Source organism: Mustela erminea, chromosome 5, assembly GCF_009829155.1.
Source record: "Mustela erminea isolate mMusErm1 chromosome 5, mMusErm1.Pri, whole genome shotgun sequence".
NCBI classification, from domain to species: Eukaryota; Metazoa; Chordata; class Mammalia; order Carnivora; family Mustelidae; genus Mustela; species Mustela erminea.
Genome location: NC_045618.1, coordinates 94611320 through 94899677, shown reverse-complemented (window position 1 = coordinate 94899677; position 288358 = coordinate 94611320). Strand labels below are relative to the sequence as shown.

At 36.4% G+C, this 288358-nt stretch overlaps 4 protein-coding genes, 2 long non-coding RNA genes and 1 other non-coding gene across 18 annotated transcripts; 2 read left to right on the top strand and 5 right to left on the bottom strand.

The window, feature by feature from the left end:
* Window positions 1–57623: 57623 nt before the first annotated feature.
* Window positions 57624–95802, bottom strand: LOC116591340. Its single transcript, XR_004285965.1, has 4 exons — window positions 95761–95802; window positions 95574–95620; window positions 58382–58459; window positions 57624–57708 (listed from the first exon to the last, which is right to left on the bottom strand). It is a non-coding gene; the product is annotated as an uncharacterized LOC116591340 (long non-coding RNA).
* A 15844-nt stretch (window positions 95803–111646) lies between these two features.
* Window positions 111647–159100, top strand: MIS18BP1 (MIS18 binding protein 1). Of its 2 annotated transcripts, XM_032344140.1 has the most exons (16): window positions 111649–112067; window positions 118540–119173; window positions 123274–123752; window positions 129803–129876; window positions 131740–131870; window positions 134146–134233; window positions 135191–135348; window positions 135910–136061; window positions 136530–136626; window positions 139118–139979; window positions 148030–148202; window positions 149195–149355; window positions 152152–152300; window positions 156681–156765; window positions 158461–158515; window positions 158696–159100. In XM_032344140.1, exons 2-16 carry the CDS (start codon window positions 118633–118635, stop codon window positions 158797–158799), a joined length of 3309 nt encoding a protein of 1102 aa, XP_032200031.1. In that variant the 5' UTR covers window positions 111649–112067; window positions 118540–118632; the 3' UTR covers window positions 158800–159100. The 2 variants fall into 2 exon arrangements, with proteins under 2 accessions (XP_032200032.1, XP_032200031.1); XM_032344141.1 differs by lacking the exons at window positions 148030–148202; window positions 149195–149355; window positions 152152–152300; ... (1 more) ...; window positions 158461–158515; window positions 158696–159100 and adding an exon at window positions 143408–144449 and having other exon boundaries at window positions 111647–112067.
* On the bottom strand, window positions 130311–132792 carry LOC116591339. Its single transcript, XR_004285964.1, has 3 exons — window positions 132259–132792; window positions 131326–131378; window positions 130311–130858 (listed from the first exon to the last, which is right to left on the bottom strand). It is a non-coding gene; the product is annotated as an uncharacterized LOC116591339 (long non-coding RNA).
* Window positions 159101–159150: 50 nt separating the features above from the next.
* On the bottom strand, window positions 159151–225918 carry FANCM (FA complementation group M). 2 transcript variants are annotated; one of them, XM_032344125.1, is made up of 24 exons: window positions 225073–225918; window positions 224110–224282; window positions 221181–221258; window positions 219091–219249; window positions 212825–212956; window positions 210478–210610; window positions 209867–209992; window positions 208705–208791; window positions 205769–205953; window positions 196422–196628; window positions 194082–194292; window positions 189006–189163; window positions 187844–187999; window positions 183483–185373; window positions 179462–179553; window positions 179263–179331; window positions 177149–177277; window positions 176238–176394; window positions 173097–173203; window positions 171796–172353; window positions 166416–166791; window positions 164422–164713; window positions 162418–162567; window positions 159151–160989 (listed from the first exon to the last, which is right to left on the bottom strand). In XM_032344125.1, the coding sequence occupies exons 1-23, from the start codon at window positions 225587–225589 to the stop codon at window positions 162450–162452; spliced, it is 6111 nt and encodes a 2036-aa protein (XP_032200016.1). In that variant the 5' UTR covers window positions 225590–225918; the 3' UTR covers window positions 159151–160989; window positions 162418–162449. The 2 variants fall into 2 exon arrangements, with proteins under 2 accessions (XP_032200016.1, XP_032200017.1); XM_032344126.1 differs by lacking the exon at window positions 177149–177277.
* A 1139-nt stretch (window positions 225919–227057) lies between these two features.
* On the top strand, window positions 227058–241982 carry FKBP3 (FKBP prolyl isomerase 3). Of its 3 annotated transcripts, none has more exons than XM_032344137.1 (7): window positions 227058–227222; window positions 229955–230056; window positions 231826–231933; window positions 237941–238076; window positions 238574–238641; window positions 240311–240408; window positions 241633–241982. In XM_032344137.1, the coding sequence occupies exons 1-7, from the start codon at window positions 227115–227117 to the stop codon at window positions 241685–241687; spliced, it is 675 nt and encodes a 224-aa protein (XP_032200028.1). In that variant the 5' UTR covers window positions 227058–227114; the 3' UTR covers window positions 241688–241982. The 3 variants fall into 3 exon arrangements, with proteins under 3 accessions (XP_032200028.1, XP_032200030.1, XP_032200029.1); XM_032344139.1 differs by lacking the exon at window positions 227058–227222 and adding an exon at window positions 227312–227602; XM_032344138.1 differs by lacking the exon at window positions 227058–227222 and adding an exon at window positions 228302–228509.
* Window positions 241983–242550: 568 nt separating this feature from the next.
* Window positions 242551–280565, bottom strand: PRPF39 (pre-mRNA processing factor 39). 8 transcript variants are annotated; one of them, XM_032344127.1, is made up of 14 exons: window positions 280395–280564; window positions 265606–265952; window positions 265045–265170; window positions 264271–264389; window positions 259321–259488; window positions 251517–251682; window positions 250916–251023; window positions 249633–249797; window positions 249192–249318; window positions 248550–248818; window positions 247481–247665; window positions 243885–243959; window positions 243520–243640; window positions 242551–243292 (listed from the first exon to the last, which is right to left on the bottom strand). In XM_032344127.1, exons 2-14 carry the CDS (start codon window positions 265921–265923, stop codon window positions 243236–243238), a joined length of 2004 nt encoding a protein of 667 aa, XP_032200018.1. In that variant the 5' UTR covers window positions 265924–265952; window positions 280395–280564; the 3' UTR covers window positions 242551–243235. The 8 variants fall into 8 exon arrangements, with proteins under 8 accessions (XP_032200018.1, XP_032200020.1, XP_032200026.1 ...); XM_032344129.1 differs by lacking the exon at window positions 280395–280564 and adding an exon at window positions 280086–280339; XM_032344135.1 differs by lacking the exons at window positions 265606–265952; window positions 280395–280564 and adding exons at window positions 264518–264680; window positions 264784–264852 and having other exon boundaries at window positions 265045–265154.
* Window positions 248383–248468, bottom strand: LOC116592267. The gene has a single exon (XR_004286430.1). It is a non-coding gene; the product is annotated as a small nucleolar RNA SNORD127 (small nucleolar RNA).
* Window positions 280566–288358: the final 7793 nt, after the last annotated feature.

The window sequence follows — 288358 nt, the reverse complement described above, 5'->3', positions numbered from 1 at the left end:
CTTTGTGACAAAGTTGTTTTACAAATCCCTACCAGTACAGTACAGTACGCATTATCAGGTTTTATCAGGGAAAAACCTAATAATGCGTATGTTCTTATTTTGGTATTTAAAAAATTTACACTAGCTTTCATCACAACAAATTCTGATCTTGCATTTGAAAACACAATTCTTAGCCTTCTTTTGATTACAAAAGTCTAGAGGTAAAAGCTTCTAAAAGTTAGTGTAACACATAGTTCTCTGACAGGTTACTGACAACATGGTTCTTCCATGAATTGTTTGAAATCTGCAAGGTATTGCATCCAAAACTCCAGAGTATTTTGTATTTTAACCCACATCTTGGATTGCCTCCCATGGCCCAATGATTGAAAAACAACTAGAAAGAGTACCTGAATCCAGTTTTCATCTATGCTTAACCACATTTTGTAAGGACAAAAAAACAGCAGTCACCATTTGGGTTAAATGGTTCCTAATAACCATTAATGCTGATTATTTCATCAAATAACTACTGTCTTTTTTTTTAAAGATTGTATATATTTATCTGAAAGAAAGAGAGAAAGAGAGTGTGCAGGAGGGGGAGGGCAGAGGAAAGGGAAAAGCAGACTCCCTGCTGAGTGTGCCATGGGTGTGGGGCAGAGGTGGGAGGTGGGGAGGTCTCAATCCCAGGACCCCTTGATCCCAGGACCCCAAGACCATGATCTGAGCTGAAGTCAGATGCTTAACTCACTGAGCCACCCAGGCACCCCACTACTATTATTTTTTGAACACAACTTTGCCTCACTGCCACAGGAGACTTTAAATGATAGCATATAGAATTGTTCTGCCTTTTAGGAAACAAACCAAAAACCTTAGTCTTTAATATAAGGGAGAGAGCTCTAAGAAGGATATTAACCACTAGCATAGGTCATAGCTCACTGTTGTTATTATTACCTGGAACAGCCCCATCAAGGATGAGAGTACTCCCCCATAAAACCATTAAAGCTTCTTGTGACGCTTCATCAGCACCTACCCAAGTTCCAAGCAGTTGCAAAGTAGAGAAAAATGGGGCTCAAACTCCTGGAATACCTGCTTCCTCTTCCTCAGCAGACTGGCTCTCTGGTCCTTCAAGATTTGCCTAACACATCTTCTTCTCCCAAACCCTTTATCCGACCCCCAACTCCTCTTCCAACTGGGTTAGTGTGGCTCCACCTTAGCACTAACCACATATTCTTAAATATCTGTGTACTTGTCTTTCTCTCCACTAGAATGTGAGTTCCTTGAAGCTAATGACTGTATATTTCAGTCTCTGTATTCCCAGTGCCAGCCATGCTGCCTAGAAGATAATAAATGCTCCATAAATGTTTTCTGAATGTAACAACCAGGAACATAACTATGGAGCGGTACATTTCCTCCTGCGAAAGACTCACTGGGAATACCCGCTCTACCCATTAACTCCCTGAAGAATTAGATACATCACTACAAAAGGTGGGCTTCCCCTCAAAGTTTCAATCATTTTCAACAACTTCCATAGCTTAGTTGTCTCAATTTCAAGGATGATTATATAGAAATGTGGCAAGTTCCTTTAATTCATTCAACACTTATATATCTCACATGCCAGGTCTATCCAGAAGAATCAAGATGATATAGAATGCTACCTACAGTTTTTCGTATGGAAGAAGCTAGCAACAGGAATAGTTGCCAATTAACCATTTATCTGCAGATTTCTCAAATCTTCTAAATCATTTTCTTATCATCTGGTTTCTAAACTGTGGAAGTCCCAAGAAGCTTGCTTATTTGACATGCAGGCAAAATTGTCATTTCCTCTCCTTACGCATGCATGTTAACTGAAAAAATAATGTTTCAAAAATATTGTTCCCTATTTGCTTTCGTTTAACTACATGTACCCTTACTTTGTTAAACTCTCAAATGAGTTTGCAATTCAACCTCTGAACACAGAGCTATACTCATGAAAATGAGCAATATTTATGCCCCTGAAAATTGCATTCTATTGTTTCTTTAATGAAAAAGGATGCATATATTGCCTTTGACTAGGCTGCCTTTGTGTAGATTTATTTTAAAAATCGGCAACTCCAAAAAGTTGAATCTTGGGGTGCCTGGTTGGCTCAGTGGGTTGGGCCTCTTCCTTCAGCTCAGGTCATGATCTCAGGGTCCTGGGATCAAGCCTCGCATCGGGCTCTCTGCTCAGTGCGGAGCCTGCTTCCCCCACTCTCTCTGCCTACCTCTCTGCCTACTTGTGATCTCTCTCTGTGTGTCAAATGAATAAATAAAATCTTTTTTTAAAAAAAGTTAAATCTTGATGTGTCTGTCTTTCAAACCTGTGCAGTTCTTTGATCTCCACTTTGAAACACTAAGCTAAGCTGCTCATGAGCTGAAACAGCAGGCATCATTTCTCCATCTGCTACACAGCACCCCAGAGATGTCAAGGGCCCAAGGAAAGTAAAAGGTAGGAAGGAAAAGAACATTTCTCTTTTTGTTTTTTAACTGAAATGCCTGTAGCAAGTCAAGAGTCTAGTTGCTAAGGGAAAAGGCAGAATCCATCAGCATTTCCATGGGAAATGGTAGGTCAGTTGCACAGACACAGGAAGATGTTGTGTGTGAGTAAGAGAGAGAGAAGGGAAATAAAATCAAGTACAAAGCAATTCTAAATCAGTATAAAATTAAAATCCTAAATCAGTATGTTAATCACTAAGAAGACTGTTTTTTAAGGGCTCTCTTTCTCCCTTGCTGTGCTATAAAATCATTCTTCCTAAGGGTCTCTACAAGTGGACCAAGAAAATATTCCCAAGAAAACAGTGAGAAAACATTATATTCAATTTCATGTGATGGGAACACACCACTTGACATGTGGTTGCTCGACCAGGTCATTACACCATGCAAAGTATAAAGTGAAATCCTAGGTGTCATGTGTCCAAATTAAAAAGAAATCAGTCTGCTAACTCCCTACCAAGGTTGACAAGCTCCAGACTGAAGGTTATGACTATTAGAACTGCAACTGTCTATTATTATCCCTTCTCTGTGTTATTATTCTATTCTTAGTTGGCAAAGTTACTCTATCAGCGTGAAAGAGTATCAGTCAAACTTCTGACTGACCACAAGAGCATTGATTAATCTGGACACAAGAGGAGTTCTATTAAAACTGCAGGATCTTCCTCCAACTGGCACAGGCAGACAAAGCCAAACTTGCTACTTCAGTAACCAGCAGACACAGCTTGTTATTTTTAATTATATTCCCTCCTTAGTTAGGTCTATCCTTTGGAATAGTGGATTATTATTCATCAACTTCTGAACAAAAGGGGTGTGCACACAGTCCAACAGGGGCCCAAGAGGGTTCTTGATGCCACCCGTGTTAGACTTACTAATCAATTCACTGTGGCTAAAATAAAAGTCAAGGTACACAGTAGGTATGAGGATCTTAATTTTAGGCAAACAGCATTACCTATACAACACATCACAAATTTAAATGCACAGATGCTGAGAACTTATATCTCAAACAATATAATTCAAAGTGAACTCTAAATGTTTTGACATGTTGTTGATCAACATTTGGAGAGCTTATGTGCCTCTGTCTTTTGTTTGTTTTTAAGGTTAGTATTGCATAGGTTTTGGGCAATGGTTTTCAACCAGAGTCATCTCTATCTCCTAGGGGATATCTGATGATTCCTGAAGACAATCTGATTATCATGACTGAAGGAAGGAGGGAAAGATGTTATTGGCATCTGGTGAGTACAGATCAGGGATGCTGTTAAAAATCCTACTATGCACAGGACAGCTCCCACAACAAAGAATTATCTGGCCCAAAGTGTCAATAGTGCCATGGTTGAAAAAACTATGGAAAGAGAAATAAGAGCTTTCTGAAAAATTATTTTTTATATTTTTATTCAATTAACACTTGTCCATAATTTTACAAGTTGAATAGAACTAATAAAACTTCTCAAGAAAATTAGCAGTCTTCTGCAATTTTCCAAAACATTTCATTATTTGATCAGGCTATTCTTTATATCTAAAGAACATACTTATATCAGTAGTTCTTACTTAAGCAAGTTTAGATATCACTGACACACTATTTTACACTCTGAACACCTCAGTCCTTCACTTCCCTCTCTGATGTTAACTTTATTTTTCCTGCTTTCCTTTTTTTTTCTAAAAGGTTTTCCTAACTTTATTCTAACCTTTATATTGAATTTTAATTACAGTGGTTTCACTTTAATTTTTATTCACAAAGGCTTTTTCTTGATCTCTTTTTTTAAAAGCAATCTGTTTTTATTTCATGAATGAAATATCTCCTCACATCCCCTAGTGTTATAAACTATATTATCTTTTAAATTTTCTTTCACTCACTGCTTTGCTTCTGTTTTCTCTGAGATCTATTTTTTGTTCCTTTGTTATAACCCCTCTCTTTAATACAGGTACACTTATTTAAATATCTGGTGATGTTTCTCTGTCCATTTATGTTTAAAAGTGAGAAACTAAGAGGAAGGAGCAAGATGTCAGAGAAGTAGGAGACCGAGATATCATCAGATACCAGGAGTTCAGCTAGATAGTTATCAAGCCATTCTGAAAACATACAAACTCAACAGGAGACAGAAGAGAAGAAGAGCAGCAACTTCAACCACTTCCTGGAAGGTAGGACTTGTGAGGAAGTGAATCTCAAGCGACAGGGACATAGACCACAGGGGGAGAAGCCGGCTCCCGGCAAGTGAGAGAGCAGTGGAGCACAAAATCAAAATCTTTAGAAGTCTGCTCCACTGAGGGATATCACTCCAGAGGCTAAGCAGGGGTGGAGCTCTCATGGGGACAGTGTGGTCTCAGGACCTGCAGGGACACAGAAAGACCAGGGGAGTCTGAGTGCCGCAGAGCTCCCAGATATTGGAGTGGGGAAGCTAGTTGCAGAGACGGAGCCAAGCAGTGGGCTCTCAGCTGAGGATTACCTTAAACATGATCCAAGACACAGTCAGGCTACTGCTCTTCAAGCAGGGAGCCCACAAGTGGCAGATCCGGGAAGATCCCCTCCTTCCTCCTCTAGGAGGAGTAGCACAGGAGTGGGCTGCAGGAATCTGCTGGGTTTGGAGACTCCAAACTGAGCCATGAACTGGAGATAAAATGCTCAGTCATAGGCTGGGTGAGCTCAGAGTGCAGCCGGAGAAGAGTGAGATGGGAGGGACTGACTGTTTTTCTCTGACAGCACATTGAGGAGTGGGGCCCTGAGCTCTCAGCTCCCATGGGGCCAGGAATTGGGAGGCTGCCATTTTCATTCTCCTCCTTCAAAGCTGTATGGAAAGCTTTCAGGGGACAAAAGCTACCTAGCATGAACTCGAGTAGATTACTTAGCCTGGCCCCTGGCAAGGGTGGTGCAATTCCATCTTGGGCAAAGATATTTGAGAATCACTGCAAAGGCCCCTCCCCCAGAAGATCAGCAAGAACATCCAGCCAAGACCAAGTTCACTCATCAAAGATAACTGTGGAACCCCAGAGCTAGGGAAAAGCAACTCGAAGAATTCATGTCTTTTTTCCCATGATCCTTTAGCCTATCAAAGTTCAATTTTCAAAATACTAATTTTTTCTTATTCTATTTTTTAAATTGTTCCTCTTTCCTATTTTAATGTTTCTAACTATTTTTTCTTATCAATAACTTTTGAAAAATCTTTTTTTTAAAAGATTTTATTTATTTATTTGACAGACAGAGAACACAAGTCGGCAGAGAGGCAGGCAGAGAGAGACGAGGAAGCAGGCTCCCCGCTGAGTGGAAAGCCCGATGCAGGACTTGATCCCAGGACCCTGGAATCATGACCTGAGCCGAAGGCAGAGGCTTTAACCCACTGAGCCACCCAGGCACTCTTGAAAAATCTTATTTAATTTTCATTGTTATAGTCATATTTTATCCCTTCATGAAATTTAAACTTATTTCTTGATCCCTACAGGTTTTTTTCTTCTTTAAAATTTTGGGATACAATATCTTCTAATAGATCAAAATATACCCTAAATCTAGCACATACCTTTGTTCTAGTCTCCAGCCTGATCACATTCTTTCCTCTTTTTTTTTTCTTCTTTCAACAAACTTATTTAATCAATTCAATTTTTAGAATCATTTTTAGTTTTCATCTTTTTAGTTATATTCCATACCTTCATCATCTTTACCCTTATTTTCATATATATATATGTATACATATATATGTATATATATGTTTTTCTTTCCTTAAATTTTGAGAGGTAGTTTCTTCTAAGAAATCAAAATACACCAAAAATCAAGTGGGTGGCTCTGTTCTATTCACCACTCTAAAATATACATTTTTTTTCTTTTTCTCCCCTTTCTTTTCTCTCTAGATTCAGGTCTCTTTTGATTTGGTTAGTGTATATTTCTTTCCTTTTAGTACTTTGTTCTCTCATTCATCTATTCTTACCTAGAAAATAATGACAAGGTGGAAAAACTCAACATAAAAAAAAAAAAAAAAGCCAAGAGGCAGTACCAACGGCTAGGGACCTAATCAACATAGACATTAGAAATGTGTCAGAACTAGAGTGTTCAGAATGACAATTATCAAAGTGCTAGCTGGGCTCGAAAAAAGCATGGAAGATATTAGAGAATCCCTTTCTGATGAAAAAAAAATCCTTTCTGGAGAAATAAAAGAACTAAAATCTAACCAAGTTGAAATCAAAACAGCTATTAATGAGGTGCAATAAAAAATGGAGGCTCTTACTACTAGGATAAATGAGGCAGAATACAGAATTAGTGATATAGAAGACCAAATGACAGAGAATAAAGAAACTGAGCAAAGGAGAGACAAACAACTCCTCAACCACGAGGAGAGAATTTGAGAGATAAGTGACATAATAAAAAGCAAAACTATTAGAATAATTGAGATCCCATAGAAGAAGAGAGCAGGGGCATAAGGTATATTGGAGCAAATTATAGCACAGAATTTCCATAATTTGGTGAAGGGAACAAGCATCGAAATCTAGGAAGCACAGAGAAACCCCCTCAAAATCGATAAAAATTCGTCCACACCCTGTCATCTAAAAGTAAACTTACAAATCTCATAGCCAGTAAGGAGATTGAAGAAGTCATCAAAAATCTCCCAACAAACAAAAGCCCAAGGCCAGACAGCATCCTATGGGAATTCTACCAAACATTTAAAGAATAATTAATACCTATTCTCCTGAAACTGTTCTAAAAAGTAGAAATGGAAGAAAACTTCCAAACTCATTTTATGAAGACAGCACTATCCTGATCCCAAAACCAGACAAAGACCCCATCAAAAAGGAGAATTATGGACCAAGATTCCTGATGAACATGGATGCAAAAATTCTCACCAAAATACTAGCCAATAGGATCTAACAGTACATTCAAAGGATTATTCACCATGACCAAGTGGGATTTATTCCAGGGCTGCAAGGTTGGATCAACATCCGCAAATCAATAAATGTAATATAATACATTAATAAAAGAACAAGAACCATGTGACACTCTCAACAGATGCTGAAAAAGCATTTGACAAAGTACAGCATCCTTTCTTGATCAAAACTCTTCACAATGTAGGGATAGTGGGTACATACCTCAATATCATAAAAGCCATCTATGAAAAACGCACAGTGAATATCATTCTCAATAGGGAAAAACTAGAGCTTTTCCACTAAGGTCAAAAACAGCAGGGCTGTGCACTATCACCACTGCTATTCAACATAGTACTAGAAGTCATAGCCTCAGCAATCAAACAACAAAAAGAAATAAAAAGCATCTAAATCAGGGACACCTGGGTGGCTCAGTGGGTTAAGCTGCTGCCTTCAGCTTGGGTCATGATCTCAGGGTCCTGGGATCGAGCCCCGCATCGGGCTCTCTGCTCAGCGGGGAGTCTGCTTCCCTCTCTCTCTCTCTGCCTGCCTCTCTGCCTACTTGTGATCTTTCTCTGTCAAATAAATAAATAAAATCTTTAAAAAAAACCTGTTAGAATTAATACAGGAATTTAGTAATGTCAGGATATAAATCAATGCACAGAAATCAGTTGCATTTCTATACACCAACAACAAGACAAAAGAAAGAGAAATTAAGGAGTCAATCCCATTTATAATTGTACCCCAAATCATAAGATACCTAGGAATAAACCTAACCAAAGAAACCAAGAATCTGTACTTAGAAAACTATAAACTACTCATGAAAGAAATTGAGAAAGACACAAAGAAATGGAAAAATGTTCCATGCTCATGGGTTGGAAGAACAAATACTGTGAAACTGTCTATACTACCTAAAGCAATCTACATGTTTAATGCAATCCCTATCAAAATTTCATCCATTTTTTTCAAAGAAATTGAACAAACAATCCTAAAATTTATATGAAATCAGAAAGGACCCTGAATAGCCAGCAGAATGTTGAAAAAGAAAACCAAAACTGGTGTCATCACAATTCCAGACTTCAAGCTGTATTACAAAGCTGTAATCATCTAGACGGGATGTACTGGCTCAAAAACAGACACATAGATCAATGCAACAGAATAGAGAGCCCAGAAATGGACCCTCAACTTTATGATCAACTAATCTTCAACAAAGCAGGAAAGAATGTCCAATGGAAAAAAAAAGACAATCTCTTCAACAAATGGTGTTGGGAAAATTGGACAGCCACATGCAGAAGAATGAAACTGGACCAATTCCTTACACCACACACAAAAATAGACTCCAAATGGATGGAAGACCTCAATGTGAGACAGCCATCAAAATCCTTGAGAGAACACAGGCAGCAACTCTTCAACCTCAGTCACATCAACTTCTCCCTAGAAACATTGCCAAAGGCAAGGGCAAAAATGAACTATTTGGGACTTCAAGATCAAAAGCTTTTGCACAGCAAAGGAAACAGTTAACAAAACTGAAAGACAAAAGACAACTGACAGAATGGGAGAAGATATTCACAAATGACATATCAGATAAAAGGTTAGAATCCAAAATCTGTAAAGAACTTATCAAACTCAACACCCAAAAAAACAAATAAACCAATCAAGAAATGGGCAGAAGACATGAACAGACATTTCTGCAAAGAAGACATCCAGATGGCCAACAGATACATGAAAAAGTGCTCCACATCACTTGGCATCAGGGAAATAGAAATCAAAACCACAGTGAGATAACCATCTCACACCAGTCAGAATGGCTAAAATTAACAAGTCAGGAAATGACAGATGTTGGTGAGGATGCGGAGAAAGGGGAACCCTCCTACACTGTTGTGAATGCAAGCTGGTGCAGCCACTCTGGAAAACAGCATGGAGATTCCTCAAAAAGTTGAAAACAGAGCTACCCTATCACCCAGCAATAACACTACTGGGTATCTACCCTCAAGATACAAATGTAGTAATCCGAAGGGATACATGCACCTGAATGTTTATAGCAATAATGTTCACAATAGCCAAATTATGGGAAGAACTAGATGTCCATCAACAGATGAATGGATAAAGAAGATGTGGTATACATATACAACAGAATACAATGTAGCCATCAAAAGAAATGAAATCTTGCCATTTGCAATGACATAGATGGAACTAGAGGGTATTACACTGAGTGAAATAAGTCAATTAGAGAAAGACAATGATCATATGATCTCCCTGATATGTGGAATTTGAGAGGCAGAGTAAGGGGTTTGGGGGGTAGGGAAGGAAAAAATGAAACAAGATGGGATCAGGGAGGAAACAAACCATAAGAGACTCTTAATCTCATATAATGAACTGGGGATTGCTGAGGGGAAGGGGGCATAAGGTGAGGGTGGTTGGGTTATGGATATTGGGGAGGGTATGTGCTATGGTGATTGCTATAAAGTGTGTAAGCTTGATGATTTATAGACCTGTACCCACTGGGGCAAATAATACATTGTATGTTAATAAAAATAATTTTTAAAAAAGATGGAGTAGCCATCTATTCTACTTATCTCCTTTTCCTTAGCCAAACACCCCCAGATTTGTGCCTATGATGATTAATTTTATGTGTCCACTCGACTGGGCCCTGGGTTGCCCAGATATTTGGTTTAACATTATTCTGAGTGTATTTTTAAGAGTGTTTCTAGTTGAGTTTCATATTTGAACAGGTAGACTAAGTAAAGCAGATTACCCTCCCAAGAGTAGGTGGGCCTTATTCAAACTGTAGCAGGCCTGTATAGAATAAAGAATGTGGAGTATGGGAAATTTTGCTTTCTCCACCTGACTGTCCTTAAGCTGGGTCATTAGTCTCCCTCCTTCAAAATCAGGCTTTGACTGGATTTCCTACATGTGGCTCCTCCATGCACTTGTATGGGCTTCCTCACAGCCTGGTTCCAACAGCAAACATTTTATGAGAACCGGATAGAAGTATATTATATTTTATGACCTAACTTCCAGGTCATCAAGCCTCACTTCTGCCATACTCCATTCATCAAAGCAATCACAAAGACTGACCTAGCTTCAAAGACAGAAGATACAAAATCCATCTCTTAATAGGGGAGTGACAATTTTCTAGGAAAGCATGTGAGATGGGAAATACCGTTGCCTGAGATGGAGAAATATGGATTTGCCATTACAGTCCTGCCTCCCAATTCATACAAGAACTTCACTAATGGACAGACTTTGTTTTCATGTATGCAGTCTCACTATCTCATGCTGAATGGTCTATCTGAATGCCTAGAATTAGAACTCAATTCAGGGGAAATACAAAGCCAAAACTCACAAGAGTGAGCTGTAGGATGTAATATTCAAAAGGCAGCAATGTTATCCATCATCTTTTCACTCTGGCAATGTCTAGAGGAAGAGGTAAAGGGAGAAACAAATCTTTATGTACTCCAAGTATAGATGATGATCTATTTTACCAAAAGAAGATATACTTTTTCATTTCCCTCAACATCTGAAGGTCACGAGGAGAACAGGATGAAGAATAGAATTTCAAAATAGATCCTTGAGCTAGAGTTTAGTTTCCAAATTCATTCATTAAATTAATCAAAAACATTGGAGTTCTACAACATAGCTAGAAATATAACAGAAACAAGAAAATGGAAATAAGAGGCTTCTATCTTAACAGGCAAGACAATAATTCATTTATCCATTCTGACTGAACTGCTCTCTGTTTTGATTGGTTGGTGCCTGTCACAGCAGGTGACAAATATCTTCAATAACATCCCTGGTGTTATTACAACATAAGAGAGGGGTACTTATCTGGGGTCCAGCTTCTTCTCGGAACTGCAGGGAATAAGCTAGAGCTGTAGCCTGGAGAGCAAAATAGAGAATGGCACTGGAGGAGACTGGAGAAAGAAGTTGTAGTCAGATCGTAAGAGTTCTACATTATTTGAGATAAACGGGCAACTATTTGAAGGCATTTTCATCAAGAGAGCAAGCTAATCAGATTGGTCTTTTGGTGAAAATATTATTCTGCCTGACTGAAAAATTGAGGGGGTGAGATGTCAGGCAGATACTAGGAAACAGTTTCCAGAACCCAGAAAGAGAAAGCGAAGTAAACATGATGAGGATAGAAGAAATTAGACAAATACAAGATATTAAGAAGGTGGAATGTAAAGGATTTTGTCATTATTGGATGTGAGTAAGGCAGAAAGGAAGGTAGGAGAAGGAAGTTTTCAAACATGACCCTCAGATTTCCTGTGTGGCAAGTGGGAACACAGCTGTTGTCAAAGACACAACCCTTGCTCTCCTGTGGCTACTGGCTACTGCAAGGCAGAAACAGCAGTGGCAGCTCAGTTCTCGCTCAGAGAGCCAAGGATGAGAGGACATCATCAGGATGGTGCCCAGGTCTGGCTCAAATGGGGAACAGAAAACAAGAAGTTTAGGTAGGTGGGCCAGATAGGGCCCCACCTCCCCTGATCATCTGCTACATGAAATACAGAGCCCTGAAGGTTACAATTACTGTGAGAGTGTAGTGTTGGACATGCTCATGCTGCACAGTGTTGTATCTACAAAAGACACTGAGTTTTCTTTAGGGGACTTGTGTAAATTGGAGCAAAATGTGGAGAGTTCGAGCCCAGCTGGAAATACCAACGTCACCAGGAAAAACAGAACCTAAGTCCTGGGCATTACTCTTCTTTCCCCAAGGAATATTTTATTAGACTTTCTATGCTAATGAAAGGTACCTGGTGGGGCAAGTTTCAAGAAAGCCAATAGGCTAGCATGTCCTAACTAGGAAATTAAGAATTTTATAGCCCCATTCCTTCCAGCAATTGAAACCTCCTGAAATTAAAACTCCTCAGGTAGGATTGTGGAAGTTTAATCATAATAGGGTCTTCCAGAAAGAGCAAATAGACAAGTATTTCCTTAGATCTTAGAGAAATCTAAATATCGAGGCTCCTGTGCAGTAGTTTCTTGCTAGAGAATTGTTTCCTCTGGGTCATTTCTCAGTTCAGGAGCCATCCAAAATGCACCTATATCCTCATGGAAGAGCATCTGATAGCCTCTCCAATTTTGCAAGTTCCCTTAAAATTATCTGATTTGTAATTCCTATTTCTTAAGTAACTCTTAGTTATGTTATAGTCACAAATATCCTTATTTATACCTAAATAATCTTACAGGGATTTTGTCATTTTTAGAAGAGGTCACTCTGAGGTATTGTTTTAAAGTCTCTCCAAAAAACAGGGGCACCTGGGTGGCTCAGTCTGTTAAGCATTTTCCTTCAGCTCAGGTCGTAATCTCAGGATCCTGGGACAAAGCCCCACATCAGGTGCCCTGCTCAGCTGGAAGTCTGCTTCTCTATCTCCCTCTGCCCCACCCCCTTGTTTGTGTGCATGCACTCTCTCTCTCTCTCTCCTTCTCTATCTCAGATAAATAAAATTATTATTAAAAATGCCTGCTAAAGTCATTCACTGAACAATTTCTTCCAGCTTCTTAAATAACCTACAGAGATTTTGCTTAACTTCTTCCTTTGAATAGCTTTTGAGCAAGTACTATTTTAATTGATTAAAATATCCTCTTCACAGACAACTTGGGAGTTTTGTGTATTCTTGATTTATTAAGATGTGTCTCAACTCTGGAAAATAGTTAAAATTTCAAAAGCAAATCACTTCATGTATGATATTAAAATGTAAATTTATCTAAAAAGGTATCATCCTCACACTCACAGAATTGTAAAACAGATCTCTCTCTACCTGACTCAGCATATATAAGACTAAGCTTACTACTATCTTTATTATTTCTCCCCAATACAATTTCAACCTTGTTTTTCTTTCATAGCTACTCTTGGGATTTGCAATCAGCAGTTAGCCAACCAACAAAGACAAGTTTAGGCATTAGTGTATATTTCCTGCATTCAGTGATCACGAAATCCTATTTATTCTAGTCCCAAAACATATTTTCTTCTCCATTCCCTCAAACTTACTCATGTCACCCTCTATAACTTAGTCGTGCAGAATTACTAGATATTACCACCAAATCCAAGCTATTTTATATCTCCATGGCTTTTCTCAGTTTGTTTTCTTATCTGGACTTCCCATTCCTTCTTTTCCTTATACCCATTTTTCAGGACTCAGATAGTCTCATCTTCTCAGTTAATCTTTTCTTAACAATCCACTGACTCCCCACACCCACCAAAATTCTATCCTCCTATTGAATCTCATATACACCTTTAATAAAGCACCTATAACACACCGCCTACTTATGCCACTGTTTACATAGCCATATTCATACTTTTAAACCAAAGCTCCCTCTGGAAACAGACCATTCCTGAATTTGCTTTGTATCCCTAGGGCCTACTACAATGCCTGGCTAGGTAAATGTCTGTTGAATGAATGAATGGATGGATGAATGAATGAATGAATTGATTCTGAACAACATGCAGTTTCTGTAATATATTGTTTTATGCATCAGAGTAGACATCGAGATTGTGGGCTTAAGAGTCATGCAAATGTAGGACCAAGTTCTCAGTTTAACAATGTCCTGAAGTTGTTTGTCCTTAGCAAGTTAACCTTTCAAAATTTCAGGTTCCTAATTTATAAAATAGTGATAATACCACTACCTCTTCCAGTTCTCATGAGGATTAAATGGGTAGATGTACAAAAAGAAGCCCAGAGTCAAATGGCATCTTGCAAGGACTTAATGCATATTAGTTATTAGTATTATTATCAATCTTTTTGCTTGTATTTTTCCCTGTGTTAGATGACTTCTTTTACTAAGATACACTTCTTTTTTTTTTTTTTTTTTAACCAAGACAGCATTTTTGTCTTCTTTTAAAACTTCTGAAAAACAATCTGAGGGTTTTGAAGGGGCAGGAGTGGGAAGTTGGGTGAGCCTGGTGGTGGGTATTATGGAGGACACGTATTTCATGGAGCACTGGGTGTGGTGCATAAACAATGAATTCTGGCACACTGAAAAGAAATTAAAATTTAAAAAAAAAAAAAAAAAACCTCAAGTAGCCTGTTATCTCCTCTAGGGGCTTTTCCTGACTCCTCCCATCCCCATCCCTCAATGGTTTAGGTGGAATTCTTTTTCACCTTTCTGAAAGTACATTATATTATCTTTCCCACAGTACATACCATATACAGCATGTGGCTTTAGCTTGCTCAACTCTTGCACTAAACCATGAACTTGTTAGGAACAAGAGCTATGCATTTTATCTCCAGAACCTAGCAATATGCATACAGGTATTTTGTACCTAGCAAATGACAGCCAAAAGAAGAAATACTCCCTATTAAAGTACCATGAACTGAGGGTGCCTGGGTGACTTAGTTGGTATGCAAGTGCCTTCGGCTCAGGTCATGATCCTGTAGTCTCGGGATCAAGTCCCACATCGGGCTCCTTGCTCATTGGGGAGTCTGCATCTCTCTCTGACTCCACCCCTCTCATGCTCTCTCTTTCTCTCATTCCCTCTCTCTCTCAAATAAATAAATAAAATCTTTTAAAAAGTAAATAAGTAAAGTACCATAAACTCAATGAACATGGAAGTATTTGTTGATGACTCAATAAGGTCAAATGGGCAATTTACTATGCCCTATGTTATTTGGAATAGATTGAATCAATTCCAGATTGAATTAAAATGATACCACCTAGAACAGAAAGAAATTAAGTGGTCAGCTAGGATATTTCACTTAGATCTATATGGAGAAATTGGGCATAACAGCTGGCATCAAGATCCTTTATGAACAAGTTCTTGTTTATATTTTCAATTCTACCTTACATTTAATTTCAAAAAATAAGCAGAGAAAGCTAACTCAACTTAAAGTAGAATAAAGCTTGATGGTAAACTCTTTTGGTTCCAAAAGCTATTTCTTTTCAGGTGTTTTTTTTTTTGTTTTTTTTTTTTTACCGCTTTATTTTCCATTCTGCTTAACACAGCAAATTAAGACTATGAACTCTTGTCTTAATTTCCACACATCATTACAATGAAACCTTCAGAAAATAGCAAATTTGGTTCATGTAATTTAAGGTTTGATTTGTATTTGATGAAGAAAAATTCATCCCTGAAAACAGCATGGAATCCTAAGATAATGACTTAAAATATTTATTTATAATTGGGAGGGCAGACAGACTCTTAATCATGGCATGACTTAATTATAACAGCATAAGCATAATTACCACTGTTGTAATATATTACTAATTTGTAAGATTAATTATCTTGCTTCAGTTTTCAAAATAGAAAGAATTCAACACATGATTGTATGACTACTTCATTTAAATTATTTTTCATTTGGATCTTGTCTGCTGATAACTAAACATTAACTTTTTATTTCTTTCTCTACCCATTAATTTTAATATCTCTAAGTTCAAAAGAAGAATATTAACCTATTAGTTATTTTAATGAGCATTATTCTTCGGGCATCAACTTTCATTATCTATTTACCGATTCTTAAATTTGTTTCAAATAGTTCTCAACACTTGTTATCCTTCTCATTAATACAAGAGTAAATTTCAACGTTAGAGTTATGTCTAAGGTATGGCGAAGTATAGTGAAAAAGGCAGAAAAATACCTTGGAAATTATACAAGTTAAAGGTTGAAAAGTACTTCATAGTTGATTCTAATTCTTCAGGAGAGTATCATTTGGTGCTGTTATAACAATGCTTTGCTTTTATTTTTCAACTTAATGTTTAAAATTTATTTTTTAAATTACATAATTTTCTTTTAACTATCATTCTTTAGGAAAAAGACCATGAAAGCAGCATATCACTATTTTTAATATCACCTACTTCCAGGAGTCTTTTTTTCCCTTTATTACTTTGCCATTCACTGTAGGATGTATTCTGGCAATAAATCTAGACTTGACATCGATTGCTGGAGAAAATGGCTATTTTAAATTCCCTTTTAAATATGATTTTTTGCCACAAATTCAAGACATTATTTTTTTCCTTAAAAAACAAACAAACAAAAAAACAGAGCTAGGAAAACAAGAATGTGTCATTGTCCCATCAGAGACCAGAAAATTTCTACAAAGCTAAATAAAGAATTTAAGCAAATTTCAGGATTATCTAAATTCTGGTATGTCCAAGCAAAGTGGATTTAAGGAGTCTGAATTTTCCTGAAAGTTTACTCAGTCCTCCAACTCACTCTCAAATTGTAAAGAATGATATATTGGAAGAATTTATATAGTTAAACCTTGAGAAATTCAACATTTAATTCTGGGGTTATGAGGTCATTTTCTGAAAACAGAGAGTGATCCCTCATTCTGGTTGATTCTTCATTCCCAGTCTGTCTCACTTTAGAACCACTCTTTAGATCATCTCTGCAAATCGGCGGGATATATAAACTCATCACAGATGCCTCTCAGATAAGTGTTAATGAGACATTTGCCTTTGCCAGGACTTCAAGAATCTGTCTCTAGCACTGCAATAATTTACTACCATGGAGAGCCCAGGAGAATCAAAGGAGAAAAACTGATTAAGAAATTCTATCTGAAACTAATTACAGAAATTATAACATTTACAGAGATTAACCCAATTAGATATTTTCTTTTATTTTTTTCCCAGAGTAATATACCATGGCCTTGTCTAATTCCTCTGCATATTCTTATGATAGAGTAATACCATTTATGAAAAAAAAATGTAATTGTATCTGGAGGAATAAGTACTCAAATATTTTCACTTGAAGACAAATTGAAATGTGCAATATTATTGGTCCTTCCTTTTATTTAATCTCCTCCTAGACAATCTGATGGCTTCTTCCTGACAATACCACTCTCAGCATCAGTCATTAACAGTGAAAGTCTAACTTACATGTGTGAGAGAGAACATCACTTAAAGCTGACATATTCATATCATTGACCTTGAGCTTCTTCTGAAGAAAATGAAGTGGCTTACTGAGGCAGTCAAGTAGAAAGTAAAACCATCATTTTCTAAAGATTTTCAAGGTAGAAATCCTCAGGGACAATCTTTAGTCAGTGTCTAAGGCTTGATTAACTGTCTTAATTCACTATGATTAATGATTTTTAAAACTCTGAGGCACCAAGTTTCTTATATATTGTATTATATAAACCTTGTAAGTGGGATTTTCTTCAAATGAACATCAGAACTTACACACAAACAACATCAACAACTATAATAGATAATTATGCTTTATGTCACTTAATATAAAAGACATTTCCATTTGAGGGCTCTCACTCATTTAAACAATGATCTCAATTTCTCACCCAAAATAGATGTTTTATCACAGCAATAATTTTTCTTTCATCAACAAATGACATTCCATTCTTCTTGTTTCTACAAGTGACTGTGCCTTAGAAAACCCACTAATGATAATTTTTGTCAAATTGAAATTTAAGTCATATTATTTAAAAATCTCTTTATTTCTTAACTGCAAGTAACTAGAAAATAGGACATAGAAGAAATGAATATGAATGCATATGGATGTCAAAACTCGGCATATTCTTGAAGATAATAAAGTTCAAGTTCCACATCCAATGCAAATTACATAAGATTTGGTGTATTGCTATTATCTAGATAGATAAAAATAGATTTCATCTTTAAACAAAAGAAGGATCAATCACAGTCATTTGCCACAAAACTTAGAAAACTGGTACATAAGTTGTACTGATGTATCTCAGTTTCTGTGAGATGGAGAGAATAAAAACCAAATACTTTCTTCAAATTCCAGTATGATCTTCAAACAGATGTTGATGACTGCACTGTGGTAGACTACTCAGACTTCTCCTTTGGTCTCATTTACCCTCAAAGTCAATTTATTTCAGGTCCATAAGCACTCAGAAAAGCCGGCATGGTTCATGCCCCCATGTTCTCCCTAAGTGTGTCAGCAATATGCAACTCAAATCCTTGGACTTCCTTATTTTCCCTTGCTTTAGGATAGTCATACATCATCACAAAAAAAACAAAACTAATTAGGAACCAAAGCATTACACTACTAACACTACTCCCCCTTAAAGAATTTGTTGCAAAAGCATAGACTAACTTTAGACAGAAAGGAGTATGCCAAACTTAGGACAAAATCGGCATGATGTGTGTATCAGATGATCATATGAAACCATCAGCAGTTATCAAGATTGAAAAACAAAGACAAAGGATAATTTTACAAGGAAATAAAACCCTCATTCCACTAAACTCATCCCCTTAATAAACCTAAATAACCTTAGCTAGTGAAACACTTATAAATGACATATAATTTTGATGAGTCAAGTAATTTAAATACAAATTACCTCTTCTCTAAAGTCCGTGTATTTCATTCGAGATACAGAATTCATCATTTGAATTATTTTTTCTTATTCTGGTGAGAAATAATGAGTGCAATGTTACATGGTTGATATGTGTTTAGGATAGCTTTAAAAAGAATAGCAAAAGAGGTTTTTATTCATGGAAAATAAAATTGTCTTAGAGAATACATTGGATGGCCATTAGATTTTTTTCCTTACATTTCTTTTCCATGTTAAGCTTAATTTATGATGTAGTTCAGGTCTTAGAAATGTAAAATTTTTTATGTCAAAAAAAAGACACAAATTAATTAACTAGGAAAAGAAATGAATACATAGACACACGATCTTTAGGGTATTGATAGGTGGTCATTAATCATTCTAGGAAGATTAAAAGAGTTCAGGCCCCAGTAAAAATCTGCAACATTTTTTTTAGCACCAGGCCTGTGGCAGTTGAAAAATCCATTCTTTCGGCCTTTGTTAATAAAATGCACAACTTATATCTCTGAAAAATTTTATAGCTAAACCTCTAGGGATTTGCTTTCTGTCCTGTACATATAGAGAAAATGTACAGAACAAAATCCATTCTTTCGGCCTTTGTTAATAAAATGCACAACTTATATCTCTGAAAAATTTTATAGCTAAACCTCTAGGGATTTGCTTTCTGTCCTGTACATATAGAGAAAATGTACAGAAGTGGAGACTTTTGAGTAGATGACCTTGCAAATTTTATTCACTAGATTATCTCACTCGTAGAGTACTATCATTTTGAAGAAAGAAAAGGCCCATGCTAAATAAATGTCTCTCCTTTGTGCAAAAACCTATATAATGAAATAGCTAATTTAATAAAACCATTCCCGTATAATCTAATATATAAGGTAAAGTTACTTTATATATTTTACTACCTGGCAAAAGACACAAATGAAGATTATCATGCTTCTATCAGTTAACTATTTCTAGGTAACAAACCACAACATTAACTCAATGGCTTAAAACAACAATCATTTATTATTATAGTTCACATGTCTGTAAGTCAGCTAGAGGTCAGTGCAACTCAACTAGGCTCACCTATGCATCTTCTAATGCAACTAGACGTTGTCTAAGAACTCTGCTCTATGTTGGTTTTGCCTGGGGCAGCTTAACTAGGTCAACTCCACTCTAAGGGTCTCTCATCCTCCTGCAGGAACTGTCAGGCTAAGCTAAACATGTCCTTCTCATGGCAGTGGCAGAATTACTAGAGAACAACTGCAATCACACAAGCACTTTTTCAAACTGTTGGTTATATCATGTTTTCTAGTGTTCCACTGACCAAAGCAAGAAATGTGGTCAAACACAGATTCAAGAGAAAGGAAAATATATTCTGTCTCTTGATGGAAGGAGTAGGACACTCAACTGGCAAAGGGTGTAGCTAACAAAAAGAGGTGAAGAATGAGGGTCATTAATGTAGTCTTTCACATAATTGATAAGAGCCATGGGCAATAAATGAGATTAATATGAAATCTATAAAGCAAACTAGAAAGCATTTAGAAGATGTTGGAAATTAGGGGAAATTTCTTTTTTGCCTTATTCATAACAGTGACACTAAGACTTACTTGTATATATATATATATATATATACACACACACACACACACACAAACATACATACCCCGGGTTGAAAACTGATATACACCGATTTGGCTATTCATAATTATCAGAACTTTCAACCACTTTAGGTAGGGGAAAGTGCTGTGATTTCTCCTCCACAATCTGACTACCAGATAGTATGTTACAATGAAAGTAAGCTTCAAAACAAATTTTACTATATATAAAAACACTTATATGACCCAAAGAGTCATATAAGATAATTTTGTAAGCTTGGTAAAGTTCACATCACCCTGTCCTTTTGGGCATTTTTATAAGTGAAACACATAAAAGTTTAAATTCAAAGTGAACACAATATCCTGAAGGCAACATCAGCCAACTCTCTAGAAATCAAGAAACTGAGTTCTTGGAACTCCAGATCTAGGACACTGTTAGCACTGTTTTATATAAGTGAGTTTTTTTCCAAATTTTTACTCTTTGTTTTGCAAGAGAGGCAATGAATGCACAATTCCAGTCCTCAACATTTCCTGAACACCACTCATTTTAGCAGGGGATAATTATTTCTAACATCCCTTTTTGTTAACTAATGAACATTTTGGTACTGACTTGATGGTGATATTAGAATTGTTGCTATGACAAACTTTTGAGCGTATATTACTCATTAAGTTACTTCAGAGAGTAACCAACAACTCCTAGAATATAAATTCTGATTAGGGCACCTCTGAAGTTCACTAACAGCCCCTCAACTATAAAAGAAAATTAACTTAAACACACCACATACCTCACACTGTTTGTACTGAAATATTTTAAAGTAAATTACAGGCGATATAATGCTCATACGATACAAAATTTAAAACATGACCTTCAAAATAAAGTCTGGCTGCATAATTGTATTTTAGTCAATAAGTCTGTCTTAACATTTCTTTTTTTTTTTTTTTTTTTTTTTTTTTCATCTTCTAGCACTCAGAGTCTCAATTTTTAAGACGGGCTCTGCTGCTTTTTCTATGGTTCTGTTTATTTTGTTCATTTCACAAACTCTTCCCAATGTTGGTTATAAATGCGATCTTGATTTCTTCAGTATCTCTGAGTTCCTGAAAATCTTGCTTCTACAGTCTGAAACTGACATCTAAGATCCATTTTTAATTCTCAAACAGAAATCTCTCTGCAGTATTTGATATTGTTGACCACTATCTCTTTTCTATCTTTTCTAACACTATCTGCTACAGACCTTGAAAAGACCTCTATCTTTTCTAACACTATCTGCTGCAGACCTTGAGCCTCCTCTAATGGTTCTTAAACTAGCTCTTCCAACTTCTCCTTCCCCTCACTTATATGCCTGTATGCCTCAACTTCTATCCCACACCCGTGCAGACCTCAGCACCTTTGCACCTGTTTGAGGGAGAATTTCTCTCCAAATTTACCTTGTGGAGAGTTAGTTCATCTGTCCCCTCATGGCTTGAACCATTACCACAATATTGAAGACTCCAACACTGACTGCAACTAAGCTTCAAACTCATGTCATCAAACCATGTCTTCTTCTCTTAGATTCTCCCCACCAAATTAGCTACCAGCTGGTCCTTTGTCATCCTTTCCAACTGTGCCAATTCTCATTGATCTTTACTGTTTTAATAGTTTATGTTGGGGCATATGGGTGGCTCAGTTAGTTAAGCATCTAACTCTTCATTTTGGCTTGGGTCATGATCTCAGGATCATGAGATCAAGCCTTGCATTGGGCTCCATGCTGAGCATAGAGCCTGCTTCAGATTCTCTCTCTCCCTCTACCTCCCATTCATCCATACACACACTCTCTCTTAAAAGAAAATAGTTTTTCTCCTCTTTAACAGTTTTTCTCACATTCATTTGACAAATATTTTTGTTAAATACTTACTACCTGCCAGGCACTTCTCAAGATGCTAGGGATACAGCAGTCAGTAAGATCAATTAATAAAAAAATAAGATAGGGGCACCAGGGTGGCTCAGTCAGTTAAGCATCTGACTCTTGTTTTCAGCTCTGCTCATGATCTCCAGGTTATGAGGTAAAGCCCTGTATCAGACTCCATGCCTAGCATTCTCTCTCTCCCTCTCCCTCTGTCCCTCTACCCCCACTTTATAAAAATAGAATAAAATAAAATAAATAAGGTAGACACCTAATCAAGTTTGAAGCCCCCTTTCACTGAGATTTTCCAGTTCCTATATTTCTTTCAAAGTGCTTTTCCATGTCCAGAAAGCTATCCTATTCTAGTTCTACACCCCAGTTTTTCTTTTTGCATATTCAATCTCATTTTCTGTTGTATCTAAACTATACCTTATCATTTGTCCTTAAGTTGAATAATTCTATAGCTAATGTACACATATATAATCTATATGTATGCATATTTAATGATATATAACATAAACAATATGTATAAAGGAAAACTTTTCAACTATTTTGTAAGTTCTGAATGGGTAATGTATTTCTGTAGCACACAGTAAGAACATAAATATATTTAAGAAATGAATCAGTAAGAATACCACTGGGAAGGGAATATCTTTTGGAGCATAAACAGAACAGGAAAAAATATCAACTTAATTCTCTATTGCAAAAATAATAGGTAACTCTTATTGAATAATTAAATGTGCCAACCATCACTGTAAGAGCTTTACACATATTTAATTCCCCCAAATAAAGTCCAACAAAAGATACTATTATTATCCCCAGTAAATTATAGGGTCAGAATTCAACTCAAGGAAAATTTGATTCTAAATCCAAATTCCAATCTATTCAGCTATACTGTATTTCATGGCTCTGAGTCTACAGATTTAGACTTCTGGCACTATCAAATGTTTTTATTCTAATAACCTTTATGAGTATCTTCATATTATTGTCATAGTGAAAGCTCCAACTATCAGTAGAAAAGAAAAATCTCTAATAAATTCATGAATTAGACTTCTTTCAACATATCAGCTTTTTATAAGGTGATTTTATAATTTTTCATACAAATCAAAACACTTTTGGGCTTGAGGAGCTACCCTATTTATTAAATTTTGCTGCATAACAAATTATCCCAAAATTTAGCAGCATAAAACAACAAATATTCATTAACTCACATGCTTTCTCAGGGTCATAAGTCCAAGAGAGGCTTAACTGAGTGATTTTATGCTAGTGGAACTTCTGTAACTTCTTAGGAAGTTATAGTCAAGATGTAGGCCCAGACTATAGTCCTCTGAAGGCTTTCCTGGACTGGAAGATATGTTTCGACACCCTAAATAGCTATTGACAGAAAGCTTCAGTTCCTCACATAAGCTTTTCCATGAAGGCTGCTTCTGGCAAGATATCAGCCTCCCCAAGGGGAATGATTAGGAAGAGAGAGAGAGGAGAGGCAGGGGGAGATGAAATCATAGTGCCTTTTACAAACTAATCTCAGAAGTGACATATAATCACTTTTGCTTTATTCTACTGGTGTACCAGTAGACCAACTCTACTGTAGACCAACCTTGGTGTACTGTGGTAGAGTATGAACACTGAGAGGCAGGGATCATTGGGTACCATCTTGGAGGATCTTATTAATAATTAAGCCAGGACAATAGACATAAATGAGGACAGTATGTCACAAATCAAGGTTTGTCACTTTTTCTGTTTGATTTATATTTATCACATCAGGAAGTAATTTCCTATCTATAAGAATTAGTTCTATGACTAAGTGCCTGAAAAATCCATAATACGAATAACTGCTGAGACCTTGTCCTCCTCACTCCTACCAAATCCCTCTCGTGACAGTGATGTGGAAGCCACCAGCAGTCAACAACCAGTGGCTTTTCAAACAGGTCTTTTCTACTGCAAATACTTGATTGTTGTTCCCCTGTGTCCCTCACAATTTCACCTAGGTCCCCAAGGCCCATATATGTCTCTTCACCAATCTGGGAGTTTCGTGAATGAAAAGAATGTCAGGATCTTGTAAAATACTACTAATATTGAAAATGAAGTACTTTATAATTTAAATAGGTCTTGATAAGACTAATCCTGAAACTATAACCATGAACATTTCTGTTTAGGAGGATCAATTTAACTGGGAGAAGAAAGCACTGAAATCTAAACAGGATTTGCTAATAATTATTGATACTTCCTACATGGGGCACTTTCCTTCAAAAGTTAACATGACCACTATGTCATCTTAATAAGTTCCTTGTGAATTGGTGCTAGAGTCAACTCCAATTCACCTTCTTAATCCTTAGATCAAGAACTAAAGTAAAAGCAACACATCTAGATTAAGGAGTTTGGTTGTTAGTTTCATTAACTGTCCTTTGTTCTGGGATGTAATACTAGACATCAAGGACATCTATCTATGTCTTGATATAGGACAAAAAAGTAAAAATAATAGTGAAGGTACTGTTTTATTATTCATTAGAACTGAGTTAAATAAACCAACCAAGTCAGAAAAACAGTATTTTCCTTCCATTAACTATTAAAGGCAACAAAAATAAAGAATTGTGGATGTTAGAAGTATTTGGGAGGAATGCAAACTATTCTTTTTTACCCTGTGCATATTACATAAGACTATCTTAGAAGAGAGTTCATTAAAGTTGGACAATGTGTGGCTCTCTCAAAGATATAATCATAATAATATAGTTGGAGTGGTAATTTGGGAGTCACGCTTAAAACCAGAGAGTCCATTCATGATTCATTGCCACTTAATTGTTGATATGCTGAAGAGAGAGAAAGAGATTGAGATGAAAGAGAAAGAACAAGACTATACCTCCTTCCCCCTCTAATTTGTCCAACCTCATGACCAGGAAAATCAGGAATTACCTACCTGAAGTATGAAAATGACTGTAAACTCCCCATGAAAATCAAGCAAGAAATAATGAGCCAAAAGAAACAGAAATAGAGTATTTCACCAATGTCTATCATGATTCATTTTTACATTCATTCATTTTCAGAACCATCTTGATAAGCCCTGTTAGTAAGGATAAAGGAAAGTAACTGCTTAACCAGAGTACATCATTTGCTTGCTTTCTTCCACCTTTCAGTTGTGGTGGGGAAATAAGTTGGTTGCTATTTTCTAATTTTTCCTCTATTGATAATATATCTCCCCATATCACTTGAGAGCCAAGATCCTTTTTCACTTTTAAAACAAACCTCCTGCCAACTGAAGCTGACTTCACCTTACTAAAGGTTGGGTAATTCCACTAGGCAGTAGAATATGTCATTAGTTACTTAAATGTTGATTTCCTTGGTGGGGTCCTGTCAACTAATTTTTTTTGTTGTTCATCTATTCTACTCTAATTCAGGAACCACTACTGATTTATCCCAAGTTAAGTCAATTTACTCCAAAAATTTTCTAGATGTGACTTGGGAATATTCATTCAGGTGCATGGAACAACCACCATGCATCACATGTTCATGTGTTTTTAATCTTAAACCTTTGAGCATCTGCTAGAGTTATTCTTGCTTCTCTTTTGTTTTTGCAACACACAATACACACGAAACATTTAATGGAGAAGCTAATTTGAATAACTTCTCTCTGTTTAAAAGAAGTCATAGAGTACATATTTTCATGCAAAGAAAATGTTTTGTGTGTTTATAAACTGAATAAAGGAAAAGAGCATTCAATCTTGTTTGAAACTGCATACTAGCTATATTCCTTACATTGTGTTTTCTAATCACACTGAGTCACTTTTCTAGTTTGTTCCAAATTTCCCAGTTTTTCTGACTAGGTTTTCTGGATTTTATAGTAATGTAGCTTGTTCTTAGATGGGATTTCTGATTATGTATACAAACCCAATAAAATTAGCTGTTACCCATCAAACATAGTCCACATTGCTCTTCGCTACTGGTTATCAAAAGCTATAGAGAATTGACACCCAGGTATATCAACACAAATATTGTACCTTGTATTTTTGCAATTCCTTTCCACATTACAGTTATTTTATTCATATAATAAATATATACAGAGTAGCTGGTATATGCTAGATAGTAAAAAGACAAAGAAACGAAGTGCTTTATCTCCAGGGAAATACCATTTCAGAAACACTGAATTTATTTTATTTTTAATCTTAACTCAATGTTTTTCAAATATTTTTAGCCAGACTACCATTTTTTTCAAACCTAATATTACTTAATACGTACAACAGAATAAGCTGAAAAGCTGGGATGGTGAGGCTCAGTGGAGGACAGTCACTGGAAGCCCTGACACTCAGCTTCTAACATGGACAATGAGATACCTCTGAGAATCCTAAAATTTCATAGAGCACTTTTAAATACAGGGACATAGCCAATCTGCTTATTTTTCAGGTAAAAAACAAAACAAAACAAAACAAAAACCTGTAAGTTAGAGGTACTATACAACTTGCCCAGAGTCATCAACCAACCAGAGGCACACCCAGAATTTTCTGTGTTTCCTCACACTCAAGTTCCCAGTTCTTTCCAGGGAGTTATAACCACTTCTGATCTTGATACTTTGTCAGAATATTTGCTTGTAAATATTTATCTTTTAAGGCTTGATAAATTCTTTAGACACATTTGATTACATACCAGAAGCAAAAAGAAAAAAAGAAAAAGCTTCCAGAATTACTCATCTCTGATGTTAGACCTTAAGTTGATTTTTAAATGCCTTATCTCTTCCATAAAGTAGATGGGTGAGAACAGGGTAGTTCATCAGCCCTTCACAAGTCAGAGCACTTACCACTATAGCTCAGCAGAAAGAAAAGATTTATTCACCTTTGAATCACTGAAAGAAATTCCTATTACTAATACTTCTAGCAAATAGCAATCCTGCAAACCTCCAGGAAAATAAATAATGAAATAGTAAGCACATGCCCAAGGCTACTATCGTTCCAAGATGATTTCTCTTCTGTTGCTTTGCCTTTTTGTACTATTGCCGCTAGATGTTTCTCACACCTTCTTTTCATACTTAGAGTGAAGTTGTTGTGTCACAAATTTTGCCCTCATTTCCCCATGCCATGTGCCCTGCTGCTAATAATGTATTCCATTGTAAAGAATCCAGGGGCATCTGGACATAGTGATCAGAACAAGAATAATGCCTCCCACTACATTTTTGTTCATTATTGATCTCTGCTATGCGTATACCTGAACTACTCAAAAATTTGATTTGGACTGGCTTCACCTCTAGCTCTGGATCACAATAAAACATTCTCTCTCACTTCATCAATTAGTATATGTTCATAGCCAAGAATATAGCACTTTTTTTAAAAGTTAATTCTGATCCTTTATTTAAAATAAAAACGTTAAATGTTACCCCATGCTATGTTGGTAAAACATTAAACTCAAGCTCCTGAGGTATATTGCTTTTATACTGCAGATATTGAATTGTGACCCTTACCATTATAGACTAATTAAAAGTGAAATTTTATGGCATCCCAGCATGCAGTCTGCTTTTAAAGATTAAAAAAAAAAGAAAAGAATGAAGAATAATGAATTATAAAGGCAGTTGAAGCTATCAAAAAGTGCTTAATTTAAAAAGCATTTCCCATAGTCGTGGTACAAGATGTTGGTGCTCATAACTAAATTAGTTTACAACTCACCTGAATTAAATTCTTTAATCACTCAATCATTACCGTGTATATTGTTAAAGGAGGCCAAATGACCTTCAGCATAATTGCTTTCTTTGTTGTTGTTGTTGTTGTTGTTGTTGCTGCTGCTGCTGTTGTTTTCAATATACACTTAATTCCTTGAAACAAACCATCAACAGATTTCTTCAATAAATAGCTTAGCTTTATGTTAGATAGCCAATATACTTTGGAAATTTTCCCAGTAATATTCAGAAGTTATATGTGTACCTTAAGGACAGCCTAATTTTTTATCCTCATGTAAGAAATTTCTGATGTAAGGAATAGCATGTTGGTTTTCATATTTGTATAAAATAAGTCATAATACCACTTGATCATATGAGTATCCACTATATTAATGACTTTGTTTTATGACTCCACATTTAATTTTCATGATCTTGCTGCCCCTACCGGTTTAACCTTATATATGTATGATCTCTTTAAATATTTTGGGTATGGAAAAAGAAGATATATAATGTTTGAAATAAAAGAGTATTAAAATAGACCCAACCTATGTTGTGTAAAGTAGCCTTGTAATAAAGGAAAAAGAATATAGAGTCATCCAAATGCTTTGAAAATATCATGGGCCTTTGTTACATCCAAGGATATGTCCTGAGCCCTTTATGAATCCCAAATTTGTGAATATACAAAAGCATATCATCTCCTTCATAAAACTCAATGAGGTACAACTGAAAAATTTAGGTGATTACTTCAGATGTTTAATGATCCCATAAATATGAGACTGGAGTCATTTGTAAAACTATTAAAATAAATTCTGCCTCTAAAATAAACTCACCACTACATTACATCATGTCATTGCTGTAATAATGAAACACAAAATTAACTGAGCCTCTACATTCTTATAGGTTAAACTAGGCCCTGGCCAGGCATGTGTAGCCAAGTGCTTGTGTGGGAGCTAAAGCCCACTTGCCAGGCTGAGTACAGAGCTGCATAAGGCCAGCATCAGTCTAGTGGAAAAGGAGTTTTTTCTATTCTCACAAAGGCTCTATAGATTCTACTGATGACCCTGCTTCTACTAACTCTGGACAAGCTGAAGTTGAGTAATAAATCATGTAGCTAGAGCCCAGATTGTCTTTCTTAGTCTACCTGTTAGCATTACTGCGTAGAAGGAAACATGAAATGCCTGGAAATCTGGCCTAGGGGAAGATGACTGCAGACTGGCTGACACCTGTTTAAGGATTCTGCATCTAGGTAGACACATGCTTGGATTGTTCAGCCTCTCCTTCCATCCCCACCTCCCTCCAGGGAAGATAGGTGAGTGAGTCACTTTCTGTGGTACCAGGTATCAGAGCTCACTAGCCAGCACTGAAGAGGTTGACAGAACTAGAACAATGCCTGGCATATTCTCTTTGGGATGGAGTTTCCCAAAAAGATCATGCCAAATACAGGCCAGTTTATATCTGATCTGTCTGAAAAATCAGTGGAGATATAGGGGTGGGGAGGTGCGGGGAGGGAAAATCTTCTTGGGTTCCCAAGGGAACTTGTGGGGAAGATATTCAAATGATGAAACTGGAAGAGTTTTCCCCAGACCAAGGAAAGAAGAAAGGCCAGACATCCAGGTATCCAAGGCACAAAGTTCTTTTTGCAAGATTTGCCCATGGTGCTGGGCAAAAAGAGAAAGGCTTACAAGACAGAGAAGCAGGAGTCCTTCTACAAGATTTGGACATGGTAAGAGCCAGGATTGCTGAAGAATTCGAACAAATGTAGAAAACCTGAAAGGTAATGATGCTGGGCAGATAATCCCCATATACTCCTGACCCAAACTAATTTCACAAGCAGAAGTGAAAAAGCAACAACTAACTGCTGAAGGAGGCACTGTGCCAAACCTCAAAGAAACCACGAAGGACAAAATGAAAGGAGCCTCCCCTTCTCTTCCTACTCAGGGGAGACAGTGACTGTGAGCAGGGGAGGTACTGAGATGAGACCCCCAGGGCTTCCAAGTACACCTGGCTTGGGCCCAGTGTTGTTAATTCGCTACGCCAAAAAAAAAAAAGGATGTCACTCATATTAGAAAGCAAGTCAGGAACTTGAGGCCAATTACTTGAAGACTGATTCCCAGGTTCTGGGTCCAGTCCTTGATCAAGGAGGAATAACAGGAGAAGAGGGAGGCTAAAGGTGGTAAGGGAAATTTCCTCATCCTTTTCAAATAACTCTGCCCCCAAAGATAAATGGGAGAAATCTCTTGTTTAGTCATCAGAGATACAGAGTCCCCAAAGGTACAGTGAATAAATGCCAACGGTTTAAAATGGTGGAGAGAGCATACCTGAAGCTGAGTTGTTTTGCTGGCCTTTTCTGAAGAGATGGATAAGCCTAAACAAAGTTTCCAAGTTAATGTTTTATCTATGAGTAGCTCTGTATTAAATGCAGGTGCCAAATCTTTCTCTGAGTCTCTGAGATCATAATGAAAACCAATTGGTTTACATGTATCCAGAGGTTTTTGGATTTGCTTCACTAGGAATATATATGTATGTTATATGTTATTGTATAAATGTATATTCCCTTTGATAAGATTAGAAACAAACTTTTGAAATTCTGCTTGGAATAGGTCTATGTGATATAATATGGAGCCTGACCAGACAGATTGATTAGACATTTGGTCTAGGTGTGAGGGACAGTGAAACTCCCTACATTATATCATTTCCTGGACAGTCAACATTCTCTTGTACACTGAGTTGCAATGGTCTTAAGAAAAGTAAAGTAAACCTGGTGTAAATATGTTTGTTTTAAATTACTAACATCTCCATTTCAGAGATAAATAGTTTCGACTGAGGCCTGAATTACATCCAACAGAAAAATGAGATGAGAGGGTACAATTTGATAATAATATGCCTAGAAATAGGGGTATCAAAATGTTCTTCACAGAAGCTAAGACTTTCAAAGTACATGTTTTTATTCTATTATCTCATTCTGGAATGCTGGTGTGAATCTGTGACTTCTGAGTACAACACCCCCATCTGACCACTCTCTATAGCCCTTCTGTAATACGCAGTGATTTGTTAAACAGGATTACAAAAGTTTTCTACTTAGAACTCTTTAGTACTAAAATCTTTTACTATAAACTAAAGATAAAAGATGTCATAGAAATGAAAAGGCAAACTTTTTACTGCTGGGACTTACTTGCCCTGTGCTTTAAGTTTAAAATGGAATAAAAACATTATTATATTTGACCCTTTAATGTAATTTTGTCCTTTGAATATTTTCTGCTTTTCCATTAGATGATCATGCAATTACCACAGAATATAAAATTGAGGATAAGATATTAGTTAAAATTGTACATATATATAGCACACATATTATATACTTTTTAAAGAAAAATTTGAATAATGGAGTACAAATGGGAAAAAAACTGAGAAAAAACATTAAATAAAATTTAAAAGTCAATGCTTGTCTTATTTGCCTTTCATTATTATCTAGATTCAGTGTGTAGGAACTCTCTGAGACTGAGCAGTCAGAGACAATTCTCCGCAGTCTCCTGGATTTCTTGTGAGTAGAGGCACCAACAGCGTTTGCTCTGGATTACCTTTTCAAGGATGCTTATAAGGCCAACATGCTGTCCAGTAAAATAAAGTGATCTCTCTCTCTAGGGCAAACTTTGTGCAGGTTTGCCTGCAGGTCCTTACAAAAGATTGGGGTTTCTAAACTCAGATTACTCAGCTCAAATGCAAACTACTATCTGTGCAGCACCCACCTGGGCCTGTACCATGTAAACCTTGTGGGACTTGGGGAGTACAGGGAACTGAGGGGAACATGAAGCTCATGCTGACTGCTACACTGTGAGTAACAATGTCCTTCATATCTGACTCAGAAATCCTGTCTTATACCAGCATTGGTGAAATTGTGCAGGCTAACTTGTGAATTTGCAAACAGGGTAAAATCTTAGACCCTTCACAGTTTTTGATACCAGACACACTATAGGGGTTCTCTTGTATTCCCCTGGAGATAAACTGGATTTTTTTGCTATTATTTTTTTTTACTTCAAGAAAATTTAGTGTTGAATGATGGTGACAAGATGCTCTTGGAACCATTTCCAGAATGCTAAAGCCAAGATTACAAAATGAAACAAGAAAAGGAAATGGAGACTTCAGAGCTTAAAGAGCAAATAATAATTCAAACTTATGAGTTGGAGAGCAAAGAAGGAATATAGTATACATTACAATTAGCTGACAAAGGAAAAAAGCAGTAGCTCATAAAAGGAAAGGAATAAATAATAAGCTCTTGAACTTACTAAAAGTTGAGATAAATTGGACCCATTAATCTCCAGACGCACTCGTGATCTCTTCTCTTTGATCCTCACTCTGTCTAACCCATGGGTGCTAGTTTCTGTCTTTATGATGTGACATTCCTTTTAGTCTTGCAGTCTCACCTGGAGACTTGAAACAGACTCTGACAACTGCCAGCAAGAGAGTTTAAGATGCCACTGGGTAAATAGACTTCCTTTGCCTGTTTGATTTACATGTATTTCATTTGTTTTGATAAAATGCCTTGACTTCTGAGCTACCAAAGAAAACTATAGAATGCGATAGCTAAAGAGAGAGATAGAGAACAAGACACAGAGAGGTATAAAGAGAATTCAAGTCTATACTTCTCATTGTATAGATAAGGAAAGTAAGAGCTAGAGAAATTAAAAATAATTTGATGTTGCTATATTTTAAATTAATTATGACAAGCCAGGAATCCATATCATAGGAATCTCTAAAACAGAGAAAAGAAAGGCATTGCTTCTCATGTTTTTATTTAACAGCATCACTTAATTATTTTTGACAATTATTTCTTTTTTCAAATATGGTCTTCAGAGAAAAGTTGCTACATTTGAGCTCTAGAAAATCTCAGTTTAAGATCTTTGAGACTTGAAATTCATTTTTTAAAAAGAGGGTTTTTTTTTAAAGATTTATATATTTATTTGAGAGAGAGAGAGCACACACAAGTGGGGAGAGAGCTAGGAGGAGGGGAGAGAGATAAAATCCTCAGGCAGACTCTCTGCTGAGCCTGACTTGAGGCTGGGTCCCAGGACCCTGAGATCATGACCTGAGTTGAAATCAAGAGTCAGCCACCTAACCAACTAGCCACCCAGGCACCCCTTAAAATGAGATTTTACTTATGGCATTATCTATTCTAATCATGAACATTGTAAAATGGCAAATTTCAAGTAGATTTTTAAACTGTGCTCAAACTTGTGAAAAATTTTCAGAAGTCACCATTGGGTCAAGAGATATCAGCCCTTTAAAACGATTCTAGGGAATTGTTTGAATCAACCCCACATTAGTTTCCATGTTCCAATCTCCCCGAATCTTGACAACTTAGTAAGTCTCCTTTGGTCTGCAGTTATCAGTATGTCTCAGAATCTACTAATGTTCTTCAGAGTAAGCTTATTTTTCTATTCACCATCTTTCCTCCAAGATCACAAAATAAACCTGTGATTCATGCAATTATTTGCAGGACTGATACTATGCACTCATGCCTGTTACCACTGCTAGGTCAGATGTCTTTCCTAGATTCTCTTCCTTTTATATTTTTTGTTGTTGTTGTATTTTGCTTGATGCTTCTGACTAAATCTACCAACTATCTAACTTTAGCTCAAAACACAATCCATTTGATTACCTATATTACAGGGGTACCTCCTTTTAAACTTATTGAATCAGTCTTCCTGGCTCCAGGGCAACCAGCATTAGTAAATTAAGACACCAGTACACCAGCAGTAGTTCAGTTCTTTATCCTCTCAGAGGTGATTTTGGAGATTTTATTCACTTGCAGACAGTAGGTGCCTCTTAAAATATCTTCACTTTTTTAGAGTCTCAGATGCCTCCTTCAATTATTTCTTCTATCCTTACCAATTTTAAGATCATTTTTTTCCGCAAAGAAGATAGAAGCAAAATTGGATTGGTTTATTTCTTCTCTTTCACCCAGTGGCTTTTCTGTGAGTCCTGAGCAGAGAATGTCACTTGTTTGACTTTCTTATAGTCTAAAAATTTTTTTAAAACTTTGTTAACTGCATCATACTTTTAAAAGACTCAATTCATCTGAAGATATAGTACTTCTGATTCTATTCTTAAAAATCTATGACAGTCTCACATCCATCCTCTGTCATACCCTCCTCTTTCTATCTTTGCTCGTGTCTTTTAAAATCGGAGCTCATTAGGAATTGTCAGTTTATGCATGTTGACTTATTTGGGTCCTTCTTCTGCTGCTTCATTTGTAATCATGTGGCAAGAATGGCCTCTTTGATAATATTCTAAACCTTTAGCTCATTTCTCTTTTAAGGACTCATGCCATGTAGTTATGCCTATTTTTCTCTTCTCAACTTCATAATGTCTGTCTCCCTAAAATCTAGGCTGTTTATTATGCCCAGTATTCCTCTCACTGGTTAGCATTAAGTACACAGTCATGCAGTTACAGACAAGAAGCTAAGAGTCAGAAAGTCTGGATTGTAATCCCATATTTTATTCATAATTCAACCATGGAGATCAGTTTTTTCACTTCTCTGAGCCCCAATTTCACCATTGGAAAAGTTAAGTTAATATTCTAATACTTAACTCATAAATTACTGAGTGAATAAAATATATAGTCTATAAAAAGTGACTGCCATGTTATCCAATAAATACCCTCCCTTACTCATAATCCAAATATTTCTTTTGTTGGTCAGAATTAAATTCCAAGTAACAGATATCTTAACTATTTAGATGAAATTATCAGTAAAACAAGTCAAGAGCATGTCAAAGTTTTGGTTTATTAGAGATTTAGAATGCTCTAGATAGCTGAAAATGACCATTACTACCATAGCTTGCCTTTATGGAAGTTTTTGCAATCTGATCATACAAATTTACCATCCATTCTCTCTTTTCACAATGTGTCCAGGAGTGAAATTCCACTATAATATTGTTTATCTTCTCTCCTTTTTTTTCCATGGGTTTTCTCATGGGCTTTTGTCCTTGCTCGTAGCAATATTCCTTCAGTCTTGAGTTTCAAACTACCCATGTTCCTAAGTTTACTTTGTTTATTACTCATACTAAGTAATAATACTAAGGAGAAATTCAAGGACATAAGTAGCATTATTGGCCTCTTCCTAACTGTTATATCATTTGTATGAAGGATTTTCTTTACTCTTTTTCCAAGCCACGTTATTTAAGAATAATATATTGCTTATTTGGCAATAAATGATCAAAAGAAACTGGTTAAATTGTTGAAAATTGTTTCTATGAAAGTGGCTAGAAAGTAAGAGGATAGAGAGTGTGCTCCTTTTTGAAACAAACCTTGGTTTACTATTTGAATTTTTAAACCATGTGTTTAAAAATAGAAAAAAAAGCTAATCTTTACAAAGAAAGAAAAGGCAGTTTCTTTCAAGGTTTCCATGATTTAATGGAAGACATCAAATGGTATTTGGTTATGTAGTATTAGAAGCATGTATGAAAGTTTGGGGAGAACATAAGGAGGTACATTCATTCTTCTTTGGGCAAAGAGGTGATAAGAAGCTATACAGATTAGGTCTTCTTTGGTTAGAGCCTTAAATTTTTAAATGGTTTTAAGTTGTTTTTAAATGTTCAGTAGTTTTCCAGTTAAAATATAGGGAAACGATATTCACATCTAGCCAGGGAAAATAGAATTAGCAAAGGCATGAGAACATGAAAGTACTTTCACTTCTCAGTAACTCTGTGTCATTACTATGGCTAGATTGTGCCATAATCTACATAAATGCCAGGTGATAGGGGTAGAGAGTTTATTTAAGTGAAGATGGCATAAAGCCTTGGGGTGCCTAGATAGCTCCGTTGGTAATGTGTCCAATTCTTGGTTTCAGCTCAGGTCAGGATCTCAGGATCCTGAGATTGAGCTCACAGTCTGCTTGAGAGTCTCTCTCTGTCTCCCTCTGCCCCTCTCCCCAACTCATGTGCACAAAGTCTTACATATCAATCTATAGAAAAATGTCTTTTGGGTTAGAAATCCAAGCATATATGCTGGATGACCTCACCATCTATCCAGTGGGTTAGTCAATAACTGAGAAGTCATCCTTGACTTTTCCATATCTCTTAACCCACATTTCTCACCTATCACCAACTGTCACGTCCTATGAGTAGATCCAAGTGAAGCACAGAGCTTTTGTGCAATGCATTTTCCGCACAACTGTATGAGGCAGCCCTGTCCACCTTATTCCAAATTCCTACCATTTCCTAACTAGGGATAACTCCTTCCCTTCCATTCTCTGCTGGTAACCAGAATGATCTCATCAAAATGCAGATGATACTATGTCCATCCTCCTACTTGTAATATTATAGTGACTTTTCATTTCTCTTAGGATAAAAACCAATATCCTCAACATGGTCTTCAAAATTCTGCAGGGTTCAGGTCTAAGTATCATCTCCCCATCTCCATCATGTCCCACCATTACATGGAGCAATTGCTGTCCTCCAGCCACAATGGCCTTTTCCAGTAATTTAACACTTACATATGCGCTCCACCAGTGGCCCATGCACATAATACTCCCGTAACTTTGAACCCTCTTCCAGTACTTTCCATCACTCCCATTACCATTTTCACAGTTGCCTAAATAATTTCTATTCATCCTTTAGATATGCACCCTCAGGATATTAATGTATATATCTTCTGTGGAACCAATCATGACTGCGATATTAAATTCATTTATAAAAATCATTTGACTAAAGATTATCTTCTCTCCTAGACAAGAAGTTCAATATGAACAGGACCTATATCCACATTAATACATTTAATTCATAAATGAATAAATAGCATGCTTATTGAAATCTTCAAGAGTTCTGTAAAGACCTTAGAGAACAACAGATGATTTTTGCTTACACAGCAACAATTCCAGAAAAATTGGCTCCCCAATGCGATGAATACGATTGAAACAGATGAGTTGTCTTGAAATGTCAATATACAAAACACACACAAAAAATTCATAAATAAACACAAGATATAATTGGAAGTGAGCTCTGGAATGGCACACTTAAGATTTTATGTCATCTAAGCAATGTGACAGGTTTTTACCATGTTTTAGGTGGCCCACCCTTAATCCTCTCTGATTCTTATTTTCATCCTTTTTAAAAATGCTAAGAACAGACTATAAGGAGATTGATAAGAACACAAAACCTCTTCAATAAGAGTCTCCTCTTCCATTTCCTTCTAAGTAAAAATAAGTGTCATCCTCAAAGCTTCTAGCCATCAGCAGGCTAGATAACCCATCTGTTTTTTTAATTAAACAGACGGAACATTACTTCATTGGAATTGGACACTCTCCAATCTTTCTAAAGTTTTTCTACCCACAGAACTGTTCATCTATTTTTTTAAAAATCAGGAATGATACCTCATATTCACTCCTTTACTCAAAGTAGATATCCTGATTTGCCAATATATTTACTTCCTTAACCTATTTAAAACCAGTTTCTCTTTCCAGAAGAATAATTATTAATATTTTAATTTAAATAACTGTGTTTAATTATATCTTCTATTTTTAGATGAGTAAGAGCAAAGTTTTGAAGTTACCAGTAAATGGTTAGCAGAAAAATTCCATTTTCTTTTTTTTTTTTTTTAAGATTTTATTTATTTATTTGACAGAGAGAGAGATCACAAGTAGGCAGAGAGACAGGCAGAGAGAGGGAGGGAAGCAGGCTCCCCGCTGAGCAGAGAGCCCAATGCGGGGCTCGATCCCAGGGCCCTGAGATCATGACCTGAGCCGAAGGCAGAGGCTTAACCCACTGAGCCGCCCAGGTGCCCCGGAAAATTCCATTTTCTATTAACAATAACTCAGTAAGTCACCCAACAGCTAACTGCCACAGTCATAAAGAAATTAATTGCCCACCTTTGATCAATCATTTATATAACAAAGTTTTATATTAAATACTTGTCAGACACTCCACTTAACCTGGGAAAAAAGATGAAAGTTATAGTTCCTGCCTTCAAGGAGTTCAGAGTCTAGGAGAGGAGAAAGAAAATTAATACAACTTGATAGGTACTAAGACAGATTTCAGTAATGCCAGTTGAAAGAAAAGAGAATGATCCTAACAAAGCAGAAAGGGAAATTTATGCTGAAAAAAAACTTCATGAGTCTTTGAAAATTAAACGGCTGAAGAAATTCTAAAAGATGAAAGCAAAGGCTAGAAAAGCAAGTAGTATACATTTTTTTTTAATTTTTTTGAATATATCACACTGGAGAGTTTACATTTTATCTTAAAGTTGAAGAGAAAAGATAGTAAGAACACTTGTGACATCAAATTTCTCATTTAGAAAAATTATCTTGACAGTGATATGGAAGATTAACTTGAAAGGAGAAAAACTTTCCAAAAAGCCTAAAAACAATAACTCCTAAAATAGAAGACAGTTTCAAATTATCATAAAAATAAAAAGAAATATTATACCTAAGCTATCTAAAAAGTTTGAAATACTCTTCTTGCAATGCAAATAATTTTTTAAAGATTTTATTTATTTATTTTATTTTATTTATTTTTTTTTTTTAAAGATTTTATTTATTTATTTGACAGAGAGAGATCACAAGTAGGCAGAGAGGCAGGCAGAGAGAGAGAGAGAGGAGGAAGCAGGCTCCCTGCTGAGCAGAGAGCCCGATGCGGGACTCGATCCCAGGACCCTGAGATCATGACCTGAGCCGAAGGCAGCGGCTTAACCCACTGAGCCACCCAGGCGCCCCTAGATTTTATTTATTTATTTTAGAGAGAAGGAGAGACAGCATGACCAGGAGAGGTAGAAGGAGAGGGAAAGAGAGAGAATGTCAAGCAGACTCCATACTGAGCATGAAGCCTCATGTGGGGACACTGATTAGGCTCCTGATTCTCAATATAGGATTTTAACTGTGTCACCTATCTGTTTTCATGTTGTGTAGTACTGTCTTCAATCTTGAATATAACATGCCAGCATTCGATGCCTTTGTTAGAAACCACAACCTTGAGCTGTACCCAGAGAATTTAAGACAAATTGCCCTAGGAGAAAGAGATATACCTTTTCCTTTACATGCATTAAACTATCTTTAAAAGTTTAAGAGGAAGATAACTTTATATTACTATAAAAATATAAAAAGAAGAATCAAGTTGAACCACCAGAAAGTCCTTATATATGGACCATATCACTTTATTCCCTCAAAGGTTCACATTTGAACCGCTACACATTTGGCCGCTACATTTGAAACTCCAGGGGCGGAGCATCTGGGTGGGTCAGTCAATTAAGAGTCTGACTCTTGACTTCCCTTCAGGTCATGATCAGAGGGTCATGAGATCCAGCCCCACATTGGGCTCCAGCCTGCACATGGAACCTGCTTAAGATTCTCTCTCTCCCTCTCTTTCTGCCCCTCCCCACCACACCCCACACCCCTATGTGTGCATGAGTATGTGCATACATCTCTCTCCCTCTCTCTCTATCTCAAAAGAAAGAAAGAAGGAAAGGGAACTCCGGGGGCACTATGTACTTAGAATTCTGTGTGAAAGGCACACTTCTTCCCCCAACTCCCCTTGTATACACTTCATAGTATATCTGAATAGCATCTTGTGGAGTTTTATAAGGCAGTGGTCCTGGAATCACTTCCACTGAGTTGCTCTTTATGTTAAGCCTCTGGCTTTTATAAAAAGCTGGAAATAGACATAAGAAATCGCTCCTACATTTCAGTATACATTTTGTTAATATATTGTCTTCTTCAATAATCAGTGTATTCCATATGAATTCCCACAGAGAAATATACATTTTTAATTTGATGTTTGTGCAGATCTAAAGCTAGTTTCTTCAAAGAAAAGTAGAAAAATGCACAAAACACTATCAAGTCTAGAAAAATAGCGAGTCCCTACTCACTGCATCCCTAAGATGGAAGAAGTTTGCTGTGGACTGGCCAAATTCAAAAATAATCTTTGAGCTATAGTTTCAAATATCTTTTGAGAATGTCTAATTTCAGTGATGCTGGAGATATGAGAAGGGGCCCAATTGTTTCACTTCCTTGGAAAGAAGCAATCTCCCCATTTATATCTCATTACCTTCTTCCCTCTTAAAAAGCCAACTAGGAACCAGAGTAAGCCTGAAGGAAAAGAAGTATACTTTGATCTGCCTAGTCTAAGAAAAATAAGTACTCAGAACTAAACTAACTCACCAGCACTGGGGATTCCACCAGACTTTGACTCAAAGTTGAGGTTAGAAAAGAATGATATTCCTTTTTCTGGTATTGTTCCCTATGGATATATGTCTCCTGAGAGGTGGTAATGGAAAAGAGAGGCTGAATATTTGGGACACTTCTTTATTTCCATGGAAGTTTCCATTCTGACAGATGTAGAATACCTAAAATTGTTCAAAAGAGAAATTTTAGACACTAAAACATACAATAAAACTGTAATTGTTCAAATGTGGTATTTCCAGACTGATAAATTGAACAAAACAGGCTTTTTTAATTTTTTATTTTTTGAGACTTTTTCATTTATTTATTTGACACAGAGAAAGAAACAGAAAGAGAGGGAACACAAGCAGAAGGAGTGGGAGAGGGAAGCTCAGGCTTCCCGCTGAGCAGTGAGCCCAGTTCTGGGCTCGATCCCCAGGATTCTGGGATCTTGACCTGAGCTGAAGGCAGCTGCTTAACGACTGACCCACTGAGGTGCCCCTAAAATAGTTCAAGGATTTATTGGTTTATTTATTGAGGGAGATACAAAGAGAGGGAGTAGTGGGAGGGGCAGAGGGAAAAGGAGAGTGAGAATCCATGAGCAGACTACCTGCTGTGTGTGTGGAGCCCAATGCAGGGCTCTATCCCAGGTCCCTGAGATCATGACCTAAGCTGAAATCATTAGTTGGATGCTTCACCAGCTGAGGCATCCAGGAGCCTCTGAACAAAATTGTTTTAACCAAGGGAGTAACAAAATCAGATTAGCATTTTGAGGGGCAGCTGCGTAGTTTAGTCAGTTGTCTGCTTTCAGCTCAGATCATGATCCCAGGTCCAGGGACAGAGGCCCATGTAGGTCTTTCTGCCCAGCAGGGAGTCTGCTTCTCACTTTTCCTCTGCCCCCTCCTCCTTCCCTTGATCATGCACAGAAGCACTCTCTCTCTCAAAAAAAAAATAAATAAAATCTTTTTTTTTTTTAAAGATTTGCATTTTGCAAGAAAAACTAGAAAGTAGATTAAAAGAAGGCAAGAGTGGACCCTGGAATAACACTTTTTAAGCCTTTGTGGTAATCCAGGTAGGAAGTAACAGGGGACTGAACAATGGAAATGGCAGAGGGAATGGAGATAAATGTAAAAAATCCATGAAATACCTTAAAAATTAAAAACATCGTAACTTGCAAGTTGACAAGATGATGGAGGTAAGAGAAAGGAAAGAACTGAGAATGGTGCCAAGATTCCTAAATTCACCACCTGGTGGATATGGTGTCATTCACAGATATGGGAATCAATAGGAGTAGAAAGATTAGGGTTTTGAGATAGTTTTAGTGTAAGATAACTGTATGATACACAAACAGAGATACGGTGGTTGTTGTTTGAGTTCAGAAGGAATTATGGCCTGAAAATATAGATTTGGGAGTCAGCAACATAGAAGGAATTCTTAAAGCCATGATAGTGTTGAACAACACCCAGGTGAAGGTGTACAGGGGGAAAAGATGTATGACAAAGCTTTAAGGTTTACCTAAAGATAGCAAAGATTGGTCAAAGGAGATGACAAAAAGCAAGACAGAGAAACTGGATGAAAAATGGGAGAGTGATGTATCAGAGACAACTAGGGAAAGAGGGGTTTTTCAAAAAAGGAGTTGAATGTGACATTGGGTCAACAGTGTCAAAGATTAGTGATAGGTCAAGTAAAAATAAAAAGAACTAGACTGAAAAATATCCATTGAACTCAGAACAATGAAGTCAAGACTTTGACAGAGTAGTTCAGTGAAATGAAAAGCATCTATATGGCAGAAGATTGAGAAATGAAAGCAAGGAGCAGAAGCAGGGGAATATAGACAACAGTTTTAAGAGTTTCAAATGTAAAGAAAAGAAAAAACTGGAGAAAAATAAGGTAAGATTAGAAAAAGACATCACAGGGAGATTTTATTGATGTAATTGTTTCTGTGGTTCATTATTTGGTTAGCTGTTTTTGTTGTACACATTTGTTTGTTTTTTAGATAGGCAAAAATTGAATATGCTTAAATATTATGGGTAGCCAGCCTCAGAGACAACCCCAATGATCCCTGCCTCCTGGTGTTCATGTAACATCCCCTGGACATACACTGAATAATACAGATCTGTGCAAGTAATGGAAATGTTTAGAAATAATGGTGTGTGATTCCTAAGCTAAATGATAAAAGACAATATGACTTCTGCCTTGCTTTCTTGAATCACTAGCTCTGGAGGAAGCCAGCTGTCATCTTGTGAAGACACTCAAGCAGCCCTATGGAGTCTTTCATGTGGCAAGGAACACTCATCCTGCTCACAGCTAGCAAGAAACTGAGACCTCCTGCCAATAGCCATGTAAGTGAGCCATTTTGAAACAGATTTTCCACCCCAATCAAGCATTCAGATGACTGTCCCCTGAGGCTGACATCTTGACAGCAACCTCACAAGAGAGTCTGAGCCAAATTTCCCACATTCCTAATCTACAGAAACTGTGATAATAAATGTGTATTGTTTTAAGCTGGTAAATTGTTATGCAGCAATCAATAACTAACACAAAAAGGTTATAGTATTAAAACGGAGAGGTTAAAAATACAAAGAAGAAAGAAATCATCAATATGGAAGGTATGCAAGGGGAGGTAGAAAAAGAAAGCATTCTGTAAGTGAGATGATCAGCTTCAGATCAAAATCAAAGGGTGATTTCAAAATAAGGGTGTCTCTTTTATTTCACAGGAAGGAAATAAAAGGATGGGTATTTGAGGTCAAAGCTGTTGGTCAGTGGCAGGGAGTGAAGAAGTATGCATCTGATATTCTCAGTTTTCTCTGTAAGAAGAAAGGGGTAATATGTTAAGAGTAAAGAAGGAGGTAGGACAGGTCTACAGTTTGAAGAGAATGGGGATTAAGGAGCGCCCTTGCGATAAGCACCAGGTGTTTTATGGAAGTGTTAAATCACTATATTGTACACCTGAAACTAATATTACACTGTATGTTAACTAACTGGAATTTAAACAAGACTTTTAAAAATTTAAAAAATAAAAAATTATTTAGGAAAAAAATAAGAAAGAAAGAAATTTTACATAGCCTCTGTAGAGAACAGGAAAGAGGTGACCAGGGAAACATAGAAGGATTTTTCAGTAGCACTGAGAGCCCAATTAATGTCAGAGATTATGAATTTTTTATGTAACCAATATGTGGATTCTCTCCAAAGTAGAGGTGAGCTATAGGAGTACCTGTTGGCAAAGTCTCAGAAAGGAACTTTGGATCATACTTCAAATTAAGACAAAGATGTGTGTACTGTGGTCTAATCACAGCTTGATAATTAAAATTGGCAAGTGTTATTGAAGAAAAGCACAGTGCCTTACATCATGCAAAATTGGAAATCTGTTTGGCCAAGAAAATTCACACTAATCCTCCAATACTTGTTCTATAGAGATATAAGCTATGTAACTAGCTTTCTAAAAAGGTCAACCAATCTAATAGTATAAAAAATTAATCGAAATATTTTCTGGGTTTTATTAATGATTTGTTATTTTTTGCTTTTCCATCTAATCACCTTTTCATTCTCTTCTAGTCTCTTAGTCCTTTAATAGGCAATTATTAATGGAGTCTAATGGAATTGTCGCAAAAGTTACCTCCCTTCATGCTTATATGTAATAAATTGCATTCTTCAGAATTGGCCCATCACACTTGTTGTAATGAGCACTGGGTGTTATATATATAAGTGATGAATCTAGATTCTACACCAGAAACTGGTGTAGAAAATGGTGTAGAAAAATGGTGTAGAAACTGGTGTAGAAACTGGTGTAGAAAAAATATGACACCGTATGCCAACCAACTAGAATGTAAATAAAAACGTGAGAGAAAATAAAAAAGAATTTGTCCATCATATATGTTTCACCCATTGAACACAACATATACATAAACTTAATCTAACAAATAATTGGGAAATAATTGCTATGTTCTAATCTACAAAGTAAACTTTCCCCTCTAAAATAAATACCCATCATTGGAATTCAAATAGCAGAGCAGTAGTAAACAAAGCAACTTCAAACCAACTTCAGTCTAACTAGTTCTGTTTTGCCTCTTTAAGAATTTTTTTTAAATTCCCGAATAAACCATGCTTAGCAAGATTTATACAATCCCACCATGCATTAGCTGAACAATACACAATACTCTTAATATGAATGCAGCTCCTTGTATTAATCATATTCATTAAGGGATAAAATATTTCATACAAATAAAAGTTCTTAGGCCCCAAGATATGAAATGCAATATTTCTCAGCCATGACTATTTTTAAAGAGGCATATTTCTGAAAATACCTTGGGCTTTACTTCAGCAAACAATAACACACACTAATGCAAACAGATACAATGCCAAGTCATTATTCCCATCCTTATTAAGGCAAATAGTCAGACCAACCTGAAGCACTATAAATAATGAGAGTGTTAAACTGAATACAATGAATAATTCATGAAACCTAATTCTTCCAGCTTCTTTGGCAGTTCTTTCACAGCCAGCTGAAACAATGCAGAATGATTACAAAGATGTATCATCTATACTGTTAGGGTGTATGACTTATCTTTTAAACTAGATCATTTATTTAAAAAATAATAATCATATTATGGATACTTTGCATTCTAGATGTTTGTTTTTTAGGATAATATGATGCAAATGTACCGTTTTGGAGTTTAGAAATGAGATAATGTCCAAGGGGTATCTGCCTCACAATTGAGACCTGAAGTAAGGGTTAAGTGGAGCTCCAAGAGTACACTGGAATAGCCTATGACTCTCAGAGGCATTGTGTTCCTTTTGTGGTCCAACACTTCACCAGCAAAAATATATTATCATCAAAAAGGATCCTGGGCATTAAGTGAGCTGAGACAATAATTCTATTTCTGGATCTGCCATTTACTTGATTTGGCCCCACCCATAACAATGAAACTTATCTAGACTATAATCTCTTACTCTATCACATTTGAGTATGGACCCAAATAACCATGAGGTTCCTTCTATTTTCTATATTCATCAATCTACATCACCAACAAACCCATCTTCCAGCTTCTAACCATATTCTTTTTGATTATAAGAATCAGGAAGGCAGAGATAGGCCTATTTTGTTCACAAACATATCCTCAGCACCTAGCATAATACCTGACCCACTGGAATATTTAAATAAATATTCATCGAATAAACAAATGAACCCATTCCAATTGAGAAATACATATTCAATCCTAAGTCTGTTTCTTCTTTCACACAATATTTAATACAGCAAAAGTTTGGAACAGCCAAAGCCCCAAGTTACTGAAACCAACTAAAAATAAAGGAATTATTACATTCAGCAACAAATATCTTATCATTTGGTTTTCTCACCAAATTATCAGAGCACATATTTTCCAAAGTGTATTGTGGAGCAAGAATAGAATATGTTGGATACCTGGGTGGTTCAGTCAGTTAAGTCCCTTCTTTCTGCTCAGGTCATGATCTCGGGATCCTCAGATTGAGTCCCACATCAGACTCCTTGCTCATCAGGGAGCCTCTTCTCCCTCTGCTTGCCGCTCCCCTTGCTCGTGTGCTCGCTCACTCTCTCTCTTTCTCTTGCTCTGACAAATAAATAAAATCTTTAAAAAAAATGAAATATGTTTTTGTATTTACTCAGTGTAGCTAGGCTTAGGACTAGCATTCTGATTATGAAATGACTATCCTTTTCTATAGTAATCCTATTGTAAGGGAACAAATTCTCTCCCTCTCCCAATACACATATATGAACGAATGCACACTTAAGCCTATATCTCACCTCAAAACACAGATTCAAAGACTATACACAATAAAAATGGGTTTAAAGTAGATACCATGGAATATTCTGGAAGAAAATATTCTGTAGTTGCTGACAACTTCATACTTAAAACAGTCTATTTTGTATTTTAACCCTGTTATTTGATTCAACCTTTGGTCTATGGAATTTGGGCATTATACTCAAGAATCAAGGTTTAGAACTCTGTTCCCTACCTCAGGAATCCTTCCTGACTTAGGATAGCAGTGTGGGGGAGGAATATTTTAACTTGGATTCCAAAACATATGAAATTTATTCAAGCAGGCTATTGTAACCATTCAAAATATGAAAGAAATACAATTTATATCTAATAAAAGCCTCTATAACAGACACCTTGTACTATATTGTGTTTTGTATAATAAATATACAGTATGAAAGATTATAATGTAAGCCATAAAGTATAGCAGAAAATCCCAGAACCACTTAATGAAGTCATTGTGGTGATTCTTATAATAGATACCCAATATTTACTCTCCCATTCTTCCACTGAGTAGCATAACTTCAACTTCAGAAATTTATTTAAGCTCAAATTTGCCAGGGGCTGTTTTGGGAATGAGTATGTGGTACAATTACTATCAATTAGACATGAGAAGAGAAAGACTAGAAACTTTTAGAAATATTATTCTTCTTCCAAGGCAGTGGGAAAAAAAATCTGGTATCTCTCTATAGCTAGAAATTAATATGAAAACATATGGTCCAGACTGCAGTCGAGGAACAGGGAACCAGCCTTGGTTTTAAACCCAACACTACTGATAATATAATGGAAAAACAGAAAGAGCCTAGGTTCCAATGACATTAGTGTATCACTAAAACAGTTAAATCTGTAGCCCACTTTACTTCTGGATTCTCTTTTATTTGAGAAAATAAATGTCCTTATTGTTTAGGTTAGTTAAGTGTGGGCTCTGTTCCTTGAAGCCCAAAGAATCCCATTTGACACAATTAATTTTCTAAATGTGGAGGCCATCTCCTATGTAATTCTAAATAAGCATATAATTAAGGTGATTCAAGATGATTTTTTTGAAGCCAGAATTTTAAAAAGAGTAACAGCAAACCAGTTAAGAGTTCAGCCATACATATCATAAAAAATTACACACAATAGCCCACTCTGAGCACACAGTATACTCATCAAATATTTCCTATTTGATTTAACAGGTTTTTTATTTGATCATTCACAAGTGATTTCTTTAAATGTTAAACACAAAAGGCATCCTAGAAATAAAACTTTATGTGTCAGTCTGTCATTGTGGAAAGAACTTTATGGAAGTTAGAGATGGAAGAAGCCTGTCTGATTTGTCCCTTTGTCAAGGCATGAGTTTCTTACAATGTATTTTCTCATTAAAATTATCCAAAGGGTCTCAATCCTGAGGCTTTAATGAATAAGCTGACTTCTAGCTGGGATTGAAATGAGATTTTTTTTTCCCCCCTGAGGAACAGTACTACAAATGTGATCAAGTGAATTACTGAGGGATTTCACTCTACTCTTAAGACTTCTGGTCTGTTCCAGGGTGATAATCTCTAAATACAGAGAATGAGGAAGGGCAAATGTTGTATATTTGTAATAGTAAAATGGAAACTCAAAAGAGAAATTAAATTCAACAGAAAGAGTTGCTCTCAGCTTCCACCACAACTACAGACAGATATAAATTCCATGTGGAAGTAAACTTTCTAAAAGATCATTCCAATTATAAGGGCCATAAAAACAACCTCAATATTTTTCACTTGGCCTCACCTCCTAACATGCATCAATCACACTAAAGTAGTCGGTCTTTACAGTTTCTTAGGATATATTTATTCTTCCCATGGTTTTGTTTGCAATGGTTCCTTTGTTTAAGATGAACTCCCGCTCCTCCCATCCCTTCCACAACTGCCCTCCAATCCTGCCTCTATTCTGTTCTCTCATCTCTTCCCTATTCTCTCTTCCTCTCTTTCTCCCAGTTCCCACTCACCATTTCAGGTCTAATTCAAATCTTTGAGCATTCCTTTCCTCTGAATTCCTGTAAAGGAAAGTCTGTGCCGCAAAATTCCATGTCCTGATTTAACGAGGCAAAATGGTATGATGAAAAGTATGGTCTTTAAAAGGAAATAAGAATTCAGCTCTGACATTCAAGAGCAGACCCTCAAGGAATACTACTGGTTATTATTATTAATAGCAATAACAATAAGCAGTTATTAAAAGTTGACTTAGCTATGTGGTAATTTTATGATCCTGAGCAAGACATTTAAACTATCAAAACCTCAGTTTTTCTATCTGTAAAAACAATAACATCTGTCCACTAACCTCATAAAATTGTGAAAACTGAAATGAGACGATATGTGTGATAATGTTTGTAATGATTATACAAATATTTACATGATAGATTCTAAGAGAGATATTGAATATACTCATTAAAAGATTATTAATAACATGAGAGAATGATTATGTTGCAATGGCAAATGACCAAAGAAAAATAAACAGTTGTTCAACAATGTGATAAAAACTACATAAAAAGTACATTTTATGAAAGAGTCTAATGAGATGTTAGTAGTAGTTTTCAGGGCAGGAACTAAGCTAAATCAAGTGGGTTGCATAGGCACAAAATTTAAGAAGGCACTCTCTTATTTCCTTCAAAAGCAAGGTCAGCCTCCTTAAATTTTCTGCCCAAGACAATATTCTGGATACATAGAAAAAGCTACAATGCTAAGGCAACAGAGGGCCAATTTAGAGCTGAAAAGCAATGGTTAAATAATTGGCACACCAATTAATTAAAACTTTCAGTAGGAAGACTATATCTTAATTGTTTTTCTTATAATCAAATTGTTTCTAAAGATAAATTCTGAGGTGGCTGGGTGGCTCAGTCATTAAGCATCTGCCTTTGGCTCAGGTCATGATCCCAGGGTCCTGGGATCGAGCCCCACATCGGGCTCTCTGCAAAGTGGGAAGCCTGCTTCTCCCTCTTCTGCTCCCCCTGCTTATGTTCCCTCTCTTTCTGTGTCTCTCTCTGTCAAATAAATAAATAAAATCTTAAAAAAAAAAAAAAAGATAAATTCTGACAAAGGGCAAAGTCCCAATTCCTAGCCAGAAGAAAGCATAAAGCAAAATCAAAAGCCTACCATAGATTTCAATGTAATGAAGCAGCTTGCCTTGAGTTGGAACCAGAGTCTGCCTGGAATTTTTTTCAGTCAGTATATGATTTCATGACCTAGAAATATCAGTTTTCCAAAGAAATATCTCAATAATGATATAGGTAGCATAATGTTGTTGACAGCATGAGAGTGCTGAAATCAAATTAGCCAGTTTCAACTCCCAGTTCCACCACTTGTAGGCCTATTCATTTAAGGCAAATTACCTAATTTCTTTGGGGTTTAATTTCCTCATCCATAAGTTCAATACAACAATAACACCTACCTGATAATGCTATCATGAAAATATTAAATGAGTTAATCTACACACAGTGATAAGAGTAGTACATAAAACATAGTAAATCCTTAATAAATCTTGGCTACTATTACTAGCTCATGATTACAATTCTTCTTTTAGTTAAAAAAAAAAAAACAAACATAAATGCCTCTGGGGATAACACTGTAATTCATGGTTATTTATACTAGACTGTAAATAAAAGGTCTGAAGGCAGATTTGGGAGGAAAACATGAGGAGATTTAGTGGAGATTTAGGAAAACATGTGAGTAGTAGGTTTGTAAAAAAAAAATAGGGGCATATGATAGTTGTCTTTCTCTGCTTGACTTATTTCACTAAGCATGATACACTCTAGTTCCATCCATGTTGTCGCAAATGGCAAGATTTCATTTCTTTTGATGGCTGCATAGAGTGCTGTGAAGTGTGTAAACCTGGTGATTCACAGACCTGTACCCCTGGGGATAAAAATATATGTTTATAAAAAATAAAAAATTAAAAAAAAAAAAATAGGGGCACCTGGGTGGCTCATTGGGTTAAAGCCTCTGCCTTTGGCTCAGGCCATGATCCCAGGGTCCTGGGATTGAACCTCACATTGGGCTCTTGCTCAGCAGGAAGTCTGCCTCTCCCACCCTCTGCCTGCCTCTCTGCCTACTTGTGATCTCTGTCTGTCAAATAAATAAATAAAATAATTTTTTTACAATGTTAAAAATAAATAAATAAATAAATAAATAGAAGAGGAGGCCAGATGGTAGAGGAGTAGCAGACTGAGATGACATCAGGTCACAGGAGTTCAGCTAGATAGTTATCAAACCGTTTGGAACACCTACAAACCCAAGAGGAGATCGAAGAGAAGAAGAGCAGCAATTCTGATTTCAACAGAAATCAATCACTTTCTGAAAGGTAGGACATGGAAAGAAGTGAATCCAAAGTGACAGCAAGATAGACCATGGGAGGAGGGGCCAGGTCCCAGCAAGTTGTGGAGCAGTGGAGCACAATATCAGAACTTTTAGAAGTCTGCTCCACTGAAGGACATCACTCCAGAGGCTAAGTGGGGGTGAAGGCCTCGCAGGGACAGTGTGGTACAGGTCCCACAGGGTCACAGAAAAACCGGGGATATCTAAGTGTGGCAGAGCTCACAGGTATCAGAGTGGAGAAACTGACTACAGAGACAGAGCTGAGGAGTGAGCTCTCGGCTTGGGGTGACCTTAAAGCATGATCCGCAACAGTTGGGCCACTGCTTTTTGAGCATGGACCCCACAAGTGGCAGATCCAGGGAGACTCACCTTCCTTCTCTGAGCAGTGCAGCAGGAATCTGCTGGGTTTGGAGACTCCAAATGAGGCTGTGCATCATAGACAAAAACATTTGGTCACGGGCTGGGTGAGCCCACAGCACAGCCAAAGACTAGGGAGATGGGAGTGACTGACTGGTTTTCTCTGAGGGTGCACTGAGGAGTGGGGCCCCGAGCTCTCAGCTCCTCTGGGTGGAGATTGGGAGGCCGCCATGTTCATTCCCATCCTCCAGAGTTCTACAGAAAGCACTCAGGGAACAAAAGCTCTCCAGAGTGAACCCTAGCAGATTACTTAGTCCAGCCCCTGGCAAGGGGGGTGCAATTCCACCTCGGGCAAAGATATTTGAGAATCACTGCAAAAGGCCCCTCTCCCAGAAGATCAGCAAGAACATCCAGCCAAGACCAAGCACACATAGCAAGGAGAACAGCAGAATGTCAGGGCCAGGGAAAATTAATGCATGGAATTCATGGCTTTCTCCCTATGATCCTTTAGTCTTGCAAAGTTAAATTAATTTTTTTTTATTTTATTCTTTTCTTATTCTATTTTTTTAAATTTTCCTCTTTCCTTTTTTAATGTTTTATAACTAGTTTATCTTAACAATACATTTCTGGGGGAAAAAATCCTTTTAAACCTTCATTATTATAGTCATTTTTTATCCTTCATTGTATTTAACCTTATTTTTTGTATACATACAGGGTTTTTTATTTCTAAAAAATTTTGGGACACAATTTCTTCTAATAGATCAAAATATACCCTAAATCTAGCACAAGGCTTTGTTCTAGTCTCCAGCCTGAGCAAATTCTCTCCACTTTCTTTTTCTTTCTTTTCACAACCAACTTATCTTATCAATTCCTTTTTTAGAATTTTTTTAAATTTTCATCTTTACATTCATATTTCATCCATTCATCATGTTTACCCATATATATATGTTATTATATGTGTGTGTGTGTGTGTGTGTGTGTGTGTATATATATATATATATATATATATATATATATATATATATATATAAAAGTTATTTTTTCTTTAAAATTTTGGGAGGTAGTTTCTTCTAAAAGACCAAAATACCCAAAATCAAGTGCATGGCTCTCTTCTATTTTTTTTTCTTTTTATCCCCTTTCTTCTCCCTCCGATTTGGGGTGTCTTCTGACTTGGTTAGAATATATTTTACTGGGGTCTTTGCAACCCTTTTAGTATTTTTATTCTCTTGTTATATATTATTATATGGAAAAAATGACAAGGCAGAAAAATGCATCACAAAAAAAAGAAGAGGCAGTACCAATTGCTAGGGACCTAATCAATACAGACATTTAAAATATGTCAGAACTAGAGTTCAGAATGGCAATTCTCAAGGTGCTAGGCTCAAAAAAGGCACAGAAGATATTAGAGAAATCCTGTCTGGAGAAATAAAAGCCCTTTCTGGAGAAATAAAAAAACTAAAATCTAACCAATCAGAAATCAAAAAAGCTATTAATGAAGTGCAATCAAAAATAGAAGCTCCTACTGCTAGGATAAATGAGGCAGAAGAGAGAATTAGTGATATAGAAGACCAAATGACAGAGAATAAAGAAGCTGAGCAAAAGAGAGACAAACTACTGGACCACAAGAGGAGAATTCGAGAGACAAGTGATATCATAACACAAAACAATATTAGAATAATTGGGATTCCAGAAGAAGAAAGAGAGAGGGGAGCAGAAGGTATATTGGAGAGAATTATTGTAGAGAATTTCCCTAATATGACAAAGGGAACAAGCATCAAAATCCAGGAGGTGCAGAGAACTCCCCTCAAAATCAATAAGAATATGTCCACACTCCATCATCTAGTAGTAAAACGTACAAGTCTTAGTGACAAAGAGAAAATACTAAAATCAGCTCAGGACAAGAAGTCTGTAACATACAATGGCAAAAATATTAGATTGGCAGCAGACTTATCCACAGAGACCTGGCAGGTCAGAAAGAACTGGCATGATATATTCAGAGCACTAAATGAGAATAGAAATCATAAAGATCAGAACAGAAGTCAATGAACTAGAACACAAAAGAACACTAGAACAAATCAACAAAACTAGGAGCTCATTCTTTGAAAGAATTAATAAGATGGATAAACCCCTGGCCAGACTTATCCAAAAGAAAAGAGAAAGGACCCAAATAAACAACATCATGAATGAAAGAGGAGAGATCATAACCAACACCAAAGAAATACAAACAATTATAAGCACATATTATTAGCAACTATACTCCAGCAAATTTGACAATCTGGAGGAAAGGGATGCATTCCTAGAGAAGTATAAACTACCAAACTGAACCAGGAATAAATACAAAACCTGAACAGACCCATAACCAGTAAGGAGATCGAAGCAGTCATCAAAAATCTCCCAAGAAACAAAAGCCCAGAGCCAGACGGCTTCCCAGTGGAATTCTACCAAATATTTAAAGAAGAATTAATACCTAGTCTCCTGAAACTGTTCCAAAAAATAGAAACCAAAAGAAAACTTCCAAACTCATGTATGAGGACAGCACTATCCTGATTCCAAAATACTAGCCAATAGGATCCAACAGTAGATTAAAAAGATCATTCACGGGGCGCCTGGGTGGCTCAGTGGGTTAAAGCCTCTGCCTTCGGCTCAGGTCATGATCCCAGGGTCCTGGGATCGAGCCCCATGTCGGGCTCTCTGCTCAGTTGGGAGCCTGCTTCCTCCTCTCTCTCTCTCTGCCTGTCTCTTGGCCTACTTGTAATCTCTGCCTGTCAAATAAATAAATAAAATCTTTAAAAAAATAAAAAATAAAAAAAAGATCATTCACCATGACCAAGTGGGATTTATTCCAGGACTACAAGGTTGGATCAATGTCCACAAATCAATAAATGTGATATAATACATTAATAAAAGAAAGAACAAGAACCATGTGATACTCTCAATAGATGCTGAAAAAGCATTTGACAAAGTACAGCATCCCTTCCTGATCAAAACTCTTCAAAGTGTAGGGATAGAGAGTATATACCTCAATTTCATCAATGCCATCTATGAAAAACCCACAGCGAATATCATTCTCAATGGGGAAAAATAGAGAGCTTTTTCTCTAAGGTCAGGAACACGGCAGGGATGTCCATTATCACCACTGCTATTCAACATAGTACTAGGAGTCCTAGCCTCAGGAATCAGACAACAAAAAGAAATAAAAAGCATCCAAATTGGCAAAGAAGAAGTCAAATTATCACTCTTTCCAGATGATATGATACTTTATGTGGAAAACCCAAAAGACTCCACTCCAAATCTTCTAGAACTTGTACAGGAATTCAGTAAAGTGTCAAGATATAAAATCAATGCACAGAAATCAGTTGCATTTCTATATACCAATAACAAGACAGTAGAAAGAGAAATTAAGGAGTCAATTCCATTTACAATTGCACCCAAAACCATAAGATACCTCAGAATACACCTAACCAAAGAGGCAAAGAATCTGTACTCAGAAAACTATAGAGTACTCATGAAAGAAATTGAGGAAGACACAAAGAAATGGAAAAACATTCCATGCTCATAGATTGAAAGAACAAATACTGTGAAAATGTCTATGCTACCTAAAACAATCTACACATTTAATACAATCTCTACCAAAAATACCATCCTTTTTTTTTTTCAAAGAAATGGAACAAATAATCTTAAAATTTATATGGAACCTGAAAAGACCTCAAATAGCCAGAGGAATGTTGAAAAAGAAAACCAAAACTGGTGGCATCACAGTTCCAGACTTCAAGCTCTATTACAGAACTGTCATCATCAAGACAGTATGGTACTGGCACAAAAACAGACACATAGATGAATGGAACAGAATATAGAGCCCAGAAATGGACCCTCAACTCTATGGTCAACTAATCTTCAACAAAGCAGGAAAGAAAGTCCAATAGAAAAAAGGCAGTCTCTTCAAAAAATGGTGCTGGGAAAATTGGACAACCACATGCAGAAGAATGAAACCGGACCATTTCCATACACCACACACAAAAATAGACTCCAAATGGATGAAAGACTTCAATGTGAGACCTGGAATCCATCCTCAGCCACAGCAACTTCCTCCTAGAAACATCGTCAAAGGCAAGGGAAGCAAGAGCAAAAATAAACTATTGGGACTTCATCAAGATCGAAAGCTTTTGCACAGCAAAGAAACAGTTAACAAAACCAAAAGACAACTGACAGAATGGGAGAAGATATTTGCAAATCACATATCAGATAAAGGGCTAGTACCCAAAACCTATAAAGAACTTATCAAACTCAACACCCAAAGAACAAAGAATCCAATCAAGAAATGGGCAGAAGACATGAACAGACATTTCTGCAAAGAGGACATCCAGATGGCCAACAGACACATGAAAAAGTGCTCCACATCACTCAGCATCAGGGAAATACAAATCAAAACCACAATCAGATATCACCTCACACCAGTCAGAATCGCTAAAATTAATAAGTCAAGAAATGACAGATGTTGGAGAGGATGCAGAGAAAGGGGAACCCTCCTACACTGTTGGTGGGAAAGCAAGATGGTGCAGCCACTCTGAAAAACAGCATGGAGATTCCTCAAAAAATTGGAAATAGAGCTACCCTATAACCCAGCAATCGCACTATTGGTATTTACCCTAAAGATACAAATGTAGTGATCTGAAGGGGCATGTGCACCCGAATGTTTATAGCATCAATGCCCACAACAGCCAAGCTATGGAAAGAACCTAGATGTCCATCAGCAGATGAATGGATAAAGAAGGTGTGGTGTATATATGTAATGGAATATTATGCTGCCCTCAAAAGAAATGAAATCCACCATTCAGAACGATGTGGATGGAACTAGAAGGTATTATGCTGAGTGAAAGAAGTCAATCAGAGAAAGACAATTATCATATGATCTCCCTAATATGAGGAATTTGAGAGGCAGAAGGAAAAAATGAAACAAGATGGGATCAGGAGGAAGACAAGCCATAAGAGACCCCTAATCTCACAAAACAAACTGAGGGTTGCTGGGGCAAAGGGGGCGTATGGAGGTGGTTGGGTTATGGGCATTGGGGAGGGTATGTGATGTGGTGAGTGCTGTGAAGTGTGTAAGCTTGATGATTCACAGACCTGTACCCCTGGGGCAAATAATATATTATATGTGAATATAAATAAATAAATAAATACACTGTAAAGTCCACAATATTTTGCTCATGGACATAGAGCAAAGATAGGAGCCTAGTTTAAAAGTTGAAGAGAGGTACCTAGAATTCCTTCTTTTCCTTCTACTAAATTAACTAGTAAGAAATATTTGGGCAGTCTAATAGTTAACTAGACCTATGTAAATAAATAAATAAATAAATGAAAAGTGTTCTCAAGAAATTCTCTGGAAGAAACACAATTCATAATCATGAAATAATTAGAGACTAGCTCACATATAGGAAAAAACTAAATTGTCTGAAATAAACAATATACACCACCAAAGTTTAGCCTCTATTGAGGCTACAGGAACCCATCTCTTGCCCCATACAATACTCCCCAGTAGCAATAACTTCAAGGGTCCTGGCATAACATAACTAAATCAGAGATAATTAGATGGGCAGAATCTGAGATTTTATTGATGACTACAGAGATCAAAGATATGGTCTCATCCTATCATAGAGAGAAGCTTTCATGAAGATTTCCTAAGTCCCCACATTATAATAACTTTATTAGTTTCACAGTGCTCCCCCCATCAAAATAATACCTACTTCCATGTAATGTGGAGAGGGGAGGAGAAGGAGGAGAGGGTGTCATGTCAGGAAAGAAAGCTTGTTGTCCTTTTCCTAAGAGGTTTCTAAAACCTACCTGGCTCAATGGCTTAACTTAGTCTTTTATCTTTCAAATAGGCCATCATGAGGCTCCTTGATCCCTCAAACAAGCTTCACAAATCTTAAAGGTATAAAGGAATAAATGAAGGAAATCAAATCTTCACCATTCTACCTTAGTCTTGTTTTCAGAAGGAGCCATAACTGATTATCAGAAAATTAGCCTCCACATCTCAGCTCACTGGTTTTCAGTTAGTGAAGTGTTTTTAAGCTGTGCTTTGCAACTGTTTAGCACAGCATGAAATCCATTTTTAAAAATTATGTTATATATTTGTATTCAGGTTTACATGATCATGATATAAAATGCTTTCTTAGTATGGGTCACAAGTCAAAATATTTGAAAACACTGGTCTAATCTGTTAAGAGGGAATGAGATGAACAAAGGAAATGCACCATATTGACACCTATCTATACAATACATTAAAATAATTTTCAGCAGATGAGGGGAGAGGACAAGACATCTACCAGATCTAATAACATCAGAACAGTGTCAGTTCTTAATATGATAGCTCTACTTGCCTCCTCTCATAGAAGGATCTGGAGAGGACTCCAAATTTAAATGTTGAGTTCATTCTCTCTCACTATTTACTATGTAATGGTTGTCATTTCCCTAGATCTATAAATAAAGGTATATATGCTTATGGCTGCTTAAGAGTTTATGTGTCTATGTACAAAATATATACGTGTATAATGGTATTTCTTGTTAAGATGGGCAATACTGAACCTGTCCATAATAAATCTTGTTAAGGAGACTTTATCTGATAGAACACATGTAATGTAGGTGATTACCTCAGAGGGTGTGGAGGAGAATGCCCTAAAGAAACAAACTGCAAGTTATGATAAGCTGTCCGTGAATATTGAATAAAGGCCTGCAGTAAAGGTAGCCAATAGGACAGCTGACAAGAAACACAGACCATTATATATGTGTGAAATGGCTTCCTTGTCCATTCCTATCCTGCTGTTTCTTGCCTATGCACCCCTGGAGATGTCAGCCCCACTGATGCCAAAACTGCCCTGAAAATTTATCCACCTATCCAGATAGTTGCTTTCATCACCATTACTGCTCATTATTTTATCATTTCTCTTTATCTTCTTTTTTAGATGATGTGCATTATATGTTATATGCTATCTATGCTGACAAATTCATAAAATTCATTATGTGCTACATTTCCAGACTGTGTATATAAAGTTGTTCAAATAACATTTTCATGAGAAAATCATTTTCTCATCTACACATTTTTCATCTGCAAACTCTAAATCTAAAAGAAATGGAAAGCTAAAGGAAGCATACAGAACTTCCCACAGAGCAGAATAAATCAATTTCACTTTAGTCTCACCTCTTTATCCCCAAATATGGTCATTACACTACCTAGAACTGACATAAATAGGAGAAAGAAATGCATGAGGGAAGAGAGGCTGGGTGGGAGTACTATTAAATACCATTTTCATAGTTCTTAGCAATTTTACAAAAGCACTTACATATACATTATAACATTTAATCCAAACTACATTTGATGCTGTAGAGAATATTATTCATCTTCATTTTTCAAATAAAGAATGGAGGCTCTGAAAGGTAAAAACAAAGCCAAGATTCAGAGTCCAACATCTGATCCTTCCATCTATCACACTGCTTCTCTACTGACTCAAGATGTTTGGGGCTTGTTCAAAAGGGATAAGTTAAAATCTTTTCGAAAAAAAAATTTTTAAGATGTAGGGTGGTATATCATCTCAATCCTAACACAATCTTCTATCTACTCTGGTCGTAAGTCTCTACTACTAATTATCATTTTCTTTTTTTTTTTTTTTTTTTTTTAAAGATTTTATTTATTTGTTAGAGAGAGAGATACAGAGCGCAAGCACAGGCAGATAGAGTGGCAGGCTAGAGGCAGAGGGAGAAGCAGGCTCCCTGCCGAGCAAGGAGCCCGATGTGGGACTCGATCCCAGAACGCTGGGATCATGACCTGAGCCGAAGGCAGCCGCTTAACCAACTGAGCCACCCAGGCGTCCCATTTTCCATATTCATCCAAAGCAGCAGTGATAACTGTCTAGAACAAAGCAAATATACTCGTTCCTATTTTCTCATAGCAAACCTACTTTCTGTATCTGAACCTAACATATAATACTCAAAATTTAGAGTCAAAATCAGGAAATTCTGTCATTTTATTCTATTTATAAAATGTAAATACAGGATACCCAAGAACCCAAGTTCAGGTCATCCCAGGATGTTTCCCACACTTACATGGGTATGTTTGCTAGCAAAGTCAAAGTAGATGTGAAAAGAAACAGCTTCTCCGGCAATTCAATCTTTTCCAGTCTCCTATGTCCAAGAGAGTGACGGAAAAGATGTTAAGCTATTCAGCAGGGAAAGTATGGAAGTGTTGAATCACTATATTGTACATCTGAAACCAATATTATACTATATATTAACTAACTGTATTTTAAATAAAAACTTAAGCAAGAAAAAATATTACATTATTAAAAGGAAGAAATCACTTTGATAGACATAGCATTTTATTTGAAAAGAATCTATTGAACATCTCTAATGTACAAGACTGTACCTGCCTACCTACCACAAAAATAGTAATAGTGGTAGAGCTTCAGAGACCCTTCTTGCAGTCTAGGGCTCAGCCAAATGAACAATCATTGGTATTTTATATATTTTCTTAATGCTCTCCTTTTCTCCCTCTCTTGCTTTCTTCCCTAAAGTAATAGGCTATAAATATGACTCAGAACTAAAAGTTCCTAATTAGGACCACTCATATTCACATAATATTGCAGAAAGAACAACTCTGAATCACCTCTTGCCCTGATTCAATAGCTAATATCAACAAAGGGTTCAGTTATCCTATTTTTTTAAAGATTTTATTTATTTATTTGACAGAGATCACAAGTAAGCAGAGGGACAGTCAGGGAGAGAGAGAGGGGGAAGCAGCCTCCCCGCTGAGCAGAGAGCCCGATGCAGGGCTTGATCCCAGGACCCTGGGATCATGACCTGAGCCAAAGGCAGAGGCTTTAACCCACTGAGCCACCCAGGCATCCCACAGTTACCCTATTTTTGGCAGAAGGTTTTTTCCTGGGGTTTCTTTGTTTGTTTTTGTTGTTGTTTTTTGTTTTTTTACAGCTAGAAAGATGTACTATCTATCTATATATATATATATATATATATATATATACTACATATGTATACACACAATATATATACTATATATATAATAAAGTTAGTAATAGAAAAATTTCCCAAGTATGACAAAATGAGATTACACATACACATACAACCTAACCCAAATCCAAACTCAAAATAACCAGGATCCAAAAGGAAAAATATCAGAGACATCAGAGTAAATTTTTCTTGTCACTGTAATTAACCAAGGCTTCATCATTTCTCCCTTACCATATTGCTTTCTTATAATATTTTTATCATATTTCTGATTATTCATCCTATAATACTATTTAGTCCTTAACAGATGAAAGAACTGCTGTTGTTTGAAAAGTTTTTATTGTGCAGTCAAAACAAATCTTTTATTTTAATCATTTACAATTAATTAAGGACACAGTACTTAAAGTTAACTATGGTGAACCTTTTTGTAAAGTGAGTATTTGTAGCAATGCATAAAGTTGAAATTTCATATTTTGGGTTGCATTTTGGCTTTTTCATAACCGGAATAGGTCATTTTGAAGTTTCATATTCACAACCAAATGTGATACTGCAAATAGAGCAGACTATATGTCCATCAATATTTCATGTTAAAATGGCTGAAAACACCACATAACTGTCTTGATTTATCCCAGTACTGATTACTCTAAGGGATTCAGTAAATGCATTACAGATGCAACAAGGACTTCAACAACTATAGCGTCTGGTTCTTATAGATAATATTCCTCACAAGAAAATAAAAGCTGACAACATAACTCGGTGTGAAAAGGTATAACCTAATGGCCTAAGATATCACTCTTTCTTTCTGACCTCAATCTATCATTCAATAACACAGTTTAACATAAGTGAACTGAGACTGAGACTTACACTGAAAACTGCTTACCATTTCTAGAACAACACATGCTTTAATGATGTGTATACAAGCTTCTCTGATTTAGAAGGCTCAACTTAGAAAGTTGCTCTCATCAGGCTTAGGTAAAGTAAGATTCTAACCTATCCACACCTTATTAACTAAAAGTCTCAAAAAACAAAAACAGAAAACAAACCCAGCTACTCATTTTCTTTCCTGGTTATTTTCAGAGAGAAAATGAGAAACAATAGAAGGAAAAGGGAATTGGTTATCAATCTCTCCCTTAGGGAAGGCCCTCAGTGCTTTAAAGAGAGGCTGATTTTCATGCTTTATATTCTGCTTTCCCAGTGGCTTAGGGGAAAGGTAGAGAAAGAAACTACACATCAGAATGAGAGAAAACATTTCATTAGAAGATGGGAAAATTCAGAATTCCTTATAAGTTTCCCTACTTCTCTAAGGTCAAGGTCATATTAATATAAATTCATCTTAAATTAAGAAGAGAAGAGAGGAAGCCCTAATTCCAAAGAACACTCCTGTAATTGCTTAGCTCTTCTCAAAGCTGTGGTACATGCAAAGCTTACTTGGTCAGCAATGAAGCAATAACCCAGAGCCCTGTCTGCACAGGGAGCCTGAGCCCTAACTTGCACCTGACTGACTCATCACCACAGCCATTTGTCTTCCCACCTGAACTGAGATGAGCTGATGTTTTACTAAGTAGCAGTCCCACTTCTTCCAATAAGGAAAATCTGGCAAGGTGTGGCATTCATTACAATAATTTCATAAGAGCCTTTCAACTTCTCCCTTTCAGTAAGACACAATAATAAATTTAACAAACAGCTCCAATCAAATAGATTAGCCATTCAAAAACTGTGTTGAAATACAGAAACCAACAGGTTTCAGCTCTTTGCCTCTCAGCATATAAGAAATAAGGGAAGTACCAGTAATTCCCTTCCAACGTAACCTTTTCAAGCTTTTCAACTCTGGGATACTTTTACCTTTCAAAAAAACAGAAATGTTGCTTTAAGTATTATTTTCAAAACAACAAATTATCATTTAAGATGAGCAACAGACTTGTAGACTTTTTAGAGGTTATAGGTTACTTTCCCCGAGCATAACAACGTTTGAAATCCAAGTATCTTACAAGACTCTTTTGCCAGAAATAAAATTTGCAAGGATGGTTTTATGACAAAAAATAAAATTGTGTGTGTGTTTCTGCAGATATAAAGGAAGAGGGAATATTTTATCCTTCTTATCTTGCTGAGATTTTCATCAGCAGTTAGACGGCCCTACAGTTTTATTGTTAGTACCAGAATTTCATTAATTAGCATCAAGAGAAAAATAAAGAATAGGCTAAAAAGCTCAAAACTTACAAAGTAAAAAAGGGAAAAGGCCAAATAAGTTTTTAAAATTATTTTTTTATTTTTTTATAAACAATATAATGTATTATTAGCCCCAGGGGTACAGGTCTGTGAATCGCCAGGTTTACACACTTCACAGCACTCACCATCCAAATAAGATTATTAATAAGTGAAAATTGGGGCATGTAATGTTTTGCATCCTCATCTGGCAACTCAATGACATTACATTTAGAAAAATAATAATTATTGCTCTTATAAAGGGAGCTCCATTACATGGGAGAATTATGATAATTTGCATGAATAGCTTAAGCTTCAAAACTCTGACTTGGAAACACAAAATTTGTAGTTAACATATTAATTCTTGTGCTCGCTTCAGCAGCACATATACTAAAAATACTTAACATATTAATTCTAGACATTTCTTTCATTAAAAAGTTGGTAAAAATATATTATGTTCTTATCTGAAATATAAATGAATTTTTAATTCCTTAAAGGGATTCTGCATTATGTAAAAGAAATTTGAGAATTAGTATGCAATTCTGAGGATCAAGGCCCTTTCCAGAAGCATAAAATATTCAATTAACTATCCTGTAGAATTTTTAATTGTGACATTGAAATGCTAAGCAGAGTATTAACATCTATTATTCTTTATGAATTAATATTTTCCAGAACTGCATACACTGTCAGTTCTCTAATAGAACTTTAGGGCACTATTTAAGTTTTTGGTTTCATGTCTCGACCCAAGTTAAAGGGTCGTGTTTAATTCTGACAAAGCTCCTTTTCATAACCAATGAAGCATCATTTCAACCAAGGATATACACTTGTTTAATTTCCAAGGGGGTATTTTTTAAGACACTAAGACAACTTCTTGCATAATTTCAAAATCAATTAAGATGTTCCAAATTCCTAATGCTGTGCTATAAGGAATTATTACCATCATGTGCTTTCTGGCTCATCTCTTTCCTTCACAAAAAGAGCAACAAGTCCTCTACCCCACTTCCAGAGTCAAGCCAGCTCTGCATAAAAGTGTAATCAGCACAGTAGAAGGTATTATACAGTATTCTTGATATACCACTAAAACTTAAATGAAAAAAACTGATAACAAATAATGGTTAAGAGTCTGAATTATGAAGTCAGGAAGTCAGACAGAGCTAATCTAAATATTGAATGACTTTAATCAAGTTACCTAATCCCTTCAAATCTGTCCTCTCATCTGTAAAATGAGAAAAATGATACACTTACTGCCATAGGAATCGTGTCAGAATTATGAAATAATGCAGGTGTAATAGAGAATGATCAGTAGCTATTTTATTTTTACTACATTAAAGCTCTGTGCATCACCTGGACGTTTCTTTTTTTTTTAAGATTTTTATTTATTTATTTGACAGAGAGATCACAAGTAGGCAGAGAGGCAGGCAGAGAGATGGGGGAAACCGGCTCCCCGCTGAGCAGAGAGCCCAATGCAGGGCTCAATCCCAGGACCCTGGAATCATGACCTGAGCTGAAGGCAGAGGCTTTAACCCACTGAGCCACCCAGGCATCCCTGATCTGGACATTTCTAAAACTCAGTATAATTCCAGAATAATAAATGGGTTTTTAGCTTATCTATAGCTGTAATCAGTTAGTAGCAGCTGCCTAGAGCATTGTGCTAAGAATAATCAATGACGCATCATTTCAAACTAAGGAAAGATTATATTTGCTTAGTAAGAGAGGGAGAATTATAAATATATTATAAAAACCTCTTATATAATTTCAAAATCAATGGGATTTTTTAAATCTGAGTCTGGACTTAGCCAAAAAGAGTTATCAATTATTACTCTCTACTATAAGCCCAGAATGGGGATATAGCCATGTTTCTATCCCTAGCATAGCTCTGTATTTCTTGTCATATAAGTAATTATTCCTGCTGATGAATTTTTTGGCTTTTCACTTAGTTTGCCTTCATGCAAATTAGAAAATTCATTCATAGACATTTCTGCAAAGAAGACATCCAGGTGGCCAACAGATAGATGAAAAAGTGCTCCACATCACTCAGCATCAGGGAAATACAAATCAAAACCACAATGGGATATCACCTCACACCAGTCAGAATGGCTAAAATTAACAAGTCAGGAAATGACTTGAGGTGAGGATGCAGAGAAAGGGGAACCCTCCTACACTGTTGGTGGGAATGCAAGCTGGTGCAACCACTCTGGAAAGCAGCACGGAGGTTCCTCAAAAAGTTGAAAATAGAGCTAGCCTATGACCCAGCGATTGCACTACTGGGTATTTACCCTAAAGATACAAATGTAGTGATCCGAAGGGGCACGTGCACCCGAATGTTTATAGCAGCAATGTCCACAATAGCCAAACTATGGAAAGAACCTAGATGTCTATCAACAGATGAATGGAGAAAGAAGAGTGGTATATATATATATATGGGAATACTATGCAGCCATCAAAAGACATGAAATCTTGCCATTTATGACGATGTGGGTGGAACTAGAGGGTATTATGCTTAGTGAAATAAGTCAATCGGAGAAAGACAACTATCATATGATCCCCCTGATATGAGGAAGTGGGGATGCAACGTGGGTTTGGGGGTTAGGAAAAGAATAAATGAAATAAGATGGAACCAGGAGGGAGACAAACCATAAGAGACTCTTAATCTCAAAAAACAAACTGAGGGTGGCTGGGGGAAGGAGGGTAGGGAAAGGGTTATGGACACTGAGGAAGGTATGTGCTATGGTGAGCACTGTGAAGTCTGTAAACCCAGAGACTCACAGACCTGTACCCCTGGGGCTAATAATACATTATATGTTAATTTTTAAAAAGTTTGAATTTAAAAAAAAAAAAGAAAATTCGTTCATATGTGTAAAAGAAAAATCGTGAGCAGATCTGGAGAAAATTACTAAAACAGCCTTGGTCCAAGACATGTCAATTCAAACTGCCAATGCAACACTGCCAAGAATGTTCAGTTGACTGACACGTTATCACAATAAATGGGGTTTTCTTTCTGTTTTGATTTTTAAGTAGGCTCTACACCTACTGTGGAGTCCAACTCTGAGCTTGAACTCATACCTTGAAATCAAGACCTGAGCTGAGATTAAGAGTCAGGTGCTTATGTGTGCCTGGGTAGCTCAGCTGGTTAAGTGTATGCCTTTGGCTCAGGTCATGAGCCCAGGGTCCAGGATTTGAGACCTGGAATTGAGTCCTGCATCGAGTCCCACATTAAGCTCCCTGCTCAGAGAGGAGTGTATTTCTCCCTTTGCCTGCCACACCCCTTGTTCATGTTCTCTCTCTCTTTCATAAAAAAATCTTAAAAAAAAAAAAGTAATTTGCCTAATCAAATGAGCCATCCAGGTGCCCCAATAAATGTTTATTTTTTAAATCAATACATATGTATAAACATTAGGCCAAATAGTTCTACATATTGAAAAATAATGTGTTTGCTTCTTTTTGAAATGTACAAAGAAAGCTAGAGATCACTTACATTAAGGTAGTTTTTGAATAGTGGTGATTTTTTTTTTTCTTGCAGAAACAAATATTCAAAGATAGCCTACTACCCTACTGCCAACTTCCTTAGTTAAAAATATATATGATTTTAATAGTTTCCTATCTCACATTTAGGTCTTTAATCCATTTTGAATTTATTTTTGTGTATAGTATAAAAAAGTTGTCCAGTTTCATTCTTTTGCAGGTTGTTGTCCAGTTTTTCCAACACCATTTGTTAAAGAGATGTTGTTTTTCCATTGGCTATTCTTTCCTAGTTTGTCAAAAATTAATTGACCATATAGTTGTGGGTCCATTTCTGGGTATTCTATTCTGTCCCATTGATCTATGTGTCTGTTTTTGTGCCAGTTCCATACTGTCTTGATTTTAGAAAAGCAAGCAATACAGAAGAGAAAAAAAATTTTAAAACAATTTAAAAACAGAGTTCATCTGCTAAACTCATATTACATAAATTCGTTAGATTTACTAAAGATGTTTTTCAACAGTTCATATATAATCCTATTCAATATTTATCTTTTGCTTAGATAACATATCAAAATTAAGATTTTTGTTACCATTAATGTAGTATAGTTAATAATAGCATCCAGCAAGACATGAAAGATTAAGCCATCTTCCCCAAATAAAAGATTAAGCCATCTTCCCCAAATAAACATTGCCATAGCATCTTAAATTTACCAACTGAAAGTTATTGCTAATTCAACTCACACAATCAGTGAAATAAAGTGGTTTTATTAAAATACAATGCTAAAAAAAGAAAAAATACAATGCTGTCATCCATAGTTTGACTAACATCTATTTTCTTTTTAATTTTTTTATTTTGTAACACCTCTTTTTTAGTAGATAAGCAGAACATTTCTACTATCACCTGAAAATGTATGTTTCTTTCATAACTGATCCTATAAAATACTTAGGATAAACCAACTGGTCTAAGAAAATTTGTATGCAATGCTTTTCACTATGTTATTATTTTGAAGAAATGTAAACCCTTGTGTATTAACACTAAAATAGATTGTATCTAAGAACTACAGACTCTTAAAGTTGGATAACTGCTTAAAGCAGTGATTGCCAATGATTTTACCAGTAAGAGCCCCTTTCAAATGTCATCCAAAATAACTCATGTTTTGAAAAATTCCTATATCCCAAAAAATGCATTTAGAGAAGTAATTATTATCCTACTCTTAATAAACATATGAAGCTATGCCCACTTTCCAATGGGCTTTAGAAATAGCTCATGCACCAATGTGAATACATTGTGCTGATAAAGGGTGTGATATCCAGAACTAGATGCCTAGGTTCTATCCTCGAGTCACCACTTACTAGTTGCATGATCTGTGCTTGATTCCTTAGTATTATAATGAGAATAATGAGAGTAACTACCTCATAGAGTAAATACCCTTAAACCCTTAAAGAAATGCCCGGCAGGTGGTAATTATTTATTAAGTATTATTATGTTAATATTACCATTGTATTCCATGAGGAAGAAACCATCTTTGAAACTTACCCAGTCTAAGTATCTAGCCAAGTATCTTTTTCTATAACAATCCTGACTGATAGCCATCATCTCCTTCTTGAACATATCCAGCGAACAGAGAATGTGTCAGCTATCCATTGCCGTAATAGTAGTGCATAATAAACCACCTAAAAACATAGTAACTTAAAACTATAACTATTCAGCTTATAATAAACAAGTGAGTCAGCAAATTAAACTGAGCTTTCCCTGGCAGTTCTGAACTTAGTTGTATTCAGCTTGGATGTCTAGGGGTCAGCTGATCCTCAGCTGATTTATAAAGGCCTCAACTGAGAAGACTAAGATGACTCATACATGTCTCACTGTCCAGCAGTCTGGTCCAAGCATGTTTCTATGGTGTTGGCAAAGATGCATGAGAAAACAAATCCCAGCATGCAAGCCTACCTCAGTCTCCTGCTTGTGTCACATATGCTAACATCCCAATGGCCAAGCAAGTCACATGGTTCAGGCCAGAGTTAAGGGGCAGGACAGATCAAACTGCCCATTGTGGGAAGTACTGCTAAGTTACATGGCAAAAGATGTGGAGAGAGCGATTGTGAAAAGTTAGATCATCACTGTCATTATTAGATCAAAGTCAGTGCTTCACGATTTTTAGACACATATGCTTGCGACTGAGCCAAAACTTCCATTTCTTTAACTTCTCTAATTTGTCCTTAGTTAAGCTTCTGGAGGTACAATTGTGTAGCTCTAATCATTCTTCCACATGACATTAAGTAGCATTAAAATATTTGATTTGGCTCCTCATAAGTCATATCTTTTGCAAGCAAAAAAAAAATGCAACTTTATTGTATTTCACATCATTTGGGAAATGATCTTGCTTATACTGTCAATATTCCCCTTAAATCATGGTACTTTATATATGTCAGAAACACTCTTGTGTTACTCCATTATTGTCGCTATTCCAGGTACTATTATTACATCTATTACTACATTTAAAAAAATAGCGTAGGCTTTTTGGCTGCCGTAACACACTTAGAACTCACACTGAGCTTGCCAGCAAATAAAATGCCCTGGTGTTTTTCATATATTATTAAGGGAAGCTCCTCTTAGTACAAATTTCCCATAGATGGACCCAAGAACATACTTTCTTGAATATATGCTTTAGTTAACAATAAATCAATATGGCATCATCATGGTTTTCTTGTTGCCAATTTCAATTACCTGAATTATTTGCGACATGTTTGTAAAATCACTGATCGCTCTATCTCAAATGCTGGTCGCTAGTGAATAGCCTATCATCTCCTGCCAAAGTATTTACCATGTTTTGTTACCAATTGTTTGTTTATAGCTCTGTCTCTCTACTAAAATATAAGCTCCAGTGGGCAGGAATTATTCTTTCCTCCATTGTATACTATTTCATTCCCTTGCCCAAACCTTTTGTGATGTAGCTTCAGCTCACTCTTCTGTGGATACACTTCAGTTGGTCAAAGTCATTTTCAAAATATGAAACCCAAAACTAAACAAAATCCACTGTATATGTTTTATCTGTAAGGGAAGGTGTTATTTATCTGTGATAGGACCAAAGATTGAACTACTATATATTTTTTTAATTGTCTTTGGGCAACTACATCACACTCTCAACTTAATTTAACTTTACAGTCAATAATATCCTTAAAATGTTTTCGCATGTACCACATTATACACAAGGTTTCTTTGTTATCTTTTTTTTCCACCTAAGTGAAGCACTTTACATTCAGTTTCAGGAAATTTCATTTTCTTATATTTAACCTCCCATTTCCCATTCTAGCTAATCAGGATCACTTATATTTTAATTCTATTATTTGACATATTAGCTCTGCCTCCCAGCTTCATCATTTGCCAATCTAATGAGTACATCGTGTTAATAAAATAATTTTAAAATATTGACCCCAATATTTCAAAAGACACATTACTAGAGATATATTTTAGGCATTACTCAAGCACAGCCTTCAAGCCAGTTTTGTGTCTTTTTTTTCTTTTTAAAGATTTTGTTTATTTATTTGACAGACAGAGATCATGAGTAGGCAGAGAGGCAGGGAGAGGGTGGGGGGGAAGCAGGCTCCCTGCTGAGCAGAGAGCCCGATGCGGGGCTCGATCCCAGGACCCTGGGATCATGACCTGAGCCGAAGGCAGAGGCTTTAACCCACTGAGCCACCCAGGCGCCCCCAGTTTTTGTGTCTTTAATGTATTACGCTTCCAAAGGATGTTTATATTTTAGTGTGAAAACTTTAAAAGGCCAAAAACCTGCAAGGCCAACAGAAATTAATTTCTAACAATGAAACTTAAGAGTTGTGGAAGAAAGAGTTCTGTCAGGAGAATTCTACTGTAATTGTCTATCTATTCATAAGCCTATACTATCTAATAGCATCCTTGCCTACATTTTTAATTCCTTCTCTTCTCAATGGTAGTTGAGTTATGCTGAAAATTTATTAAAAGTATTGCCTTGAGTGAGACTGATCTGGAGGAGATACAATCTGCTGATTTCTTTTAAACATAAACTCTAATGCATATTATTTCTCATACTAACTAATATCTGTGGTATGCAGCTCCACATAAAGAATCCCTAAGGGTTCCAGATAATCATGAGGGCTGTAACAATACAATTTAAAATTATTTTCTCATGTAAAATCTGAACAAAGTCAGAGCTTCCAGATATTAGACTTGATTTTTGGCATACCTAAGTTACTATGATGATCTTCTAAATTCATTTTGGATTCAGCAATTTTACTTCCGTTTTTATAACTCTCTCATGTCACTGAATCTTCCCTAGAATCTACAGCAGTGACTCAGTGAAAACGAGGTGAATCACAAGCTATCCTTGTTTTATTTTTAGTGTGCAGCACAATCCTGAGGGAGTTACAAATGTTCGGAGACAAAACATACACACACACACACACACACACACACACACACACAGAGAGAGAGAGAAAAGAAAACCCTTGTTAGGCCAAAATAACACTCCTTTGAGCCATAAAGAGAGTGCTTCCTATTGCCTGAACCTTAATACAGGTCAAGAGAGAGAGGGGGCTGCATGACACTTTCAGGAGAAACTATGTGCTCTCTGCCCTTTTCTGATGTCTTTTTCAGTGTCACAAAAGAAACAAATCGCAAAGGAAGAACTAGGTGAGTAGTCTACCACACAATTTCATTTCTATTACTCACAGGCTATGTGTGAGATGCATGGGGAAAAGAAAACCAGGAGTGGCTGCTTTCCAGACAAAACAAACCCTTTTGTCAGGGATGAGAAAACTGTTCTAAAATTATGCTAAAGTAAAGCATGTCAGTAGATAGGTTCCAAACATGACTCTGAAGCTATTTTTAAACAAAGTGGTAGCTACTCCCTTGACTAACAAAATGTTTGCCAGTAATTAACTCTACTTTTTCTACTTTCTATTCGCTTTAGAAAGCTTTATATTTAACCCAGACAGTTGTAAGAATTGAATATAAATTAAATCTGAACTTAAAATATTACTACACAATTCAAGTGGTTTTTTTCTTCTAAACAAGTTTTATGCTGATGAAATCACATAATATCAGGTTTATTTTTACAACACACTGGGTGTCTATCTATAGATACCCTGAGATGACAATAGCTCAGTAAAAATACTGCTTTTCTTCTCCTTGGAAAAGTATGTAACTACATGAGCTTAACTGGTAATGGGGACTAACCTCCCAAAAGAAAGCCCCAGCTTCCAGAGTGACATCGCCTTAAGACATTATGAGACAACTAACATGGCTTACTCAGTAAAATTAACTTTAGTTTAACTCATATAAAGCAAACACAGTATTCAGAAGGCAATGGTCCTTGTTTTATTTAAATGACATACTCTTATAAGTAGCAATTCCTGAACATCTTGATGGATTTATGGACCGCCTGCGAGATGTGGTCAAATAGAAAATTTTAAAATTACCAATATTTATTATAATTATAGGAATTATTACAAATATGGGAATACAATTATGGGTATTTTTACTTGTACCATAGCATCTTGTTACTCAAAGTGCGATCTGTAGATCACTAACACTGGCCTCAGCTATCTTGTTAAAAATGCAGAATCTCTGGCCGCACCCCTACCTCCAAGTCATAATCTGAATTTTAAACAGATTCCCAGGTGACTTCTATGCACACTAAAATTTAAGAAAAATAGACTTTAAAAATTGCTTCTAGGGGTGCCTGGGTGGCTCAGTGGGTTAAAGCCTCTGCCTTTGGCTTGGGTCAGGATCCCAGGGTCCTGGGATCAAGACCCACATTGGGCTCTCTGCTCAGCAGGGAGCCTGCTTCCTCCTCGCTCTCTGCCTGCTTCTCTGCCTACTTGTGATCTCTGTCTGTCAAATAAATAAATAAAATCTTTAAAAAAATAAATAAAAAATTTTAAAAATCACTTCTAACTCAGATCTTCCACGGTCAGGACCCTATGCTCCCATTTAAATTAAAACACATTAATACAGATGTATTGTTGAGTCTTGCATTCTTTTTAAATTAAGTGGAATAAAAATTTGTATGAACTTGTCAAATAATAAATAAATAACTGATAGTGGCAGCCAGAATGAGAGTTACAGGAAAACTGTACTTAACAACGGAAAACAAATCTGATGGATATTATAACACATTCAGTATGCTTACTGCTTTTAAAATTGCAAAGGATGCTACTAATTAAGACCAATTGAAGCAGCTATACTAAAATCAGAGGACCACATCCAAGACAAAGGCAAGAAGCAAATTGTAATGTCAAATATAAGGTTTCATTTGAAATAGGAAATGGAATTTTTTGTGCAGATTGTTGTGGAAAAGACAGATATAGAAAATCATGAGGTAGAGCTTATTAACATCCTCCCCTTTGTCTTTCTGCCCCACCTTGCCCCAGATAAGTATTGTAGAGAGAATCCTGTGTCCCATCTCTGAGCAAAACTGCTCCTAAACAAACTCAAGCAAGTGATCACTTCAGGATTTTAAACAAACATCTTTAATTCCTCCCTATACTATTGCCACAGTGACTTTTTTTAATGTAAACAAACAAAAAAAAATCATTTCCAGATTGAACCCTCCAGTGGTCCAAACCCCTTAGCAAATACACAGATTCTTTCATGAGCTGCTCGTGACTTTCCAGGTTCATGTCCTGCTACTTCCACATGTCCCACCATACAGCAATTCCACTCTGCCAACTCTAGCTGCCAAGTCTTTGCCCTTTGTTCCTCCTTCCTAAAATGGTCCTCTCTATTGATTCTTCCTTATTTCCTGGGTACATATCTTTCAAGTTTCAGGTTTCAGTAGAATTATTCTTTCCTCTGTTCTACCAACATAGTAGCATTTAAGATGCTATATTCAAGTTTATTGACATCTCTTTCTCTTCCACTAAGCTAAGTTTCTTAAGGACAGAAATGCCTTACTCATCATACCCAGTAACTAGTACACTAACAGATACTAGGTACATGTCCCTTCCTGGATTCTCTATTTTTTTAAAAGATTTATTTAGTTATTTTTGAGAGACAGAAACAGAGAGAGAGAGCACAAGAAGAGGGAGGGACAGAGGGAGAAAGAGAATCCCAAGCAGACACTGCAGTGAAGACGGAGCCCCAACGAAAGCCTCAGTCTCATGATCCTGAGTTGAACACTCAATCAACGGTATCACCCAGGCACCCCTGGATTCTCTATTTTTTATTAAAAAATAAATTTATTAAAAAAATAAATTATTTTTTATTAATTGCTTGATTAGCTGGACTCTCATTTGATGAGAGTTTGATGTTGATTTCTTTCTTTCTTTCTTTCTTTTTTAAGATCTCTTCAATGTTTGGGGCACGTGGCTGGTTCAGTTGGTGAAGCCTCAGCCTTCAGCTCATCGTGATCCGAGGGTCCTGGGGTGAAGCCCCACAAGGCTCTCTGCTCAGCGAGGGGTCTGCTTCTCTCTCTCCTTCTGCTTGCCACCCTCTCTCTTTCTCTCTCTCTCTCTTTTTCTGTCAAATAAATAAATAAAATATTTTTAAAAAAACTTCAATGTTAATTCTCTGAATCCTTCATATTTCAATGATAACATTGATGGATATATTATTTTGAATATTTAGACAAATATTCCTTTGTCTAAGGATGTGTTAAGCATACTTATTTCTTGTAGCATTTAATGTTTCTGCAAAAGACTAACATCAACTTGAATTTTCCCCTTTGTAAGTACCTTGCTTTTTTCTGCTTGATGTCTAAAGAATGCTTTCTTTTTTTTAATCCTGAAAGCTCAGTAGTAACCAGGTCTCAGTGTTGATGCTCAATATCAAATTTTCCTGTTAGATGTGTGCACTTCCTTATTAAATTTTCCATTACTATATCTCTGAATACTTTTTTGTCATCTGTTGTATATACTTCAGAGATATCAATTGTCTTTGTCAATCATCCATGTCTGTCTTCCTCTTCTTAACTGCTTTTATCTCCATCTGCTTTGCATTTACTGTGATCTTGTGTCTTTCTTCTATTACATTAATTTGAATTTTCACTATAATTTCTGTTCCTTATTCTTTTAATATACTTATTAGATTTAAAATATTATCTCAGTGAGTTTCTTTGTGCACTTGCCCTTTTATTTCATTCTGTTGTTTTATATTCTTGTTTAAACTTTCATTTTATTGAATTTGTACTCATATAAAAATTCTTCTACAGCAAGAAGCACTCACAGTGAAACAGTTTCTGTTACTGACATTATGATTTTTGCAGACAATTTTCTCATCTGATATATGCATAGATATATTCTGTTTTTCTCTGTAGTAAATTTGCAGAGTTTTAAGTCATTTCTTTTCATCTTGCACATGCTTAAATAGGTAACACTGTCCAGACATTATTTGCTCTAGTATAGTGTTTTGAAATCATTTTTATTTCTTTATGCAGTCTTTCACAAAGGTCATGCTAGAAGATTTAACTTTGCTAATGTCTATAAGAGAGAAGAAAATAATAATACTTTAAAACAGTACTATGTGTCAAATACTGTGCAAAATACTTTAAATTAATTTACTATATTTATGAAAAACACTAAGATGTGTGGTTAGGAGAATACACTCTGGATAAAACTATTGACACTTGAACCTAGAGAGTTTATCTTGAGATAATATATTATTTAATTTCACTAAGCTTCCATTTCCCTCTCTCTAAAGTGAGACTAATAGATCCTGGAACCTTGGATCCCAGGCAGTTTTACAGAACGCTGATGTCTATGACTCTAACATAGACTTTCATTTAAAGAAATTCACAGACCATTAATGGAAAAAAACATAAATCAATTTGTATTGTGGCATTCAAATCCTAGCACTTTGGGAAAGCATTGTTCACAATAACCAATATATGAAAACAATCTGTGTCCACTGATGGATGAATGGATAAAGAAAATGTAGTATACAATGTAATATTATTCAGACATAAAAAAAGAGAAACCCTGCCATTTGTGACAACACATTTTCTATAGAAAATAGAGCTACCCTACGAACCCAGAGGATATTATGTTAAATAAAATAATTCAGAAAGATAAATACTGTAAATCTTACTTATACACTTACTTATATACCAAAAACATGAAACTCAGAAACAGAGATTAGAACAGTGATTACCAGGACTGAGAGGTGGGAAGCTGGAAGATGTTGGTTAAAGGATATAAACTTTAAGTTAGTTATAAGATGAATAAATTCTGGAGATATGACAACAGCATAGTGACTATAGTTAGCAGTACTGGTATTCCATAGTTGAAATTTGCAAAGAAAATAAATCTTTTTTTAAATTTTTTAAAGATTTTATTTATTTATTTGCCAGAGAGAGAGAGAGAGACGGAGCACAAGCGGGGGTAGGGGGCAGTAGGCAGAGGAAGAAACAGGCTACCCACAGAACAAGGAGCCCAATGCAGGATTCAATCCCACAATCCAGGGAACATGACCTGAGCCGAAGGCAGGTGCTTAACCTACTGAGCCATCCAGGTATCCTGAAAACAGATCTAAAATGTTCTCATTACACACACACACACAAATTGTAACTATGAGAGGTGATGGATGTGTTCATTGACTGTGGTAATCATTTCACAATTAAAATGTGTACTAAGCCATCACACTGTAAACCTTAAATATATATGTTTTATTTGTCAATTAGGTCTCAATAAAACTTTTTAAGGAAATTTTAAAGGAAAAAAATTTTAAAACCAAAGCAAATGTCATTCCCAAAGCAGAAAAACTGAGAGCTTTTCCCCTAAGGTCAGAAATATGGCAGGGATGTCCATTATCACCACTGCTGTTCAACATAGTACTAGAAGTCCTAGCCCAGAAATCAGACAACAAAAAGAAAGAAAAGGCATCTGAATTGGCAAGGAAGAAGTCAAATTCTTATTCTTTGCAGATGATATGATACTTTATGTGGAAAACCCAAAGACTCCACCCCAAAATTGCTAGAACTCGCACAGGAATTCAGTAAAGTGTCAGGATATAAAATCAATGCACAGAAATCAGTTGCATTTCTATACACCAATAGCAACACAGAAGAAAGAGAAATTAAGGAGTTGATCTCATTTACAACTGCACTCAAACAATAAGATATCAAGAAATAAATCTAACCAAAGAGGCAAAGGTTCTACACTCAGAAAACTATAGAATATTCATGAAATAAGTTGAGGAAGACACAATGAAATGGGAAAACGTTCCATGCTCATGTATTGCAAAAACAAATATTGTGAAAATGTGTATGCTACCCAGAGCAATCGACGCATTCAGTGCAATCCCTATCAAAGTACTATCAACTTTTTCACAGAAATGAAACAAATCCTAAAATTTGTATGGAACCAAGAAAAGACCTCGAATAGCCAGAGGAATGCTGAAAAAGAAAACCAAAACTGGTGGCATCACAATTCCAGACTTTAAGCTCTATTACAAGGCTATAATCATCTAGACATTATGGTACTAGCACAAAAACAGACACATAGGTCAATGGGACAGAACAGAGAACCCAGAAATGGACCTCAACTGTATGGTCAACTAATATTCAACAAAGAAGGAAAGAATTTCCAATAGAAAAAAGACAATCTCTTCAACAAATGGTGTTGGGAAAATTGGACAGCCACCTGCAGAAAAATGAAACTGGACCATTTCCTTACACCATACACAAAAATGGACTCCAAATGGATGAAAGACCTCAATGTGAGATAGAAAGCCATCAAAATCCTTGAGGAGAACACAGGCAGCAACCTCTTCAACCTCAGCCACAGCAACTTCTTCCTAGAAACATTGCCAAAGACAAGGGAAGCAAGAGCAAAAATGAACTATTGGGATTTCACCAAGATCAAAATCTTTTGCACAGCAAAGGAAACAGTCAACAAAATCAAAAGACAACTAACAGAATGGAGAAGATATTTGCAAATAACATATCAGATAAAGGGCTAGTACCCAAAATCTATAAAGAACTTATCAAACTCAACACCCAAAGAACAAAGAATCCAATCAAGAAATGGGCAGAAGACATGAACAGACATTTCTGCAAAGAAGACATCCAAATGGCCAACAGACACATGAAAAAATGTTCAACATCACTCATTATCAGGGAAAGACAAATCAAAACCACAGTGAGATACCACCTCACACCAGTCAGAATGGATAAAATTAACAAGTCAGAAAACGACAGATATTGTGAGGATATGGAGAAAGAGGAATCCTCCTACACTGTTGGTGGGAAAGCAAGCTGGTGCAGCCACTCTGAAAGACAGTATGGAGATTCCTCAAAAAGTTGAAAATAGAGCTACCCTATGATCCAGCAATCACACTACTGGATATTCACCCCAGAGATACAAATGTAGTGATCCAAAGGGGCACGTGCACCCAAATGTTTGTAGAAACAACATCCACAATAGCCAAACTATGGAAAGAGCCAAATGTCCATCAACAGATGAGTGGATAAAGAAGACAGATATAGATATAGATATATAGATACAGATATAGGTAGATATAGATGTAAAATGGATTATTATGCAGCCATTAAAAATGAAATCCTGCCATTTACAATAACATGGATGGAACTAGAGGGTATTATGCTAAGCCAAATAAGTCAATCAGAAGATGACAATTATCATTTGATCTCACTGATATGTAGAATTTAAGAAACAAGGCAGAGCATCATAGGAGAAGAGAGGGAAAAAGGAAACAAGATGAAACCAGAGAGGGAGACAAACTGTAAGAGATTCTTAATCTCAGGAAACAGACTGAGGGTTGCTATAGGGGAGGGAGGTCTGGGAATGGAGGGACTGGGTAATGGACATTGGGGAAGGCAGGTGTGGGGTGAGCGCTGTGTATTGTGTAAGACTGATGAACCATAGATCTGTACCCCTGAAATAAGTAACACATTTTATGTTCATAATAAATAAATAAATAAAATATAAAACAAATACAAATAAACAGGGTATACAAAACTCCCTAAAAAAAGAAAAGTAGGCTATTAATTTCATAACAAGATATTATCTACTTAATACTATAAATGACATTCAAAAATATTTGGCAGACTTCAAAGTATTTTTTCAGAATTTGTAAATAAGAGCAAACTTAGTTTCCTAATTTATTAAAATCACACATGTACAAAACTATGTTTTTTGAAGCATGGGAAAATGTTTATTTTTTAATGTTGTTTAAAAAGTGATACAAAAGTGCATAAAACCATAATCCTAGCTAATTAATAAACATGCAATAAAAAGACTGAAAGGTAAAGTACAACACATTAATAATGGTTATTGTGGCAGACTACTTTTAATATTGTCTTTTAATTTTTAAAAATAGAAAAAAATTATTTTAAAAAGAGTCTGTACCAACCTCTTTGGGTAATTATTGGCAAAATATACCGAAGCTGAACACATACCACATGTGACCCAAAAGCTAAAAACATTCATTGAATACCTATCAATCAGGCCTTGTCCTGACCACTTCATATATATGTTGAAGTGGTGAGGATAGGCATCCTTGCCTTTCTCCCAATCTTAGGGGGAAAGAATTTCATGTTTCATCATAAGTACAGTATTATAAATTTTTATTATAAATTTTATAAAATACAGTAGTATAAACTTTGTGTAGATACATTTTGTCAGTTTGAATAGGTTCTCTTCTATTCCTAGTTTAATGATAATTTTTATTATGAAGGGGTGTTGAATTTTGTCAAATGCTTCTACTGCATCTATTAAGATGATCATATTGTTATTCTCTTTTCTTAATGTTATATATTACGTTGTTTGAGTTTTCTGACATTAACCAACTTTGCATTCTTGGAATAAATGCCATTTTAGTTAAAAAAATGAGACTAATAAAAACATCTAGTATCATTGTTGGCAGGGGAGTAAGTGAAACAAAGTATGGAAAATACATAAAAGAGGCATTTAGTGTTTGTCAAAGGAGTGAATGAATATATATGCTTCAGATAAAACTTCTGAACATCACAATACATTTCCAGTTTCAGTTCGAATAATTTGATACTAAATTTGACTGTTTGTGAATTGGGCCTTTATTATTTTTTGATACAAGTGCAGCTATCTCACGCAAGCATGTAAGTTTGAAATAGCTGCAATTTTTTAGCTTGATGTCACTGAGAAATTGAAAGAGGAGGCTTGCCACCTAGTGGAAACCTGTTAAATTCTGGTCCTGCTTCTGAGTTCTGGCAAATTCATGGATTCAAGTGAATTGCTTCTTTTATATCTTCTGTGAGAAACTTCCCTCACATAACTTTTCATACACATTTACAGGGAGAAAATGCTCTGTGGTAGAGCAAAATCATTATCATCATCATCCTCAGCAGCATCAGTCCCAGCTTTGAATTATCATCTGATCAAACAGGATCTGCTTTACAAGATAACATATGTCACAGCATTTTCAAATGAGGCTTAGAAGAAAATTCCAGAAAATACTTAACAATACAAAAGACACATATTCTTTTTTTTTTAAGATTTTGTTTATTTATTTGTCAGACAGAGATCACAAGTAGGCAGAGAGGCAGGCAGAGAGAGGAAGGGAAGCAGGTTCCCTGCTGAGCAGAGAGCCCTATGTGGGGCTCCATCCCAGGACCCTGGAATCATGACCTGAGCTGAAGGCAGAGGCTTTAACTCACTGAGCCACCCAGGTGCCCCAAGACTTGTACTTTTTAATGGAAATTTCAGAATTTCTTCTACAGTGTCCATGCAGAAGGGCCAAGAATATAAGTCGGTTCAAGATCCTACTTTTCATCTTATTTTAACTTCCAGTTTCCCTATAAGTACTCCCCTTTCTTTCTCTCTGCACTTATCTTTTTGTGGATGACAGTCTGATCATGAAGTTCCAAACTATTTTGTCTTTCAACAAACTATTTTCTTTTACCAGAAAAAATCACTTAAACACATTTTCTTTTCCTCTAATAGATATCATGTTTAATAAGCACTTCTTGGTTTGAGGTTAATATTACTCCTTTAATTTTTATTTTAACTTATTTTTACTTTAAAAATAAAACCCTGAAGTAGCTAAGTCTTATGAAACTAACTCATATCTCAAGAAACACATTACACTGGTAGGGTCATGAGCTTTGGCATTGATGTACAGTTCTTCAGTCAAAGGGTAAATAATTTACAAGTTGAATAAGTTTCCTTCTCTCTGAAAATGAGGAAACTTGACAAAGCTATGGGTGATAATTCTTAAAAGAGGCAAGTAAAGAGATTCCATAAAATTATTTGAAAGGTTAATGGTTTTAAAATATAATGAGACAGGAACTATGGTTAGGGGGGAAAAAATGTGCAGTAAGATAGGACAAATGCATGTGTGCAAAGGATATTGCAGACAGTAGATTCCAGGATCTTATGTCTTTCAATGCCACCATTAGGTAGGGCTGTTTTTGACTTTCATGTAATATTAAGCTGACCCATCCATAAACCAAGTTTGAGTTTTCTTGTTATCCTTCAGGTATTCATACAGAATCCCTATAGAATCAGAGACATGAGCTGAGGGAAGGGCACTAATATAATGATGTCATGGGGTGGTAGGGTCTGTGATACCTGCTCACGAAGCTATTTTGTGCCACCTGGTCATGCTTATACTCACTCCCAAATGTACTACTTCCATCTTGCAATATACTGTTGCTGGTCCTCTCTGACCTTATTATTTGGGGAATCTGACAGGATTCAGCTCATGATGGGAATTTCTAGATAAATGACCAGGCATCATGCCTCCACCAGGGAACAGGAATACATCAAAAGCTATATAATTCTCTACTGAAACCGGGAAATTAAAGAAGAATTGAAAAAAATCATGGAAACAAATGATAATGAAAATACAACGGTTCAAAATCTGTGGGACACAACAAAGGCAGTCCTGAGAGGAAAATATATAGCGGTACAAGCCTTTCTCAAGAAACAAGAAAGGTCTCAGGTACACAACCTAACCCTACACCTAAAGGAGCTGGAGAAAGAACAAGAAAGAAACCCTAAGCCCAGCAGGAGAAGAGAATCATAAAGATCAGAGCAGAAATAAATGAAATAGAAACCAAAAAAACAATAGAACAAATCAACGAAACTAGGAGCTGGTTCTTTGAAAGAATTAATAAAATTGATAAACCCCTGGCCCGACTTATCAAAAAGAAAAGAGAAAGGACCCAAATAAATAAAATCATGAATGAAAGAGGAGAGATCACAACTAACACCAAAGAAATACAAACTATTATAAGAACATACTATGAGCAACTCTACGCCAATAAATTTGACAATCTGGAAGAAATGGATGCATTCCTAGAAACATATAAACTACCACAACTGAACCAGGAAGAAATAGAAAGCCTGAACAGACCCATAACCAGTAAGGAGATTGAAACAGTCATTAAAAATCTCCAAACAAACAAAAGCCCAGGGACAGACGGCTTCCTGGGGGAATTATACCAAACATTTAAAGAAGAACTAATTCCTATTCTCCTGAAACTGTTCCAAAAAATAGAAATGGAAGGAAAACTTCCAAACTCATTTTATGAGGCCAGCATCACCTTGATCCCCAAACCAGACAAGGATCCCATCAAAAAAGAGAGCTATAGACCAATATCCTTGATGAACACAGATGCAAAAATACTCAACAAAATACTAGCCAATAGGATTCAACAGTACATTAAAAGGATTATTCACCACGACCAAGTGGGATTTATTCCAGGGCTGCAAGGTTGGTTCAACATCCGCAAATCAGTCAATGTGATACAACACATCAATAAAAGAAAGAACAAGAACCATATGATACTCTCAATAGATGCTGAAAAAGCATTTGACAAAGTACAGCATCCCTTCCTGATCAAAACTCTTCAAAGTGTAGGGATAGAGGGCACATACCTCAATATCATCAAAGCCATCTATGGAAAACCCACCACAAATATCATTCTCAATGGAGAAAAACTGAAAGCTTTTCCGCTAAGGTCAGGAACACGGCAGGGATGTCCATTATCACCACTGCTATTCAACATAGTACTAGAGGTCCTAGCCTCAGCAATCAGACAACAAAAGGAAATTAAAGGCATCCAAATCGGCAAAGAAGAAGTCAAATTATCACTCTTCGCAGATGATATGATACTATATGTGGAAAACCCAAAAGACTCCACTCCAAAACTGCTAGAACTTATACAGGAACTCAGTAAAGTGTCAGGATATAAAATCAATGCACAGAAATCAGTTGCATTTCTCTACACCAACAACAAGACAGAAGAAAGAGAAATTAAGGAGTCCATCCCATTTACAATTGCACCAAAACCATAAGATACCTAGGAATAAACCTAACCAAAGAGGCACAGAATCTATACTCAGAAAACTATAAAGTACTCATGAAAGAAATTGAGGAAGACACAAAGAAATGGAAAAATGTTCCATGCTCCTGGATTGGAAGAATAAATATTGTGAAAATGTCTATGCTACCTAAAGCAATCTACACATTTAATGCAATTCCTATCAAAGTACTATCCATCTTTTTCAAAGAAATGGAACAAATAATTCTAAAATTTATATGGAACCAGAAAAGACCTCGAATAGCCAAAGGGATATTGAAAAAGAAAGCCAACATTGGTGGCATCACAATTCCAGACTTCAAGCTCTATTACAAAGCTGTCATCCTCAAGACAGCATGGTACTGGCACAAAAACAGACACATAGATCAATGGAACAGAATAGAGAGCCCAGAAATAGACCCTCAACTCTACAGTCAACTAATCTTCGACAAAGCAGGAAAGAATGTCCAATGGAAAAAAGACAGCCTCTTCAATAAATGGTGCTGGGAAAATTGGACAGCCACATGCAGAAAAATGAAATTGGACCATTTCCTTACACCACACACAAAAATAGACTCAATGGATGAAGGACCTCAATGTGCGAAAGGAATCCATCAAAATCCTTGAGGAGAACACAGGCAGCAACCTCTTCGACCTCAGCCGCAGCAACATCTTCCTAGGAACAACGCCAAAGGCAAGGGAAGCAAGGGCAAAAATGAACTATTGTGATTTCATCAAGATCAAAAGCTTTTGCACAGCAAAGGAAACAGTTAACAAAATCAAAAGACAACTGACAGAATGGGAGAAGATATTTGCAAACGACATATCAGATAAAGGACTAGTGTCCAGAATCTATAAAGAACTTAGCAAACTCAACACCCAAAGAACAAATAATCCAATCAAGAAATGGGCAGAGGACATGAACAGACATTTCTGCAAAGAAGACATCCAGATGGCCAACAGACACATGAAAAAGTGCTCCATAGTCACTCGGCATCAGGGAAATACAAATCAAAACCACAATGAGATATCACCTCACACCAGTCAGAATGGCTAAAATCAACAAGTCAGGAAATGACAGATGCTGGCGAGGATGCAGAGAAAGGGGAACCCTCCTACACTGTTGGTGGGAATGCAAGCTGGTGCAGCCACTCTGGAAAACAGCATGGAGGTTCCTCAAAATGTTGAAAATAGAACTGCCCTATGACCCAGCAATTGCACTATTGGGTATTTACCCTAAAGATACAACGTAGTGATCCAAAGGGGCACGTGCACCCGAATGTTTATAGCAGCAATGTCCACAATAGCCAAACTATGGAAAGAACCTAGATGTCCATCAACAGATGAATGGATCAAGAAGATGTGGTATATATACACAATGGAATACTATGCAGCCATCAAAAGAAATGAAATCTTGCAATTTGTGACAACATGGATGGAACTAGAGCGTATCATGCTTAGCGAAATAAGTCAAGCAGAGAAAGACAACTATCATATGATCTCCCTGATATGAGGAAGTGGTGATGCAACATGGGGGCTTAAGTGGGTAGGAGAAGAATCAATGAAACAAGATGGGATTGGGAAGCAGACAAACCATAAGTGACTCTTAATCTCACAAAACAAACTGAGGGTTGCTGGGGGGAGGGGGTTTGGGAGAAGGGGGTGGGATTATGGACACTGGGGAGGGTATGTGCTTTGGTGAGTGCTGTGAAGTGTGTAAACCTGGTGAGTCATAGACCTGTACCCCTGGGGATAAAAATATATGTTTATAAAAAATAAAAAATTTTTTTAAAAAAGTATTAAGTTGATAAAAGACACAGAAACAAAAATTGTGGTTAATATTTTGAGACGTTTGCTGTTGCAGTAAGTAAGGAAACTTAGATAAATAGAATGAGAGGAGAGGAATTAGAGACATCAAGTATAGTCAGCTCTTTCAGAGTTCTCTTACAAAGAGCAGGAAATGGGATGGTAGCTTGAAGAAGGAATGTAAGATGAAAGAGGATATAGCAAGTTGCATACTCATGGGAATAATCCAGTAGAAATAAAATATTTACTCTTGCAAGAAAAAAATAATAATAATAATAATTCTCTACTGAAAATGTCATGGCCTTGTTCCAGAACTCAAGGAATTTACATTATGATTTGCTCACTGGTGCTTGTGACAATCTCCATGCAGCATCTTTTCTTACCAACATCTTTAACATAATGGATTCTGCCAAACTGTATGGCCCAAGTGACAGGGATGCTTACATCACAGCACACACCTGTCACTGAGTTCTTTTCTACTCTAGATCCCATTTAAAGTTGGAAGCCTTTTACGTATATAAACCAGAAAATTATCCCTAGGACTAGAATTATGCTACATTCAGACCTCTGGGGATCACCAGGTATTGTGCTTTGTACAGTTTTTGTGTTTTTTTTTTGTAGGAGATAGGTGATGTAATAATTTTTATTTTACTTTAAAGGAGATATCCAGGCACACCATTGATCAGTAGACCTCTAAAATACTCATAGATGTGGTAGACACTTGAGTCTTCATAGGATATTTCTCCTGCACTCTAGAGTACACATCTTGCCAATGCCTCCACTGTGTTAGCTATCTCTTGCAAATCCAACAAAATCAACATAACATCATTAAAATAATATAGTACAGAATGTCAAAATGGTCCATATCTACTTAAAATATATTCTGACGGAAGGCAGGAGACTTAAAACTTCCTTGGGATAAGCCTATAAATGAATATTATTATCTGTTCCACATCATTATTATGTTTCTTATTATCTTTCCTTTTTTTCTTTTTTTTAAATTTAATTTCTTTTCAGTGTAACAGAATTCATTGTTTATGCACCACACCCAGTGCTCCATGCAATATGTGCCCTCCATAATACTCACCACCAGGCTGCCCCAACCTCCCACCCCCCGCCCCTTCAAAACCCTCAGACTGTTTTTCAGAGTCCATAGGCTCTCATGGTTCATCTCCCCCTCCAATTTTCCTCTTTTTCTCTTTTCTAACTGAAATAGAAAAGAAAGCATTTTCCAACTCAGTGACCATTTGCCACATACCTAAAGCCAAACTAATTCACTCTAGCAAAGGTTCCTCATCAGGCACAGTGATTAGCTGAGCCTGTGTTAGTCTACAGTCATTCTTTAAGATCCACTGGATTCTGCAGGGGTCACGTAAATTAAATGGAGATGTGTTAGGGACTACCACTCCAGCATCCAACCAGGAACTGGCAAACCTTTCTATAAAAGGCAAGGTTCTAAATATTTTTGTGTATGAGTCTGTGGGTCATACAGTCTCTGTGGAAACTACTTACCTCTGCCATTGTAGCACAAAAGTAGCTGTAGGCAATATATAAATAAATCAACATAGATATATACCAATAAAAGTTTATTTACAAAAAAAACAGGTATCAGGTCAAATATTTAGTAATAGCCATTCAATCTTGTTATCTGTTTATATGTATATACAGATCTTTCCTCCACTAAGTCTCAAATACCTAATATATTCACCCACTAATATATTCCCTTCTGCCAGTTTACCCTCCCAATTCACTACAGGTAAAAGCTTAACAATGAACCACCACTTTTGTCAGAAAGCTATTTGGGGGGGGGGGGATGGGAGAAGGGGGGGTTATGGACATTGGGGAGGGTATGTGCTTTGGTGAGTGCTGTGAAGTGTGTAAACCTGGCAATTCACAGACATGTACCCCTGGGGATAAAAATATATGTTTATAAAAAAATAAAATATTTTAAAAAAAGAAAGCTATTTGGGCTCTTTATTGGCTACCAGACAGTGAGTAATCCAGCTCTAAAACCCCATCTTATCAATGGTTTTTTAATCCTACTCTCAGTACCAACTTCCAGCAGTCTAAGTCCTCTACAAGCAGATGGATCAGAGTTTGAGGTACAAGCTGTTGATTAATGACCAATGCCAATGAAAGGGAATAGGGGAAATAGGACTGAGGAGAGAAAAAAATTATGACAAAGATCCAATAAATCCTAAGCCAGTTTGGCATGAAGCTCTGAAGCAGGTATTGCCCATCAGACTATCTTGAGCTGGGCCAAAATGGCCAGGCATTTAAACCTCTATTTCACTCAGTCACCCAATGTAAGCTGCCCACAGAGGATGTGATTTCAGGTAAAGTTGTTCTCTGCAGCCAAGGCAAACACTGGAAAGAGACTTGACAGATGTGGTAGGCTTGAATAATGGCCCCAAATGTATCCATGTTCTAATGGAACCTGTGAATGTTACCCTATATGGTAAAAGGGACTTTGCATGTGTTTATATGTATATACAGAGCCTTCCTCCACTAAGTCTCAAATACCTAATATATTCACCCACTAATATATTCCCTTCTGCCAGTTTAAGAAAAGAAAGTATCTTGGATTATTGGGAGGGGGAAAAGAAAAGAAAGTATCTTGGATTATTGGGAGGGGGAAGTGGGGAGCAGCTGGAAAAGTTGTGTAATCACAGCGGTTCTTTGAAAAGGGATGCAGGAGAAGTCAGAGTCAAAGGAGAAGGCAATATAATGACGGAAGCAAAGATTATAGTAATACACTTTGAAGATGGAAGGAGGAGCCACAAGCCAAGAAATATAAATGGCCACTAGAAAATGAAAACAGCAGGGCAACAAATTATCCCTTCAGATCTTCCAGAAGGAACTAGCCCTGCCTACAACCTGCCCTTAGTCCAGTGAAACTGATTTTGAACTTCTGGCTTCAGAACTGTTAAAAAAAAGACAAAAAGAAAAAACCAGATTTGTGTGGCTTTAAACCAATAATTTGTTCCAGCAGCTATAGTAAACTAATACTGCCCCAAAATGTGGTTGGTGTGTGTCTCTGCCTGTCATGCTGTGATAAAGTCATGAAATCTCAGTCTCAGGGTCTTATAGGAGATATGTATAAACTTTACTACAACATCTGCACCCTAGAAAGCCTTTACTGTAACAAAGAAAACGGGGCAGACAGAAAATAAGATTTCATGAGATCAAACACATTCTGTAAGTCATGATGGATCAAAATCATAGTCTACCATTCATGGGTAGGGAGCACTAGTGATCATTTAGAGATAGAAGATAATGTTGATCTTGGACAGTAGGCCCCAGACAAGAACCCCAAATGAAGCCACTTTAGACACTAGATTTTAAGATACTAGATTGTAAGACACAAAGATGGATTCACATCCAAAAATATCACGTATCCAATAGCAAATCTCAAAGTCCTCAGGTTTATGCTTCATGAAACACCAAACCAGGAAATAGGTATGAGCGACTTCTATAGTCATGGGAATGGTGTATTCCACAATCCTGAAATAATATAAATACAGGGGCGCCTGGGTGGCTCAGTGGATTAAGCCGCTGCCTTCGGCTCGGGTCATGATCTCAGTGTCCTGGGATCGAGCCCCGCATCGGGCTCTTTGCTCAGCGGGAGCCTGCTTCTCTCTCTCTCTCTGCCTGACTCTCCGCCTACTTGTGATTTCTCTCTCTGTCAAATAAATAAATAAAATCTTTAAAAAAAAATAATATAAATACATTGATGGAGTTCCTCAAGGTTCCTATTCTACTATGCCCTGTATATTAAGGGTATACTGGCCCTAAAGATAAAACCCAACTGAGAATCACAGATACTGGAAGTTGGTAACGATGTTTAATCAGACACTGGTTGGTTGAGATAAACTATCTAATGCATAATGCTCAATTCCAGGTAAAGTTGCTTCTTTCCCTCCCTTCTACACACACCCCTTCAGACCCTGTCTGATTCCTCTTCCTCAGGTAACCTTCCATGTCTCTTCCCCTACCTATACTCTACCAGGCTCTGTTCAGTAAGAGTCGGCAAAAGTAAACCTAGAAGAAAGTCAAAAACTACAGTCCCAAAGTAGCAAATGCATATGTGCTTGGCATTTGTTACTTTAGATGTGGTATATGAAAGACCATGGCTTAATGTGCTAGTTCCCATATTTCCCATCCTTAGGAGAATCAGAAAAGTCTGAAAAAATCTTAATAGAATAGATATAAGGCTCACCACAGCAGCCTCAGACTGTGATAAGAGTGTTTAGGGGTTTTTTGCTCATCACCTAACTTAGGACTAGACCAGTGGCGGGGAACTTGATTTTCAAGACTGTTTCATGAGGGGCAGAGGGATTATCTTTTATTGCATATTTTCTCCTAAGACAGAGGCAGAAATATAAGAGAAAACTTCTATTGGTTCAACTATCAGTTTAATAATACATCAGTATCATTCATCTCTGGATTATGTGGACAAAAATGAAATTATCTTTATATTTATAACACACTTTGGACAAAAACCACTCACTATTTGAACATTGAACATCCATATGGCCTTGGCTTCTATTTTCCAAAGGAATAAAAACATCTGCAGAAGAAAGTCCCCAAAGCCCAGCTGAAATAAAGTCTATATTTCTTCTATTCTCAACTGCTAAGGTTAGATAATCATAAATGAAACCTAAGAAAATACTTCTACGTGATTCTTCTTTAAGAAGACTCAGATCTTTAGAAGTGGTGGGGGGGGAAGAGACACTGTAAAAACAGTAACAGCAAAAGACAATTTTATATTTTTTGAAACTACAAAAGAGCATTGAAATGGCTGAGTGGGACTGTTGAACAACTATTTGGGTATGTATACATATGATGGTTATTCATATTTTAATCTCATCTATTAAACAGACATAAACCATTTCAGAGAGAAGATTCCTCTTATTTTGCAAAGACTTCCAAAGGAAAAAACTTGGACATTTCATGTCATCTGTCAGGAAGCTTCTTTTTTAATTAGGGTGACTACCTCTGTCCCTACAAAAGGGTATTCTCACCTGCCTTCATCAGTTCCCAGATTATAGGTCTCAGCAGGAAACAGAAAACATTCAGCTGAGATTTGAAGATATTTTAATAAAGAGACCATCCACAGATATGAAAAAAACTTGAGAGATTCAACAGGGTTGTTGAGCACTCTAGGACTGTTAACCTCCTAGAGGCCTGAAGGGACAAGCTGGAACTGGAACAGTGGAGGAGTTGGGAAAATGGAAGCCTATAGTTGTAGAGTTTCAACCACAGCCAGAACACAGCTCTAAAGCAAGGACAGAGAGAAGGAAGAAATGCCTTGATCTCTTCTCTCTCCCTCCTCACACCCTAGATGCCTCCTAGATGCCTACGTGCCTCCCATTGTCTAAACCCACTAGAAGCCAGAGAACTCTAAGAAAGTCTACATAATGCAGTTTATGTAGTTAGTAATTCTTGAGGCAATGCAGTCCATTCCTAGAAAATTCTAACTTTGAAAATTTTTATGTGTAGCCAACACCTCTTGAGAGCCTCCATCTATTTTTTCTAGTTCTAACACATTAGGCCATGCATCATTCCTTGGGGCTATACAAATACTTTTTGATAAGGTAGTCAGTAAATATTTAAACAGAACTATAATGCTTCTCTGAATATTCTTTTCAGTAAAGTTCAATAGTAAGTTTTTAATTTTTTTAATTTAAATTTAATTAATTAACATACAATGGATTATTGGTTTTGGAGGTAAAGGTCAGTGATTCATCATTCTTATATGATACCCAGTGCTCATTACATCATATGCTCTCCTTAATGTACATCACCCAGTTTATCATTTATCTTTTTGTTTCAAAATTGTAATACTTTGTTTTACTCCATATGAAAGTAATATATCCTCACCATAAAAAAAATTTAATATCAATGCATATAACATATAAAGTAAAAGCATCCCTCCTAATCCCACCTCCTCAAAATAACTACAGTTAACATCTTAATGTATAAAGTAGACACAACGGGGATGGCAGTCCAGTTCACAACTATACCTCAGTGGCCATGCTGGTAAACTGTAGACTCTCACCCTCACAGTAACACTGATTGGTTAAAAATGTGAGCATTTTTAGGGCTAATCAGAATCCTGTGCTGAGATTTTCACACGGGAAGCTCAAAGACTGGATTTTTTTTCCCCACTCTGGTATTAGAGTTGTACAATGTGTATCTGTAGAAGTAGCTGGCAACTGTGTTCCCCATAACATGGAGAAATCCTGTCTGCAATAAAAGAATTAAGCCAAAATAAGATAGAGACAAAAGATGGGGGGGGGGGAAGGCTGACAGTATTCAGGTCCCATACTCTGGTCCCCGAATTTCCTGAAATTTCCCTCTTCCTCTTCTACCTCTTCTTTTTCTTTTTTCTTTTTTTTTTTTTTAAGATTTTATTCATTTGTTTGACAGAGAGAGGCAGAACCAGAGAGGGAACACAAAGCGGGGGAGTGGGAGAGGGAGAAGTAGGCTTCCTGCTGAATGGGGAACCTAACTCAGGACCTGGGATCATGACCTGAGCCAAAGGCAGCTGCCTAACAACTGAGCCACTCAGGCACCCTAAAATTTCCCTGCTTCTTAAAACAAGTTACTTTTCTTTCTTTTGTTTATGATTTTATTTTCTAAAGATTTTATTTATTATTTATTTGACAGAGAGAGAGAAAGCAAGCACAAGCAGGGGGAGAGGCAGAGGGAGAGGGAGAAGCCAACTCCCCGCTGAGCTTGATCCCAGGGCCTTGGGATCATGATCTGAGCCAAAGGCAGATGCTTAATAGACTAAGCCACTCAGGCACCCCTATGATTTTATTTTTAAGTAATTTATACACCCAACCTAGGGCTCAAATGACAACCCTGAGATCAAGAGTTGCATGATCCACCTGCTGAGCCAGCCAGGCACCCCATTTTTTTAAGATTTTTATCTTTCAGTAATCTCAAAGCAATTTCTTTTAGTATGAGTTTTTCAGTCCTTTCAACAAATCTCCTTTTCCATATAAACTAATTTTAGTTGAATTTGCCACCCTTGGAGTTACTGGCTAATTCAAAGAACATCTTTGCAAAATTTTAAAATCCATCAAAAATATATTCAAATAAGTGGGATTATAGTACGATTACTGTTACTTAACTTGTTTTGCTTCTTAAAAATAATCATGGACTTCTTTCTGTGGCAAAACCACTACATCTCTCATCAGTTTTAATGGCTCTCTCATCAGTTCTAAGCATTCATTTGTGTAAGGCACCATTTTTTATTTAACCAATTATCTATGGAAAACACTTAGAAAATTTTTCATTTCATTAGTATGAATAATACTTCACTTATCCTTATACATATATTACTGCATACTTATGTAATTATGTTTTTGCATAAATTTCTAAAAGCAAGATTTTTGGCTCAATGGACACATACATTTAAAACTTTAATAGTTATTATCAAATTTCACTCTAGAAAAGTTCTAAATATTTCTATTTCTAACAACTGTGTGGGCAAGTGTCCTCACCAGCACTGAGCATAAGCACAGTTTAATCTTTACCAATATGGTTGTCAAATGTACTGTCTCATTGCTGTTTTCGTTCACTTATCTAATTGTGAGAAGGACTGAGCATCTCTACACTTTGAACGGCATTTATAATTATATTTCTTTCTCTTCTCCTTTTTCTCCTCCCCTTCTTCCTCCCCTTCCTTCTTTGTACCAAACATAATACTCCAGGACTGACATATCAGATTCAGAACAGGGAAGGGCCATCAATCACTGCATTTATTCCAAATACGCCTGGTAACACTGTCAATCAAACATTACACACATCTTTTGAGTTATATGTGAGTTAAGACAAGTGACAAAAGCCAATTCAAATTGGCTTAAGGACTAAAGGGATAATTAGTTCATATAACTAAGAAGCCAAGGGGTATTACTGGGTTGATATGTTGGTTAAATGAACATAATAAATAAATAAATAAATAAATAAATAAACTCACATGCAAGTTTCAAGGAAGAAAGGAAGGAAGGACAGAAGAAAGAAAGAAGAAAAGAAGAAAAGAAATGCACCTTCACCCACGCATAGTTTTGCTCTCCCCATTTTTTGGCTCTTCTTGTTCTGTGTTTATTCTTTCCTCAGACAAAACTCTTCACATATGGTGTCAAGATAACCAGAGAAACTGCTCACATCCTCTTTGTTTAAATCCATGAGAAACAAGAAATTCTATTTTCCTGAGACTCCTTTGATCTTCATAATTAGCATGGTAATCTTTAATAGGTGTTCCTGAGTTCATATGATTGATTTACTAACCCCCCCTTATGTGCCGATAAATCTTATAGTCCTTTCTAGAAGGAGAGTAGAAAACCCTCACACATCACAGAACAGAAATTAGACCTCTTGCACAATCCTCAAACACTGAAAGCTGTAAATAGTTACCACTAAATCTACACAGAATCAGGAAATGTTAGGTCACTGCACCCTCTCACGGTTAATAACCCCTGTCCCTTTAAAAACCTTCTTGGCTAGGGTGCCTGGGTGGCTCAGTGGGTTAAGCCGCTGCCTTCGGCTCAGGTCATGATCTCAGGGTCCTGGGATTGAGTCCCGCATCGGGCTCTACAGCAGGGAGCCTGCTTCCATCTCTCTCTCTCTCTCTGCCTGCCTCTCCATCTACTTGTGATCTCTCTCTATCAAATAAATAAATAAAATCTTAAAAAAAAAAAAAAACCTTCTTGGCTAGGCAGAAACCTCAAAGCTGGCTGTTGGATAAGAGTACACCTTCTCCAGGTGGCTGGAACACTGAAAGAATAAAATTAAATTTTTAAAAATATATCATAAATAAAATATTTGGATTTCCCCAAAATTACACTGGGATACATTTCTATATCTATGACCCAAAAAAGCTCTGTGTACAACAGCTTCCAACATGGCACAAAGGACAGCACAGCATCAACTGGAGGCAACTGTGGATGGATGAAATGTATTCTCGTTCACTATGTGCAGTCCTTTTATGCACTAGACCCACATATGCCTCCAGGGAAAGGATACAGAAGTCTAAGATCCTTGGGATAGAAAAGAAGAAGACATGGTGTAGGGATACTTCAAGCACCCTAAAATATCTCAGACCATGCACTTTAGCAGCACACATTAGCACCCTGAGAGCCAGATAGAATGAATCTTATTTTAATAGTCGGCAGTGCAAAGAGCCAAACTAACCAGCTACTCCATATCAGAGACTAGAAGAAATGTAGAGAACATGGCATCTCAATCAGGGATCTTTAAACCTCCCACTTTTAGAAGTGGGAATGAGAGAAAAAAGAGACTGATAATTCACTAGGCAAAGACAAGTAAAAAGTAAGACTTAAGAGAATGAAGATGGTCTGTCCAAGAGACCATGGAGAGAACACAAACTTCCCAACCACCACCTCCCATGCCAAAATCCTTGGATCTCCCAAAGTTACACAGAAAAAATAGAGACTAATTTTAATTGACTTTTAAAAGAAAAGGTAGCCCCAGAAAGCTAGAAAATATTTAGGATGCACATGTTATTTTCTTGCCACTTCTCCTCTATATTACATTTCTGCAGTTGGTTATTGCTTTGAGGAAACCAAATGTAAGACCTTACTGCTACTCTAATAAGACCTTTTTCATTCCCCAGTTAAATTCTATTTGGTTTATTTATCCCATTACTGAAGCCTTTTGAAGATATTTAGGATCCTGATTTCATCATGTTTGCTCTCTACCCTAGAGTTATAGTGGTGGCACATTTGATTTGCCTTTCTTTATCATCCTCATCAAAAGCTTTAATAAAAATGTTGGTAAGCTAATATTTGACAAGAGAACCAAAAGGAGAAAGGAGAAAGGAGAAAAGACAGTTTCTTCAAGAAACTGTCCTAGGACCATTTTATATTCACACATAAAAGAATGAAACTGGACCTCTATCTAATACCACTCACAAAAATTAAGTCTAATGGATTAAAAGCTTTAATGGAAGACCTGAATCCATAAAACTCCTAGAAAAAAAATAGGAATAAAGCCTTGACATGGGTGTTGGTAATTATTGGTAATTATTTTTTTGGATATGAGACCTAAAGCACAAGCAATCAAATCAAAATAAACAAGTGGGACTACATCAAACTAAAAAGCTTCTGTACAATAAGGAAACCATCAGCAAAGTGAACACCCACAGAACAGGAAGAAATATTTGCAACCATACATCAGATAAGGGGTTATTATTCAAAATATATTTTTAAAAACTCACAGGGGGCACCTGGGTGGCTCAGTACCTCAGGTGGCATCTGCCTTCGGCTCAAGTCATGATCTCAGGGTCCTGGGATCAAGCCCTGCTTCAGGATCCCTTTGAGGAGTCTGTTTCTTCTTCTGCCCCTCCCCATGCTTGTATTTTCTCTCTCTTGCTCTCCCTCTCTCTCTCTCTCATGCTTTTTCTCTCAAATAATTAATAAATTTTTTTTAAAAACTCATACAACTTAATTGCAAAAAACACAAATAACCCAGTTAAAAATGGGCAAAGGACCTGAATATATATCTTCCAAAACAGATATCTGAAAGGCCAACAGGTGAAAAGACACTCGACATCACTAGCCATTAGGGAAATGTAAATTTAAACCGTACTGTTATATCACCTCATGCCTATTATAATGACCATTATCAAAAATAACAAGAGATAACAAATGCTGGCATGGATGTGGAGAAAAGGGAACACCTGTGTACAATTCTAGGGACAGTAAACTGGTACAGTCATTATAAAAAACAGTATGAAAGATCCTCAAAAAATTAAAAATAGAACTACCACATGATCCATCAATTCCACTGCTGGGGCTATATCTAAAAGAAACAAAAACACTAACTTGAAAAGATATTTGCACCCTCATGTTCATAGCAGCATTATTTATAATAGCTAAGACACAGGAAACCTTAAGTGTCCATCAATGGATGAACAGATAAAAAAGTTGTGCGATATAAATAAATAAATACATACACATATACATACATAAATATTTCAGCCATTAAAAATGAGGAAATCCTACCACTTGTGACAATATAGATGGACTTTGAAGGCATTACGTTAAGTGGAGTAAGTCAGACAGAGAAAGACAAATACTGTATGATCTTACTTATATGTGGAATTTAAAAGGTTACATAAAAGTTTATGAGTTTACATAAAAAAGTTTTCAGACTTATAGTCACTACAGGTGGAGGGTAGGGAAGGGGGGAATCGGAAGAAGGTAGTCAAAAGGTACAGACTTCAGTTATAAGACAGGTATTACTGATGTAATGAACAATATGGTGATCATAGTTAATTAACACTGCTGTATGACATGTTGAAAAGTTGCTGAGAGTTAATCCTAAGAGTTTTCATCATAAGGAATTTTTTTTCTTTTCTGCTTGCTTTTTTTTTATATCTACATGAGATGATGGATGCTAGCTGAATCTATTATGTAATAATTTTTATAACACATGTAAATCAAATCATCAGATTGTGTGCTTTAAATTTATACAGTGATGTTGTGTCAAGTATTTCTCAATAAAACTGGAGAAAAAATATTTAATGCTAAGTCTTACAGTCTTTGATAACAGAGAGCTATCAAAACAACCACTAGTGGGCATCATTCAGCCAGTTATTTCAGAAATTATGCATATCATCGCATGTTCTCAAATTTAAGAAGTCCATATGAAATGTCCTGTTGAAGCCTACTAATATTACTCTAGTATTTTCCCAATCTTCTGGAGGCATAACCCCAACAAATAAAGTTGTCTGAATTTTGTCTGGGAATTTTCTCTGCTGATAATGATTAATAAAAGGGAATCCTGTCCTAGGATCAGTATGATAGTTCTAAAGTACTTTATAAACTAAGGTCAGACTTCTCTTTTAAAATTATTATTATTATTTTTTTTAATGCTCAGCAGTACTCCCTCTTGCTCATTTCTGAGTTCATCTACATATTTAGACTCACAAGACCAGAGTAGCTTACACTTGGAACCAAAGGATGCAAGGACAAAAAGCATAGCAAGTCAGAAAGGTAGTATCAGACATTTTCCATATATAGGAGTCCTCAAGGCAACCCACCAGCCCAGGAGCTTGTCCTCATTAACCGCCCCCAAATAACAGTTCAAGTAGAAGAGAATGAAATCCACATGGACATGTGCAATGATCATCCTGGGTTAGAAGCTCTATGTCCCAGTAGGAAAAAATATTCATGGGCATAACATCTAGGTAGCCCCCAAAAGACAGTTACTGAGTTATTTAGAAAAGCCCAAAGTTTTGTCTTCACTCCAGGAATTTATAGTCCACAACTTCCCTAGTCTACGTGAATTCACCAATCAGGGTCATTTTTACCAAAACAACATTGCTGGTTATACAGTTGACATTCTACCTTTATCGGGTTTCCAAGGAAACATAATGAGAAATACCTTATGAAGTCTCACACACACACACACAAACACACACAATATCTAATCAACACCAAAAACTAAGACAGATGAACATTTCAATACTGGAGTCTGAAAGAAATTGTACTTACTATGAGACAGATGAACCTTCCATGAGGAAAGCACTTAAATTCTGATCCTGAAAAGGAGAAAGAACATAATGCATACTTTACCATTGTCTGTTTCTGAAGAGATATGGGGTCTCTACCAATCAGAAATTTAGAAAACCATTCTTCTTTTCAAAAATGGCCAATCCATGAAGCGACTATTTCTGCTTACCATTGGAAGACAATTTTCTAGCAATCCCTGGGCTTCCTGCATGTGTTGTAAAGAGGCACTGACAGCTTTTGTTCCAGTATATCTTTTCAAGGATGTTTGTATAGAAAACAGTCTTGAAAAATAGAAACAATGTTTCCCTCTAGAGCAGATGGCAGTTTTGTTTCCTGACCAGAAAGAGTAAAGCTATTGTCTTTAGTGAAATGTTTCAGTGAAAACTAAACTAGTGGACAAGAAATATCAGAGATTTAAGCTGTAGTGGATAAGGAAGCTAGTAAGAAGCCAGCTGGTTTATATTGCAAATCTGAGAAATTTTCAGAAATTGTAATAACACTCCAGGTCTATCTGAAGGCAAAGTGTTGAACTGAGCTGAAAACAGGAGAAATGGTTGAGAATCTACATTTCTAAAAAAAAAGTTTCCCTGACCTTCCCCAGCCTGAGACCTGGAGACACCTGTTAAAGCTGAGGGATTAGTAGCCATTTGAAAACAGATTGATTAAAAGTCTTCATACTGAAAAGTGATATCCCTAGCCCTCTCCCTGTTTCCCTCTCACAGAACAATAGCAGACAAGTTTATACTCTCTGCAGAGTGTTCTCTGTTTAGCTCTCCACCACTTTCTGACCTGTTCTGTGAGTATATCTCTGTAGACTACATCACCCAGGCCTCTTTGCCTTTGGCTTTCACTTGAAATCATCGGAAGAGAGGCTCCCACAGAATAACAAAAGCTGGAAGGAAAGAGGGGTTGGACTATATATTCTACCTTGTCCCCCAACATCACTATACACATTTGACAGTGGCTGTGTTCCTCTACTTTCAAACACAGCAAATGTTAGGTATACTCTCACACCCAGTTACAGATCTTTGAGGTTCCAGTAACACTGTCCTTTCTCCTTGCCTCTTTAAGCCTGGGGGAGATAAAGGCTTACAGCTGTTTTTAATCTCTGGGTATTTCACCATCCCTTGAAGGGTCCTATTTGTAAATATTCCCCTCATTAAATTCTCCTGAAAGCACTCTTCCATTATGCACTGCCATTACCCCTACGAGTGATCCAACTACTTCCTGCAGGCCCAAACAGATACATACCCTATGGAAGTTTTGCAGGAAGCCCCTAGTGAACCTAAATAAGCCTAAGAGAAAGATCTGCATATGTTTGTTCCTATACAAAAGGGAATAACATGAACGGATGCCCAGAGGCATGAAACAGCTCACTGTGTTCTAGGGACAATATTAGGTGTGTAGATGTATGAAGTAGACAAATGCCAACTCACAGGGCACTTTTTAAGCCACCTCAAGGATCTTGGACAGATCCTATAGGCTCTGCAGAGGTACTGAAGGATTTCAAGTTTGAGTTTCAGATCAATCAAGGTGGAGACAATATGAAGGAGAATTTTGATATCCATAAGACTAAGATGACAAACATAATAGAGACAACTGTAGCAGTTTGGGTCAAAAAATATTAAAGGTTGTAACTCTGACAGTAGCAGAAGAATGGAGGAAAGAGACAGAAAATTTGAGATCATTTGGAATTGAGAGGCAAAATAAAGGGATGAAAGACAGAGGAGAAAAAAATCAGAATTGCTCTTAATCCTCCAATTTTCACTAGTGGGTAAACTGTCTTTCTCTGAGATAAAGAGCAGAGGATGAGAGAGTTTAAGGGAGACATTCACGGAAAGAACAGGCTGTGAGGGCAGGGAGGGAACATAGAAGGGTGAGGGTAGGCAGAATGATGCAAATTTCCATTCTGAAAATGTTGAATATGAAATATCTCTGGGAAATCAAGGTGAAAGTTTTCTTGAAGCACAGGGAAAGAGCTTCCTTTCAACTTACTGAACCAACCTAGTCAGTATAAACCAGATCCAGATCCGCAGGAAAAAAAAAAAAAAGACTGAGCAAATTTGCCTTTAACCAACATAAGAGAGCAGAAGGCAACAGGCAAGACCAGTGAAGAGTTTCCCAGTGCAGCCACCCATTTAACCACAAGATGGAGTCAGAGTTAATCTACAGGAGAGCCTTAGTCAGAACCTCCTCAAACACACTGAAGCCATCATTTACAGTGCCTACAGATTTTGTTTATTAGCAAAGAAGAGCTACTCACTGGCAAATATGGCTGAAAACAAACATTAGAAACATTCTAAAACAAATTATATAGGCTCCAGTATGGTCTAGGAGCTAGGAAGATAGTGTGTATGATGAGCAGACAAGGGTCAGGTGTCTGTTTATATTAGACCTTAGGGGCTATGCAACAGCGGCTCTGAGCCTTTAAGACAAACGACAATTTATAAAAGTTGATCAAGTTAGGTCAATTGGCATAATAATCAGAAACAAGAACAAAGACACTAAGCAGTCTATGTATCACCAAGCAGGATTCCAGGCTTCACTCCAGTTGATTGTTGAAGAGTCCCAGGCACCCTCAGGCTAAATATTAGACTGGGTCTCATGCTATCTTGGCCCTTAGTAAATGCATGCACTCCAGGTGCTCACTATGGACTTAGATGAGTTAGCAAAAAAAGAAACCAAATCAACCTTCAAATCTCATTCCTTCATTCCTAATTTATTTCCTAGGCATCATTTCAACACAGATGGAGGCAGCAGGACCATAGTGAGGTTTTAGGCATTTAGCTGCAAATTGGGAAGAGGATGGAATGTTATGGTTTCTTTGAGTAGCAAGTATCTTCGAGTAGCAGAATTGGGCCAAGATGTTTTCAAGATGCCAACTATTTGGAGAAAGAGGTATTTGACAGAACACAATCAGAAACAGGGATTGAGAAAATCAAACCATTTCCTATTTACCACCTAATAATTTTAGATTCTTTAATAAACCATTTCCATTTCAAATCTTTGACTTCAAATTGGCTTCAGTGTAGCTTTATGTAGCTTCTCTTGTTCTTAATAAATTTGTTGGAAACAAAAATTGCCAATCCTGCCAATCAGTGCCACCACAAATCTCGATTTGAACTTTAACCTAATGCTCAATATGCTCCAGCAATCATTCTGTTTCTCTCAAGTCAGCCCTCACATTTTCCATTAATACTGTTCCAAAATCTAATCATTATTCTCACAGAGGAATTATGGTGAAGATTAAATACTTCAGTACCTCTGAGTCCACTTTTAACCCATGATCTCTCTTCCTATAACACAGACAAAAATATAATCCATGAGAGAGGAGTCAAGATGGCAAGGAGTAGCAGACTGAGATGACATCAGGTCACAGGAGTTCAGCTAGATAGTTATCAAACCATTTGGAACACCTACAAACCCAACAGGAGATCAAAGAGAAGAAGAGCAGCAATTCTAGAAACAGAAAATTGGCCACTTTCTCAAAGGTATGACGTGCGGAGAAGTGAATCCGAAGTGAGAGGAAGATAGACTGCAGGGGAGGGACTAGCTCCTGGAAAGTGGTGGAGCAAAAGAACACAATATCCAAACTTTTAAAAGTCTGCTCCACTAAGGAACAACACTCCAGAGGCTAAGCGGGGGTGGAGCACTCTCAGGGACAGTGTGGTCTCAGGTCCTGTGGGGTCACAGAAGGATGGAAGGTGTCTGAGTGTAGCAGCGCTTGCAGGTATCAGAGGGGGGAAGCCAGCTATAGAAATGGAGCCAAGGAGTGAGCGCTCAGCTCGGGGTTACCTTAAACTGTGATCTGTGGCACAATTGGACCACTGCTATTTGAGCAGGGATCCACAAGAGGCAGATCCAGGGAGACTCACCTTCCTTCTCTGGAGGCAGGAATCTGCTAGGTTTGGAAACTCCAAATGGGACTGTGTGCCAGAACAGAAATGCTCAGTCACAGGCTGGGTGCGCTCAGAGCACGGCCAGAGACCAGGGAGACAGGAATGATTAGTGTTTTTCTCTGAGGGCACACTGAGCAGTGGGGCCTCGACCTCTCAGCTCCTCCAGGCCAGCGACTGGGAGGCCGCCATTTTCAAACCGAACCTCCAGAGCTCTATGGCAAATGTTCAGAAAACAAAAGCTACTGAGAGCAAATCCGAGCAGATTACTTAGCCCGGCCACTGACAAGGGCAGTGCAATTCCTCCTCGGGCAAAGACATCTGAGAATCACTACAAGGGCCCCTCCCCAGAAGATCAGCAAGAACATCCAGCAAAGACCAAGCTCATTGATCAAGAACAGTAGAATTCCAGAGGAGGGGAAAGCAAAGCATGAAATTCATGAATTTCTCCCCATGATACTTTAGTTTTACAAAGTTAATTAAATTTTTTTAATTTTATTTTTTTCTTATTCTAATTTTTTTTAACTTTTCTTCTTTCTGCTTTTAACATTTTTTGACTACTTTATCTACAATAACTACAATAACTTTCTTTTAAAAAAATCTTTTTAAACCTTCATTATTATAGTTATATTTTATCCTTCATTGTATCTAACTTTATTTCTTGTATATATACAGGGCTTTTTCTTCTAAAAAAACCTTTGGGATACAACTTCTTCTAATAGATCGAAATATACCCTAAATCTAGCACAAGGCTTTGTTCTAGTCTCCAGCTTGAACAAATTCTCTCCACTTTCTTTTCTCTCTCTTTGCAACCAACTTATCTTATCAATACCGTTTTTTAGAATTTTTTTTTAAATTTTCATCCTTACAGTCATACTCCATCCCTTCCTCACATTTACTCTTATATTTGTATATATGTTTTTCTTTCTTTAAAAAATTTTGGGGGACGCCTGGGTGGCTCAGTTGGTTAAGCAGCGGCCTTCGGCTCAGGTCATGATCCCAGCGTCCTGGGATCGAGTCCCACATCGGGCTCCTTGCTCGGCGGGGAGCCTGCTTCTCCCTCTGCCTCTGCCTGCCATTCTGTCTGCCTGTGCTCGCTCTCTCTCCCTCTCTCTCTCTGATAAATAAATAAAATCTTTAAAAAAAAAAAATTGGGGGGAGGTAGTTTCTTCTAAGAGAACAAAATTCACCCAAAATCAAGTGAGTGGCTCTGTTCTATTCATCACTCTAATACATACACATATTTTAATATTTTTTTATTTTTTCTTAAACTTCCTTTACCCCCTTTCTTCTCCCCCCAATTTGGGGTCTCTCTGATTTGGTTAGCGTACATTTTTCTGGGGTCTTTGCCACCGTTTTAGTATTTTATTCTCTCGTTCATATATTTTTAACTGGATAAAATGACAAGACGGAAAAATTCACCACAAAAAAAAAGAACAAGAGGCAGTACCAATGGCTAAGACCTAATCATAAGGACATTGGTAATATGTCAGAAGTAGAGTTCACAATGGTGATTCTCAAGGTACTAGCTGGGCTCAAAAAAGGCATGGAAGATATTAGAGAAATGATATCTGGAGAAATAAAAGCCCTTTCTGGAGAAATTAAAGAACTAAAATCTAATCAAGCTGAAATTTAAAAGCTATTAATGTGGTGCAATCAAAAATGGAGGCTCTTACTGCTAGGATAAATAGGCAGAAGAGAAAATTAGTGATATAGAAGACCAAATGAAGGAGAATAAGATGAGCAAAAGAGAGACAAACAACTCCTGGACCAGAGGGGAGAATTTGAGAGGTAAGTGATTCCATAAGATGAAACAATATTAGATTAATTGGGATTCCAGAAGAAGAAGAAAGACAGAGAGGGGCAGAAGGTATATTGGAGTGAATTATTGTAGAGAACTTCCCTAATATGGCAAAGGGAACAAGCATCAGAAACCAGGAGGCACAGAGAACCCCATCAAAATCAATAAAAATAAGTCCATACCCTGTAGTCTAATAGTAAAACTTACAAGTCTTAGTGACAAAGAGAAAATCCTGAAAGCAGCTCATGACAAGAAGTCTGTAACATACAGTGGTAAAAAATATTAAATTGGCAGCAGACTTATCCACAGAGACCTGACAGGCCAAGAAGAACTGGCATGATATATTCAGAGCACTAAATGAGAAAAACATGCAACCAAGAATACTATATCCAGCTAGGCTATCATTGAAAATAGAAGGTGAGATAAAAAGCATCCAGGACAAACAAAAACTAAAAGAATTTGTAAACACCAAATCTGCCCTACAGAAAACATTTAAAGGGGTCCTCTAAGCAAAGAGAGAACCTAAAAGTAGTAGACCAGAAAGGAACAGAGACAATATACAGTAATAGTCACCTTACAGGCAACACAATAGCACTAAATGCATAACTTTCAATAGTTACCTGAATGCAAATGGGCTAAATGCCCCAATCAAAAGACACAGGGTATCAGAATGGATTAAAAAAAAAATAAAACCCATTAATGTGATGTCTACAAGAAACTCATTTTAGACCCAAAGACACCTCTAGATTTAAAGTGAGGGGGAGTAAAACAATTTGCCATGCTAATGGATATCAAAAGAAAGCTGGGGTGGCAATCCTTAGATCAGATACATTAGATTTTAAGCCAAAGACTACAATAAGAGATGAGGAAGAAAACTATATCATACTTAAAGGGACTGTCCAACAAGAAGATCTAACAGTTTTAAATATCTATGCCAAAACATGTGAGCAGCCAACTATATAAACCGATTAATTAAAAAATCAAAGAAACACATTGATAATAATACAATAACAGGAGGGGACTTTAACAACCCCCTTGCGGAAATGGACAGATCATCCAAGCAAAAGATCAACCAGGAAATGAGGCCTTAAATGACACACTGGACCAGATGGACATCACGGATATATTCAGAACATTCCATCCCAAAACAATAGAATACACATTCTTCTCTAGTACACATAGAATATTCTCCAAAATAGATCACATCCTGGGTCACAAATCAGGTCTCAACTGGTACAAAAGATTGGCATCATTCCCTGCATATTTTCAGAACACAAGGCTCTGAAGCTAGAACTCAATCACAAGAGGAAAGTTGGAAAAAACTCAAAAACATGGAGGCTAAAGAGCATCCTACTAAAGAATGAATGGGGCAACCAGGAAATTAAAGAAGAATTTTAAAAATTCATAGAAACAAATGATAATTAAAACACAACTGTTCAAAATCTGTGGGACAAGGAAAAGCAGTCCTGAGAGGAACATATATAGAAATACAAGCCTTTCTCAAGAAACAAGAAAGGTCTCAAATACACAACCTAAGCCTACACCTAAAGGAGCTGGAAAAAGAATAGCAAAGAAAGCCTAAACCCAGCAGGAGAAGAGAAATAATAAAGATCAGAGCAGAAATCAATGAAATAGAAACCAAATATCTGTAGAACAAATCAACAAAAATAGGAGTTCGTTCTTTGAAAGAATTAGTAAGATGGATAAACCTCTGGCCAGACTTATCCAAAAGAAAAGAGAAAGGACCCAAATTAGTAAAATCATGGATGAAAGAGGAGAGATCACAAACAACACCAAAGAAATACAATCAATTAAAAGAACATATTATGAGAAACCATACACCAGCAAATTGACAATCTGGAAGAAATGGATGCATTCCATTTCTACCAAACTGAACTAGGAAGAAACAGAACTACCAAACTGAACTACCAAAACTGAACTAGGAAGAAACAGAAAACCTGAAGAGAGCAATAACCAGTAAGGAGATTGAAGAAGTCATCAAAAATCTCCCAAAAAACAAGAGCCCAAGGCTAGAAGGTTTCCCAGGGGAATTCTACCAAACATTTAAAGAAGAATTAATACCTATTCTCCTGAAACTGTTCCAAAAAATAGAAATGGAAAGAAAACTTCCAAATTCATTTATGAGCCAGCATTACCTTGATCCCCAAACCAAAGACCCCATCAAAAAAGAGAATGACAGACCAATATCCTTGATGAACACGGATGTGAAAATTCCCACCAAAATACTAGCTAATAGGACCCAACAATACATTAAAAGGATCATTCACCACGACCAAGTGGGATTTATTCCTGGGCTGCAAGCTTGGATCAATGTCCACAAATCAATAAATGTGATATAATACATTAATAAAAGAAAGAACAAGAACCACATGATACTCTCAGTAGTTGCTGAAAAAGCATTTGTCAAAGTACAGCATTCTTTCTTGATCAAAACGCTTCAAAGTGTAGGGATAGAGATTACATACCTCAATTTCATCAAAGCCATCTATGAAAAACCCACAGCGAGTATCATTCTCAATGCGGAAAAACTAGAGCTTTTTCGCTAAGGTCAGGAACATGGCAGGGATGTCCATTATCACCACTGCTATTGAACATAGTACTAGAAGTCCTAGCCTCAGGAATCAGACAACAAAAAGAAATAAAAAGCATCCAAATTGGCAAAGAAGAAGTCAAATTATCACTCTTTCCAGATGATATGATACTTGATGTGGAAAACCCAAAAGATTCCATTCCAAAACTGCTAGCACTCATACAGGAACTCAGTAAAGCGTCAGTATATAAAAGCAATGTACAGAAATCAGCTGCATTTCTATACTTCAACAACAAGACAGAAGAAAGAGAAATTAAGAAGTCAATCCCATTTACAATTGTACCCAAAAAAATAAAATACCTAGGAACAGACCTAACCAAAGAGGCAAAGAATCTGTACTCAGAAAACTATAGAGTACTCATGAAAGAAATTGAGGAAGACACAAAGAAATGGAAAAATGTCCCATGCTCATGGACTGGAAGAACAAATATTGTGAAAATGTCTGTGCTACCTAAAGCAATCTACACACTTAATGCAATGCCTATCAAAATCCCATCCATTTTTTTCAAAGAAATGGAACAAATAATCCTAAAGTTTATGTGGAACCAGAAAAGACCCCAAATAGCCAGAAGAATATTGAAAAAGAAAGCCAAAGTTGGTGGCATCACAATTCCAGATTTCAAGCTCTATTACAAAGCTGTCATCATCGATGACCATAGAGTTGAGGTCTATTTCTGGGCTCATAGATCAATGGAACAGAATAGAGAGCCCAGAAATAGACCCTCAACTCTATAGTCAACTAATCTTTGACAAAGCAGGAAAGAATATCCAATGGAAAAAAGACAGTCTCTTCAACAAATCGTGTTGGAAAAATTGGACAGCCACATGCAGAAAACAGTCTCTTCAACAAATGGTAATGGGAAAATTGGACAGCCACATGCAGAAGAATGAAACTGGACCATTTCCTTACACCACACACAAAAATAGACTCCAAATGGATGAAAGACCTCAATGTGAGACAGAAAGCCATCAAAATACTTGAGAAGAACCCAGGCAGCAACCTCTTCAACCTCAGCCACAGCAGCTTCTTCCTAGAAACATCACCAAAGGCAAGGGAAGCAAGGGAAAAAATGAACCATTGGGACTCCATCAAGACCAAAAGCTTTTGCACAGCAAAGGAAACAGTCAACAAAACCAAAAGACAGCTGACAAAATGGGTGAATATATTTGCAAACGACATATCAGATAAAGGGCTAGTACCCAAAGTCTATAAAGAACTTATCAAATTCAACACCCAAAGAACAAATAATCCAATCAAGAAATGGGCAGAAGATATAAACAGGCATTTATGCAAAGAAGACATCCAGATGGCCAAGAGACACATGAAAAAGTGTTCTACATCAGGGAAATAAAAATCATGTATATTCCTCAAAATTTGAAAATAGAGTTACCCCACAACCCAGCCATCACACTATTGGATACTTACTCTTTATAAAGAAACAAATGTAGTGATCTGAAGGGACACGTGCACCCATATGTTAATAGCAGCAATGTCCACAATAGTTAAACTATGGAAGGAATCTAGATGTCCATCAACAGATGAATGGATAAAGAAGATGTGTATATATGTGTGTATGTATATATATACATATACACACACAATGGAATACTTCGCAGCCATTAAAAGAAATGAAATCTTGCCATTTGCAACATTGTGGGTGGAACTAGAGAGTATTATGTTGAGCTAAGTCAATCAGAGAAAGACAATTATCATATGATCTCCTGATATAGGAATTTGAGAGGCAACATGGGAGGTTGGGGGTGGGGAAGGAAAAAATGAAACAAGATGGGATCAGGAGGGAGACAAACCATAAGAGACTCTTAATCTCACAAGACAATCTGAGGGTTGCCGGGGCGGGGGGGGCGGGGTAGGGAGAGTGTGGTTCGGTTATGGACATTGAGGAGGGTATTCACTATGGTGAGTGCTGTGAAGTGTGTAAGCCTGACGATTCACAGACCTGTACCCCTGGGGCTAATAATACATTATATGTTAATTTAAAAAAATAAAATAGGGGTCCCTGGGTGGCTCAGTGGGTTAAGCCTCTGCCTTCGGATCAGGTCATGATCTCGGGAATCTGGGATCCAGCCCCATATCAGGCTCTCTGCTTGGTGGGGAGCCTGCTCCCCCCGCCACCTCTGCCTACTTGTGTTCTCTCTCTATGTGTTAAATAAATAAAATCTTTAATTAATAAATAAATAAATAAAATAAAACATCAAAAATGTATATGCCATGAGAAGATTTCAACTTTAAGACTATTCCTTACCTAAAAATCCACAATCACTCCTTTCTTCCTCACAGCTATTTATTCTAAAAGAAAAGTCCTCCATTGCAGCACCTGAGTGGCTCAGTTCGTTAAGTGCCTGACTTCCAGTCTGGTCATGATCCCAGGGTTCTGGGATTGAGCCCTGCATCAGGCTCCCTGCTGAGCAGGGAGCCTGCTTTTCCCTCTCCCTCTGCTGCTCTGCCTACTTGTACTCTCAATCTCTCTGTCAAATAAATAAATACAATCTTAAAAATGTTTTTTTTTAATCTTTAAAATAAAAAGTCCTCCATTGATATCAGGCTAATAATTCATCAATGTTTACTCCAAGAAAAAAAAAATCCCACTTAAGTCAAAGGCTAATCTTTCCAACCAAATTTATTAATTTGGAATTTTAGTTTTTAGGATTGTCCAAAATTCACAGAAAGCAGACTGATGGTTGACAAGGACTGTGGGGTAAGGAGAATAGAGAATAACTGTTTAACAGGTATGGGATTTACTCTTGGGGTGATGAAGATTTTTTAAGGCAGTTCTTGCATAACACTGTGAGTGTACTAAATGCCACTGGAGTGTATACTTTTAAATGGTTGATTTTAAGTTATGTGAATTTCATCACAATTTTTTAAAAAGAAAAAAATGTGTTAACTATGCAGAAACATGAAAGTATTCACACTGTCCTACAGTTATACACAAGCATTAAAAAACAGGAAATAGAAGAGGATTAGTATGATTGTATACAGTAAAGATAAGTAATGTCTGAAAAACTCTTGCTTTAGTTACATGTATTTATGCATTTATTCAGTACAATACAAAATATATATCTTATTGTGGGTTACACAAAAAGACAAAAGCCACTGCAAATAAACTCTACCTTTTATAACCTTTTAATTGTCCTTCTATGGCAGCCATGAAGTGTGAAATTCAAACCTCTATTCATTAAAAAGTGTCACTGGTCTATGAGGAATGCAGTTAGCTAAACAGCCTCCAACTGCATTGCCATCAGGATCTGCTAAATCTTTGACTTCAATAAACTGACAGTTACATGCAAGAGAAAAAAAAAACTGGGCCACCAACCTACTCATAAAATCAATTAAAAAATTAGTTCAAAATTATAAAAATTAATTCAAAATGGATTAAAGACTTGAATGGAAGACTTGAAACTATAAAACCCCTAGAAGGAAACATAAGTGGTAAGCTCATTGACATCAGTCTTGCTGATTATTTTTTCGGATTTGACACCAAAAGCAAAGGCAACAAAAGCAAAAATAAATAAGGGAGACTACATCAAACTAAAAAGTTTCTGTACAGCAACAGAAACCATCAACAAAATCAAAAAGCAACCTACATAATGGGAGAAAATATTTGCAAATCATATATCTCATAAGGGATTAATATCCAAGATATATGAAGAACTCATACAACTCAATAGCAAAGCAAAGTAAAACCAAATGAAACAAAACCCCAAAGTCTGATTTAAAAATGGCAGAGGGACTGAATAGATATTTTCCCAAAGAAGACAATGAAATGGCCAATAGGTACATGAAAAGACACTCAAAATCACTAATCGTCAGGGAAATACAAATCAAGACCATAATAAGCTACCACCTCACACCTGTTACAATGCTTATCATCAAAAAGACAAGAGATAACAAGTGTTGGCAATGATGTGGAGAAAGGGGAATACTTGTATATTATTGTTAGGATTGTAAACTGGCATAGTCACTTAAAACAATAGTATAGAGATTGCTCCAAAAATTAAAAATAGAACTACTGTATGACCCTGGATTTTACTGTTGGGTATATATCTGAAGGAAAGGAAATCACTATCTCAAAAAGATATATGCACCCCCATGTTCACTGCAGCATTATTAACAATAGCCAAGACATGGAAACAATCTAAGCATCATCCACTAAGAATGAATGCTAAGAGAAGTGATATATATATATACAATATAATATTATTCGGCCATTAAAAAAAAAGAAAATATTGCCATTTGAAACAACATGGATGGATCTTGAGGGCATTATGCTTAGAGAAATAAGCCAGATAGAGAAAGCCAAAAACTGTATAATTTTACTTTTATGTGAAATCTAAAAACAAAACAAAATAAAATCCAACTCACTGATACAGAGAACAGACTCAGTTGCCAGAGGCAGGTGGGAATGGGTAAAATGGGTGAAGGTGGTCAAAAGGCACAAATTTCCAGTTACAAAATAAGTAAGTCCTGAGGATGTAATGTATAGCATGGTGACTATAGTTAATAATACTTACTGTATATTTGAAAGTTGCTAACACAGTAGATCTTAAAAGTTATCATGACAAGAAAAAAATCCTAACTGTGTTCTAATGGATATTAACTAGACATATTGTGATCATTCTGCAGTATATACATATATCAAATCATTATGTCATACACCTGACACTACTATAATGTCATACAACAATTATATCTCAATCCCCAAAAAATTTAATTAAAAAATGGGGTTCTTTTTTAAGATTTTATTTTTAAGGGCACCTGGGTGGCTCAGTGAGTGGGTTAAGCCTCTGCCTTCAGCCCAGGTCGTGATCTCAGGGTCCTAGGATCGAGCCCCACATCAGGCTCTCTGCTCAGTAGGGAGCCTGCTTCCTGCTCTCTCTCTGCCTGCCTCTCTGCCTACTTGTGAACTCTCTGTGTCAAATAAAGAAATAAAATCCTTAAAAAATAGATTGTATTTTTGAGTAATCTCTACATCTAATGTGGGCTCTATACTGACAATCCCGAGATCAAGAGTCACAACCTCTACTGACTGAGCCAGCTAGGCTCCCCTAAAAAAATGTTTGTTTGTTTGTTTTTTTTTTTTATTTCCAGCATAACAGTATTCATTATTTTTGCACCACACCCCGTGCTCCATGCAATCCGTGCCCTCTATAATACCCACCACCTGGTACCCCAACCTCCCACCCCCCGTCCCTTCGGGACTAAAAAAATGTTTTTAAGCCTTTAAGTCATGGCCATCTTCTTCCCAGGAAGCTTCTATCATTATGTATTCCGGGACCAACCCATTTCTGCCCACTCCAGGACACCTCTGATGGATTACTCCAAGTCCTGTTGTGTTAGCCAATACTTTGTCAAATCTGCATTACAATTTTATGCTCCCTCTGCCCGATTCTGTATCAAACTATGAATCAAAGTCTAGAGGTTTATCAGGCCCAATCCTTCTTCCTTTCCCTTGACCCTCACAGACTTTACCTCCCAGTAAATCTCTGGTACTCCTAACTCCATTTCTTCTTGCAGAATCTAACCGTAGTCATCTTTAGAGCACTTATTACAACTTGTAATGTGTTTACTTGTTTGTAGTAATGTCTCTATTATACAGAAATCTCTGGCAGTTTTTTCTTCTGATGGGTCCTCCCCTCACACAGCCTGGATAACCTCCCTTTTGACTGCATCCTCATCCCTCCTCTAGGCCCAGACACAGCAGTAGTAATTATATATTACACCTTACATAAGGGAAACACAACTGAGAGAGTGAAAAGAATCTAAAATTCTGTTTCAGGGCTATATCTTACAAATGTAGGATTTCTTAACCCTTGGCATTATTGACATTTTAGATTGGTTAATTCTTTGTATTGGAAGGGCTGTCCTGCACACTGTAGGATGTTTAGCAGCATTCTTGCCCTCTACTCAATAGATGCCAGTGGCATCCCTCTCAGCTGTGACATTTATGGTTTAAATGTCTCCAAACATTGCCAAATGCCCTGCTGGGGGGTAGGGTGGTGGTGCAAATCACCCTTGGTTGAAAACTATCAGCCTTGAAGAAAGAGCACCTTTTTTCCGATTCTCCCCAAAACGTAAAATGCTATATGGTCCATTAGTACTCTGCTGGAACTTACCATTGTCCTGAGAATATTCCTCCAGGCTCAGCAGACCCAGATGCCTTGGCAGCATCTCCCACACAGCGTGAGGCTTCCATTTTCTTCCTCCTTTGTCTGTCCTTTGGACCCTAAGGAGGTCTGCATGTGTTACCATGAGTAACAGACTTATGCCTGGACAGATTATCCAGAGGCTGACTGAAACTTAAAAGAAAGGCCCATCCAGGGCAGTATGTTGATGTTCCAGTGGACAAATGAACATTGTCCCTTTGCCTGTATGCCTTCTCATCACAGTTTGCTATCCATAAACTGTTTCCTCCAGTTTTGTTTGGAAAATCATTAGTTATCCTTCTGTCTGTTGCTGTTCACCCTGGAGCATGCTATATACTAGCTATTTCTAATATGAAGAGTGATATTTAAAAAAAATTAAAGTCTATATTTCTGAGTGTCTACCCTTAATAAGGTTCCTAGTCTGGCTGAATGTGTGAGCCACGGCCATCTCCATAAGAGGCATAGAAACTTCTCATATTTCTATTCCAGATACTTTGGAATATGAACGCCTATCTCCTCAAAGTCTCTCTCACACAATGTGCATTTCATACACTTTCATACATGTCACTTAGCAGATATCTTAAGTCTAGCTTTTCCCACAAATCTTGTGCAAATTCATGTCCAGCCATTTTCTCATTATGCTGCACAGACAGAAACTTCATTTTATCTCTGTAGATTTGTTTTCATTTCCTCACCTCAACTGTTTTCTTTTCCTTACTTGCAGTCGTTTGCATGTTTTAAATTTATATTTCGGACTCTGAATATTCGGTGTGCACAAGATTTAGTGAAAACAGGATTTAGACAAGGGGATTGCAAAAGTCACTTTTAACAATTAATCCATTACAACCAGTGGAGTCCAATGTTAACGGAAAAATGCGATATATGGTCCTAAGATGCTGAGGAATCTTCCTGGATGAAGAATAAAATAAATCCTCCCTTCCCGTACTGTCTTGTTGGGGAGTGGGAGAGAGTTAACGGAGAAAAGTTGCTGGATCAGAGCTGGAAGGGGTTTAGACTGAAAACATTTTGTTACTCCTCTGGCACCTCTTTCTCTGCCCCCAAGACTGAAACAGGGCGCGCTACACAATGCTTCCAGCTAGCGAATGCATCTTGTCAGAGCGCTGAGGTGAAGGATACACCATAATCCACGGTGGTTGGAGCAGAGCATCACTGGGTGCCATCTAAGGCAAGGCTCAGTCTCAGTGCATTGTCACAAACTGCTTTGCAACCCAGAGTCGTCAAGATTAAAGCTTTTGGGACTCGATAAAATCAGGTTCAGAAAACATCACACTTCTTGGGGAAACAGCTCAAATTAAACATGCCATTTCAAGTATAACTTTGCATTCAGACTATTATGCTCTCAAGAACAAAACGTTTCTTTCTCATTCTTAAATATCTGGCTGCCAGGGAAAACTAAAAGCTCTCTCCAAAGCACTCGGGAAGCTGTTTCTTCAGACAGGTCACAGACCACCACCAGCTCTCAAACTAGTAGCGGAGGAGGGTAGCTGAGAAAGGCCAAACTTAATAAAGCGCAGGAGCGCAGGAGAACGCAAGTGACGTCTGACGTAGGCCTTCCTGCCGCAGAGCATAACGGGAGGAGCGGCGGAACGCGCTAGGGGCGCGCGACCTCTGAAAACGGAACGGATTCTGTGGAAGACTAGAGCGGCGCTCTGGGTACTGTTGGCAGCTTGGGATTACCCTCCTCTTGTGGAAACAGCATTGTCCGCGCGGTAGGAGCCACCCCCAGTTTTTTCGAGTCACTCAGTGACGCAGTTCCTGAGCGCGCCAATGAGGGGCTGGCTGGAGGGCGGGCTCTTCAAATTTGAATTCCCAAACTGTTGTGGGTGTCGGCGAACCTCGCGGAGGAAGTGAGGGTCACCTGAGGCTCGGCTGCGGGGCCTGGAGCTGACTTGGGTGGGAGGCGCGAGCCCTGGGATCGCCCAACCCACGCGAAGCCAAGCCCGGACTGCCGCCTTCTAGCCCTGTCAGGCTCTTCACCCAAGGTATGAACTCCTTTCCCCGACCCCCTCGCTTCCTGCCGCCGATCCCCTCTGACGCTAAGAGTCCCAGCCTCTCAGCGTTTTCACCCCTCGTGGGCTTTTGTACATTTTTTTGCTGGGGGTGGGGGGTGGGGGGGTCTCACAACTGCTTCATTCGTTGCGTGCATAGTTGTTGCGTGTCTACTACCGTTCAGGTTCGTTTCGATGGTGAACGCTCTAAGCTTTTGTTCTAAAATCACTTCTAGTTAAAAACAAAAACAAAAAAACCCAAACCAAAGAAAAAAACCCTTTACGTTAAGAGTGGTTTGTGTGCATCACTGCCCTTGGACCCTAAGATCCGCGGTGCTGTAGAAACAGTTGATCCATCGAGCTCAAGATTTCTTCTGGTTTAATTACACATCGGTTACAAACATACCTAGATGTTAATAAAATTATCTAGAAAATGGTGGGCCCCTTCATCCTACTCTTCAAAGTTAAACACTATTCACAATTTGGTACACTTCCAGATTTTTTTCCCTATGCTTATGCTCATGTGTTTTACAGAAATGAGATTGTACGTCCTCTTCTACTCTTTCCTTTTTTTAAATTTAATATATCCTAGCTATTTTCTATGTCAGTACATATACGGAATATATCTTTTTACTGAATAAATAGAATTCAGCTCTATGGATGTAGCAGAATTTCGTCCCGTAGTGGTGGAGATCTAAATTGTTTATAATAATTTGTCCAATACAAATAATTTGTTCAGTAATAATTTGTTAATGAACTGTATAGTGCTTGTGTAGGAACTTGGGTCTTGAATTCAGACTTAGGTCCTGCTCTTAATCATGGTCAGTGTGACCTTGGGCAGGTTATTTAACTACCTGTCTGTGCCTTAGTTTCCCCACCTTCAAAACTCTCCAGAATTGCTGTAAGGTTATGTAGTATCTGATTACATGCAATAAATATTGACTGTTACTACCACTTATATATTTGCATCCTTAATGTAGTTGTTTCTGTAAGAAAAAAATTTAGAAGTGGAATTTCTTGGTCAATAGCATACACACCTATATTTTGAAATTGAACTTTTCCAATCTGATAAGCAAGAAGTCCCACTGTTTAAATTTGTATCTCTTCCTTTATTAGTAAAATGAAGTGTCATTTGACTCACTGAGTGGCTTTTCGTGTGCTTTATTAATTGCCTTTCACGCCTTTTGGCCCTTTTCTGTGTTGATCATTTTCTTAAAATTGATTCATTTGGTCACTTTGAATGTTATTTCTAGTAATTGAGTTGAATCAATTCAACTTCATTATGTTGAGTGCTGGGGCGTTTTGTTTGTTTGTTCCCCTCCTCCAAGTGTATATGCCAGTTAACTTAAAATTCCTCTCATTTTTTTCTCCTCTCCACCTCCCAGTTTTGGTTAGTGTGCTTTGGGATTTTTTTACCCTTTCCATCATCATAATAATAGTTATTATTACTGCTACCCCTATAATAAATTCCTAGAAGAACTTTTCATGTAATTTTGGGAAGAAGAGTAACAGTTACATTGAGAATCATATCCATGAGGAAAACTGTTGTTTAGCCTTACTTATATATCTATTTATATGCACTATAAAGTGCTCATAGCTAGCTTTTTCATATAATGGTTTTCTCATGCCTGAGTCTTTATTTTAAATAAATAGCATTTTTTTTCTTAGTGCATTAGCATTTGTCAGTTTTTAGAATAAATGGCAACAATTAGATTTTCCAAATAGTTTTATTTAGTGAAGCACAAGCATACCAGTTTAGAATTCACCTTCTCTTCTCTAGTCCAAGAAGGAACTAACAATTTCTTGTTAATGACCTCCATCTCTTAGGTCAAGTGTGTTTGGCCGTCAGGATACTCTTTTCCTCAACTTGAGAAATGCCTGTTACTGGATCCCCATCCTCTAACATCTGTCTCTTCTTCCATCAGAGTCTGAGCACCATAATTTGTTTTGTTTTGCTCCTCTGTTAACTAGGAGGAGAATGGGACCTTAAGGGTTTGGCCTCTACCTGGTGATTTCCTGATTTTCTTTTGTATCTATTCTACAAAGCCTCTGTGGTCAGAAAATCCTAAGTAATTTTTTTTCCCTCCATATCCTCTCTTCCACCAACCACACTGAAACCACAGACAACTATTGCCAACTCTTTTGGCATCTGTTGAGTTGCTATTTATCACATAGTGGGAAAGAGAGACTCCTAGGAATCTTATGTCCTTTTGGGGGGGGTGGAATTTGAGGTCTTCCAGAATCCTGACTACTCACATCCATTCTACTACATATTTGAATTAGAAGGGAAGAGATTGGGCAACATGAAAGAGGAGTTATATGCTGTTTCTTCAAACTGTTTAGTGGGACCATAATTATCCACCTTTAGGTAAAAACAGTAACGTGTGTCTACTACAGATTGGGCCTGTTTTCAGTTTGACTAGTTCATTTGCATTTTATACTTCCTGTTGAGCATTTCATGAGGTTGTGAGGAATTGAGATTGTGTGAACCTATACATACTTTGCCAATTTTTAGTGTGCAGTTGTCCCAGTTTATTCATTTTTTATTTTGAGAGTTTAAAGTGAACCACTAATGAGTATTTTAACTCTCAGCACAGGATTCCTATCACTAGCACATTGCCAAACACATAAATCTATGCATTATTGGTATATATTTACTGAATTAACATCCTGTGGAAGAATTTAGTAGTTTTTGTGTCACAGGACTAGATTGCCAAGATAGCCTTCTTTGTCAGCTCTTGTTATTAAGGAAAAATTTTTTTTTGTCTTATAAATTATTGGATAAGCTACTATTTGTGTATGAATTTATTTTTTATTTTTTTCTTTTAAGCATAACATTATTCAATGTTTTTGTACCACACCGAGTGCTCCATGCAATCTGTGCCCTCTCTAATACCCACCACCTGGCTCCCCCACCCCTTCGAAACCCTCAGATTGTTTTTCAGAGTCCATAGTCTCTCATGGTTCACCTCCCCTTCCAATTTCCCCCAACTCCCTTCTCCTCTCCATCTCCCCTTGTCCTCCATACTATTTGTTATGCTCCACAAATAAGTGAAACCATATGATAATTGACTCTCTCTGCTTGACTTATTTCACTCAGCATAATCTCTTCCAGTCCTGTCCATGTTGCTACAAAAGTTGGGTATTCATCCTTTCTGATGGAGGCATAATACTCCATAGTGTATACGGACCACATCTTCCTTATCCATTCGTCCGTTGAAGGGCATCTTGGTTCTTTCCTCAGTTTGGCAACCGTGGCCATTGCTGCTATAAACATTGGGATACAGATGGCCCTTCTTTTCACTACATCTGTATCTTAGGGGGTAAATACCCAGTAGTGCAATTGCAGGGTCATAGGGAAGCTCTATTTTTAATTTCTTGAGGAATTTCCACACTGTTCTCCAAAGTGGCTATACCAGCTTGCATTCCCACCAACTGTAAGAGGGTTCCCCTTTCTCCACATCCTCTCCAACACCTGTTGTTTCCTGTCTTGCTAATTTTGGCCATTCTAACTGGTGTAAGGTAGTATCTCAATGTGGTTTTAATTTGAATCTCCCTGATGGCTAGTGATGATGAACATTTTTTCATGTGTCTGACAGCCATTTATATGTCTTCATTGCAGAAGTGTCTGTTCATATCTTCTGCCCATTTTTTGGATATGATTATCTGTTTTGTGTGTGTTGAGTTTGAGTTCTTTATAGATCCTGGATATCAACCTTTTGTCTGTACTGTCATTTGCAAATATCTTCTCCCATTCCATGGGTTGCCTCTTTGTTTTGTTGACTGTTTCCTTTGCTGGGCAGAAGATTTTGATCATGATGAAGTCCCAAAAGTTCATTTTCGCTTTTGTTTCCTTTGCCTTTGGAGATATATCTTGAAAGAAGTTGCTGTGGCTGATATCGAAGAGATTACTGCCTATGTTCTCCTCTAGGATTCTGATGGATTCCTGTCTCACGTTGAGGTCTTTTATCCATTTCGAGTTTATCTTTGTGTATGGTGTAAGAGAATGGTTGAGTTTCGTTCTTCTACATATAGCTGTCCAGTTTTCCTAGCACCATTTATTGAAGAGACTGCCTTTTTTCCACTGTATATTTTTTCCTGTTTTTTCGAAGATTATTTGACCATAGAGTTGAGGGTCTGTATCTGGGCTCTCTACTCTGTTCCACTGGTCTATGTGTCTGTTTTTTATGCCAGTACCATGCTGTCTTGGTAATCACAGCTTTGTAGTAAAGCTTGAAATCCGGTAACGTGATGCCGCCAGTTTTATTTTTGTTTTTCAACATTTCCTTAACGATTCGGGGTCTCTTCTGATTCCATACAAATTTTTGGATTATTTGCTCCAGCTCTTTGAAAAATACCAGTGGAATTTTGATCGGAATGGCATTAAAAGTATAGATTGCTCTAGGCAGTATAGACATTTTAACAATGTTTATTCTTCCGAGCCAAAAGCATGGTATGGTCTTCCATCTTTTTGTGTCTTCTTTAATTTCTTTCATGAGTGTTCTGTAGTTTCTCAAGTACGAGTGTTCTGTAGTTCCTCAAGTACAGATCCTTTACCTCTTTGGTTAGGTTTTGTCCCAGCTATCTTATGGTTCTTGGTGCTATAGTAAATGGAATATTCTCTAATTTCCCTTTCTGTATTTTCATTGTTAGTGAATAAGAAAGCCACTGATTTCTGCACATTGACATTGTATCCTGCCATGTTACTGAATTGCTGTATGAGTTCTAGTAGTTTGGGGGTGGAGCTTTTGGGTTTTCCATATAAAGAATCATGTCATCTGCGAAGAGAGAGAGTTTGGCTTCTTCCTTGCCAATTTGGATACCTTTTATTTCTCTTTGTTGTCTGATTGCTGTTGCTAGGACTTCTAATACTACGTTGAACAAGAATGGTGAGAGTGGGCATCCTTGTCATGTTCCTGATCTCAACGGGAAGGCTGCAAGCTTTTTCCCATTGAGGATGATATTTGCTGTGGATCTTTCATAGATAGATTTTATGAAGTTCAGGAATGTTCCCTCTATCCTTATACTTTGAAGCGTTTTAATCAAGAATGGATGCTGGATTTTGTTAAATGATTTTCTGCGTCAATTGAGAGGACCATGTGCTGCTTCTCTCCTCTTATTGATTTGTTCTATCACATTGATTGTTTTGCGAATGTTGAACCATCCTTGTAACCCAGGGATGAATCCGACCTGGTCATGGTGGATAATCTCTTTAATGTGCTGTTGGATCCTGTTTGCTAGGATCTTGTTGAGAATCTTAGCATCCATATTCATCCTTGATATTGGTCTGAAATTCTCCTTTTTGGTAGGGTCTTTGCCTGGTTTGGGGATTAGGGTAATGCTGGCTTCATAAAAAGAGTCTGGAAGTTTTCCTTCTGCTTCAATTTTTTGAAAGGGCTTCAGGAGAATAGGTGTTATTTCTTCTTTGAAAGTTTGTTAGAATTCCCCGGGGAATCCATCAGGTCCTGGGCTCTTGTTTTTTGGGAGGTTTTTGATCACTGTCTATGAATTTTTAACTTGCATGCTTCTCACACAAGTTACTTAAAGATACTTGATTTCTTTGATCTGACTGCTTTTGTATTTTCTGTGGTACACTTTTTATGTTTATATGATGTCAAAAACTGATTAGAATGGTTATAAATTTAGCAAAAGAGATGCAGCAAATTGAAACTAGTAATTTCCAAGCATCTTGGTGGAAACGTTTTATTTATTTACCAAGTATTACAAAGTGCAACTATATGGCTCACCACCTAGAATCTTAATTATAGGTGTGATAGTAAAATATATTCATAAAAGCAAGCTAAAACAAGTCTAAGACCATGTATGCTCAAATACATGATTTCCGCTAAAAATTCTAAATAGTGTTAATTTCTTTTAAATCATAATGAGTATAATTTACTTTAATTTGAGGGTTTTTCAACTAAAACCTCATAGTTAAAATGTTCAGCGGCATAACAAAATCAGGACTGGGAATTATTTAACTAAAAATAGAATGAATCTTTCAGCTTTCATTAGGTTGTATCATTATAGCTGCTGCCTTAAAATTTAAGTGCTGAAAAGGAAAAGTGATGTTTGTGAAATTTAATCTTTTAGAGTCTAATATAATGCAATATGTGGATGTGATTTAATGCTTTTTGAAGAAAATACTAGATTGAAACCTCTAGGACTTGAGGTTCAAGTATGTTTAAAAATCAGATACTCAAAATTCAGTTTTTATAGTTACTAAGTAGATGATTTGGTGAATACTGTTTTTTCTAGAGAAGTAAATTTAATGATCACACTGCTCATCTAAATTAATAATAAAATGAGTCTTTAACAAAAACATAAAACCTTAGATTTGTGAGCTATAGATTATCCAGTGTTGTTATGAACCAATTTTACCTTTTAATTAGAATAATATTATTATTGAAAGCAAATAAATTTTTTTGTAAAGCATTATAAAGGTTGATTTCACATTAAACTACAGGTTCCTCTGGGCCCCTGCTGAAGGTCTACTACCCTGAACATTGTGTTTAACTGACCTACTGTTAGAGAAAAATTGTTTCTACTGTTTATCAAGATGATTGCAACACCTTTGAAATACCCAGAAATTCCTTTGTCTTCAGAGACCTCTTCTCCAAGAAAGAATATGCCCATGCAAGCAATCTTTTTTGACAGCATTCCTGCAGGCACACTTACTCCTGTGAAAGATTTGGCAAAATATCAGATCCCTTTTTTAACATTGAATGACTATAAAAAGAAAAATTTCCTAGAAATGACAAATTTTAATAATAAAAATATATTTCATTCCACCATGCTAGCAGAGGCTACCACCTCTAACAGCTCTCTTGATATCAGTGCTATAAAGCCCAACAAGGATAGATTAAAAAATAAAACAAACTATGAATCACCAGGAAAAATATTTCAAAGAATGAAAGAAAAAGTACTGCGTGACAAGCAAGAACAAGCATCAGGAAACAGGAGTTTGTTGGAACCACCGAAAAGTGAAAAGAAAATTTTCACTCCTAAAGGAGCTGAGAAAAGACTATTGCAGTGTACCTACATCTGTGAAGAAAAGGAAAACAACAAATCATCCCAATCAGATAACAGTTCACCAAAAGGTTAGTTTTATTATGTGTTGGTTGAAAGCTATGATGTGTTGTGTTTATTGTGTCTGATACTGTTTTAGGTACTCAGGAAACAGGAGTGAACAAAATGTACAAAAATCTCAACCCTTGTGTAACTAGCTCATATTCAGGTGGTGGGAGAGACAGATTTAAAATAAGTAGTTTTTATAGTACAAAAGAAAAGTGCTATGAAAAGAAAAGGCAGAGTAAGGATGATGGGGAGAGTTGCAGTGTGTTGTAATTTTCCATGTGGTGGTCAGGCTGTGGTTCAATGAGAAGATGGCATTTGAGCCAAAAAACTGAAGGAGGTGATAGATACAGACAGAATATTGGAAGAATTGAGAGGGATGATCCACACAAAGTAACAGCTGACACAAATGTCCTGGAATAGGAGGATTCTTCAAAAATTCAAGAACCAGCTATGAGATTAATAAATCATTGAGTGGACAGAAGTGGAGAAGAGAGGATGGTTACAGTCAGATAACATAGAACCTTTTAGCGAATGTTTGGTGTGTTACATGAGCAAATTAAGGAGTCAGTGGCGGGTTCTGAGCAGAGAAATGACAAGATCTGACTTACATTTTTAAAATATCACTTGCTGTGAATTTGAAATAGTGCATCTATCTAGGTGAGATAAGGTTACTATATTTATCTTTTATATAGGTATAAAAATGTAATACCACTTCTAAGGTGTTTTTTGTTGTTTTTTGGTTCTGGGTTTTTTTGCTTGAGTATCTATAAGGTTGGAGTGATTTAACTGAAATGGGATAGAAAAGGTAGGGAGGAGCTCAGTAATTAAGGTTTTTGTACGTTAAGAATAAACAGGGCGCCTAGGTGGCTCAGTGGGTTAAGCCGCTACCTTCGGCTCAGGTCATGATCTCAGGGTCCTGGGATCGAGTCCCACATCAGGCTCTCTGCTCAGCAGGGAGCCTGCTTCCTCCTCTCTCTCTGCCTGCCTCTGTGCCTACTTGTGATCTCTCTCTGTCAAATAAATAAATAAAATCTTAAAAAAAAAGAATAAACAAACCACAAGAAGTCAAGAAGGAAGAAAAAGCAGAAGTGATACTTTGGAAGCCAAAGAGTCTTTTACTGTATCTAATGCTGCTGATCAGTTAAGTAAGATGAAGGCTGAGATTTAACCATTGGATTTAGCAACATGGAGGTCATTGGTGACTTTGTTGAGGGGATTTAGTGGAGTGATCGGATCAAAAACATGATGCAAAAGGGTTCAAGAGAGATTGTGAAGGAGAGAAATTGACAGTGGTAAGTATAGACAACTCTTTGAAAGGAGCAAAGAAATATGGGAGGTATGGTTTTAAAATATTTGTTTTGGGGTGGCTGGCTGGCTCAATCTGTAGAATGTGCAGCTCTCAATCTCAAGGTTTTGAGTTCTAGCCCCATGTTGGACCCGGAGCCTACTTAAAAAAATATATATATATATTTTTAATATACATATATATGTATTATCTTTAATGTATAATGAAAGATCATTTTTATTTTTTTTTTTTTTTTAAAGATTTTTTTTTATTTATTTATTTGAGAGAGAGACAGTGAGAGAGAACATGAGCGAGGAGAAGGTCAGAGGGAGAAGCAGACTCCCCATGGAGCTGGGAGCCCGATGTGGGACTCGATCCTGGGACTCCAGGATCATGAGCTGAGCCGAAGGCAGTCGTCCAACCAACTGAGCCACCCAGGCGTCCCTGAAAGATCATTTTTGTATGCTATTGGGAATAATCCAGTAGGGAAAGAAAAACTAAAATTGGTAGTATGATAAACTTGAATAGTTAAGAGGGAACAGAATCTATAAGTGGAAGTTTTGGCCTTAGCTGGGAAAATAAACATCATAAATCAAACAAGAAGATAGGCAGTGTTATAGGACTTAAGAAATGAAGTGGGCAATAAAGTCATCAGCTGAAAGTGAGCATGGGACACTGGCATTAAAATTTGAGGAGGTGGAGGTTTAAATAATACAGGAGAGTAGAAGAGTAAATGGTCTAGGCCTAAATTTGATTTCTAGTGCAACATTAATGACCTATTTGAGACTTGTGAGCATGAACTTAAATGAGATCAGTCAATGTGATTATGAGTTTTCCTTTAACCCTATTTAGCTGCATGGGTGCTGCTGGGGTATAGGCAGGGAGTTGGGTTTTATCAGGATTGTAATTTTATCAAATAGGATGAAGAGGACAAAGGAGTTGAGATATGTATATAAAGGGACCATGAAATTTAAGTTAGTTATACAAAGAAAAGGAGACCTAAAGGAGATAAGGAAGTGTGAAGAGTGAAGAAGTGTTAGGTATTATTAGGATAGTCATTGGATTTGAGAGAATGATCTGGAAAGATAGAATGATCAGAATTTGGAACATTTGAAATAGAGACTTTAATTAGTTGCAGTAATTGATAAACATATTTTACATGCACTATCTCATACAATCCTTTCAGCAGACACTATGGGTAGATGCTCATTTAAAAGTCTAGGAAATTGGGCTTACAAAGAGGTTATGTCTGCTCTATGTCTCACAGGGAATAAGTGATGTGCTGAGAATTAATACAGGTACTTATTGGAAAGCCGGTGCTCTTTATTATACAGTAGACTGTGCTTATATTGTTGTATTTCAAAGACAGTGATCTATTTTGATACAAAAAGTACAGTTTGGGAGAAAAGGAGAGAGGCAAATAATGCGCGGTAAAGCATGTTTTATTTGTTAAGTGGAATTAGAGAGGGAGAAAGAAATAACATTGCTTTGAGAGTCTGATGACTCTTTTCCCAGAAAATGCACATACATAGAAACACAAATTTTGTGTGTAATTTCAGAGACCTTTTGGAGAATCTGCATGGACTTTGTACTCTAAAATAAATGACCAGATTCTATAGCATGTTATATCTGATTGAATTATCTACTTGCCTTTACTCCTTTGCCATGCCATTTCTAGTAGAATGAGTTAAAGAAATAGGAACTTGCCCTTCTTTTATGATACACATCAATATAATAAAATCCTTATATTAAAATTTTTAAAGCTGAAGCTGCATATTTACTCAAGCATAATCATTACCAGTTTTTGTCAGAATATTTGAAATTAAACATATAAAATAATTCAGTTTTTCCTCCAATTTTAAGTCTGTTATTTCCCTTTTTTGTGTGAAAGAAACTCATTTCTACCTTCAAGAAGTAAAACTAACCATCTAGGATATAAAGCAGAATAAAATGTAACCAATTCTTTTAGTTCCTACTTGCCTAATAGATAAGCCTACCAGATTTTTGTCTTTGAAGTTCTACTAAAGAGATGTCAAAGGCATATAAATTATGGTTATGTCTGCTTTTGAGTCACAACATGGCAACTCTTAACATACAAGCTACACCTTTTCAACTTTTCTTTCACGTTTTAGAAATTTGTAGCAACCAGAAGCAGAATCAGAATTTTTAAGACTGGATGGCACTTCATATATAATTTTAAGATAGACCTCTCTGATTTTTGACAGCACCAGATTTTATTCCAGATCACTAACTTTTAAGTTCAGTAATAAACTTTCGTGTAGAGCTGGCAAGTTATAACATGTAGAGTTTTTAAAAAATTATTTCTCAGCATACTATAGATACAGAGAATGTGATAAAAGCATGAGAAGATAAAAAGGGAAATGTAACTCATATGTTACAGAAGTATACTATATTGATCTAATCATTTTTGAACATAAGTAAACAACATTTTTTTTCTTCTCAGTGACTAATAAAATTCATTTCCTCTTTCTTTAAAAAAACAAAAACCAAAACTCAACCTCAATGCAAGAAGTTCCTCTAGAATCATCAAATAGTACTTTCCTTCTGAAAAAGTAAAAGATTCAATGTCAGCAGGAAAAGAAAGCATCTCTGCATAATTTAACTTATGGTAAAGTGTGTTTTGTTTTGTTGAATGTTCTAGATAATTATTCTCCCTGTCTAGGCATCCCTTTCAGAGAAAGACTGGGCCAAAGGGTGGAACATTCCTAACCTGAACGCTTCTTTTTAATATAAACAGCTCGATATTATTCTGTGTCTCTCTTTTAATTTCATGTGATTCTTCTTTAAATTTTGTTTTATCTTGTATTTTTTTTACAGAGGTTCCATTTCTGAACCAAGAACATGAAAATGTTTCAACTGCTGGATTCTCAAACAAAGCACTACCTAGAGCTCAGTTGGCTAAACAAATTCTTCACTCAAAGGAGAATACATTTGTAACCACTAAGTCTAAAAAGGACACCTTTGTTTTAGGAGGTGTTGATTCTGTCATTGAAAAATCCCAAAATTCTACTCTTGAGACTCTCAATACTAACTGTGTTCCTGTTAAAAATGATGGCCAGTCAGTGGTTTCTGATAGTAAGATACCAACAGAAAGGACTTCACAACAGGAGTTTAAGGAAGGAAATGAGAACACAATGCCCAGAGAGACTGATGTCCTGGTTTCCATGAATGATACATGTAAAATTGTGCTTGCAACTCCAAGATATATAACAATACCTCGGAAATCAAAAAGAAATGCTTCAAATCATTCTCCAAGTGCACTTCAAACTCTTACAAATGAAGTTAAAAAAAATAAGGTAGGACAACTTAAGACAGATTTACATTTATGTTTTTACCCTCATTCTTCAAAAGCTGAGCTCAAGCTTTCATTAAGAGTAGGTTCATTTTTTTTTTGTTTGTTTATTTTATTATTTAGGTCAAGGCATTGTGCCTAGTGAAAAGAGCAGTGGATTGAAAGCAAGAGACACCAAGTGTTAAGTTTTAACCTTGCTCTGTTACTAGTTGTATAATCTTCAACAATTTATTTACTCTGTTTGGGAATGAACACTGAGTTCCTTGCTGTTCTTAATTTTTTTTTTTTCCTGATTCTTGGAGCACTATTAACTGCAATTAAAATAGAAGGGGGTTATAGCTTCTGAAATCTTGAGAATTTTTCCTATTTTAAAGTAATATAGAGTGATCAATAAAACACTTCAGGCTATCACACTGTGATGCATTAGGATAATTCTCTGAAAGAAGTGGAATGGAAAATAAGTTCAAGGAAAAAGATAACAATGTAAATTTTCCAATTGGTAAAGATTTGTCCATAAATTTTTTAAAGAATGATAGTGGTATTTAAATTCCATCTAAATTTGAGGGGCACCTTGGGGCACCTGGGTGGCTCAGTGGGTTAAATTTGAGGGGTACCTGGCTGGCACAGTAAAGCATGTAACTCGATCTTGAGATTGTAAATTCAAGCCCCCTGTTGGAAGTGTGATGTAATAGTTATAGTTTTGGGTTGTTGTTTTTTTTTTCCTTTGAGATTTAATTTTATTTTAGAGAGCGTGCATGAGGGGTGGGGATGTTTTGCAGACAGAAAAGGAAAGAATCCTCAAGCAGACTCCTTGCTAAGTGTGGAGCCCAATGTGGGGCTCAGTCCCAGGACCCCAAGATCATGACCTAAGCCAAAATCAAGACTCCGATGCTCAAACAACTGAGCTGCCGAGATGCCCCTGTAACACTTATAGTTCTGTATGTCAATGTATTCTTTGGAAATTGCATTATTTGCAAATATTAGACTTGATGAAAATTTTTGGATGTTGCTTTAAAAATGTATGAGGTGGGTTGATCAAAAAGTTTGAAGACAACTGTAATGAGAGATCCCACATACTAATTCTGTCATTGCTATAGTGTTGTTTATCTTATTTACTACAAGAAGACCAAGCCTTCCAAGACTCTTACCTGTATACAGTTCTGTACATGCCCTAGTTCTGACCAATCTGTCTCTCATCTCCAAACACTGCATTGTACCCTCTTGAACTCAAGGTGTATCATCAGCAAAATGTTAAATTCTTAATTTTCTGTGAACATTTCTTAACCTTGTTCTAACCAAAATACAGCTTCTTTTCTTAAATAGTAGCTCTTTTTTCTCCCATATCTCATATTCTTGGGCCTAAAGATGATAGAATGTATCTCTTTTGTTCCTCATTACTATTTCAGGCCATTTTCCTTCCTTTTCTCTAATACAGCCCCTCCCACCTTCTTCGAAGCAAATGCTATAGCTCTTGTAACTTTATCACTCCCTGAAACTCCTTGTAGTCCTATATAATACAACTTGCTAGTCATAACCTTGCATTACCATTAAAGCGTTTAACGCCTGTTACTTTTTCTTCTGCTTCTACTTCTGTCATCAACTCTGGTGACACTGACATCCATAGAGATGATCCATCCAGCCTCCTTGAATTCTTGATCTTAAATGACCTTTCCCTTAACCATTACCGTCTACCCTAGTCATACTCATACCTTGTCTTTGCCAGTACATTCTCCAGATTCTCACTTTCAAGCATCCTGCTCACACATACTCCTGCCTTTCCAGATCATTCTACCCCTAGCACTCTTCCCTCTCCCTCACCATGAATACTCCACCTTACTAAGGTAATCCTTTAGACCATAAGTGCTCTTCTTTCCTCATGTCGCTCTTTACCTTACAGATTCCATGGTCCCATCATTTTAACCATCCCTTTAACTGTTGGATTCTATTGCTTTTCTTTCCATTCTCAACCTTTTTATTTTTTTTTTTTAAGATTTTATTTATTTATTTATTTATTTATTTGAATGAGAGAAAGCACAAGGGGGGAGAGGATCCGAAGGAGAAGCAGACTTCCTGCTGAGGTGGGAGCCTGATGCGGGACTGATCCTGCGACTTCGGGATCATGACCTGAGCCGAAGTCAGTTGCTTAATCAACTGAGCCACCCAGATGCCCCTTCCTCTGTTCTCTTTTGACAAAGTTGGGATCCTAGTTAAATTTCACTCATATACCTAAGAAATACCAAGTGGGGGCACGGGGGTGGCTCAGTTGGCTGAGCATCCATCTTTTGGTTTTGTCTCAGGTGTAATCTCAGAGTTGTGAGATTGAGCCCTGGATGGGGCCCTGAGCTCAGTGGGGAGTCTGTTTAAGACTCCCTCCCTCTGCCTCCCCCTCTCCTCTTTCTCTAAAATAAATAAATCTTTTAAAAAAAATGGCTGAAAGAAATGCACAACCACACTGGTCTCAATTTAAATTTGACGGCAAACCTTAAGGGGGTTCTCAGTATAAACATCAGTCCTGCTACACTTCACTTGTTAATCCACCTCATACTCTATCTTTCCTAGAATAATATTTCCTGCTTTTTCTCTCTTAAAACCTCCAAATCTCCTTTCTTCCCCATTCCCAATTATTGAACCTCCTGTTCCCATTACCAAATCCACCAATCTCTTGGCTGCTCTATCCACGTATTCCGCTTCCCCTTCTCTTGTAATGGATGAACAATTTGTGCTCCCTTTTCAAGGCCAACTCACCTCCTCTTACCACCTATAGAACATTGTCCCTCTAATTATCCCCTCAGTTGTTTTCTGTCTTGTGGAAAATTCCCATTAGCATATAAATGTGCTGAAACATGGCCTGCATTTAAAAAAAGAAAAATGCAAAGAAAAAGTCTGCCTTCCTGTTACTCCCTATCCCATTTCAACTGTCACCCCATCTTTTTGTTTCCATTTACTGTAAAACACCTTGATAGAGGTATATATATTCACAGTTTTTGTTCTTATTCTTTCTGAAATATATTCTACTTTGGGCATTCATAAATCGCTCTGTGAAGATTGCCCTTTTCAGGTTCACCAGTGATCTCAAACCAGTAATTATTATTTCTTATTATTCTGTTGCAGACAAGGGTTTAACACAGCTGAATCAAAACATCCTTCTTAAAACATTGTATTGTTTTTTTCTATTGAATTCCATGATACCTCACTCCTGATTTTCTACTGTCTCACTGGCCATTCTTCTCATTCCAGTTTGCTGCTTCCTCTTGTCACAATCTATAATACTGTAATTCCCCAGAATCAGTCCTTGAAACTGATTCTCTAGTGCCTGCACACACTCTAGAGACTGGATTATCCACTGCTGTAGCTTTACATCCCATTTCTTTACTGATAATTCCTAAATATATATCTCGAGTCCAGAACATTCTCCTAAACCCCACAGTCACATATTCAATTGTCTATAGGACTTCTCCATTGATATTTAATAGGCATCTCAGATTTAATATGTCTAAAATGATTTCTTCCCCCAAAATTTCTCTCAGCTGTGTCCCATACTGGTACATAGTAATACCATTCCCCCAAATTTTAACTTAGGTTAAAATTTCAGATTCATTTGAGACTCTTGTTTTTCTGTCATACTCCACTCCAGACTGTGAGGAAATCCTGTTGGCTCTTCTGTCCTAACTCTGGCCACTTCTCAATACTCAATCACTACCTTAGTCCAGGGTACCATAAAATCTTGGTTACTATAATAGCTTAATGGTCTCCTTGCTCCCCGCTGTTGTTCTCTCTCTTCATTCTGTTTTTCAGGCAGCCAGAATCACCATTTTTTCTTTTTTTTTTTTTTCTTCCTTCCTTTCCTTTTTTTTTTTTCCCCCAAAGATTTTTTTGTTTACCCTAAAGGAAAAGAGAGCATGTGCACAAGCAGGGGAAAAGGGAAAGGGAGAGAGAGAATCTTTAAGCAGACTCCTCGCTAAGCACGTAGCCCCCACAAGGCTCGATCTCATGACCTTGAGATTATGACCTGAGCCAAAATCAAAAGTCTGACATTTAGCTAACTGAGTCTCCCAGGTGCCCTGCCAGAATCTTTATATAGTCCATTTTCTACCCAGTAACTCCATAAAATATTAAGTCATGTCTCCACTCTGCTCAGAATCCTCCAGTAACTTTTTATCTTTGTATCTTAAGAGAAAACCCTAAGCCTTTACCATCTTTTACAGGACTCTACATAATTCAGTCCTTGACATGCCTAATCTCATCTCTCACTCCCCTCTGTTGCTTTCTTGCTTATTCAAGCTGCTGTGCCCTCTATGCTATCTATCTGGGGACTTTGTACCTGTTCCCTTTGCCTGGAAGAATGTATTCCCAGGTAACCCATATGTCCTGTCCCTTACTTTACTCAGTTTTCTGTTCCAAGACCTTCCCTATCATATCTAAGTAAGCATGTCTTGTACTTATTTTTTATAATTATCACTGTCAGACATTATTTGTCCATTTGTTTGGATATAACCATCACCACTCTACTTGCTTCTACACATCCACCCCTCAGCCCCTGTGAGTGCACAGTAGCATACACACACACACACACCAGTGTTTGCTGTAATAGGGCAGCCATTTTGTTTCTTGCTGAATCCTACTGCCTAACAGTGCCTGGCATATAGTACAGGTCAAGAATATTATGCTGAATGAGTATGAATGCACGTTTTGGTATTTTATGTAAGCAGGATGGTACAAGATTTTGGAGCCAGAATTCCCAGATTTGTAACCAATCTGTGCCCCTAACTAGCTATGTGTGACATGGGCAAGTTATTTAACTTGACTTTACAGTTACTTTATCTATAAAATGAGGAAAATATTATCTGCCTCCTAGTGTTATGAGGATAACATGAGTCATTGAATCTAAAATACTTGGAACGTTGCCTAGTATTATTTTTTTAAAATAGTTTTAGAAGATTTTATTTATTTATTTGACAGCAAGACACAATGAGAGAGGGAACACAAGCAGGGGGAGTGGGAGAGGAAGAAGCAGGCTTCCCGTGAATCAGGGACCCCAATGCAGGGCTCCATCCCAAGACCCTCGGATCATGACCAGAGCTGAAGGCAGACATTTAATGACTGAGCCACCCAGATGTCCCTTATTTTTTATTTTTAACATCATCTCCATCTGACTGTCCTTGATCTATCTTAGATAGTTCCAAATATCCAAGTGTTAAAAATGAAAAAGGAATTTCATTGCTTGTTTATAATTGAGGAAAAAATAAAATAAAAATAAACATAACTGAGGAAAAGTGGAATAAATAGAAGGACCTTTCATTTTAGCATCTTTTTCTGGCTCGCTATAAAACTACCACAGAAGAATTTGTCTTTATAAATTTATAATTTTTTGTATGTATACTAAATGGCTACTCAAATTAGTTATGACTTTTTTGATGAATTTCTCATCAGAAATAGTTTAGTGTTGTTACATAGTAGAAGCAATTTCTCAACACAGACATTCACAGAAATTTTCCTCTACAGTAGGATTTTGTCCTAAAATAATTCTCTGAGCTGTTTAGATATTTGCTCTGGATTAGACTGCTGTGAAATATAGATTATTAGTAATCACCTTTGTAGTTTAAAGAAAATTAAAAGCAATTCAAAACCAAATTTGCAGAAAAAAGAAAAATGCTATTTTTTTTTTTTAGGATAAGAATAATGGTGGAGTATATACTACACAGCTGACTCTTATATAAAAGTCAGGTCTTTTGTCTTTAATGGATACCTTAGAATTTTAGGTGATTTTTTTTTTTCTTCAGTGGTTGAGATATTTGATATAAGAATATTTGACGTAGAACTGATTCTGGATTGGACAAAAAATTATTCAGTACAACTTCCAATCTTCCTCTTTTTTTTTTTCCTGTTTTCCTTGTATATGAGAGTCTTTACCTTGTTATTATTTAAAATAGAATGTGGTTCTTACATAGATGAGCACTAAATATGTGAGTTTTTTCTTTTTATATGATGTAAATTGATTTTGTAATGCTTTTGCTACAAGTAACAGGAAATATATACTTCATTTTATGCTGATAGGTGGTCCAGCTACAGGAATGGATGATTAAAATCATAAATAATAATACCGCTATATGTGTAGAAGGAAAATTGACGTAAGTATAACATTTCAGTATTTTAATAAAATTTATAAGTATCTAAGAGCTGGGAGGAGATGCATCTTCCTACAAAACAAAGACTTTGTAACAGGGTTACAAACTGAAGACAGAAAAGTAAAAGGACTGTGCAGAAGCTGGCCATGTTGATTATAACCAGATTTCTTGTTTTCGCCTGTTAACTTCCTTTTAGAATAGTAACAACTCAAATTTGTATACACAATGCTTTTTTTTTTTTTTTTTTTTTAAGATTTTATTTATTTATTTGACAGACAGGGATCACAGGTAGGCAGAGAGGCAGGCAAAGAGAGGAGGAAGTAGGCTCCTCTCTGAGCAGAGAGTCCGGTGTGGTGCTGGATCCCAGGACTCTGAGATCATGACCTGAGCGGAAGGCAGAGGTTTTAACCCACTGAGCCACCCAGGTGCCCCTCATGATGCTTTCTATTTTAAAGAGCTTCTATTAAGTGGACTGGTGTTCTCTGCTTAATTATATATGGGTAGTTAATATTTACTACGTGCATTTCAGTCCAGATTCTCACATCTAAATTGGGACAACCAGATCTAAATTACTGATCCAGAAAAGGAATCAGAATTATTTAACACTTTGCCATACAGCTACATATTAAGTAATCATTGGCACTCTCTGGTTCTCCCTAAAGCAAAAGCTTCATCAGGTGAGTGGACTTTGCCTAATTTTGCTACTCTATTAGCACCATTTTCTCTTTTTCAAAACCAGTTTCTTAGTGGTTAAAATAAAATTGTAATAAAAGTTGTCATAAAATAAGATATCACTGTTCAGGGTACTCACCTAGAAGTTTGTAAGTTACTTATTTAAAATCTGTCTTGCCCATTCTATTTCTGCTTGTCTTGGGCCAATGTCCTTAATGTCAAAGAGGTAGTCTGTGTTGGAATCACGCTCCTGCTGCCTTACCAGCTATATGACATGGGCACTATTATCCTTTATCAGTCTCAGTTTCTTCATCTGCACAAAGATAATAATAATATTACCTATTCTTTGGGTTATTTTGAATATTAAAGTAGTTAATATTTGTGAGACTTGAGAACAGTGCTTTTGGAGTGCTATTTAACTGTTAAGTAAAATGAAACAAAAAAGCACAGGATCACTGTATTAAAATATGTCTGAGTTTAGTCCCATTTGACCAAATGAAAGGAACTTAACTGTCATATTACCCTTAAAATTAGTGTGTTTATTACTAGTTACCTGATGAATTGGGAATGTTCAACATTTATCTAATACATCTTTATATTTTCTTTCTGTTTTATATTCCTAGCTTCATTTAAGGAAATACAAAGAGTAGATTTATGGGTTAGTGATTTGATCTTGCAGTTTTTTTTTTTCCCAGTTGGAACTCTTTTTTTGGTATTTTCAAAAAGGAAGGTAAAAATACTTGGATGGGTAGTGAGGGTAAAAAGACAAAAAGTACTCACAGGATTAGGGGAATCCAAACTATGTAACTGCATGAAAGCTAACAGCTCAGTCCCTGAGGAGAGGGACAGAAAAACATTCTTCAGAAACTTGGCATCAGTTAAGATGAAGTTGCAGGCATTGTCAGCACCATTTAGAGAAGGCCCCTGCTTCTTTGCTAATGATAAATTTTATATTAGTGGTTTGGTTTGGCCACAGTAGTTTCTTATTACATACTCTGAGGATCACATTAGCCAGGCAGTTGAATTCTGCTGCAATGTTTGGCCCTCAGATATTTATAATTAAATGGATAATATTGCTAAATGTTTGTAGAGTGCAAATTTATTACTTTTTATTATTATAAGTTTGTATACTTACATATGTAAATTGTGATTACTGGTAAAATGTGAATATTTTGGCCTTTAATTTTCTCCTAGAGACATCACTAACATATATTGGCACAGTAATGTCATTATAGAACGGATTAAGCACAACAAACTTAGGACTTTATCAGGCAATATTTACATATTAAAAGGGATGATAGATCGGATTTCCATGAAGGAAGCAGGTAATGACTGTCATTATTATAAATTACTTTTAAATGAATCAATTAACCATATTCCTAACAGTGATACCTATTTTTTTTTTTGTTGTTCTTAGGTGTTTTAAAATTATGGATCAATCAAAACAAAAAATTAAAACAGAGTTGTCCACGTTATGTAAAACTATTTATTATATGTGTTGACTATTTTTCTCTGATTTAATCACCCTTAATGACAGTTTAAATAAGTTCAGTGATTTTTAAAAAGTCAAGTGAAATGTTGTGTGAGAAACTGCTTTATAAAGCTATAATTTAGCTTCCTAGTTTGTTGAACCTGCCCAGCACAACCCCAGTCCTGTTATCTAATTTTCTGCCTATGCCTTGCACACAGTAATGTGGCTGAAGAAAAACATACCTGAGTATCTTAAAGTTTGTGATTACGAGCAACAAGTTGTGGTCTCTTGGTATTCTACCACATTTCCCTATTGCATTCACTCTCCCATCCTCCTTGATGACTATTGCATATTTTTATAAATTTTCAATACCTCCTTTTTTCCTCTCACAGTAGAGGTGCTGGGTGAGGGAGGGGGAGCACCTGAGCAATAGAAACAATCAGAAGAGAAGTTTACCATCACATCTGTTGACCTGCTTGCATATGTATCTGCTTTTGTTTATGAATGTGTCAACCTCTCCATTTGTACTGTACTTTCCATTTTCCCTCTTTTACTCAGGGATATCACTCCAGTAATTCTCCCTTATCCTGTCAAAAACAAAAACCCTTTTAACCCCACTTATGTCAGCTACTGCTTACAGCAAAAACAGCTCAGAAGATTCTAATTCCTTGAATTCTTTCCTATTTAAAAAAAAAAAATTCTTTAATCGTGCCTTAAATCACAATTCTCTACCAAACAGACCTTATCGGAGTTACCAATGGCCCCCACATTGCTAAATCAAGTATCTGCTTATCATAGTTATTCATACTTAATCTCCTTGAAATACTTCTTTTTTTGCCTTCTGGAACACCGTATTCAGATTTTCATGCTGCCTTTCTCCCTATTCCTTCTTAGTTTATTTGCTTATTTTGCTCTTTCTTCTTTGCCTCTAAATATGGAGTAGACTTTAGCTCTTTGTATATACATTCTATGATGTGCTTATTTCTTTGAGGCTTTAAATCTCATCTATATGGTGAGCAAATGCTGAATTTATATCTCTTACCAAAAAAACTCCCCAAGCCACTCAACTCATTTTCCATCTGCCCATTTGACATCTCCACTAGGATGTCTGCAGGCATCTCAAACTTGGTATGTCTAAAACCTGGTCTTCTCCCTATAATCTGCTTAATCTGCTTAGGTAATGTTAATAGTCTTCCCCCTCTTTCCTTATTACCAGTGGCTAGCCAGAATGCTTGGAGGCATTTTGAATCTTGTCTCTCTCACACCCACATTTAGTGGGTCAGTACATCCTATTGGCATTATCTCTATAATTTATTGAGAAGCCAGGCCTCTGCTGACCTCTATGGTCCCAACCTCCCTTACCTTTTATCTGAATCATTACAGAATCCTAACTGGTCTCATTGTTTCTTCACTTGTATTTCCAGAGACTTCTCAAAATAGCAGCTAATACAGTCCTCTTTAAGCAAGTTAAATCCTGTGGCTCCCTTGCTGAAGATTTTTCTGTAGCTTTCCATCTTACCCAAAGTAAAAGAGTAGGCCCATAAATGACCCCAAAGCCTTATCATCTTCCGTGTTCCTCTACTGCCTCTATTCCCTTCTGAGTAGTCTCCTAGTACTAACTTCTTTTCACTTCTCTCCAGCCATACTAATTTTTACATCAGGCCAGGCACACTCTTATCTCATAGCCTTTTATTTCGTTCCCTTTGCTTCCAGTGTTTTAACCCCATATTGCCACATGGCTTACTCCCTCATGTCCTTCAAAGTTTTACTCAAATGATGCTATTTCAGTGAGAACCTCATTTAAAAATGCTGCACCCCTCTTCCTCCCCCAGCATATGTATACTAGTATCCTTTTGCTGACTGACTGCTTAATTTTTCTCCATAGCATTGGTGACCATCTAACAAACAAGATGTTTATTTATTGGTTTGCTTACTCTTTCACACTAAAAGTCAAGTTCCATGAAGACAGGAATTTTTGTTTTGTTAGCTGCTGAGTCCTTAATGTCTGTGGCAGTGCCTAGCACAAAGTGAGCAATAAGTGTATGTTTTTTAAGTGATCTAATGAACCAATGATAGGTCTTTAAAATTCTTAGCTTTTAGATAATTTTTGTTTGTTTATTGTTAAATAGGATATCCAAATTATCTCATAAGGAAGTTTATGTTTGGCTTTCCAGAAAAATGGAAAGAGCATATTGATAATTTTCTAGAACAATTAAGGTAAAGTACTTCTTAATTTTTAAAAAATTAACTTTATTAAGATATAATTTATATCTGATAAGATGCACCCATTTTAGGTATAAAATTTGGGGGGCTTTTACAAATATATCTGTTTAACCAATTAAATTGGTTTTAACTTGTTTTTCGGGGGGGCAGGGAATGCTAGTTTTAAAGTTCTCTCTAATCCTGGATTTTTAGAAAGCAGTAATACTTTACTAGAATTTCTGTCACATGGAATAAATCTAAGAGGAAAATAACACCGTTGACATTTCAGGGAGCATCCTCATTCAAACACCATTTAAGAGGGATGTTGCTGTTAAACATGGGTGTTAAGTTCTTGGTCTTTTTTCATTCATTCCATCAGTAGTTATTGTCAGTTGCTTAGCAGACACTGTGTTGGCACAGGAAAAGCAAAGAAAATTTTATTAATTCTTGCCATTAAAGGAACTCACAGGGGATACAGTGATATAAGTTAATTAATCACAGTACCATTGTATAATTTATAGTGCTGGGGTGGAGGGATGGTCCTGTGAAGAGCCAGATAGGAAGTGTTTTTATGGGCATATTGCTATCAACTATTCAACTCTGCCTTTGTAACAGGAGAGCAACCGTAGACAGTACTTTAATGAATGAATGTGGCAGTGTTTCAGTAAAATTTACTTCCAGAAATAGGCAACTGTCAGCAATAGTCCTGTAATTTTCTTACAATATTAGCTTAAGTAGAAAATGAAAGAGCATAGAGTAGTAAACACTTACAAGGTTTTATGATTCTTTTAAGGTGCTGTCTTTCAGTTCTTTGTGGGGGAAGAGGTAGAAGTCATAAAGGTTTAAATAATGTAAGATTAATCTTTGCTGGGGGAGGAGCTTTATCTGAGGGACTTTATTTATATGTTCAGGTTTTTTGTTTTTGTTTTTTGAGAACAAATATTAGAGGAAAAATGCTATACTTGTTTTTAGGGCTTGTGAAAAGAAAGAGAGAAAGGCCAGACAAAAACAGAAAATGAGAAGATTTGTCCCTGATATACAAAAATCATCAAAAAATGATGTGAGAGAAAACCAAACAGATGTCCTCCAAAAAGCCAGCACTACTTATGACATTGATTGTTGTCATTTGGGTATGTTTGCTTTTTTTTTTTTTAATCTACACTGTTTATAGTGTATTTAGTTTTTGACTTGCACTGCTCTAAAATTCTTATTTCTTAATACTTGAAAAACAGTGCAGTTTATTCTCTGCTTACTTCTTTAAATATTATGTTTTAGTTCATCAGAATCAAGAACACTAATAAACATGGCAATGAAAGGTGATTTTCTTTCACTTTCCTAGACTTAAGTATTTAGGTTACCAACCCATCTTGGACCTATATTACAAATGCCTATATTTTTATATCAAATTGCATTTTTGTTAATAGACAAAAGCAGTTTGCTTCCATGGAGGGAATGGCATGTTTTTTTGAGTGACCATTGCTATAAGGTAGCTAACAGAACTGTTGCGTCACCTCTTTGCCAAAACTGCAGTCTGCCTCATATCCCGCCCTCCCTCCTGCTGGAAAAAAAGTATGAACATTAATTTACTACTCTTTCTAGATAACATTTCTTGAAAGTGAATTCTTTAATGTGGAAAGGCAGTTTATCTTCTATTTAATAATTTGTTAATATCTCCATCTTTGTACACATAGAAGTGAAAAATAGTAAGCGCAGTAGGTTGCCAGGAGCCACAGAATTAAACGTGTGCCATGGTAATTGCCAAAATAAACCACCATTAAGGCTCCCAGATGACCATGTAAATAATACTTTTCAAAATGGAGGAGGAAATGACTTATCTAATGAGGTAAGCTTTTACTGTACACTGTGATATGTAGAGTGGTGGTGTGATGCTACTAAAATTGTTCAGGACCAAATCAGAAATCATGAATTCTGTTAAATATCAGCCTTGACAATGCCTTGATACTTATTTTCTCCGTGCCTCGTTGGAAAAGTGAAGTCAATAAAACAAAGTTTAGCTCTTAGAGTAATGCTTAAATAAAGTGTGTGTGTGTTTGTTTGTGTGTTTGTATATGCAGTTGACATATCATGGGTATTAAATCATTATAGGAAATATCTAAGATAGTTGATACCCACATGGTGATTCCAAAACTCAAGCTCTGGCAAATGAGTTTCTGACTTTCTCCATTAATGAAATTTGTAGAACTAAATGTACCTAGATATTTGCATGCTTGATACATACTATGAAAATACTTGAGGTCCTGTTTATAGGTAGTAGTTGTTAAAATAAAAAGCTATTTTTTTTGTTTTGAAGGAATTAAATGGGAAGAAAGAATATGAAAACTTGTCTTCAAAGAAACTTGAAAATTGTGAAAGAGCAGATGAAACGATAATTAAAAGTCAGAAGCAAGGTATTATATCTTTATTGATTTTATAATAAGCAGATAACTCTTATTTGAAATGTTTTTAATATAATAATACTATATAATATTATGTTAAATATATAATAAAGTTATATTAAATATATAGTAAAAGTGATCTCAAAATTTCCAAATCTAAAGTGGTAAATGAAGTATTACAATGGTTATAAGTGTCGGGGGCTTTTTTGGTGTTTTTTCAGAATACCAGTTTTTTCTTTAATTGAGCCATAATTAACATACAGTGTTACTAGTTTTAGATGTACAATAAAGTATGGTTTTTCTATATAACATAATTTGCATAATAAAATAATCTATTACCTTACATACCATATTTACTTGTAGGTTTCCCTTACTTAATCTAGATATTAAATAATTTTTATTTATTTATTTTTTTAACCTCTTTTTTTAAAGTAAATTATTCACCCAACATGGGGCTCAAACTGATAACCCTGAGATCAAGAGTCACATGCTCTACCAGCTGAGCCAGCCAGGCACCCATAATGTTTTTTTTAAATAACAAAGCTATTATTTTAAATATGATTTTGGAATATAATATCATGGTGATATAACTTTACTGGGTTTACATTTAAAAGAAATATTTAAAGACTATGAATCTTTTTATGAAATTAATGCCATCATTTAGCTATGTGTGTCGATTTTCAGTATGATTTCTTTGAAATCCTGCATACCAGAATTTAAAGAGCCTTTTCTCTATACATTAGCAGTTTTCAAATTTCATGTTGAGTTAAAGCCATCAGCTTAGTAGCATCTTTATTTTATTTCATAAGTGAAAGGAAGTGAAAGTGAAGAACATTTATTAAACGTTTAAAGACTATCAGGATCATGTGACTTAGGTTAAAGTATCCAGAATAGGATGAATCTTTATTCAGATTATTTAATAAAATCAATAAAAATATTCAGAATAGAAGTATTTTATTTAAAATTAGAAAGCTTAAAAATTTCAAATTGCCAGTTGAACATTTGAGTCAGATTTTGTGAGGAATTAAAAGAAAACACTTCCATTAGGAAGATAGATGATCCATTGAGAAATCTTTGATTACTTTTTTTTTTTTTTTAAGATTTTATTTATTTATTTGACAGAGAGAGATCACAAGTAGGCAGAGAGGCAGGCAGAGAGAGAGAGGAGGAAGCAGGTTCCCTCCTGAGCAGAGAGCCCGATGCGGGGCTCGATCCCAGGACCCTGGGATCATGACCTGAGCCGAAGGCAGCGGCTTAACCCACTGAGCCACCCAGGCGCCCATGATTACTTTTAATTAGTAATCTTTGATTACTTTTAAAAACTTTGATTACTTTTAATTAGTACCACTTCTTCATGAATTATAATTTAGTGGCTTCTTTTCTCCCCAGCATCCAACATTACTCATCAGTCTTTATTTTATCATTAATCTTGTAAAATGGTACATTATATGTGTAGGTTGTTGCAGTATTTCACTATGATGCTTGGTGTGATGGTTTATGATTTGTATATATTACTTATAATGGCAATTGGATAATTTCTCTTATTTTAATTTGCTTTCCTTAATAGTGACACAGTATAATAAAGATTCCCAAGTTCTGGTTTGATTGTTATTCCATAATGCTTCATGGAGTTTGGACAACTCAGCAAAACTGTATTTCCATTGCCACCATTAGGAATGATAATAGGGCCACAGAAATATAGAGTTCCTTATTCCCCTAACTAGGATAGCTTGCATTTCATGTAAGGAATTATATACCTACTAAAGTTTAATCAACACTAGTGGCTTTCTTATGTCACCTAAATATTTTACCTCAAGAGTTGATTTAATATATATTTATCATTTACTGCATATGTGAAAGGCTCTGTACTAACTCCAACAACAACAACAAAAAATCTAAAAATGTAGATAAAATTCTTACTATTAAGGATTTTTTTCCAGTCTAGTTCAAAGATAAGACAAGTTTGTATATTTATAATGCAGGGTACATTGTCAAACATACTATTTAAAAGTATTCAGGAAATTTGAAGGAGAACTTCTTATTCACTTGAGGGAATCAGACAAGTTTGTGGATGAGGTGGATTAGAGAATGGAATTAAAACAAGTAGTGATTTGGTTTGTGAGTAAAGAAAACTCCAAGTAGAATGATAGTGAAAATTGAAAATCAAGAAAATTGGGAGAAATAGTGGTGCAGTAGACAAAGAATATAGGTCAGATTTGAGTACAGTGAGAGATCAGAACTACATTCAAGGCCAGACAGAGGAGTTTATGTGTACACTAAGTAGACTGTAGGAAGTCACAGACTGGTTGGTATAAAAAATGTGTTTATAATTGAGGGGCAATAATATGAACAGACTGGTGCTTCAGGAAGACTAGTAATGACAGTAATGTGTACATTGGAGTTTATGGGAAAAAATATGTTTTATTTTAGAAAAAAAATTCTGTGCTTTATTTTGTAGCTAATTTGAGATTTTGATGTTTGGTTTTGTCTTATGAAATTAAAGAGAGAACTGAAGAACCGAATGTATCCATTGACATTCTAACCTCAAGACAGCTGTTTTCCTCAGACAAAGAAAGAAAATGTATGGCTCTTAATCAGAAGGAAGCTTATATTTTAGTGACACCACTTAAGTCTAAAAAAGTGATAGAACAAGAATGCATGAAGTATAATCTGTCCTGTGGCACCATTAAAGCAGTAACAGATTTTGCAGAGCCAAATCATCAGAAAGAAAGTAAAACAGACTTAAATGGAACTGTACATTTGATCAATAAGCCCACAAAGATTTTCAAAAATGCATTTGAGTGTAGTGTAGATCAGAAAAATAAAAACAAGGAAGATTGCAATGAATGTGATTTGCTCACTGTCAACCAGAAAATCAAAATATCTCATCCTAAAAAGGAAAAGACGGTCACCTCCAATTTTAAGAAAAATACAAAGTTGTTACCAAAATTGAAGAAAACCAAAAAGGCATCTATGTCATTTTATGAGCATCAGTCTTCATCAGATTTGTCTAGTGAAGAGAGCGAAACAGAAAAGCGAATTAGAAAGAAAGCTGAAATTGCTAAGAAAACCAGAGCAAGGAATACCAAAGTGGTTCACTTAAGGAAAAGCACAAGAACCACCACAAGGAAAATCCCAGTGATTTCTGAATCTGAAACTGAAGAAAGTGAAAGTGAATTTTATATCAAACAAAAGAAAGCTAGATGTTCTGCTAAAGAAAATCTTCAGAAAGCTGGTATTAGGAAGGAGTCTCCAATTATTGAGGCAATGGGCTCTAATGAGACAAATAGGCATTCCTTTGAATGTTTTCCTGGTATAATTCAGGATGAAGAATGGAATGAGAAGGAATTACAGAAACTTCATTGGTAAGTAGTTAGATTTGACTTTTTAAAATATCTAGCGTGGCCACAAAACAGTTGAAGACGTAAAAATTCCAATAAAGAGCTGATGATTAGAGTGACCTCTTATCATTAATATGGAAGATATCCAAAAACACATGGAGAGAAATTTATACAAAGAATGGAGGGAGAATCTAGGTAACTTCTGACTATGTGCTTTGTGGCCATAGTTGGCCACAGCTTCCATATGAACAACAAAAAAAGTTAATCTTCCTTTCTTTCCCATTTAGTGTTTCAAGACAGCTACCCTCCCCCTCAAGAAAAGAGTAACTATGTGACTATGTAACTTGATTGTGGTTGTCATTTCACACTGAACATGCATATAAAGTAATCCCATGTATACTTTATATAATTTTATTAAGGTGGGGAAAATAACAGAGAAATGCTGCTGTCTTATATCATAGTGTTAGAAATATTTTTTAGTTAAATTTATAATTACAGAACTTTGAAGCTGAATTCAGACCTGTAGATTATTTAATATGGTCTTTTCCCCCTGCATTTACAAAGTAGAAATAGCCTGAGAAATTAGGTGATCCATCCACGGTTTCATGGTTAGTGCTGCTAATAAACCAAATATGATAAGAATTGGATTTAGCTACATAGACTTGACAAGCAATTTGAATGGTGCAGTAGCATTGGAAGCTAGAGCATAGTTGAACAATGGAGAGTGAATGAGAGAGTAAAGACAACCTAAGTGGATAACACAAGAAATTGTCAGTGTTAGGGAACAAAAAAATAGGTAAGAGTGTGAATATAAGGGAAGATGTGTGTTTGGTTGCTTATTTGTTTGTAAGAGGACTCAGAGTATGGTGGTGAGCTAATGGGAATGATCTAGTAGAAAGAAAGGAAGATGTGATTGGTAAGAGAGAAGATAGAAACATACCACGATCGGTGATTCATTTGCTTGAGTGCTCCCTAACCTTTGTAATATTTGGAATTCATTTTCAGATCTACCTTCTTGAAACACTGTTCTTGAAATCTCTGTGCTATGTTCCTTCTCTTTCATTTTCCTAAATGTTCCTTCTCTGTCTTATTTTCAGGCAGAGAATTTTCCTTCTTCTCCAAAGTCCTTTGTTTTGGGTGCTTTCTTCCTAAGATAATCTAGTCTTCAGTGATCTTTTCCTTTCATAGTTCTAACTTTACTCTTTGAACAGGGATTCCCAAATTTGTATCCCTAGTCCTGAATTCTTGTATTTAGATTTCTATTTCCCATGGGGCACCTGGTTGGCTCAGTTGGTTACACATCTGCTTTGGGCTCAGTCACGATTCCCAGCCCTGTTTCTCCCTCTCCCTCTGACCCTCTGCCCACTTGTCTCTCTCTCTCACTCTCTTTCTTATAAATAAATAAAATCTTTTTTTTTTTTTAAAGATTTTATTTATTTATTTGACAGACAGAAATCACAAGTAGGCAGAGAGGAAAGCAGAGAGAGAGAGAGGAGGAAGCAGGCTCCCTGCTGAGCAGAGAGCCCGATGTGGGACTCGATCCCAGGACCCTGAGATCATGACCTGAGCCGAAGGCAGCGGCTTAACCCACTGAGCCACCCAGGCGCCCAATAAATAAAATCTTTAAAATATATATATATATTTGTGTTTCCCTTTGCCTGTTGGTCATCTCTTCATAAATCTCACAGACAGAGATTCTAACATAATATGTCAAAAACTAAACTTATTTTCCCCTGCCAGTCTACTTGGCCTGACATTCCTGATTCTGCAAATGTAATTCTTTCCATCAACTGTGTTTAAACTTTATCAATATTGATTCTGTTTTTAAATCAGAGGAGTTCTCAAGGAGCTATAGATTTTTCCACAGGATCATTCCATCTGCACTCTTTCTCTTCACACTACTCTTTTTCAGACTCCTTATGCCTGCCTGAACTATGGAAGTAGCTTTGTATTTTTACTTTGTTGTTTGCATCTGTGTAATCAGCTTTATGTATCTCCAGATTAATTTTAATGTAATGTAATGCTGTGCTTCTAACATCAGAAACCTGCCCTGCATTCTTACTAATCTTCAAATTATATAGAGATCCTTCTGTCTTGCAGTGACAGCATACAGTACTTCTACTTTAATTATCCTTTCCAGCTGTATCCCATCATTTTGTTATCATAACGGTTTTCAACCTTTACTCTATATTCATTGCATCTATGATTATTTTAATGAAATTAAAAATTTCATTAAGAATGAAATTAAGATTCCAGTTCCCAAAAAGATAAGGAAAGCACATTCTAATGTTTTTTTGTGTGCAACTGTGAACAGAATGCATGGAACAGCTTTTTGTTGACTCAAGAAGCTAAATAGTAGCAGACTGGTTTGGAAAGACTAGAATTTTAAGTACCACTGAAGTGAGGACATAATTCTAGTTTTCCCTCTGGTATTCCTTAACCTAGATTAAGGCCACTTAAAATGTAGAAGTGGGCACTGTGGCATGACTAAGAGTTCAAAGAAAAGCCCTCCACTTCTGGCTTGTGGAGAAGGAAAAGGGACTACTAGCACTCAGCAACGGTAGAAGTAGTCCCCCAGTTCTCTTTTTCTTTTCTCCTTTCCCTTACATCACAGTCCCCATGTAATCCTGCAAGGATGAAAATCACAGCAGCATGTGGGGCCCACGCGGACCTAAAGCTCTGAAAGTGGGAAACCTTCCTCCAGTTACATATAGGTCTCAAAAGGGGAGGGCAACTGGGGTTCCTTCGTGTCTCAGTTAAGTGTCTGCCTTCAGCTCAGGTCATGAAAGAAAAAGGTAGAGCTACCTGTGTTGGCATTTTTCTCTTTCTGTCCTTTCGGCTTGGCACTGCAGAAAGATAGTTGTATGAAGTGTACTGCAGAGCTGGGTAACTAAAGCGCTAGGTTTCTGCCAGAGAACCAAAAACAAGAACCCTGGGGAACTAAAAATTGCAAAGGGAGGAGCTAGGGAAAGCAACCCTATATAAAGTTGTTTATGAACTTTTGAGCTCACCCCTAAGTTGCAAATGTGAGGATCTGATACTAAACTGTATACCCAAGACTGACAACTGAACTGAGAGGTAGAGTGCCACCCAGTTTTTAAGCCAGCCAGCCACTTTGTATCCCCCACACAGGATATTTTAATAGCACTGCAAAGCTTTAAAAATAGAACATACTGAAACTACTACCACAAAAGACTGACTGGAATTTATAGCTCAGGTTACAACCAGATTGCCTGCTAAAACAAAAACATTAACATTTTCCATAGATAAACATGACCAAAAGTTTTACAGTATTTCAAAATGCCTAGGAAATAGTCCAGAATTACTCAGTATACAGAGAAACAGGAAATTTTTGATTTATTTAAAAAAAAAAAAAAAAAGCTAATGTTGAGATGACACAGATGTTGTAATTATCTGAAAAGATTCTGAAGCAGGTGTATTAAATTGTCCAGGAGGCTTTCCCAAGAGCTGACAAGATGGTGGATGTGGAACAGCAGAAGCACACCTTCTGCAAGTTCATCTTTGGCATCGCAGACCTTGACCAGCTGCTATACAGTCCTAGGAGGTTGTTGCAGATGATGTATGGTGCCTAGCCGCAGCAGAGATGAAACTGGAGTTTGTGGGAGAAGCCATACTCACTGCTGGAGCACCTGTGCAAGACCAAGAAGGAAGCTCCCCCGCCATGGCATAGTCCCGAGGTGCTCCTGCAGGACATGATCACCATGCCCAAGATGGTGGGCAATGGTGGGGGGGTCTAAAGTGGCAAGACCTTCAACCAGATGGAAATCAAGCGGGAGATGATTGGCCACTACCTGAGCAAGTTCTTCACCACCTACAAGCTTGTGAAGCACTGCAGGCCTGGCTTCAGAGCCATCTACTCCTCCTGCTTCATGCCTCTCATGTAGCCTGTTTGGCCAATAAAGGCACAGAATTCTTTAGTCAAAAATTTTTAAAAAGCTCCAGGAACTAAAAGCAACCATTCTTGAAAAGAACAGAAATTCAGAAAATTTGACAGAAGACAAAAAGGCTCAAATGAAAATTTTATAACTGGGAAATAGAATAATCAAAATAAAAAACTTAGTAGATAGGCTCAGGAACAGAATGGAAATGATGAAGGAGACAGTCAATATCAGAAATGAAGGAATAACAAGAGAAATGGTAACTATCTGGGTAAATACAACATACTGTTTTCTTGAATTCTTTAGAATGTTTACTGGTTGATAGCCAATATTACATTGTATGGTGGAATTTTGAATATATGAAATTTAATATATAAAACAACAATATAGAGAGAGAAAGGATGAAGAGACTTATGGTAAATTTTCTATTCTACTCGAAGCAGTAAAATATTGATTCTAAGTAGATGATTATGTTTGTAGTAATCCATAGAGCAACTACTAAGAGACTATAGAGAGGTATTTTCAAATATACATTATAGATATAATACTAAAAAAAATTTTAATCCAAAAGAAGACAGAAAAGGAGAAATAGAGAAATAGAAAACAGAACAAAGCAGACAGCTAATAAAATTATTTAAATCCAAATATAATTATATTAGTGGTCTGAATGCACCATTTAAGACAGATTGTCAGCATGAATTTAAAAAATCCCTGCTGTAGTGCCATGTAAGAGAACTTCAGAGGTGAATAGGTAACTTGCAAGTGGAAAGATAGAAAAATACCATGGTAACTCTTAGCTGAAGTGGCTATACTAAAACCTGTCAAAGATTTTAGTGCCAAGAAAATTATCAAGTATAAAGAACATTACAAAATTAGAGAAATGTTAATTACTAGGAAAACAACAATCTTAAATATATATGCATCTAACTAAAAAAATCCTCAAAATACATGAATCAAAATCAGAGAACTAAAAGGAAATGACTGAACTGAAAAGAGAGGTAAAACCACATTTACAGTTGGAAACTTCAATGCTTTTCTGTTGCAATTGATTGACTAGTAGGCAGAAAATTAGCAAGGCTACAGAAGAACTGAACAACACCCATCAGCCAACTATCTAATCAACATTTATAGAATAGTCTACCCAAAAATAGGGGGAAAAATACATTTTTTTCCAAGGATAGGTGGATCATTCACTAGATTGAACGTTGACTAGGTCATAAAAACATCTTGACAAATTTAAAATAACTGAAGTCATGCATAGGGTGTTTGTTCTTTGACCATAGTTGATTTAAACCACAAGTCAATAAAGGAAGGCTAACAGGAACATTTCCAAGCAGTTGAAATTTAAATAACACACTTGTGAATAATCCATGGGTCAAAGAGAAAGAGGTCTGGGGGAGAAAAGATACTGAACTGAACAGAAATGAAAAGATATGAAAATTTGTGGTATGAGCACAGAAGTTCACAAACAACTTTATGGGGTGGTTTTGTAGAGCTCCTCTCTTGATTTCTGTTTAACTTTCCACATAAATGAGTCATGGTACACTCTTAGAATGAATGGACTACTGGGTAATAAAAAGTAAGAACTACTGATAATGTAACAACCTGAATGAATTTCAGAGGCATGCTGAATGGGGGGGGGAAAAGGCAGCTCAGAAGGTTACATCCTGTATAATTCCATTCTGGAAAGACAGAACTAAGAAAACATCAATGATTGCCAGTGGTTATAGTGGTGGACACAAAGAGGAAGCGCTAGGAATTTTTTTCAGTGTAATGAAACTATTATGTATCCTAATTGTGATCATGGTTATACAAGTCTTTATATTTGTTAAGATTCATAAACCATATCCAAAAAAACAATTTTACTATGTTAACTTAGGAAAAAAATGTTAAGGTGCCAATACTGTATACTCTTAAAATATTTACAGATGGCATGCTTGGGTTTGAGCTCTGCTTTTCTAGTTTTGTTTTGTTTTTGTTTTGTTTTTCCCCAAAGCTCTAATCCCAGCCATGCCTTTGAAATTTACCATACTACAAATACACTACTTTCTGTTCCCTAACTTGGCGTCCTGTCTCCTCATCTTCATTTCTTTGCCAATACTATTGCCATATTTTCACCTGTTATATTTTATCCATCCTTCAAATTTTATCTCACATGTCAGTCACTCCTTCCTGTCACCTTTCTTTATCATCACTTATTCCTACTACCCCACTTAACTATATATAATGATTCTTTCTTAATTAGGTATAATACTTAATGCTTCTTAGAACATAAAGTAATTCCAATCCTGACTGCATAGCACAACAATCACCTGAGAATCTTTTGAAAAATTCAAAGTGTTGGCACGTAAACCTACTAAATTGAAATCTTTAGGGGTAGAGTCTGTGAATCTATTTGCTTATTTTAATAACATTTGCTTGCTTGTACATTTGATGTAACCTCCTCAAGTGATTCTTAGTTGCATCCCACTATTTTGTACTCCTCATCACGCTTATAACCTAGTTAGGAAGTAATTACTCTTAAGAGGTTTATGAAAGTATATCAGGGTAATCTGACTTAGCTTAAGCAGATACTTGAACTAAGATCTGAAAGACAAAAATTATTTAAGCCAAATTTTCATGATAAGTTCATTTTAAATAAAACAGTAGAATAAAAGTGGAAAGGAAGAAAGCATATTTACAAATACTGAAAGAAGGCCAAAATGATCAGAGTACAGAAAATGAGGGCAGAGCAATACAAAATAAGATAAAAGAGACAACAGTATGAAAGTCATAGTAAATACTTTGGTTTTTATGCTAGTGAGTTATAAACGCAAGTTATATTTTTCTCCCTGTTATCTATAATAGCAAGTTTTAAGTAGGATTGGAGTTACATTATATTTGCTTTTTAACATTATCTGGGATAAAGTAGAGATGTGTTAATTTTAGACTAATTAAATGCATTAATTATTTTTATTATGAAAAATAGTCCTGGCAGTTCTATACTTGCAAATTAATGATGTACACAATAGGGAAGCCTGAGCCTTCCAATCCTTTTAGTTCTTCACTTTAGAACACCTGTGGAATAATTAACTGCAAAAAGTGGAGCATTCATTAGTGTTTAATGCTTGTAAGTATTTGTCTTCCTTTTATGCACGGAGAGAGTAGTATTCTATAGTCAACTTGTCCTTTCACAAGAGCTGATTCGTATAGATTTACAATTAGATTAATTTATTAAGTAATACCCTAAACTCATCATTTCCTAATTATTTTACTGCATTTTATTATTACTGTCTATGCCTTAAGGTTCTTTACATCAATTATATCTATATGGTGGAAATCCTGTATAATTGTGTCTTATCACACATTTCTTACTGCATATTCAGGGACATTATGTTGGTAGCTTAAAATCAGCCACAATAGAGGTATTTACCATATAGAAATTGGCAAAAACCCTACGAATAAAGGACTTTTTAACCCCAGAGGGCTGGTTTTTAAAATTTACCAGCATAATGCTGTATAGGTTAATTGATGAGTTAAGTAGATCTTTTCTGGCTGAACTGTCAGCTTAACCACAATATGTAAAATCTGTTGGGGGGGAGGAAAGCAGAAATATGTGTACCAGTTTCTAAATATTTACAAGTAAACTTTCAGAATATAACTCATTTATTAAATTTGGTGACTACCTTATATTGACAGTTTTTTTTCTCTTTCAATTTTTATTTCCCTCAATTATATATAAAATATTGTATTCTGTAAATTATGATAGATTGAGAGCAAGAATAACACTTTTTAGTAAGAATTTATAACTTGAGAATATATAGCAACTAAGAGCTCATTCTCCAATATACTTAGCACCAGTAAGATTAGTCATGCTTGAGTCCCCCAGAAGATCAGAGCACCGATAGTTAAACTCAGGAAAAAGATGTTGAGAGACCTGAGATGAATTTCAGGTTTCATAGAATACAACAAAATAGAAAATACCTACCAGATATGTAAAATTACATCTTCATATTTTAAACACTCAAGTATGTTACTGAATGGAAGAAATAGTTTCTTCTTCCCAGTTATCTAGAATGGTTTTGGTTAAAATTCCTTTAGCTCAGTAAGTCTCATTGGTTTAGTGGTATCCATTCAGGAAGTTGTTTTTGTTAATTTGAATTTCTTGTTCTTTAACTGGTTTTGGTCTTCTGTAGTGCTTTTGCATCTCTTCCAAAGCACAAGCCTGGTTTCTGGTCAGATATAGCTATGGCTGTAGGTTCTCGATCTGCTGAAGAATGCCAGAGGAAATACATGGAAGATCCGAGAGAAAAAGGATCCCAGAAACCTGTCACTAAGAAAAAAACAGTCAGTCCCAAAGGCCAAAATGGTAACCTTTGTAAATTGTTTTTTTTCCTAGTTCTCAATATTGATTTCTAATCACTCACTAGATACATTTATCTATGTATTGTCATCTTACAGGTATTTTCTCCAAATTTTATACCTAGAAAGAATTCTAAAGATCATCTGTTGAATTTTTTTACATCTTATGCAGATAGTTAATCCCATCAATAGTAGCCTTAGTAGCCTTATGCTTTGAATTTATTCTAGAAAATCTCCACTTAGATCCAGAGATTTCAGTATCTGGTTTATTTTTCTAAGAGTCTAATTTGAGGCCACTTGGTTAGGGTCCCCTAGAAATTCATAATAAAATTCAAATTAATTTTTCATATTCCCCAGGAGTACACATTCCTGCTCAAGGCTTATGACATAGCTTATACTACGCTTTTGAAATATTCTATCCCAGGGACGCCTGGGTGGCTCAGTTGGTTGAGCGGCTGCCTTCGGCTCAGGTCATGATCCCAGCGTCCTGGGATCGAGTCCCACATCGGGCTCCTTGCTGAGCGGGGAGCCTGCTTCTCCCTCTGCCTCTGCCTGCCATTCTGTCTGCCTGTGCTCGCTCTCTCCCCCTCTCTCCCTCTGATAAATAAATAAAATCTTTAAAAAAAAAAAAAAAAAAAAAAAAAAAAAGAAATATTCTATCCCTGTCCTAATTCAATAAGGTTTATATTTTTTACAAAATCAATAAATTAGGCATTCAGCAAAGGGAATGTAGGAGGTAACCTTTCTTTCCCTCTGGGTAAAGACCTTTTCCACCTCACCCTGGCTGATCTTATGTAGTTTCTTCATGAGTATTCTGTGGTCTAATTATATTGCATAGATCCTAATACAGAAAGAATCTTATATTATATAGGAGATGTATTAATAGAGGATGCATTTACTTAATATAAATATACAATTTAGATTTTACAAAGTCTGTTAACTTTAGAGCATTACTATAAATTACCAAATCCTTATCAAAATGTTTTGCTGACTCCTAAGGCAAGATAGTTGATGCTGATAAGAAGCAAATTATTAAGATAACTGCCAAAGTGGGAACTCTTAAAAGGAAGCAGCAAATGAGGGATTTTCTGGAACAGTTGCCAAAAGATGATCATGATGATTTTTTCAGTACGACACCTTTGCAGAATCAAAGAGTACTGGTAAGTGTCTTAAGTTCATGAAATCATTGCTTTCTTTATATTGACTTTTTACATCCTTTTTTTTTTTTTTTAAGATTTTATTTATTTATTTGACAGATAGAGATCACAGACAGGCAGAGAGAGAGGAGGAAGCAGACTCCCTGCCAGGCAGAGAGTCCGATGTAGGGCTCAATCCCAGGACCCTGGGATCATGACCTGAGCCGAAGGCAAAGGCTTTAACCCACTGAGCCACCCAGGCGCCCCTGTCTTTCATTTTCGTATATGGTTAGTGTTTATCCCTAATATTTAGGCCAAGGACTGATAGTTCCACAGACATAACTCGAAGTATAGTATAGGAAGCAGTCTGCCAGTACAGGCTCTTCTCATTAGTGTCCAGACTCTACACTTCAGTGAGTTTCAAAGGTAATGGGTATAGAGCCAAATTGAAAACCCAGAAATGTTAAAATAGGCTAAATGTATATATTTAAAATTTCATATGCAATGAGGCAAACTTATAAAATTATTTCATACTGTATAGTAAATACAGTGGAGGGATTTAATGGCACATAAATTTGTCATTTGTATAAATGAATTTTTATAGTATGAAAAATCATAATTAAAAACTTCAGGAGTTGGGGGCACCTGGGTGGCTCAGTCAGTTCAGCCACTGCCTTTGGTTCAGGTCATGATCCCAGGTCCTGGGATCTAGCCCCATGTCGGGCTCCCTGCTCAGCGAGGAGCCTGCTTTTCCCTCTCCCTCTGCCTGCTGCTCTGCCTACTTGTGCTCTCTATCTCTCTGTCAAGTAAATAAATAAAATCTTTAAAAAAATAAAAATAAAAAAATAAAAACTTCAGCAATTGGGAAAAAATATTTACAAAATATAATGCCAGTGTTTATAATTAATTCAGGTGTTATTAAAATTAATAAAATTTGTCAACCGGTGCCTGGGTCACTTAGTTAAGTTAAATGTCTGACTTTGGCTCGGGTCATGATCTCAAGGTCCCGGGATCCAGCCCTGAGTCAGGCTCCCTGCTCAGTGGGGCATCTGCTTCTCCCTCTCCCTCTGCCCTTCCCCCCACTCATGCTTGCTGTCTCTCTCTCTCAGATAAATAAAATCTTTAAAAAAACATGTCAAATTGGGGAGGGTACGTGCTATGGTGAGTGCTCTGAAGTGTGTAAACCTGATGATTCACAGACCTGTACCCCTGGGGCTGATAATACATTATATGTTTATTAAAAAAAAAAGTTTAAAAATTATAAAACAAAATGTCAAGATTGCAGGGGAAAAGTGGGCATGAAAAAATTTCAAAAGACTGAATACTTGGGGAGGTGGTTATATTAGCTTACAATCAAAAGAAAACTAAGTATATGTATATATTCTAAGTTACACTCTTTTGTAAAAATGAGTTAAGATATCCACTAACAAAAGCAGTGGAGATAATGATGTAGCCATACATTAGTGGATGTAAAGTGAATCATACCCTTTGGAAAGCATCATGGTCTTGTTAAAGAACCATTAGATTAATTGTATTCATTGGAATTTATCCTAAGAAATTCAAAAGAAGCCAAAAATCTATTTTTTTTTTAAGATTTTATTTATTTGAGAGAGGGAGAGCAGAGAGGGAGAGCCAGCCTCCCCACTGAACAGAGAGTGCAACGTGGGGCTCAATCCCAGGACCTTGAGATCATGACCCAAGCTAAAGGCAGATGCTCAACCAACTGAGCCACCCAGGCACCCTGAAGCCAAAAATCTTGACAAGGATATTCATGGCAGGTTGATCTTTACAGTAGCAAACTAGAAGCAAGATAAGCAAATACAATATAAATATTAACTGCAAATTTGAGACTATGTCTTGAATATAAATGTAAATGTTAAAGAGTAGTAAGATTAATGCAAAAATGGATAGATACAGACCACTCATTGAAGTGTAAAAATTCAAATAGTTGTTTTGTTTTAGTGAGCTAAACTTAAGTAGTTTTTAAATTTACTCAATTTTTAAAAAATTTACTCATTTCTTCATATTGTTACATCATCTCCAATACTAAAAAGCTACACAATGCTTTAAGAATTTAGTAACATCATTTTCTGGGGTCTTTTAGCCTACACTAATAAAGGAAGGTATTTTAAGGGAGCCATCTGAGGCTCTTACTTTGTTTCCTACATAACAGCCATGGTCTTTTCGGAGTTATATCCGTTATATAATTCTACCATCATTTCAGGCTTCTCTAAGGTTTTAATGTAACAGAAGGTAAAATCTTAAGGATTGAATTGTTTATTGGAAATATATATACACAAAAGTTTAATATTGCTTGAATTCCTATTAAGTGCCAAGCATAATAATCAATGAATTAGTTCTGTTTTGTTCTGTTTACACAGAGGTAAGCAAACCATGACCCATGGGTCAAATCTGACAGGCCACATTTTTTAGAAACAACAAATTTTATTAGAACACAGACATGTTCATTGTTTACTCAGCTATGTCCCCTTTCATGCTACAACAGCAGAGTTGAGTATTTGGGACAGAGACTGTGAGGTCCACAAAGCCTAAAATATATACTGTCTGACCCTTTACAGGAAATATTTGCTGACTCCTGGTCTTTTCACAACTTTTAGAAATAGGCGTCATTGTCTCTGTTTAACACAATAGAACCAAAATTTTTTAAAGGCTCTGTTCTGTAACCACTAAATATGTTCTCTCAGCTGGAAAATTTAAGGAGGAAAACAACTTACTAGCCCACCCAAAAACATTTAGTGATAATGAGAAATGCCATTTTTAGGGTTGTCTGCTGGCTGGTAATAAATATTTGTTTTCTAGTTGCCAAGTCTCCAGGATAGTGCAGAAGAGGATGATATTCTGCCAAGTATGGACAAAAATCCAACAACTCCATCATCAGTTGTCTTTCCATTGGCAAAAACTCCACAGTGTCAACATGTCAGTCCTGGCATGCTAGCCTCTGTAAATAGGTAAATAGGCATATGATACTGTAATTCTCTGCATCAGCATTTAACATTTCATGAGTTGGATAGTAGATGTCAGTAATAAGAAGAGTTATCATTGAAAAAAATCAAGAAAGAATAGTTCTTAAAAGTCAAGGATGAACAAGTAGGGACAGTATAGGGACACAGCTCACACTTTACATCAGGAAAATTCCAAATGGATCAAAGTTTTGCATAACATATTACACTATAAAATAAACCATAAGAAACCTTGCAGGATTATTTGATAATCATTGATTAGTAAAAGTCTTTTCAAACTATGATGCAAGACTCAGAAGACACTAACAAAAAGAATCATAAAGTCAACCAGGGAAACAGTTTTCCCCTACCAACCACCATAAACAATCAAAAGATAAACAGTGAAGAAAAAAGATAAACAGTGATCTGTCAAAAGAATATATGAAATTCATCAAAGGAAAAGGCTAATTTTCCTAATGCAGCACTCCTAAAAATTAAGAGGAAAGGAAAGCCATTCTCATGCATTACTAGTGAGAAGGTAAATTAGTATAGTGTCTCTAAGAAGCAGTTTTTCAATATTTGTCAAAATTGTGAATGCTCTTTGACCTATCAGTCCTGCTTCTCAAATAGTGAATGCACAGCTTATTAGAGTATTGTTTATAATAGCAAAAGACTAGAAGCAACTCAAATTCTAGTCCGATAAACTCTGGTACATTATGTAGCCATAGAAATTAATGAAGAAATTCTTTAGGTACTATTATGGTAAAATGTTCAAGATATATTAAGTGAAAAAAGTTAGATGCAGTGAATTATTTGGCTGTGTGTGTACTTGCATATGTTATATGTGCATATATATGTGTGTGTGTGTATGTATATATACATATATATATGTAATTGCTTTCCTTTTATTAAATATATCTGGAAGAATATATAAGAAACTGAAAAGATTAATGATCCCTACAAAAAGGAACTAAGATCACTTGGAGATGAAAATAAGAGGGAAACTTTTTGAATTTTAAACTATGTGAATACAGGAACTACTTGAAATATAAATAAAATTAAGAAAAATCAGGGGTGACCAACATTCAATAACACAGAGAAAAGATGGAAAGTAATAAATAAGAGGCCTGAAAATAAGCCATTCCATTTGACAGTCAAGCAGGACAATGCTGATTTTATGAAAAGTAATTTCCATGGTTTTGAGGCAGAAGCCAAATAATAATGACTGTGAAAAAAAAGTATTCAGTCCTCTCTTGAAGCTTAATGAAATTTTAATTTGCATTTATTTGGTAAAAACATAATTTTCCCCCAGCAATCCACAAATTATTTTTGGTTTATTTTTGATTTGGTATTCATTGCAAGTGAAAGTATATGGAGAGTATAATTTTGGACAAAGTTTTTGGTAAGCACTTTGGCCAAATCATCAAAAATTTTAAAATATTTATCCCTTTGGCCCTTGAATTTTGTTAGTCATTTTATGAGGAAATGTATTTGGGGAAATATGTTATGTACATCTGTATGAACAAAGATGTTCATTATGAAACAAGACTGAAAATATGGAAATGACCTAAATGTCCAATAAAGTTAAGAAATTAGAATTTGTCCATATAATAGAATAATATGTAGAATAGAATAATAGAATAATATGTCCATATAATAGAATACATATTATATATAAATACATTTAATATATATTATATATTTATATATAATAGATATTATTACATTATATATAATGTAATTATATATTCATATATTTTATATACATATATATTATATATGTATATATGTAATATATTTGTACATATTTTAAATATATATTATATAGAAAATATTATTATATTCTATGAATCATGCCTTCAAAGAATTTTTTTTTTTAAGATTTTATTTATTTATTTGACAGAGATCAGAAGTAGGCTGAGAGGCAGGTGGTGGGGGTGGGAAGCAGGCTCCCCACTGAGCAGAGAGCCCAATGCAGGGTTTGATCCCAGGACCCTGAGATCATGACCTGAGCTGAAGGCAGAATTTAACCCACTGAGCCACCCAGGCGCCCCAACCTTCAAAGAATTTTTAACAACAAAGAATAATGTTCAGTTGATTATAGATTATAAACAGTATCCCAATTTACATAATATATTCAGAGAGGAAATTTCTTGACTAAAAATATCACTAGCCATTATCCCTCACTGAATGACTTTTGGTTTTTGGGTGGTTTTGGGGTTTTTTTTAATATCACTTTTACAATGATGGCAATACATCTTTTTTTTTCCCCCCAATGGAACACATGGTGGACTCATTAATATCATGAATATATCTCCGAAAACTTTGAAAAAATGAGTTTCCTAGGCCTCCTTTTAATTTTAAATAATGAAACAGTTTTTATCACTTCAGAAGTGACTTTTTTGTACAGGACAGCAGGCTCACGGGGTGCTGATCCTGAACAGCTGGCCAGGCTTATTCACTAGCTATACAGCAGTGTTTGTGGTTCACATTAATACCTTAATACAGTCATATGTTTAGAAATTTCAACATGTCATAGCTTTATGGTTGCTTCCAGATTATCATAAAGGATATTTGATCATAAAGGATCTTGAACTCAAGAGAGAGAATTAGAATTGGTGTTCAGTTGGTATTTACTGTTATAAGCAAGACTACGAACCGTAGGGAGAAACGGGAACAACCAATCTGTTTAGGTTCAGTTTGTGTCTGTAACTGAGCCAGGTATTTGCTAAGAATGAGAAGGGGGAAAATAAACTAAAAAGAAACGCCTCAACATTTAGTTGGAAGCTGTAAATTGAGGATTTTCATCACCAGGTATATCCTTAAAGTGGCTAACTGTTAAGATTCAATCTGGATAGGGAAGGAAATGAACAGTAGAAGGGAGTGAGAGGTCTTAAAGGGAGTCCAGGGACAAGTCGTCTCAGTGAACTTTGGAAAAAAGAGCAAGATAATGATTGGAAAGAACACAAATGGGACAATGAGCAATAAGTAAAACCTTAATTTCCTAGAATATTTTTACACGGTGTTTCCTTTAAAATGTTAGGTTGAAGCGTTTTGTCCATTTCCATTAGTACACTGTTGTCTTAAGAATGGAAAAGACAGGGGCGCCTGGGTGGCTCAGTGGGTTAAAGCCTCTGCTTTCGGCTCGGGTCATGATCTCAAGGTCCTGGGATCGAGCCCCCACATCGGGCTCTCTGCTCAGCGGGAAGCCCGCTTCCTCCTCTCTGCCTGCCTCTCTGCCTACTTGTAATCTCTGTCAAATAAATAAATAAAAATCTTAAAAAAAAAAAAAAAAGAATGGAAAAGACAAATACACTTTTCCTGTTTTTAAGTTTTTATTTAAACTCTAGTTAGCTAACATACAGATTAATATTAGTTTCAGGTGTACAATATAGTGATTCAGTACTTCCATAGGACACCCAGTGCTTATCACAAGTATGCTCCTTAGTCCCCATCACCCATTTAGCCCATCCCTCCCCCATCTACCTCCCTTTTGGTAACCATCAGTTTGTTCTGTGTAGTTAAGAATCTGTTTCCTGGTTTGCCTTTCCCCACCCCACCTCCCAGTTCATCTATTTTGTTTCCTAAATTACAAGTATGAGTGAAATCACATGGTTATTTGTCTTTCTCTTATTTTGCTTAACATGCTTTCTGGCTCCATCCATGTTGTTGCAAATGGAGATTTTAATCTTTTTTATGGCTAGGTTATATTCAATTTTATATTTATGCCACATTTTCTTTATTCATCAATTGATGGATACTTGGGCTGTTTCCATGATTTGGCTATTGTAGGTGATGTTGCTCTTAACATTGCAGTGCAGTATCCCTTTGAGTTAATATTTTGTATTCTTTGGATAAACACCCAGTAGTGCCATAGCTGGATCATAGGGTAGCTCTATTTTTAACTTTTTGTGGAATATCTGTACTATTTTTCACGTGGCTGTACCAGTTTGCATTCCCACCAACAGTGCACGAAGTTCCTCCTTTCTCCACATCCCCACCAATACCTATTGTTTGTGTTGATTTTAGTCCTTCTGACAGGTATGAGGTGATATCTCGTACTTTGATTTGAATTTTCATGATGATCAGTCATGTTGAGCATTTTTTTCATGTGTTTGTTGGCCATCTGGAGTCATTGGGGAACTGTCTATTCATGTCTTCTGCCTGTTTTTTAATTGGATTATTTCTATTTTGGGTGCTGAGTTGCAGAAGTTCTTTATATATTTTGGATACTAACCCTTTATCAACTTCCCAGAAAATACACTTTTCCCCAGAAAATGTACTTTTTAAAGATCAAAACACATTTTAAATTAATTTTGTCAATTGCTATTCAGGCTGTGGAGAGAAGTATGATAGTTAATGTTGACTTATAATTTTGTATTCAAACAGGAATGATTGTGATAAATATGTCTTTCGTATGCAAAAAAACCATAGAAGTAAAGGTGGCATTGTCTGGGGCAATATCAAGAAAAAAGTAAGTTTATTTATTCTTCATTTATTCATCACCTTTATGGAATAACTATAATATATGGCAGACTGTGAGAGTTAAATGTAAAAGTTCTTGCCCTCAAAGTAGTTACTCTTAGAGAATATTATTTATGGAGGTAAAATGAAGAACCCCCTTGTCTCCTGATTGTATATTCCTTCTGACCAGATTATAGCAATTTCTTCCTCCCTCACCCATGTTGAAATATTTATATTGCACACTTGCTCTAGATTATAATTCTTCTCAGAGAGTTTGTAAACTAAACATTGGGATTACATAATCCTGTCCAATCTCTATGGGTTTCCTTTGTCCACAGAAAATGGTAGATACTTAAAATCAGCCTGGAGACTAAATTCTTTAAAAGAAATCTCCAGTATTGAGGGTGCAGACAGACTAAATGATTCTTAGATTTCCTTTTTCCAGTCCCACATTCCTGAGACCAGAGAATGAAATTGTGGTTTGTTGCAAAGGATCTGGAATCATCATAGTGAGAAAGACTTGGCTGGCTTCTAGTCTCTGTTTCACCAGTGAAAAGTTGGATTGTTTTGACAACTGTTTCACAAACTCGAATGTGGCCAAGAGTCACTTAGGGATCTTGTTAAACAGATTCTGAACCAGTAGATTTGAGATTTCTACATTTCTAAGGCTTCAGATGATATAATGCCTATGTTGCTGTCCATAGACCATACTGAGTAGTAGCAAGATCTTAATCCACTTAGTCTGTTCACATGGATAAATCTATAAGGACCCTTCCTATTAAGAATTTTTCTTTGTATTTCTGATAATCATCCTAACCAGTACTGGATTTCTTTTCTTCTTAATGTGTCAAAATGGGAGCAATCTACTGAAATAAAATAATATCCTTGTGATTTAGTCCTATTTTTTTCACAGACTAGTATTTTTTAGGTAGTGTGTGAGGACAGAAAGAGCAGAGGATTTAGTGTTAAAAATTCTGATTTCAAGATTTGACTTCCCGTACCAGCTTTATAATAAGACAAACTGTTTGGGCTTTCTAATCTCATTTTATTCACGTATGGTTATCATTGATGTGGGAATCATGGGTTTAGTGTCCTTGAATGATTTTGAGAGCTAAATAATAGAATAGTGGTTTTAACTCATTTCACAAGAAAAAGTACATTTATGTCACAATCTGATCATGGGTTTGTATCTGAAAAGTTTGAACTATATTTACCTTTAGTATAGTGGATATACCCTGTCATATTTTCTATTCTATTCCTTTTCATTTTTTAAAGATAGGCAGCCATGGCCAAAAGTTTAAAAGTCATTGATGTAATAAGTATGTATTATACATTTAAAATTTGTCATTTAAGTTACCATTTTAGACAAGAATTTAAATTCTGCTAGTGTAATGTAATGGATTGAGTACTTAGATTTTGGCAACTGTCCAGAGGCCCACAGACTATCCCGTCACCTCTGCAGCATTAGTTTGTAATATTTTCTTATAAGTCATGTTTGCCAGCAATGGGAAAAACACTGAATAAGTATTCTTGCCGCAGATAAATTCAACTTAAAATTAGACATTTCACAGATAATTATAATGTGATTAGGTATCATTATAGGCATGTGTTCAAGGTACTTGGGATGAAGCATGCTTATTTTGTCTATGTTTGAGGCAGAATTCACAGAAGGTACTATTTGCTATTAATATAAACTTTCTTGCAGGTTGAAACGGATTTTTTAACTCCAACATCAAAGAAAGAAACCCTGTTTAACAAAGGTAAGTTATTTTTCTTTTGTAGCTTAATCTATTATAAGATAACCTCTTTATTAACATGGTACATGAAATTAACTGCTCTCAAATGGGCCAGACTTAAACTATTCAGTTTCTCAGTTATTTTCAGTTTCTTTGAAATTACTTTTAAAAGTATACTAATCTTTATTAAATTTCTCTTTACAGAATTAGGAGAAAATTCTGGTATTGGAAAGCTTTTCACTAATGCTATGGAGTCTTTAGATGAAGAAGACAAAGATTATTATTTTTCAAATTCTGATTCTGCGTAGTAAAAATGAGAAAATATTTCCAGGATTTTTATCAAGAAGCAGATATCTGTATCTTCTTTTGGAATATATGTATTTTCCTTATAACATACCTTCATATGAAATTGTGGAAGGTTTTAGGAGTTTGTATTCAGAATAAACATCCTCCTGTAAATATTGCTCATTGCTGCAGGTTACTAAAATTTAAGGACAGTTGTTTTGCTTGTATAGATATTTGTAAATTTCTGCAATATTAAAATATTCTAGGGGTACCTGGGTGGCTCAGGGGTTAGAGCCTCTGCCTTCGGCTCGGGTCATGATCACGGGGTCCTGAGGTCAAGCCCATGTCGGGCTCTCTGCTTGGCAGGGGGCCTGCTCCCCCCACCCCCACCTGCCTCTCTATTTGTGATCTCTGTCAAATAAATAAAATCTTAAAAAAAATTCTAGATAAGTCTCGCTTAAGCATCCAAGTCTGCTTACTTTAAGAAAATCATGTTCCAGATTTTTTAAAAGCTTCCAAGAAAATATTGCTCCCTTTAGGAATAGGGTTGGGGAGGGAGAATGAAAAGTAGACTGAATTGCTGGGTACTGGATACTAGGTACATGAAAATGTCTGAGTTAGCATTTGTTATCACTTGGTATACAAGCCAGAATTGATTTAATGTTTAAATTACATGTTGTTGAAACTAACGTGACACTCTTTCTCCAGGTTTTTTTCTTAAAACTTGTGATTAGCATACCTATGAAACCTATATAAATTTAATTTATTGCTTTTTCGGTATTTTATTAGGTAGAATCAGAGAACAAATTTTGTTGCATTACGCCTTATTTACATATGCAGACATTGGTCTCAAAAAGACTGGATTAGGCAAACATTCAAGTAGTTGAACTACATTGTAAGAAGTTAATAAACCATGTTATAGTGAACATTTTCTTTTCAGCTCCTTTAGAAATAAACATTATTTAGCTCATTTTGCCACTCTGTTTTGAAATTTGACATACAATATTTTTCCTGTGGTTATAGTATATATTCACTTACCTTTTCTCTCCAGTTAGATTGTTCAAATAAACTTGGTTTGGTTTTATAACATTTGTATTTTGGTTGTTGTTGTTTGATTACTGGATCATAAAAAGTAAATAAATATGCACTTTGTTATTGGTTCAGCTTGTTGCCTCAAAAATTCTCAGAACTTTTAGTAAAAAATATGTTTTCTTGTTTCTTAAGAATTTAGTCAGTAACAATCAGTTGTATAACTATTAAACTTTTGGAAACATAAGATTTGAAAAGAATATTGCTGAGATATTAGACTGAGTTCATAATTGTTTCTGCCACAAAGACTAAGATGTAGAATGGAACAAATGAAGAGATTATCTTAGTGAAATACAGTTTTATGACTTAAATTGCCAATATTTGGTATAATACCATGCTGTTTAATGTTAATGGATAGTGTTTTTAAGGAGTTAGAGGGTACTTAAATTCCATAATGGGAAACAAAAGGATAATTTTGATATAGCACAGACTTAACACCCTAAAGTGCGGCCTTCCCCCCCTTCCCAATTCCCTTTGTCCTGCTAGAACTCATTCAGTGTCCTTCCTAGTCTACTTTACTGTATCCCACTTGCCAGGTACTTGGTTAGTTCCATTTCTTTCCATCAGGTCATAAGATAAGCTAGTAAGCCTTAAAGTAACCTCCAAAGGAAACTTAAAAGTAGGCTTAAAGATGGATTAATAATCAGTAAGGTTGACAGTTAAGCGCTACCAATGAAAGTATAAAGAAGACTACTGCAGCTTAAATATGGATAGAGCTCTGTACACGGCAAGCATAAATAAATAAAATCTTCTAGGTTGTCACCCTCACACCAGGTTAATTAATAGAATATTTTGTCTGGTGGTTGGACACAAAGAATATGAGCACACTGGTGTCTGCATGGGAGGTGCTGCAAGGTGGTCATCATTCCCAGGTCAGTAGGAAGTTGTTGAGGAACTGCATGCTTCTGGAATGCAGCTAGGGCATGGTACCACCAAATGTCCCCCCCCCCCCCACCTGCACCACTGACAACAGGTAGCAGGAATAAGCAGCAGCAGAATAGCAAACTGGAGCCAGAAAGAAGCCCCTTCCTTCTACTGATAAAGCTTAAATCATGCCCACTGTGGGGAGAAATGTTCAAAAAGTCCAGTCCATTATAGCAAGATTCCAAAGGGTAAATTTGAGCCTGAAAGAAAAATAAATCGATGCTTGCACATGAGCCAGTAACTTCTAGAATTTCTCACTTCGACAGAATTATTGAACAGTAGAACTATGAAATCTGCTGCTCTAAGTAGAATTAAGAATTTATACTACCACAAAGAAGCTAAGCTCACAATTAAGGGTTAACTTTTTAGTGGTGGGGGCAGGACCTGTCTCTAATTCCTGGGTTCTGGTTCTAGATTTCCCAGTAAACTTGAATGAGTCACTTGTTTGTGGGCCTTATTTCTACCTGATAAGAAAAGAGAAAAGAAATCTGAATTAGGGGCGCCTGGGTGGCTCATGGGTTGGGCCGCTGCCTTCGGCTCAGGTCATGATCTCGGGGTGCTGGGATGGAGTCCCGCATCGGGCTCTCTTCTCGGCAGGGAGCTTGCTTCCTCCTCTCTTTCTCTGCCTGCCTCTCTGCCTACTTGTGATCTCTCTCTGTCAAATAAATAAATAAAATCTTTAAAAAAAAAAAAATCTGAATTAGGTGAACTCTGAAGTCCCTGCCTGGTGTAAGGCAAGCAGAACTCAACTGTGAGGTTAGTTCACCTACTCTGCAGGGTAACAAGAAAACAATGAGGCAACCAGAGAATAAAGGACTCTAAATGGGGGGTGGGGGGGAAGGGGATCCATAGTTAAAGACTGACTAAGAGGGCCTCAGATATTGCAGATAAAACTGGAGACATCCTAAAATATTAATAGCATCACAGACACTATTAAGGGCACAGTGAAGTTCACATTCAACAGCTCATCTGATACTAACCAGTTTCCCAAATCTAAGCCAATACTCCACTTCTCTGAATATGATATTTCAACAACAAAAAAAGCAATGTGGGTTGGAGTTCATACTAGCAGGATTTGACTATACTTGATTGGGACACTTTTGATAAGATAATCATACTCAGTTAAATTTTCATCTCTCCTAGTAACTGAAGCACACTTCTAATGATAGAGCTACCATTCACATCTTACCCAATATGTAGATAGACTCAGGACATTTAAAATATTCTGTATGATAATATCATTTTTATATAGGAAAATTATTTATGACCATTAAGTTGGCAGCAGTCAGACACCTCAACCTATTATGCTAACAAATGGCAAGTACAGTGCTATAATCTCTGGAAATTTTCTAAAATACATCTCTATCCCAAGCTTCTACTTTCTTTAAAGCACCTTCAGTAAACCTTCTTTTATTCAATAAATAAGTTTCATAATCTAGTTAATCAAAATGATTACTGAGTATCAGGTTTTCTTTTAAAATAATTATAATCTATATAAATAAAAATATACACAATATAAAATACATATGAAACTATTCTTTTACATATTTTAAACTGATCACCACAAACCACAATAATGATTATTGAAGTGCATTCAGTATTGCGAGAGTTCTTTTTCATAACTGAACCTGAGCAATATGATCATGCATCAGATTGTAGTCTACTTTGGTTGACCATCTGGTAACATCTGCACATCAAATACATAGTGAATATATCTGTATATCTCCTCAGCCTTCTGATGAGTTACTTGTGCACATAAAGAGATTTCTTGAGGTGAGCTGAAAAATAAATGAGTAGAACTTTTGTATAATTTAATCTTATTTGCTTAAAGAGCACCAAACATAAAAGAGTTAATATGTCCTTAGCATGAGTTTAAATAAAAGTTATTCTCTATATTTAAAGTCATATATAAAAATAATTTCATTGTTTTACACATGGGCCTTTGGTTTAATTAACCTATTTTCTGAAATCTTCCTTTTCAAGCAATATAACAGACAAAATCTTGTAAAATTTGTAACTATCACATTTGTCTAGTTCCAAAACTAAACAGCCCAGACTCTGAGAAACTCGGAGTTTTAGAGGGGAGAAGGGTGGGAGGAATGGGTGAGCCTGGTGGCAGGTATTAAGTTGGGAACGTATTGCAAGCAGCACTGGGTATTATACGTAAACAATGAACTGTGGAATACTACATCAAACACCAATTATGTATTGTATGGTGACTAACATAACACAATTAAAAAAAGAGGATAAGGGGCGCCTGGGTGGCTCAGTGGGTTAAGCCGCTGCCTTCGGCTCAGGTCATGATCCCAGGATCCTGGGATTGAGGCCTGCATCGGGCTCTCTGCTCAGCAGGGAGCCTGCTTCCTCCTCTCTCTTTGCCTGCCTCTCTGCCTGCTTGTGATCTCTCTCTCTGTCAAATAAATAAATAAAATCTTTAAAAAAAAAAAAAGAGGATAAAAAAATGCAAGCTCATGGACGGGACTGGAAGAGATTATGCGGAGTGAAATAAGTCAAAAAGAGAGTCAATTATCATATGGTTTCACTTACTTGTGGAGCATAACAAATAACATGGAGGACATGGGGAGATGGAGAGAAGGGAGTTGAGGGAAACTGGAAGGGGAGGTGAGCCATGAGAGACTATGGACTCTGAAAAACAACCTGAGGGTTTTGAAGGGGCGGGGGGTGAGGGGTTGGGGGAGCCAGGTGGTGGGTATTAAGGAGGGCCCAGATTGCATGGAGCATTGGGTGTGGTGCAAAAACAATGAATACTGTTACGTCGAAAAGAAATATAAATAAATAAATATTTTTAAAAAGCAAAAAAAAAAAAAAAGTACATTGGGGAACTTATAATACAAGTAGCCCTTGACAGTGGAGATGTTAGTATGTTGCTGGACAATATTGCTCTACCTTGACAATGAGCTCTCAATCTCTTTTCTAGAGAAGGATATTGATGGGAAGGTGAACTTGTGAGGACATAATAATGTAAAGTTAAGGAACTGCTTAGTTTTCACTTTAAGAAAAAGTAAGTGCATTTTTATGTTCTTGGGATGAATCCAAAGTGAGCCTTACGACCTATGCATTTCATTGCGATACCTGTGTAATTTGTAGCTTAAATTAATGTTGTAATTTATCTTTACTTTGGTTAAAAAATGTGATTTGTGGGCGCCTGGGTGGCTCAGTGGGTTAAGCCGCTGCCTTCGGCTCAGGTCATGATCTCGGGATCCTGGGATCGAGTCCCGCATCGGGCTCTCTGCTCAGCAGGGAGCCTGCTTCCCTCTCTCACTCTCTGCCTGCCTCTCTGCCTACTTGTGATCTCTGTCTGTCAAATAAATAAATAAAATCTTAAAAAAAAAAAAAAAAAAAAAATGTGATTTGTATAATAAATGATCTACCGTGTATGTTCAAAAAAAAAAAAATGTAAGCTCAGATATAAGAGCTGTCTCTCTAGCTCCCAGAAGGCTCTAAGTTCCCCAAAGGCAATGGATCGAGCTCCACCTCAGGCTCCAGTCTTGGCAGGAAGCCTGCTTCTCCCTCTCCCACTACCCTGGCTTGTGTTCCCTCTCTTGGTGTCTCTCTGTGTCAAATAAATAAATAAAATCTTAAAAAAAATAAAAATATTAAAACAGACATACCTGTTAGTCATCTTTTTCACAGAAGAAAACCGGTGACACATATTTAATGCAGCTATGTAACTTATATTGGGAATACTTAGATAAAATTGAAGTGCCTCACATTTACTTCTGCTCACCACCGTTGGAACATGAATACCAACATTCTTTCTTTGTTCTAGTAAAGATAGTTCCTTTAGCAAATCTGCAGTTTCTTCTTGGCAGGAACTGAAAAGAATTCGGATTCCAGCACCAATTAAGGCACTCAGCAAGTTGTCGTAGCTCTTTGTTCTCCTAAACATCCTGGATATGTCTCCTAAATATTTCATATTTAGGAAAATACATTAAATTACATTAATTAATTAATTAATTAAAATTAACTATAATTAGTAAATTATATTAAGTAGAATCATTAATACTACATATAATCAAAATCCCAAGATCCATACCCATTAAGCAAATTAGTGCCATCTTATGCTAATGAGAAAGGCTCAACTGAAGATTTAGTGATTCTCAAGTATCTGGGAGATAAAATAGGAAGAATTATCCTTATGAGGATCTTCAGTTGGAATCAAAAAGATGAGTCAGCAGGAGAGATCTCATATTCCTAGATAATTCATTGCTAAACACCAATAGCATATTATCTCTAAAATTCATAATGCTAGCACATCAGTTAGCTCAAGTACTGGCTTAACTGATATATAATCTTACATATTTATCCCAAGAGTAACTCAAAACCCTGCATACCCATTTTAGCGTCATCCTTAATTCTTGCCTATTAAGTTACTTCCCTACCTTTCCCATTCATTTCTTTTCATATTCTATCCTCCATCCTTTTGGGGGCACTTTTCATTACGGAAAAACAAAAATTTTTCCATAACTTTTTTTTCCTGCAACTTTTGCCATGTTACTTTCCTTTTATTCCAAATCTATTTCCTTTATAAAGGATATTTTGATAAAGAGGAAATTATAGAATTTTAACCCTAAGAGGACCGAAGAGATAGCTTAATTAAGTCACTTGTCAGAAAAAGAAAGAAGGAAAGAAAGAGACAGACAAACGTGGCTACTGAAAGAGTGACTTATCCAAGGCCATATAGTTTACCACTGACAGTATGGGGATAAAAAGATACAATGTTCAATTATCAACCCAATGTTTTATATAAACTACATTATTTCCTTTTACTTTATACTGTGTTGCTGTATAACTCTTGAATTCTTCCATACTGGCCTTTTGCCTGCATGATTTCTCTTAGTCCTCATAATATTACAAAATGAATAGAACAAGTATATTATTAACCCCTCAGAGAGAGTGATTTGTTAATGCAACGTCACATAGCTATTGTGACAATAGAATTCAGTGTGTCTTCTGATTCCATATTCCATGACCTTTTTTATCATTCTCAGGGCTCCCCCTTCAAGTAGGTACCACCCAAAGAAATTCCGTAATTGAAGCTCCTGTGCACCCATTTCAGCTCCCTAATAAGAACACCTGAGTATTCAACTGAACTCTCTTTATACCTCAAATCTGCTCTTCTCTGATAATCATAATTAATAAAAAGCAGCACTACCTAGTGCCCGGTGAAAGAAATCAGTTGATTCAAGGGTAATTCTTGCCTCCTTCCACCAACTACTGCTAATCCTGCCTCCTAAATCCCCTAAATCCTCCTCCTTTTTCCCACTACTGCCTTAAGGTCCTATCCTTTCTGAAGCCCCTGAAAAAAATGCATGACTGGTTTACTTGCCTTCAATTTCTTACCCTTTGACTCTCAAACTGCCTTTAAACACAATGACTAAAAAAATCCAAAAATAAACCTATTTATGAAGCAGCTAATGATAATAGCATAAAATAAATATAATGACTAATGAAAAACATTATGGCTTCATATAAACACATAAAGTGACATTTTTGAGTCAGGTATTTATATTTTAAGAGTTTCCAAATACTGATAGCAGAGTGAATTAAACAATAATCTAGTTCCTTTACAGCTTTATAAACAAAAACATTTAAAAACACAAACCTGTTTTTTCTCTGTCCTTCTCCACTATCACACATATTCTTTCAAACATGCTCTGTAGGTACTGGATCTGGTCAATGAGTTTGTTCTTATTGATACTATTTAACATCTCAGATTGAGACCTCCTTTCCACCACCATGCGGTTGCTCACAATGTAATCACAGCCATTAAGAGGACAAACCTCTACTTGTAAGCCATGAATTGCTCTTAGGGAAGAAATTACTTCTGATCCAGAAGTGATTTCACAACTATCTACAAGAATACAAGTTCTTTGGCCTTCCTGTGGAAGTCTAAGAGAAGCATATGTGCCAGGCAAATGTGGTCTTGAATTGGAACAATTTGCCACGGAAGTTCTCAAATCCTCCAGAGTACGACCAACCTGAAAAGGTGGAAAATATTGGTAACTATCAGGTTAAATATTAGTGCCATAAACTTCTAACACCTGAAACTTATTTTCCTTACTGATATTATTTCTTCTTTTTAACTGTTTTTTTCTTCCTTCAACATGATCAAAGTGACTATGTAACATGAAGGACCAAGCTACCACTTCACACCTAGTAGGATGGCTAAAATGAAAAACAAAGCAGTAAAATAAGTGTTGTCTGAATGTGAAAAAACTGGAACCTACATTGCTGGTGGGAATGTAAAATAGTTTGGCCACTGTGGAAAACAGTTTGGAGGTTCCTTAAAAGTTAAACACAAGGGGCGCCTGGGTGGCTCAGTGGGTTGAGCTCCTGCCTTCAGCTCAGGTCATGATCCCAGGGTCCTGGGATCAAGCCCCACATTGGGCTCTCTGCTCAGCATGGAGCCTGCCTTTCTGCCTACTTGTGATCTTTGTCTGTCAAAAAAAATAAAATCTTTAAAAAAAAAAAAAAAAACCAACACAGAATTACTGTATGACCCAGTAATTCTACTCCTAGGTATATACCAAAAAGAAGTGAAAATAGAGACTCAGATATTTGTTTGCCAATTAATTTTGGAAAATTCTCAGTCATTGCCTGTACAAATAGATCTTCTAACCTATTCTCTCTTCTCCTTAATTCCAATTACGTGTATCTTAGATTGTTGGACACAGTCCCAGAGCTCTTGGATGCTCCATGCTGAGGTTTTTTTATTCACCCTTTGTGTTTCATATTGGGTAATTTCTATTGACCAAGCTTTAAGTTCGTTCTCGTTCCATGATTGTGTTGCATCTACTGATGGGCTCATTAAAGATATTCTTCATCACTCTTAGTATGCTTTCCATTTCTAGCATTTCCACTTTCTTGTTTTTTATATTTTCCATTTCTGGAATGATGGTCTCTTTCTCTTCATGCATGTTTGTTTTACTTTTCCACTAGAACCTTTAATATATTAATCAAGATTATCTTAAAATACTTATCTGGTATTTCCAACATCTGAGTCATACCTGAAAGTTCTTGGGAATGTTTTCTTCTTCTATATATCTTGTAACTTTTGGGCGAAAGCCAGACATCTCGTGTAAGGTAATTCTAGAAACAGCTATGCTTTTTTGGGGGGGGGGGGGCTAGGCCTTTAGTGTGTGGTGTTTAACCAATCTAGTCAAAAGTTTAGTTTAGGGTTTTGTTTTGTCTTTAAAGGTCTTATTTATTTGTCAGAAAGAAAGCACGTACATACAAGCAGGGAGTGGCAGGCAAAGGGAGCAGACTCCCTGCTGTGGAAGGGACCTGATGTGGGACTCAGTCCCAGGATCTTGTGATCATGACTCAAGCTGAAGCAGATGCTTAACTGACTGAACCACCCAGGCATCCCGGTTTTCTTATTGCTATGACTAGCCTAGAGACTTTAAACTCCCATAGTGTTACTTTGTATTTAGGATGGGGACAGGGTTCTGCCGATGATTTTTTGAAATGTTCTCTCAGCTTTACATCTTCTCTGAGAGCCTGCACCTCAGTGATGTTCTCCCTTTATACCCTTGTTCCTGTCAGCAGTTGATTGTTTTTGTTACTTAGTGCTTGCTAGCCTGCTTGGAAAGAATGTTAGACACATGAGGTGGCATGGCGGCAGCAGGGCAAGTGGTGGTGGGGGAGGGAGGGAAATTCTTCTTTCCTTCTTTCCTGCTTCAGCCTGAGCTGGACTTTTGTCCCTCAGTCTCAGAAATAGGATCTGCTCAGTGATCCTGCCCTCCTTCCTCCCAGTGGTTGAAGATCTCTAATTCTCTAGGCCCAAGATGTTTTCACGCTTCTGTCTCAGGTATAGAATGTTTTTCCTTTTTGCCTTCTTCCATCTGCAAAGGGTCTTTCACCTAGGCTCTGAGGTATAGCTATAAGGTCTGCTGCTCATCCCCAGCAGCTTTTTGTTCTATAGGAGAAATAGGGGAGAAAGGAAACAGATGGGGTTTGCTGCCTTTTCTATAGTAACTTCTATTCCCAAAGGCCTGGCATTAGCAAAGGAGGCTTTCTCTGATTCTGTCTTTCCTGTGAACACCTGATTGAATCTATGGAGACTAGCCCATGAGGAGTTATGAATTCCTCTCTGTGTGTAATTCCCAGTGGTTCTAAATTTTCATGCTAGTTTATTGCCTTCTGCAATTTATTAAAGTTTTAGCTTAGTCTTCTTACCAAAATATACAGTACCCAGTAACTTTGGCAGTAACTGTGCCAAATCAACTAGTCTTTCATTGGAAGCACTTGTCTTTCCTTAGAAATGAGGCTCATCTACAACCTCAGCTCCACAATAGTTTCAAGTAAAACCATGATTCTGTGGATTATCTGGCTTTTTGTTGCTGCTGTGACTAGGAAGGGAACAATGTTCTTTCCAGTTTTCCACATCCTAAACTAAAGATGGAAGTCCTAATCACTCAAAAATAATCTTCAAAATAATTCAGTATTCAATTTAAAAAATAACTGCATTAAAGAAACAAAAGAGAATATTTAGAATACTAAGTTATTTTGAAGTAGAAAACTGTTTCCTAAACATAACATTGAAGTTCAGAAACTGTAAAGAAAAAAACTGAGACTGTATAAAAGTTACCTCTTCCCAAGGAAAAATCCACCATCAACAAAAATGTACCTCATGTTCTCACCCCTCCTACTTCAAGTGAGAAGAATCATACTACGTTGAAATGGAGTATAAGTAACAGAAGAAAATTGAAAACACCTTTCTATAAAAAATCTATTCATCCTTTTTCAGTCCTCAAAGTATTACTAGATGTATCCATTTTTTAGAGCATGCCAATGTAGAAATGTAGTTAGTGCTTCTGCTTTCCAAAGGATTGTGCATATACAGATCTTTCTCAAGTATGAGATAGGATTACCTCTCAATAAATACATCATAAATTGAAAAGATTGTTAAGTAGCAAATGCATTTAATGCACCTAACCTACTGAACATCATAGCTTACCTTATACCTTAAATTTGCTCAGCATACATACATTGGCCAATGCTGGGAAAAACCCATCTGATTTAAAGCCTATTTTACAATAAAAGTGTTGAATATCTCTTGTAATTTATTGAATACTGTACTAAATGTGTAAAACAGGATGGCTGTATGGGTAGAGAGAGTTACAAGTGTATTAGTGGTTCACACTCACAAGTGTGTAGCTGACTGGAAGCTGCAGCTGCCAACATGACCTCAGAGTATCAAACTACAGGTTGCTGACCCAGGACAAGATAAAAAATTCAAAATCTTAAGTAGGGTTTCTACATAATGCATATTGTTTTCACACCCATCATAATGTCAAAAAATTAAGTTGAACCATCTTAAACCCAGGGGTTTACTATGTACTTTGACCCTTGGGATTATTATCTTTATACTATAGCTAAAGATACTGAGGCTCAGAGAAATTAATTAGCCTTGAGTTCTATTACAAGACTTAATCTAGTCACCTTTATTCTAATTATGCCTTGAAGAAATAACTTTGTGCAAAAAAGCCTGGGGAAAGTTTAAAATTGGAAACATCCAGATGCCTGGGTGGCTCCGTTGGTCAAGCCTCTTACTCTTCAGGTCAGGTCATGATCTTGGGGTTGTAGGATTGAGCCCTGTGTTGGATTCCACTCGGCATGGAGCCCAAGATTGCCCCTTTCCCTCTTCCTCTCCACCTCTTCTCTCTCTCTAAAATAAATAAATAAACCTCTAAAAACAAAAAGTTGGAAACATCAAATTAAGAGCTACAGTATTGATACTAGAGCATGTTGCTAAGGCCGAATGGCCTAAAACACTCGGAATAAGGTATTTAGAGAAATAGAAGTTTAGGTCTAGGTCTCTCTCCAAGATAACAATCAAGGAAAGAACTCAGTTATGTACAGTTAAGGGATTCCTATTACCAAAACCTTTAACCCCTATTTTAACAAAAATATATAAATTTAAAAACTATAAGTCGCTTTAGGGATTATTTCAGCAATAATAAAAGACAGGGAGAAGTTGGAAACTGGACTATCTGGCCATTCTAAAAAGAGAAAATTTTAAAGGAAGGAAATCAAGTAGTGGTTCCTAAACTTCTCTCCCCAGTAAAGTTACATATCTGAAACAGGGAAAAGAAAGTTAATCTGTGGGGAACTAGTTCTGAGCATGTAACTCCTGCTAATTTTATTCTGCAAGCAGCCCATTTCCTACATCCTTTCTGTAAAACTATCAAGCTTCTTTATAGAGTTTTTTTTTTTTTTAAAGATTTTATTTTTTTATTTATTTGAGAGAGAGACAATGAGAGAGAGCATGAGCGAGGAGAAGGTCCGAGGGAGAAGCAGACTCCCCGTGGAGCTGGGAGCCCGATGTGGGACTCGATCCTGGGACTCCCGGATCATGACCTGAGCCAAAGGCAGTTGTCCAAACAGCTGAGCCACCCAGGCGTCCCTCAAGCTTCTTTATAGAGTTTTATTAAGAAAACGATTATCATACTTAAAAAAATTAAAACATAAACATCCCTATATGAATTATCAATAAATTTAGTGTACTATTTTGTTTGAAGAATTTCACCACTGAGGCACCTGGGTGGCTCAGTGGATTAAGCATCTGTCTTTCGCTCAGGTCATGATCCCAGGGTCCTGGGATCAAGTTCCTCATCAGGCTCCCTACTTAGCAGGGAGTCCGCTTCTCCCTCTCCCTCTGCCTGCCGCTCTGCCTACATATGCTCTCTCTCTCTCAAAAATAAAATCTTAAAAAAAAAAAAAAGAATTCACCACTTGCTAATTTTGACTTACTTAACACAAAACACACAAAAAAGCAAAACAACAGGGGAAACTGGCTAGCACAGTTGGAAGAGCATGGGACTCTAGATGTTGGGTTTGTGAATTCAAGCCCCACGTTGGGTATAAAGATTACTTCAAAAAAAAAAAAAAAAGAATAGACTTAGGAAAAAAAAAGGAAAACAGCAAAAAATCTCTTTTGGTAAACATATGAAGGTTTTTTCCTCTAATTTGATCCATACCTTTAAATGAATTGGAAATTTTCTACAGTCTTTCTGTGAATCAACAGAAGAGAATGACGGTGAGGTAGGTTCAATTTTATTACAGCTCTGAGGTTTGAAGTCAGAAACTGCATCCTTTAAATGAAGTGGTGTCTGTTGTCTCTGCTGTGGTGACTGATTAACAACTGGGGCACAACGGTCCTTGGACTGCAATGAAGACCCAAAACACACTATATTCGAACAATGGTCCTGCTGGTTGCTCTTATTAACAGTGCTTGGGTTAACCACAATACTGGATTCTCTGTTATCATTTACAGTGTTTTCCTCCTCACTTGAATCATCTGGTAAAATAATTCTGGATAATTTCTTTTTTGAACGTGCACAATTCTGTCTCATCTCCATTTGTTTTAGCTTTACTGCACGTCGGGTTTTATATTTTTTACTCCCACTTGCAAAGCAATCTTCAGTTATTATGTTGAAATCAACACACACTTCTTCTTCACTTGATTGGCTTTTGTAAGACTCATCTTCATCAACACAAAAACTATCTTCTAAGTAGGTTTCATCTTGCTCAGGAATCTATAGTAAATATACCAATTAGCACATTATAAATTTCTTTCATAAAATCAGTATGTATTTAACATATTCTTTTAAGTACATGAAATCTTTATGAATATTTCGCTTTATCAATTCAGTCACTTGCACTCAACAAATATATCCTGACTATATTCTTTATGGAAGAAAATGGGAAGACAGATTAAAAAAAAGAATAATTTACCCTCTAGAAATTCATACTAGGTAGATAGCCAGAAAAATAAACAGTAATTTATAAACAATGTGGATAAGTGCTACATAACAAACACAATGGAAGTATAGAGATATGAATGACCATATTACCAGGCTGAATATTGGCAATTTGTAAACAAAGAAGACTAGTGTGAAAATTTGTCCATAAATGAAAAATAATCTATAATTAATCCCTTTGTAAAAAAATAATTTTCAAGAGAAATAAGAGAACATGTAAGACTTAAAAATTGTTAACAGTTATGATGAACTTCTAGTCACTTCTTTTAAACATTCTTCTAATTGGAAAACAATAGTGAATTCTAATGGGCTCAAACTGAAGATAAGAATAATTTGACCAAATTAGGAAAAAAGGCATTCTGAGAATACATTTCTTCCACCTTCCTTCCTGAATCAGGGCAGAAATTATCTCAAATAGCTCTAACAGTCCAGTTTTAGAAACAATGGAGGCTTAATTAACAGGAATATATTTCAACATTTCATCAGGAAACTCTCCGCCATATTTCTATAGTTCATACCTGTGAGAAAATATTTATGTTGTTATGTTTCTTATGGACCATTTTATACTGATTGCTCATCAATGGACTGCGCAAAGATTTCATGTAAATAGCTCTCATTTCAGAATCTGTGTAAAGATAAGAATTTCAAGCAGCAACACTGTTTATTTATTTTTCAAAGATTTTATTTATTTATTTGTCAGAGAAAGAGCACAAGCATGGGGAACAGTCGACAGAGGGAGAAGCAGGCTTCCCCCTAAGCAGGGAGCCCAATGTGGGACTCAATCCCAAGACCCTTGGATCATGACTTGAGCTCAAGCCAGACGTTTAATCAACAGAGCCACCCAGATGTCCCTCAAGTAGCAAAATTAATTAAATGAAAACTAGTGAAGTATTTAGTTTTGACCTATTCTAAATTTAATAATTCAAGCCCTGTGGAATTATTTTACACAAAAAATATTTAATATGTACTGAAACAAGTCTAAAAAAATTATTTAAAAAGTTAGTTTTGCCTTTGAAATCAGGCTATGTGGTTGGATGATTGTGACAATTTATTTAAGCTCTTGCCTTAGCTATCTTTCTCCTCTGAAAATGAGTTTTTAAGATGCCTTTTCATGAAAAAATAAATGTATATGAAGAACTTTAGGACCATATTTGATATATAGAAAATACTGAATGAAACACAAGAAATTCAGGCAAGAAAGAAAGCATATGCTTAAAAACATCAAAAGGCATAACTAATAGTAAGTATGTTTCATAATTGCCAGTCAAGCAAAAACTGGGAAACACATTAAGTTTTTATTGATGTCTGCCTTCTTTTTAAGGTTATAATCAGAAAGCAATTTTACTTTTGTCTCCCATTTTCCCTTACATTTTTTGAAGTGATTAATTAACAGGTTCTTTTCAGAGATAAAATTGCTAATTTAATAGGGCTCAGAACCAGATGTATAATTTTTTCTTTGAATTACATTTCCTTTATCTCCATTCCATACCATAGCTATCAACTACTAGGTACCCTCCTAATTACCTAGTCACTTCTTACTCATGCTTAATTCCTATAAACTTAGTGAGACTCTTACTTCTAGTTTCTTAGAAGAACCCAGAATCAGGAGCTTTCAGAGAATTCTGTTTGTTTGCTTCATAGATTTTTTTTTTTTTGGGTCTAATGTACATACAGTAAAATTTATCTTCCTTTATGGTACAGTTCTGTCTTGACAAATGTATCGTTATAAGAAACAATAAACTATTTGCTGTCCCTATAGTTTTACCTTTTCCCAAATGTCATATAAATGAAAAAACAAAAAAAACTCTAAAACCCTACATTATTTCAAATGCACTATGTCTGAAATGGAGTTTCAGGGGTGCCTGGTTGGCTCTGTCAGAAGAGCACACCACTCTTGATCTTAGGGTCATGAATTTGAGCCCTACACTGGGTGTAAAGATTAGTAAAAAAATAAAAATAAAAAATAAAAACTTTTTTAAAATTGTAAAAATAAAATGGAGTTGCTGATCTCCGTACCCTCCATCCTAAGGGCTCTCCATGCAGCCTACCCAATATCAGACAACAACGACTATGTCCTTCCTGTTGCTCAAACCCACTGACTCTTCTTTTTTTTCCTCAAATCCATCAGAACATCCTGTCAGCTGCACATATCCCAAATCCAATCTTTCACACCCTCACACTGCGACCACTTTGGTTAACACCACTAGCATTCCTTAGATTACTGCAATAACCTTCTAAATGGTCTCTTCTCCCACCTTTGCTCCCCTATAGGCCATTCTCACCAAAGCTAGAGCGATACTACTGCAGCAAGTCAGACCAGGAGATGCCTACTCATTAATTCTCTGATATTACTTCCTACCACTCCGCTTCTCCATTGTTCAATTCCAGTCACAGTGCTGTTCCTGGAATATGCTGGGCACACTCCTGCCGCAGTACGTGTCTACTGGTTGTTGTCTTTGCATCAACATTCCCTACCAGATTATACTGTAAACCTCCAAAAGCCACTCTGGGGGTGCCTGGGTGGTTCAGTGGGTTAAGCCTCTGCCTTTGGCTCACATCATGATCCCAGGGTCCTGGAATCAAGCCCCGCATCGGGCTTTCTGCTCAGCGGGGAGCCTGCTTCTCCCTCTCTCTGCCTGCCTCTCTACCGACTTGTGATCTCTCTCTCTCTGTCAAATAAATAAAGTCTTTAAAAAGAAAAGCCACTCTGTTAATGAACATTAAGAGCATAACACTAGGAACCCTTATTCTGAAGTCACATCAGTATCAAGGACATAGTACTGAGAACTTAGTCTCTAAGACCCTTTTTCTTTAAAGTACCGCTTGGGAAAATTCATTGTCTTAAATCATGACAGAGAGTACAAGAGCAGAATAAATGGCAAGATCTGTGAAAGATTAGAACCCTTAGAACCCCACCAGAATCTTTCCTATTTCTATTATAGCCAATATGAATCATCTGCAATTAATGTATTATATATAAGATCTGCTCAGGCATTGTTTGGAGACATCATTTTCCAAAAGTAGATCTCTCTTACTTGGCAAATTTAACAAATTTAGGTTTGTGTACCACCTGCTGTTAACAATCAGCGTTGTTCAAGTCCTCATCTCCTTCTAGTCTTTGATCAAATGTCACCTTCTCAATAAGACCTGCCCCTAATTACCTTATTTAAAATTACTGCTTGTCTATTAATAATAATACTCCCAACCCCTGTCACTCCAAATCCTCATCTCATTCTTTTATTTTTCTGTAAATTGCTCATCTTATAACATACTAAATAATTTAGTTATTATGTGTATTCTTTGTCTCTTTCCATTCACATGTTAGCTTCATAAGGGCAGAGGTTTTTGTCCCCTTTGTTTACGGATACAGCTTTCTCAAAACCTTACCAGCACACAGCAGTCACTAAATACTTGTTAAACGAAAATCTGACACTGCACCAGCCAGATCATTCTGGAGAAATGATCAAATTAGCAGACTATAAATAACCAAGTCTAAAAAAATAGCAAATAGTATAGAATTTGAATGAAAGTGACCAAATATTTCACACATACCAAATTTACTTCCTTTTAAAGTTCTTTAAAAACGGACTAAAATATTTAAATATAACCACATTAAAATCACTGAAAATTAATAGAAAAAGTATCATTATATCATTTACCATTTATAGCCTGTGAAAGTTGAGTTTCATCATTTAAGAAGTCATGTAATGAGGAGTCTTGTTCATTTTCTGACTCATCATTTTCATCTGATGAAACATACTCTGCCTCTTGTTCGGAGAGCTCTGCTTCGTAATCTAAAAACTTCTTAGCTGCAAGCTGTGACAAATTAGAAAACATGGAGATACCCTCAAGGAAATCATTTATTTTCTTAAATAATTGGAAATAGTTCTATAAAATGGATTTTTTGGCAATGCTTTTAAGACAAAAAAGAAAAAGAAAACTGCAAGAAGAAATGACAAAGTAGCACATCTATTTAAAATTTCTGATAATTCTATTATAAGCAAAATACAGCACAAGTCAGCACATCAGTTTGCTGAATGTTTCTTAATAAGCATAAAGTCTTCCAGGTCTTCTGGTTAATTAATTTTGCCAGGAAAACTACTGCACCACAAAAAGAGATATTCAGAAAAAAAAGGTGGTAAAGAATTATTTCTAAGGATTTGAGTATTGCATAGAGATTTAAAAAAATGAAGTAATGACTGTGAAAGCAAATATTCTAAAACTCAAGATTTCTGTCTCTATTTTTTTAATTTGAGTCTTAAATTTTCAATACACTGAAGTTTCTTCATTTAGTCATTTAAAATAACAGAATACTAAAAGATAGTTTCAAAACAAGAAAGAAACAAAACTGTCAAAGCTTGAGATTTTAATTCCAGTAAAACAGGGTCAAAATAGTTTTAATTTACTACTTTTTTCCTATGAAGAAATTATAGTGAGAAATCTATTCCTACATAAAATCTTCTATCCATAAATTATATATATAAATATATAACATAATAGTAAGTATAAATATATAAACAAACAAACAAACAAACAAATATATGTATATACGAAAGTGAAAAAAGTTTACCTTAAGGTAACTCTGTTTCTTTTGGACTTTGATGCCCCTTTTTGCAGTCCTATTATAACCCCTGAAGTCTTCTAATTGTAGATGTTGTTTGTGAAAATTCTCACTTTCATCACTAGATGATAATTCTAACTATAATAATTCAATAAAATTCTTGCATAAGAAAATATAATCAAATCTCATTTTATGTAGTTCTCATGGGTTATTAGTTTTATTTTCAATTTTTTTTTTTTAAGATTTTGTTTATTTGACAGACAGAGATCACAAGTAGGCAGAGAGGCAAACAGAGAGAGAGGAAGGGAAACAGGCTCCCCACTGAGCAGAGAGCCTGATGCAGGGCTCGATCCCAAGACCCTGGAATCATGACCTGAGCAGAAGGCAGTGGCTTTAACCCACTGAGCCACCCAGGTGCCCCAATTTTTTCTTTTTAAATAGTTGACCTAACATTTGACCTTTTTTTGTTAGAAAAATAAAATATTCCCACAACTCAGAGCCATGTTAATAATATATAATCCTTAGGAATATAAAAGTCACTGATGCCTGGGTGGCTCAGTCAGGTAAGCATCTGCCTTCAGCTCAGGTCATGATTTCAGGATCCTGGGATCAAGCCCAGGTCAGGCTTGCTTCTTCCTCTCCCTCTGCCCAATCCCCCACCCCCACTCATGTGCGCACTCTCTCTTGCCCTCTCACTCTCTCAAATTAATAAATAAAATCTTAAAATTTAAAAGGTAGGTGATACTAAGTACTAAAACACTAAATTAGGTAATATAGTTATACTAGTACAGTATTCATCCAATTTAGTATTACATCAAATTTATTTGATGAAAACTTGTAGTTTCAATTTAACTATCTCCTCCAGAAGATCCTAAAGGTCTTTACAAAAATTATTTAAGCCTATAAATATAACCTATCAAATCAGTCAAAACATATAAGAGTCCTTTCAAACCAAGAAACCAATAAAATCATAATAAATTTTAACAATGAAGCCTACCACTTTATCTCTTACAAATAATATAAAATCAAACAAAAGAATAAAAGAAGTTCACCAAAATAATTTCAAGTACCAGGAATAATTTCACTTTAAAACAGAGTGATCATCAGCATTATCAGTATTCTAATTCATTTACCATGAGTCAATCAGACATTCTAGTTAAGGTAGCAAGTTAAAGCAATTTTTCTAGTGAAGTACTATAGGAGTAAACAAAGGGAATATGAGTTGATTACATGTTTTATTAATTTTGCACTTTATCCTAGAGCACAATAGAGAATTAAAAAAAAAAAAACAGGATTTCCTAATCCCAACGTTTTCTACACTTCTCAGCTTACAGCTGATAACAAATGAACATCATTAGCCTACTCAAACTTCAGATTCAAATAGTCACCAATGCGTGCCAGATATTGTCATTTCATTCACTATTCTACAAAATCCTCAAACTCAAACATATTCAACACTGAATCTATCCCCTTTTTATTGTCTCCGAATTTGTGACACATGTCCAAACAGCCCTAGCCAAGAAACAGAGACTCATCTTGAACTCCTTCCTTTCCTTTTTAAGGAAGCAAATGAAAGAATAAGGGCTTCAGAAACACCCTCATTTTTTCCCAACTTTACTTCCTGGCACTCTTTGTATTTACCATCTAATAATAAAGATGCTGTATCCCCATTTTGTGTCATTCTTTAAGCTGCTTGCTCTGTTGGCAATGCTTTTCCTTGCCTCACCGCCAAATATGCTTTAAGAATTAGCTAAGGTATCACTTAACTTATAAAAATTTATATTGAAATTATCTGTTTACTTATCTCTTTCCTATTAGATTTTAGGTAACTTAAGAGAGTACCAGGATATAATATTTATAGTAGGGTCCCCCAGCATCTTACACAGTAGACATAGAGTAGATAGATATTTAGGGAACTGCTGAAGTGTACTGAATAAAATTGCTTTTAAAGAAGTATAAATTTGAAATAGAAATTCCAATCACATAAGATTTACTATATATTTTTGTGTTAACTATATACCTATTAGATCAACCTTATCTACATTCACCTATACATGTATTTTTCTTTTAATAATTACTCCAAAGGAACTTTAATCACTCTACATTATCTATTACCTACTTACTCTGTTTGGAGGAAACCTGCGCTTTTTTACAGCATGTAGTGGGGAATCAACTTCATTGTTTTTCTGATCCTAGACAAAGTAGATAATTAGATAAAAGGTTAAAAAAGAAAGACTTAAGGTAAGGGAGAAAAAAGCATTTACACGATCACATTATTGTGATTATTACATCACTCACCTCAAGAGATTCTAAATGACTCACCTCAGGGGATTCTAAAACATTTCCTTTTGTTCTTTTACTTTTTCTTCGGAAAATTTCATCATTTTCACTTTCACTGCTTGTTAATTGTTCACCTATAATTTATTAAAAAAATGAATCTGGTCAATAGATTTATCTACTCACTACTATTTTATCAATGGGTACATTATTTAAAAAGAGTTTTTCAGAAGCTTGGCCAAAAAATCAGCATGAGAGAGAAAAATAAAACAGTGCCAGTGAGGAAATTAAGGAGTGAGGGAATTTTGCTAATAACCACATTTTTGACTCAGATTCAATATGACAAATTAATAACCGAAATGAGGCTGCGAGTGCAGTCTGATTTTATTAGTCAAAGGGCCCAGAATTCAACTCTCGCTCTCTGCTTTGTGTCTTATTTTCATTTTAAAGGAGTTAAAGCATGAAAACGTAGGCTACAAAACAATATTTGAAGAGATTCTTATTTATATATTTATGTATATAAATATATATTTATATATTTATGTACATACATGTGTTTGTACACAAGCATGAAATAAAAGTTGGTAAGATATTCACCAAAATGTTGTGACTAGATCACATTCAGGAGAGTGGAAAGAATGCTAAAAACAAACATCTGATGTGTAAAATAAAATATTTCAAATTTTCACGTACTTAAAGCTCGATTTCTGCACTTTCATGAAATTCAGATTCAGACACCGTTCCATGTTTCTAGGAAACCTTCTGTAAGAGCCCTGTGGTTATTTCAAGATATGTTAATTAATTCTTTTATACGCCTGCCTTCAGAAGCTGGATCGTAATCCCTCTCCTATTAAGTAAGGGCCAGACTTAGTCACTTGCTTCTAAGAAAAGAATATAATGGAAATGAAGGGGGAGTTACTTCAGAGTCTAGGTCATTAAAGTTCATGAGGTCTCATCCTTGTTCTCTGCCTTGCATCACTCACTTTGGAGGAAGCCAAATGTTGTATTGTAAAGATATAAGAAGCAACCCTAGAGTGAGTCCTAAAGAAAGGACTATTAAACATGAACAGTTGAGACTTACTAGTTTTGGAAATTCCCAGCTTCTCTAGTTGGCAAACAACACTAAATTAAGAAATCTTCCAAGCAAAGATCTAATCTAGAGGACTGCCAGGAAACTACTGTCCAGGTGAAGCTAAAGTTGAAACTGTAACTGCTTTAAGACCAAAGATCAAAGATGGTGCCTCAAAGTACTATGCAGTCAAATAAAAGGCCCTCTGAATAGTCTAAGGATGTCTTTCACAGATGCTTTTTTTTTTTTTTTTTAAGATTTTTATTTATTTATTTGACAGAGAGAGTGACAGTGAGGGAAGGAACACAAGCAGGGGGAGTGAGAGAGGGAGCCCAATGTGGGTGCCAGGATCATGACCTGAACCAAAGGCAGACACCCAACGACTGGGCGAGCCAGGTGCCCCACAGATCCTTTTAAACAGGACTTCCAAGAAGATTAAGGAACTATTTGCAGACATTTTAGCAGAAGCAAAAAAGTAGTGAAGGAGTTGCCTCCAAAGGATTTGTGAGCATTACTAGTATCTAATGCAATGAACCCCAATAAGATTCACAAGAGATCCACAAAGATACACGAGAATTATATGGGAAGAAACACAGCCAGCTACAACAGAAAGGGGCAAAGACAATATAAAATAAAAAGAGGCCTTTAAAAATCCCCATAAAATAAAAATCCCCAATTTTTACTAAATGGAAATGGCTGAGGAAATTCTTCTACAGGTTATGAAAAAGGGTCAAGCATCCAAAGGATGAAGCCAAGACCCATGGAGAGTTATTTCCAGGTCTTGAGTCCTCATCAAGGAACTTCCCATCTCAGCTCTACTGCATTTTACAATTACTATAGACAGAGATTCCTGTGTGCCTCCTCTTCCCATCACCACCTCACTTTTGAACAAGCCATCCTAGAAGCAGATTTTCCATGCCCAGTCAAATCTTCAGATGACTGTTGCAACCCCAGGTGAAATCTTGCCTATAACCTGATGAGAAATCCTCAACCACAACTATTCAGTTAAGCAACTGTTCAATTCCTAACTACAAATAAATGTTATTTTAAGCCACTAAATTTGGGGGAGTAGCTTTTTACACAGCGATAAATAATTAATACAAATTCACACAATCAACTTCTCCTCATACTTTGTGCCAAAAAAAACAAAAAACAAACATAAAAACTACCCAGACAAATAAATTTAAATAAATCCTTTTTACAGATGGGCACTGTATAATTGACCAGTTTTATTTTTAATTACCTTCTAAGGAAGTTAGAGCTAAATGGAAGGCTCAGATATAGTAACCTACTCATTTCAGGAGGTTTTTCCTTTCAACTGCTTTAGTGGTGCTATAATGAACTGCTATTATAGTATACATATAACATGGTAAATGATCTTAAATCCTCTATTTTAATTAGGGGAAGTAAAAAATACTAACTATGAATAAGTCATTGGAATAAAAACTACAGCTTTGGGAATACAGTCAATGCTATAGTAAACAGAGTTGTATGGTGACAGATGTAACTACACTTGTGAGCATATACAGAGATGTGGTGTCATTATGTTCTATATCTGAAATTAATGTAACAATGTATATCAACTACCCTCAAAAATACTACATATTCCCTAATAAATCATTATGCATTTATTAATTACATTGCCCATAGTTAGTAGTTAAGTATAATGCTAGAAGGTTTAATGCAAATCTGACACAATGATAGAAAAATGATCTCGACCACTAACAGACTTAATATAAGGATGTTCAAGCAAATACTGGAGGCCCACAGGTAACATAAACTTAGTAAAAATATATATGTCAGACTATATCCAAATTTTAGAAATTAAACATATTTCCAGAACTTACTTTCAAGAAGCTTTATCTTAAATAAAATATTCATAAATCATGCCTTTGATCCCAAAGAGAATAGCATCATGAAGATTTACAGAGCAAAATCATTTTATCCTACAACTACTCTTTTTCCTCAACTAACAGGAAAAAAGTTCATAAATGACCTGCTATAATAATCTATACATAAACTAGAGTTGAGTCTATCACAGTACTTGAAGAATACTTTAGTCATTTTAACACCAAACTCTAGCATTATATTTTCTAGTTTTTCTGTAACACAGTTTCTGTAACTGTGTAGAATTAAATCACAGAAATCCAGAGATTCCTTTGGAACTTCTGTGGTCTTGCCTCAATCCTTCATATAGTCTTGTCTCTCAACAGTTTTTTTTTTTTTGCCCCAACTGTTTTTCCATGTAAATCTTCTACTCTATACTATTTCTTCTAAATCTCATACCTCCCCTTTCCCTCTTTGTTTGCATTTTATAACATCCAAATTCTCTATTTTCAACATATTCAAATTGTAAATATTCCTGAAGAGCCAAAATTAAAATCTATGTTAAAAACAAAATCTACATTTCTAATCTAATCCATTTCAAAATTCTGTCATCTTCTGAACCTCCTTAACATCCACTACCTTTTTACTTGGTAGTTATTTTCATATCTTACTGGTATCTTTTCAAATGTACATGTCATACAATTATCTGGGTTTTACAGTCAAGGGCCAAGGCCAAATCTGTATTTCAGTATCTAGCGTAATTATTTTCCCATGGCATGCATGCCATAAATATATGGAGATAAAACTTTTTTTTTTTAAGATTTTATTTATTTATTTGACAGACAGAGATCACAAGTAGGCAGAGAAGCAGGCAGAGAGAGAGAGAGGAGGAGGAAGCAGGCTCCCTGCTGAGTAGAGAGCGGGATGCGGGGCTCGATCCCAGAACCCTGGGATCGTGACCTGAGCCGAAGGCAGAGGCTTTAACCCACTGAGCCACCCAGGCGACCCTGGAGATAAATCTTTTATCAGTAAGCACCAACTTAAGAAATACATAAATTATCTAATTCAATACATCAAAAACCGAGAAATTACATTTTGAAAAATTACAGAAGCTTATCTAGAGTAATTATTCCAGAAAGATATATGTGTTTTATTAAGATCGAATCTTACCTTCAGCAGGATGACAGGATTGACAAAGACTGATTTTTTCCCTGCTTTTAGCCTTTTCTACAGAAAGTCCTGAATCAACAAAAGTTGAATTAAATGTTTCTTTGAAACTCTGTAGATGAGAATCTGGTGTCCAAGGCATTTCTTTCCTCTTAGAAAATAAGTTCAAGGTGTTTGATTCAGAAAGTGGCGTACTCATAACTTTTTCTCCTACTGGCAAAGAAAATTGACAATAACCAGGAGACAGAAATTCTTTATTTTTTGCTGTACTCCGTGAAAAATGTGCAAAACTTGGTTTCCACTTATCTTCACTTGATGGGACAGTAATAGTTCTACCCATAGAACTAGCAACAGGATCTTGTGGTATTATTGCTTGATTTGAAACATAATTTACATCATTGGTCTCCTTAATATCTAAACACCTTCCAGAAAGCTCATCTAAAATTTTATTCTTATTTGTATCTGATGCATGTCCTAATACTTCATCATCAGAATGTGGACTACAAAATCCTAAATCAAAAGTAACAGAAAATAAATCTTTAGAGCAGTCAAAAACATATTCATCATGCTTCAGTTTTTCCTCATGGACACCGTTCAAATCTTCATGAGTTTTCCAACTATTATTATCACAGATAATTTGATCTTGGGGTTCAGAATTATCATCTAACAATAGTTCATCAGAAATTAAGAAGTGAGAGACCAGTGTAACTTCACTTAAAGCAGTATTGTCTGACACACATGAAGATTTATATTTATTGTTTGAGGGAAAAAGACGCACATCATTAGACTCTGTATTAACATCTTTGAATAGGGGTAAACTCTCATCCTGTTTAGTGAGCAATACTGGGAGGCCATTGTTATCTGTATCACAATTTTTTTCTTCAACTGAATACTTCGGAGGGCCTATGTTTATTTGAGTATGATTCCTGGATACTAAATTTTCATTTTTATTATCTTCTTTATGTACTTTATCAACATAGTCATAGAAACTTGGCTCATCAGAAATCTTATCATTGGCTGCAGTATAAAAGCAACTTTTTTCAGAAGAATGATTAATAAATTTCAGTGAATTCAATTCCAAATCCTGTTGAGAATTTGTAGGTAAATATGACATCAAACAAGTAGATTTATCATTTTGTAAATATTCAGTGTAAGGTAGGAAATGATCAAGTTTACAACCCTTAGCAATTTCATATTCCAAATTTGAGAGTCCACTGAGAGGTGGAGGAGAATGAGATAAAAATCTCTCTACATTATCTAGTACCTCTTTTGTTAATGAATGGCAACTATGCAATTGGTCATCTGTTTTAGCTATACAAAGCTCTTTTTCAAATGGAAGAAATATGCTAGATGAAACATATTTCTCATCAGTGAAACTGTTATAACCAGAATCTAAAAAATTTGCAGCGAATGAACTAGATTTATTTGTAAATTGACATTCCATTAATCCATGTGGCTGACTAACATCTTCATTGATAGCACATATGGTAACCGCAACTTCCTCTTTATCTGATGCCCTTTTATCATTTAGCAGGTCTACCTGAAAAATATTTTCAACAGTAGTACTTCCATCAGTATCTAAAGAATCCATAACATCATTATTTTCTTTAATAGGTTGATCTTTTTTAAATTCTTCAGAGGCTTTTTTCTTTAGAGAAGCAATTTTAGCAGGTTTGATATGAATTTGTTTAAAAATTTCAGCACATTCTTCATCAGATTCTGTCACTGAGTATGAACTTCTATGATTTATATTCCTTGAAAATGAAGATTTCTTATTACTAGTAACGGGGCCATTGGCAGGAGGATTATAATCATTCCTGGGAGCACTAAATACTGAGCTAATATCTTCCATATGTAAGTAAGGTTTAATTTCCAATTCATAGCTGCATTCTCCCTAGAAAGAAGGAAAATAAAAAAGTCACAGGAAATGAAGAGATGAGCTTTACTTTATGTTATTTTCTAAACAATATTACTCAAATGATTACTCAAAATCAAATGATTTTCTTTTATAACAAAATTTATTCTTTTTCTAAATATTTTATTTATTTATTTGAGAGAGAGAGAGAGAGCAAGCACAAGCATGTGTGAGAGGGAGAGGAGCAGAGGGAGAGAGAGAATCCCAAGCAGACTCTGTGCTGAGCAGTGAGCCTGTGAGGGGGCCCTATCTCACAACCCTGAGCTCGTGACCTGAGCCAAAACCAGCTACCCTTAACTTAACCATCTGAGCCACCCAGCTACCCTTAACTTAAAAATTATTCTAATTATTCTAATAAATCAAGATTATAAATGGCTCTATTCTGTAATTATTATAAATTATCTTTAATTAGTTAATGTTTTTGTATCCTTAGAACTTAATACATGAAAGACTCATGATAACTATTTGCAGAAAGAACAAATTCAATAAATACATAAAATAATATCATATGAGTGCCTGAGTGGCTCAGTCAGTGGAGCAACCAATTCTTAGTTTCGACCAAGGTCATGATCTCAGGGTCCTGAGATGGAGCCTTGCACTGGGCTCTGAGCTCAGCAGGGAGTCTTTTTCTCCTCTCCCCCTTCCTGTCACTCACACTCACACTCTCTCAAATAAATAAATCTACAAAAATAAGTATTATAAGCACTAAGCTCTTCACTTCTAATATTTAATTGAACAATTATTATAATTTCATAAAAATAGATATAAAGTAATTAATATATATAAATGAAAATTATAACTACAAGTGTTAAATTTACTGTCTTGATAAAGGTAAACTAAGAACAACTTTTAGACATCTGAAATAAGTATACCTGTAAATCCATTAGGTTGGAATACACTATTAACAAATTTCCCAACCAAGAACTCTTAACGTTCTTCTTTTTTTTTTAAGATTTATTTATTTATTTGAGAGAGAAAGACTGGAGGTTGGGGCAGAGGCAGAGGGAGAGTCTTAAGCAAACTGTGCTGACCACGAAGCCTGGCATGGAGTGGAACTCACAATTCTGAGATCGTGACCTGAGTTGAAACCAAAAGTTAGGCACTTAACCAAGTGCACCACCCAGGCACCACAGGATTAACCAAGTGCACCACCCAGGCACCACAGGAACTCTTACAATAAATTTCTTAAGAGTACTTATCACTAATTCTAAAACTACAGTCCCCTCAACTCCTATCCTACCCTCCCCTCTTCCCCTTGAGTGGCTACTTTAGTCGGGATTCCTCTACTATTCAGGGACTTAAGCAGTTAATTCTCTACTTTTTGAATAATAAATACAGTAAGTATTAATTTGAGAAAGTTGTCTCCCTGCTAGTGTATATGCTCCCCACAGACAGAGTATTTCATCTGGCTTCTTCACTGATGTGCCAGAGGGCCTGGAATAGAAGAGGACATATAGAAGGCACTAAATAAATATGTGTTAATTTGATAGCGTAAGTTTTGCTGGGATCCACAACTAGTTACTCCATTTATATGTATTCATGAATAATAGCTAATAATAAAAATAGCAGCTACAGTCTATTGAGTATGCCTGTTACTGTTCTATATGGTCTACACAAACTAAGTCAATTAATCCTCACAACAACCTTATGAAGAAAGTATTATCATTATTCCCATTTTACAGAGAAACTGAGGCCCAAAGAGGTTAAGTAACTTACAGATGCATGATTAGTAAGAGGTAGACCTGGGATTCTAACCCAGGCATTCTGGATTTCATACTCATAGTAGGTTCATTATTCTCATTCCCTCAAGGAAGAATAATCAAGTAGCTTCTCAAGGAATCAATAATTCTCTAAACTACCACCAGGATACAAGAGACATACCAAATCACCTATGTGATGGAGAATATCTCAATAAATCCAATTTAACAAGAGTGCTAAATCAGCTTTACTAAAAGTTTATGCAAGTCATTAGGTATATTAAAATTTTACTCTGATTTATCTATAATGACAGATGATATTCTTTTAATTAAGTGTACTTCTTCACCTAAGGCAAAAAACCGGTTCCCTACTGAGATCACAAGAAACTTCACAAAAAACAAAATATTCTAACTATAATTATTTATATTAAGTACTTGATTCTTAAATAATGATTTCAAATTAAGAAGCATAGGGGCGCCTGGATGGCTCAGTCAGTTAAGCAACCAGCTTTCAATTTCTGCTCAGGTTGTGATCTAATGGTTGTGGGATCAAGCCCCAAACTGGGCTTTGTGTTCCATGGGAAGTCTCCTTAAGATTGTCTTTCTCCCCACTCATTTTTGCTCCTCCCCTCAACTCACCCACATGCTCTTTCTCTCTCAAATAAATAAATAAATCACAAAAAAAAAAAAAAAAATACCAAGTATTCTTTTCACCATCATACCAACAAGAGAAAGTTATAATAAAACCCTACCTCTTCATGTCTCATTCCTTCTATCATTTGCATAATGCTTATAAAATGGTGGCATCGATCTGAGTGGTCAACTTGATACGTAGGAAAAGGACGATCCTGCCACACTCTCCATTCAGAAAGAGAGAGTTGATAAATTCCAATGTTTGGTTCCTGGATCTTGATTAATGATTTTAAAAATAATAAAAATGATAAATACACCTACGCAGATTTTATAAACTGATTAAATAAACAACATACAGATAATAAGCCTAACATAAAAAGTCTGAATTCATTTGGGTATTTTCAGTAAAATCTCAGGAGACTAAAAAAAATAATTTCATAAAGTACAAAAATGCCCTTTTAAATATATTTTGAAAGTAACTATTATTTGAGTTAGTACTTAGTTATATTCCTGTTTATACAGTTCCATGTTAAGAGCAAATATTTAAGAAAATGTGTGGTTTCAAAAGTACTACTGGGCTAGATTTATATTCTATAATCTAATAAAGACACATTCACAACCTCGCAGTGATAATGATCTTAATTTTTTCATGCTGCCATTCTTCACTTTCCCTGGTAGTAAATGAATATAAATTCTGAATAGCCATATTTCAAATCTTATAAATCTGCTAAAAGGACTCTTTCCTAAGGTTGTTTTTCCAGCTCTTTAGGCATATATGTAACCTTTGATCAATTCTCTTGACTTTAAGTTCACCAATAATTTGTTCATAGTAAGAGAAATAAAAATATTCAATTTAAAGTTTTACACAAATTTTTAAAAAAGTTTGTACAAAGATGTTTATCATGGCACAATTTTACGATAGTAACACTGAAAAGAATTTGAAAACATAACAGAAAAATAGTCAAGCAAACCATGGCATATTGCAGAATAACATAGCAATCATGTAAAGTATGCCTATATAGAAATGTTCATATAGTAAAAAGTAATTGGGAAAAGACAAATATTATGTAAATGTATCACACTCAAGTAAAAATACATATACACAATAAAGAATATAAGAAAATTTAGAGTTCTACAAACTCAGACTCTAATATTCTTTTTAAACTGTTTAACATTCTTCATTTTTTAAGCCACTTGACATTCTGATCATGAACACTCTCTCTACTCCCAAAGCTACTGCATAATCACTATAAAGAGTATCTGAAAACATGTTCAACTTACTGATATGTTTTCCTCATTTTCTAAAGACGAAAACCGAACTTGAGGAAATGTTATTTCCTTAATTTCATCACTTTCTCTTAACCTATAACGTCTGTTCCATAATTTAAATTCTTCTGCTGATAAGAACCAATCTTTTTTTGAATTACTCTGCTTCATTCCTGTAAGTTGAAAAAGTAATTAAAAAGAAGTTTTAAAAAATCTGCTAAGGAAACACAAAATATACAACATCAACTCAAACTCTCCAGTTGTTTATATCTATTCATCTTTACTAAACCACTGATTCTATTCCTTAAAACCAGTATTTTTCACATAATCATTTGGTTATCACTTTTCTCACCTCTTTAAAAGTACTAGCACAGCCTCCTGTTCAGGAGCTAACCTTCCATAATGACTTCATTAATGTAACAGAGCCAGATAGGTAGGCTCTCAATCCTGGTTTCTTTAGGACTCTCTCCATGTTGTGTCTAAGACCTGGCATAAAAGAGTTAAAAAACTTACAAACGAAAACTGGCATGATTCTATCATTTTTTTTTATTCTATCATTTTTATCTGATCGCTTCTTGGCCTTTTGGCTAAGATCAAGTGTATCATTTTTATCTGAAAGATTATTTGAAGCTTGGTTGGGGATGGGGGAAGATCGTCAAGACTAAAATGGATTTTTAACTTAAGTCTTAAATGGGGGGTAGTGGTAGAGGTAGACAGAAAAGACCTACTGCTTTAAAAAATGACAATAATATACTTTTTTTTTAAGATTTTATTTATTTATTTGACAGGCAGAGATCACAAGGAGGCAGAAAGGCAGGCAGAGAGAGAGAGGAGAAAGCAGGCTCCCCGCAGAGCAGAGAGCCCAATGCAGGGCTCGATTCCAGGACCCTAGGATCACGACCTGAGCCGAAGGCAGAGGCTTTAACCCACTGAGCCACCCAGGTGCCCCAATAATATACTTTTTAAAAAAATATACTAAATTAACTCTTTTCAACTTTCTTAATCTCTACAGAGGAAAATAATCAGCAAACTGAAAAAGGATAAATGGTATAAAGTAGTAACTTTGGTCCAACAGAAATGAAGGCAGAAAAAGAAACCAGAAAGACTACTGAATTAGGTATCAGGAAACTTTTTTCTTACCTATTTCCAATACTGTATAAGAATCTGCTTTTGTAAAGTAAGGGGTTTGAACAAGTGGTTTTTCAGGCTATTTTCAGATCTAACAATCTTTAAAACAGACTTCTAAAATTGGAAGGCATTCCTCTCTTTTAGTCACTTTAAGTAAATTCAGTTCTCTAAGCCCAGATGAATTAGGCTAATTTACAGAAGATTACATTTATACATGCAATTTTAGCAAGATGAATCCCTAAAGCTTTGAAAAATCAGGTAGAATGGGGGGGGAAAGCACACAAAAAAATAAACTTGAGCCAATATTATCTCAATTTTACTAAAGAAATCCATCTCTAGGCCTGGTTAGTACTTGGATGGGAGAAACAATTATTAAACATATGGTTAATTTTAACATTTATAAAAATACAATGATCACTGAGAATAATTTATGCAAGCTTAATCAATTTAAATAAACAGTTAAATAAATTTAAAAGAATCCAAAATACAGATGACCTTTAAACAATGCCGGGGTTAGGGATAACAACCCCCAGCTGAAAATCAGCAGTTATCTTTTCGCTCCCCAAAAACTTAAGTACTAATAGCCTACTGTTGTTTGGAAGCTGTACTGATAACATAAACAGTCAATTAACACATATGTTTTGTATATTTTATGCATTATTTACTATGTTTTTATAATAAAGGTAGAAAAAATATTAAGAAAGTCATAAGAGAAAGTATGCTTACAGTATATATGTAAGTATGTAAGTATGGTTACACTATATTAATAAATCTGAAAAAAATTGCATAGGATTGGTCCCTCACAGTTCAGATGAGTTTTGTTCAAGAATCAACTGTACATACAATCTTTTCACCTTAACCAAAGATTTGGCAAAGTGTTATAAAATGACAGGCATATTTCCATTAAGTAGATTTGTATGAGATTTAATAAGCATATCCAAAAAGCATCGATTTAGAGCTCCAAGTTAAGGGAAAAAACATTAACAAATGTAAGTGAACCCAAAGCAAATAACTAGAATGGAAAGGATGTTGAAATTTCATGGTATGAAAACCAGTGGAACCAACAGCTTAATTTGAGAGGTATTATATTCAAATATGTAAAGAACTGCCACATAGGTAAACAAAGGATCAAAACTGTTCTTTGTATCTAGAAGATAAAATTAAACCAATGAGAAAAAGGTACAAAGATTTTTCAACATAAGAAAAATAATCTTCTTCTATATAGGGTTTCTGCTTAGGGAATAAACCCTTAAAATGAAATACAATTTCCATTAACAGATATTCAAGTTGAGGCTGAATATGCATTAACAAGAAAGCTGAGTGCAGACCAAAACCACAATGAAACATTACCTCCCACCTGTTAGGATGCCTACTATCAAAAAGTCAAACCATAATGAGTACTGGTGAGGATATGGAAAAATTAAAATCCCTATATACTGTTGGTGTGGTAGTAAAGTGGTGCAGCCGTAATAGAAAACAGCATGGACGGGGCCCCTGGGTGGCTCAGTGGGTTAAAGCCTCTGCCTCCTACACAGGTCATGATCCCAGGGTTCTGGGATTGAGCCCCACATCGGGCTATCTGCTTGGCAGGGAGCCTGCTTCCCCCCACACCCTGCCTGCCTCTCTGCCTACTTGTGATCTCTGTCTGTCAAATAAATAAAATCTTGAAAGAAAGAAAGAAAGAAAGAAAGAGAGAGAGAGAGAGAGAAAGAAAGAAAGAAAGAAAGAAAGAAAGAAAGAAAGAAAGAAAGAAAGAAAACAGCATAGAGATTCCTCCAAAAATTAAAAATAGAAGTACCATAGGATCTAGCAATTGCACTTCTGGGTATATATCCAAAAGAAGCACAACTAGGATCTCAAAGAGATTATGTGCACTCCATGTATACTGCAGCAGTACTCACTATATGTAAGAGATGTAAGTAAGCAATCCAAATGACTGACAGATGAGTGTATTAAAAAAAAAATGTGGGGACGCCTGGGTGGCTCAGTTGGTTAAGCGGCTGCCTTCGGCTCAGGTCATGATCCCAGCGTTCTGGGATCGAGTCCCACATCGGGCTCCTTGCTCGGCAGGGAGCCTGCTTCTCCCTCTGCCTCTAGCCTGCCACTCTGTCTGCCTGTGCTTGCGCTCTGTATCTCTCTCTCTAACAAATAAATAAAATCTTAAAAAAAAAAAAAAGAAAAATGTGGTAGGGCACCTGAGTGGCTCAGTCAATTAAGAGTCTGACTTCAGCTTGAGTCATGATCTCAGGGTCCTGGGATTGAGCCCCACATCCAGCTCCCTCTTCAGTGAGGAGTCTCCTTCTCCCTCTCCTTCTGCCCCTCCCCTGTGCCTGTGCTCTCTCTCTCTCTCTCTATCTCTCAAATAAATAAATCTTTTTTAAAAAGAAAGAAAATGTGCCTGTACATACAATGGAATATTATTCTACCTTAAAAAAAAAAAAAATCCTACCATTTACCTAAAGAAAATTAGCTAGGTGAAATAAGCCAGTCACAGAAGCACACATACTACATGATTCCACTTATAAGAGATATCTAAAATAATCAAACTTGGGGCGCCTGGGTGGCTCAGTGGGTTAAAGTCTCTGCCTTCGGCTCAGATCATGATTCCCAGGGTCCTGGGATCGTGCCCCGCATTGGACTCTCTGCTCAGCAAGGAGCCTGTTTCCCCCTGTCTCTGTCTGCCTCTCTGCCTACTTGTGATCTCTGTCTGTCAAATAAATAAATAAAATCTTTAAAAAAATAAATAAATAAAATAATCAAACTCATACAAGCAGAGAATAGAATAGTGTTGCCAGGGGCTGGGTGGAGAGAAAGACAGAGTTACTGCTTGAAGCATCTAAAATTCCAGTTACATGAGATGAATACATTTTAGAGATCTGTGCCTAACATAGTGCCTATAGTTAACAAGATGACATTGTTCTTCTTAAAATATTATTAAAGAAAATTACTGCAGAAACTATGCCTATCTCAATAGCTAATTTGAACAGATGACCCCCAATGTTCCTTCCAAATCTTAAAATAAAACTATATGATGTTATGATTCTTCAAAAGTCCTGATTAAAAATTAAGTAAAATTTAAAAGAAAAAAATTTTAGTTTCTCATCTTCATAGTATTAAAATTTCAAGAGTATTTTCTTGATATCACCAAAATCTCTGCAGTTCTTAAAGGAGACACCTAATGTTTGTAAATCTTTTCTTTAACTCTTTGATATTATATGCAAATCTCTAAAATCTGAGCAAGGCTCAAATTAGCATTTCAACCACAGATGTTTTTCTTAAGGGTGTAGGAGCTCTCTCTGCAATGTAAACATCAAGGAAGATAGTGTCCCTCTCAGTCACCAGGGAAGTTTAACCCGAGTACCGTTCTCTTCACTATATGCATGCAGAGATAAAAGTTGTCTTATTATTTCTTTGAATAAAGGCAACAAAGCTAACACAAATGGCTACCTCAATTATCAGGTGATCTGGGAATGAACTATGAAATAATATACAGCAAAAGGTGTTATCCTCCCATAGGAGGAAAAGTTACTATTACTCTTGAGAATATGTATGTAAGGAATCATAACTGCCTGAAGGGAGGTATAGGGTAGGATTTCTGTCTTCATATAATCTTAGTGGATTTCAATGATGCACACTATAATCTGATTCAATGAATGATTCAACTGAATGACTCAATTCAATTCAATTATTCAATAATAAAAGTTCTCTTTCTATTCTATATTTTGTAAAGAAGATTCTCTGGGTTGGCAGGCATTTTAATTTTCGCAACCCTGAGTTTCTCACTCTGTTCTGTCATTGTCTCCTTCCCTTTGCCAGAGGAATAAGCTCTTATTTTTCCAACACTCATAACATCCTAGAATGTACATTGAGTTTCTCAAAAAAGAAATATATCAACATATGGCCTGCTAAGTAACAACAGGAAAAAAAAAATGCATGGCTCAAATGCAAAGCTTTTTTATTTACCGTTCTTATAGGAAAAGTTTGAGGACTTCCGCTGCAAGTTCCGAGGCTTCTCTGGTTCATAGACACCACACGTAATGAACATTTTGTGTAATTCTGGATTGATTCCATCAGGAACCATTCGTGGACTTCCTTGGTAAAAATGAAGAATCTGCCTGCTACCTGAAATAGCTTTATAAATACTTCTTTTGTTGGACTGACTTTGATTATAAGTCTGCAAAGAAAAATGTCAAATTACATTATTTCTGTAATAGTCAGTTAGCCATAACAAAAAGTTATTATATTTGTTTGGATTTATTATAAACAGTAAATTAAACTCTGATCCACTTAAACACTGAGAATATCTGTTATCTTGAATTTGAGACCTGTTCATTAACTCTTGAAAATCAGTTCAAAATCTAGTATTATAAAAGCCTACTTTCATAATTATACTGCACAAAGAAAATCTACCTTTCATTTAGGATATTTCTAATTTTGAATAAGGTGAATATTTATATATATAAGTGTAAATTGCTTTTTTAAAAATACTATTCCCATATTCCAGCTTGTTACTTCATCTCTCTACACTTCAGTTTTTGGGTTTTTTTTAAGATTTTATTTATTCATTTGACAGAGAGAGATCACAAGTAGGCAGAGAGGCAGGCAGAGAGGGGGAAGTAGGCTCCCTGCTGAGCAGAGAGCCTGATGCGGGGCTTGATCCCAGGACCCCAGGATCATGACCTGAGCCAAAGGCAGAGGCTTAACCGCCTGAGCCACCCAGGTGCCCTACACTTCAGTTTTCTTAACTACATACAAGAAAACCATTATTCCCCATACAGGATTAAATGAAATAATGCATCTGACACACTTAAAACACTGCCAAGGAGAGTAGGTCCTTATTAAATGTGGGCCATTGTGATTATTTCACAGATAAGAAAACTAACATCTGAATTCAGAGGTTAAGTGGTTTGCCTAAGGTAATACAGTTAGAACCTAATTCTACTCATTGATAATACATAAATTTTTGGGACGCCTGGGTGGCTCAGTTGGTTAAGCGGCTGCCTTCGGCTCAGGTCATGATCCCAGCGTCCTGGGATTGAGTACCACACTGGGCTCCTTGCTCGGCAGGGAGCCTGCTTCTCCCTCTGCCTCTAGCCTGCCACTCTGTCTGCCTGTGCTTGCGCTCTGTATCTCTCTCTCTAACAAATAAATAAAAATCTTAAAAAAAAAAAAAAACATAAATTTTTACAAGCTGCCAGGCATTTACTGTATTGGAATCATTTTACAGATAAAATAAATGTTACATAATATGCTATAATCACATGAAAAGTATCAGGGGAAAAGTTCATTTTTCAGGATGATTTTTAAAGGGCCGATAAAACAATTTAAATCAATTTTTAATAACTGCTATAATCAATTTAAGAATCTTTAATATGAACCTACATATTTGCCCAAGGAAACAGTTCCACTGAGTTACAGAAGTTAGTTAATAATTTTAGTGTAACAAACAAAATAATATTAGGTATAACATCATATTCCAGGAAGGTCTGTCACTCAAGATTGCAGCCAAGTGTGAATATAATTTAAGTTTCTTATCATTTTGTACAGGCATCAACAAACTTCTCCATAAAGGGCCAGAAAGTAAATACTTTAGATTTTCCAGGCCACATAATATCTCTAGCACATATTGCTGTTGGTTGGTTGATTAGTTTAGGCAGAATGTAAAATCCATTCTCAGTTCACTATATTTAAAAACAGAAGAAAAAACTAAACTAAAAACAGAAAACAGCCCTTAGAAGCATAGGGAAATACTAAAACAAAATCGATATTGAGGGGAACCTGGGTGGCTCAGTAGGTTATGCGTCTGCCTTCAGCTCAGGTCCTGATCCTGGCTGGGGTCTTGGGATTGAGCCTCCTCCCAGCCTCCACCTCACTCCTAGGGTTTCCTGCTCAGCGGGGAGCCTGCTCCTCCCTCTCCCTGTCCCCCAACTCGTGCTCTCTCTGGCTCTCTCTTAAATAAATAAAATCTTAAAAAAAAAAAAAAAAAAGGAGCTAAAGATGTCTCAAAGATTTAAAAAAATAATAATACATATTGATTTTTGTATCTAAGTATCCCTAAATTAATACTAACGTAGAAAAATGTGTTCTTTTATATGGATAAAAATTAGAAAACAGAATCTAGTTAAAAATTCTCCTAACTACAAGAGAAGAATACACAATCTTCTAAAAAGTAGGGGGAAAAAAAAAATCAACCATAATTTCCTACACATTTTTGGGTCTTCAAATGTTAACAGACCAATAGTTACCTTAAACTATATTTCTCAAATTTCAATGATCAAATCTCATTTCTACAAGTCTACTTACACGTTCTTCTCGTCCTTCGGCAAGGATAACAACTATTCTGCCTTGACGTTTGCGGCCAGTTCTACCCATTCGTTGTACAAGACGAATTGGGCTCTTCTGGGCATCAAAACATATTATAAGATCAACTTCTCCTATATCCAAACCTTCTTCACCAACACAAGTAGAAACCAATGTGTTATAACCACCACTACGAAATTGTTTCACAACCTAAAATAAAAGTGATTTTAAAATAACCAAAGACAAATGTAAGAGACTTGTAGATCAAAGCATACTTTTTCCACTCACCCAAAAATGGTGAAATCAGAACCCAGGATACTATGGAAATGGAAAAGAAGTACCAAAATGGCAATATAAACCAAAACAGACTGTGGTAAAATGCAAAGGGCAGTCCTAATGCCTTTGCTTTCATAATGGTTGTGATGCCAAAAACGTTTGTTAAGTTCACACATAAATTAGAAACCCAAGATATTATTTAAGTGTCACTAAAAGGCTATGGGCAGATAAAGAGCCCAGAGCAATTACAGCTTGCTAATCATATCCTAGACCTAATTTATTGTTAGGTCTATCTAAAGTGAAAATTTTATTACTCCTAAATTCCTATCTTACCTTCTATACTGCCATTCCAGTGAAGGGCAGCAAAATAATGCCATCCGAAAATATGACTGTGGGAGTTTAGGGCATGCTGCCCCAAAATATGCTGCTTTGATATATTATTTTGAGCTGTAGACACTTGAAAAACAGCAAAAGCAGGGAGAAGATTCCTCTCCCTTTATCTGTCCAAAAACAGAAGGAACTCAATTGTCATAAATCCGCTCCCCGGGATTTTCATTAACCAGAAAAAATCGACTCATCATAGGAGAGGAGACTAAAAGCCATCACTACAGCCAGACAAACTTGGTTACAAACTATCACACCTCCCTTCTGTTCTTCTCAGGCCCCATTCATCTTTCCCAAATATCTCTCCTATGAAGCCTATGTTCCTCCTCTCCTTTCCCTATTAATATGGTATTTAAGTCAATTCTAAACCACCTTAGGAAATTACTCATTTTCCCCTGCATATCTCCCATGTATAACATAAGGTACACATGTTAATAAACTTCAAGACATATATTTGATTGTTTATTCAACATCTCTACTTTTAAAACAATGCTACTCAGGGGCACTGGATGGCTCAGTTGGTAAAGCATCTGCCCTCGGCTCTGATCATAAACCACAGGTCCTGGGATCAAGTCTGGCATCTTGTTCCCTGCTGAGCAGGGAGTCTGCTCCCTCTTCCTTTACCCCTCCCCACTGCTCCTGCTCTCTCTCTCTCTCTCTCTTTCTCTCACATAAACAAAAACCTTTAAAAGATAAAATTTAAAAAATTAAAAAAATAAAACAATGCTGCTCAAACTATAGTTCACAAACTATTATTGGTTTGGTTCACAAACTGTTTATTACTAGCCCACAATAACATAAATATAAACTTAAGAGTAGGTGTTTATTTTGTTAGTTTTTTTTAATTTTATTTATTTATTTGAAAGAGAGAGACAGCAAGAGAGAGAACATAAGCAGGGTAAATGGGAGAGGGAGAAGCAGGTTCCCCACTGTGCCAGACGTGGGGCTTGATCCCAGGATCCCGGGATCATGATCTGAGCTGAAGGCAGACACTTAACGACTAAGCCATCTAGGCACCCCAAGAGTAGGTGTTTAGAAATGACAGAGCAATACTATGTTTGTTGGCTTTAATAATAAAAAATTTGGCCATGAACATTGTTTTCATTGATTTTACTTTTTTAAAATTAATTCATTATTGTAATGTTCAAAAGTATCTGTGACATACTAAGGGGGAAATAAACTAATCCTTCATCAATTTTCATATTCAGAAAAACACTAATCTCATAGACATACCAAAGTTAACTCATCCAGAACCAAACACCTGATATTTCTCTCCAAAGCCTGCTTTTCTTGAAGTCTTATCTATCTTCATTAACAGTAGGTCTTTCCTGTTTTTCAGGACAAATTCCTGGAGTTATCCTTCACACTTCTCAATCTCATACCCTGAGTTAATTTGCCAAAAAAAATCCCCTCAGCTTGACCTTCAAAATATATCCAGAACCCAACGAATTCTCATAACTTTCCCTGCTACCACTCTAGTCTAAGCCACCATGAGACTTAGCTTGATAATAAGACTTCTAATAGGTCTTCTGTTTGCACTCCAGGTCCTGTATATTTTATTAAGACAACAACTGGTGTGATTTTTATTAAAATATAAATAGAGGGGCAGCTGGGTGCCTCAGTTGTTAAGGGTCTGTCTTTGGCTGAGGTCATGATCCCAGGGTCCTGGGATTGAGCCCCACATCAGGTACCCTGCTCAGTGGGAAGCCTGCTTCTGCCTCTCCCACTCCCCTGCTTGTGTTCCCTCTCTCACTGTGTATGTCTCTCTCAAAAAATAAATAAAACCTTTAAAAAAATAAAATATAAACTATTTTAGGGTCATGACCCTACTCTGCTTCACACTCTCCAAGGGCTTCTTTTCCCATCTCACTCATAATACAAGCCAAAGTTATTAAAATGAAAACACCCCACTTACATCACCAGACAGATCATCTAAACATAACATAAAAAAGGAAGTAGCTATGAATGACACACTGGACCAGATGGAATTAACAAATATTTTCAGAACATTCTATCCTTAAACAGCAGAACACACATTCTTTTCAAGTGTATATGGAATATTCTCCAGAACAGATCACATAATAGATCACAAAAGAGGCCTCAAACAGGAGCACCCAGGTGGCTCAGCTGGCTGGACATCTGCCTTTGCCTCAGGTCATGATCCCAGAGTCCTGGGACTGAGACCCACATGGGCTCCCTGCTCGGTAGGGAGTCTGTTTCTCTCTCTCTCTGCCCCTCCCCAACACCATTCATGCTCTCTCTCCCACACTCTTTTTCTCTCTCAAATAAATAAATTCTTAAAAAAAAAAAAAAGAGACCTCAACAAATACAAAATGATTAAAATCATACAATGAAACTTTTCTGACCACAATGTTATAAAACCAGAAGTTAATCACAAGAAAAAATTTGGAAAGACCACAAATATATGGAAGTTAAACAACTTGCTACTAAACAATGAAGAGGAAATCAAAGAAATTAAAAAAAAAATACATGGAAACAAATGAAATTGACACAATGAATGGTCAAAATCTACAGGATGCAGCAAAAGCAGTCATAAGAGGAAAGTACATAGCAATACAAGAAAAAAATCTCATATGAACAACCCAATCTTACACCTAAAGGAGCTAGAAAAAGAACAAAAGAAGCCTACCAGTAGGAGGAATGAAATAATAAAGATTAGAGCACAAATAAATGATATAGAAATTAAAACAACAACAACAACCACACAAACAGATAAAATAATAGAATAGATCGAAGGAACCAGGAGCTGGTTCTCTGGGAAAAAAAAATCAATAAAAGTATGGGCGCCTGGGTGGCTCAGTGGGTTGAGCCGCTGCCTTCGGCTCGGGTCATGATCTCGGGATCCTGGGATCGAGTCCCATATCGGGCTCTCTGCTCGGCGGGGAGCCTGCTTCCCTCTCTCTCTCTCTGCCTGCCTGTCTACTGTGATCTCTCTCTGTCAAATAAATAAATAAAATCTTTAAAAAAAAAAAAAAAAAAATCAATAAAAGTAATAAAGCTCTAGTCACACTTATCAAAAAGAAAAGAGAAAGGACCCAAATAAATCATGAATAGAAGAGGAGCAATAATGACCAACACCACAGAAATACAAATATAGTATAGTAAAGATAGTATTATGCAAAACTATATGCCAACAAATTGGACAACTTGGAAGAAATAGATAAATTCCTAAAAAAATATCAAATACCCAAAACTGGAACAGGAAGAAAGAGAAAACTTGAACAGACTGATAACCAGCAAAGAAACGGAATCAGTATTCAAAAATCTCTGCAGATGGGGCGCCTAGGTTCCTCAGGCGTTAAGCATCTGCCTTTGACTCAGGGTCCTGGGATCAAGCCCCACATCAGGTTCCCTGCTTCGTGAGCCTGCTTCTCCCACTCCTACTCCCCCGCCTGTGTTCCCTCTCTCCCTGTCTCTCTCTCTCTCTCTCTCTGTCAAATAAATAAATCTTGGGGCGCCTGGGTGCCTCAGCCTCTGCCTTAAGCTCAGGTCATGATCCCAGGGTCCTGGGATTGAGCCCCACATCGGGCTCTCTGTTCAGGAGGGAGCCTGCTTCCTCCTCTCTCTCTGACTGTCTCTCTGTCTACTTGTGATCTCTGTATGTCAAATAAATAAATAAAATCTTTAAAAATAAATAAATAAATAAATAAATCTTGGAGAAAAAAAAAAAGTCTCCCAAGATACAAAAGTTCAGGACCAGATGACTTAACAGGCAAATTCTAGCAAACATTTAAAGAAGAGTGAATACCTATTCTTCTGAAACTATTCCAAAATACAGAAAAGGAAGGAAAACTTGCAAATTCATTTTATGAGGCCAGCATTACACTGATACTAAAACTAAAGACCACTAAAAAGAGAACAACAGGTCAATATCCCTGATGAACATGGATGCAAAAATTCTCGATAAAATATTAGCAAACCAGATCCAAATACACATTAAAAATAATCATTAACCAGGGTGCCTGGGTGGCTCAGTGGGTTAAAGCCTCTGCCTTCAGTTCAGGCTCTCTGCCCAGTGGAGAGCCTCCTTCCCCCTCTCTCTCTTGGCCTGCCTCTCTGCCTACTTGTAATCTCTGTTTGTCAAATAAATAAATAAAAACCTTAAAAAAATAATAATAATCATTAACCATGACCAAGTGGGATTTATTCATGGGTTGCAAGGGTGTTTCAATATTTGCAAATCAATCAAATGATACATATTAGTGAAAGAAAGGATAAGAACCATATGATCCTTTCAATAGATGCAGAAAAGGATTTGACAAAAGAGACAAAGTACAGCACCCATTGATGATAAAAACCCTCAACGACATAGGTTTAGAGGAAATATACATCAACATAACAAATGCCATCTATGAAAACCCCACAGCTAATATTATCCTGAATGGGGAAAAATTGAGAGCTTTTCCTCTATGGTCAGGAACAAACAGGGATGTCCACTTTTGCCTCTGTTATTTAACATACTAGCCTCACAAATCAGATGTCTAACAACAACAACAAAAAATAAAAGGCGGGATGCCTGGGTGGCTCAGTTGGTTAAGCAGCTGCCTTCGGCTCAGGTCATGATCCCAGCGTCCTGGGATTGAGTCCCACATCGGGCTCCTTGCAGAGCCCTCTGACTCTGACTCTGCCTTCCACTCTGTCTGCCTGTGCTCGCTCTCGCTTGCTCTCTCTCTGACAAATAAATAAACAAAATCTTTAAAAAATAAATAAATAAAAGGCATCCAAATTGGCAAGGAAGAAGTCAAACTTAAACTACTTGCAAAGAATATTTATTCTATACAGAAATGCCAAAGCCTGCACTAAAAAACTGCTAGAACTGATAAATAATTTCAGCAAAGTTGTAGAATACAAAATCAATATACAGAAATCTGTTGCATTTCCATACACCAGTAATGAAGCAGCAAAAAGAGAAATTAAGGAATCAGTCCCATTTACAATTGCAGCAAAAACCATAAGATACCTAAGGATAGATCTAACAAAAGAGGTGAAAAGACGACCTGTACTCTGAAAACTATAAAATGCTGATGAAATAAACTGAAGCTGACACAAAGAAATAGAAAAAATTCCATGCTCTTGGATTAGAAGAACAAAGATTGTTAAAATGTCAATACTACCCAAAGCAATCTATACATTTAATGCAATCCCTATAAAAATACCAACAGCATTTTTCACAGGGCTAAAACGAACAACCCTACAATCTGTATGGAAGAACAAAAGATCCTGAATAGCCAAAGCAATCTTGAAAAAGAAAAGTAAAGTTGGAGGTATCACAATTCTGTACTTCAAGTTATATTACCAAGTTGTAATGATCAAAACAGTATGGTACTGGCACAGAAACAGAAAAGAGATCAGTGGAACAGAATAGAAAACCCAGAAATAAGCCCACAACTATATGGTCAATTAATATTTGACAAAGCAGTAAAGAATATCCAAAAGGAAAAAGACAATCTTTTCAACAAATTTTGGGAAAACTGGACCACTTTTTATACCACACAGAAAAACAAATTCAAAATGGGTCTGAAATCAAGAGGAGAATATAGGCAGTATCCCTCTTTGACACTGGCTATAGCAACTTCTTCTGAGGCAAGGGAAATAAAAGCAAAAATAAACTATTGGGACTACATCAAAATAAAAAGCTTCTACATAGCAAAGGAAACAATCAACAAAACTAAAAGGCAACCTACAGAATAAGGGAAGGTATTTTCAAATGACAGGTGTGATAAACGGTTAATACCCAAAATACATAAGAAACGGAAAACTCAACATCCAAAAAATGAACAACCCAATTTAAAAATGGGCATGAATAGACATGTCAAAAGAAGACATCAAAATGGCTAACAGATACTTGAAAAGATGCTCAACATCACTGACCATCAGAAAAATACAAATCAGGGGTGCCTGGGTGGGTTAGTTAGTTAAGTGATTGCGTTCGGCTCAGGTCATCATCCCAGTGTCCTGGGATCAAGCCCCACATGGGGCTCCATGCTCAGTGGGGAGCCTGCTTCTCTCTCTCCCTCTGCTGCTCTGTCTGCTTATGTCTCTCGTTCTGTCAAATAAATAAAATATTTAAAAAAAAAAAAAAAGAAAATACAAATCAAAACTACAATGAGACACCACCTTACAACTGTCAGAATGGCTAAAGTCAACAACACAAGAGACAACAGTTACTGACCAGGATGGGGAAAAAAAGGAACACTGGTGCACTGCTGGTGGTAATGCAAATTGGTATAGCCACTGTGGAAAACGGTATGGAGGTTCCTCAAAAAGTTAAAAATAGAACTACCCTATGATCCAGCAATTGTACTGCTAGGTATTTACCCAAAGAATACAATAACACTAATTCAAAGGGATACATGTATCCTTATGTTTATAGCACATTAACTATAATAACCAAATTATGGAAACAGCCCAAGTGTCTATTGACTGACAAATGGATAAATAAGAGGTCATATATACACACAATGGAATATTAGTCATCCATAAAAGAGAATGAAATCTTTCCATTTGTATGGACATGGATGGAGCTAAAGAGTATTATGCTATGTGAAATAAATCAGTCAGAGAAAGACATGTACCACTATGATTTCACTCATATGTGGAATTTAAGAAACAAAAATGAGGAGTGCCTGGGTGGTTTAGTCGATTAATGTCTGACTCTTGATTTGGGCTCAGGTCATGATCTCAGGGTCCTCAGACTGACCCCTACATTGGGATCCATGCTCAGTGAGGATTCTGAGGATTCTGCTTATCCTTCTCCCTCCCCCAGCATGCTCTCACTCTCTCTCAAATAAATAAATTAATTAAATCTTTCAAAAACAAAACAAAAATTACCAAAGGGGGGAAAAAAAAGAGGGAGAGGCAAACCAAGAAACAGACTCTTAACTATAGAGAAGACATGGTTACCAGAGGGGAGGCAGGTAGGGGGATAGCTAAAGTTAGTGATGGGGATTAAGAAAGACACTTGTGTGACAAGCACTGGGTGTTGTATGGAAGTGTTGAATCACTATAATGTGAAACTACTATCACACTCTATGTTAACCGAAATTTAAAGAAGAACTTTTTTTTTTTATAAAAAATGGAAATGACTTATAAAGTTCTAAAGGATCTGGCCCCTACTTCCTCCCTTTTTCTAAATAAGAGAATAATGTAAGTACAACTATTTCCACAAAAGTTTATTTTAGAATAAAACTCCTCTAAGGAAAGCAATTATTGCAGGAATAATAAAAAGGGTTGTTACTCTGGCCTACATAAAAATATTATTGATATAAGTGAGGAAAGGACAAAGTCAATATAAAATCAATAAGGTTTCTTATGGTACCTGACAAACTCAGGAAAAAATGATTTTAGGTAATATCAAAACTGGCCAGAGATTAGGCTGGGGTACTATTAGTATCTCAAAATGCTTAACACCCCAGACAAAAATCCACTTCATTTTTCATTTAAATATAAATGTTAGAAGTAGTAATAATAACCTGCTAGATATCCGAACCTTTTAAAATACATATAATCAGGTTTGAGATGGTTAAAGGTATTCTTTTGCTGACCCAGGAAGACCTCTTAGACTGTCCTCACCAGATACAGTCAGCTTAAACAGACTCTTCTAAGTGCAATGAGGACTGGTATAAAAGACACTTAAATAACAGGAGGATTCTTCTTACTAATGTTTACAAAATCAAGATCTGTCAAAAGTAATTAGATATTAAAGACACACCTAATTGTCAGTGACCATTCAAATGTAGACTACAGCTAATCTTCAAAAACTTGTATACAGTTTAAAAAAATCAAGTCTAAAATTTCCACACACACACACACAAAATACAGCCCTTAGAAAACTTATGACTCTTATTCAGAGCATAAATGAATAATTTTTTTTTCTTTTTTTCTAAGAGAGCGCACGTGGGGTTGAGGGGAGTGGACACAGTGGTAGAGGGAAAGAGACACTCCATGCCCAGCACAAAACCTGATATAGAGCTCAATCTCATGATTCTGAGACCATAATCGGAACCAAAATCAAGAGTCAGAAGCTTAACAACTGGCCATATTTTAACAACTGGCCATATTTTTACATGTTTCTTTCTTTCATTTTTGCTCCACACCCAGCATGGTGCCCAATGCAGAGCTTGAACTCAGGACCCTGAAATTGATACCTGAAGTGAGATCAAGAATCAGACACTTAACCAATGGAGCCACTCAGGCAGCCCACCAATGACATTTTTAAATTCAGATTTTTAAAAAATAGAAAAAAGAAATAAGGTCATTATTTCTTTAGAATATATAAGAAATATGACTTAAAAAAATGTAAACATTTACTGAAGGCTCTATGATTTCATTTAATGCTCACAACAACTACAAGAACTATATTTACAGATAAGGAAAAATGAGGCACAAGAAGTAAAGAAACTTTTAAGTGGTAGGGCCGGATTCCAATCTAAGTAGTATGATTTCAGAGCCATTCTGCTTAACCACTGTAGATTACCTTACTTGAAAAAAGTCTCAAAACCACAAAGCACTCTTTGATCTTTCAAAATATGCCTATGTTTATTTTTATGTCTACTATAAAATTATTTTTAAGAAGTAGCTGATTGAGCAATGAGTTAAAACAAAAGAGGCATACGTACAAAGCTAAAATCAATTTTATTTTAGTCTTCATCATCTCCAAAAGTAATTACCTCCAGTTGCTCCTTCTGGGTAAATCCCTTCACGCTTTTCCCTGAGGCATGGCCAACAAAAGTCATCACTCTAATGACTGGCTGATGCTGTAAAAGCATTTCTGCAATTTCTTGAACACTATCTCGAAACGAAGAGAAGATCATAACCCTGGTCTCATCACATTTCTTTTCAGAGGTGTTTTGAGCTATAAAACCAAAAAATACTTCAATTACAACTTTTTGTTAAAGCATATGCCCAAGAATTATTTCAAGACAACCCTGAAACTTAAACGAATGAATTTGTTTCAAAAAAAGTAATTTCAGATATCTTAAAACTGTGCTGGTTTTCCTCCTAGTAATTTTAATACTCTTAGCTTCCTATGTCTCATTGGCTGTCATAATAAAATCCTAAACAAATCAAATCACAATTACCTGAGTCATTTTTAACCAGTCCAATTCATGCATGATGCCAGTTATTCCCCTTTACCTTCTAAGTCAGAATCCCAGAACTGTAGTGCTCCCACTAATTTCATAAATATTTCCTTTTCTTTTTGTCCACTAAAAGCACTCTCAATCCAGGCCATGGGATTCTGCCCCTGAACCTGTGATATTTTCAAATTCTCCAAGGATAACTATAGAATACCTCCTATAGTCAATCACAAAGCTGATCTCAAGGTCTCTGTGCTTGGGAGGCAACAAAATACACAAGAACATGATCTTTGAAGGTGGGCCACTTAACTCTCTGGGGATGTGTAACCATGACAGTTAATCCTAATAAGCTTTAATTTCTTCGTATCTAAAATGAATGGAATATAAAGTATATGGACTTGCCCATAGCAATTGGTTAATAATTGCACACACCAATTACACATAGCAATTGGTTAATAACTGAAAGTTGTATGGGTTTTTTGTATGTTTTATTTTTAAGCTTTCCTATGATATCTATTAATTAATCTTTATGTGCATGCCAGGGACTGCACTAAGCATTTTACATATTAACTCATTTAGTCTTCATAACCCTACAAATTAAATGACTTAATATATGTAAAGTTGATTCACAATACCTAAGGAAAGAGCAAGAGCTGTTGCAAAAATTATTCTAGATAAACCTCCCTTGAATTATCAAGCCTCTGCATCTGACCAACTCCTGACCAACTGCTACTTTCAATGCAAACCCTATCACCTTCAACTGGCTACAGCCTGCCTTTCTACCTCCATTCTACTGAAGGTCCTCTACCAAAGTCTCAATAACTTCATATTGCCAAATCGATAATCACTTTTTAGTTCATTTTACTGCACATCTCAGCAGAATCTAACCCAGTCCACTCCTTCCTACTGAAATAGTCTCTTTCCGAAGCTTCTCTGCCATTCACTTATCCATCTTTCTTAACCTCTTTGGTGGATTTTTCCTCTTCTTCTTCTTCTTTTTTTTTTTTTTTAGATTTTATTTTTAAGTAACCCCTACACCCAATGTAGGGCTTAAACTCACAACCCCAAGACCAAGAGTTCATGCTCAGCCAATTAAGCCAGCCACGTACCCCTCCTCTAAACTGTAAATGTTGGTATTCTTCAGGACTACATTCTGGGTCCTCTCATCTCTAAACTGTATTCCTGGTAATGTGATCATAACCATTCCTGAAACTTTAAATACTATCTTTATGCTGTGATTTCAAAATTTATTCATATATATGTGAAGAGATTAAAAATAGCCTGGGGACACCTCGGTGGCTCAGCCAATTAAGCGGCTGCATTTCACTCAGGTCATGATACTTAGGTCCTGGGATCAAGTCCCGCATCAGGCTTCTTTCTTAGTGGGGAGCCTGCTTCTCCTTCTGTCTGCCACTCCCCCTGCTTGGTGCTCACTTTCTCACTCTCTCTCTCTCCGATTAAAAAAAAAAAGGCAAAAAAAAGCCAAGACCATTCTTCTGAGATCCAGATTCACTTGTTCAATGCTTACACATCTCCACCCAGATCTATTAAAAGCATCTAAATCTGTTTGCTCTTTCTTCTGTATGCTGTTCTTAATTTTTTCTTGGTTCATGTAATTATTCAAAACACACACACACACTCATAGGTTTCTTTTTTTTCCTTCATATCCTATGTCTAATCTATCAGCAAATACTGTTGGCTCCAAATTCAAAATATCTCTAGAATCTATAATCACTTAGCATCTCCACTACTACTTTCTTGGTACAAGCTACCATCAACTGTTATATTCTTAAACTATGACTATAGGCTCCTAAGTGGCTAATGTTGACACTCGGCAAAATCTACCAGAGTGATCTTTTAAAAATGTAAGTCAGATAACATCACTCTACTGCTCTAAATGTCCCTATAATGATTTCACAAAGCATAAACATATATAGAATAAAAACCAAAGTCTTGACTTGGCCTATAAGCCATATATGATCTGGTCCCTGGCTACCTCTTCAAACTTCGCCTAAACCAATCTTACCCTCATTATACTACTTCAGTGGCATTGTTTGTTTACCGATCCTTAATCATATCAAACACCCCACTGCCTCAGGGACTTTGAATCTTCTATTCTCTCTGCCTGGTATGATCAACCCCTAAAAATCCACAAGTCTTGCTCCCTCACTTCCATCAAGTAACAGCTCAAACATCACCCTATAGACAGGCTTTCCCTAATACCCTATGTAAAATAGCACTCCTCCATGAGTATCTCCTTACCCATTTTACTTTTCCCCACCATTATATTATATATTGCTTTACTGTCTGCTTGCCTTCTATTTTCCCAGACTTCATTTTCTTTTTCATGGACTACTTTAGTCTTAGCTTTTTGACCATTTCCCTTGTCCCACTCTCCCAAAATTTATTAAAGCTTCCTTTTTAGGTTTATTATCCAGAGTAATTAAAAGCCTATCTTCTCCATAAAGTGTGACCACAAAGCTCTTTCAGTAGCTTTGTCTTGACTTGAAGCTACAAACATGACTTACCATTCCATGACTTGAAGTGTTCAACTACAACTTCTTCTAATTTCTTTAACTTTGGATGACTATAAAAAAATTTTTTATCTTTATCTCCTACAACAACAAAAAAATACCAAAAAATTGTTACATATTTCCCATTCAATTACATTAATGTATTTTAACTATCCTTTTCAAAATAGATTTGTTGGGGGCACCTGGGTGGCTCAGTGGGTTAAGCCTCTGCCTTCTGCTAAGGTCATGATCTCAGGGTCCTGGGATCAAGCCCTGCATGGGGCTCTCTGCTTAGCAGGAAGCCTGCTTCCCCTCCCCCGCCCCCGACCTGCCTGCCTCTCTGCCCACTTGGGATCTCTCTCTCTGTCAAATAAATAAACAAAATCTTAAAAAAAAAAAAAAAATGGATTTGTTGGGATGCCTGGGTGGCTCAGTCAGTTAAGCATTTGCCTTTGGCTCAGATCATGATCTCAGGGTCCTGGGAACAAGGACTGGTTGGCTCTCTGCTCAGTGGGGGGTCTGCTTCTCCCCCAAATCATGCTCATGCTCTTTTTCTCTCAAATAAATAAAATCTTCAAAATAGATTTAACATTTTTTCTATTCATTTAAGTAAGTAGCACATAAGCCCTACCATAAAATAAACTTTGAATTTTTCTTTAGAGACTTAACTATTTACTTATTTTGGGGGTAGAAAGAGAGAGAGTAAGGGAGAGAATCTCCAGCAGATTCTCCACTGAGTATGAAGCCCAGCATGGGGTTCAATCCTACAATCCTGAGATCATGACCTAAACGGAAATCAAGAATAAGATGCTCAACTGACTAAGCCACCCAAGCACCCCTGAATTTTTACTGTAATTTCATTCTGAAAGAGAATCCAAATGAAATGAGCAGCAAAGTAGAAGGGAAAAGTATGTATTTAGTTAAGTTATAAATCAGTTTTTGGTAGTTCTGAGAATTTTCATTAATAGTACCAACTACTATTAACATTTAGTATATATTTAAAGTTTACAAATTTGGAATATATCTTTATCGTAACTTAAAGAATAAAATCTTTAAGCATTTAACAGCCCTGTTGCTATAGAAAGAAGTAATGATAGATACATGGCTCGATGGAGCAAAATTTCAAAATCAATCTGATAAAGAGAAATAATATAAAATTTTAAAAGAAAAACCACACCTTTTTGTATAGTAGAAAAGCCATTTGCTGAAGTACCACGTGTATGTGCAAACATGCACTCTAGATGATTATAGAGTTTCATGAAGTCCTCATTTCGGCCAAGTTCATTTTTTGTCCGAGTCATTCCTTCAGAAATTAGGAAAAGATTTTCCAAATTAATAAATATAATGGCAAAATTAATCAAAATTATTTATTAAAAAGAAATTACACTTTAGCAATAAATACAAACTTTTCTAATTCAAACATGAAAGCCATCAACTATTTCCAGCTCCACATTCACATTTGTATTAATGAATTACTTGCTTTTTATCACCAATTCAGCAAAGCCAAAAAGGCATAATCATTTTTTACATAATTATTTATTAGCTTTTTGTTGTTTTTGAAATTGTTCTGTTTGTTTTTGTTTTTTTAAATAATCTCTAGGCCCAAAGGAGGGCTCAAATTCATGATCCCAAGATCAAGAGCAACACAATACTGACTAAGTCAGCCGGGCACCCTTACTTTATTCCTTGTTAAAATAAAGCATCTTTAAGTAACCCAAACTGTTCAACACATGTTTAACCAAAATAATAATATGTCATTACTCCTTTAAATAATTTCATATAATTTACCTTTAGTTCCATCCATAATTCCACAAAGGAAGAAATATAATGACCTCATTCCCATTTGCTGCAATAATTCATAACCATGATATAAACTAATACAAATAGCAAACTCTCCCTCAATTATGCCTTGTTGTATTCCCTAGGAAAAAAAAAGCACATATTGAATTTAACCAGAGGAAGAACTAAAGATACATGTTCTGTGTGAAACTTGTCACTCTATTGAATGTCCACCTACTGAATGTCATAGGACATAGTGCCAGTGTATTTTCCATATATAATTTGTCCCTCTTTAATTTTATTTTTTAATTCAATACAAAATTTACATTTTAAAGAGAATAAGTGATGGAGAGAAATACTTGTCATATATTTTTTCTCTTTCTAGGTAAATTACTAGCAGTATATATAGATTCCTTTTTACTTTCAAAACTATTTAACAAGTACCTACTACAGATCAAGCACAGAGATAGATATTTGGGATACAATGGAAAATAAGTCACATAATGGCCTATGCTCATAAATGTTACTGGCACCAGAACAAAATTTAATTAGACAGTTTAACACTAACATTTAACATCAATAACATTTTGACACTGTCCTAGGACCAGACACTGTTCTAAGCACATTACTTACACAAATTCACTTAATCCTAATACCTGGGAGGTAGATTCTATGGTTTTGCCCATTTTATACACGAGAAAGCTGTAAAGCCAGTATTTGAACCCATGAAATCTGGCTCAGGGTCCTTGTGCTTTTAACCACTATTCTCAACGAAATACAGTTTTTTTTTTTTTTTTAGATTTTATTTATTTATCGAAAAGAGAGAGACAGTGAGAGAGGGAACACAACCAGGGGCAGAGGAAGAGGGAGAAGCAGGTTTCCCGCTAAGCAGGGAGCTGGATGCAGGGCTGGATCTCAGGACCCTGTGATCATGACCTGAGTCGAAGGTAGATACTTAACAACTGAGCCACCCAGGTGCCCCTACGTATTCCTTTTTTTTTTTTTTGATTGATTTATTTATTTTCAGAAAAACAGTATTCATTATTTTTTTCACCACACCCAGTGCTCCATGCAATCCGTGCCCTCTATAATACCCACCACCTGGTACCCCAACCTCCCACCTCCCCCTACGTATTCCTTTTATGAGAACATACAACAAGTATAACTATATGATAGAATAATTTTTATTTTTATTTATTTTTATTTTTTTAATATTTTATTTATTTATTTGACAGACAGAGATCACAAGTAGACAGAGAGGCAGAGAGAGAGGGGGAAGTGGGCTCCCTGCTGTGCAGAGAGCCCGATGTGGGGCTCGATCCAGGGACCCCAGGATCATGACCTGAGCCAAAAGCAGAGGCTTTAACCCACTGAGCCACCCAGGCGCCCTATGATAGGATAATTTTTAAAAGAGACCACTGAGAATAAGTTTTAATTATTTTCCTTTATTAAAGATAAAGACTGTATTATTCTCTACCTCACATCTTTAGTAGCATTTAATTTCAGTAATAGTCATTTTAAATGTCTGCAGGGTAGTGATAAATGCCCTAAAATGGCACCGCAATTACCTAAACCACCTCTCTGCAAAATACAAACTCTCATCAGTAAGATCAAGTTCAGAAGGTTTAGATTTAATATCTAAAATTTCAACGAACATTTAATGACTAGCAGAAATTAAAACACTTTATTAAAGTTTAGTATAATATACTCTAATTTTACAGAAAATGTTCCCTTAGTGGTTCCCTAGATACTACAAGACAAAGTCTACATTTCTCGGTATAAAATCTAGACTTACAACCTAGATTATCTACCATATCTGACTTTCTTAATCTTTTACCTCAGCTACATTGGTTTGTTCACTGACTCCTTCATACCTTCATTCAATTGCCTCTGTTCTTTTGCAGATGCATTATCTCTCAGTTCAAAGAATGACTCAGTGCTTTTTTGCTTATGAACATCTCTTCTGACTTTGGACCTACCTTGATGGGTTTGTTGCTATCCATCTATTGTTTTTTCCTAGGAACATTGGAAATAAGAAGCTTACTATGATGCTTCCTCCAGCCTCTACTATCAAGAGTTAAGACTAGTTATAAAAGTTATATTCTACCCCCCTCATGGCACTAACAGAAATGAACTAAAATACCAAGTCTTTATTAAAAGTTAGAAGATAAAATTATCTTAATTCAAAGCATTAAAGCATATTTTTGCTAGACTTTTTCATGCTTTTTATAAACTATATAAATCATATCTGAATTCTTGATGAGCTAATATATATCCAAAAAATCATTATTTACATTTTATCTTGGGTCTAAACAAAAACTTAACCTCTCTTCAAAATTAATTAAAATATACCTACCACAATATTTGGAGATGGGTTTTTCCTAAATTGATCTCTTGCCAAAATTATCTGGTATTTTGTTAGATTGGGGATATCCCTTCTCATCAAAACATTCTTCTGAATCAAAGAACCGGCAAATGCCTCCAAAACCTGCAAATTTCAGTGAAATTTAGTTTAAGGTCAAAGTCCTTTTTCAAATACATTTTCTCACATATTAAAATGGAAGTTACATATTGAGTAAAGTTTGTATTAAAATAATTTTTTTTAAAGATTTTATTTGACAGAAAGAGACCGCAAGAGAGAGGGAACACAAGCAGCGGGGGTGAGAGAGGGAGAAGCAGGCATTCCACTGAGCAGAGAGCCTGATGCAGGGCTCGATCCCAGGACCCTGGGATTATGACCCAAGCCAAAGGCAGACGCCTAACAACTGAGCCACCCAGGTGCCACTTAAAATAAATTTTCAAGGGTAAACACACAAAATAACAACAAAACTTAAGAGTACTTAACATTTATCCCCAGATTATATCTATATGAAGAGTCAGCACAAGTAACTATTGCCTCCAAATATAATTCAAGAACATACGTGCTTATCTGTGTATTTCTTAATTCCCCTCCCTTCCTAACCTACACATGCTGTAATCTAAGCACAATGAATAAAGGACCTTTGATTTCTCAATGCTGCATCTTCAATATGAAGAACAAAGTCTAGCATATAGGTAAATATTTGTAGTCTTGCTGATTAAATCAAAATGTCTTGAGTACATTCAATTTGATTTGTTGATTCATTCTTTCAAGAAATAATAAGCATCTAGTATATGTCAAGCATTGTTCCAAAGGCTAGAAATTTGCAGCTGAGACAAATGAAGTTGCTACATTCATAAAGTTTATATCCAATGAAGGGAAGCAAGAATAATGAGTGAACAAAGAGAGCTTTTGTTACAATAAATGCATTTAAGAACCCAAAACACAGTAATACTATAGAGTTCTGGAGGAAAATGGAGTCACTATTAAGTAAAGTAAACAAAGATGGTTTCTCTAGAGAGGTAATATTTGAGTTGACGTCTGAATGATGACAAGTTCTGAGGACAGAGACTATCAGGCATTGGAAATGTGGAAATGCCTAATGCAGGATGAGCTTGATGGCACAGTGAATGAAAATAGAGACCTAGCGATGAACTCCTAGTACAGCAATGTGTAATTAACAGTTTAAATTTTTGCCTAATTATATTTCCTAAAATAGGGCTTTTTAGTAGTTTTATTTTTCATCCCTTCCAGTTTTGCTGATCTTATCACCTACAGAACCATCCAAAAGCATCAATAAGGGGCACCTGGGTGGCTCAGTGGGTTAAAGCCTCTGCCTTCAGCTCAGGTCTGCTTCAGCTCTCTGCTCAACAGGAGGCCTGCTTCCTCTTCTCTCTCTCTCTCTCTCTGCCTGCCTCTCTGCCTACTTGTGATCTCTGTCAAATAAATAAATAAATAATCTTTAAAAAACAACAACAACAACAAAAAAAAAACAAAAGCATCAATAAAATGAAATGCCTATATTTGTTTATACAAATTATAATTTTTATATCCTTATAAATGGAATGATTTTAATCATGAAAAAATGTACTAGTATAAAGGAGATGATTTTTATATCAAAATAAAAAGCTTCTGGAGATGCCTGATTGGCTCAGTCCTCAGAAGAGCATGTCACCCTTTTTTTTTTTTTTTTTAATATTTTATTTATTTGACAGGGAGAGACAGCAAGAGAGGGAACACAAGCAGGGGGAATGGAAAATGGAGAAGCAGGCTTCCCACGGAGCAGGGAGCCCAACTCGGGGCTTAATCCCAGGGCCCTGGGAGTATGACCTGAGCCGAAGGCAGACACTTAACGACTGAGTCACCCAGGTGCCCCAGAAGAGCTTGTGGTTCCTGATCTTGGGGTCATGAGTTCAAGCTTCAAGTTGGGCAAAGAGTTTACTTAAAATAATTAATTAAATAAATAAAATAACTTTTTTTAAAAAAAGATTTTATTTATTTGGCAGGCAGAAATCACAAATAGGCAGAGAGGCAGGCAGAGAGAGAAAGAGAGAGAGAGAAGTAGGCTTCCTGCTGAGCATAGAGCCTGATGCAGGGCTCGATCCCAGGACCTTGGGATCATGACCTGAACCGAAGGCAGAGGCTTTAACCCACTGAGCCACCTAGGCACCCCAATAAAATAAATTTTAAAAGAAAGCTCTGCATTACAATGAAAACCATCAATGAAATGAAAAGCCAACCTACTGAATTAGAGAAGATAGATATCTGCAAACAACATATCTGATAAGGGGTTAATATCCAAAATATTTAAGAGCTTATAAAATTCAACACCAAAAAGAGATCTGATTTAAAAAATGAGCAGAGGGGTGCATGGGTGGCTCCATAAGTTAAGCAGCTGCCTTCAGCTCAGGTCATAATCCCAGAATCCTGGAATAGAGCCTCATGTTGGGTTCCCTGCTCAGCAGGGAATTAGCTTCTCCCTCTCCATCTCTCCCTCCCCTAACTTGTGCACATGATCTCTCTCTAATAAATAAATAAATAAAATCTTTAAAAAAAAAAAATAAAACCAAGCAGAGGACTTGAAGAGACATTTTTCCAAAGATGATATTCAGATGGCCAACAGAGAAGAAAAGATGCTCAATACCACTCATCACCAGCATCAGGAAAATGCAAATCAAAACCACAATGAGATATCACCTCACACCTGTCAGAATGGCTAAAATCAAAAAGATGAGAAATAACAAGTGTTGGTGAGAATGTGGAGAAAAAGAACCCTTATACGGTGTTGCTGGGAATGTAAATTGGTAAAGCAACTGTGGAAAACAGCATGGAATTTCCTCAAAAAATTAAAGCAGAACTACTACTACATGACCCAATAATTTCACTACTATGTATTTACCCAAAGAAAATGAAAACACTAGTTTTAAAAGATACATGCACCCTTATGTTTATTGCATTATTTACAAGAGCCAAGATGTGGAAGCAACCCAAGTGTCCATCAGTAGACAAATTGATAAGGAAAACATGGTGTGTATATATAGATAGATATACACAATGGAAGATTACAGTCAAAAAAAGGGACAAAATCATGCCATTTGTGACAACATGGTTAGACCTAGAGGTTATTATAAGTGAAATTAGTGAGACAGAGAAAGACAAATACCATAGGATTTTACTCACATGTGAAATCTAAAAAAAAAAAAAGCCCAATGAATAAGCAAGAAAACAAAAAGCAGAATCAGACCTATAAATACAGAGACAAAATAATGGTTGCCAGAGGGAAGGAGGTTGAGAAAATAGGTGAAGGGAAGTGGGAAATACAGGCTTCCGGTTATGGAATGAGTAAATCCCAGGAATAAAAGGTACAGCATAGGGAATACATTCAATGATATAGTAATGTTGTATGGTAGCTACACTGTGGTGAGCATAGCATAATATATAAACTTTTTATATCACTATGCTGTACACCTAAAACTATTTTAACATTGTGTGCCAACTATATTTAAATTAAAAAATTGTTTTTAATGTTTATTTATTTAACAGAAAGAGAGACACAAGCAGTTTGGGAAGTTGGAGAGGGAGAAGCAGGCTTCCTGCAAAGCAGGGAGCCCAATGCGGGACTCGATCCCAGGACGCTGGGATTGTGACCTGAGCCAAAGGCAGACACTTAACAACTGAGCCACCCAGGCGCCCCAGATAGAAAAAATTTTTAATCAAAAAGGAAATGATCACGAGAAATACTTTGCCATGTCTTAATAATACTTAAAATTTTGTCACAAATAATTTGAAAACAAAAATAAAGCATATTCCTATAGAACTTTTCTTTAAGAAAGACTTATTAAAGGTTAAACGATAGATGAATATTTTGGCTATCTATTCCTATATACAAAGTACTTGAAAACAGCATAAATTAAAATAACAACCATTTTATTTGCTCATGATTCTAATTCTTCAAGTAATAATTCAAGCATGTCACTGAGAGCTCAGGCTGAGATACTGCATTAACAATGAGCACTAATACATAGATACAGGTTTCAAATTACCATTCTTCCATAAAAGTTACAAGGATTCCTTGGAGAAATGGTTGATTACATGGCTGGAACATGAGAAATACCAAATGAGCACAAAATATCTTGTAAGGACAGAAAGTTAAGAAGTGTTAAAAAAAAAAAAAAAAAAAATGCAGGGCGCCAGGGTGGCTCAGTGGGTTAAGCCTCTGCCTTTGGCTCAGGTCAAGATCCCAGAGTCCTGGGATCAAGCCCCGCATGCGGGCTCTTTCGGGAGCCGGCTTCTCCCTCCTTCTCTCTCTGCCTCTCTGCCTACTTGTGATCTCTGTCAAATAAATAAATAAATAAATCTTTAAAAGAAAAAAAAAAAAAAAGCATGTCTAAAGGACACAAGGAACTCTAAACGGCCAAAGTTGGAGCAATCTGAGTAACAAAACTCATACTGATATCAGTATTAGATTGTAGCGGATAAGAAAAAAAAAATCTATTAGTCTATACTGATAAAAGAATTAAATTAATAAATGAATTCTAATTGACAAACATAAAAAATTGAGAGAAAGGAGAAACCGTGATTAAGCAAACATAACAATTAACTGTAGCAAGCAATAACCATCATTGCATGCTAAAATTAGAGAGCAAATTATACTGAGAAACAGGACATTTGAGTAATCTTAAACTAACTCCCCATTGGAATTCTCTATATTATTTGGGCATATTTCCTGAAAGTCTAAAACCACTGCATAGTAAAATGTTAAAAATAAAGTGTTAAAAATAAAAAAGAGGGGCACCTGGGTGGCTCAGTGGGATAAGCCTCTGCCTTTGGCTCAGGTCATGATTTCATGGTCCTGGGATCAAGCCCCATATTGGGCTCTATGCTCAGTGTGGAGCCTGCTTATCTCTCTCTCTCTGCCTGCCCCTCTGCCTGCTTGTGATCTCTGTTTGTCAAATAAATAAATAATCTTTGTTAAAAAAATAATAAGAAAAAAAAAAAGGATTGTCAGGGCACAGCTAAACTCTCTTCTTTGATATTTGGAGCCCTGAATGGCTGAATGTTAAGTGTAATACCGCAACTATAGCCATATGTTTACACCCTCGATTCTAGCTATCAACCGTTTCCTCCTTTCTCCTACACACAGCTTAGCTGAGGTTCATCATGGCTTACGTGACGTTTATCACATTCTGTGGTCAAAATCAGTCACAGAGCCAGTGCAGATTAGAAGGAAAAGGAAATGGGAGGAGTGTCAAAGAATTTCCAGGCATCTTTAATCTGCAACAATGAAGATATGAGAACAAGATGTTCTCCTAGCATGACACTAATTATGAACTATAGAAAAATAGTGTGTTACCTCAAATTTTTCCCATTGAAATTGATAACTGGCCAAGTAATTTCTCAAAAACTACAATATTGACATTTGGCCCAGATAATCCTTTGTTGTTGGAGGACTACTCTTGTTCATTACAGAATGTTAACCAGCATTCTTAGCCTCTACACATTAGATTTTAGTAGCAACTCTACTCTCTACCCCCTCCAGTTATGATACCCAAAAATATGTCAAGACATTGCCCCCCCACAAAAAAGACATTGCCAAATGTCACCAGGTGGACAAAAACTGCCCTCAGTTGAGAATCAATGCTGTATAAGAGATACAGGAGGAAAAATAATGAAAATATATTTTCTTACAAAGAAACTTCTGGTTAAATCTGGACTTGTTTTATAAGTGTGCTCTCTATGTGAAAATTCACTGAGCTATTCACACTTAGGTTTTGTACGCTCCTCAATTTATATGTGTGTTTTATACTGCAATTAATAGGTGTACTTTTTTTTTTAAAATATTTTATTTATTTATTTGACAGAGAGAGAGATCACAAGTAGGCAGGAAGGCAGGCAGAGAGAGAGGAGGAAGCAGGCTCCCTGCTGAGCAGAGAGCCCAATGTGGGGCTCGATCCCAGGACCCCGGGATCACGACCTGAGCCAAAGGCAGAGGCTTTAACCCACTGAGCCACCCAGGCGCCCCAATAGGTGTACTTTTTTTAAAAAGGCTATAATTGGCTTTAGAAATGGTCCATCATTTTGTATTTCCTCTTAAAACATGGTACTAACTCCAAAAATTTTAATTTCAAGTAATTTTTCAACATGCTAATTATATAAAATGATAGAACTATAGATTCTCACAGCCAAGTTCTACAAAATAAAATCTTTATTTTGTATTTTGACATTATTTGTGAAAACCCTGAATAGTAATAAAAATGGCTCACCTGGATATATGCCTTTTGGACGGCTGCAAGTTCTTCACCAAGGGGAACAACTAGCTTTTCAACTCGCCTTTCATGAGAATATGGCAAAATATCTGGAGAATCCTCAGAACGAAGTTCAATCTGCCCAATTCGTAGGTTAGTAATAACCTGTTGAACAGCCTACACAAAATCAAGTATGTTTATAACATTGCACGTTAAATTTTTTAGCTTAGGTTACCAACAAAAATAAAATAGTGGTAAAATTTGAAATTCATATCATTAAACTTCTTTTTGTTTTTAACTATAAGTTACATTAGAAGTAGTACAAGAGGAAGATAAGGCTTTAAAACATCTTCCTTTCGGGGCACCTGGGTGGCTCAGTGGGTTAAGCCGCTGCCTTCGGCTCAGGTCATGATCTCAGGGTCCTGGGATCAAGTCCCGCATCGGGCTCTCTGCTCAGCGGGGAGCCTGCTTCCCTCTCTCTCTCTTTCTGCCTGCCTCTTCATCTACTTGTGATTTCTCTCTGTCAAATAAATAAATAAAATCTTTAAAAAAAAAAAAAAATCTTTCTTTCATGCAGCCCTTCCAGCCAAGAATCCAAGAAATAAGAATATTGGTAAACATCCAACAAGTTCTTCAAACATATTTTGGACTTCTCAATGGCAGTGATATACTCCTTCCACCAACATTTAATGAAGATTCAGACAAAACAGAAGTTTTGGGGTAGCAAATTAAATCACAACCCAGATTTCCTGGTTCCCTGGCAAACACTTTTTTCCAGTGTTTTGTGTTTTTTTTTTTTTTCCTTTGTGGGAAGAACAGAGAAACCTTTTAAAATGTGGAAACTGGGGCGCCTGGGTGGCTCAGTGGGTTAAGCCGCTGCCTTTGGCTCGGGTCATGATCTCAGGGTCCTGGGATCGAATCCTGCATCGGGCTCTCTGCTTGGCAGGGAGCCTGCTTCCTCCTCTCTCTCTCTCTCTCTCTGCCCGCCTCTATGCCTACTTGTGATCTCTCTGTCAAATAAATAAATAAAATCTTTTAAAAATAAATAAATAAATAAAATGTGGAAACTGGGAAAACATTACCTTAACCAAGTTGAGATTAACAGCAACAGTGGTAAAACAAATCAACATCATGTAGTCTCTGAACCATGCACCGAGAAAGCTACAGCATCACTTCTGGAATATTCTTGCCAAAAATGCATAACCTCACTCCAATCATAAGAAAACATCAGACAAACCCAAACTGAGGAATATTCTACAAATAACTGGCATTTACTCTTAAAAGCGTCAATGTCATGGGAAACGAGAAGGCTGAGAAACTATTACAGATACGAAGGACTGAAACATGACAACTAAATGCAAGTGAGATCCTGGACCAGACCTCAGAACTGAAAAGGACAGTGGTCGGAAAACTGACAAAATTCAACTCAGGTCTACAGAGTAGTTAATAGTACTGTGCCAATGTTAACTTCCTAGTTTTGATCATTTTACTACGATTATATGTTAACACTAGAGGAAGATGAGCAAAGGAGAGATAAGAGACTGGAATTTTTGCAAATTTTCTGGAAGTCTTAGTTCAAAATAAAACTTAAAAAAAAAAAAACCAAAAAACTGAAAACTTAAACAATTTATAAAACACATATTGGGGCACCTAGGTGTCTCAGTTGGTTAAGCATCTGCTTTCAGTTCAGGTCATGATCTCAGGGTTCTGGAATCTAGCCCTACATTGGACTACTAACTCAACAGGAAGCCTGCTTCTCCTCCCTCTGCCCCTCCCCCGCTTTGTGCTCTCACACTTTCTAATAAATAAAATCTTTAAAAATTAATGAATAAAATAAAAAACACACTATTTCAAAAGTTAGTACTTTTAACAAACTACTTATGCATACTGACATCTAAAAACTACTAGTGAAAATTTTTTTCTTAATTAAAAAAATAAAAATTATTAATGTAGAAAATCTTCTCCAACCAAAGAAGAAAACAGAGGCATGTGTAAGAAATGTTATATCTTGATGTCAAACTAAATACTAGAATGACAAACTGATCTGGGCCTGTATAAAAGTTATTATTTTTCTTAAATGTTAAGAAATAGAAAGACATTTTACTTACCTTTATATCACTACCTGGTGTGGCACTAAGAGCCAAGATTCTAAAGTGATTTGTATATTTGACTAATTCTCTTACAACCTTAAAAAAAGAGAAAAAGTTATTTAATTTTATCTATCCAATACAAAGTAACAGTGTTTCTGTTAAACAAGCTATTATATATGTTCCATTATCATTATTTCTTATTCAGAGTATTGATGGTCTAAGGGATGGAACTATAATATATATTTTACATATATAAATATAATACATAATCAAGTATAATATAATAAAATATAAAAATAGGAAAAAATACCAGTATGAAATTAGATCTAAAATGGAAAAAAAATAATTGTTTAAGGAAAGACTTTAAAAGTCCAACTTTCCTTTTAAATTCTAACACATTTTCTCAGTGGCACAAAAGCATCATTCTAGATGTTGCAATATGAATTCAACACCCACATCTGTATGATTAATATCAGATATTCCACCAAATTCCTATATGATCTTCACGAGGCCCCAATACAAGGGAAAAGGACCCTTAAGTAAACTGAATTACAGTAATAGCTCTCAAAATCCTATAGTTCTGCATTAAATATAGGAAATAGTAAAAACAGATTACCTAAAAACCGCTCTTATTTAAACCCATGTAAAGGATGAATTCAGCGAGACTCACACTGAATCTTGACCAATCTCAAAAAATATTATTTATGGACTTTCTTTTTAAAATGATATAGAACACATATTAAGATAGAACATTTTACTTACAGTCTAATTGTTCTAAGTAAAAACTGATGCAAGACAAACCCTAATAATACATTACTTTTATCCAAGTGGGATTCTCGTGCATTTTGTAGAAGAGGAAATGGTGCTGTGTTTGTAACCCAGGAAGCTACATTCTTCATGGGATTGTTGTGCCTATTGGAATCTACATCTATAATATTCAAGGTACCATAAACCCTCAAGGCTGCCTGGAAAATTAGTGAAATCAATGCATGCCTCTACTGTACTTCATAAAAGCATAAGTCTTATAATTTAAAAAAAAAGTAAGCTGCCTCAGTGGCTCAGTCAGTTGAGTGTCTGACTCTTGAATTCAGCTCAGGTCTTGATCTCAAGGTGGTGAGTTCAAGGCCCACACTGGACTCCACAACCAATGTGGAGCCTGCTTAAAAAACAAATAAACAAAAAAAACTCAATGCAAAAAATGTTTTGAAAATAAAATAAATGAGTTAAAGTTGCTACATATAAGCTAAATCTACAAAATAAATTCACAGAGTTAAAATAAAAATTTTTAAATGCCACACTCAAGCAGAAACATTAACACACTGGGTATTAATTTAACTTGGAAAGATATGAAAAAGTATATACATCCATTTCCTGCCTAAAATCAAGAGACTCTTAATCTCAGGAAACAAACTGAGAGTTGCTGGGGGGAGAGGGGGAGGGATAGCGTGGCTGGCTGGGTTACGGACATTGGGGAGGGTATGTGCTATGTTGAGTGCTGTGAAATGTGTAAGCCTAATGATTCACAGACCTGTACCATTGAGGCAAATAATACATTATAAGTTAAATTTTTTAAAAAAAAGGCTGTAAACTAACAACGAAAAAAAAAATCAATTCTAAGAAAGATAACAATTCTCCGCAAGATAACACAGAGATATAATACAATAAACTTAACTTAAACTTAAGTTCCTTAATCAGGGAAACTACAGATTCACAAACTGGCAGTAAAATTTACCTCTCTGGCACTAAATAAAATCAACTTTCCCTTCTATTCTTACTCTTTCCCTCTTATCACCAGCTCATAGTTTTACCTACCTACCATCTTTATGTTGATGATTTCCAAATCTGTATCTCTAGCTCAGAAGTCTCCATTGAGATGCACTGCCCACTAGGTATCTATAGCTAGATGCCTCAAAGACAGTTCAAACTCAGCAATCTAAAGCTACCTTCAGGGGCGCCTGGGTGGCTCAGTGGGTTAAAGCCTCTGCCTTCGGCTCAGGTCATGATCCCAGGGTCCTGGGATCGAGCCTCGCATCGGGCTCTCTGCTCAGCAAGGAGCCTGCTTCCGCCTCTCTCTCTGCCTGCTTCTCTGCCTATTTGTGATCTCTGTCTGTCAGATAAATAAATAAAATCTTAAAAAAAAAAAAAAAAAAAAGCTACCTTCATTATCTTTCCACAATACCCCAAATCTTCTGTGCATCCATAAGTCTCCGTTGGTGCTCCTCATTACACCAACATCCTCACAGTCTTCCAAGTCAGAAACCTGTGAAGGAGTCCTCCTAAATTTCTCCTCTCCCACACTGTACACCCTGCTTTTAGCCCTCTCTCTTCTAATCTCTTTTAAATCTTAAGTATCACCCTAGGTAAACATTTTTAAATGAGTCTCCACCACCCATATCCCGTATGTCCTACAAAGAGCATTCAAACTGCTAGCCATAATAGGCAAATGCCTTCATGACCTAGACCTTAAGTTCTCCAGCCAATCCCACCTCTTCACCTTTATAATTCATATTTATGTAGTACATAACTAGAAGGCACTGTTAAGTAGATTGCACACATTATGTCATTCAATCTTGGTAACAACTCTTGACAGTTAAGTATGATTTTACCTAGCTGCCAGAGAATGACACTGCATATCTACTACCAATTTTTGAATAATTAACTTTGTTCCAAAACTCCACCCACACCCTATTTTAGATTACTGCCTCAACCATCATCATCTACACCTGACACTTGTTAGGGATTAAAAAACAACAACAACAACAAAAAAAAAACAACCCAGGCAGCAGAGACACTGGTTTGAATGACAGAGTATTTTCTTCACTGAAATAAGGTGAGGTTTTTTTCATAATGATAACACAATCAATAACTACCATCATTAATAAGTATTCACCAAAATACTCTTTAACAGTATGTTCACAGTACAAAATACTTTTAAACGAAATATTACCTGGCAATATGCATAGTTTCCAAGAGCTTTATGAGCTTCATCGATAACTAGACACTTTATTTCAGCAGCAGGACAAGCTCCTCTAGAAAGATCATTTACCATGACTTGAGGTGTAAGAAAAAGGACTCTCTTACTGTGCCATATTTCCTTCCTGGTGAAAGCCTGAGTAGATCCTGTAAACAAAAGTGACATCCTACATTCTAAATACCAGGACTGTTACCTTTAAAATATCTATAATCTAACCTAATTTCAGAATGCAGTCCTGTTTTGGTAATCTGCCTTCAGACAAGAACAATTTAACAAATCATTGAAATGTTAAATTTTAAAGCTCTGTTGTGATCCCAGTGTTAATGCTGAGACACAACTAGACTGTCTTTAGAGAATTCCTACAACATGGCATAATAATTGAAGAAAAGTAAGTTCTTCAACTGGGAAATCTTTCTGGGGAAGAAAGCCAGAAAACCTCCTGTTCACTTCTGATGGGGTGTACATACAAATCGCTTCAAAGTACTCCGACAAATTACGGAGAGTCTCTGAAAATTGAGGAGAGCAACCCTTTTGGTGAGGGCCAAACTTGTTACAAATAGATAATGCTTTAAGAGAGAGAATGGAGGGGCACCTAGGTGGCTCAGTGGGTTAAGCCTCTGCCTTCGGTTCAGGTCATGATCTCAGGGTCCTGGGATCGAGTTCCACATCCGGCTCTCTGCTCAGCGGGGAGCCTGCTTCCTCCACCCCCTACCCCCCGCGCCTGCCTCTCTGCCTGCTTGTAATCTCTGTCAAATAAATAAATAAAAGCTTTTAAGAGAGAAAGAGAGAGAATGAATGGAAAATACGGATACTGTGATCTGGGGAGTATTCCTCCTGGGTTAGGAATTCTTTTAGCTCAATTTCCACCAGAATGCGTGCTTTCCCGAGTTACCCACCCCCCCCCCCAGTTTCAAATTAACCCATTTTCTAACATACCTGTCATTTCGGCCATGTGGGACTGCGGAATACCCATCACTCGGTAGCAAGCCTCGATCTGCTGTGTGACCAAGGGTTTCGTGGGGGCCATGAAGACCACCTTGCCGGAAGGGAACCACCGGTAGAAATTGTACATGACCACGGCGGCAATAAAGGTCTTTCCCAAGCCGGTAGGCAGACACACCAGCGTGTTGCAGAACAGAGAGGTCCGAGCAATGTGCAGCTGGTAGTCCCGCACTGGGCAATTAGTAGGGTAAATCCACAGGGAGCCCGCTGAGGTGCAGAAACCGCCATTCTCTAAACTCAGCTGCCGCTCCGCCTCATACACTGCAACCAGCAATACATCATCGTCTGACTCCCGCTGAGCCTCGGTAGCCTCTGCAGCGGGAGGAAAATGTGCCCTAGAGATGCCAGGGCTCTGAGGCCGCTCAGGTCCAGAGCTGCAACCCGGAGCTCCGGCGGGCCGAGAAATGCTTGAGCCCCACGTCTGAAAAAGTGTTCTTTGCCGTCCGCTCATTAGGATGACGACCACCCAAGGCTTCGCTCAGACGCTAGCAGTTCCAACAGCTCAACCGCCACCCTTCCGATCCCCATCGGCTACCTTCGCACAAAACAGAGGAACGTGAGGGCGGGACTGCAGCCTGTTCATCTAGTTGAAAATGCCGCCACTGAGTATGCGTCGGAAATCTGATTGGCTAGCTTCCCGGAAAACCTCGCGGCCTCCCGGAGACGGATGCGCACGGTTCCGGCGTTAGTCTGAATTTGGTCCGCGGTTCAGTCTCTTCACAGACTCTAAATATAAGTTCCGTTCCCAACGACTGTGTCCCGGCCTCATTGCTAAAGTGATATTGCTTAAAATGATAAAACAAAAACAAACAAAAAACAAAACGAAACAAAACAAAAAAGTCTTTGAGATCCTAGGGACAACGGATACCCATTTCTTTAACGTTATCGAGCGAGTATTTCTTATTCCTTGTTGGCTGTATTTTTAAAGATGTGAAAAGCAAAAGGGTTAGGTTGAATTAAATATCTTATTTCTTTTTCCAAGCCGAAAAAACAAAAATGCACGGTCTCTTTTTCACAAAGGCAGCCCATTATTTTACTATTTTTATTGTTAAGAGGGAAGTGAATGGTTTGGTCCCGCATTCGTGGGGAAATTCGAAAGCAAAAAAAGGAAGGCTTTCCCGGCTCCACCGTTACATCTCCATAAATGATATAGAGCGGTACGCGTCGGGGTGGTATTCGTCTAGTCTAGCGAAAGCTTTCTACCTCAGGCTTGGATACAATTCCCGATTTCTCCACCCTAAACCTTGGCAGCTTGGGGAATAGCCTCTGTACATTTGCTTCCTCGTGGACACACGAAGTCCACGGACCGTCAGGTTGTTTTGAGCATTAGTAATATCACTGTCGTCATCCGCAAGCGGCATCCTGCGAGGAGCTTCCTCACGTCGCTTTATTTGGTCAAATGTCTTGAACTTGCTTTGAAAAAAATTTTCTCGTGTGTTTTTACTTCTTCGGCGGGGTAGGGAACAATTGTATTTTAATTTCACTTGGGTGAGTTTCAAAAGGGAGATGTGGGCTTTGGGTCGTTCTGACGGGCAAGGACTGAACCTATTCAGGTGTGAACTTTTAGGCTAGAACTAGATAAAACGTGATTAGAAGTCTGAATGTTTTCTTAGGCAGGTTATATACAGGCTCTTAAAGGCATAGCAGCCCGTCGGGAATACACAAGTGTAGGTAATGGCTGGTAAATACCACTACCAACACCCGTTGCTCGACGGGGTTCCAATTAAGTGCAGACGACAGCTTCAGGTAACCCGCACAGTCCGTCGTAATGACCGCATCATCTGGATCACACCCGCACTCAACCGAGGCCTTCTACGTACAGCCTTGACGTCACTCAAGGACGCGCACCAATCCCGCCACGTCGCACCGTGACCCCGCCCCCTCGAGCTCCACGCGAGGGTCACGCCACGCCCCGGGGGCGGGGCGATGCTGAACCTAGGCGGGCTGGCTCAGTAAAGCAGAGGCAGCGGGGGAAGATGGCGGCGGCCGTGCCACAGCGGGCCTGGACCGTGGAGCAGCTGCGCAGCGAGCAGCTACCCAAGAAGGACATTATCAAGTTTCTACAGGACCACGGTTCAGATTCGGTACCAGATGCGGCGGGGCGGCCGGGCTGGTGCGGCTGAGGGACGCCTCACCCCCCCGGAGATGCCCGTACATTCCGTATTCCTCCGTGCCCCCGCCCTCGTCCTCCCGCGGCCGGTGGCCTGGAAGGCCGGAGAGGCCTCGCGTGCGCGGGGTAGCCAAGCTCCCGCCCTTCCGGGCTGCCCCATTTGGGAGGGGATATCGGTTTTATTTCTTGGGGCAGGCAGGAAGAAATCGCATAATTAAAACCTCATTGGGGTCCTTGAGTGAGGGTGGAAGCCATGAACAAGAGCTCAGGAGATACTGGGGGTGGGGACGGGTGCCCGAGCTCTAGGGACCTGGGTGAGACCCCTGCGGTGGAGAGTAGGCCATTAGAGAAATGGTAAGGATTGTGAAGACTTCTGAGAACGGTATGTTCGTTTTGGTTTTTCTCATCAGTTACTAAATACTGAACGCTACTGCGTGTAATTTTTTAAAAATCCTTAGATTGCGGTTTAACTTTTTTAAAATATCGACTCTTTACATGACCTTTTCACCTTTATACTGAGGGTAGGTAGATGCTCATTTTGTGTGCAGTATCTCCCATTGTTAGAAACTAAGATGTATTTGGCATTCTTTATCCTTGTACGCCCTGCATTTTTCAGTCTAGTCTCCATCTTAACCACCCAACTCTGGTCACAAGTGTTTCGGGGGGTTTCTTTGGTTTGGTGGTTTTTGGGTTTTTTTGGTCAGACTTTTTTCCCTTCGGAAATTAAGATCATTCATACCTCTCTTAAATTGCCGAACCACTGCACAGTTCGTGCACTCTGCATTCCCCGTTTATGGGAAATAGAAACAGCAGTCTGTATGGTTTCTCTACAGTTTTTCATTTAAGTTCTAAACTTGCATTAGAAAATTTCTTTCTGGGTTCTTCTGTAATGATGTTTATTTTCATTTTGAAGTTTTTTTTTTTTTTTTTAAGATTGTGTTTATTTGAGAGAGCGCGCAAGCAGAGTAAGCAGCAGACGGAGAGGGAGAAGGAGGCTCCCCTGCAGAGCAGGGAGTGGGATGTGGGGCTCTCATCCTAGGACCCTGGGATCATGACCCCAGCTGAAGGCAGTCCCTTAACCAACTGATCCATCAAGGTCACCGATTTTGAGGTGTCTTGAAAAGGAAATAAAGTTATTATCTAGCAACCAGTTCCATACACCTAGAATAAGTATCCTGACATCAGCCAAATACTTAACATCTATAGCAAGAGCTATGCTCAGTGTTTGGTGATACAGGGTAAAAGAACGACCATGCCTCAGGTATTCCATTTTATACCATTTTAATGGAGTTATTTTCTCTTAAGCCAATTCATATTTTCAACGGGAACAATAGAATAAACTAGGCATTATCATTAGTTAACATTTAATGCCTCAGTCCTGTACGTCATCAGATTCTTAGAGAACACTGTACAATCAAATGTAAGACAGGCCTATCGGGACAATTTCAAGAGACTTGAGTTATCAAAATATTTTTTGATAGATTAAGTGCATATCTTAAGTGCATATTCTCCAGTATTCATTCACATACTTAAGCCTATATTTGACAGTCACTATTTTATTGATCATAAGATATTAAGAAGATGTTTGCATTTTGGATATTTTTGGGATCTTGCAAAAGAAATGACTTGAGTGCTAAAAGCAACTGATACTTCCATTTAATCAAAATAACCTTTCCCCATCAGTCTTTATCATTTAGAATATTTCTCTAATTGGGGGAGAGAAAAAGCAGAGGAGAAAAGAATACAGCACTGATAGTGTTAGAAAAGTTCTTTTATCAAAGGACAGAATATGCCAGAGGACAACGTTGAGAAAATAACAAAAATGAGGAATCAAGGACCAAAAGGCAGAAAAGGAAGCGGAATAAAATAAGGAAAACAAAGACATTATTAAAATCCCCACATTGCTTGATTTTGAGATGAAGTTAGTATTTTCATGTCCATTTACCAACGTAGTTTAAGTTTGCCAACTTTAGAGAAGTGGAATTCTGTTACTTTGGTTTATTAAGTACATTGTTATTAGTCCTGATAGCTAATATTTTTTGAGTTCTCACCAGGCAACAAACTGTATGTTTAAATGTATTAAATGGACTATTGCATTTATCCTTAGAACAACCCTCTGACATAGATGTTGTTATTAATCTTCCATTATGATACCGAAACGGAGTCTTTAGGAAAGCTTAGTCCTTTGTCTTAAGATCAGATAGCTAGGATTTTAATACAGATGGTCAGACTCCTCAGCCTACACACTTTACCACCATATATCCAGCATTGTGTAACAGTGCTTCCCAGTCAAGAATGAGTTACAGCTTTGTCAAGATAGGTAGGCCCAAGATGGTTGGAGATTCCTAGGACCATAGCCAAGTAACATCCTGCCAGTAGCAGCATCATCCAGTTACCAAAATGTGCTTGCTGTGTAAATGTTCTGCAAGTTTTGTAATGAGAAAAGCATTAGTATGCAACAGTGTAACCACTACATAGTATTACAGTTACAGTCTTGTCAATAATTTTTATTAATACACTGTATTTTTTAATCTTCCTTAAATCTTTTTTGTTAAGAAGGGTATAAAATATATTTATTTCATTTTTTCCATCATAAGTAGTTTTATTGAAGATATAATTACTAACATAAAAGGTCATTTTTCTGAATTTTAGACCCTTATTACATGAGGGAGATTATTTTGACTAACCAGCTTTTTTTCTTTATAGTTTCTTGCAGAACATAAGTTATTAGGAAACATTAAAAATGTGGCCAAGACAGCTAACAAGGACCATTTGGTTACAGCCTACAACCATCTTTTTGAAAGTAAGGTGAGTATTGTTTCATTTCATTACCATAATATTATTTTAGATATTTTATTTGCAAAAAGAAGTTTTAAATTTATTTGCAGAATATGTTTAAGTTTTTCCACCTGGCATTTTTCCTAACTGTAATCACAAATGGACTAGCCGCCAAATCTAGCAATGTTAATCTGCAGGATGGCAGGATATTGTGATATTTTGAAAGGAACGAAATTTTTAAAAAATAATTCCCAGGATGCCTAGATGGCTCAGTCATTTGAGCATCTGACTCTCGATTTTGACTCAGATCACTGTCTCAAGGTCCTGAGATCAAGCCCTGCACTAGGCTCCCTGTTCATCAGATAGTCTGCTTGAGAGTCTTTTCCTCTGCCCTTTCCCATGTTTGCATATCCCCATGCTTGTACTCTCTCAAAATAAATAAATAAATCTTTCAATAATAATAATTCCCTGTAGCTTAAATTAAGACAACAAATAAGGGTACTGAAAAGTCAAAAGTCCAAAGTTCCATTTCATTAATGAATTTAAAATCTTAGTTAGATTTAGGCTAACCCTCTAGAAAAAACAAATTTTAAGAAATTCTCTAATACCTTTTCACTATGAAATGACCATCTTCCACAGCAAGGATTCTTTTTTTTTTTCTTTTTTTTTTTAAGATTTTATTATTTATTTGACAATCACAAGTAGGCAGAGAGGCAGGCAGAGGGGGCGGGGGATGCAGGCTCCCTGCCGAGCAGAGACCCAATGCAGAGTTTGATCCCAGGACCCTGACCTGAACCAAAGGCAGAGGCTTAACCCACTGAGCCACCCAGGCACCCTGCAAGGGGTCTTTATTAAGGAATTGTGAGAATTTTTTTTTTTTTTTTTTTTTTTTAAAGATTTTATTTATTTATTTGACAGAGAGAAATCACAAGTAGTCGGAGAGGCAGGCAGAGAGAGAGAGAGGGAAGCAGGCTCCCTGCTGAGCAGAGAGCCCGATGCGGGACTCGATCCCAGGACGCTGAGATCATGACCTGAGCCGAAGGCAGCGGCTTAACCCACTGAGCCACCCAGGCGCCCCGTGAGAATTTTTTTTAAGATTGATTTATTTATTAGAACACAAGCAGGGAGGAGAGGGGCAGAAGGAGAGGGAGAACCTGACTCTCTGCTGAGCAGGGACCCCACCATGGGGCTTGATCCCAGGTCCCTGGGATCATGACCTGAGCCAAAGGCAGAGGGGCCCAACCAACTGAGCCACCCAGAAAACCCAGGAACTGTGTGAATTGTATTCATATCTGAGTCCGAGTTGGCCTTTCTACATCTTTTTTTTTTCCCTTTTAAAGATTTATTTATTCATTTTAGAACAAGACAGAGTGCAAGAGCAAGACAGGGGAGAGGTGGGGCAGAGGAAGAAGGAGAGAATCCCAAGCAGACTCCCCATGAGCATAGAGTCCAACACGGGGCTTGATCCCATGACCCCAAGATCATGACCCAAGCTGAAACCAAGAGTCGGAGGCCCAGCTGACTGAATCACCCAGTCACCCCTGAATTGTCCTATCTGAAAATCTCCTTTTCAGCATTTATGTTATGAGATGCTTTGGGGTTTCTAATTTGTTGATTAAAATGTTTAACATGAGATTTTTCCTTTGTTCTTAGGTAGTTTCCATTTATTTGTATTTGAGTTATATGGCCTATATTCATGATGTACATATTAATTAAATTGAAAAGTTGAAAATCTAGATGTCCCTTCTAGCTTTTAGCCTGTTCTGAATATGGTAAACAGTAGAACATTTTCCTTACAGCGTTTCAAGGGTACGGAAAGTATAAGTAAAGTGTCTGAGCAGGTGAAAAATGTGAAGCTTAATGAAGATAAACCCAAAGAAACCAAGTCTGAAGAGACTCTGGATGAGGTTTGTATATAATATTATTTTATTTCTCTTGTGAATTTGAGAAAAGTATTTGTTTACAGCCCTGCTTTCTCATAAGGGGTGGAGGAGTATGGCTACTTTTAGTAAGCCAAACACTGATTTGGAGTTTGTTATCCCCCATAGGTATATTGAACCAGAATAAAATGTGTAAGAACCAAAGCTTTACAGTTATTAAGCCTTTCCTGTAAAATACCTCTAGCTTTGTTTTTTATAGTTCCTCTATGTCTGACCAGAACTTCTGAAGTTCCAAAGCCATTAAAGGTCCTGATTTATAGCCAAGTTGGACTGAGTAAAAGATACTTCACTGTGATTATTTTTAGCTTTTTCTAATGTACATGGTATCTTTGGCAATAGAAACAGTCCAGGCTTGGCTACAGGGTGTGGAGTCATCTGCCTCATCTTTCGCAACATAGGTTTTACATTTTGGTACAAGGGTTTGAAGAACTAGATAAAACCATTTCTGCAGATGGACAGCTCCAGTAGAGCCAAGGACAACAGTAAGAACAGATGCAATAGAGCTGAATTGACTATAATCTTGCCACTTCTGATAATACTTGCTAACTAAGCTTACTCATTCTAGCGGTCTTAGTATCAGTGATAATAATCTAGTAATAATAATATTTTTTAGGTCTTAAAAAGAGATGCCACCTAATGATGAAGGTATGGCATTTGGATATTTGTAGAAAGAGTGCAAGTTCAAGTATAGAATTATAGTTTATATGACTGAAGCTAGTTAATTCACATGATATTTTCTTGTTGGTTGAAAAGTGCAAATTACTGTTGGTGGATATGTACACACAAAAAAGCAATTTTGAGGTTTATCACATCTAATATTTGATAAATGTTATATGTATTGGACAAATATTGAGCAGCTACTAAGGTTAAAAAAAGGTATAATAATTACTGAAAAGGATTGCAAAAACAGTTGGTACAATAGTTTAGCCTCCAGAAAATTACAATAAAGGAGGAATTAGGCAACAGATTGTATATCATGAAGAGGTTAAGAAAAAGAGAGCTACAAATAGGGTATAAGAGCTGGAGACAATCTAGAGAGATCTTAAGAGGATCCTAAATTACATTCCTTTTTTTAAAGACCTCTTTTCTCAGAGGCACCTGGGTGGCACAGTCAGCTAAGCATCCAGCTCTTGGTGTCAGCTCAGGTTACGCGCTCAGGATTGTGAGATTGAGCCCCGTACTGGGCTCCACGCTCAGTGCAGAGTTTAGTTAAGACTCTCACTCTTCCCCTACTTCGCCCACGTGCTTTCTCTTTCTCTAAATAAATAAATATTTTTAAAAATAAACAAAATAAAATACAAATCTGATTCTGTTAACTTCTCTTTAAATCTCTTAATTGGCTGTTCAGTGACCTGAAGATTAAAAAAAAAGTTTCATAATGTATGCTACATGTATTTCCAGCCTCATCTTACACCACATTGCCTCCTTCACTTCTCCCCTGCAGACTATACTGTTTTCATGCTCTACCCTACTATAAAAATGCCCTTCTCTTTATAAGCCTTTCCCTAATCACCTACCTCAAAGAAACCTCTCCCAGCTTAAAGCCTACAGTGGGTTAGGTCACTGTGTCATTCCCATCTTAGACTTGTGCTTCCTCTTTAGTTCTCATAACCCATGCAGTTACACACATGACTATATTCTCTGTTAGAATGAGGGTCAGGACCAAGTCTACCACCCTCCAAATGTATCTCCAGTTTCTAACACATGGAACATGTTCAAATATTTATTGAATAATAATAGGGATAATTATGTTAATATACTCTTATTTTTAGAGGCTATGATGTGATCCAGTTAACTCAAATTGTAATGATTACTCTCAAAGTTCCTTTATCTCTGTCTGCAAGTACCTAGTTCAGATACAGTCTCAAGAATGCAGTTCTTTTCATCATTCTGAAGTAAGAAATTGTTGTAAAACCAGGAAATTACCTAAAAGCCAGGTCCATTCAAGCACATAATTCAGGTGTACCTTTGGGAGTGATCTGACTTCTCACCATGAACTAAGCAGTAAGGAAGTTCTTGCAGTGAAACCCAAAATAAGATCAAATAACTACTACTGTGAAAGTGTGTTATATAGGTCCCAGAAAGTCCAGTTTGTTTTCTGGCATCATCAAAACCTATACCTTCTGTCTCCTTGAAGATTCACAGTGCATGTTAGCTGGTGACAGCTCTGAGAAGTCATGCAGAATAAAGGCATATTTAACTTTCTTCAGTGTAGTGATTTCCAACTTAATTATGGTGAACCTCTTTTCTTCTCTAACAGTGTTAACAATGCTAAGGAATAAGTGATCTCTAAAAGATACTTTGTGAAACACTGAAATGGAGGCTATCCTTAGGCAGACTGGCACCTTCACCAAGACTGAGTAATCACCAGTTTAATTTTTTTTTAATTATTCTATGACCTAGATTTAATGTAGATAACACAACGTGCCCAAGCATCTTGGGACAACAAATGGGAAAACAATGAAATGACATTAAGATTTAAAATATGGTTATTGTTCCGTAATTGTACCTTATCCATTCAAATAGTTAAGTGTGATTTCTTAAAAAAAAGTCTTAAGATAGTCTAGTATTTTTTCATAAAAAGATTATGTAGTCATTCTCATTTTGTTTTACCAGATTTTGTAAGTCAGCTATATTTTTAAAATATTTTTCTGATCACTACCTCTCTCTCAATAAATAAATAAAAATCTTAAAAAAAATATTTTTCTGATATAAAAATAACATATGATGTTTTTCAAATAGAAAAGTGGGGCACTTAGGTGGCTCAATGGGTTAAGCCTCGGCCTTCAGCTCAGGTCATGATCTCAGGGTCCTGGGATCAAGCCCCGCATCTATCTGCCTACCTCTCTGCCTACTTGTGATCTTTCTCTGTCAAATAAATAAATAAAATCTTTAAAAAAAAAAAAAAAGAGAGAAAGTAATAGAAAAGTATAGAGAATAAGTATTCCCAACACCTAGAAATGAACATGTTTAACATTTCAGAATGTTGTCTTTGAATATTTTCTAAGTGCATATTGATTTAAATAGTTGAGATATTACTATTGTTAGATACTACTATTGATTTTTCACTTTATAAGAATTTTTCCACATTATAAAAAAATTGAGTATTAGATTACCATAAACATGTGGTTATTTTGCCACTGTGGATAATGGTGCATTGAACAAGTGCACAAAGATTTTTTTTCCTAAGCTTCAGATTACTTCTTGAGCATATTTTTGTATAAATAGAATTATTATTATTTATTACACTTGTGATCTTTTTAAATTGCATTCCAAAGAGATGGCACCAGTTTATACTGCTACTAGTAGACACCTCACCATTTATAGTAACATTTTTCATTAAAACAGCCTTGGAATGGGAGTGTCAGCAAGGAAGTTAATGGTTGCTTTTATAATAATACATGTACTCGTGCTGTAGATGTGACTTGATTTAGGGAGTCAGCCTAGCTTTAGTTGAAAGTGCTAATTCTTAGACTCTAAATTAAATTGGACTATATACTCTATCCAGGCATTACTTTCTGGTAAAAAAGATGGAAAAAAGACTGTCAGGTCGCTGTGAGTTTAAATGTTTTGACGCAGGAAAAACAAAATGATTTGTGTAATACTTGTCATTCCATATGTGCTTGGGTAAAGTGGTTAAGAGCATGGGACTTTACATGCTAGCTGCCTGGTTTCCAGTCCTACTCAGCCACTTAGGAACTGTAGGTGCGTAAGCAAGTTGCTTAACCACTCTATTTCTGTATTTCCTTTTTTGTAAAATAGGAATAATGTACCTAAGGCATAAGGTAGTAACAATTAAGAGTTAATTTGTGTAAAGCATTTGGATAGTGCCCAGCACATAGAGGGTACTCGGTAGTTGCTATTTTAACTGATATCACTAGAAGTTAACTATCATCAGTACTACCTTTTTTTTTTAAGGTTTTATTTATTTATTTGACAGAGATCATAGGTAGGCAGAGAGGCAGGCAGAGAGAGAGGGGGAAGCTGGCTCCCCGCTGAGCAGAGAGCCCCATGCGGGGCTCAATCCTAGGACCCTGAGATCATGACCTGAGCCGAAGGCAGAGCCTTAACCCACTGAGCCATCCAGGTGCCCCTATCATCAGTACTATTATTTGAGGTATTCAGGCATAGTGGAAGAACAGGGGCTTTGGATTCAGACAAGCCCACATCCATATTCATTCTCTACTACTCATCAGCTCTGTTGCAAATTCCCTGAACCTCAGTTCCTTCATCTGCAAAAATGCAAGTAGGTGACACCTTCAGAGGATTAAGAGTTAAGTGGGATGGTATGTGTTACGTAGCTGGCAAATACTAGATGTTTAATGTCTTTTATTTTCTTTTCCCATTATTAAATGTTTTGTAGTGTAAAATTCTATATACATACTTTAATTTTTTAAAAGGTTTTATTTTAATTTGTTAGTTAACATACAATGTTACATTCATCTCAGGTGTATACTATAATAATTCTGTACTTCCACACATCACCTGGTGCTCATCACAAGTGGACTTCTTAATCCCCATCACCTGTTTAACCCATTACCCCCCCCCCCACTGACCTCCCCTCTGGGAACATCAGTTTGGTTTCTGTAGTTAAGAGTCTGTTTCTTGGTTTCTCTCTCTCACTTTTTTTCCCTTTGCTTGTTTTATTAAATTCCACATAAGTGAAATTATATGGTATTTGTCTTTCTCTGACTTATTTCACTTAGCATAATACTCTGGCTCCATCCCTGCCATTGCAAAGACAAGATTTCATTCTTTTTATGGCTGAATAATACTCTATTGTATGTATATATACTACATTTTCATTATCCATTCATCAATCAGTGGACACTTGGGCTGCTTCTTATCTTGGTTTTTGTAACTAATGCTGCTATAAACATAGGGGATCATATATCCCTTTGAATTAGTGTTCTTCTTTTGGTTAGTACTCAGAAGTGCAATTGCTATTTTTAACTTTTTGAGGAACCTCCATACAGTTTTCCACAGTGGCTGCACCAGTTTGCATTCCTGCCAACAGTGTGAGAGGGTTCCCCTTTCTCTACAGCCCCACCAACACCTGTTGTTTATTGTGTTGTTGATTTTAACCATTTTGACAGGTGTGAGGTATTATCTCTGTAGTTTTGATTTGCATTCCCCTGATAAAGTGATGATGAGCATCTTTTATTCTTTTAAAGATTTTAGTTACTAATTTGATCAGAGAGAGCACAAGCAGGGGGATGACAGCCAGAGGGAAAGGAAGAAGCAGACTCCCTGCTGAACAAGGAGCCTGATCCAGTCCTGTTTCAGGACCCTGGGATCATGATCTGAGCTGAAGGCAGATGCTCAATGAATGAGCCACCTAGGCGCCCCACCTTTAGCTTTCTTTAAAAGCTTCTGATAATCCTGTTTTGTTCTAGGAAATATGTCTCTTATGATAATTTCTATAGATGATTCTGTTTATTGTATGAACTTACTTTAAAGTTCAGAAACAAATGGAATATTACTGTATTCCTTCTAATTGGATGTAGTAAAAATATTTAGTAATGTCAATTATTGGTGCTAAACAACTCAGATTTTTGAAAGTAAGTCACAGGGCTTTATTTAATGTCTTACAGTTTTATAGGAATTAGATAGTAATGATATTTCTAACCTTGGACAATAATGGGATTTATGTTTTGTTGAATAATAGAATTTTGTCAAAAGAACATTGGTTTCCAAGGTAGCTGGAAGTTACTTGAAATTATAGATAGGCTGTTTACTAATATTGCCACAGACTTGCAATTAGATAGTGAGGTTTTGTTGTTTTTGTTTTTTAAACTCAGAGGTGAATCAGAGGTAAATAGTTTGTTACCACATCTGTGAAACTTTGTGACCAGACTTGGGTCATAATTGGCTATATAAGAATTCTCTTTGTCCAAAAAAAAATGAATTCTCTTTGTCATCCTTCTAAAAGAAGGATATGAGTTACTGTTTGTGTTGTTTTGTTTGTTTTTAGGGTCCACCAAAATATATAAAATCTGTTCTTAAAAAAGGAGATAAAACCAACTTTCCCAAAAAGGGTGATGTTGTTCACTGCTGGTATACAGGAACACTACAGGATGGGACTGTTTTTGATACTAATATTCAAACGAGTAAGTCTAAATGTAATCTTACCTTCTTAGCTTCAAGGCATTGCAAAATATGTGTATGGTACACGAACAGTTGGCTGTACCTTTCTCTTGGCTGTCACTTTTTTCCAGAAGTCTTTTGCACCTCTGATTTACTTGGACTCAGAGGTCTTCAGTTCACTATTTATTGGCCAGGTGGATAAATACTTCTTGGTCATTGGGAAGCAAAAAATAAGCTTAGTCTAAACTTGGTTAATATCCCAAAGTTGAGGCTTTCGTATTTAATGTAAAAGGCAGAACATGTGCTGTTTTAGTAGTGTAAATATGGTCCTTACTCTCTCCCTCCTTTTAGACCATAACTATTTTTACATACAGAATTTTCTTGGTGCATTAGCTTACTGAATCTTTATTTCTTTTCCAATGCATAATATGTTAAGTTCTAAAATTAAAGACTTAAATCATTATGTTTTTCCATTGGAACTTAATTTCATCGTGCATTATAAGAAAATTTTGTTTTACAGGTTCAAAGAAGAAGAAAAATGCCAAGCCTTTAAGTTTTAAGGTTGGAATAGGCAAAGTTATCAGAGGAGTAAGTAAAAATGGCAATGAATCATTAGATATTTTGGCACATGCTACATGTGGTATGGTGCCATAATTAGGATTGGGGATATGATGAACAGTCTTTTTGGAGTCTGACAAATCAGGTGCTGTCACTGCTAACTGATCTGGACCAAGTTTTCTGGGTCTCAGTTATGGACACTACAGTCTTCCTCAAGATTGCTGAACAATTAAAGGAGCATAACTACAATGCATAATATAATGAGACTCAAGTATTATTTTCTTCATGCCTGCCCCTTTTACTTTTTCATCATAAATTCATCAGAAAGTTTGGCTTTCTAAGTTTATCTTTAAGACTCTTGTAAAATGTTACATAGGTTGTTGCACCACTTTCACATCAAAGAGAAAGGTAAAAGGTAAAATACCTGTTTCACTGAAGTACTTAATATAGAAGTAAAAGTTTGTTCTGGGCCTTTTCACCTCTCACAACCGGAATTCAAACACAGGAAAATCTTTCAAATATAAGCATTCTTTTTTTGGCTACCCTTACTTACATGGAGAGATAATAGAAGGAAACTTTGAGAAAAGGGGAAGGTATGATTGAGTTGTACTGACCAATGCAGTGTACGAAAGGAGGTAATAGATCAGGGCTCATTACTGGCTTCACTGAATCAAGTTGTTATTCCAGGGCCCATTTATTATTAAAATATCTTTATTCACAACATCAAACATTGTAACTGAAATGCCTGTTAAATGCACTGAGAACCCTCCATGTTATTCTTTTTATTGTGGGTAAGTCCGAAAAAACAGCTCAATCATTCAGAGCCCCAGATTATAAAACATCTTAAAACTAAAGGTTTAGTTGAAAATAATCCTAACTGCTACTTGATTATACCAAATTGATAATAACTATATACCAAATTAATCAGTTGCTTCCATGACTAATTTGCTTGTGTATTTCTAGTGAACTGTATTAATTTCCATCATATAACAGATCTCTATCCCTTGAGTTTTATCAGAGTATCTGTCATATCTACCTTTGCATTTTGTAGATTTAACTGTTTTTCGTAACTTCCTTTAAGATCCAGGACATATGGTTGTCTCAGTCGGTAAAGTATGTGACTTATCTGGGGCTTGTGAGTTCAAGCCCCATGTTAGGAGTACAGTTTACTTAAAACTTATGTATATATATATTTATTTTCCAAATTTGGACAGATGGAGTGGCAACACAGAAACCTGTATCATTTCTTTGAATAGTTTTACCTTCTGTGGAAGGTCAGTGCTGTAACATGTAGTTTATCTTGTATGTGCCATCCGGACTCCATAATCTAGTGATCTTAAGACGATTCTGTTTTTAGCTTATCCCTCTAATATAAAGTCAGAAGTTTGCCCTGGGATATATCAAGTGTATCAAGTTTTTTATATTATTAATAAACTGGTTTCCATAACTTAAGATAGTTAACATTTTAAAAAGTTCACCCAGTAACATTTGAAGCATATATTGCACTAAAAAAATTGTTTAACATATCTTTTTTTTTTTCCATTGAGGAAATAAAAGACAAAGATTCACCCAAGGGTGTTGCCTTACAATATAGTAAAATCCAGTAACAATGCTTTTTGGTATATTCAGCCTTCTAGTTTTTCATGAATTTTTTTTTTTCAATTTGTCATTAGTTTTTATTTCTTGTTCTTGCCTTTAGTGGGATGAAGCACTCTTAACTATGAGTAAAGGAGAAAAGGCTCGACTAGAGATTGAACCAGAATGGGCTTATGGAAAGAAAGGACAGCCTGATGCCAAGTATCCTTTTTTCCTTTGTGAATAAAGAAAAAAACACGAAGAAAGACCACCTGAATGTATAAAAGATATTGTGTAGGTTAACTTGGAGAACAGGAATCATGTCCAGACTAGTATTCCTGATATCTAGATGCTTCTGTATCAGCACCTTCAATATGGACGGGAGTTAATATTTTTCATTGAGAAAAAGTGTGCAAACTTGAGCTAGAATAGATTCTTACCTTTTTTTCCTCTTGAACTCAAGTTTTCTATTTTTAGAGGTAAACTTTCATCTTTGAAAGGCAGTTGTTACTATATGAAGGATTTACTTCAAGGAGTTAAGATGTCCAGTACAAACAAATGAAGCAAGTTATAGGATACAAGTATGGCTCATGGTAGTTTTATGCTACAGTATAATTTCAGGCAATTAATGGGTACTCAGAGCTTAGAAATGGAACACATATTGAGGATTACCAGTTGTGAAGTTGAGACCATGGGTCCAACAATGTGTAAGCATCTGTGATTACTACTAATGATAACATCTGATAGGCCTGGTTTGTGAAAATTCAAAAGCCATGCCTCCTGACCAACCAGAACAATCCAATAACTAAGTGAGAAGGTAGTTTTTTATGTTGTTTGTTCCATTCCCACTGGACTAGTTGGATCGGTTAAAGTAACTTTTGAAAAATTTGGAAGGCCTCTCCCAATTTTATCAGTTAAGATTATTTGGGAATATAATAATCCTCTTCTAAACCTATCAAAACCAGATGGCCCAACTAAGCTCCCCCTCTCATGTGAAGCATCTCAAAACCAATCAAATAAAAATCACAGTTCTCTGAATTCAGCATCTTAAAATTCATAGCAAATTCATGCATTAGCTATATGAACTTCGATTTAATATAACTTATACACCCAACTAGATAGATTTTTTTTTTGGTAAGCAGAGTAGCAGTCTTCATTAGGTGGTGGCTAAATTGGGAGTACTGATGAAGCATCCAGGAAAGGAATATCCAAGTCCAAGCTCAACCTATCTAGTTGGTCTATACTGATAGGTTATAATCACCATTCACAAAGATACTTTTAGCAACCACTAAGCTAGTATGTACTAGCACCTCAATCAGTCATAAAGCTCTTCTCTTTGGGATTAATATCCAATATCCATTATATATAATTCTAATTTTAGACTGAGGTTATTGGGAATGAAGGAAGAAGTAATTTTTATCAAATTTACCTTGACTTCTTCAACAGAATTCCACCAAATGCAAAACTCATTTTTGAAGTAGAATTAGTGGATATTGACTGAAATAGCAGCAATGCTTCAGATATAATGACATCAGCAACAATAAAACATTGCCTTGAAGAAACTTATGTAACTAATTAGAGCTGGTTACTATTGTAAGGGAAGAGTCTACTGGAAAATTCAAGAGCTCAGATATTGTTTACCCAATCCCTAACTTTTAATATACGTAATCCATTATAATTCCCTAAAGTTTGAAATATTTTACTACAGCTATGTAAAATACTGGTTAAGGAGAAATGACTTTCCTTTACCTGTTGTAAACTAAAAGGCTCAATAAAAACATATTCAGTGTCTTGCATGTGTTTGGTGTTAATATATAAATGTTCTGATGTGCTTAACGACAGCTAAGGCTTAATCAGAACAAGGAGTTATAGTAAAATTATCTAGACAGCTTTGCCAGGGACACTCCTCTTAAAATCTTTTCTTCTAAAGAGCTTTTATGACTTTTTAAAGATTTTATTTATTTATTTTAGGAAGAGTGCATGTGCATGAGCTGGGGGTGGGGGGGGGGAGCAAGGAGCAGAGAAGAGGAAGAGAATCTGGAGTCAACTCCCCACTGAGCTTGGAGCCGCCTGACACAGGGTTCAATCTCCCAACGCTGAGATCACGACTTAAGTGGAAACCAAGAGTCGGATGCCCAACTGAGCCACCCAGATGCCCCTCCTCTTAAAATTTTAAAAGTAGTCCTGTATAGTGAGAAGACAAGCACAGAAATTGAGGAAGCAAAAACAGCTAAATGGTCTAATTCTGGCAAGAAGAGAACAGCTAAATTCAAGAAAAGTATACTTCAAAACCAATAAATCACTAATAATGAATGAAGTCAATATTGTTAGGTGATCCAGCCCCCCCCAATAAATTCATAACAATTTGTTGAGAAGTCTTCAGTTTTATTACAAAAATGAAGATGATCAGTTTGATCAAAATGAAAGCTTGCTCACAAGTTTTACATGAATATTCTAAATACAAAGTCTCCTGAAACAACATACTTTTGATATGATTTTCATTTTTTAAAAGGGATGCAAACATTCCATTTTTCATTTATAATCTCTATCCCAAGACATAGTATTTAATAGTGTATCTTTTCTGGCAGTTAAATCCAAATTCACAAGGATAATTGAAACAGACAAAACCTTGTCATCAAAGGTTAAAAATCCATTTTTTTTTTTTTACAGAGGTAAATCCTTAATAACCAGCCCTTACATATTTTCAGAATCTTGTACTATACTGACATGATTTACAGTCAGTTTTTTTTCTTTTTTCCTACCCCTTAAGGCTACAAAACTGTTGCAAATGCATTGCAAAAGAATTCTAGACCACTTAATGCAAAAATCAAAAAAATAGTTCTCCAATAAAAAGTAAATTTTATAAATGGTAGGAAATATCTGTGGTAAACTACTAAGTGACATTTTCCCCTATTCCTAAACAAATCATGTTACACAGAAACAGGAAGACAAGTTATCAAATACAACAAGTTTATGTTATGTTTACATCCCTCATTAAAAAAAAATAATTTTTGTATTTTTCACACATTCCATCTGATATATTTTCTCATCAGGTTGGAGGGGGAGGGTAATACTGTCCATAATTCCAAGGATTCTGATAATTGTACTGAAAGGAAAAAGCACACATGTTAGCATGCTAGAACTGGCTGATTCCATTTATAAAAGTAGATATAATTAAGAAAAAAGGCATGTGTTCACTACTAACAATTCTAAGAACCACAAAAAATAATTTATTATACAGTCTGGAGTATAAGTTGTTTAAAAAAAAGAAAAACCTAACTAAGCTTTTCTAACTAACATCCATGAACAAAAGATTAAATTATGTGAACTCACTTGATACCAGGCACTATAATTATACGCAGCTTGATTTGCCTGTAAATCACCATCAATCATCTGTGTAGATGATGAAGTTGTATCTTCTGTGTGAACTTTCTTTTCCTCTGGTTCTTCTGATCTAAATAAAAGGACAAAATAGAAATTTTGAAAATTCCCACAGGTAAGTACTTTTAAAACAAATGGATGAATGTGTACATTTATTTTAGTAGAGTTTTTAACCATTCACTTCTGTATGATTTTTTAAAATCATGAATATAAAGTATCTAAACTACCACAACATGGAGGTAACATGTAAAAATATTTATCTTTAAAGGCATTTCCACAATAAAATGTCTTCTTTTAAGCATTCCTTCATTACATACCCATTTTCTGCTTTCCTTTTTAAAGAATCCTGTTCTTTTAGGAGTGTTTGATGTTCATCATAAGCATTCAGAAGCCTGAGAGGGAAGAGGGGAAAAAAAAAAAAAAAAAAACCTCTGGAATACACAAAAACCAAACTGTTAAATTTATTAAGTTTTGGACTTATTTCTACTTGGAAACAAAAATAGGTTGCAGTGAATATCCACTGAACCAATATTAGCAAAACTTCCCAGCTACCTTTACCAATTTATTTCCTTTGGGAAACCATTACTCTCAGCTTTGCTTCTCAGCCCATGTGATTCAAATGGGGCTTCAGGGATTCAGGACTGGCCAATTACAGTAATCCCCCCGACCAATATGACCCAAATCAAGATGTTTAGTAAGTCCTGGGATTCTTGAGCTATTAGAAAAATGCCTGTTCTCTGTACTACAGTTGGCTGAAGGTGATAAGATATTGGTAAAGAGCTACCTTTGATTATCATTTCTAACACAGAGAGCCCACCTAAGAAATTTACTACACAACTAAGAGTATGACTTTGAGAGTGTGTTTGTCAGTGCAAAGAATGAGTCCTGACCATTCTGTAATTTATATACTTTCAGATCTAATTTAACACTGCTTATTAAGGGGCGCCTGGGTGGCTCAGTGGGTTAAGCCGCTGCCTTCGGCTCAGGTCATGATCTCAGAGTCCTGGGATCGAGTCCCGCATCGGGCTCTCTGCTCAGCGGAGAGCCTGCTTCCCTCTCTCTCTCTCTCTGGCTGCCTCTCCGTCTGCTTGTGATTTCTCTCTGTCAAAATTAATAAATAAAATCTTTAAAAAAAAAAAAAAACACTGCTTATTAAGATACCTGATGCCAGTTAGGATAAATTATATTTAAACATTGGCCACGTGATAAATTGAACTAAAACTAATACAAGACTACAGGGGCACCTGGATGGGTCAGCCAGTTAAAGAGTCTGCCTTTGGCTTGGGTCATTATCCCATGTGTCCTGGGATCGAAGACCGCATCAGGATCCCTGCTCAGTAGGGAGCTAGCTTCTCTCTCTCCTGCCCTCTCCCAACACCCTGCTTGTGCTTGCTCGCTCTCTCTGCACTCTCAAATAAATAAAATCTTAAAAAAAAAAAAAAAAAAACTAAAAAACTAATACAGAACTACAATCTGTTATCACTGATTAAAAAGGTAGTTTTTTAGGAGGTACCTGCATGGCACAGTTCGGTAAGCATCCAACTCTTGGTTTCACTCAGGTCATCTCTGGGTTGTGAGATCATGCCCGTCCTGGGCTCTGCACTCAATGCAGAGTCTGCTTAAGACTCTCTCGCCCTCTCCCTCTGCCCCTCCCCACTGCATGCACATGCACTCTCTCAAATTTTTCTGAAGATAATTTTTAATAAATAAAAAAATTCTAACATTGATATGTGCGCATTATCTCACCTGGAACTCAGAACTTCAAAAACGGTGTCACCTGAAGCCAAACTGACTGTAAAAATCCTAAAGATTTTATTTACCTTTTACCATTTTCTGAAATTTTTTTTATAAAGACAAATGGCCTTATTTTTTTTTAAGTAATCATAAACCTGAACACAGATAATATTTCTGTATAAATGACCTTATATACTTTATATGCATGAAGTTCTGTATGCATATAAAGTATATAAGGTCATTTATACAGAAATATTATCTGTGTGTGTATACACACACACACACACACACACACACATATATCTAATGATAACCTGTAACTCTGGTCCCAAAATGTTCAAAAGACTATAACATTGTTAATACCAGCAATCTCTGGTTGAGGGTTTACTCAACATCAAACACTTTAAATGGACTAAGTTCTTTTAAGACTTTTAACAACCTGTGGATTAGGTGATCAGAGATTCAATCATGAGAAAATTTGGAAACTGAGGAATACACAAATGGTAAAGTGACTAAGCTAAGACTTAAGCATATATTGTCTGAATTAAACATCAATTCTTACCAATACCTTATAACTGCTACCTAAATTTCTAAGTTTCTAATTTTTAAGCTCATTTATTTTTCAATCATTCCCTTTTTAAATTTCAACTACAATAATCTTAGACCTGACATTCAGACTCTCTATAACTATATTTGCAAGGGCCTAACTGGTATCTTTATGTCGAGCCTCAGATTTGCCCACATACTATTGCCAAATTCAAATATATCACATAATCTCAGTCAAAACTCTAACAACTTCCTACTGTCATTTGTGGTATTGCATGCGCTCTAACCCAGCCCAGTGTTCAATGCACAGCACAATCAACATCACATTTCTACTACAAAAGCCCTCCAATAAAGCGTATGTAACTTTTAAAAGAACTTTTGTTCGACCACTTTATCCTTTCCTTATCAGAATCCAGGAGTACCTAAATGAAGCCCCATCTCCTCTGCGAAGGATGACAAATCCATTCTGATCCACAGAAATCACAGCCTTCTTTAACAGTTTTGTGCCACCTCAGATACTTACATATTTTCTCTGATCATCATACCATCCACTAGACTAAAACCTGGAATTAAATATCCCATTTCTTTTGTGCACTTTCTTCAGTACAAAATAAACAAAAGACACTAAATATACAGCACATGTGGTTAGAGGCACAGACTTTGAAGCAAGTTCTATTCCCAGCTGCACAATGAAATAATAGCTAACTGACCTTTGCAAACACTACTAATCTCTTTAAGCCTCTCTTCATCTATTAAAAGAACAACAGTACCAACAACAACAACAAAAAAAACCAGTACCTACACCCTTCTCATTAGGCTTACATATTTTACATTAGATAATCCATAAAACACATTTAATGTATCAAGCACATACATACGATTGTATTAAAAATTAACTTATTTTAAAATGTTTATTATTTTAACTAAAATTTTACTCAACCATCAAAAATATATACACACATATATAAAGACACATAAATCCTCATTTTATCAACGGTTCTTTCAAAGGAAAAAAGGGACATGCCTACTAATAGGTGGGACAGTTCCCCACTAGAATCAGTTAAGAATGGAACAGCAGCAACACTCTTACCAGTACTTCTACTCTTCTATTTTGCAAATATAAATCCTAAACTTCTCCTTTTCCCAAATGCCTTAGAGTGAATCCTTCCACCACCCTCAACTCTCAGCTTTTTACAATGCATTAAATTGAGTCCATTAGGCATGATCTGTGCAACCATATCCATTTTCTCCAATCAGAGATAAAATGGCGTCCCTATTTCAGATTAAATCCATCCACTTTTAGTGGCCTATATTCTATTTCTGTGTTTTAGGGTTCAACCCCTGACCCATTTCTTTTTGATGGGATTGCAGTTTCCTGCCTTCACTCATTGCTTGCATTACCATGCTAAAATTTTGAAAACAATTTTGAAGGAAAGACAAACCATCTATCCTCCTGTTAAATACATACACATTTGCAAAATTGAGTTTACCCTCCATATATATGAGGAAAAAGTAACCTAGGCAAACATTTTAAATTTAACAATAATTTGTACTAATCATCAAACTCCCAACCAAAATTATCAATGCTCATTGACTATGCAAATAAATAGATAATATATAATTAAGATCTTACTTATTAACATCTGAACCAAAATCTTCAAGAAATTCCACTTTTCTCTGAGAAAATGTAATTCTCATTTTAATAGGTAATGAACCATGTATAGCTCTGTCAAAACAATTTAGGATATTTTCTTCATTTTGTTTGAGGTCACCACTATATTCCATTTCAAGTAAATTGAGGTATAACTTTGTATTCTCCTGTATAAAAAGCAGTATCAATTAATAATGATTCTAAGATATTTTGATTAGAACAGATATTTAAAATGCCTTAATGTCTAAATTTGAAAAATACTGAAAATCATATTAAAATCTAACATGTTAAATGTTTTGAGCATACATCAAAATACGTCAAAAAACTAATTAGCACACTGAGAAGTAATGACATCATCCTACTATCTCCCAAATTACAAAAACTATTAAATCCCAGTAAGTGAAAATCCTATTACCTTGGGTTTAATGTGGCTTGATCTTACAATGACAAATAAAAAATAAAACATTAAAAAATAGTTTCTACAGTTCCCATTAGTTTAAATCTTTACAACTGTAATCATCTTCAACTGCAGCTGAGAAATGCAATTACAGACCTGTGTCTTAAAGAGACCTGGTATTAGCTGAAAATCCTTAAAAACTTAGAAATATCATATACACTGCCTTTTATCAACTGATAAGAGTAAAATACTTTGGAAAAGGAGAATCTCACTGGTATAGCAGATAAAACATAGACAACTATCATGCTTTTGATTATAAGGTATTCTTCCAGGTCCTCCTCTACTTAAAATAATCAGTAAATCTGCTATAAATTTTCTAAACATGAGAGAAACAGAATACGTCACAATGTCTGCAACCATTTTTAATCCAATAATTTTAATTTTCTCAACCTTTTAATTCCTAATAATTCAAAAAAATTTTGAAGAATGGCAACATCAGTTTAGAGGGACTGTTGTCTTCATTTAGTAACGAAATATATTACATACAGACCAAATCTTTCATCATAGTTGCCAAAACGAGAAATCAAACAAGAAGCACTGTTTTTGGGTTGTTTTTGTTTTTTATGAAAGATATTCTAAAATACAAATACATACTTTGTCTCTTTCGATTGCTTCCAAAAGCACCTTTCTTGATTTTGGGACGTTTTTTTGTATTTTGAAAAGATGCCGAGCTAGTTTGATAGCGTAAAACGATGATTCATTATTTGATCTGGCATTCTTAATGGCATCCTGAAGCAAATGTTCAGCTTCTTCCATATTTCCATGCCGTCGCTCTAAACTTACTCTTCTCAAACGAACCATTGCCAATCCTAGAACACATTCTTCAAATGTTCTCAAGATATTCCTGGCTTCGTTAATATTACCTAGAAATGTTAATTAAATGTTTATGCTTCTGTTTAAACTTCTAAAATATCCTTTATGCAAAGTATGGCAAATAATAGTCCACAGGCTAAATCCAGCCCTCTGCCTGTTTTGTTTTGTTTTTTAATTTAAAACTGGAAAAAGCCATGCTCATTTGTTTATCTATTATCTACAGATGTATCTGAGCTATAACGGCAGAGTTGTCAGAAAGAGACCACATGGCTTGCAAAGCCTAAACTATTTACTATCTGGCTCTTTATAGAAAAAAATCGAATGACCACTGCTTTACACCATCCCTCAGGACTCAATTCCTAGAACTTTTTCCTGAAGTAACTTAAAATCCCAAAAATATCAACCAAATTTCCTCATTCTTACCCTGCTGTTCCTCAAAAGCTGCCCAAAGCATATGCACCATGGGTTTCTTTGGGAGATGAATAGTGCAAGCTCTGCTGAAGACATGCCTCACTCCTTCAATGCTATGGTTTTCCATGTACTTGGCATACTACATACAGAAACAGAGGAAATACTGAATAATTTACAGTTGAACAAGCCATTAAATATGTGACAGAACGATAAAATTCTATTTTTAAACCCATTCAGCACCTTTATTGAACCACTAGACTAGTTTCTGTAAGGAAGGACGAAGAGAGGCAACGAGGTTGGCATATGCAGCAGTCAAATCTGGTTGCAAGCAGACCATCTCCTAATGCAACAGATATAGTTATATGAACAACATTCAACAGAAGTACAAAAAAGGTTAGTCACTAGATCAATGTTTATAATATGTTCAAGTTTCAGAGCACCTAATTTTCTTACCTTAATCCAAAACTCCTCATAGAGGGCACATGATATGACACATCTTTCAAAGAGAACCACAACTCGTTCATGAGTCCCATTTTCAATTTCAAATTCTAAATATTCTTTCCAGTTTTTTAGTTGTGCCTTTTCCAATGGTTTCACATGAAAATAAGGTCTTTTAATCTGCAATAAAAGTATGACCAAAAAAAGTATGACATAGGAATGAAAGTAAACCAATACCAACACCAGAAAATGTATAACTATAGTAATAATAGGAATTATCTAAATTATGTATGTAATTATGGTGAACCAAAATATTTTAATCACCATACTTCACAATAAAAACTTTTAAAATTAAATTTCTTAGGTTTTACAAATTGAAGAAATAGAATGTATTTTCCACTTATTTAGTAATTGTAATGACACTACATAACTTCATGTCCAATAATTTTTTTCCTTATTGAGTATTTTAAAACTGAACACAAACTATAAAACAGAAAACAGATCAGGAATTGCCTAGGGCTAGGAGTGGGGTGGAGGTTACTGAATGAAAAAGGGGCCAAAGGAACCTTCTGGCATGACAGACTAGTTCCATATCCTGATTGCTGTGGTGCACTGTAATCTGAATATACAGTCAAATCTCATAGCCAATCAACAAAAAACAACATACTATGATTCCTCAAATGAAAGGCCAGAACAGGAAAATCTATAGAAACAGAAAGTAGATTAGTAGTACCTTAGGGCTGGGGATAAGCGCTGGAGCAGACAGGTGAGGGAGTAGAAGGGTGACAGCTAAAGGTAAAGGGTAAAGGATTCCTTTGTGAGGTGATGAAAATGTTCCAAAATGGACCACAGTGATGGCGGTACCTATCTGTGAATACACTAAAAACTACTGAATTATACACTTTAAATGGATGAACTATATATATGGTAAGTGCATTTTATCTCAAAATTGTTTTAAAAAACCAGAAATAAATTAGAATCTTTAGAGGGAAACTCTCATTTTACTACCCATCTAAAATGGGTACATTCTGTTGTACAAAAAGTATGAACTCAATTAAGTTGATTTAAAAAAACTGAATAACTGCAAAAAATGGTTATCTTCCAACTTGAGTAAATCTGAATTCATTCTTGAAGATTCTAAAATTGATAAAGGAAAATGATAAAAATGATCATGGGAAATTGATGGTATCTAAATAGGCAAAAATAAAAAGGAGTAGAGACATTACTCAAAACTGAAAAGAAAATACATTATTTCTACCTTTATATTTTGAAGCCTATTACAAAACAAAAACACTTACACCTTCTTCAAATGTCCACCTTTTACTAACTTCATGCTCATTATAATTAAACATTTCTTGATGAATTTCAATGATTCTATGTCTCATGTTTTCTATTTCTGTAATCAGCTTGAGAAGAAAAAGAAAAAAATTTAAATCACACAAGTTACATACTGGAATTTTTTAATATTATTGTTTACATTTAAATACTATCCACACCTACTTTATGAGAATAGTGGTAGGTTTTAAACTGTTAACAATTAGGTGCAAAGTACAATTAAAAATACTAAAATTTATAATAGAATTTCCTAATAAACCACTTTCTTGTGTATGTTTAAGGTGGACCAGTAGATTACTGCATGGGCAAAACGTCCCTTCTATTTCCAGGTGTCTCAGTAAAATAGATTCTCTCTATTAGCTCGTCCAAGCTATTTCTAGGTGTCTCATAGTAAAATAGATTCTCTACCTTAAATCTGTACTTAAACCACATTATAGCTAAAGAATTCCCACTTGCCTTAATTAGAAATAAATTTTATATGAGATACAAGTCACACAACACACAGTCAAGGGATATAAAGTCTAGTTTCCCATGCATTGAAGGGTTTTTTACTCATCTGGTTACCTTTGCTGGATCGGTAATGTCTTCAATTCCCGATGGCAGATCATCACCAGGAGGACCATCATCACCACTATGTCCATTTACAGAAGCTAATTCCCTCCGCAGCTGAATAAACTGTTCGCCAGTTAACAGATCTCTAGGCAAGTTATTCTGTACATGTTCTTTAAATCTAAAAGAAACCAATAAAAATAAATGCTCTATATAAGAAGTATAATTTTATTTTTTTAAAGATTTTATTTATTTGACAGAGAGAAAGACAGACAGACAGACATGGTGAGAGAGGGAACACAAGCAGGGGGAGTGGGAGAGGGAGACGGAGAAGCAGGCTTCCCGCAGAGCGGGGAGCCCAATGTGAGACTCGATCCCAGGACCCTGGAATCACGACCTGAGCTGAAGGCAGACGCTTAACGACTGAGCCACGTAGATGCCCAAAAAGTATAATTTTAGATCCCACATTCAATTCCTACTACACAGTACTCTTTCAAAAAAAAGTCTGATATGAAACACCAAACCCTTTCTATCCTTTTTTATAATAAAAACCGACCACTTGATGACACGTTCATTTCTTTCATGCCTTTGCAATGTAACAGAGAAAGCATGGACAGGCATAAATTCAAATCCTAATTCTGTACACTATTAGTTATTTGACTTTCGGCAAGTTTTTTCTTTTCTTAGATTTTATTTATTTGGGAGAGAAGGAATGAGCACACACAGACATGGACAACTGTGGGGGAGGGGCAGAAGAAGAGGGAGAAGTAGACTCCCTGCTTGAGCAGGGAGCCTAATGTGGGGCCTGATCCCAAGACTCCGGGATCATGACCTGAAAGGCAGGCGCTTAACAAACCAAGCCAGCAGGTGCCCCAAGTTTTTCCCTTCTTTAAGTCTTGGCTTTCTCACATGTAAAATGGCACAATACTATTTTGCAAGATTGACTTATTTATGCAAAATCACTTTAAAATTAAATATAATCCCTATTTAAACTACAAATGATCATTTGAAAATGATCAACAAATGTTTGCAGTTCCTTCCCCACCTCCCTATTACTCCTGAATTTGTGTCCATGCAAGATGATCCAATGAAATTGCCCTAATAAAAGTCACCAAAATTACATGCAAAATTAAATGGACACTTATTTCATAGTACAGTCTATACTCTAAAAATGTCTTCACTATTAAAGGCCTTTAACCATGCTTTCCTTTTAGAACCTTCTTTGCCTTTGGCTGAGTTACCACTTTCCTGGATTTCTTCCAAGTCTCTAACTGATCTTGATCTTTGAGGATTCTTCCTTCCTATCAGTCCCTAAATGTTAGGATTGCCATGGATTCCATTTGGCATTTTGTTATCTATTTTCATTTACTTTCTGGTCAATCTTATTAATACAGAATACAGAAATAATAAGCAAAAAATTTGAACTTCTTCTCAATCCTAGTCTATCCAATCGCCAAAACTCTGCCAAAGAAATAGGTTAATTTTAAGCTACGAGTGTTTTTGGGAAAAAAAAGTCATTTCATTTTTCCACACACACTAATTTTAATATATGTATGTGTGTGTGTGTATGTCTGTGTATGTATGTATGTATATATATACACAGACATACACACAATATACATGCAAATTAAATCAAATATATGCAAATTAAATCAAAACACCAACATGAAGAGCTAAAATAGTTACACTATCTAAATTTGGAAATTTATATACATCTTAAAATGACTGCATCATTTTTATCCAGAATCAACACCCTCAGCATTTCTAATTTTGATTAATGGTACTGTCAACCACTGTTTCTAAATCTCTTCAACCTCACTTCACTTACATTCCACTGGGTATCAGGTCCTACTGATTCTACCTTCTAAATATGTCTTCACATCCTGCTCATTTTTCATCTGGATAAACATGGACAGCTTCTAGACTCTAGTCTCACTATTCCCATTTCAGCCCTAATGGTGCTATCAAAAATGTTATTAAAAAGTAAACATGAGGGGTGCCTGGGTGGCTCAGTGGGTTTAAAGCCTCTGTTTCCAGGTCATGATCCCAGGGTCCTGGGATGGAGCCCCACCTCAGGCTCTCTGCTCATGATCCCAGGGTCCTGGGATGGAGCCCCACCTCAGGCTCTCTGCTCAGCAAGGACCCTGATTCTCCCTCTCTCTCTCTGCCTGCCTCTCTGCCTACTTGTGAACTCTGTCAAATAAATAAAAATCTTTAAAAAAAATTTCTAAAAAGTAAATATGAAGAACAAAATAGTAAACATGATCATATCTCCCTCCTACCAAAATACCTTCTGTTCATTTACCCTGCATTCAGGCTAAAATCCAATCTACTCAGATAAAGTCTTTCATATTCTAAACCAGACTGACCTCTTTAAACTAATTATTAGAGTTGTACATGTACCCTATGCTCTAATCTTACAGACTTTTCCCCAATTTTCTTAAAACTGATTTAGGCTATTCACACCTGAATTTTTATGGATTTTAAGGCTTTCACTAATGTATATATATAAAACACAGGAAACAAATCTAGATTTTGCAGAATCAATGGATACTGAAGGATAACCTGATCCATTTCACCACTGGGAGAGAGAAAATACAGACTGCCTTATTAAAAGAAAAACAAAACAAACAAACAAAAAAAAACTTAGAAATGAGGAGGTAATTTTCAGAAAGTATAGTAAGAAAATGAACAAATTTAGGGGCATCTGGGGTGGCAAAGATAATGTTAAGGGCTGCCTTCAGCTCAGGTCTTGATCTAAGAATCCTGGGAGCAAGCCCCATGTAGGGCTCCCTGCTCAGCATGGAGCCTGCTTCTCCCTCTCCCTCTGGAGCTCCTGCTCCCCTTGCTTATGCACTCACTCACGGTCAGATAAATAGATAAAGTCTTAAAAAAAAAAAAAAAGACAAGACTTAATATTCAGGTAAATAAAAAAACTCAAAAGTATTAGGCTACAAATAAAAATATAAAATTCATGACTACTTACAGAGCACAAATTTAAAATAATTGCTACATTATGGGGCACGTGGATGGCTCAGTGGGTTAAAGCCTCTGCCTTCGGCTCAGGTCATGATCTCAGAGTCCTGGGATCTAGTCCTGCATCGGGCTCTCTGCTCACTGGGGAGCCTGCTTCCTCCTCTCTCTCTCTCTCTGCCTGACTCTCTGCCTACTTGTGATTGTTGTCTGTCAAATAAATAAATAAAATCTTTAAAAAATATAGTATTAACTATTATATAGGAAATTATTTCAAATGGTGATAAAATACGAGTATTAAACAATAAACATTCCTCAGCCTTTCCTAATAAAAAGCTAATTTAATAAAGAATGGCTAAGAGTCTAATATATACTGAGCCCTATTCCTACATACTGAGAATAAAAGAAATTAATAAGTCTCAGAAACTGACAGATATGCACAGCAGTTTAAAAAAGAGACATACTTTCAAAGCAGTGTTATTAGTGTTAAAGTAAGTAGGGGTGTCTGGGTGGCACAGTTGGTTAAGCCTCTGGACCCTGGGTTTCAGCTCAGGTGGATTTCAGGATCAAAGAATGGAGCCCCACGTCAAGCCCTGTGCTGGGATCCATGCTCAGCATGGAATCTACTTAAGTTTCTCTCTCCCTATGTCTGCTTCCTCCCTAAAATAAATAAAGTAATTTTTTTTTTTTCTTAAGACAATGTAGGGGCACCTGGGTGGCTCAGTGGGTTAAGCCTCTGCCTTCAGCTCGGGTCATGATCCCAGGGTCCTAGGATCGAGCTTCGAGTCGGGCTCTCTGCTTGGCAAGGAGCCTGCTCCCCCCCTCTCTCCACTTCCCTCTCTGCCTACTTGTGATCTCTTGTCTGTCAAATAAATAAATAAAATCTTAAAAAAAAAAAAAAAGACAAATGTAAATAAAGAGGCAGAGTGCTGGCACAAATAACAGAACATTCTATTTTGGCAAATTAAAATTTCACATAGAAAAAATTAAGCTGTATGGTTTTGAGTACTATGAATTAACCAGGCAAATGGGAAGTAGAAAAGGTATTAAAATCACAGAAGCACAAAAGAGCAGTGCCTGCTGGGAAATTATCAGTATTTAAATAGGTCTGGAGCTTAGGAACTACCAGGGACTGGGTCTGAGAAGTTAAATCAACATCACAAACTCTCATGCTAAGGAAAATTTTAAATTACGTATTTCCTTAGAGATGTCATCAGTATATATCCAATAAACAAACCTACATAACAGAAATATTTCTATAACAGCACTGATAACACTTTTCTTAAGATTTATTTATTTGAGGGACACTTGTGTGGTTCAGGTGGTTAAGCGTCTGCCTTCGCTGGGATCCCGCTGGGATCAAGTCCCACATTAGGCTTCCCATATCAGACTCTTTCCTCAGCAGGGAACCTGTTCCTCCACTGTCTGCTCTGCCTGCTCTGCCTGCAGCTCTCTGTGCTTCTACTATCTGCTATCTGACAAATAAGAATCTTAAAAAAAATAAAAATAATAAATAAAAGATTTTTATTATGAAAAAAATATATAATAATGTATCATAATATATAATACAATAATATATTATTACAATAATTATAATATTAAAATATTTATTTGAGAGAGGAAAAAAAGAGAGAGGGAAGCGTGTACATGCGCGAAGTAGTGGAGGGGTGTAAGGAGAGAAGAATCCCCAGCAAATCTGCCATTGAGCAGGGAGCCCCATCTGGGTCTCGATCCCATGACCCTAAAACCCCCACTGGAGTTGAAATCAAGAGTCTGCGCCCAACCAACTGAGCAACCCAGGTGCTGCTGAACACTTTTGTTTTAAACATGCTTCCTCCTCCACACTTCTGATCAGCTTGAGAGCCAACACCATTCACATATAGCTTCTCTGAGCCTTTACTTCTACAACTTAAATGGTATATAATCTTTTAAATAACAAGTACTAAATAAATGACCAAGTAGGAATGCATTAGGCAAAAGAACACATTCCACTGGTTCTCAAAGCAGTCAGTTATGTCTTAAGATTTACTTACACAAACACTAGTGCTATAAACATTGATAAGGAAAGTGGTTATCAATATAGTAAAAGAAAAAGAGGAGATTAGGTGTGCCTGGATGGCTCAGTTAAGCATGGGACTCGTGATTTCAGCTCAGGTAATGATCTCAGGGTCAGGAGAATGAGCCCTGCATTGAGCTCTGTACTCAGCACAGAGTCTACTTAAGATTCCCTCTCCCCCTCTCCCTCTCCCTCTCAAATACATCTTTTAAAAACAAAAAAAAGTGCAGATTAAAGAGCAGCATGTGTAATGCAATCCACCAGTATCTATTATAAGCATATACATAATTTTAAAAACCTACTGGGATATTCACTTTTTTTAAAAGATTTTATTTATTTGAGAGAGCGCACAAATAGGGGTGGGCGGGGCAGAGAGAGAAGCAGGGTCCCCACTGAGCAGGGAACCCAATGCAGGGCTTGATCCCAGGACCCTGAGATCATGACCTGACCCAAACGTAGACGCTTAACTGACTGAGCCACCAGGCTTCCTGGGATATTCATTAAACAACAATAAAAAGATTTGGAGGAGACTATACCAAGAACTTTGGAGCCACACCATGTTTCAATCAGCTTCAAAACACTAACTCTGTGACCTCATGCAAATTTTTTTTTTTTTTTTTTAAGATTTTGTTTATTTGACAGAGAGAGAGATAGCAAGAGAGGGAACACAACCAGGGGGAGTGGGAGAGGGAGAGAGAGAAGCAGGCTTCCCACTGTGCAGGGAGCCCAATGTGGGGCTTGATCCCAGGACCCTCGGATCATGACTTGAGCAGAAAGCAGACGCTTAATGACTGTGCCACCCAGGTACCCCTCATGCAAGTATTTTAATATTTCTGTGCCTCTACTTCCATAAAACGGGGATAATAATATCCCCATAAAGTGGGGATAATAATATACTTCACTGGCTTATTATGAGGATTAAATCCTCAGTGGCTTATTGTGAGGATTAAATAAATTATATATGCTGTAAGTTATATGCTTAAGTTATAATGCTCTATTATAAATAAGCATTCAGAATGGCATCTGACATATAGCAAATGCCATGTAGCAAGTGTTTCCTAATTATATTTTATTTTTCTTACCAAAAATAAAGTTCTTACCACAGACTTTATCTATACCGTAGATCCCTTAAGAACAGTTTAGGAAAAGGTATCCTCTTTGTCTCGTAAGGATTTTTAAAATCTTTGTATTCTTTTATTCAAAAAAATATGCATCAAGCACTTCTGTATGTCAAGCCTTGTGTTAATAATGTCTTTATAATATTTTTTTAAAGATTTTATTTGACAGAGATCACAAGAAGGCAGAGAAGCAGGCAGAGAGAGAGGAGGGGAAGCAGGCCTCCTGCTGAGCAGAGAGCCCAATGCAGGGCTCCATCCCAGGACCCCGGGACCACGACCTGAGCTGAAGGCAGAGGCTTTAACCCACTGAGCCACCCAAGCACCCCTAATAATGTCTTTAATCAAGTGTCTTCCTAGGTCACTATACCCTAGAAACCTGGACATCTCCTCTATTTCATAAAAAACAGAGACCATATATTCAGATCTATACAGTTCCTATTCCTAATCTGGATCTGCATAACTTCCTCTAATCTTCAACAAATTGATCCATGTAACTTTTTAGATGCTTCATAGTCTTCTTTTTTAGTAAAAAAAAAAATTTGGAAATTCACTTACTAAAAAAAGCACTAAGTTTACAGGCTCTAACACTATACTACTTATAAAAGTTTTAACAAAAATGTCGAATATATGGTAGCTAAAAAACATGCAAGTATTTATTAACACAGCAGATACTGGCAATACATACTTTCTTGTTCAGAAAGACTTTGAGTCCTTAAGCAATGGGATATTTTGAGTACATCAGAAAACAATGTGGAAATCGCAACACACAGAATTAGTTGTTTTAACAGTCCTCATAAAAATTAAATAATACCAGTCATGACAAAATCATAGTGGGGAAATTTAAATGAAATTACTTGTGACCGAATACGAACAGATTTAGATTTACTACATAAAATAGATCTTTTCAAAAATAGATGTTTTCGGTATAAGATGTTATATGAATCACAAGAATATACCTTCAGTACATCATTAATTTTCTGTTTTTAAGATTTATTTTTTTTTAATGTAATCTCTACACCCAACTTGGGGCTTGAACATACAACCCTGAGATCAAAAGTCCCATGCTCCACAGACAGAACCAGCCAAGGAGCCCTGAGTAAACCACTAAGTTTTAAATAAGCATATTTATGTGCCATGTACTCTATTAACTTAGTACCACAAAGAATAATTAAACTTGGGTTCTATTTTCTCATTCCTTCACCACTCCAAAACACCTTAGACAGGATTCCTGTTATTCCTCATCTATAAAATGGATAAAGAAAAACTTGTGTTTAAAAACAGTAGGCACCTGGGTGGCTCAGTTGGTGTCTGTCTTTGGTTAAGGTCATGATCCCAGGGTCCTGAAAAGAAGCCCTACATCAGGCTCCCAACTCAGCAGGGAGCCTGCTTCTCCCTTTCCTCCCTACTCATGCTCTCTGTCACTATTTCTGTCTCTAATAAAATCTTTAAAAACAAATAAATAAAAACAGTAAAGTTCCTAAACATTTCCTAAAATATATGGGAAAAAGTTAAAATTTAAAAGTGTATAAATTGTGATTGTCAAGTAAGAAAATTTATTCCTCTTTTTATCTAAAAGAATCTCACATGACATTTCAAGAGAATTATAATCCTCAACATTAATTAATTACCTGAATAATCAAATATATTTTAATGATTGGATTTTTCCACCCACCTCTGAAAATGGTGACTATACAGCTGTGTTGGAATACCAAGAATACGATCATATATAGCTGTAACTTCTCTCAGGTTACCCTGTTCATTTTCCCAGTTTATATACATTTCCCACAATCTGTCAGACCGGAAATCTGTTCCTGCAGCTAGAACAGCGTGCTCAAAAGTTCTGAAAAAGTAAATCACCTCTAAGTTATCGTTCCAAAATAAAATCACTTTTATAATATTTCTGTACCTTATAATAATACAAATATCAAATCATTCAGTTGTACAACTATAATATGTCGGTTATACAATTTTTTAAAAATTAAAAATAAATAAAACATTTCAAAATTTCAGAAGATCATGCTAAATTCAAAATTACATTTAACTGCTTCCTATACAAGTAGGGAATAAAAGGCAGAAGGAGTAACCAAAAAAGTGTTCAACAGCTACTTTTTCAAGAGTAAGGGAACGGGAATATACATACTTTGATGTAATTTTATCTTACACAGAATTACAATGCAAAATGCACACTGCAAACATATCAAGAGTGACAATGCAGATACTTAAATATTTGTGAAATTTGAAATGTCTGTCAAATAGATTCATCTACAGCAGAGACAGAAACAAATTTTATCTCAATTTAAAGACTTTCTGGCAAAATATAACTCTCCAAGAAGGAACCCAACTGCCTTGTAAGATAATGAGAAGTAAACAAATGTTTTTAAAACTTTCAAAAGTCTCTCTGATTCTAAAATTACAGATTACTAAAACAAAACAACAATAACACCATATGTTTTTAAACAACCTAATTCATTTCAAGAGATTTTTGTAAACAATTTTAATCACTGGATTTGATATCCCAGTGGGATAAAAACTTTTAGGTACATATTTCCCAAATATATCTTATAATCAAGAGGGATTTTTAACAGTATGAATTGATCTACAACTTTAATAAAATTCCAATCAAAGGTCTAACAAATTTTAAGCAGAACAGGTAAAACAAATTCTAACACTCAGCGAACATACAAAAAGGACAATGCAGAGGACATTTTCCTGAAAGACATCAAAAGAAATTAGGAAGCTACAGTGATAAAAAGTATGATATTGGTCAGGTAACAGAAAAATGGATCACAAAACAGTTCCAAGAAAGCAGAACAATGTACATGTGAGAATTTAGTATATGATAAAAAAGGTATTTTAAATCAACACAAAAAAGTTGGACAAAATAAAAGGTTAATCTATAACTTAAAAAAGACACAGACTAAGATGCCAGATGAATGAGTAACAAAAAAAAAAACTATTAAAAAATTAGAAGAAAATACCAGGTTTACGTATTTTTGGCAAGACAGGCAAAAGACTCACATATGAATAAAAGATTAAAGATTGAACCACATTAAGAAAAAAGTGATGTAAAGTCAAGACAGACATTCTAAACAAAGTTTTAAAATGTACTAAATCCATACTGGATTTAATATATCCATAAAGGATTAAGAGATGTGTCCAGGGGCACCTGGGTGGCTCAGTGGGTTAAAGCCTCTGCCTCCGGCAGAGGTCGTCATGATCCCAGGGTCCTGGGATCGAGCCCCGCATAGGGCTCTCTGCTCCGCAGGGAGCCTGCTTCCTCCTCTCTCTGCCTGCCTCTCCGCCTACTTGTGATCTCTGTCTGTCAAATAAATAAATAAAATCTTTAAAAAAAAAAAAAAAAAGAGATGTGTCTATGCATGCATGCACACATGTATATGTTTATGTCTGAGGTTTTCAAGACAGTAAAATACATATTACTGCCCCTGCAGAATCCCAAAAATGATTCAGGAAATTAAAACACCAGAAACTAACAAAAGTGGAAGGAATTGGGAGAGTTAATCATCTTAACTATGATTAAGAAGCATTTAATGAACTAAAGACAGGATATTTACAAGAAGGTTGCTTTAAGGAATGGTAAGAGACCTTATACCTCCTTTCCTACCCAGCTATGGGATTTCAGCAGCTAGGTATACATTCCCCAGGCAGATCAGATGATCCTTCAATGAGGAGCTACGTGGCACAGCAGTGAAATGTAAGAATACCAACACTGGGATTCTCCCAACAAAAACCTGAGTGCCCATTTGATCACCCTACTGCGAAGCCCATCAAGCCAGCCGATAATACCCTGCATACAAAATACACAGAGCTTATATTCAGTTTATGAAAATCTAATATTTTTTAAAGATTTTATTTGAGAGAGCACATGCACCCACAAGTAGGGAAAGGGAGAACCAGGCTTCCTGACAAGCAGAGCTACACGCAGGGCTCAATCCCAGGACCCTGGAATCATGACCTGAGCTGAAAGCAGATGCTTAACCAAATGAGACACTGAGGTGCCCCTTAAAACTAATCTTTTATATTTTTTTGAAGATTTTATTTATTTATTTGACACAGAGAGAGAGAGAGATCACAAGTAGGCAGAGAGGCAGGCAGAGAGAGAGAGGAGGAAGTAGGCTCCCTGCCGAGCAGACAGTCAGATGCAGGAGCGTAACCCACTGAGCCACCCAGTCACCCCTAAAATCTCATTTTAACATGAGCAGAAATCAGACAAGTCAGAGATGAAAAGAAGTAAATAAAACACTTCAGAGAAAATAGTGCTGGAAACAGAAAATAACTTTAACTCTTTATACTTTTTTAAAAAGTAAGAAAAAGATATAAGCCATGTAACAAAAATAGGAAGACAAAAGGAACAATAAACAAAGAAGATTCTTAAATATTAAAAAAATGATGGCAGATATTAAAAATCCAATATAAGGGTCAAGGAAATACCTCAAAAAGCCAAAAAAACCGGACATGTAAAAAGTAAAAAAAAATTAAATTAAATTAAATGATTAAAACAGAAGATCCAATGTACAACTATAAAAACAATAGAGAAAACCACAGGAAGAGAATTACCAACATAAGAATATATACAGTAATGATGATTTTTAAATTTTATTATTTTTTTAAGCAAACTCAAGCCCAAGCAAACTCTGAGCCCAACACAGAGCTCAACTCATGACCCCACGATGGAAAGCTCAATGCTATACTAAGCCAGCCATGCACCTCAATAATAACATTTCTCTGAAGAGAAAGACATGATCCCCATAAAATGAAAAGGCCCACTAAGTAAGCACAATGAATTAGAAAAAGAAAACTCACACCAATGCATATTATAAAACTGCATTTATATCAAAGATAAAGAGAACATTTTAAAAGCTTCCATGAGGAAAAATGAGTCATACAAAGGGAATCCATAGAATTATCATACTTCTCATTAACAAAACCAAAATCTAAAAAGAATGGAGATGCCTTCAAAGGCCTAAGGAAAAATTACTTCCAAATCAAAACTCTATACCCTACTGGATCAAGTGGCTGTTTCAGATTTACAAAATCTTAATGTTTTTTTCTCCCAAGCATCTTTTATCAAGAAGTTATAGGACGTAATCCTCTAAAGATAGGCATCAGCCAAGAAAAATCTGGATCTTATAAACTCTCAGAATTAGAGCTTGAAACCCAAGAAAGAGGTAAAAGCATCTCCTATATTCATGATGAGGAAATCTCAAAATAACTGCTCTTTGGCAGAAACAGAACAAAGCAACCAATCCAGACTACGGAAGAGAAAGTTCCAAGAGGGATATTCCCCAAGGGGAAGGGTAAAAAATGGAATTTGCAAATTTCTGAGTAAAATTCCCTTTCACAATTTCAGATTAAGTAGAATAACACTAGATATACACAGTTTTTAGCTTCAAAAAAATGCACATAGCATTTGTACACTGCAGTAAGTCCAGTTATTACTACTGACAACTGAAAATAGCTGTTGGAAGGGGTAGGAAATTTTAAATGTTCAAGGAACACAAAGCAAGTGAGAAAAAGGAAGAAGTGTAAGAAGGGGTAATTAACTCCAGGAAAAATAAAAGGCTCCAAAACCTATCCATATTGGAAAAGTAAGAAATGGGAAGACAGGGTATAAGTGAACTAAAAATCTCATCTACTATACCAAAATCATAATGTAATAAAGAGAGAGAAAGAGCAGTAAAGAGTTACTATTATAAACATGAAGGATAATATAAAAAACAGATAAAATATTTGAGGAGGGGTGGAGGGACTGCTTTTTGTTACAAGTGGTTTAACAATGACTTTTTAAACCATATGCACATACTTTGATAAAAATAAAAACCAAGAACACATTAAAAAAAATTCCTATGATCAATAAGAAAAGGACAATCCAAAAGTAAAACGAGCAAATGACATGAACAGGCAATAAGCAAATGGCTGATATAAGTATACAAAAAGATGGCAAACTGGGATGAGCAATCCAGAGATACACAAACAAAAATAATGAGATATCACTGGAGGTTAAAGAGAATGTGGCACAGCTATCGGAAAATATAACTACTCTTCATATACTGTGAGAGTTTAAAATTGACCACTTTTGAAAGAACATTTGATAAAAGTTTTGTGTTCTCTTTGACAAAAGTTCTATTTCTAGCATGCTTGACATAAATAATGACTAATACAGACATGTTTATAGCACCACTGATTATTTCCTATAAATAAGGATTTAGTCAAATAAAATATAGTACTTCAATACCACAAAATACTTTTGCAATGCTTGAAAAATTACGATAGGGAGAGATTCCAAAACAGCCTGTTACATTAAAAAAAATCAAATACGTACAATACATACACCTATAAACATCCATATATGGAAGAACACACAATTCATAAATCATGGAGGGAATGGGATTGGGAACATAAGGGAGCGTGTGAAATGAGGACATTATTATCTATAATATTTATAATCATGTGTCAGTTTATTACATGTATCTTTTTTTAAATAGTGAAAATGAAATGTATGTTAAACATTCAGTTTAGCATTCATGAGTAGTTCTATTGTCAACATCAAAATATCTGACTTATTTCTATTTTGAAGGCATCTGAGTATCAATTTTTAGCATACCCTCTTATTGTACTGTTTGTCTCAGGATCACCAGGGTCCAGTGTTTCTTTTAAGAAGTTTATATAATGTATCCATAGATCAACACTAAGAGGTATTGCCTGAAGCCCCCGACGATACACCTAAGAAGAAAACAACAAACTGTACTTCAAATATTTAATTATTTCTTAACAGAGAGGCAACACTGTGTTATCCGGTGAACCTTAGAAATACTAATTACTGGAATTTTGTTTAAATAATCTACCATTACCATTTGGGTGGAGGTTGGATAGAACATGGCAATGTTCTGATCCCCACGTGCAGAGTCTTGATCTTCAAAGCGCAGCAGTCCCTGCATTCTGACCGGGTTGTGTGGGCAGGCTTTGGGTTACAGACCATAGGGCACAGACCCATTAGAGCATCAATGACAGCGTCTGACCAAAAATGCAATAAGACGTAGCAAATGTGACTAGCAAACCAACTATATTGTTTGGAAAATGAGAAATAAATGTAAGTGAGAGAAAAGCCCTGCCCTACTTGTTAAGCTGCAGTGTAATACAGAGGCTTGCACTGCAAAGCTTGACAAACTGTAGAGGTTTAACGCACCTGCCAACAAAGAGAGAAAATATTAGCTACAAATGCCACAAGAGTGACAAATGCAAATAAAATACCCTATAAAATTGTTTGACCATAAATCGTAGGTACTGCCAGCCAAAAAAAAAAAAAAAAAAAAGTTTTTGTTTTATTATTTGGCTTACAGTACCTAATGGAGATAATTTTATTCAGTAATGTACGCACCTCATCTGATTGTTTAATGTTGTCATGCCGCTTTTCAAGGTCTGCATACTTTTTCCAGTAACCATAGCAATATGGATAGTGTATGAAAAATTTGTCAAACGCTTTCCTGGCAGCCATCAAGTGATTCTGATGAAAATAAAACAGGGTGTTTAAAAATCCTGGAAGTTAATGTCAGAAAAATATTATTTCTTCCAAATGTATTATCTCAAATAAAATAAACTCGCAGATTTAAAAACCACATACACACACAGATCTCTTTCTTGCGTATTAGTCTTATCCTCTGAAACAAAGGGAAGTAATTCTGTCAGATAGAAGGTAACTTTTTATTTCAGTGATTAAATACGTATTTTCGCATACACACCAATTATTATAAAGATTAGACTCTCTACTAATGTTGACAAATAGGTACAAATGTTATAAAAGTTATTTTAAAGCTAAAAAATGTACATATCTAATGTTATTCAACTTAATCTGAAAATTGTTTAATTACAAAACAGTAAACCTCATCTGCTATTACTTGATTCATCTGTCCCTTCTAATCCCATTTAAATAGTTACTAACCTCCTGTTCTACATACTGAAGCAAATATACCCAGCCTGTAAAATCCTGAGGATTGCTTTCTACAGTTTTCCAGAATTTTTCATACTCTGGAGGGAAATTTGCTTCTGTTTCTGTCACTGGAAGGTCCACAGCATTTGTTACTTCATTTTCTTCTGCAGCTGCATTCACATTAGGAGATCCATCAGGGGACTGTTCCATTTCCGTCACATTCATAATCTCAGTACTGAAATCAGCAGACTGTTCTACCACTACCTCTGAACTGTTGCCTGTGCTGCCATTACTAGAATTTCTGTACTCATCCATGTGAGAATTTTGCATATTTGTTTATGTTGTCTTCAGTTAATGATCTGTGGAAACACAAATAAAGAGCAACATCTTCCAAATGTTTATTTGGCATCATGAAAACCACCTTTTAAAAGCCCCAGCTACCTATTAAAGAAATATATTAACTTCATTCTTGATCTCTGAACACTGGAAAAATTGAATCAAAGAATCCATGTATATTAAAGAGTATGTGTATATTAAATTGGGGAAAATGTTGAAATTGTTCTCTAGAAAAATTCCATGAGCCATTTTCAGTTGCCTATCCAATATCCTCTCTTACCATCTTCCTAGTAAAACCTGTTTCTGGTCTGAGTAACAAAATATCTAGCCCCATGTGGGAATCATGAGACTGAAAAGGATATCTACTATAGAGCTCTGGGAAAGATTTTGCTTTTCTGACAAAAAGGGAAAGTCACAAATAGTGTAGGTTCTACCACTTTCTTATCACCTTGAATGTGAACATATCTAAAACAACCTATGTCTTTAAAGCAGTCAATAAGGAATTGGCAAGGAAAAGTAAGAAATGCCGGCCCTGACGTTATCAGTTACTAATAACACAATGCTAATTTCACACTATGTGCAAAAATAAGTCCCTATTTGTTTAAACTACTAGGAATAGACAGGTTTTCTATTACTTGCAGACAAAAGTCCTAACTGATTAACCTACTAACAATGCATGCACCTCTCGTCAGCACTAAGTATCATAAAACCTAATTTTTGTTTATTTGATTAAAAAAAAATAGTACCCTCATTGTGATTTGCATTTAACTACAAGAAAGCTGAATTTCTATTTTTTTCTTAAATGCCTTCACATCCTTCACTCATATTTTCTATTATATTACTAATTTTTATTCTTATTTGTTTCTACAAGCTCTTTGTGAATTAAGAAAATGAGATCTTTATAATATACATTATAAAACATTATTTTTAGTTTTTCTTACTAGTTTTTTTGTGTGTATAGAGGGTATCTTGTAAACGTCAAGCAGCTATGAAATCCAAATCTTAAAACATGTTCAAAACATTATTTCAAAACATAGTATGAAGCACATTTTATCCCAAAAAAAGGAGAAATTTAACATGTTAAATCAGGAGACCTTCTGAGGCTGAATCCCACTGGAAGAATTAACTATAACCAGGTAAATCTAAGGAATGTTTAAAAAAAAAAAAAAAAGTGGGAATGGATGCCTGGGTGGCTTAGTTGGTTGAGCATCCAACTCTTGGTTTCGGCTCAGGTCATGATCTCACGGTCCTGGGATCAAGTCCTGCAAGGGGCTCAATGCTCATGGAAATCGGCTTGAGGATCCTCTCTCTCCCTCTCCCCCTCACCTTTCCTCCACTCATGCATATGCATGCACTATCTCTCTCAAATTAAAAAAAAAAAAAAAGGAGTGGGGGAGGAGAAGAGAAAAACAAGGGAACAGGGGTAGTTTGGGTGGAGACAAAAGTTAATGCCTAATGTATGTCTAGTACTATATTACATTCCTGGTAAAGAATATTTAAGTATAACAGAAGGTCCTTACTCTAGGGCTTATTAAATTCATTGGGAAGAGACTAAAAAACGACAGGCAAAACAGAATTTTTTTTTCTTTAAAGATTTTATTTATTTATTTGACAGAAGAGATCACAAGTAGGCAGAGAAGCAGGCAGAGAGAGAGGAGGAAGCAGGCTCCCTGCTGAGCAGAGAGCCCGATGTGGGACTCAATCCCAGACCCTGAGATCATGACCTGAGCTGATGGCAGCAGCTTAACCCACTGAGCCACCCAGGTGCCCCCAAAACAGAGAATTTTAAATGAAACAAAGTGAAAGTTTACAGAAATCAACTGAAAATTACAGCCATCTAGAAGGGCTTCATGAAATAAAAAACTGGGTCTTAACTTTGAAAAACTGTAAGTTTTAGGACAATAGAAAGAACAATTATCCAGAACAGAGAAAAGCCCACTTGACAGAAAAATCCTTGACAGTCGACAAACAGATATAAATTAGAACTGATTCGAAGACAAGAGAGACCAGGTTTTATATTGGGGAAGAGGAAAGGTAAGCAGCAGAATAAGCAGGGAAGAGTCAGAAGAATCTGAAAAGAAATGATATAAGTAAATCTATAGATACATGTGATGAAAAATAATACAAGAAGCAAACCCACTTGGTACATAGTAAAAAAGAATCCAAAATACTAGATTATGAGAAAAAATAAGTTCCCTTCCCATTTTCCATGTTTGAGGCATTTGAGGCCCTAAAAAGGCAAAGAAGCTTTCAATTTTTTTTTCTCTTCTTCCCCTTCCTTTAAAGAAAAGACACATTTGAAGATTAATTTTCCATATGCAAATTAGTCATTGATTCATGTCTTTTTATTTCAAAGCCAATGTCAAACAAACCAACAAGAAAATGTTGGTTGATAGAGTCTGAGTCATTTACCATCAGCCCTATTCTAATACTTAAGTGGAACATAATGGCTTCTTCTGCAATCAGCAAATTTACCACACCCCTGCATCTTCAGAGATTATCAATTACTCCACACCCTGTAATTAAAATGCTGTAAAAAGAATTAAGAACATCATCCTTACCCTTAGGGAGATCATTTTTCTGATTACGCCAAAAATCACAGAGCCAAATGAATACACTAAAGTTATTTTTTTTATAAATTATTCCAACATATTCTTTATAACATGGTAATTAACTAGTCCCACTTCATTCTTGACAACAACCAATAACTTCCAATTAGCAACATAACACTGCAAAGGGGCAAAAATATCAAAAGGAGACAATTGTGGTTTTAGCACAAAGACAAACAAACCAACAGAAAAGAACAAAGAGCCCAGAAATAAACTTTTGCATATATAGTTAAATGATTTTCAACAAGGGTAGAAAATCATTCAACAAAGAAAAGGCAATCAATTTTTAAAAATGTGCTGGGAAAACTGGATATTCACATGCAAAAGAATGAATTTGGAGCTTTACCTTATACCACATACAAAAATTAACTCAAAATGGATTAAAAGCCTGAATGTAAACCTAAAAATAAAAAAATTTTAGAAGAAAACATGGAGGAAATCTTCATGATATTGTACTTGGCCATGATTTCCCAGAAATATCAAAAACAAAGGGAACAAAAGTAAAAACAGACAAACGGACTATATCAAAGTTTAAAACTTTTGTGCATCAAAGATCTACAGAATGAGGGACGCCTGGGTGGCTCAGTTGGTTAAGCAGCTGCCTTCGGCTCAGGTCATGATCCCAGCGTCCTGGGATCGAGTCCCACATCGGGCTCCTTGCTCAGCAGGGAGCCTGCTTCTCCCTCTGCCTGCCACTCTGTCTGCCACTCTGTCTGCCTGTGCTCACTCTCTCTGACAAATAAATAAATAAAATCTTAAAAAAAAAACAAAATAAAACAGAATGAAAAGACAAGAGAATAGGAGGAAATATTTGTAAATCTTATATCCAATTATGGATTACTATCCAGGATATATAAAGAACTACAACTCAGCAATAGCAACAACAAAACAAAAAACTTGATTTAAAAATGAGCAAAGGACATCAACAGTATATCTCCAAAGATGATATACAAATAGCCAACAGCATATGAACACATGCTCAACACCAATAATCAATAAAATGCAAATCAAAATCAAAACGAGGTATCACATAACACCCATTATGATAGCTACTATCAACAAAAAAAAAAAAATCCAGAAAATGATTCAACTACTACAGAAAACAGTATGGAGGTTCCTGAAAAAATTAAGAGAACTATATACGACTGAAGAATCCCACCTGGTATATATCCAAATTACTGAAAGCAGAGACTCAAACAGCTGCATGCACACCCACATTCATAGCAGCACTATCCACAATAGCCAAAGAGGAAACAACTTAAACGTCCATTGACAGATGAATAAACAAAATGTAGTATATACATTGAAATATTGTTCACCCTTTAGGGTTTTTTTTTATAGGGGGAAAAGAAAGAAAGAGAGGGTGTTCAAGAGTGAGCAAGAAGGAAGGGGCAGAGAGAGACTCTTAAAAACAGGCTCCATGCCCAGCGGGGAGCTCAAGCAGGGCCCAATCTCTCAACCCTGAGCCTATATCAAGAGTCTGATACTTACCCAACTGAGCCATCCAGGCATGCCTATTCAGCCTTTAAAATGAAAGAAATCCTGTCATATTCTATATGGATGAACCTTGAGGACATTATGCTAAGTGAAGTAATAAGCCAGTCTCAAAAAAAGACAAACACTGCATGATTCTACTTATATGAGGTATCTAGAGTAACCAAATTCATAGAAACAAAGTAGAATGCAGTTATCAGGGAATGGAGTGAGGGAGAAAAGGGAAGTTGTTTAATGCATGTAGTTTCAGATTTGTAAGATGAAAATTTCTGGTAGTCTATATACAACCATGTGAATATATTTAACATTACTGAACTACACACTTAAAAATAGTTAAGGTAAATTTTATGTTATATGGCTTTTATCATCAAAAAAAAAAAAAAAGGTAAGACAAGAGTTTAATTATAACTAAATTAGGGGGCACCTGGGCAGGTCAGTGGGTTAAGCCTCTGCCTCGAGCTCAGGTCATGATCTCAGGGTCCTGGAATCGAGCTCCGCATTGGGCTCTCTGCTAAACAGGGAGCCTGCTCCACCCCGACCCCCGCCTCTCTGCCTACTTGTGAATCTCTTGTCTGTCAAATAAATAAACAAAATCTTTAAAAAAAATATAACTAAATTAGCAAATATAAAGTACAAAAGACTAGGAATTAGAATTTCCAAATACTTTTTAAGATTTTATTTATATGAGAGAGAGACAGAGATAGCAAAAGAGTGCACGAACAGGGAGCAGAGGCAGAAGTAGGTTCCCCAATGAGCAGGAGCCTGATAGGGAGCTCCATCCCAGAACCCTGGGATCACGACCTGAGCCGAAGGCAGATGCTTAACCAACTGAGCCATCCAGGTTTCCATCCAAATCCTTCCTTCATCAAAGATATAGTATGGTAAATATTAAAATGAACAGGGGGTAAGGGGAGTGAGTCCTAGTCCTCTAGCTTAAGAGCATGTGATCCTAGTCAGACTTTCTTCCTCACTTCTAATTAGGGACCAATAATACTTGCATTGGGCTATTGGGAACATCAGATGAGATAAAAGCATGTGGAAGTCTATAAATTCACACATATGAAAGTATCACTGAAAACAACAGTTTCCTCAAATAGCACTTTCCAATCCTGATGTTATACTTTAAAATAACTACGGAAAAGACAAAAAAATTCCACAACACACTTAAATTTTTTTGAAAAAGTTTTCAGAGGAGGAAAAAAGCTGTTGCCTTTCTTCATAAATTAGCAGACAACAGAGTTTATCTGGAGGTCTATCTTATTTGTTGTTTTTAAATTTTAGACATTTTTTGCTCTATTAGGTAAGATTAGAATTTAGCTATTATACCAAACATGCCCCTATAACTTCCCTCTCACAAACATGATCTAATTGCAATCAGTGTGGAGTTAAATCAACATTCAGGTTTACATTAGTATGCTTATGTAAACATTTTTTCCCCAAGCTATCATGTATACTATAATTACATTTAATTACATTTCCTTGCTTCTACCTCTTTAAATCTTTCATTATTTTCATATGCTTGGTTTTCTCTGACCATTGACCTCAAACTCCTGAAGAGCTCTTATAAAATTCCTTCAGAAACAACCAACACTCAGGGTGCCTGGCTGGCTCAGTTGGTAAAGCATGCAACTCTTGATCTCAGGGTCATGAGTTTGAGCACAGCATGTGGCACAGTTTACTAAAATAAAAACAAACAAACAAACAAAACAACGGACACTCATACTATCAAGTCCATTTTCCCTTTAGGAGACATCCTGTTTGAAACAATATAACCTTCTGCAGCAATCCAGACTGGTTTGCCTTGTCTAAGTTTGTCTGTTCTATTTGACCCAAGGAATTCCTTTAACTCCTTTCCTGGGCTGAATCTCATTTACAACAGCCAAACTATTGTTCATTCTTGATTTATTCCCTCTTTTAGAAAATCATTTCTATAAACTTCTGAAAAAGCATATGAGGAGTGAAAAAATTAAGACTTTTCAATGCTAAAATCCTCATAATTGAATGATAGATTGTCTAGGTATAAAACTCTAGAATGAAAATAATTGCATAAGAGTTTTAAAGAGGAGGCACCTGGCTGGCCCAGTCGGTGGAGCCTGAGACTCTTGTTCTCAGAGTGGTGGTGAGTTTAAGCCCTATATTAAGCATTCAGATTACTTAAAAAAAAAAAAAAAAAGTTTTGAAACAAAAATATACAGTTTTGAAGGAATCTTTTCATTGTTTCCTAATACAGGTGTTGTTATTATTTTTTTTTTTTTTTGAAAATTTATTCATTGGAGAGAGAGTGCACAGGAGTGCAGAAGGGAGGGACAGGAGAGGGAGGGAGGGAGAGAATCCCAAGAAGACTCCACCCTGAACATGAGCCCAACACAGGGGCTCAAGATCCCAAATCCCCAAGATCACAACCTCAGATGAAGCCAAGATTTGGGCACTTAACCTACTGTCCACCCAGGTGCCCCTAGGGTAATGCTATTGAGAAAACTCCTCTATATGAGACATGTTTTTTTCTCCACAGTAGCCAGCATTTAATCCAAGTGTTCTGAAATTCCAAAATGATGTGCCTTAAGTCTTTTCTACTCATTCTGCTGGTATTCATTCAGAAGGCCTATTTTAATCTAAATATTTACACCATTCAATTCTTACATTCCATATTTATCATTTATGTAATAATTTTCTTCCCTCGGTTTTATCTTTGTTGAACTCACATTACTCAGTTGTTGGGACCTCCTGGACTGATACTCTACTTTTCTTAGCTTTTCCTACATTCTTCCCTATCTTCCTTGACTCATTCTACTCTGAGATCACTTTTACTAGGTTTTTAATATATGAATCAAAATTTTAATTCCCTTTTTTTTACTCTGAATAATCCATTTTAGTCTCCTATTCTGTTTCAGTGGTGCAATATCTCCTGCTATCTCTCTATAAATCATTTTGAATTTTCTTCTGTTCTCAGACCTGTCTCTTCTGTGTGTTTTGGTCTCTCAAACAGAGATCTTCAAACTGCTGTTCAATAAGTGTGATGCATCACACAAAATCAGAAGCTAGATAAAGCTTGAACCTCAGTGCAGGATGGCATTCTATTGAGGGGGAACTCATTAAATGTCAGTGCTTCACATCATTTCCCTGGTGTTACGTTTTCCCAAAGAAGAATGCTTCAACTTAAAAAAAATATGAAGAGACAATAAGCATTCTAGGAGCAAAGAAAAAAAACAAGGCTAGTTATCTTACCATTCAATATGTAAACTTTTATTCAATTTCCCATTTTCATCAATACCCTTCACCCCTGTCTCAACTCTCACCAGCTATGTCAAACCTTCTCTGGTTCCACCCTTTTCAAATAATAAACATCTAGTTTTTTGCTGGCTATATTATATGGAAAAGAAAAATGGAGGGTCTTAAAAAAAAAAAAAGTAGGGCCTACACTACTCCAGACTTTCAACTAATCCTAGAATTTTTAGCCCTACTCAGCACTTTCATCATGAGAGGCACTTGGTAACCAAAATTCCTGAGCCTTTCTGGAGTTTTGTGGGAAGATCCTTCTATTTCTTATTAACTTCCCTCTCTGCAGGTGAAGAACTGAATGCAAAAAAATGAAAACCTAAGTTCATCAGTGAAATCTACTCTGTTTCTTCCAAAACATTTAATTCTCATGTTGACACTTCCTCTTCTGTCCTTTGACTTTTAGGGTTTACATGATGTTATTTTGTTTTTATATTATTTTTTATTTTACTGAAATTAGGTTTACAATTATGCTCAACCCTGTTCATTTAGTATTTTCCCATTCTCAAAGTATTTGTTTTGTATCTCTTCTACAGCACTCCTATAGTGGCTGAAATCATTATTGGTCCTCTTCCTTCCCTTGGCCATAATGGAGAAAGTATCTCTGCTCCTAGCAAAGGTCACACCCTGAATTCATGATTTGATCATTTCTCCACCCATCTCAATAGTGGTTCCTAAATTATCTTTACTCTCCCCTTATCAGTTTCTTTCAGTTCTTAAATCCAACAGCCTTCAAGTGTAAATGTTTTTCTTCTTCTATATAATAATTCATGACATACATACGACAACTTAGCTTAAAAACAAATGAAGGATATCAATCAAAAGCTATGTTAAGGATTTGGATTTTGTTCTAAGGACAAAGCCAATGAAGTTGTACAAGCTTGTTATCTCTACTTCTGTAACCTCCATTTACTCTTCAATTTGGTTTCTTCATCACTCTCTAAAATTTGCCAAGGTCACAACTTCCTGATGTACTATTTACAGCATCCAACAGTAATGATGACTTTCTACTTGTAAGATTCTCTTTTATTGATTTTCTGACACATCACATTCACCTAGCTTTCCCCCTACCATTCTGAAGAATTTTTTTTCTTCTCAACAATCCTGTAAGAATTGGTAGCACCCAACATTTTGTACTCAACTCTCTTCTCAATCAACACTCTCCTTGGGCTGAAAATGTTCTTCCCTTTGATATATTTCTTTCACTTGTCTTCCGAGTCACACCATCACCTCTTTCTACCTCACAATCATGCTTCCTCCCAAGTACTAGTCTCCTGAGGCACTCAATCTTTCTTTCATCTATTCCTTCTCTATCTCCATTAACTCCCAGTCTCACAGTTTTAAATACAAATACTAATTACATGCCAACTCCCAAATGCTATCTCCAGCCTTTTTTTCCAGACTCCAGATCCATATATTCAACTGCTACTTTTATCATCTACACATACAGAGCCATTTCAAATTACAAAATGTCCCTAAGTGAACTTCTGATCTCTTCCACAAAACCTGCTCTATCCACTGCCTTCCCCATATCTGCTAATAGAAAATCCCTCCTTTCAGTTGCTCAGGCCAAAAATCTTGAGAATCATCCCTGACTTTTCCTTCTTTCGTACCCAACCACTTTGTTATGGAAACTTTCATATGTATTCAGAATTCCACATCTTCTAATTCTAATTCAAACCACCCACTCTCACCTAGAATACTATTTCAGTCTTCTATAACCTTACATAGGTCTCCTGCTTCATCCTTTTTGCTGCACCCACCCTACCTCCCTGTCCCCAGTCCATTTTCAGCACAGCAGATAGTATTCTTTCTAAAACACAAATAAAACCATGCCACTCCACTGCTCTATCTCACAGGATAAAAGTCAATGTCCTTGAAATGGCCCACTGTCTTCCTCCTGCCATTTATCTTTTGACCTCATCTTCTCCTACTCTTAACCAATTCAGCCCCATTTGCACTGGCATCTTGTTTTCTCTAAAACAGACCACACTCTCCAGCTTTAGAGCCTTAAATTGGCTGTTTCCTCTACCAGAGGGATTTTCTCCCAGATGCCTTCCTTAACTCCTCCTTTAATGATATGTCACCTTCTCAGGGTGTCTGACTCTTAATTTCACCTCAGGTCAAGATCTAGGAGTCCTGAGACTGAGCCTGGTGTGGGGCACTGTGCTCGGCAGGGAGTGTGCTTGAGATTCTCTCCCTTTCCAAGCCCACGACCACTCCCTTTCTCTCAAATAAATAAATCTAGGGAGGAAGGAAGGAAGGGGTGGGGAGGAAGGGAGGTTGATAGGTAGGTCACTTTCTCAGTAAGACCTACCTGGGTAATCCTATTTAAAATTTTAACTTGCTCCCATTCCCAGCGTACATGATCCCTTTTACTGTATTTGATCTCCTTTACTGTCCTCTATTTTTTTCTTTTATCCATAATATTATACTCTAACATAATAATTTACTTATTTAGAATACCCTAACATAAGAATTAACCATCCCCTTCTTTTTATTCACAGAAGTACTGCTGTAGTTTAAGTAATCAGTATCTCCCCACTACACCAGTATTTTTCAAACTGTAGACTGCTTCAGACAGCTTTTTCTCCTCTTTTGCAAATGAAAAATAAAATGGAAAAAATTTTATCAGACTGCTTTGCACACAGTAAGGGTATATTCTTTTGTGACATTTGCTGTGACTACACACACACACACACACACACACACACACACATACTCTTCAATTACTGCATACTGAGCTGCCTGGCACACTGAAGACACTTATTTGTGAAAGAATGAATGAATGAAAGTATATCATCATATACTGCTACGATTTCAATTACTAGCTATTTGTCATAATCCTGAGACACCATTTATTGAACAAGTATTTTGATGAATGCCATTTACCCATTTTAAAGAATAGGAAAAACAAAACTGACTAATATTAATTTGTCTAAGGTTATATAGTTAGTAAAGCAAAAAGACAGGATTCAAACCCGTTCTAATACCAAAACTCTCCCTATTCTCTACCAACTTCTGCAGCCAAGAAATTCTCCTTTTGTTAAAGTTTGGTTTTGTTTTGTTTTCCAGTTCAGCTCCTTTCCACTTCAAGGCCTTAGTGTACCCAGTTTCTTCCATCTGGAATACTCTCCCATCCCCTACCCCACCCCCACTTAGAACCTTCAACCTAGCTGAAGCCTACTCATTCTTCTGCATGGGAAGTTTAAACACCACTTCTTAGAAAGTTTTCCCATACACTCCGAATTATCTAGGTTCCCTCCATGATGCTCCACAGAATTCTTTTTCTCCATAGCACAAATCTCATTTGTGGTACTCGTTTGGTATCATCTTTCCACCTAGACTACAAATTTCTTGTGAGTCGGGCCCAGATCTACCAATACACAGGAATACAATATACCAGGAGATCCAGTACTACAAACTCAATTCACTGAATAATAAATAAACGGTATCTGAGTCCTCAGTCCTCCCAGAATAAAAATTAATATATTACTTTCATAACCAAATGAGAGTACTGGAGCTTTAGGAGTGGTCCCTGGGTGGCTGAGATGGTGAAGCATCTGCCTTCAGCTCAGGTCATGATCCCAGGGTCCTGGGATGGCCCCAAATAGGGCTTCCTCCTCAGCAGGGAGCCTGCTTCTCCCTCTCTCTCTACTATTCTCCCTGCCTGCGTTCTCTTGCTCTGTCAAATAAATAAATAACATCATTTTTTTAAAAAAATAAAGTACTTGGGCTTTAGGGTCCAAAAGAATTGAATAAAAGATCTGGCCCAGGGGCGCCTAGGTGGTTTCATCAGTTAAGCATTTGCCTTTGGCTCAGGCGGTGATCCCAGGGTCCTGGGATTGAGCCCTGTGTCAGGCTCCCTGCTCAGCGGGAGCCTGCTTCTCCCTCTCCTCCCTGCTGGTGATCTCTTTCACTCTGTCACTATCTCTCTTCCTCTCTCAAATAAATAAATAAAATCTTAAGGAAAAAAAAAAAAAAAGATCTGGCCCAGTTACTCATTAGGGAACACTGAGCAAGATACTTAACCTCTCTAAGCCTCATTCACAAAATAATCACAAATACCCTGCCATAAAGATTAACTATCCTCTTCATTCACAGTGCTATTACTACAATTTCAGTAATTATCATCTCCCCTCTTTTTTTAAGTTTATTTTAGCAATCTCCACACTCAACATGGGACGCTAAGAACCCAGAGATCAACAGCCACATGCTTTACTGACTCAGACAGCCAGGGGCCCCTATTTTATATGGCTTCTCGAGTAATGTTTTTCAAATTTCAGACTGATTCCAATCAGCTTCTCATTTTTTTAAATGGAAAAATACAGAATTGAAAACAATATATCAGAGTTCATGCACACACTAAGGGCATGCTGAAATACACACAGAATGCAACTACTGTTTATTGGGATGCAATACTACATGCACAACCTACTATGGGTCACAGTAAAAAAAACTTGAAAAACACTGCTATACTACTGCTACAGATAAATTAATATTACTGTAATATTAAAATGAGCAGAACAGAGACCGTGGTTTTATTCACTACTGTGTTCCTAGAACCTAAAACAGTGTCCTGTATGTAACAGCACATTAAATCTCTGTTGAAAAAGTGAGTGACAACCTGGTCCCAACTTAGCTTTTCAAATATACTAACCCTACAGTATTCCTCCTCATTGCTTTTTACAGGGCTCAATATATTTTTCATTCCCGAACCCTGGCTTACTCTATTCTCTTAGACTAACAAACTTTCCTTTTCTCAACTCACAAACCAATCAATGCCCTTCTACATTTCACTTTCTTATAAAATCGTATTAGAGGCCCAAGTCCACAAGCATGAAAGGAAACACGATAAATTATAATGTGATTACATATACACTAAAAAATACAGTTCTACATCATACATTCAACTTTTAGTTTAGTTAGTTTAGTTAGTTAGTTAGCAAATGTTAAACATTTCACTAACAATTCAGCATGCCATCTTAAAATTTAAAAGGTCTTCTGGAGGATCATTTAACCCATACTTAATTAAAAATGTGAAGTCTAATTTAATATCTTCTCTCTTAACTCTCTCTAGGCCTCAAAATCATACCATGTATTTTTCTTTTCATAAACAAAGAAACACAAAAACATCTAAAGTCATCACTAAGGACCAAAAAATCAGTTTGAGTATTGCAAATCAACTAGCTTTCCAATCTACAAGTTACTCTGTTCCTCATCCTCAGATAAGCCAATTTGAAGACACAAATTGTTAAGAAGAGACTACCATAACCACTTGTTTGGGAAACTATTTTCAGAGGCTAAGTAGAATGTCCACAGACTGACTTTTTTTATTTTTCTACATATTAAACACTTAATATTTTCCAGAAACTCAACCTTGTATACATATATTTACATAAATGACTGCATCACCTCTAAGTCTTTGGGGGGAAAAAAATTACCATTCGATAGGAACTACTTTCTTTCTCCTTTGACTATTTTTCACACACATACAAAATCCTGTTTCAAGCAGATTAGTTATTAACGTACCACAAAAGGTTCTGTTATTTCTCTTTATGATGTTTAAATAATCTCTACACCCACTGTGGGGCTTGAACACTGATCAGGAGTCACATGCTCTACTGACTGAGGCAGCCAGCCGCCCCTGTTCTTTTTCTTTAAGACACATGTGTACACACACCTTTCATCATTTGATTTATAAAATTCTTTTTTGGGGGTGCCTGCGTAGCTCAGTCAGCTAAATGTCTGCCCTAGGCTCAGGTCATGATCCCAGGGTTCTGGGATTGAGCCCTCCCTCAGGCTTCCTACTCAGGGGGACTCTACTTCTCTCTCTCTCTCTGCTGCTCCCCCTGCTTGTGCTCTGCCAAATAAATACATAAAATCTTAAAAAAAAAAAAAAAAAGTCTTTAAAAAATAAAATAAAATTCTTCTTCTTACTCAACTATAAGTAAACAAGTAAAAATATTACCAAATACTCTGACACTAATTAGCCATCTTTAGTCAATGCCTAATTATTCCAGAGTTCATAATCTCCGAATTAAGAGTTTTTTAGCACAACTCCTTTCGTTCACTTTATACCTACCAGAAGCTGAACAGTGGAAAGTTCCAACTTTTGCAACTCTAGAATGAGGTTATAAATGGGAGGGGGGGAGGGGGGTACCTGACAGTTGTTTTTTTCAATCTACTTAAGCTCCCAGAGAAACCAAAACACTTCAGTTCCAACATGAGCTTCGTATTTCCCTGTATAAAATGTGTTTTCTTAAGGTTCAACCTTCCCAGCTGTAAAAAAAGTTTAAAGTATTTCTGAACATACTGGATCAGTTGCCAAATAACCTCAAGTCCTTAAAAATAAGGCAACATGGGCATCGAACCAAAACAATTCAATCGGCATAAAATAATACAGTATTATAATCATCAATAACAGATAAAGAGCAGTACTACGTAGTGTCGGTCTCTGATTACAAAAGGTAAGCATTACTTTAAAACAGGTGTCTTTAGAAGATCCTAGTAGGATCCTTAGCGTCTTTTTTTTCTGATTCTATCCTATGCTGCCAAAGCTCTGGCTGATCTTTGAGGTGCTGTGACTCAGGGTCCCAACAGCATGGCTTGCGTAGTCGGAACGCGGAACGCGCCACTCCAAGGCGCCTACAAGCTTTCATTAACAGAATTTGAATTCTCTCAATCCTCTGACGGCTACTATTGAGCCCCTTCCACTTCCAGTCACCCCAGCACACTTGTTTCCAGCCCTTGCGGAAGCTAGGGCTTCAGACTTACCCCCAAAACGCTTCCTAAACCAAGGTGGAGGCCCGCATTTCCCCGCCCTTCATAAGGCGCACTCGTCAGAGAAACGTTTGGTCTAAGAAAAGAAACCTCACCCTGCCCCACCCAACAGGTGGGAAGGAGAAAGGAATGTACAGCTGGGAGCCGAGGCCAGGCCGGGCCTCAAACAGGGCGCGAGAGGGAGGCCGCAACCCCAGCGCGGCCTGAACTGAAACAAGGCAGGCCCCTTCCTGCCCCACGAAATACCGCCCCCCACCCCCGCCACTCCGCCCGGCCAATTCCAAAACGCCTGCCCCAGCTGACCTGACGACGGATGCCACTCAATGCCATGAGCCGCAGTCTGGGCCAACCAAGTCGAAGATGGCACTTCCACCGTCTCCGTCCCACAGACACCACAGCAGCCTCCACAGGAACAGGGCCGCCTCGCCGAGAGCAGGCGCGCATGCGTCGGTGCCCCCGTAGGCGAAGGAGTCACGTGGTAACACCGCGTTCAGGACTCGCCTTCCGCGGGATCCTGAAGCGGGAGGGCGGGGCGGGGCACGCAGAGGGCACGCAGCCCCCGCCCCTTCTCCTCCGGGTCTCGAGTCTGCACCCTGAAAAGATCGAGCGGCTGTTCCTGATGTTTTTCACCCCTGTGGGGACTTTCTGAACCAAAAGACAGTGTTTAGGGCCTTTTACATCCTTAATCTTAAACAGCGCTCCACGCCCTCCAAAGGAAAATACTGTCTTTTGCGACAAATCTCAGGTTTTCCCAACAGTTGCCCAGGTTTTATCCCTTTACCTAAACGTGAGGAGAAATTCAGCCTTAAATCTCTATAACTCAGGATGATAAAGACTCTGGGTCCTCTCAGTTTTCTCAAGAGGAAACATTAAAAAAAAAAAAAAAAGGAAACAAGTTAGGGGCTTGGGGAATTGATCATTACAGAGTTATATGAAATTATCCTCGGGACAAATGAAGGCTGCTTGCACTGACAGTTTTAGCAGTCCTCTTCAGTTAGGTTCTCATCCTTGCTTTTATTTATTTACTTATTTATTTTTTTAAGATTTTATTTGTTTGACAGACAGGAGATCACTAGGCAGGGAGGCAGGCAGAGAGAAAGGGAAGCAGGTTACCCGCTGAGCAGAGAGCCCCATGCAGCTTGATCCCAGGATACCTGGATCATGCCAGGCCATGATCATGAAGACCGAGGCTTTAACCCACTGAGCCACCCAGGTGTCCCCCAATCCTCGCTTTAAAAAAAAAAAAATTTTTTTTTAATCTGGCCTCTCTCCTATTTCTGTTAAAAGGTTCCTGAATTCACCCACCACTTGCCATGCAATCTATTGAAGGTTCAGTAGTATCACAATTGGGTTGCGAGTTCCTCCTTTGGAATCTGATTCCAGAAGTATCTCTGAAGATAATGTTTCCCCTCCACAACGTTGTTAACCATAAATCCCCTCAATACCACCTTTGCTTCCAAATATCAAAATCAGGGGCTGGCTGGGTCAGAGGAGCCTGTGTCTCTTTAACTCAAGGTAAGGAGTGTGAGCCCCACTTTGGAAGTAGAGAATACTTAAATAAATTAAACCCTTAAAAAAAATCAGTCTTCTTCAAATATCATATGATCTCACTGATATGAGGAATTTGAGGGAGTGGTGTCAGGCACTGTAGTGGGGAAGTGAGGGAAAAATGAAACAAGATGGGACCACTGAGGGAGACAAACCTAAGAGACTCTTAATCTCAGGAAACAAACTGAGGGTTGCTGGAGGGGATGGGGGTGGCCCATTGGGTGGCTGGGTAATGGACATTGGGGAGGGTATGTTCTTGGTGAGTGCTATGAATTGTGTAAGAGTGATGATTCACAGACCTCTACCCCTTAAACAATACATTATATGTTAATATAAAGCCCAGCAGGGACCCCCCCCCCAAAAATGTCTTCTTACTGACTGCATTTTACTTTCAGCAAACTGCATGTATTTGCAGCTTTCCCTTTCCATTGCTTCTTACTATTGAAGCTAACTTTTGGATTCTCAGTGCAGCTTTGCTCTTTTAGATGTTTACTATGGGAAAGAAACTTAATGGAGTAATCTTTTAGGAAGTGACTCTAAGTGCCAGGACTTCTTCACTCCTTTTCTGGTTCTTCCAATCTTTCCTAAACTTATTTCGAATTCTTCATCGGTAAATAAGATTAGTTCTGAGATCCCATTCCCTCTTATAGTCATTTCATAAAAATCTTTCTACTTCTTCATCTTTATTCACTGCAGATTCATTGCTTCCTTTTAGTTTTCTACATCTTACCTTTCCAGATAGTGCTCTTGCTCTCTCCCGCTGGAAAATGTCCACTAGTTTTCCTCCATAAATCTCTTGTCTTTATGGATCTGCTTTTTGGAGAACCCAGACTAACACAAAAACTAACCAACATAAATGTTAAATTTATGTGTTTTCTCCTAATTGATTCCATTACCGTCCATAGGTCAGTGATTTATGCAATGGACATTTTTTTATTTGTTTTAGCTGTTTAGGACATCTCCTCTTTCTGAAGTAGAGAGCCTACATCCCACTATAGAAGCTAAAACTACCCAATACTTACTTTCCTAGTCCCCCTCCTCCACCACACACACACACACACACACACTCATAGAGACATGAACGCATGGCTTGTAGGGCTGACATCCAGCGTGGCAGTGTGTCATATCGGTGGGGTGATATGGTGGCTGTCTTCTGTAATACTAGCAAGCTAGTTGGACTACCTCTGCAATGCAGACCAGCTCTGCAACACAAGGTATACATTCTTATTAGCTAGCTAGCCTCCCAGTCTCATAGAACTCTGTGACACCGGATTTTTATAAACCTTTCTTTTGTTTAAATTAGGTATATTTAGTTAGTTAGTTAGTTAGTTGTATTTGCTGGTAAATAAGACTTGTGAAACGAGTTCCAAGAACAGTTGCAGATAACAGAGCCTCAGGGAAATAGAAACAAGTTGGATTAGTCCTAACCAGGGCTGAGAAACCAGTAAAAATTTAGCTGGTACCAAAAGAAGTCCTTCTGGTGTTTATGGAACATAGTGAATACAGTAAACATATGATATAAAATGATTAACTATATATGATATAAAATGATTAACTTCCATGGGTATAATGATATACCCATGGAAGGCAGTTTTGGGCTAAAGTGTGGGGTAGAATTTTTATTTATACTAACACTGGAGAGCTTAAAAGAGAATGACAAAATGAGAGTTCTAAATTCTTAGCTTGAAGTAGGAATCAAAAATTAAGGATTTCCTCTGATAATAACAAAAGAATTTATTCTTTGCAGCCATGGGGCTAAAAGAGCCAAACACCCTCAAAGTTGGGGCCCGTAGATTGCCAAATTACAAAGTTAGTTGGATTCATAGTCTTGTCAGAACCCTTCTGTGAAGATTAAGGCATTGTTCAAGAAAGAGAAGAACCAAAGAAATGAAGTGGGCATGTGGTAGAATTCAAATAACTCAAATGCCCTTAACTCATTACTTTTAACTGAGCCTCATTCAACAAACAAAAGCAGCCCCTACTCACTGGACTGAAAAAGACTGTTTCTGCCTTACGTGGAGATCTGTATAGATCTCACCTAATCTATAGAGGTTTCACTTTGCATAAAGAGGCCAATTTTTCTTATTCCCAAATTCCGACACTTACCATTTTTTCTAAACATATAACAGAATCAGATTTCGGCATATTCTGGAGGCCAATTATAACATCAAACTTGTATAGCAAGATGTATATAGCAAGACAGTTGAAACTTTACAAATTTGTGTTGACAATAATATGAAGAATACAGGAGAAAATTCTTTGAGTCTTAGACTGAGAAGGAAATGATTTTAAAGTATATATATGTAATATATATATTTGTAATATTACATATTAACATATACATATATATGTATGTATAAATTCAATATCCTAGCTTAAACAGTCAGGCACGGTTTTAACAGTTTGTTTTGTAGGAGTGCTGGCATGAACTATTCATGAACAACTTTCTACTCACCTATAACTATGTATCCTAGAAGTGCCAGGTATTCTCCCTTCACCAAGATTAATAAATACACAGGTGAAGGGACAGTCAGCAACTTTGGAACGTGCTACAGTCTTCAACTTATGATGGTTCAACTTAACAATTTTTCAAAGTGGCTCAAGAGTGATTAAGCACACAGCCAACTTGATCACGAGGATAAATGACAAATACACTTAAAACCATTCTGTACCCATGTAACCATTCTGTTTTTCACTTTCAGTATGGTATTCAATAAATTTCATGATATATTTAACACTTTATTTTAAAATAGGCTTTGTTAGATGATTTGCCCAACTATAGGCTGCCCAATTATAGTGTTCTGAGCATATTTAAATTAAACTTGGCTAAGCTATGATGTTTGGTAGGATAGGTGTATTAAATGCATTTTTTTTTAAAGATTTTATTCATTTGGGGTGCCTGGGTGGCTCAGTCCTTAAACGTCTGCCTTTGGGCTGCCTCAGGCCCCGCAAAAGCCTGCTTCTTCCTCTCCCACTCGCCTTGCTTGTGTTGCCTCTCTCGCTGTGTCAAACAATAAATAAATAAAATCTTTAAAAAATAAATAAATAAACAAATAAATAAAATCTTTAAAAAAAAGAGAGATTTCATTCATTTATTTGACAGAGAGAGAGAATGCACAAGCAGGAGGAGCTGTAGGCAGGGAGGGAGAAGCAGGCTCTCCACTGAGCAGGGAGCCCAATGTGGGCTCAATCCCAGGACCCTAGGACCTGAGCCTAAAGCAGACATTTAACGGAGTTAATCTGTGGTTCATCAGATAGAAGGGGGGCTTACAGAATACGGCAGGTACTGTAGGCTGGCTCAGTCATAACTCTTCCAACTGAAATTTCTATTACCTTGTCTACTACTGAGACTAGGTAGATGAAATACTCAATTTTTTAGCTTCCCTTCCATCTAAGGGAAGTCAATGAGATGTAGCTGGAAGTAGACAAAAATGGCCTCTTTTCCTAAATAAAAAGGCAGATCCTCTAGAGATACTCACCAGTGTTACAAACTTCATTAATTTTTGACTCCCCTATCCTCCAAATCTGTGTCATCAATTCAGTCAATCCTATCAATAGCTTTCAAATCCATTTTCAGTTCTCACTGCTTCTACTATTAGGTTTAGACCTTTACTATCTGAAGTCTGGCTCTGGTCTCTGGGTGGATCACTAAATTCTTTCCTATTGAAACTTAACATAATTTTACAATCTTTTTCAACACAAGCAGATACTATCAACTCATTACACTGGAACATTTGATGAAATCCATTTGCCCCTTTGAATTAGTGCTTCAGATTGACTTCCTTGCCCACACCCTTTCTTGGCTCCAACTAATCCTCTGCTACTGGTTATTTTTTTAAACATAACTTCTACCTTTAAAAAACACTGCTTTCTGGGGCGCCTGGGTGGCTCAGTGGGTTAAAGCCTCTGCCTTCGGCTTGGGTCATAATCCCAGGGTCCCAGGATTGAGCCCCACATCAGACTCTCTGCTCAGAGGGAGCCTGCTTCCTCTTCTCTCTGACTACCTCTCTGCCTACTTGTAATCTCTGTCAAATAAATAAAATCTTTTAAAAACAAAGAAACAACAACAACAAAAAAAAAACCACTGCTTTCTGTCTCCTGAAGAAATTTCAAACTTATATATGATTCACCATTTTATTCAAGTATTATATTTATTTAGCATCCAGGGTAGGTACTATTCCAGGCACAGTGATTAAAAAAAAAAAAAAGTAATTTAAGACTGGCCAGAATTTGGTACCACCAGACCATTTTACATAATTCTGTCTCATGGCATGTATTTTTTTTTAAGATTTTTATTTATTTATTTAGAGAGAGAGCACATGCATGAATGGGAGAGGGGCAGAGGGAAGAGACTCTCAAGCAGACTATGCTGAGCTAGTAGTCAGATGTAGGGCTTGATCTCACTACCCTGAAATGATAACCTGAGCCAAAACCAAGAGTTGGACGCTTAACCAAGTCAACAGACAGAGATCATAAGTAGGCGGAGAGGCAGGCACAGAGAGAGACAGAGGGAAGCAGGCTCCCTGCCAAGCAGAGAGTCCAATGCAGGACCTCATCCCAGAACTCTGGGATCATGACCTGAGCTGAAGGCAGAGGCTTTAACCCACTGAGCCACCCGGGTGCTCCCCTGCATGTATTTTTTGACTACTTTGCTAAATCTGTAAATTACTTTAATGCTTTTTAAGTCTATGGTCATCCATTGTTCTGACCAGAGAGGCATTTAATTGTGAATTAAGAGTTTAGGTTCTCTTTTACAGTATGCATTAAGAAACCACAAATCACTAATGATAATATAGTACTTAATTGATTTTGCCTTTGATAGTCTCAACCCACTAACTGCAATGAAATAAGTAATCTTTTTTTTTTTTTAAAGATTTTATTTATTTATTTGACAGAGAGAAATCACAAGTAGATGAAGAGGCAGGCAGAGAGAGAGAGAGAGGGAAGCAGGCTCCCTGCTGAGCAGAGAGCCCGAAGCGGGACTCGATCCCAGGACCCTGAGATCATGACCTGAGCCGAAGGCAGCGGCTTAACCCACTGAGCCACCCAGGCGCCCATGAAATAAGTAATCTTAATTTATCCTAGCACTAAAGATTTCTATAGGGTTTGTGCTCATCTTTTTTCATTTGCTCCTGGGAATAAGTCATCTTTGTAGAAAATTTGAGGTTTATAAATGTTTTCTTATACATGATCTCATTTTAAATTTGGATCCCACAATAACCCAGAATTACATAAGTTTTGATAAGTAATAAAAAAAAAACTGGGTTCCAAATCCATGCTTTCCAATCAAAGTCTTAAGCTCTTTACAATATCTTGCTTCCCTTTGTCATCTCCCTTTTAGTTATTTCTACCTCCCTTAATACTAATATTCACTACTATCCTTTTTTTGCCATTGTTTTCTCTTCACATTATTTTTCTCTTCAGATTCCCTTCAGACTTTCAACTTATTATAATTTAAATTTTATCACATAAATAATACATGTTGCTCATTTCTGATAAAAATAGAAACTGCTTAACAGTACACTAAAAAAAAATTACCTTCTTTACTCACAGTTTACTATAGTTTAATATGTTTGTGTATATAATTCCAGTTCTATTTTCTGTACGCTTATATATGAGATAGAGACATTGTATTTATTTTGTAGTCAGGCTTTTTTCCTTTAACACAATATGATATTGCCCTGTGATTATTTAATATTTTTAATGACAATATGACATGGATTCCATTGGGTTAATATGCCATTTAAATTTTTTAATTTTTTAGTTGCTCTGCAGGTGGGGGTAAACTTTTATAATTATAAAAACTTTTATAATTATTACTGCTTGTAAAAATTCTTCATTCCAAAAACAAAACAAAACAAAACAAAAAAAACCTTCATTTCAATTTATTTAGGCTTTCAGCTCCTTTAGTTTTTTGTTTTGTTTAAGATTTTACTTATTTATTTGAGAGACAGAGCACAAGCAAAGGGAGTGGCAGGCAGAGCAAGAAGCAGGCTCCCCACTGAGCCAGGAGCTGATGTGGGGCTCAATCCTAGGACCCCAGGATCAGGACCCAAGCCAAAGGCAGACACTTTGCAGACTGAACCATCCAGGCATCCCTCCCTTCATTATTTCATTCAGTGATCACTCTCCAATTCTTTGTTGACTTCTGGGTTTATCAATCCTTGATAACAGAGTCCTAGAATTCTGAGTGCTCAATATCATTAAGTTACTAAAATGGAGGAAATCTTTAAGGCTTGGGACTCTGTTTATAACGAGTATTTTTTTTATATATATTTTTTTTTTCAGTTTTTTTTTTTTCCTGGTAGTTGCCTTAAGGGCTAATTTTTTTTTTAAGATTTTATTTATTTATTTGACAGAGAGAAATCACAAGTAGACAGAGAGGCAGGCAGAGAGAGAGAGAGAGAGAGAGAGAGAGAGGGAAGCAGGCTCCCTGCTGAGCAGAGAGCCCGATGCGGGACTCGATCCCAGGACCCCGAGATCATGACCTGAGCCGAAGGCAGCGGCTCAACCCACTGAGCCACCCAGGCGCCCCACGAGTATTTTTTTTATAATAAAAGCACCTAGATTACATAAAATTCTCACATTAAAAGTAGTGATTATATCTACTGTATTTTTTCTTTTTTTAAAAGATTTTATTTACTTATTTCAGAGAGAGAGAGAAAGAGAGCATAAGAGGGAGAGGGAGAAGCAGACTCCCCACTGAGCAGGGAGCCTAA

Bases quoted from the DNA above. Each gene is read 5' to 3' on its own strand.
- MIS18BP1 (XM_032344140.1), top strand. From the start codon at position 118,633: ATGATTGCAACACCTTTGAAATACCCAGAAATTCCTTTGTCTTCAGAG. The intron at 136,627-139,117 runs GTATTATATCTT...ATGAAATTAAAG, and splicing joins AATTAAAAGTCAGAAGCAAG to AGAGAACTGAAGAACCGAAT. The intron at 148,203-149,194 runs GTAACCTTTGTA...CTGACTCCTAAG, and splicing joins CAGTCCCAAAGGCCAAAATG to GCAAGATAGTTGATGCTGAT.
- FANCM (XM_032344125.1), bottom strand. From the start codon at position 225,589: ATGAGCGGACGGCAAAGAACACTTTTTCAGACGTGGGGCTCAAGCATT. The intron at 212,957-219,090 runs GTGAGCCATTTT...TGAAATTTGCAG, and splicing joins TCCAAAAGGCATATATCCAG to GTTTTGGAGGCATTTGCCGG. The intron at 210,611-212,824 runs GTAGGTATATTT...TTTTTTTCCTAG, and splicing joins ACCCATCTCCAAATATTGTG to GGAATACAACAAGGCATAAT.
- FKBP3 (XM_032344137.1), top strand. From the start codon at position 227,115: ATGGCGGCGGCCGTGCCACAGCGGGCCTGGACCGTGGAGCAGCTGCGC. The intron at 230,057-231,825 runs GTGAGTATTGTT...TTTTCCTTACAG, and splicing joins ACCATCTTTTTGAAAGTAAG to CGTTTCAAGGGTACGGAAAG. The intron at 238,642-240,310 runs GTAAGTAAAAAT...TCTTGCCTTTAG, and splicing joins TAGGCAAAGTTATCAGAGGA to TGGGATGAAGCACTCTTAAC.
- PRPF39 (XM_032344127.1), bottom strand. From the start codon at position 265,923: ATGCAAAATTCTCACATGGATGAGTACAGAAATTCTAGTAATGGCAGC. The intron at 259,489-264,270 runs GTATGCTAAAAA...TTACTTTTTCAG, and splicing joins ACAAACAGTACAATAAGAGG to AACTTTTGAGCACGCTGTTC. The intron at 248,819-249,191 runs GTAAGAATGAGG...TAACATTTCTAG, and splicing joins AGCTTTTGAGGAACAGCAGG to GTAATATTAACGAAGCCAGG.